The 257,752-nt window shown below is 47.9% G+C and overlaps 6 protein-coding genes and 1 pseudogene across 12 annotated transcripts in view; 5 read left to right on the top strand and 2 right to left on the bottom strand.

Annotated features, from left to right (window-relative positions):
• IPO9 (importin 9) overlaps positions 1-30,118 on the top strand; it is a 51,642-nt gene extending 21,524 nt beyond the window's left edge. For all 3 annotated transcript variants that reach the window (XM_032288723.1, XM_032288724.1, XM_032288725.1), the window contains 20 exons: positions 3,823-3,911; positions 5,028-5,114; positions 7,627-7,746; positions 7,855-7,955; positions 8,155-8,213; positions 8,816-8,967; positions 10,174-10,272; positions 11,549-11,655; positions 11,956-12,095; positions 16,391-16,550; positions 21,114-21,340; positions 22,230-22,378; positions 23,029-23,157; positions 24,040-24,315; positions 24,599-24,765; positions 26,258-26,391; positions 27,382-27,504; positions 27,972-28,076; positions 28,292-28,368; positions 29,081-30,118. In XM_032288723.1, the coding sequence (XP_032144614.1) occupies positions 3,823-3,911; positions 5,028-5,114; positions 7,627-7,746; positions 7,855-7,955; positions 8,155-8,213; positions 8,816-8,967; positions 10,174-10,272; positions 11,549-11,655; positions 11,956-12,095; positions 16,391-16,550; positions 21,114-21,340; positions 22,230-22,378; positions 23,029-23,157; positions 24,040-24,315; positions 24,599-24,765; positions 26,258-26,391; positions 27,382-27,504; positions 27,972-28,076; positions 28,292-28,368; positions 29,081-29,191 (2,612 nt within the window). In that variant the 3' untranslated portion in view covers positions 29,192-30,118. The remainder of the gene's footprint in view (positions 1-3,822; positions 3,912-5,027; positions 5,115-7,626; positions 7,747-7,854; positions 7,956-8,154; positions 8,214-8,815; positions 8,968-10,173; positions 10,273-11,548; positions 11,656-11,955; positions 12,096-16,390; positions 16,551-21,113; positions 21,341-22,229; positions 22,379-23,028; positions 23,158-24,039; positions 24,316-24,598; positions 24,766-26,257; positions 26,392-27,381; positions 27,505-27,971; positions 28,077-28,291; positions 28,369-29,080) is intronic.
• Positions 30,119-42,682: 12,564 nt separating this feature from the next.
• SHISA4 (shisa family member 4) lies at positions 42,683-46,890 on the top strand. Of its 3 annotated transcripts, XM_032288727.1 has the most exons (6): positions 42,992-43,197; positions 43,232-43,318; positions 44,141-44,194; positions 45,053-45,186; positions 45,990-46,157; positions 46,382-46,890. In XM_032288727.1, exons 1-6 carry the CDS (start codon positions 43,007-43,009, stop codon positions 46,426-46,428), a joined length of 681 nt encoding a protein of 226 aa, XP_032144618.1. In that variant the 5' UTR covers positions 42,992-43,006; the 3' UTR covers positions 46,429-46,890. The 3 variants fall into 3 exon arrangements, with proteins under 3 accessions (XP_032144620.1, XP_032144618.1, XP_032144619.1); XM_032288728.1 differs by lacking the exon at positions 42,992-43,197 and having other exon boundaries at positions 43,245-43,637; positions 44,023-44,194; XM_032288729.1 differs by lacking the exons at positions 45,053-45,186; positions 45,990-46,157; positions 46,382-46,890 and adding an exon at positions 44,921-45,046 and having other exon boundaries at positions 42,683-43,197.
• A 4,468-nt stretch (positions 46,891-51,358) lies between these two features.
• Positions 51,359-108,645, bottom strand: LMOD1 (leiomodin 1). Its single transcript, XM_032288730.1, has 3 exons — positions 108,084-108,645; positions 54,842-56,308; positions 51,359-53,283 (listed from the first exon to the last, which is right to left on the bottom strand). Exons 1-3 carry the CDS (start codon positions 108,342-108,344, stop codon positions 53,257-53,259), a joined length of 1,755 nt encoding a protein of 584 aa, XP_032144621.1. The 5' UTR covers positions 108,345-108,645; the 3' UTR covers positions 51,359-53,256.
• LOC116559091 lies at positions 89,159-89,237 on the bottom strand (annotated as a pseudogene).
• Positions 108,646-117,460: 8,815 nt separating the features above from the next.
• On the top strand, positions 117,461-130,292 carry TIMM17A (translocase of inner mitochondrial membrane 17A). Its single transcript, XM_032288731.1, has 6 exons — positions 117,461-117,569; positions 118,836-118,935; positions 119,066-119,129; positions 125,381-125,509; positions 126,462-126,572; positions 129,414-130,292. The coding sequence occupies exons 1-6, from the start codon at positions 117,544-117,546 to the stop codon at positions 129,497-129,499; spliced, it is 516 nt and encodes a 171-aa protein (XP_032144622.1). The 5' UTR covers positions 117,461-117,543; the 3' UTR covers positions 129,500-130,292.
• A 9,814-nt stretch (positions 130,293-140,106) lies between these two features.
• RNPEP (arginyl aminopeptidase) lies at positions 140,107-167,210 on the top strand. Of its 3 annotated transcripts, XM_032288732.1 has the most exons (11): positions 140,107-140,603; positions 147,890-148,030; positions 148,368-148,516; positions 155,413-155,529; positions 157,141-157,376; positions 159,653-159,766; positions 161,089-161,201; positions 161,370-161,478; positions 163,709-163,933; positions 165,018-165,160; positions 166,195-167,210. In XM_032288732.1, exons 1-11 carry the CDS (start codon positions 140,157-140,159, stop codon positions 166,351-166,353), a joined length of 1,953 nt encoding a protein of 650 aa, XP_032144623.1. In that variant the 5' UTR covers positions 140,107-140,156; the 3' UTR covers positions 166,354-167,210. The 3 variants fall into 3 exon arrangements, with proteins under 3 accessions (XP_032144623.1, XP_032144624.1, XP_032144625.1); XM_032288733.1 differs by lacking the exon at positions 155,413-155,529; XM_032288734.1 differs by lacking the exon at positions 148,368-148,516 and having other exon boundaries at positions 140,247-140,603.
• Positions 167,211-172,164: 4,954 nt separating this feature from the next.
• On the top strand, positions 172,165-177,537 carry ELF3 (E74 like ETS transcription factor 3). The gene is made up of 9 exons (XM_032288736.1): positions 172,165-172,364; positions 172,790-172,960; positions 173,612-173,833; positions 174,005-174,097; positions 174,301-174,420; positions 174,608-174,697; positions 174,841-174,957; positions 175,471-175,666; positions 176,746-177,537. The coding sequence occupies exons 2-9, from the start codon at positions 172,798-172,800 to the stop codon at positions 176,858-176,860; spliced, it is 1,116 nt and encodes a 371-aa protein (XP_032144627.1). The 5' UTR covers positions 172,165-172,364; positions 172,790-172,797; the 3' UTR covers positions 176,861-177,537.
• The last annotated feature ends 80,215 nt before the right edge of the window (positions 177,538-257,752 follow it).

Consider the following 257,752-nt stretch of genomic DNA (forward strand, 5'->3'; position numbering starts at 1 on the left):
TCCGTCTCAAAAAAAAAAAAAAAAAAAAAAAAATAACTTCAACTTTAGGCCAGGTGCAGTGGTTCGAACGCCTGTAATCCCAGCACTTTGGGAGGCTGAGGCGGGCAGATCATGAGATCAGTAGTTTGAGACCAGGCTGGCTAATATGGTGAAACCCTGTCTCTACTAAAAATACAAGTACCAGCTGGGCGTGGTGGCGTGTGCCTGTAGTCCCAGCTACTCGGAAGGCTGAGGCAGAAGAATCGCTTGAACCAGGGAGGCAGAGGTTGCAGTGAGCCAAGATCGTGCCACTGCACTCCAGCCTAGATGACAGAGCAAGACTCCATCTCAAAAGAAAGAAAGAAAAAGAAAACTTCAGCTTTTAGTTCAAAGAGATTTGATGGATATCTCTTCTAAACCTGATTAATCTATCAATCCCACCCAGAGTCTACTTTCACATATCCTTAGGGATGGCCTGAGTTTCCCAGTCCTTTGCAAGTTCCTCCCTGCTTTCCATTCCCTAGATGAAGTCACTACTGTGTTTTGCCTTCAAGAAATTCTTACCTGGACTTTAGTCATCCTGTACTGATATTTTAGAAATCATCTTTGTCCGTCATTCACACAGGTTTGTGGAAGTCCCACCAATATCTTATCTCTTTCTCTATGACCTGCTAGTTTACTTGAAATGTATTCTTAACTGGCTCTGCATGCCAATTCTATTCTCTCTGAATCTCAGTTTACTGAACTTAGCACACAGGCCCAATTTTGCTAGTCTATCTGATACTAATGGTAGATAATATCAACTCTTTGCCAAATGCAAGTCTTTTTTCTCTTTTTGTTTCAAAACCACCTCTTCCCATGCCCCAGCTAGCTGCCTTTTTGAATTACCTACAATATTCGTATTGATTGCCTGTGACAAAGCTTCAGTTTTTAGCTCGGATACAGAACAGACTTACCAAAAAGATCAAAATGTTCCTTGCTCAGATTTTTACTTCCCTGCTTATTGCCCTTGCTTCTCCTTTATGACTCATGCATTATTCAGGTGATTTCACACACCCCTCTCCATGGAATTGGCCTTTTAGAATTCTTGATTCACAACTTCATAGTGTCAGGATATCAATTAACAGATACATGTTCTGCCAAGGAAAGGAAGCCTATTCCCTCTTAGACTTCCAACATGAAATTCAGCTTCTTTTGACAAACCTGGAGAGTAAAGGTGTTTGTACATTTATCTTGATTTGGATGCTGAAGAGCCCTTATTGTGTTTGACTAAGGAAATTACTGTTCGGTGAGATCACTTTTCTGCCAGCCACAGGGAAAGAACTGTTGGGGAAATTTGTCTTCTTTTGTAATGGAGTCACCAGACATGGAATGGCTGGCAGCCAAGTGCTATTCCCAAATAATTGCTCCACATATTCAAACAAGGGCAGACAACGCTCTGACAACAAAAACTTAGGCATGCATGAGGATAGCAAGACATTGGTGATGGACAGAGGGCCATTAGAAGAATGGTACTGATTCTCTTCAGAGTCTTTCAGGATACTGTACCAGTTTCCCTTTAATGAGGCTTCCTTTTAATCTTACCTACTTATAGATGAGAACTGACTAAGGCTTATGTTGTGAAGGAAATACAAACATACCAGCTAAGGATTGATCCACAGATACAGCTTGTTCTTCAGTCTCAAAGAAGTTTAGAGATTGAGGTGTTGCTGGAGTCCCAGAATTTTTCTGACTTGCTGAAATCACTTCAGAAAACTTTTAGAATTAAACCAATAAAGTATTAGTAAATTGATACCAGGGATGAGTATAGGAGAGTAAAAATCAGGTAAGCACTTTATTAGTAGAATTAAATTGGCTGGGCGTGGTGGCTCACACCTGTAATCCCAGCACTTTGGGAGGCCGAGGCAGGCGGATCACCTGAGGTTGGGAGTTCAAGACCAGCCTGACCAACATGGTGAAACCCCGTCTCTACCAAAAATAAAAAAATTAACTGGGCATGGTGGCAGGCGCCTATAATCCCTACTCAGGAGGCTGAGGCAGGAGAATCACTTGAACCCTGAAGGCAGAGGTTGCAGTGAGCCAAGATTGCGCCACTGCACTCCAGCCTAGGCAACAAGAGCGAAACTCCATCTCAAAAAAAAAAGAAATTATACTATATTTTTCATAAAGCTTGTTATACCATCTATCATGTTTATTTCAACTAATTTCCTTGGATTTCTAAATAAAATAGAACACTCACTATTCAAAGCTCAGACTTTATTCTTGAGGAGGAAATTACAGCTAGTAAAGAAAATTCATCCTTGAGTATTAGATCTTCATATGACTCATGGGGATTGACATTGCCCAAAACTATTGAGTGCATTAATCCTGAAAATGCCAACTTGTGTTTCTGGCTGGGTATCTTCCCCCAAAATGTCCCAAGTGGTTAGCTAGTTATTTGTTTATTTATTATTAGAGACATGGTCTCACTCTGTCACCCAGGCTTGGGTACAGTGGCACTATTGTAGCTTACTGTAACCTTGACCTCCTGGGCTCAAGTGAGCCTCCTGCCTCACCATCCTAAGTAGCCGGGACTACAGGCACATGCTACCACATGCAGCTTTTTTTTTTTTTTCTTCCTTTTAAATGTAGTGGCATATCTTGCTATGTTCAGGCTGGTCTTGAACTCCTGGCCTCAATTGATCCTCCCACCTCAGCCTCCCAAAGCTCTGAGATTGCAGGCGTGAGCCACTGTGCCCAGCTTCTATTTCCATTTTTATAGTGATAATGTAGAAAAGCATCAGGTAAAGTGAATAGTTATTAGAACTCAAGGGCGTTTATCCTGCTGCTTTGTAACATGAATCCAGGGTCCTTTGTGCTGTCTCAGTGCCTTGAGTGTGGTGTGGGGTTTTTTTTAAGAAGTGGAAGGAAAGGGCCGGGCGCGGTGGCTCAAGCCTGTAATCCCAGCACTTTGGGAGGCCGAGGCGGGTGGATCACGAGGTCAAGAGATCGAGACCATCCTGGTCAACATGGTGAAACCCCGTCTCTACTAAAAATATAAAAAATCAGCTGGGCATGGTGGCGCGTGCCTGTAGTCCCAGCTACTCGGGAGGCTGAGACAGGAGAATTGCCTGAACCCAGGAGGCGGAGGTTGCGGTGAGCCGAGGTCGTGCCATTGCACTCCAGCCTGGGTAACAAGAGCGAAACTCTGTCTCAAAAAAAAAAAAAAAAAAGAAGTGGAAGGAAAGATAAAACCCATATTTCTGTCACCTTCTTCATGTCTCATTCTGTGTATAGGTTGCTTTTTGCCACATTTATGTAGAAAATCCGTTTTTCTTCCAGTTAGTAACAGCCTCTGACTTTTAAGTCAATAAATATTGTCTACTGAGAAGAGTAACATATACAAAGTGGAGTTGAGGCCTAGTAAGAATGTACATGTTTTATTATGTGCATCAGACCAGCTTGCCAAGCAAAAGTACTGAAAACAGAACCAAAGGTAGGAAACCTCGAAGTGTAACTGAATGTTGACAGATGGGCACAAGATAAATTAATACAGAATTTTCCCAAGTTTACCTCACAAGGACTTTTATGCAGTTCTATTACAGATTTGCTTTCGGTATTTATATTGTTTTCTTTTTTAATCTCTTGTATTTTTCTCTATTTCCATATTATTCTTTCTCCTTCTAACAAATAGTCAGCAACTCTCGCTAATTTTGCTTTCACAGAATGAGACCACCAGGCCACTGTCTTTACCTGTGTCCTGTCTGTTTGGGAACTGCCACCTAGAAGCAGTTCAGAAATATCACGCTTAATATCTTTATGAAGCAGTATTTTTTTTTTTAACTACTACTTTTTTCTTTGTAGAATTCACTAGAGAAGTGACAGACACACAGATGCCACTTGTTGCTCCTGTCATTCTCCCAGAAATGTATAAGATCTTCACCATGGCTGAGGTATGAAATATCAGCTCCAAGATTATAGTGAGTTCAGGCTCTCGTCAGCCCCCACCTCTTAGTTGGGAGATTATAGTGTTTGTAACTGATGTCAATATCTAAAGACTAGAACTGACAAAGATCTGAAAGATCTTTGTCTGAACCTGAATTAACCTTAGACCTTTCACTCAACTACAAGGGCAAGCCTTTAATAAAAAGAGTGCAATAGCCAGGCACAGTGGCCCACACCTATAATCACTGCACTTTGGGAGACTGACGGGCAGATCACCTGAGGTCAGGAGTTCAAGACCAACCAGCCTGACCAACATGGAAAAACCCCGTCTCTATTAAAAATACAAAAATTAGCTGGGCATGGTGGTGCATATCTGTAATACTAGCTACTTGGAAGGCTGAGGCAGGAGAATCGCTTGACCTTGAGAGGCGGAGGTTGCGGTGAGCCAAGATCATGCCATTGCACTCCAGCCTGGGCAACAAGAGCGAAACTCCATCTCAAAAAAAAAAAAGTGAAATAGCTTAAATATTTCTTCACATATCATACTTACTGGCATCCAGGAGCCCCTTAGTAAATAAATAGTGCCTCCATGCTACTTCCAGCCTCTTACTGAGTTATCCCAGCTAAGCTTGCCTACCTCAGCTAAGTAATTGGAAGCAATCTATCACTGCATTGCACATAATAGGCCCTTAATATATTGTATATATATTTGATTAGTGTGTATATGAATAACTTATTTATAATAAGGTATAAATACCTGATAAATAATCTTTTAACTTCCCTATACCCCTCAGCCCCCAACCAGTGATCTGCATTTTAAAGGAAATATATTGGCTGTGTTAGGATTTTAAGCACTACCCAGCCTGGTGGTTTTTAATCAAATGAACCCACAGAGGCCCATATATAAGGTTCATTCCAGTAAGTTCCAACATTATGATTCCGCTATGTTTCATTCTCTGAATTACGGAAGTCTGCCTCCTAGACAGAAATGAATGACATTTACCATCTCTCAAGGCTATCTAATGTCATGTGAGGATTCATTAGTCATAGCTTTACTTCTAGTCAGAGATACACACATACCTACATGCTCTAATCTCATGGCTATTCTGTAACCTTTTTTCCAGGTCTATGGTATTCGAACCCGTTCCCGAGCTGTGGAGATTTTTACCACTTGTGCCCATATGATCTGTAATATGGAGGAACTGGAAAAGGTAAGCGGGTCTTTGGATCAATAACAGACTTCATGCTTAAAAGTCTTATTCATGCAAAGCAGCGAGTCATTTCTTGATAGCAGCACCAAAAAGCACACTAACTAGTATTAGAGTTAGACACATTTTTATTAAATTATTATTATTTTTCCAGACAGGGTCTTGCTCTGTCATCCAGGCTAGAGTACAGTGGTACAGTCATGGCTCACTGCGGCCTCAAACTCCTGGGCTTAAGTTATCCTCCCACCTCCGAAACCGCCCCCCCGCCGCCCGCCCAGTAGGAACTACACATGTGATGTGCACCACCACACTTGGCTGATCCTCTTTTCTCTTTTTTTTTTTTTTTTGTAGAGATGAGGTTGCAGTATATTGCCCAGGCTGCTCTTGAACTTCTGGGCTCAAGTAATCTTACCATCTCAGCCTCCCAAAGTGCTGGGATTATAAGCATGAACCACAGCACCCAGCTATATTTTTATTTTTTTATTTATTTGAGGGTTTTTTTTTTTTTTTTTTTTGAGACGGAGTTTCACTCACATTACCCAGGCTGGAGTGCAATGGCGCGATCTCGGCTCACCGCAACCTCTGCCTCCTGGGTTCAGGCAATTCTCCTGCCTCAGCCTCCTGAGTAGCTGGGATTACAGGCACGCACCACCATGCCCAGCTAATTTTTTGTATTTTTAGTAGAGACGGGGTTTCACCATGTTGACCAGGATGGTCTCGATCTCTTGACCTCGTGATCCACCCGCGTTGGCCTCCCAAAGTGCTGGGATTACAGGCTTGAGCCACCGCGCCTGGCCTTTTTTTTTTTTTCCTTAATGAGACAGAGTTTTGCTCTGTTGCCAGGCTGGAGTGCAGTCCCACAGCCTCGGCTTACTGCAGCCTCCACCTCCTGGGTTCAAGCAATTCTTCTGCCTCAGCCTCCTAAGTGGCTGGTACTACAGGTGTGTGCCACCATACCCAGCTAATTTTTGTGTGTTTAATAGAGACAGGGTTTCACCATGTTGACCAAGATGGTCTCAATCTCTTGACCTCATGATCCGCCTGCCTCAGCCTCTTAAACTGCTGGTATTACAGGCGTGAGCCATGGTGCCCAGCCTAACGAATTTATTTTTGTAGAGACAGGGTCTCTCCCTATGTTGCCCAGGCTCATCTTCAACTCCTAGGCTCAAGTGACCCTCCCACCTTGGCCTCCCAAAGTGCTAGGATTATGGGTGTGAGCCACCACACCTGGCCTGGTTGAATCTTCAATTTGTAAAAAGCTTAGTCGAGAGAGAGAGAGAGAGAGAGAGAGACATACACGCGCGCGCACGCGCGCGCGTGCTTTATGCCAGACTTTCAGTAAAAATGTGCAAGATACACTGTCTTGGGTAAAAGAAAATTGGTGGAAAATTAAAGACAAAGTTGTCTTCCATATATGGAGTTAATGACAAAAATAGAAGGGAAGAAATGGCCAGGAGGTGAGATGCAGACAGGGAATAAGAATTTAACAGAAGCAGGAAATGAAGAGTAGGAAACCAAAGAAAAATATGCTGTGAACAGTTGAACCCTACCCCCACAACAGAGATACTAGGATTCCCAACCAGATGTGGATTTGGCCTAGAGTGTGTTTTGGTTTGTTTGTTGTATTAAAGGAATGATAAATTCTAAATGCTGGACATCTTTGGGTGACATGGTGATAAGTCGTATGGCAGTTTTTTCGTGAATTATCATCAAATGCCAGCCTCTCTAATCACAGGTCATGCAACTCCTTGTGGTAGAAATGTAATCCAAATACTAATCTCTCAATTGCCAGCCCAGTTTACCATCCCTCATCATTAAAACAGAACTAGAGAGGATGACAAGGTCTAGAGCTGAGAACAACAGTGGGCCTCTCCTTGGATCCAAGGCAGCACAATGATTCAAAATCAAATGTGCAGCTGGCCAGGAGACAAATTCAGGTGACTCACAGACGCTCTTTGACTCAATCCTGTGTAATAGAATTTCAAGACAGGGATAACATTATTAAACCTTCCAGCAATTCACAGCCAATATTTTCAATAAAAATCACTGGGTTCTGGCCTTAAATAAGGCTATTGAATAACTTATGCTAATAAATGGATCTCCCTCACACTTAAAAATTGTATTAAAAAAAAAAAGGTTAGTCTCCTTTTGAGTCTTACTTCTTCGAACACCTTATCCTATATCCTTTTCACAGTAGTCATCACTCAGAACTTTCCTACTCTTTTATGGCTCCTTTTGTGTGAAGCAAAGCAATCCCTGTGATTCAGAAACAGTTATGAGGAAAGTCGGTCTTACATAACAGTTTGTAAGAGGGCTGTGATGATGAGCTACCCGTGCTGGTTAATGAAATTTTGGGTAACATCTTCACTGACCTTACAGCTATTCTCTTCTGATCGGTCTCAGAGCCTGAAGAGAGCTTCAGGTGCCTTTCAAATATCAGTGTTTGATACATATGTGTTGAAGCATTGACTGGATTAGGGATTTGTCCAGCATTGACTTTGGTTTCTGTTATCAGGGCGCAGCCAAAGTCCTGATCTTTCCCGTGGTACAGCAGTTCACAGAGGCCTTTGTTCAGGCCCTCCAGATACCAGATGGCCCAACATCTGACAGTGGATTTAAGATGGAGGTCCTAAAGGTAAACACTTCCTACCAATGAAATATTTGGAGTTTGAGAGGGTGGTCTGAAATCATTGATTTCTTATATATCACTCATGACTTGGGTCTTTTTCTCTTAACTTCTTAGGCAGTGACAGCCCTAGTGAAAAACTTCCCAAAGCACATGGTGTCCTCCATGCAGCAGATTCTGCCTATTGTTTGGAACACCCTAACTGAGAGTGCAGCTTTATATCCTTTCTCGAAAGCTTAAGGGAGCTACTACCACCTATAGTTAGGAATCTAGCATTGGGTCTCTCATTCATGTGGTTGCACTCTTCTTAAACAGGCTTTTTTAAGGTGTCTACTTTAGTGTTGGAATATGTAACATTTCCTTGTAGCTTATATGTAAAGCAGACTCCAAATTCTATTTCTTTACTCTTCATCATACTTATGTGAGGACAGAAGTAAATTACACAGAAGAAGTAGAAGATCCTGTGGATTCTGATGGTATGTAGTTTATTTGATCTTTATAGAAACACCACTTAGTGGAAAAAGAAAAAGAAGCCAGAGACAGGAGGTAAAAAAAAAACAGTAAACTTGAGAGGTTTCATTCTATTAAGTGTTTTCTAATTGAGTTTATTTTCAATATATTAGATGTGAGGAAATAAGAATTGACAATCTTCAGTCTGTTCCTCATAGGTATTTGCATAAATCTCATAAAATCATAGAATTTCTGAGTTGGAAGAGATGCTTTTAAGGCCGTTTAATCTAGCCTGTTTCTGGCATTTTGTCATGTTTCATTTTGGTGTCCAGATATGAGTCTTTTACTTCTATTTTGATATTTCGAAGTATTTCAGATTAGAAAAGTAGACATACTGGGAAATATTTTCAGTGTTCTGATTATTTTACTTGAAAAACCAAAGAATATTTAATGTCTTCAAAATTCAGTTTTGTGACTCTGAGCCCTCTCTCCCAATTCCTCAGAAATAATTATTAGCAAGTACTTTAAATATTCAATAATTTACAAAGATAATATAGTTCATTTTCAGCATGTATACTTTCTTTTTACTTTCTCGCTATTAATTTCTTCTTTTGTATATTTCCTGTAGGTGAAGTCCTGGGCTTTGAAAATCTTGTCTTTAGCATTTTTGAATTTGTTCATGCTCTACTAGAAAATAGCAAATTCAAAAGCACTGTTAAGAAAGCCTTGCCTGAATTGATTTATTATATTATCCTGTACATGCAAATCACCGAGGAACAGGTAAATAATATTTGAGAGACAGTTACCATCATGTATTTGGAAAGTGCAACTTGAAGAATGTGAAGTCTTGGTCAAATGAACACTTTATTTCTAAAAATAGACACAAGACAAATAATTACATGTGAAGTTCTAGGAAAGCTATGACATCATTTTATTGCCAAATGCAAGGTATTGGAGTTTACCATCACACCCAGCTAATTTTTTAATTTTTTGTAGAAAAATATTATACTCTGTTGCCCAGGCTAGTAGTCTCTAACTCCTGGACTCAAGTAATCCGCCCACCTTGACCTCTCAAAGTGCTGGGATTACAGGCATGAGCCACTGTGCCTGGCCTATTTTTGCCATTAGAAAATCTCACAGGACTACTAACCTAAAACCCTGATTTTTAGGAGATCTGTTCCTTCCTTATAGTAAAATGTAGAGATCAACCATTAGCCTGATGGTGGATCATTAAAACCAGCAAAGAATGTTCAAAATTAGATAAAATGCCTCGTTTAAAATAGCACAAGAATTGACCTAATTTTCACAGTAAATATTCCATCAGACTTAATATGTTCAGAAAATCGATCTATCAAAGGGTAACAGCTGGTTGACAGTGGCAGAGAGCTGGTAATTGGCCAGATTCTAAAAGAGAGCAGTAGCTGTTGCTGCCTACCTTGCTACTTGATAGTATTTGTTTGTCTACATCAAAAAGAAAAGATTTTTGAAGCTAGAGTTTTTTGGTGTGTTTTTGGTTTTGTTTTGAGACAGGGTCTTGCTGTGTTGCTCAGTCTGGAGTGCAGTGGTGCAGACACAGCTCACTGCAGCCTTGACCTCCCAAGCTCAAGCCATCCGCATGCCTCAGCCTCCTGAGTAGCTGGGACCACAGGCATATGCCACCATGCCCAATTGACTTTTTAATTTTATTTTATTTCTCTCTTTCTCTGTCTTATTTTAATGCTGTTCCTCATCTACTCACAGAAGACTTTTTTATTTTTTGTAGAGTTGAGGTCTCACTATATTGCCCAGGCTGGTCTCAAACTCCTGGGCTCAAGCAGTACTCCCATCTTGGCCTCCCAAAGTGTCAGGATTACAGTTGTGAGCCATTGCACCCAGCTAAGGCTAGAGTTTTGTTCAGGATAGTAGGTTGAAGTCTTCCTGTATCTGTTGATGAAAAGCTATGAATCAGATTAGCAGCATCACAAAGATATAACTTCATCTTTTCAGATTAAAGTATGGACAGCCAACCCCCAACAATTTGTAGAAGATGAAGATGATGATACATTCTCCTATACCGTTAGGATAGCAGCTCAAGACTTGTTGCTGGTAAGTTTACCTTGATACTTCAGCCACATAATTTTAATCAGTCACTTGAGCATTTCCTCTTTTCTAGTAACTAATCCAAGGTGATCAACGTTGTTGAGTGGCTTTATCTCAGACCTCTTAGGGGATACAAGAGTTTCTGAAATGAAGTTTGAGACCCAGAAATTCTAAAATCATTGCTACTGGTTCTGACTTATTGGATGTAAGAATTGTACAGACCATAGTGCTGGAATAGTGGGGAGAACTGTGTAGAGGATAAAGTGTTCCATGGAGTAAGAGTAGTTGAATCCAGAACCTTTCCGTTTAATTCATTCTTCAACAAGAATCTATAGCACAGATCAAAGGTTGGCAAACCTAACAAAACAAAACAGATTGCTGAAAAATGAACATCCAAGTATCTGCTCATGTTTTCTCTTTTGTTTGTTTGTGGTGCTTTTTTTTGTTCTTTTTTTTTTTTTTTTGAGACGCAGAGTTTCGCTCTTGTTGCCTAGGCTGGAGTACAATGGTGTGATCTCAGCTCACCTCAACCTCTGCCTCCCGGGTTCAAGCGATTCTCCTGCCTCACCCTCACGAGTAGCTGGGATTACAGGCATGAGCCACCATGCCTGGCTAATTTTGTACTTTTAGTAGAGACGGGGTTTCTCCATCTTGGTCAGGCTGGTCTCGAACTCCCGACCTCAGGTGATCCACCCACCTCAGCCTCCCAAAGTGGTGGGATTACAGGCGTGATCCACTGAGCCTGGCCTGCTCGTGTTTTCTTTGGCTCTTTTAGCTAGAACATAGCATTGTCTCTATGCTGAAATACTAAGAAGAAACTACCACTTGCTTCTTGTTAGGTAAAAGATTTGTTTTCTGTTGATGAATCACTTCTCATTATCATTTAATTTAGTATTTCTAAGGACCTACAAAAAATTATATTCTGTTTCAATTAATAGATTAGACTTATTTTTCTATGATCAGGTTCCAAAAGAGCAAATATTTGGCCCATTGTCATCCAAAGCTAGATCTATTATTGCTCACTTATACTCTGCTGAATATAGCAAAGGAGCCAACTGGTTAGCCTTACAATGCCCAGGCACTACAGAAATACAGATATTACTTTTATTTCATTAGAGACCCTGACCCACAGGTATAACATTTTTAATACAGTTCATCAGGGATTTGCATGTATGTGAAAGAGCTTGAACCAATCACTTCTAACAGTCATGATTAAAGCAGTTTGCAATTAAAATGCATTTAATGGGCACAAACAGATTTATTAGCTCTTCTTTCTCCATAGGCTGTGGCCACAGATTTCCAGAATGAAAGTGCAGCAGCCCTGGCTGCTGCAGCCACTCGACATTTACAAGAAGCTGAGCAAACCAAAAACAGTGGCACTGAGCACTGGTAAGAGTGAGCAGCTAACTGGTTAAGAAGCTTTTGCTTACCCCTTCTTAAAAAGCCGTGAAATGATGGATTTATTTTGGTTTTAATTTGCAAATCTGGTTTTAATTTAATAAGAGATTTAATAATCTCTTATTACTAAAATTTCACTCTGTTTTTGCTATTAGAATATAAGGGCTTAAAGTAAATAACCCTTTTGGGAGAGATTGTGCTGAAGTGCCCTTTTCTGAATCTTCTTTCCTCAAATATTTATCTTTTTTGGCAGCGTGGTTTGTTTTACTAGGCTGTAGTATCCTTTCACAGGTGGAAGATCCATGAGGCATGCATGCTTGCCCTAGGCTCAGTGAAGGCCATCATCACTGACAGTGTGAAAAATGGCAGGATTCATTTTGACATGCATGGGTTCCTGACCAATGTCATCCTTGCAGACCTCAACCTCTCAGGTATGTTTCAGCACATGCCAGGATTCTAGAAGCTCATTATACCTGTCATTAAGTTGGTTATATTGTTCACTTAGACTGGTAGGCCAGATATGCTTGTGTCCTTTGAGTGAAAATTCTTTATATCCTACAGCTTGAACTCATTCAAACCTCTAAAACAGCCCAGAGGCCTGCGCTCAAGCTTCACCTAATAACAAATTAATGCTGCCTAGTTCATAATTCTTCCATGATGTTTATGTTTCTTCCCAAATTGGCGTTCCTATTCACGGTTGTTTTTGGCATTTGAATGGAATGCAAATCTGGTTGCTGTACCTTGAGAATTACCAGATTCTGCTCTCATCGTTAAGTCCAGAATGCCCTCAGTCATTCTGTGTCAGGCAATTCTTCCTGTTTGTTTCCTGTCATTTTTCTCAAACTTTATTTTTGGTCAATATCCAAATAATTAAAATGTTCCATTCTCCTACTCGTGTTAGTTTTCTGTCTTGAAAAAAGTAGGCTGGGCTCAGTGGCTCACGCCTCTAATCCCAGCACTTTGGGAGGCTGAGGCAGGTGGATCACCTTAGGTCAGGAGTTCAGGACCAGCCTGGCCAATTTGGTGAAACTCCATCTCTACTAAAAATACAAAAATTAGCCAGGTGTGGTGGTTGGCGCCTATAGTCCCAGCTACTCAAGAGGCTGAGGCAGGAGAATCACTTGAACCCAGGAGGCAGAGGTTGCAGTGAACCTAGATCACACCACTACTCCAGCCTGGGCCACAGAGCAAAACTCAGTTAAAACAAAAAAAAAGTAGCTCTTTACTATTAGACCGATTTCTTCAGCAATACAAAGCAGTAGCTAAGAATCATTGTTGTCTATGTGGCATTTTCTGCTACTTGCTTCTGCCTGTGCCATGCCTTTTCTCGTCCTTAGAGTCAAATCCACATCCCAAAGCACTCTCTTTGCTTCCTCTCTCAGTACCTAAATCATGGAACATTTGGTATTGTTTGCTCCATTTTCAATCCATTCACTTTCTCTCCACAGTATAGTTCTGGGAGTAGCTTATGTCATTTGAAAACATTGTGCTCTGTGATTTTAAATAGGTAATCTATTATTGGGTATCTCACTCTGTCACTTCCATTCTCTGAATCACAAAATTAAGATGGTTCCACATCCAGAGATCAGATCCATTGGGAATATCCTCTTTCACTCTGTACTTATCATATGCTACATTGTTGAATATGTTTTCTTACTCCTACTAGTAAGTTCTCTGAGAGTTGAAATCATGTCTAATCTTTGTATTCTACAAGTACCCTTTTTTTTTTTTTTTAGCACCCCCCCATAAGTGCCTTGAGTAGGCATTCCATAGTTACATGTTGAATGATTTCTGAAGCCCATCAACACATTTCTTATAGAGTTTATTTACCCTAGCAAAGAATTTTATTTTATTTTATTTATTTTTTTTTTTTTTTGAGACAGAGTTTCACTCATGTTACCCAGGCTGGAGTGCAATGGCGCGATCTCGGCTCACCGCAACCTCCGCCTCCTGGGTTCAGGCAATTCTCCTGCCTCAGCCTCCTGAGTCGCTGGGATTACAGGCATGCACCACCATGCCCAGCTAATGTTTTTGTATTTTTAGTAGAGACAGGGTTTCACCATGTTGACCTGGATGGTCTCGATCTCTTGACCTCGTGATCCACCTGCCTCGGCCTCCCAAAGTGCTGGATTACAGGCTTGAGCCACCGCGCCCGGCCTAAGAATTTTCAAAAACTTTGGAAATTTTAGAGTATTTGTTACTTAGACTGGAAAAAGGCCTAATACATATCATTTGTTAATCCTGCCTGTAGCTAAAAACTTTTCTACACCAACCATTCTGAAACTTTTTTGTTTCAAATTATCAACAATTTAAAAGACATTTTTATGTGGCTTTAATTTATTAATATTTAACATACTAAAGATTAAAACTGAAACTTTTAAAATAAAAGAAATAGAAACGTGCGTTCTACTGGCTGTCAGAGCCACAATGTCACATATCATATAACCTCTGGAAAACTCCACTATATACCTGTGAAAGAATGAAAGTGAGGCCGGGTGTGGTGGCTCACACCTGTAATCCCAGCACTTTGGGAGGCCGAGGTGGGCAGATCACAAGGTCAGGAGTTTGAGACCAGCCTGGCTAACACAGTGAAACCCCGTCTCTACTAAAAATGCAAAAATTAGCCAGACATGGTGGCACATGCCTGTAATCCCAACTGCTTAAGAGGCTGAGGCAGGATAATTGCTTGAACCCAGAAGCCAAAATTGTGCCACTGCACCCCAGCCTGGGCAACAGGGTGAGGCTCAGTCTCAAAAAAAAAAAAAAAAGAAAGTGAAAAAAAGTTATGTATTACTATGACAATAGTTTTAACCTTTAGGGAGTTTCCGGACTATCCTTTGGGAATTACTTCTGTACATTATATAAAGTTATAAACAATTTCTGACTTACAGTGGTTGGACTTAGGATTTTTCAATTTTACAGTGATCCCAAAGCAATATGCATTTAGTAGAAACCATACTTCAAGTACCCTTACAACCATTCTGTTTTCACTTTCAGTACATTATTCAGTAAATTGTATGAGACATTCAAGTCTTTATTATAAAATAGGTTTTGTGTTAGATGGGTTTGCCCAACTTTATGCTAATGTAAGTTTTCTGGGCATGTTTTAGGTAGGTTTGGCTAAGCTATGGTGTTCAGTATTAAATTTAAATGCATTTTTAACTTACAGTATTTTCAACTTATGGTGGGTTTATCAGAAAGTATCCCCATCATAAGCAGAGGAACATCTGTATTGCATAATTATTTGGCACAGTTTATTAGGTTCTGTTCAATGATTTCTGTCAACAAGGTGTTTATTGTGTGAGTAACCAAGTTAAGCCCTGTGATAAGCTAAATAAGAATACTCTGTCCTCAGCAGCTTATAGTAGACAAGGGTAGTAATCTTTATATTAGTGGTTAGACTCAAACAAAATCTATAGCATGTAAGAACACTAAAGAATTACCATGGCGGGCCGGGCGCGGTGGCTCAAGCCTGTAATCCCAGCACTTTGGGAGGCCGAGGCGGGTGGATCACGAGGTCAAGAGATCGAGACCATCCTGGTCAACATGGTGAAACCCCGTCTCTACTAAAAATACAAAAAAAAAAAATTAGCTGGGCATGGTGGTGCGTGCCTGTAATCCCAGCTACTCAGGAGGCTGAGGCAGGAGAATTGCCTGAACCCAGGAGGCGGAGGTTGCGGTGAGCCGAGATCGCGCCATTGCACTCCAGCCTGGGTAACAAGAGCAAAACTCCGTCTCGGAAAAAAAAAAAAAGAATTACCATGGCACAAAGATAGTTAGAATTGCTTCAGCCCAAGAGATGAGTTAAGTAATGCAAGAAGGTGAATGTGTTGGCTTGCAATATGAACAAGGCAGAGAGCTGGGAGAGTAAGATGTAAGTTGCTAAGGGGGGATGTGTACTTGAGTTTGGAAACCATAAAGCGAAATCATAGGTAATGCTAAAGTCACTGATCTTAGGAAGCCTTGAATAACATGATGACTAAGGTAATCTTTATTTGGTGGACTATGGAGTTCATTGATAGATTTTAAATAGAAGAATGACATGATCAGAGCTGTACTTTATAAGAGTGGTCCACAAGTAGGAATAAAGTAGCAATGGAGATGGCATTTAGAAGATTAACTAGTAGTGTAGGTAAGGAATAATGAGAGCTGGGGGTGAGGACTGGGGTGTCAGAGTCCTTTTAGGCTAATCATATTCAAGATCTACTTTGCCCAGTAAAGGCAAGTGAAAACTGGGAAATTCATTCTCTACCACAGGTCACACATTTGCTTTCATCATACAAGATTGTGCATTTTCTTGTATGATATACAAGTAAGTTGTACATAATATGTAGCATCCATTTACTTCTAAAAAATTGAGGAATGGAGGGCCAGGCGCAGTGGCTCACTCCTGTAATCCCAACACTTTGGGAGGCCAAGGCAGGCAGAAGTTTGAGACCAGCCTGGCTAACATGGTAAAACCCCACCTCTACTAAAAATACAAAAATTAGCCAGGAGTGGTGGTGGGTGCCTGTAATCCCAGCTACTTGGGAGGCTGAGGCAGGAGAAACACTTGAACCCAGGGGGATGGAGGTTACAGTGAGCTGAGATCACACCATTGCACTCTAGTCTGGGTGACAGTGAGACTCCATCTCAAAAAAAATTGAGAAATGAATGTGGGAAAGAAAAAGGACACGTAATAGGAATTTTCATTATCCAGCCCCTAATTGCTCTGTTTTTCTCCCAGTGTCTCCTTTCCTTTTGGGCCGGGCACTTTGGGCTGCCAGTCGGTTCACTGTTGCTATGTCTCCTGAACTAATTCAGCAGTTCCTACAGGCAACAGTTAGTGGTCTTCACGAGACACAGCCCCCATCAGTTCGAATTTCTGCAGTGAGAGCCATCTGGGGGTGAGTATGCTACCCTAGGGTGATAGTTATCTTAAGAGAAAATTGCTTAGGGTACGTATACCAAATCGTAGTTTTCTAGTGTATTATGTTGCTTGGAAATCCCTGCCAATGATCTCCTTCAGGATGAATGTTGGAAGGACAAGGAAAGAATCCATGTTAGGGACATGGCTTTTATGAGTCCATAAGGTGTTTTGTTCTTTTCTGCTCCTCTTCCTCTAAATTCACTCCAGTTCTGGAATCATCTAGGCAACTCCCTTTCTCTCAGTTGTGAAGAACCAACACTTGGAGAGAAAAATGTTTTGCATAGAATGGCACAATTGATAAATGATAGAAGCAGGATTAGAGTCCACATCATTATGTTGTTGATTATATTCATATTAGAAAGCAAATCTGGGATACTGTGGCCTAGAAATCTGTCTGCTTATTTTTTCCCAGTTTTACCTTTCTTACAGCCAGTGTTGCTAATGGATCAAAAGTCATTTATTTATAGTCCTACACTGACTAGAAGGACCATTGTTGTTTTAATGAATATTTTAAGGCCCAAACTTAAGCATCCCAGCTGAATCCTAAAACTACCAACACAAAATTTATGTTCCACATGACTGCCCCGTCTTACCTTTTGAGGCAGAGGAGTACCTTTTGGGATGCCGTGTATTATATGCATTAGAAAGCATTCAAGAACTGCCTGCATTTTAATTTAGTGCTTAATGTTAACGACCATAACCAGAGTCCCATCTTTTTCTGCTTCAATCTAGGTGAAGCAGATCTTTGGCTCTAAAATAATTAAAAGTATCATTTTAACAGGCAAACTAAGTAGAGCTTTTCAAAAAGCTCTAAGACCATTGTAAATGTCTGAGAAGAGAGAGCCCTAACCTGCTTAAGGCATGAATGTTATTTGAAGGGTTTTTCTGAGTGTGTGCCAGTGGTCACTGCCTGTATAGCTTCTGACCTTTGTGAAACTTGATTTCATTCATATGCGTTAATTATTTCTGGAGGTATTTAAAAAACATAGTGAATGTCCCCTGTGACAAGTGTCAGTGTAAGATTAAAAGTATTTGCCCACCAAATAAGGACAAAACCATTAAAACCTGTGCTTATCTTACTTGACTAAACTGAAAAACAGATTATGAATGTATGATGGAGAATTAACCACTTTGTGTTGTGATTTTATGGAAATGTTTGCTGCTGCAAGCTGCGAGAGGAGCTTGGTATGAATGTGAAAGTACTTTGGGTAAAATAAGCCCATTACTTTCCAGAGTGTTTTAGGTGGACAGCAGTACACCAGGCATACTTGGTACTCTCATCTCCCCCAGAGAGAATGTATTCTCTCTAGTCCTACACTGACTAGAACTTTCATTCTCTGTTGTATATTTAAAATATTTTTGTTTGTTTGTTTGTTTCAACAAGTTTACATTTTATAATCGGGAGAAATCTGAAGAAAATTTTTATTTTTAATGTTCACATCTCGGACCACATGGGCAGTGGTTTAGTGGTTTTCTTGAGAGATGTAACAGATCTCCCTGAAGGATGACAAAAGCTATGGATATGCAGGCCAGAGAATGGACACTCATCTGTTCACAAAATTTTATACTCAGTGTCGAACACCGGGTTCCCTGAAGCCTATCTGCGAATCCCCGTTAAGAACTGTCCTATGACTGGATCGATAGCTATCTTTTCTTCAGTCAAGAGTTTCCATTTGGTCATTCTCTATTTAGTTCAGCAGCCAATTGCAGACTGGCTTATGTCCTTGTCACATTACTGGAACTGTTTTTCTATTTTTCCTTTTTTTTTTTTTTTTTTTTTTTTGAGACAGAGTTTCGCTCTTGTTACCCAGGCTAGAGTGCAATGGTGTGATCTCGGCTTACCACAGCCTCCTGGGTTCAAGTGATTCTTCTGCCTCAACCTCCCAAGTAGCTGGGATTACAGGCATGCACTACCACGCCTAGCTAATTTTGTATTTTTAGTAGAGGCAGGGTTTCTCCATGTTGGTCAGGCTGGTCTTGAACTCCCGACCTCAGGTGATCTGCCCACCTTGGCCTCCCAAAGTGCTGGGATTATAGGTGTGAGCCACTGTGCCTGGCCTGGAACTGTTTTTTCTAATGTCACTAGTAACTTCTTAATGGTCAGCATTCCACCCTTGCTTTTGTTTTTTCCTTAGCCCCAGTTTTAATTTATTTCTTCATGTCATAGTTTATGTATCATTCCAAACTGCCTTAAATAATCTCTGAAACAAGATACTGATTGACAATTATACTTGGGTCACATTTTTCAATTCAAATTTATGTCAGATTTTCTCCTGAGCTACACACTAATACATCTATTGCCTACTATCTATACCAGGATGGATAGCTTATAAGTACCTGAAAATCAACATATTTACTACTGAGCTTACCATTTACCACCTTCAGGCCTGTCCTACCTGTATTTTCTTTTTTAGTAAAGGTAGAAATCTTGTAACATTAGATCCTGAACTTGAAGATCTTATATTCCCTGTTTTAATGAAGGTAGATATCCCAGGTATTTGCCTTTTAGATCTTGGTTCCTTGGCCTCTCATCTCTTCCTTCTCGAGTCTTCCACTGCTACTACCCTGATTGTACTCTTGCCTGAATTACTGCGGCAGCTTCCTGGTTGATCATTCTGCAGCCTCACACTTCTGCAGTCCATATTATTTGAACCGTCAAGTTGATCTTTCTAAAATAGAAACTGACTTTGTTGCTCCTGCAGTTAAAGTTATTCATGGTTCCCAGTTGTTTTCTTCAAACTGAGATAGAGGTACTTTAGAAGAAAGTCATATTGTGTCAGGTGGTACAGGAAGCCACAGGATAAATATATAACATTTTCCTGGGGCATCAATTTCCCCTGGAGACTTTAGGGTAGAGGGAAGATTAGGTGTTAGGAGTAACACCTAAGTTAAAGAAACACTTACTTCCAAAATAAAGTCCAAACTTCACACATGGCATACAAGACCCAGTGTGATGTAGATGAGTGATGCAAACTCTGTGATCTACCAGACTGTACAGTTTCAAGTTCATTAGAGGGGCAAAGTGACTATAAACCCTTAGAAGTGGGAAATGGAGGAAGGGAGAGGACAGATGAATGCTGGTCGAGGGATGAATCCAAAACCTAGTCTAAGGAGTTGAGAGCTGACCAAAGCCAGGTTTCACATCAGCTCTTTAGGAGAAGTTTGGTCAGAGCCAGGGTAGTATTGGAATCAAACATTATGGACCAAAAATCAAAAAGTCTATGGACAGATCTGAGCTTAAAGCCCACAGTTGCACTGGTCATTGTGGACCTTTGAAAGCTGACCCAAACAATATGGTTATAAGACATTTTAAACAAAACATTTAAGTTAAGAAAAACCATTTATTGGCTGGTCACAGTGGTTCAGGCCTGTAATCCCACTTTGGGAGGCCAAGATGGACAAATCACCTGAGGTCAGTAGTTGGAGACCAGGCTGGCCAACATGGTGAAACTCCATCTCTACTAAAAATGTAAAAATTAGCTGGGCATGGTGGCAGTTGTCTGTAATCACAGCTACTCAGGAGGCTGAGGCAAGAGAATCGCTTGAGCTCAGGAGGCGGAGGTTGCAGTGAGCCAAGATTATGCCACTATACTCTAGCCTTGCCTTGGGAACAGAGCGAGACTCTTATCTCAAAAAAATAAATAAATAAAAACCATTTATTGAGTACCTGCTAAGTGCCTTGTTTCTGTACTAGGCACTTAGTTTTTATTGCCTTTTAACTTATTGCCATTCTCAAGATAAACAAAAGTAAAGACTTAGACAATTTTTTTTTTTTTTTGCTGTTTTGTTTTGTATTTTTTGTTGTTTTGTTGTTGTTGTTGTTTTTGAGGCAGTCTCACTGTGGCACCAAGGTTGGAGCACAGTGGCCATGATCACAGCTTATTGTAACTTCAACCTCCCAGGTTCGTGATTCTCATGCCTCGGCCTCCCAAGTAGCTGGGATTACAGGTGTGCACCACCCTGCCTAGCTAATTTTTTTGCATTTTTAGTAGAGACGGTGTTTTGCCGTGTTGGCCAGGCTGGTCTTGAACTCCTGACCTCAGGTGATCCACTTTGGCCTCCCAAAGTGCTGGTATTACAGGCCTGAGCCACCGAGCCTGGCCCTAGACAATATATTTTTAACAGTTGTATCCTATTGGACATGGTAAGCAGCATTCAATAAGTATTTGTTGATTGAAAAGAGGCTAATACAGTAAAACTATAGCGGGAACTTTAAACCCTACAGCTAATAGACTGATTTTGAAAGTGTACATAGAATGTTTATATAAATTTTGTTTGTTTCAGAATGAAAAAATGAACCTCAAGAAAAACAGAAAATTTTTAAGAAAATACCAAAAGTCAAAGCAGAAATAAATTAGAGAACATAGAAATGGTGGTGGTGATGTTTATTTAATACATCACAGAAGGATATAGAAACTTACCTAACTTTAGAAGTGGCTTTATAAAGCTACACATATAAATGCTATAATGTGTGAGATTGATTGGAAAAACCAGGAATTGAATTTTTTAAAATAATTCTTTCTTATCTATCTCTCTCTAGTTATTGTGACCAACTGAAAGTCTCAGAGAGTACCCATGTGCTCCAGCCCTTCCTCCCCAGCATCCTTGATGGCTTAATTCACCTAGCAGCCCAGTTCAGCTCAGAGGTCCTCAACCTGGTGATGGAGACCCTGTGCATCGTTTGTACAGTAGACCCTGAATTCACAGCAAGCATGGAAAGCAAAATCTGCCCCTTCACCATCGCCATTTTCCTAAAGTACAGTAATGGTATGCCACCAGGGAGGGTGTGTTGTGAGGGGCACCAAAGAAAAGATGGTGGCTGGTGAATTTAAATGAAACATTCCCTGGGTCTGGTCTTAGCTATGATGCTATGGTTTTAACATCATAAGCAAAGAATCCGGCTTTCGGTTAGCAAAAAACAGAATTGTGCTGTAAATGTAGCAGCATTAAAAAATAGAGTATTTCTGTAGCACTTACTCTCTCCTAAGGGCTTGGGGAAAAGGTAGTAAGTAAAGGGCGAATGAGCAAGAGACATAATTCAGAACCTTGATGCACATTGCATATATTTTTGCATACTAAATAGAGGAGGATATTTTGTTATATAAATAAAGAACGTTGAGCTAGTGTTCCCTTTCTTCATAAGCCTCTGCTTTTTAGGAGTTTTGCCTTTTGCCCCAGAAGTAGCTTTGGGAGTTCTTCATGTCTACTATGGCTACCCTGTAGGAGATATGTATGATTTCTCTCATTCATCAAAGTTAGTGTTTTGGCAGTTTTTATAACTTTCATGTCTTCTTAAAGTATCAGTTGGGCTGTTTTTTGTTGTTGTTGTTGTTGTTTTTTAGCCTTTGGTTTTATAGTCCAGGTTTCACAAGAATAAGCTGTAAAGATTTTCTGTAGAAAAAGCCACATTTTGTTTTAGGAGTAGCTGTTAATGACTAGTCCTTACTCTAATGAGGCCAAACAAACTGTACCTCTTGGAGATTTAGCATATCTCCGGTTCTTTCAGGTTATTCATGTGGCCCCACTAGGTCCTAGATGTGTGATACGTAATCAATGCGAAAGTTGTTAGGTTAGGGCCAAACAACAGGCATCATTAAGTGAGAAGTAAGTGCAGACCATCGGCCGGGGGGATTCCGTGTTGCCTTATCCACTTCAGATCCCGTCGTCGCCTCACTGGCTCAGGACATCTTCAAGGAGCTGTCCCAGATTGAAGCCTGTCAGGGTCCGATGCAAATGAGACTGATTCCCACTCTGGTCAGCATAATGCAGGCCCCCGCAGACAAGATCCCTGCAGGCCTCTGTGCGGTAAGTGGCTCCAAGGAGTCGGGGGGAGGTGTGGAGGTGTGTGTGTGATTACAAATGAGCCTGATTTCCACTCTGGTAAGCATAATGCAGGCCTCAGCATATAAGATCTCTGCAGGGCTCTGTGCGGTAAGTGGCTACGAGTGTGTGTGTGTGTGTGTGTGTGTGTGTGTGTGTGTGTGTGTGTGTGTGTGTGTGAGAGAGAGAGAGACAGAAATCTGCAAGTGCCACCCACAGATGCATCTAGCTGACAAGAACCTAATAGTATTAGAGATTCATGGGGTGATTTTGCTGAGCTATCGTGAGTGGGTGATTCTCTGAAAGTTTAAGAAAATGGCTCTTCTTGTTTCAGAGGTACCCTCAATAAATTGAACAGAGTGCCACTGTTACACAGCACCACTAAGTATGTTACCTGGTTATCCAATCCATCACCATGTACTAATGCCCACCCCTAGAGCTGATCAATTAGTAAGCTATTATGAGGAGGCTGAGAGCACTACCTATTTAATTATTCCTTTATTTTCGGAAACTTGTCTTTCATTAATAAGCTTTCTCTGGGTTGCTGTGTGATACCCATCCAGTAAGGATCTTGATTGTTGGGCACCCTCAGTTCCAGAGGCAATTCTGACTCTTCTTTTTCTTCTCTCTTTCAGACAGCCATTGATATCCTGACTACAGTAGTACGAAATACAAAGCCTCCCCTTTCACAGCTTCTCATCTGCCAAGGTTTCCCTGCTGTGGCACAGTGTACCCTTCACACAGATGACAATGCCACCATGCAGGTATCTGAGACATGGAGACTAGAAGAGGGAAGATAGCGCCCAGCCATGGGCTTATAATGTGCTGAGAAATCTGACATGGTTTTATGCTTTTGACGTGGAATTCCTCAACTCCATATTTACCTAGCGGATTCAGGAAGGGTTCAGGCTGCAAAAGCCAAGCACTTCTGGTGCTTTGGAGCATGTTACAATCTTAAAAAATACGGATACCAACCACCCTGCCTATCTATATTGGGTATTGCTACTGTGAAAGAGATTACAGACATCTAGACGTGGGCCATAACAAAGTCTTTCTGCATATTCTAATAAAGTCAGCAGAGTGATTGGTGGGCCTCTAGCGAGGGGAGAGATGCCTGAATATTTTTTGTCTTTTTGTTTCTTGGATGAACTGGTTACCTTTTCAGATAACTGATTGATTATAAAAGTTATAGGAACTTGCCAGTGAATATTGATCAGCTTGGAAATCCCTAGGCAACTAGTGGTTTGTGTAAGACCTATATAAAGACCTATAGTATCCCTAATTATTGCCAGATTGTAAACATATTTTTTCAGTACCAGAGGTAGATCTTTTTGATTGAAATTCATTTTGCTTGGCCATTGCCTCTTTTGATAAAAAAGATACACATTTTTGAGATAGTCCCTTGTGATAAAAAAAAATACACATTTTTGAGATAGTTGATTAGGTAAAGGGGGGATTGTGTAATGCATATCTATGTCTGTAACAGTAAATTCCTGACTCCAGTGGTATGAACCCACTACAAACTCTATACGCTCACTGCTTTTATGAGGCATAGGCCTCTGAGAACATTTGTTTATACAGACTGAGGGTCCTCCTGGTATCTGTCCTCGATTACTAATCTTTGTTTGCCACCCCTGTCTCCCCAGAATGGCGGAGAGTGCTTGCGGGCCTATGTGTCAGTGACCCTGGAACAAGTTGCCCAGTGGCATGATGAGCAGGGCCACAATGGACTGTGGTATGTGATGCAAGTGGTGAGCCAGCTCCTGGATCCCCGTACCTCAGAGTTCACTGCGGCCTTTGTGGGCCGCCTTGTTTCCACCCTCATCTCCAAGGCAGGGCGGGAGCTGGGGGAGAATCTAGACCAGATTCTTCGTGCCATCCTCAGTAAGATGCAGCAGGCAGAGACTCTCAGTGTCATGCAGGTAAGAGAACAGTGGGGGGTGGCTCCCTACCCCCTGGCTGATAGAGATGAAAATTAGTATTTTGGTCCTGAGTTTTTACCCTATGACTATCCTTACAGGGCAGTTAAGTAAAATGGGATCTGTCAGGCCTAAGAAACATGGACAAGGAAACCTCCTTGTTTTCTTGTCCTGTGGATAATACCCTCAGTGTAGACTCTATTTCTTTCTGACTGGCCAGTTCCTTCTCATCTCCTATGTCTCTGAAATTAATTTCCCTGAAGCAAATGTCCTTATTTTCTCCTAGTCTTTGATCATGGTGTTTGCTCATCTGGTGCACACTCAGCTAGAACCTCTCTTGGAGTTCCTGTGTAGCCTCCCAGGACCTACTGGCAAACCTGCCCTAGAGTTTGTGATGGCTGAGTGGACGAGCCGACAGCACCTGTTCTATGGACAGTATGAAGGCAAAGTCAGGTAGAACCCCCATCTTTCTTTCTTTTTTGGGCATTCTGCCGCCACTCATACTTCTTTTTTTTTTTGAGACAGAGTCTTGCTTTGTCACCCAGGCTGGAGTGTGGTGGCATGATCTTGTCTCACTGCAGCCTCCACTTCGCAGGTTCAAGCCATTCTCCTGCCTCAGCCTCCCAAGTAGCTGGAATTACAGGCATGCACTACCACACCCAACTAATTCTGTTTTGTATTTTTAGTGGAGGCGAGGTTTCACCATGTTAGCCAGACTGGTCTTGAACTCCTGACCTCAAGTGATCCACTCGCTGCCTCAGCCTCCCAAAGTGCTGAGAGATTACAGATGTTAGCCACTGCTCCTGACCCATATTTTTTTTTCCCTGATTTGCTCCATTGATTTTTGTTTGACATTTCTAACGGCCCTCTGTATTCCATTTTCCCTGTCTTTCTCTATTGCTAACCCACATATGTGAATAGCTGCCATCTTGAATTTTCCAAAAGATAGTAAACACAGGTAGACTATATATTTCTGATCTCTGCTTACTAGAGATCCCTTCTCTACCACAGACTTCACACATCTAAGTGCTGCTAGTGGCTTATTTTCCTTTATAAACCGAAGCCTTGGCCAGGCACAGTGGGTCACGCCTGTCATCTCAGCACTTGAGGAGGCTGAGGCAAGTGAATCACTGGAGCTCAAGAGTTCGAAACCAGCCTGACCAACTTGGTGAAACCCTGTCTCTACTAAAAATGCAAAAATTAGCTGGATGTGGTTGTGGGTGCCTGTAATCCCAGCTACTCAGGAGGCTAAGGCAGGAGAATCACCTGAACCCAGGAGGCAGATCACACCATTGCACTCTAGCCTGAGCAACAAGAGCGAAACTGTCTCAAAAATAAAATAATTAATTAAAAACCCTGAGCCTTCTAACCCTGGCTTCCTAACTTTCTATCCCGGACTTTTATACCACTAATTCTTAACACCTTATTGCACCTTACAATATGGATAGCCATCTTGATGCTTGCCCACCCTAGTTTTGTTCAAGAACAGGCCACCTGTAATCCTAGCACTTTGGAAAGGCTGAGGTAGGCGAATTGCTTGAGACTCACTTGGGCAATGTGGTGAAACCTATATCTACCAAAAAAATACAAAAAATAGCCAGACATGGTTGTGCTTGCCTGTAGTCCCAGCTACTCAGGAGGCTGAGGGGGGAGGATCACCTGAACCCAGGGAGGTCGAGGCTACGGTGAACCATAATCACGCCACTGCACTCAGCCTGGGTAACAGAATGAGATCCTGTCTCAAAAAAAAAAAAAAAAAACAGATCTTATTAGACCATCTCATGAATGCTAAAATCTCATTTTCAGCTGAACTCTCTTAGTTCTCCTAATTAGTTAACAGAATTTTCACTATCAAATAGAGGGTCTTAGGACATAATTGCGTATCTCCTTGGAATGATCTCTAGATGGGTGGCTGATTGACCTTTTTTTGGCTCTTCCTTGCCAGCTCTGTGGCACTCTGTAAGCTGCTCCAGCATGGCATCAATGCAGATGACAAACGGCTACAGGATATTCGTGTGAAGGGAGAGGAGATCTACAGCATGGATGAGGGCATCCGCACCCGCTCTAAGTCAGCCAAAAGTGGGTGATGCTGTGATTCCTCTAATCCTCTCCCTATAGGAAGGGGCTAAGGATACCTGGGTGAAGGGCAGGAATGCACCATGGTGTATATTTTTAAAACATAATTCTTGGTGATGGGTTTGATAAAGAAGAGGCAGAAAACTTAGGTAAAAGTGATCAGAACATACAGTTCCTTCCTGTTGTCAACAATAGGCTAGGCGTGGTGGCTCATGCCTGTAATCCCAGCATTTGGGGAGGCCGAGGCAGGTGGATCACTTGAAGTCAGGAGTTCGAGATCAGCCTGACCAACATGTTGAAACCCCATCTCTATTAAAAATACAAAAGTTAGCTGGGCGTGGTGATGGGCGCCTGTAATCCCAGCTACTTGGGAGGCTGAGGCAGGAGAATCGCTTGAACCTGGGAGGCGGAGGTTTCAGGGAGCCAAGATTGCACCACTGTACTCCAGCCTGGACAACAAGACGAGACTCCGTCTCAAAACAAAACAAAGTAGTCTCAGGTACCAAGCATCCCAGCTTCCAGCTTCATTCTGAGGCTTGGGCACAGATAGTCAGCATGTCTTTGTTATTGAGCTGCCTTTGGCCTATAACTCCAATGATTTGCAGGTAGGGAGTATAGAGCTGCTGTCTTTAATGTATGTTTATAATTACCTCTGCTGTCTCTCAAATTGTAAGCCATTGGGACTGGAGTACTGCCTCTATACAGTTCCTTAGTTTCAGAGCTTTATTACTAACAAGACTCTACCTCCTTTAATCCCTGAACTCTCATCTCTCCCAACTTCTGAACTGTTATAATACCAAACAGAATAAAGTTATTTAACTTTAAATCACTCTTGGAAGGCTGAATATAGTCAGGGACAGTGAAAGCCTGAGGGGTGGTGAACTCTGGTGAGGGGTGGTGAACTCTGGTGAGTGGCACTGAGGAAGGGACAGGGATACTGCCAGAAATAAGCCCAGTGACACTCTGACTTGAAGTCTTTTTCTTCCTTCCCAGACCCAGAACGCTGGACAAACATTCCTTTGCTGGTCAAGATCCTAAAGCTGATCATCAACGAGCTCTCCAACGTCATGGAGGCTAATGCCGCTCGCCAGGCCACTCCTGCAGAGTGGAGTCAAGGTGCACCAGGCCCTTACTCCCAGGAAACTTTTAACCTGGCAGATCAAGTTACAGATTGTCAAATTATCAACTTGTTTGTTGAGTCACTGATTGAAAAAAAAAAAAAAAGTAATTGATGGAATGGCTGTTCTGTGGCTGGCACCATGCTAGGCACTAGGCATGTTAAAGAGCTGCTTCTCCAGTCTGCCCTGTGAAAGCTCACAGAGGCTGATGTGGGAGGCAGCCAGGAGGCAAGCTGGCTAACAGCCCTTCTTTGGTTTGGTTCTTCTTAAGAGCCTCTCAGCCTTTTATCTCTCCAGGTTCTTTCATTCAGACTTACCAGGAGGGTTTGGCCATTTCCGGTTCTTTTTCACTGGGAACTACAAGCCATATTACAGAAGCCTTTGAGGCCCTTCTGTTCTGGCCTGTTTGGATTTGGGGAGGGGAAATGCATGAATGTGCTCTAGCTGCTTTTCATCTCCAAGTAGATGACTCCAATGATATGTGGGAGGACCAGGAGGAGGAAGAGGAGGAGGAGGAAGATGGTTTAGCTGGCCAACTTTTATCTGACATTCTTGCTACAAGTAAATATGGTAAGCAGTTTGATAAGAGGACAGCCATGGTAAATACCTTTTCTTTGCACATTGGTGGCAAGAATGGGGTACCCAAGAAAGGGGAGAGGTGGGCCCACAGGGACATTCCTTGGGCTTTTGTACCTTCTGCCTCAATCATGTGGCAGTATATCACCACTCAGGGCCTGATCATGGGCCTTTGTCCTGACCTGCCATGTGTTGGCTATGTCTAACAGAGGAGGATTACTACGAGGATGATGAGGAAGATGACCCTGATGCCCTGAAGGATCCTCTCTATCAGATTGATCTGCAGGTGAGGGTGTCCAGAGATGCCTTGCAAATGACAGTGTCCCAGGCCACGGAAACAGGAATATGGGCTCAAATCCATTTATAACCAGGCATGGTGGCCCACGCCTGTAATCCCAGCACTTTGGGAGGTCAAGGCAGGAGGATTGCTTAAGCCCAGGAGTTCAAGACCAGCCTGGGCAACACAGGAGACCCTGTCTCTACAAATAAGTTAGAAATTAGCTGGGCGTAGTGGCACACACCTGTGGTCCCAGCTACTTGGGAGGATCACTTGAGGCCAAGAGGTCAAGGCTGCAATGAGCTGTGATCACACCACTGCACCCGAGCCTGGGCAACAGAGCAAGATGCTGTGTTCAAAAAAAAAAAAAAAAAAAAAGTCCATTTATAGTTTATAATGGGAGCCTCATGGGAAAGAGTCCTTGTCTTGGTGAGTAGTCAAGGGCTTTGGCAGCAGGGAGTGGAACTTTGCACTTGATGTATTGTCATTCAGCTTCTAGAGGCTATGTTGTGAAGGTTTTGGGGTGATAGAGCCTTGGAAAAATGTTGTTTCCCTATGAATTACCTAAACTAGATCCAAGAACATGAAAGACCATCCCTCAGGGAACTGGCATTTGTCTAAAAACCAGCATTCCCTGTGCCATTTGGTTGTGGTTCTTGCTCCACTGCAAATGGGTGACCTTGCAACCTCTCACTAATGCCACTCTTTTTCTTTCCTTCAGGCATATCTGACAGATTTCCTCTGCCAGTTTGCTCAGCAGCCCTGCTACATAATGTTTTCAGGCCACCTTAATGACAACGAGAGGCGAGTTCTACAAACTATCGGCATCTAAAAAGGGGAGCCTTTCTACATTTGCTCCTTCTGGCCCAGCCACAAACCATTTTGCAGCCCTCAGTGGCCTTAAGATGCACTTTCTTCTCAACCTAAAGTGGCATCTTGACCTTTGGCCCTTGGCCTCAGCAGTGACACTGATGACAACTCAGACCAGGCTCACTAGTGCTGGTCACTTAGGAATGCTGGAACAAAGGACATTTTTCAAAGTTTCCCTGAAGACATCCCGTCTCTGGAACCTTTTTTCTCCCCAACTCTGCCCCAGCCTCTGTTCCTAGAGCCTTCTGCTGGCCAGTCCAGAAACATTATTGCCCAGAAGAATTATGTGTTCATGGATTATTTTGCCCCGCCTCAAGAACACAGGAAGTCACTACCATTTATATTCTAAAACAGACCTATCTACGTTCATGGGACTTCTGATGTGTTCAGATAGGAATCCTCAAGAGAGATCATTATGCTTTCTGCCCTGGACCACTGCTGCTCTGGGTTCTCAGGAGGAACAGACAGGAGCAGCTTCTTTCTAAGCCTTTCCAGTGACCTCTGCCTTGCTTCTCTTCTACAACACTAAGGCTCCTCTGTCAGAGGAGGTCATCTTGTTTTTGCCTCATTGCATGACATAACCTTTCCCCTTAAGCTGTTCCTATATATACATGCACACACAAAATAAGCCAGACAGATGGCAATTTGATTTTCCTTTTTTAGAAAAAAAAAAAAAAAAAATGGGGAAAAGGGATTTTTTTTTAATTCACCTGACCCAACTATATTTAATATGCCTCTCCCACACATTACCACAGAGTCTGATATTCAAAAATTATCCCCTCTCCCTCAGGAAGTCTCTAAAGTGGTTAAGTTTTAGCCCTCAAATTTGCAACATGTATTTTTCTAGGACAGTAAAGTAATCTTTACAAATGAATTTAGTTGCATGGTATAAGGTGTCTCAGCACCTGTTTTTCTTCTATTCCCTTTAGAAGGGAAGTAAGAGTAGTAGGGAAATGATTAGGTGGAGCCTATTTAAACGTTCTAATGTGTCTTGGCAAATCTAGCCTAAAATGATTGTTAGAGAACTGGCATTGTTTAATCAGATATTTTTAAGGGACATTCCTTAATTGGGAAGTTTAGTCTGTTTTGGGTTCAAATAGTAAATGAGGATTAGAAAATCCTCATTTAAAATTGGGGAGAGGCTGGATGTGGTGGCTCATGCTTGTAATCCCAGCACTTTGGGAGGCCGAGGCGGGTGGATCACTTGAGGTCAGGAGTTCGAAGCTAGCCTGGCCAACATGGTGAAACCCCATCTCTACTAAAAATGCAAAAATTAGCTGGGCGTGGTGGCACATGCCTGTAATCCCAGTTAACTTGGGAGGCTGAGGCAGGAGAATCGCTTGAACCTGGGGGGCAGAGATTGCAGTGAGCTGAGATCATGCTACTGTACTCCAAGGTGAGGTTCCACACACAAAAAAAATCATGGGGAGAAAGATGAAGCCTTTTTTTGATAATGCCCACATCTGGTGTCCCATTTTTAGTAGCCACAGAATATTTCTTCAGATTGGCATTCTCACGAAGAAAGAGAATATAAAGTGAATCTGAATCTCCACTCTCGGGGAGAGCCCCACTGTGGGCATTGACTATTAGACTTAGGAAACCTAAGGATAGTATAGCTAGTAATGCCTTCATGCCACTAGGTGTCCACAGTGTTCAACATCCATGACTGAGGTTGGAAGAAAGAGTTAAGTTTTTACTATCTTTGAAAAGCCTGCAGGCATGTTCCAGTTGTCCCCTGCCAGCCAGATTCTGAGGTTAATCCTGCTCATACCCTTGCTGCTTCTCCACGTGGCATTGGGGGAGTTGCTGGGGAAATGGCAGGTCTGACCAAGTGGTGCTCAGAAAACCACTGTCTCAGCCTTGCTCACTCCGTAGTTATCTCAAGGCAATGCCAGTCAGGTTTGGTGCTAAAGGCCTCTGATTTTGGCACAAAAGAATAGTCTCATGCCAGCAGCATTGAACTGCTGAGCTTGGGAAGGCTTAAGGCTCCCACACAGACTGAGAATGATGTGGGTCCCTCTGGGTCTGCTAATTAGAAAAACGTTCTATATCTAGTCCCAAAAGTGGACCTAAGTCCCTTGGCAAGGGTCCTTTCTGCTCTTGTGCTGATTTGGGGGAGGACTGGGCATCCTGCCTCAGGAGAACTTGAGTCCTGAGGAAAGAGTACCAGTATCACTTAAGGGCCACCCCTGGCTAACAGACAGTCAGCTGTGGCTGAGAGCTGAAGGTCTTGGACCCCTTGGCATGCACGTACTTAATTGTGTTTCCAGAGCATTTTTATGTACATTATCCCATTTAACCTTTATAACAGGATCACAGAGTGGATATTCCCATTCTGTTGGTGAGAAAAAGGGTTTGGAGAGATTATGTCCAGTGTCAGCAGGAAGGAAAAGATCTGTTGGAGGCCAGTACATGTTGACAAAGTTGAACTCTAGACCATACTTTGTCTCCTGTCTTTGGCCAAAGGGAACTAGCTTCAGTCTGAAAAGGGCAGTGCTAAGTGGTTAGAAGGAACTAAAAAGTTCAAGGTAAGACAAATGAAGTAAAAATAAAAAGGAGCACTTAGCTCTCTGAGACATTTTAGTCTCCTGACTGGTAAACAGCAGCTGGGTCACCAAGGGGTTCCCACAAGTTTGTTGAGCCTTTATTCGAGTGAACTGAAAGGAAAATAGAAGAAACCCTAGAAGACTGAAAAGAAGTTCAAAGTTCAAGAAGGAAGCTGATAACACAAGTTACAGATGTGTAAGTGACATGGAAGAAAACCTACAACGAACCAAAAGCAGCTGAATAAGAGTGATGAGAGTTTAACAGATGTTCATTGTGAACTTCAGAGAAAAGTGATTCTGAACTGGCCTTATAGTCTCCTTTAATTTTGTTAACGGGTAAAATAATCTGGACATAGTAAAGTCAAAGCATTAGGGAGATAGGAAAGTTGGTAACTGACCACCAACTAACTATAAATTCACTGATTGTGGGTTGACCTGATATGTGCCCCCAGGACTCTGTTCTTGGCCCCTCTGATAGTAATTACTTTTTTATGCCTTACCAATTCCACAAAAGAATTTGAAGCCATTTACACAAGAGATAGTACTAATAAATTAGGAATATTGATCAAATTTTTGGATAAAGGAAACCCCTAGGAAGGATGACAATTTGTAGTCCAAATTTAGGATCCAAATACCATTACAGCCTATAAAAATGAGCAGAATCTAAATGTAACATTTCAATAAATGCAGATTGATGGTATCTGTGGAAAGACGAGGACTGTAGAATACTGTACTCTCACAGTATTGCGTGCCAGTAATAGTTTTTTGGCTGGGTGCAGTGGCTCAGGCCTGTAATCTTAGCACTCTGGAAGGCTGAGGCAGGCAGATCACCTGAAGTCAGGAGTTCAAGACCAGCCTGGTCAATATGGTGAAACCCTGCCTCTACTAAAAATACAAAAATTAGCTGGGTGTGGTGGTACATGGCTATAATCCCAGCTACTTGGGAGGCTGAGGTAGGAGAATTGCTTGAACCCAGGTGGCAGAGGTTGCAGTGAGCCATTATCATGCCACTGTACTCCAGCCCGGCGACAGTGAGACTCCGTCTCCAAAAAAAAAGTTTGGCCAGGAGGGCCAGGTGTGGTGATTCACCCTGAAATCCCAGCACTTTGGGAGGCTGAGGCTGGTAGATCACTTGAGCTCAAGAGTTTGAGACCAGCCTGGGCAACATGACAAGACCTTGCCCCTTAAAATTTAAAATTAAAAAAAAGTTTATTATGCCAGGAACTTTTTTTTTTATATATACAGAGTCTCACTCTGTTACCAGGCTGGAGTGCAGTGGCGTGATCTCAGCTCACTGCAACCCCCGCCTCCTGGTTTCAAGCGATTCTGCCTCAGCCTCCCGAGTAGCTGGGACTGACTACAGGTGTGTGCCACCACGCCCAGCTAATTTTTGTATTTTTAGTAGAGACGGGGTTTCACCATGTTGGCCAGGATGGTCTTGATCTCTGGACCTTGTGATCCGCTGCCTTGGCTTCCCAAAGTGCTGGGATTACAGGCATGAGCCACCACACCTGGCCCAAGAACTATTAATGTGTCCAGAAAACTCCAGTGTGGTCCTAGGATGAGATGATAAAAACAAGTTGTCTAGGATAGTGTGGACACATTAAGACACAGATTGTGAAGGGTCCTAAAAGGCCTGCTTCCTCTAGAGAATGAGAGACCACACTGAGTCTTCCTGTGCCTATCAGTTGTCATCACTGCTGTGTTCTCTTCTGGTGCTCAACAAGAGCACCAGACAGATGAGTTGTCTGCCAGAGGAGAGCTAAGTTGTAGAGGACAAATTGTGTCAAGGGAAAAAAGCTTGAAGGAGCTAAGAATGCATAGCTTGGGGAAGAGGCAACAGGACACGGCTTTGGGAAGTTTAAGGATGGTCCAGTGGAATACATACTACACTTTTGCACCCCAGCTAAGCTGACCCACGATCAATGAGTAGAAAATAAAAGGCCAATTTCTGGCTACTCTTTTTTTCGCCGCCCGCCCCCATTTCAGTGAACGTTAAACCTCTGTTAGACATGCAAGGTCCATGCTAAATGCTGGACGGGTTGGCCTTTTCCCTCAAGGAGCTAGTCTAGTAGGAGGTCAGAAATACAGATGGGCCCGAACATAATGATGGTTTGACTTCCAGTTTTTCAACTTAAGGATTGTGCAAAAGCTATACACATTTAGTAGAAACAGTACTTCCAAGTATCCATACCATCATTCTGTTCTTCACTTTCAGTACAGTATTCAATAAATTACATGAGACATTCAGTGCTTTATTATAAAATAGGCTTTGCATTAGATGAGTTTGCCCAACTGAAAGCTAACATAAGTGATCTGAGTAAGTTTAAGGTAGGCTGGGTGTATTAAGTGCATTTTTTACTTACAGTATTTTCAACTTTTGTTGGGTTTATTGAGCTATGCCCCATTTTAAGCTGGGAAGCATCTGCAGTATAATAAATGTGGGGAGTGCTGTGAGAGAAAAAAGTGTGCTGGGTTTAGTTCCCATTGCCCAAAAGAGGAACTGACTAATGGTAACGGGGGGAAGAAGTCAGGTAAGTTGCACGGAGAAGACAACCCTTGAACACTTGCAAGGAGCTAACAGTACCTGTTTCTGGAGTATTTAAATGCCAGTGGGCATGCTAAATACTTTCACCTCACTTAGACCACCTACTAACCTTACAAAGTAGTTCACTTTGCTCACCCAAGCAGACATATTAACCTGTCAAAGGCCACACTGGAAGTGTGTGATTACAGTCCAAGCAGCTTGTACTTGTTGCCTGTTTGTTTCGCCTCTCCTGTGTATTTGCCAGGCAGAGGAGAGTGGGGTAAGACATTGCAGAGAAAAAGTAAGAAAAGACCATCATGAAACTATTTCATTTTCTGACTTTAAATGCACATTGAAAGTGCTAAGATTTATGCGTAACTTCATGGGAGTCCTGGCCAGAAATAAAGCTGGAAGGACAAGTGAGGGCCAGATTATGAAGGGTCCTACAAGGCCTGCCTTCTCTAGAGAATGAGAGACCACTCAAAACTACTAAGCAGAGAAGTGACATGATCAGGTTTTGTGTCTTGGAATGTGTTGCGGTGTTGATCCAATTGTGACTAGAAGGGCAACTTGGAACCTGGATTGAAGGGGTAGGAGATGGGAGAAAGGAATGCAGTCTGGCAGCAGCTACAACAGTCCAGGTGGGAAAACTCAGAGCCTGGACTAAGGTTGTAACTACAGGGGATAGGGTAGAAGAGCTGGAATAGAGATGTTGGCAAGGGAAAGCCAGTAGGACGTAAAGAATGACAAATAAGGATTTTCCAAAAGTGAAATGAATTGTGGAATGAATTGTCTTAAAATATTGCAGTGAGTTCCTCCTCCTCAATCCAAGTGCCCAAACAGAGGCTGGACCTCTAGTTAGTAGTCATACCTATCACGGGAAAATTCCCCGTTCTCATGGGGATTTAGACTAGGTCTTAACCATACTTGACCAAGATTTCAGTAGCAAAGCACCCAAAAGTAATTGTAATAAAATTCCAATTTTTGGCCAGATGCGGTGGCTCACGCCTGTAATCCCAGTACTTTGGGAGGACGCGGCAGGTGGATCACCTGAGGTCAGGAGTTCAAGACCAGCCTGATGAACGTGGTGAGATCGTGTCTCTACTAAAAAATATAGGCCAGGCATGGTGGCTCATGCCTGTAATCCCAGCACTTTGGGAGGCTGAGGTGGAAGGATCACCTGAGGTCAGGAGTTGGAGACTAGCCTGGCCAACGTGACAAAATCCTGTCTCTACTAAAAAAAAATTTTTTTTAATTAGCCAGGCATGGTGGCAGGTGCCTGTAATCCCAGTTACCTGGGAGGCTGAGGCAGGAAAATCGCTCGAATCTGGGAGGCGGAGGTTGCAGTGAGCTGAGATCACGCCATTGCATTCCAGCCTGAGCAACGAGTGAAACTGTCTCAAAAAAAAAAAAAAAAAAAAAAATCCAATTTTTGTGAATTATTTAAGTTTCTCTGATGGATGGTGCAGGTCATCATTAGCCATCTAATGACCCTCACATTTCAATTTTTTACTTTTTTGAGTAGGTGGGAAAAGGGTGGCATTACTACTGGCTTCCTAAAATTCAGAATTATACTAGGGTTTTTAAACACCTGTAGAATACATGATATTGTAGCAAATGAGCTGTAGGAAGAAAAACAATGAGGAGCTACTGGCCTGACTAGGAGGCCTAGGAAATCCCCTCCAGCCTTGAGTAGTTCTGACTTGGCATGATTACATAGCTGAGGCAAGTGACATTTCCTTCAAGCCTTGGTTCCCTCGTCTGTAAAATAGGGATCTAATACCTACCTCACAAGATTGTAGTTAAAATTAAGCATGACTTCATTAAAGCACCTCTAGTGGTGGAAAATGTCCCTTCCTATCCCCCACCCATAGCTGGGAGCTATGTTTGGCTTATTCTCCCTGACTAACTGGATTACACTGTGACTCGGTTCAATTTCACACATGCTGCTGCTAAATTAGGGTCTCGGTGAGCCTTTGGGAGGACAGCTCTGAGGAGTGAATTGTAGCACTGCAGCCCTGCCTGAGGAACAGGATAGAAACAGGTGGTAGGCCCAGCTCTTTCCTTCCACCTACTAAGCAGTTTTTCTGTGTTAGCTGTGTGACATCATAAACTATTGAAGTGTTAATTTGCTTTCACCAGATTTCCCCCACCCTGCCCCACTTAGTCCAAGAACATACCCTAATTCTTCGCATTTCCTTGCCTTAGTTGCTTTTGCAGGGTGGACAGCAGGACTGCATGAGAATAGCCATGCTTCTGGACCCTATAGTGAAAGCTCTAGTGAACCGTGATTAGGCCTAGGGTCCTGGAGGAAGAAGCGGGAGAGAAAAAGGGGGGTCGTTTCCCAAAAGATAAGTCAGGGACAAAAAAGTCCATGAGACCTATGAGTGGTGACGATCCTGCCCCGATTGTGGCTAAGCACCTGGAGATGATGGAACTTCCTAGGGAAAAGGCTGCATGGAGTCCCCTGGGATGCTGGGCCCTGGTCACCAAGGCTCACCAACACTTCTGAATTTGCAAGCTTAAGAGCACGTATAGCCAGACACGGTGGCTCACACCTGTAATCCCAGCACTTTGGGAGGCCAATGCGGGCAGATCACGAGGTCAGGAGATCAAGACCATCCTGGCCAACATGGTGAAACCCCGTCTTAAAAAAAAAAAAGCAGGTATGAGCAGAACCTGGGCAGACCAAGGCTTAGAGGGGTCACCTTAATGTTTTCGAGACCCCAGGACGTTTTCATGATTCTGGAGGGGGAAACAAACCATAATAACAACAAACCAGGTAGCAGGATAAAGACTCGTTCTCATCCATTTTGGTTAAAAGAAAATAAAATTGTATTTGTTCCACACTTGATTTTGTGATTGCAAATTTATAAGTAATATCCCTGTTCAGCTCCCTTGATTCAGCCTTGCCACAGGGAGTTCACTGGCAAGAGCACAGAGACCAGTGCCAGTGCCCTGTTGTGTGACCTTGAGTACGTTCTTTTTCCACTGAACAGGGAGAGAGACACGATGAATTAGAGTGTCTCTGCCAGTTCTAACTTGGGGATTCTAGTGGGTTGAACTGAACGGTAGTCCATTTCCAAAAGAAAAAGACAAGACCAGAGGGGAGTAGAGGTTCCTTCAAGTTTGCAGAACCAGTAAATGGCAGAGAGGACTTGTATCTAGTTAGTGGTTCAGAGCATGGGCTCCGGAGCTAGGCTGCCTGGATTGGAACCCTGGCTCTGCCACTTGCCGGTTGGGTGACTTTGGACAAGCTGCTTAAATTATCTATGTCTCCATTTCCTAATCCACAGAACAGGTATCTGTTTCATGGAGTGATTGCAAGGATTAAATAAGGTTAATATACTAATACAAAGCATTTCGTAGTGCTGCCTCACACCAAGTGTTAATGATAGCCATTAGTCTAATCCGAGTCTCATGCAGTGCCCACCACCTCAACCCGCCTTTACAGAGCTGGCCTTTCCGAGAAACCCTGTGCCTCTGTAAGATTCAACACTCCCATCTGTGCAGATGGCTAACAGCTAGGCTGAAAACAGAAACCCTAGGTTGGAAAGGGTCAGCTGGAGGGCTGAGGCCCATGGACCCAAATCCTCCCCAGGAGAGAGAGTAGGCACAGAAAGGAGAGAGCTATAAACAGAGTCTTCCTCCTCCCTTACCCTCAGATCCAAAAATAACACTTGTCAACCCCCATCCTGCCCAGCTGGCAGAGTGGCAGGCTGAGTAAGGTGCCATTTAAAGATAACCTGGCCCTACCCATCTGCCCCACTGGCTAGGCTGGGCTCCTGAGGCCAGGCCTTGGCTGCCTGGGACTGCTGCACCCAGAGTGTGCCTGAGTAGGGGGCTGCTCACAGCTGCCATCCAAGCCAGACTGGCTACACTCCCTTCTTTCCTGAGGCCCAGGCTGTCCTGGGCACTCTATAAGCAAGCAGAAGCCTGGCATTCTGGGAGAGGCAGTTCCACAAAGGCACTGGTAAAAAGTCCTTCTGGAGAAGCGTGCTTCATATATATATATATATGTATGTATGTATATAAATTTACAGGGTACCGGTGCAACTTTGTTACATGGAAGAGTGCTCCTTACCAGCAGGTGGGCCACAGTGAGGCTGATCCTCACTGTCCTTCACCCACCCTCCACTTGCAAATCCCTTCCACCCAGAGGACAAACACAGGGACAATCTCATTTACAGCAAGAAAGATTAAAGCTAGACGCCAAGAAAAGCATTCTGATTTAAAACAGATGTTTGCTTATTCTGGGCAATGAGAGCCAAAAGCCCGACTAAGTCATGAGACCTTGGCCAAGTCCTGATGCTTTCCTGGGCCTTACTCTTCCTAGCTGTGGACTGCAAGGAGAATTAGTGTGTCCAAGACTCTCCAGGAAGGGTGTGACATTAAATCAGGACAGGGCGAGGTGTGGTGGCTCATGCCTATACCCAGCACTCTGGGAGGCTAAGGCGGGTGGATCACCTGAGGTCAGGAGTTCGAGACCAGCCTGATCAACATGGAGAAACGCTGCCTCTGCTAAAAATACAAAATTAGCCAGGCATGTTGGTGCATGCCTGTAATCCCAGCTGCTTAGGAGGCTGAGGCAGGAGAATCACTTCAACCCGAGAGGTGGAGGTTGCGGTGAGCTGAGATTGTGTTGTGCTCCAGCCTGGGCAACAAGAATGAAACTCTATCTAAAAAAAAAAAAAAGAAAAAAAAAAAAATGGCCAGGTGCAGTGGCGCATGCCTGTAATCTCAGTACTTTGGGAAGCCAAGGTGGGTGGATCACAAGGTCAGGAGTTCAAGACCACTCTGGTCAACATGGTGAAACCCTGTGTCTACTAAAAACTACAAAAATTATCTGGGCTTGGTAGCAGGTGCCTGTAATCCCAACTACTTGGGAGGCTGAGGCAGAAGAATAGCTTCAACCTGAGCAGCAGAGGTTGCAGTGAGTCAAGATCATGCCACGGCACTACAGCCTGGGCAACAGAGTGAGACTCCATCTCAAAAAAAATAAATAAATAAGAGGAAAAGAGGAAAGAATGCAGGGTCCTATGGAGGGAGAGAATGTGTCTGCAGGAGCTGGGCTGCCAGACACTGGGCGGGCAGGAAGGAAAAGGAAAACGGAGAGCAGAGTAAAGGAGAGTGTGCTCCTGGAGAGTACCAACTGACCAGAGGCAGAAATTTGGAAAGGAATGGAGTTTCCCTTATCTTGGAATGGCTCAACTCAAACCACCCACCAGACAAAAGTGAGGCAGGAGCCTCCACAGTCACACAACAGGGGTGGGGCAGGAGCAGGGTGGGATGGAGGCTCCAGGGCCCAGGGCCCGGGAAAGTAAGGAGGGCTTCAGGAATGCCTATGTCAATCTGCTCTGATAGAACAAGGAGCATGGAATGGGTTGGGAGGAGCCTTGGGCTGTCATTCAACCCAGAAGTGAGGTGACTCAGCAGAGCACTCCTACCACAGCCCCCAGCCAAGCCCAAACTGGGTCACAGGCATGGTCTCAGCGCTTCCCCTCCTCCTATCCTTCCCCACTCCAGATATCCCTGGCTACCTGCTCACCACATGCAGAGGCCTGCTAGAGATAAGGGCTGGGCATCAAAGTTGCCCTGAGTACATCCTCTTTGTGTCAGGCATAGCACTGAGTATTTTAGACTTTTTTGTTGTTGTTTTGTTCAAGACAGAGTTTCACTCTTGTTGCCCAGGCTCGAGTGCAGTGGTGTGATCTTGACTCACTGCGACCTCCATCTCATGGGTTCAAGCAATTCTCCTGTCTCAGCCTCCCAAGTAGATGAGATTACAGGCATGCACCACCACGCCCAGCCAATTTTGTATTTTTAGTAGAGATGGGGTTTCTCCATCATGGTCCGGCTGGTCTTGAACTCCCAACCTCAGGAGATCTGCCCGCCCTGGCCTCCCAAAGTGCTGGGATTACAGGTGTGAGCCACTGCACCTGGCCCTTTAGACTTGTTTAAAGAGAAGCATGTGGTGAAGCTGAAGGGCCTGGGCTTTGAAGCCACAAAAGTCCAACTGCAAATCCCAGCAGTGTGAGCTGGGGGAACTAAACTTCCAACTTCACTTTCCTCATCTGTACAATGGGATGAGCTCATTGGCAATGTTTGCTGCTGGTTTTATCATTACCATCATATTCCAGACACCCTGGGGAGAACCTCCTACTCGCAAAGCCTATGTTTTGTCTCAAGTGATCACAGATTACTCCGACTCCTCTTTTCCGGGAAAGGATTTCTTTCCCTCACTGAGGATTAAGAGACCAGCTTGGTGAGGGGAGGATACTCCCGTGTGCCCTTACCTGGAGAAGGTGTAGTGAAGCCCTTCCAGGCTGGAAGATTTAGACAACCTCTTCCAGGGCCCCTAGTCCTCCCACCCAAGTCCCTCCCCACTCCCGGCCAACTCTATGGACTCTTTCAGGACCCAAGTTCGTTTTGGCGACATAAGCTAGCTCTCCATCTCCAGGCTTCAGCATCCCTCATCAAGGTAAGAAGTGCCAGTTCTCCCAGTGTAGCCAGCTCTCCCCTCTGGTTGGCCCACAGCCCCTCTCTTCACTCTCTGTCCTAGTCTCGTCACCTCCCGTTTCATGAACTGAAACACATTCTTAGAAGTTTGCAATTAGGGCCGGGTGCAGTGGCTCACGCCTGTAATCCCAATACTTTGGGAGGCCGAGGCGGGCGGATCACCTGAGGTCAGGAGTTTGCAAACAGCCTGGCCAGCATGGTGAAACTCCGTCTCTACTAAAAATACAAAAAATTAGCCAGTCATGGTGGTGCACGCCTGTAGTCTCAGCTACTCAGGAGGCTGAGGCAGGAGAATTGCTTGAACCCGGCAGGTGCAGGGTTCAAGTGAGCCGAGATCACGCCACTGCACTCCAGCCCTGGAGACAGACTGAGACTCCGTCTCAAAAAAAAGCATTTTGCAGTTAGTAAATCACTAATGATGTTGGTGCATGCTAGGTGTCATTGCAAGCTGGAAGTGTCAACTAGGGATATACGCTTTGAGGACAGCTAGTTGGAGAAAAAAGCAGAAAAGCAGGAAAGTAGCTAGAGAAGGATGAGTTTCAGGAAGAAGGTGGTTTGGTTTGCAAAGACTTGAGATTTCATTTTCCTAAGGAAAAGAAGCTGGTAAGGTGGGAGAAGCTAAAGACACCAAAGAGAAAGGGTAATGAAGAGACAGATCAGCAGGGGCCAAGGGTACACATGGGAGAGTCAGCCCTAGGCAGGAAAGACAGCGCTTCATCTGAGGATGATTCAACCAACGATGACTGAGCACCTATGGCAAGGGCTGGGTGGCAACAGTGAACACAGCCACGTGGTCCCTGCAGTCATGGAGCTTTTAGTGTAGGAAAGAGGAGATGGATGGCAATGGGCCCACTGAGTAGGTGGTGCTGGATTCAGAGGCATCTCTCCCTGTCCCTTCTGCTGCATTTGTGATTGTGTCCTGTGTGAAGACATACTCTTGCCCATCAGGCTACCAGCAACTTTCTGGGGCAGGAGGCTATCCTCTCCTATTCCAGATCTCTTGGGTAGGTAGCCCCACAGGGGCCCAGGATGGGGTAGCTCCTCTTTTGGCTGTCCTTCCCTAACCTACTAAGATTCTACTGGGCTTTCCATGGACCTGCCCTGGCTCTCTCACCCCGGAACACAAGAAACACATGCTGTCTGCACTGTTGCGGCTGGGGATCAACCGTGATTTAAATTTGGGTCTTCTGATGCCTCTACCATTTACTGTCTGTATTACCTTGAACAAGTTCTTTAACCTCCATGAATCCTAGTTTATCTGTCTGTGAAATGGGATTGATAACACTTACCAACCTCGCTTAGTTCATGGAATTGTGGAAAGATTCCGGTGAGGTAGATGTGGAAGTCTGGAAGTACATACAAAGGGTGTACATGGTAGGGGATTAAAGTAAGCTTTTGATTTTCTTCTGGCTTAATTTGTAGTTCCTATGAGGGTACCTCAAGTTGGACGGGGCATAGTCACTGGCACTCAGTATAAATCTGTGAGGGGACTGATTGACCTCTCCCACCCTAAAACATTGTCTCCACCTGGAATTAACGGTTGCCCAGCTGGGCACAGTGGCTCAAACCTGTAATCTCAGAACTTTGGGAGCCCAAGGCGGGTGGATCACCAGAGGTCAGAAGTTCCCCACCAGTCTAGCCAACATGGTGAAACCCTGTAAAATACAAAAAATTAGCGAGGCATGGAGGCAGGCACCTGTAATCCCTGCTACTCGGGAGGCTGAGGCAGGAGAATTGCTTGAACCTGGGAGGCGGAGGTTGCAGTGAGCCGAGATCACGCCATTGCACTCCAGCCTGGGCAACAAGAGCAAACATCCATCTCCAAAAAAAAAGGAAAGAAAGAAAAGAAAAGAAATTAACTGTTGCCCTCCCTATGGTCCGGTGGCTACTGCAGTACAGGCTTGCTCTGTGAAGGGTTTTCACTGTGAAGAGTGTTTAACTGGATGGGCCTCAGGTGGCCCCAGCAGCCTGCCATCTCTGCCAATGAGGCCATGGGCTGGTGCATGCCAGCACTGTCCACTTGAAGGGGGAAGGGTCCATCATCAGGAGCCAGTGCAGCTGGCAAGGTCCAGGCCTGTGGGCACCGCTGGGGACAAAGCCACTCTGAATGCCTCTCAATGAGTGCTTGTGTTCTGGGAATGGGGGCGGGGTGACATCCAGCCTCTTTCCCTCTCCACCCCCAAGGATGTCCCAGGCTGGACACGGCAGAGGAGGTCCCCTACAAGGGAAGGTCCAGCCCTGCCCCTCCAGGGTTGGCCCATGTGTCTGGGCATTCGGAGGTGGCACCAGGATCAGGACTTCTGGAGTCCAGCATACTGATTGGACCCAGGCCGAGGGCGGGCCCAGGACACAGCCAGACTTCCCTGGCCGCAGTGCCCAGCTGCCCGCGGTGTCCAGCTGCCTGCGGTTTCCAACTGCCCGCGGTGCCCATGGTGGCTCGGACGGGAGGAACTACCGCGGAGCCGGGGACTGGGGGAGCAGGGCAGTGCTCTGCTGGGTGAGGGGCGCCCAGCTCCAGAGCCGGGGCTAGGTGGGCGTCGCTGGTGGGTGGACTCCTGGGCGCTGCGCGGAGCCGCGCCGGCTGGGTAAGCGCGGGCGGGGCGCTTAGTCCCGCCCCCAGAGGAGGCGGAAGAGGAGCCCGAGCCTGGCCGCGGGCTGGGCCCCGCCGCAGCTCCAGCTGGCGGGCTTGGTTCTGCGGTCCCTTCTCCGGGAGGCCGGGCCCCGGCCGCGCCCAACCCCCGCCATGCCACCCGCGGGGCTCCGCCGGGCCGCGCCGCTCACCGCAATCGCTCTGTTGGTGCTGGGGGCGCCCCTGGGTAAGGGGATGGGGAGGGATGCGGCGGGGTCGGGTGGGATGGAGGCGGAGGAAGGGGAGGGGAGGGGCGGACCCGAGGGGCTTGGGCGCGGGGCTTCTCGAAACCCTTCGGCTGCCACGGGAGCCTTGGGTGTTGCTGGGTCCTCAAGGAGCGGGAAGAGGGAGCGCCAGGATGCTGGGCCATGGGAGTCTGACCCCGAGGCGCAGGGTCAGCTTTAGGCAAAGGCCTCTGGGGCTCCGGGGCTGAGACCCTCAGGGTGGAGACAAGGGGCAACCGTCAGTGTTCGGGAGCCAGCGGGCTGGGGATTGCCGGGGGAGTGGGGCTGAGGGTGACTGGGGATGAACTGGCCTGGTGGCCACTGGGCACCCCCAACCCCTGCCCGCAGCGCTGGCTGGCACGGACTGTCTGTGGTACCTGGACCGGAATGGTTCCTGGCATCCGGGGTTTAACTGCGAGTTCTTCACCTTCTGCTGCGGGACCTGCTACCATCGGTACTGCTGCAGGGACCAGAGCTTGCTCATCACGGAGAGGCAGCAGAAGCACTGCCTGGCCTTCAGGTGGGCTCTTGCCTCCTCACCCTCACCCCCTCCTCCATCCTTTTCTCCAGGGGCCTCCCTTCCTCCCTCCTGGACTCCTGCCTCCTCTCCATTGTCCACCTCCACATTCTTAGCTGAATGGAGTCACAAGGACTCCAGCTTGGCGACAGAGTTAGGTGCTTAGGTGCTGGTGCCTGGGAGTTCCAGAAAAGGCATGTTAGTTACCTTCATGGGCTTTGGCTGGGCCGGGAGTTCCCAGGTTCTTTCTGGAACCCTCCTTCCCTTTCAGCCTGCCAGGTCCTGGAGAGGGAGGATTCAGGGTCAACACCTGGATGACAGTGTAGCTTTGTGGAAGAAGCTCTGGCACAAAGGCAGGAGACTTGGGTTTGATTCCCAGGTCCACTTCTTACTAGTCATGTGATCTTGGAGAAGACACTTGCCTTCTGTGGGTCATTGCTTCCTCTTCATAAAATGAGCCGGTTGCCAAAATTAGTGGTTGTCAAACTTTTTAAATATATCACATATAAAATAGATGTAGAGACTAATGATCGAAGTGGAGTTTGGAAAAAATAGCTCTAGATTATTTCTAAGGCTCCTTTCAGTGATATGCTGTAAGTCTGATCATTTAAGTTATAGATATAAAAGCAATGGTTGGGGGCGCACTGCAAATCCTCGTATGCCTCACACTAGCCAGCCAGGCAGCACAGCCTTCTGGGAAGTAGAGGTCCTCTAAGATCTCCTTCACAGGGACTGGGCAGAGCCCCACAAGGAACCCCAAATCTCAGCATGCTGTGACCCCCCCTGCTGGCCAGGAGTTGGAGCCAGCATGAGGACTCCTATGAGTGCTGGAAGGTGAGAGGACCTGTTCTTTGTCTAAAGTCCCAAGACCATAGCAGGCATCGCCTCGGCCGTGATCCTCTTTGTTGCTGTGGTTGCCACCACCATCTGCTGCTTCCTCTGTTCCTGCTGCTACCTGTACCGCCGGCGCCAGCAGCTGCAGAGCCCGTTTGAAGGTACACTCAGTACTGGGCAAGACGGGCCTCAGGTGGGCTGGGCTAAGCCCCATCATGGGCAGCAGAGAGTACATGGATTGGGTAAATTCTGTAGTAGTATGTGCTTCTGTATACACACACCGGCCAGCGTGAAAACCCAGACAGATGCTTGTAAACCCATGAATATTAGAATGTGCCCAGGGGTATATGGAACATCGGACTGTGTGCATTTCTGTGCTGCACATGAATATTCAGATGTGTACACGAGTGCAGTCTGTCGACAACAGTGAGTGTGGTGGGTGTATGCATGCACACGACTCTTGTAAGGAGTCGGGTCTGTAACGATGTACGTTAACTGAACGTGCTCCAGTGGACAGCAGAATATGTGCCTGAGTGTAGACGTGTGGTGCACATATGCCCCAACCTGATGACATGGGGACGGTGACACCATATGGGAGACCAGTGTAGGAGGGAAGGCCTAAGAGAAGACCCCCTTAGTGGCAGCTCTGCTGCATTACAGGATACCAGCCCTGAGCTGTTCCCTCCTTGCCCAAGTAGGACATTCCCTGGGCTGTGCTCCCTGGTTCATGAGCTCTCTGAAACCTGCTGAGGGGAGCAAACTTGCTAAATGCAGATTGACCAGCTGGGACCACGTGCACAGCTCCCTGCTCAACTCTGCCAAGCAGGGTGTTGAAGGCAGAGGTGGTCAGCCTGGAGCTTGCCAGAGGCCAGCCCCAGGGTGCTTACCTTGGTTTCCTGGGCAGGAGGGGGAGGCTTCCCATAGGACGTGGGTCTCTGAATGCTGATCCTTCTCCCCTACCTAGGCCAGGAGATTCCAATGACAGGCATCCCAGTGCAGCCAGTTTACCCCTACCCCCAGGACCCCAAAGCTGGCCCTGCACCCCCACAGCCTGGCTTCATGTACCCACCTAGTGGTCCTGCTCCCCAGTATCCACTCTACCCAGCTGGGCCCCCAGTCTACAACCCTGCAGGTAAGTAAGCAAGCTGGAGCCCCTTGCTGCTGCCTTCCCCGACCCCTTGCCCTGGGCCCTCCCCTGTGCCTCTCTCATTCTCAGATTCCCCCTCCCAGACTTCCTCCACCTCTAGCCAGACACCTCCAGGCCCACTGTTCCCTACGGGTCCTGTCTGCCCCCAGGGGTAGGGGTTACTTTTCCTCCACCTATGCCACCCCTCACCCTCATCCTTTGCCTTTCAGCTCCTCCTCCCTATATGCCACCACAGCCCTCTCACCCAGGAGCCTGAGGAATCAGCCATGTCTCTGCTGCCCCTTCAGTGATGCCAACCTTGGGAGATGCCCTCATCCTGTACCTGCATCTGGCCCTGGGTGTGGGCAGGAATCCTCTAGTCACCAGGCTCCAGACCAAGCCAAGCCCTGGGCCCTACTGGGGACAGAGCCCCAGGGAAGTGGAACAGGAGCTGAACTAGAACTGTGACAAGTTGTGGGGGAGGGCTTGGGATTGTGGGCTATTTTTACTGGGGGCAAGGGAGGGAGATGGCAGCCTGGGTCACAGTGCCTGTCTTCAAATAGTCCTTCTGCTCCCAAGATCCCAGCCAGGAAGGCTGGGGCCCCACAGTTTGTCCCTTCTGTGCCGGCATGGGGGAAGGGAGGAGGTTCCCTCAGCAGCTGGCAGAAGCCATCCTCTCTGGCTGCCCCCCTGGCCAGGACTCTGGCCTGCTGGATTAAAGCTGTAAAGACATAACTCATATCAGTTGCATCATTGGATCCATCCACACCTTCTAGGAGCACTGCCTTCAGCTGGGTCCAAACTGCTGCCCACTCCATATTCCAAAAGTAGGGGAGGGCTAGCACCAGCACCGGAGCACAGCACCATCCTCACCGCATCCGCAGGCAGAACAAGGCCAGGCCAGCTGGATGATTCCTGGACTGCTTCCTAAAGCCAATGAGGTGAATTTTACCACAGCTCTGAAGAGAGGCTCCTCTGCATTACAGAGATTCCCTGCTGGGGATCAACAGTTCTACTACTGCTGAGGCACTGCTAACTGTACAAACGCAGTTCTCCCAATCAGGTACCCTTAGATTCATTTTGGGCCCCACCACTTTCTGACCTTGGTCATGTCGCCAAAGGTCTCCAAGCCTCAGTGTCCTCATCTATTGAATGGGGATAGGCTGGGCACGGAAGCTCACGCCTGTGATCTCAGCATTTTGGGAGGCCAACGCAGGCGGATCATCTGAGGTCAGGAGTTCGAGACCAGCCTGGCCAACATGGTGAAACCCTGTCTCCACTAATGTATAAAAAAAATTAGCCAGGCATGGTGGCAGGCGCCTGTAATCACAGCTACTTGGGAGGCTGAGACAGGAAAATCGCTTGAACCCAGGAGACGGAGGTTGCAGTGAGCGAGATTGTACCACTGCACTCCAGCCTGGGCACCAAGAGCCAGAATCCGTCTGTAAGTAAATAAATAAATAGAATGGGGATAATACCTCATGGCTGTCATGAGGATGAAATATTATGTACTAACATGAAACTGTTAGTCCTGTCCTTTCCTTCCTGATTAGAGAACCTAGGACTAGGAGGCAGGTGGAGACGCTGGGTGACCGAAGAAACTGGTGCCGGGTGCTCCTGTCAGTCGCTTGGATCGCCAGTTCCCAGGTGCATGTCTGTGACCCCCACTGAGCCACACAGTGGGAGATATGACCTTTTCTCCCCCTCCTCTCACAAATACTGCCTAGAAATGCCCCGTCCTGGAAGCTGACTGACTGTCTTCCCTTTCCCTGCTCCCTGGGGTCATGGTCCTTGTGCTCTCAGGACTTGTCTGGTGACAGATCCAGGAAAGACAGTTTTATCATTTTTAATTCAAGTGGGAAAAGTGTCAACTCAGCTTGGCAAAGCCCCACCAATGAAGAGCTCCATCCCCTCCCCAAGCTCCTTATCCAAGTATCCCCTAAGCCCAGCCCTCCTTTTCTCCCCATCTGTGGGTACTCCAGCCCCACTGCAGCCTCAGGCTCTGCTCTCCTGCCCTGCCCCCTCAGACCTCTGGGCTCCTGCAGCCCAGCTGGGTTCTGGATATGGCCATTGTGCTGACCATGCCCACAGGGCCTTCTGCCACCCACATAATCTTGAGGATTACCTCTTGTCACATGCCTGGAAGGCAAGAGCTCCTGAGCCAGGGTTTTGGGGCCAGGGTCAGAAATTCCCTTGGATGGAGCTCTACCCCTAGACTCACAGCTTCCCCCTTCCCAGTGAAATCTTCATGGGGCCCACATGTCTGCCCCTGGTTCAGACCCAGGCAGGGAGAGGCTGCTGATGCTGGAAGAGACAGGGCTGAGGCCGCAGATACAAATCCATTTTGTCTGTGAGGGTGGGGACAAGAGGTGGGAGCTGGAGCCCTGGAGTGCCTGGGTCACAATTTAGGAAAGAGAGTCTCCAGGTCATCTGAGGTTTGGAGCCCAGCCTCCTCTCTGCTGGAAGAGATCTACACATTAAGGTTTTTTAGTTTCTCCGAGAAACGATGTGTAAATATACGCAAGGTGATGCCAGTCAGAATTAATTATCCTTGAATCAACAAGCTGGTGCCAGTGAAGAAATGCTTTGTAGTCTGGGGTAGGAGGCAGGTTTACCCCAGCCATAGCTGAGACTGGAATAGTGGAGTTGCCTCATTTCTAGTCAATTAACTCTGCAGAACACTGAAGAGAATTCTAAGAAAAGGAGCGAAACTGTGACAGAGTAGGACTTTCACATGCTCTGAGCAGTGAAGATGGCTCTCACGTATCCTGGAGTTCTTTAAATGGAGGCAACAACGCCTTCATCTCTCCGCGAAGCACTGCAGTGCCCTCTGACCTCACCTCATCTGACTCATCGTCTGGGAAACACGGGGAGCCCAGCAGGGCCAGCGGAGCACAAAGCTATAGTTGCCCCTCTGGATTGCCTTGTTGCTCAACTAGCACCCCTGAAAGCCAGTCAGGCACCCTCTAAGGGCAGGCAGGAGTGAGGGTGGGAGGGGCAGTGTCCCTCAAGGATTGGGGGACCTCAGTAGTGTCAATAGGGTCCTGCTATGCTGGGAGGAAATGGTGAATTCTCCAAGGGGCGATCTGGAAGGCATACGTGGATAAGAAGGGCATTTTTAGATAAAAGCAAGAGGAATGCATTCTTTTTTTTTTTTTTTTTTTTTGAGACGGAGTTTCACTCATGTTACCCAGGCTGGAGTGCAATGGCGCGATCTCGGCTCATTGCAACCTCCGCCTCCTGGGTTCAGGCAATTCTCCTGCCTCAGCCTCCTGAGTAGCTGGGATTACAGGCACGCACCACCATGCCCAGCTAATTTTTTGTATTTTTAGTAGAGATGGGGTTTCGCCATGTTGACCAGGATGGTCTCGATCTCTTGACCTCGTGATCCACCCGCCTCGGCCTCCCAAAGTGCTGGGATTACAGGCTTGAGCCACCGCGCCCGGCCGAGGAATGCATTCTTAGGGCAGAAATCTCACCAGGCTGGGCCTGCTCCAGGGGAAGCCGATCTCACAGGGGAATGGGAAGGGTCAGGTGCAGGGAGGGAGCTAGGGCAGGAAATACAATGGGCAGGGGGGAAATGTTGGCAGGAAAGGAGACACCCTGGGGGAGGGGAGAAGAGGGGCCAAGAGGTGAACAGAAGTGAGGCATGAGGGAGAGTGGACACTTCAGGCATGGAGTAACGGAGGGAGGGGCAAGTAAGGGATGGGTCCTAGAGGGCTGGAGGAGGGAGGGAGGGAGGGAGAAGAGGGCCATAGGCAGGATGAGTGGGAGGTGCTGGGGGAGGGGTACTGAGGGGGGCCACACTCTCCTGGCCACTCTTAGGCCAGCAGCCGGGCCCAGCACCGTACCCACACAGGCCCTAGTCAGGCCAACGTCAGAGGTCAGGGGCCCCAGCCTGCCATGCAGGTTGCAGAGTAGGGGGCAGCACATGGCACTCCTGACTGGGTGGTCTAGAAGCTCATGGGTGACCTGCATCCAAATCTCATGTTTCTTAGAGTGCCACATGTGTGACACAGTGCCCAGGCCTAGAGCCCCCTGCTCACCTGCAGGTGAAGCTTCTGTGAGGACAGGTGAGGCCAGCACCTTGACAGCTGCTGGTGCCTGCCATCCCACCCACAGCCAGCACCGTGGCCTAGGTCCCAGTGCTGACGTCTCTTGGAGCAGCCTAGGGAAGTTGGAGGGAAAGACACTTTTCCCATCTAGATAGGGTCAAGAGGCAAGAAGCTTGGGGTGTAACAGCTGGGCCCTGCAAGCCAGGAGAGCTGGGGGGTGAAGCCTCCCTCCCTGGGGGTAAGAGCTAGGGAATGTGATCCCCCAGGAAGTGATGGAGGGTGAGGGGGCAGAGTGGAGGATATGACAGTGGGGGCTGCAGGCAGAGACTGTGGAGGTCAGACCGTGGCTTCTCCCAGGTTGGTAGATGAACCCAAAGGTAGGAGACTTGGGTTCAAATCCTGATTCGTCAACTTGGACAAGTCATTTTCTGTCTTCAGACCTCTTTTTTTTGTCCCTGTACAGTACGGACATCAGACAAGGATAGAGCCTTTCTGGCTTTTCCTCCTTACGTTTTAGGAAAGGAGGCTGGACAGATGGGTGACTGCCAGTGCTGGTGGGGCAGGTGGGCAGCAGTGGGTGTGTGTCCCAGCAGAAATGCAGCCCCCGGAGTTTGGGCCCCTTTTCCACAGTTCAACAGACTATCCACCCATCTTCTCCTCCTCCTCCCCAGAACCGCCTCCGTCCCCTGTCCCTAGCACAGCTCCAGCGCGCTCCTGGCACAGCTCCAGCGCGCTCCTGGCGCAGCTGGAGAATCTGGGTTGCGGTCCACCCCCAGGTGGCGCTGCGCTCCCGCATCAAGTTCAAGTGCACCAGAGAAATGATGCCATTCCTCATCCAGGGTGGAAACAGCATCCTGCAGGAGCGTGCAGGAAGAGGGCAGCGCACTTGTTGCCGGGACAGTAGGGAATGGTTTTTCTCTCTGGCTAAATTGTGTTTGAAGCTTGGTAGAAAGGTCTTCCTAAGGCGAAAGGTTCTATTGGAGCCTTAAGATTTGGAGGCAGGTTGTTTGGGTTCAGGTGAGCGTCCAGTGCTTTCCCGCAGCACCGTTAACAGCCTTATTTCAGTAAGGGAAGGAAAGGGAGCTGTTATCAGAAGGAGTTCTATGGCCTGAAGACCTGGGCTCAAAACAAAAACAGCAAACGAAAAAGACCTGAGCTCTGCCTTTTATTAGCTGTGTGATCATGGATATATTAGTTAACCTCTCTGGGCCAAACTTTATCTGCAAAATAGAGAGATTATTGGTATCCACCTCACAGAGTTGAAGGATCAGCTGAAGCAACCTAAAGCATCTAGCTAGTGCCCAGCGCCCAGCAGGCACAGGGGGTGCAGTAGGGCTGACAGTTGGGGCTGACAGTGGAAGCTCTAGCCGGCCTTAGCTCAGCTCATATCCTTTAGGTCCAGGAGCCAGTGTGTGTCTGTCTCCTTTCCTCTGGGCCCAGTGATTGCTCAGGTGACTGGAGTGACAGGCAAGTGGATGGAGGGAATGGGGAAGAGTGTGCCCCAGGATCTGAGGGCTTTACCCCAGGACTAGACTGCCCTCTGGTTTTGGTCAGACCTAGCACAGCGATCTTGCTTCCTAGCTGGGGCACCCCACCCTCACCTCAAAGATGGCGAAACTGCTGTGCCTCCTGCTGTTGAGGCAACCTGGAGGTAGAAAAACCTACAAGTGACACAGACCCAAGGTGGTAGTTCCACAGTGCCAAGGGGTGCCAGCATCTTCAAGAGAATGAAATTCAGAAACATGCCTTTCATGTACACCCGACGATGGTCAGGGCGGCATCATCAGCATTCCTGCAGGTGGGGCAGGAAGTGGAATTGGTGAGTAGGCGGGAGGGCTGGGGAAGAGGAGGCCCCTCTGAGCCTTAAGGCACACAAGTGTGGGAGCTACTCCGCCAACAGTCACTCCACTTCTCTGCCTGCTGCCTTCCTGGGCCTGTGACTGCTGTGAGGACCTGGCCCTGAGCCTGTGGTTAGGCAGAGTCATGGAATGAGCATCCCTGAACATGCCTAATATAGCCTTCCCGGTGCCCTGGGCTCCACTCTGCCCCAGCACCCCCGAGAACAGCTCTGGCTACTGACTCCAGGCAGCAGGACTGGTTCAGGAGCAGGTAGAGGCCTGGCCTTCTAGCCCTGGACAACCAGGTCAGTGGAGAATCTTCTGCTCAGAGTTCAGATTCTCCTCCATGCTGCACTTTCTGAGGATGTGAATTTATTTCACGGCCAACTCAAATAGTATGGCAGGGGACCTGAGCTCCAGGGAGCCCAGGGTTAGGACCAGGACTCACAGTTCAGGACAGCAGGTGGGACATAGCCATTCACAGCTAAAGGTTTGTATATATTATCAAAATCTTATGGAAAAACAGATACACAGCTATTTATACAACAGCAGGTAGGTGTGAGGAAAGTGTCTGCTTTGGCATGAAACCTTCAAGTCCAGCTGCTGTCTGTCCCACTCCTCCTGTCTGGAGCCTACCCACCAGGCAGTGTTCATTCAGGCCACTGCCCCTGCCATGTCCTCGGAATGGCCTGGGCTTTGGGGTATCCTCAGCCCCTCCCCACACTCCCCTTTGGGCCCCCATGCCTCTCCATCTTTCTGCCATTGTCCCACACAGAGTGCCACTGGCCCAGCAGCTTTGCCCCGTGGGCTCCTCAGAGGCCCGAATCCTGGCCCTGGAGGGCAGTGGGGCTGGGGTGGATGTGGTCCCTGCGGGACATCTTTCCTGGATCACAGGTCTTTTGCAGCATGCCAGCTACATGGGCCCTGGACAGTGCCATCTTCTCAGCGATGTGCTAAAAAGACTCTTCTTGTCTGGAAACCTGAGCTCCAGGTACAAAAGAAAAATTTGGAGAGCCTCAGAGACAAGAAAAGGAAAGTGAGAAGAGATAAGGCATCCTTCCTTGAGCGTGACCTAGGCCTCAACTCTCCCATGGCAGAATAGGGACATCCACAGCAGGTCAGCCAGGGACGGGGTGGGCAGGGTCTGTGTAGCCCTGGGAGGTGAGGCCTGAGCAGTCATGGCATTGGCAGATGGTGCCTGGCAGCCTGGTCCTACTGAAGCAACTTGGGCACTTCCACCTGTAGGGCAAAGAAGAGCCAGGTTAGAGAAGGGAGCTCAGCCACCTCACCTCCCTCCCTACTGGAAGGACGCACCAGACACTGCAATATGTTATGCCTGTGGAATGTGAATGAGGTGTTGACACTAAGGGAGCATTTTTCCTTGCTGTAAAAATTGGATATCATCGAGTGACCACTGGAATTACAATTTAGGTTGTCCTTTATCTCATGATGTCTTGTCCCAGATGATGTTGTGGGGGTCAGGTATCCAGTCAAATGGACAAATGGTCATGGACTCTGTCACCCAGGCCAGACTTCCAGGGGAGGCAGGGCTTTGAGAAGTGGGGTGTCCAGGGATGGCTCCTGTGTCCATAGCACTGGCTAGGCAAAGGTAGACTCTCCTGAGAGGTGAATCTCCCAGAGACCTTTTGGATGGACTGACCTGTAGGACTCGGCTGGTCCTGAGAGGAGGCTAAGTAAAACATGGAGAATTTTTGTCTGGGGGAATGGAGAAGAGAAGACTTAAAGGAAGGACCCAAGGCAAAACTACTCTGTAGAGGCCATTTCTCCATTTCAAGGAGAAACAGGTTTAACGACAGGATGAAAGAGAAGCATGGAGTGAGGGGCTAAAGGAAGCTCCTTAAAGGAAGAGTAGAGTCAGCCAGGCCCGGTGGCTCATGCCTATAATCCCAGCACTTTGGGAAGTTGAGACGGGCGGATCATGAGATCAGGAGTTCGAGGCCAGCCTGGCCAATGTGGTAAAACCCTGTCCCTACTGAAAATACAAAAATTAGCTGGGCACGGTGGCAGGTTCCTGTAATCCAAGCTACTTGGGAGGTTGAGGCAGGAGAATCACTTCAACCTGGGAGACGGAGATTGCAGTGAAGAGAGACTATGCCATTGCACTCCAGCCTGGACAACAGAGCAAGGCTCCATTTCCAAAAAAAAAAAGGGAGGGGCTGGGCACTTTGGGAGGCCGAGGCGGGTGGATCACGAGGTCAAGAGATCGAGCCCATCCTGGTCAACATGGTGAAACCCCGTCTCTACTAAAAATACAAAAAATTGGGCCGGGCGCGGTGGCTCAAGCCTGTAATCCCAGCACTTTGGGAGGCTGAGGCGGGTGGATCACGAGGTCAAGAGATCGAGACCATCCTGGTCAACATGGTGAAACCCCGTCTCTACTAAAAATACAAAACATTAGCTAGGCATGGTGGCGCGTGCCTGTAATCCCAGCTACTCAGGAGGCTGAGGCAGGAGAATTGCCTGAACTCAGGAGGTAGAGGTTGCGGTGAGCCGAGATCGCGCCATTGCACTCCAGCCTGGGTAACAAGAGTGAAACTCCGTCTCAAAAAATAAAATAAAATAAAATAAAGGGAGGGGTAATAGGGGACGTACAGGTGTGGCCTGCCTGTAAGCAGGAGGATGCATGAGATGACCTGCAGTCCGCTATGGGCCCTGAGGGTTTGTGCTGTCTGCAGCCGACATGAGCTCCTCTGCACGCATTCCCTTTTGCAGTCCTGCCCTCTCCTCTGGGCCCTACCCAGCCTTGCCCTGGTGGCTCATGTCTGTAACTACTTAACTTCTTGAGCTGCTTGAGGTTGCTGGAGCGGATGGCGGCCAATAGCTGGTCACGGGAGTTCTTCTCCTGGGAGGGGAGGACTTTGTCTCCCATCTTCCTCTGAGTAGCGGGTGAGAGTGAGTTCTTCAGGTTCTCCATGATGAGGGGTGGAGCCAAGGGCGGGGGAGGGGGAGGTGGGGCAGCTGGAGCACCCCCTTTTTTGGGTGAGTTCTTTGGAGAGGGCTTTGGAGATGGTTGAGGTGAAGGTTTTGGGGAGCCCTTGGCCAGAGCCCCTGCCTTGGGTACCTCCAGCAGATCCTTCTTCTCTCCCTTGGCTTCCTGTGCCTGCCTTTGCTCCTGCAGCCGCTTTTGTCTCTGCTTGTCCATGTTGCGGCTGAGCAGATTGGTGACGGTCATTCGGGGCCCAGCCAGCTCAAAATGGTAGCCCAGCTTGAGCAGTGTAGTATTCTCCTTCAGCAGCTTGGCGATCTCCATCTCCGTCTTGCCTCCACAGATGTGTCGCTGGTTGTGGAAGCGGAGCTCGGTCAGCGTGTTGTTCTGGAGGAGGGCCCGGAAGATGGCCAGGATGCCTTTGCCTGTGATGTGGTTGGAGTCCAGGTTGAGGCTGGTGATGGTCTTGTTGGCCTTGAGCATGATGGCAATGGCAAAGGCCACGTGGTCGTCCGCGCGCGTGTTGGCCAGGGCAAACACCTTGACCACAGTGTTGAACTCCAGAGCCTCGGTGAAGCGGACCAAGATCTCGTTTGTGATGCAGTCTGAGTTGTTGACGTTCACCTCAGTCATCTCAGGGTCATTGTTCTTCACTCTCTCCAGAGGCTCATCAAATATGCTGGGAGCTGCCTCCTCCTCCGCCTTGGCCGGTCCTTCAGAGGGCCTGGTGGGGCCGCCGGGCGTCTGTTTCTCGGCTGTTTTGGTCTTGCTGTCTTCCTTGGCTTCCTTTTCATGCAAGGGTTCATCCTTCTTGGCTTTTTCATCTTCCTTTTTGGTGTCTGTGTTCCTGGCTCCTCTTTTGACCTTCTCGTCCTCCTTTTTCATGTCTGTGTTCCTGTGCTCCCCTTTTACCTTCTCATCCTCCTCTCTCTTGACCACCTCCTTCATCTCCTCTCTCTGTTTATCCTTGTCCCTGCTCAGGCCTGTGCTCCTGTCACTCCCTTTCTTCTCCTCTTCCTTCTTGGTGGCCGCTGTCCTCTCCTCTCCTTTCCCATCCTTCCCTGCCTCCTTCTTATCCACTGCAGCCCGGACCCGGCCCTTGTCAATGCCCCGGATGCTCTTCTCCTCCTTGGGCTTCTCACCCCTCTTGCCATCAGCTTCATCTCTGTCTCTAGAGAAGCTCTTCTTTAAACCACCCCTCTTTGGCTCCTTCCCCAGATCTGAGTCCCGTCTGGGGCCCAGGGATTTTTTGCTGGCATCTCTGCCCCTTTCCTCTCCGTTCTTGGCATCTGTCTTGGTCTCCACTTGCTTGCTTTCCTAAGAATTCAGAAAAGAAAAATAAACATGAAGAGATGGCTACACAGAGAGAGGAATGAGTATGGGGATGAGTGGGGGAGCGCTTACATAACTGCCCTTGAGCCTCTGAAGGACAGCTGGTGTTTGGGAGAGTGGGGTGGAAGTCTCCATTGAGGGCAGCAAAAGAGGGACTCAGGTTCAGGCTTCAGAATGGGATGACCTCAGACTCAGGGCCTAAGGGTTGTGACATAACCAAACACCTGCAAAGGTCGTGGCAGTTCCTTTTATGGAGTATTCTCATACCCAGAATTGCCCTTTCCTGTCACGGGTGATGTAGAAGGACTGCCTCCAAGCAGTAACCTGCCAAGCACATTGGAACCTGAGGCAAAAGGAGAAATAGTAACACTGATCGCGTCTTTAAAATTCTGCATTGCTGTTCATTGTGGACTTTTTGCATTAATTTAATTTTAAAAATATACGTGAAGGCTGGGCACAGTGGCTCACACCTGCAATCCCAGCACTTTGGGAGGCCAAGGCGAGCAGATCACCTGAGGTCGGGAGTTTGAGACCAGCCTGACTAACCTGGAGAAACCCTGTCTCTACTAAAAATACAAAATTAGCCAGGCGTGGTGGCACATGCCTATAATCCCAGTTACTTGGGAGGCTGAGGCGGGAGAATCACTTGAACATGGGAGGTGGAGGTTATGGTGAGCCGAGATTTTGCCATTGCACTTCAGCCTGGGCAACAAGAGTGAAACTCTGTCTCAAAAAAAAAAAATTATATATGTATATATATATATACACACACACACACATGAGAACATCAGCTGTCTTGCTCACTGAGTTTTTCGGCTTCTGCTGTGTTCTGTGCCCGAGGTGACTGCCTCACATCCCTCACTCCAGTCCTGGCCCTGCTTTTAAGAAGGAGGCCAGTAGTTCTGAGATACAAGGACTTTTATAAGCCAATGCATTTCCAAAGGAAAAAAATGTTGGAGGGATCAACATATACTAACATTTTATTTTGCCAATTAAAGATACTTGTAATTTTTTTTTTTTTAAGATGGGTGTCTCATTATGTTGCCCAGGCAGGACTCAAACTCCTAGCCTGAAGGAGTCCTCCCACCTCAGCCTCCCAAAGTGCTGAGATTACAGGTGTGAGCCACCATGCCTGTCCTATATTTTAAAATTCTATTTACCATCATCATCTCATCAAAATAAGAAGGAGCTAATTTTAAAGAAGGTAGGCATAATAAAGAATATACCTTAACATCAAATATGTATTTTTTTTAATTCACAGTATCATCCTTATTTTTAGTAAAAACTTAGCTAAGGACAAAGCACCTCTCTGTGGAGAGCCCTGGAATTCATTGGGTCAGCTGGTCTCTGGAGGACTCTGCCAGATTCTGGATCTTGGATTCTGTGACTCAATTCTGACTCCCGAGACACTGCGAAGTTTGTGAGAGAGGCCATGGGACCGAGTCAGCTGAGCTTCGATGGGTCTTACACACAAGATAAGCCACCCACGCTCCATGGATCCCTGTTTCTTCTTCCATAAGCTGCACCACGCCTGAGCCCTGTTTTGAGAGCACTTGTTTCTCACGTTCATCAGAGAAGCAGAGGAAGCAGCAGGATTGCCTGAGAGTAGACGTCAGACTTAACTGTCCAACTGTGATGGAGACCTCAGAGCAACTGGGACTTAAAGGGATGCTGTTATGTCCTCCCCGAAAGGTTCTTCAAGCGGAAGAGACTACAGTTTGAATATTTAAAAGGTTTTTTTTGTTTTGTTTGCTTTTTTGAGACAGAGTTTTGCTCTTGTTTCCCAGGCTGGAGTGCACTGGTGCGATCTCGGCTCACTGCAACCTCCACCTCCCAGGTTCAAGCAATTCTTGTGCCTCAGCCTCCTGTGTAGCTGGGATTACAGGTGTGTACCACCACACCTGGCTAATTTTTGCATTTTTATTAGAGATGGGATCTCACCACCTTGACCAGGCTGGTCTCAAACTCCTGACCTCGTGATCTGCCTGCCTCAGCTTCCCAAAGTGCTAGAATTACAGGCATGAGACACTGTGCTGGGCCAAAATGTTTTCTTTCAGGGATGCCAGGTTGGGGTGTGGAGATAGGGGAGGGAAGAAAGGAAAACAGCTCTCTATCATGTTCTCTGGCCCACGTAGCGTTTCTTCACACCCTCCGCTCTTCCCAGCGGGAATGGAAAGAAAAAGGAGTCCTATGGAAACCGTTTGTACCTGCACCACAAACACATGCCATTGGGGACCAATCCCTGGGGTTTTTTTTAGCAGCAATAGTCCTTGGCTCCTCTGCTAGAATCGCAATAGACAGCCAAGGGGCACAGGGCCTAGTGAGACAGGGCCTTGGAATGTATCCGTTCTAGCCTCCTGCCCTGTAGGCCCCAAGGTCCAGCTGCACTGGAGGCCTCGCTGGGACTGTGGTGATGGAGCAAGGGGCAGAGCGCTCCCCCTCACACCCACTCAGGCCCCCAGGGAGCTGGGTTTGACCCCAGAGCAGAAGTGATGGTGACTTTACTGAACCTTGATTTGAGAGGGACAAAAGGAGAGCAGTATGTAAATAGAATGGAAACAAGGAAACCCAGTGGATCAGCCCTTTTAGGAAGTTCTTATAATCATCCGCCCATAGTTTGACCAGGGAATTCCCTCTCCTACCCCCTGATCCCAACAAGTTGAGAGCAGTTCCATCACAGATTCTGTCCACTTTGGGAGCCTGGAGGTGAGAGCTGGAGGGACCGGTGTCTCTGGGCCCCAGGTCTAGAGATTGGGCCCCCAGGGCAAAGACTCCTGCCCTCCCCTCTTTCTTCCCTTCCCAAAATGTGCACCCTTCGGGAGTTCTCAGACCCCACTGTGCACTGCATAACTTCCCTTTCCAGACCCATGCTGCTTGTGGGCTTCACTCAGAGAGAAAGTGGGGATCCAGAGAGATGAAGACTTAACTAACTTCACCTAGCAAGTTCAGGAAAAGCTGGGTTTCAGACCTGACTGTCTCACCAACAGCCACCAAGTCAATGTGACCGTCTCTGACCCTCCCCATCAGGGGCCAAAGCAGCTCCTTTCTGCCCACCCAGCATCCCTGGGGTGCCGGAGTGCCCAGCTGCCTACAGAGCCTCACTCACCAGCCTCCTCTTTTCACACAGCCCCCTTCAGAGCTAGGACTCCCATTCAGACCTTCCCTCTCGCCCCCAGCCAGGACTCAATGTAAACTTCTTTCTTCCCTGACACCCCACATCCTGACTTCTCCCCTTTCTTCTAATCCAGGACTACTCCTCACTCCCTCCTAGGGATCTCCCCTCCACTGGGGTCCTAGTTGGCTAGGATCTGCCAAGTGTCTGTTCTTGAGGAGGTGTGCCAACACTTTAAAAAGAACCTAATGAAAAACAGGCTGGAGGTGGGAGGGAAAGGGCTGATTAATCATCAGTTTCCTCCAAATAGCCAGGAATGAGAGGGGCTGGGGCTTGTTGCAGTCTGTGTAGCCCTGAGCACTCAGACGTTGCCTTAAAAGGAGAAGGAGCCCAGAGTCCTCCCAGGGTTGGGATTTCTGTTGAGCTGAGCTCCCCCGAGCTGGCACAGCAGAGCTGCTTCCTTCGTGCTAATCTGAAAGGGAGGCTAGGACAACTTCTTCTTGCTTCTAGAACTGATGGTGCATCCCAGTGACCTCCAGAGGTTATTTTTGCCTGTGTTTCTGTCTCTAGACCTTATCCAACTGTCTGTACCTTATAGCAGGAGGAGTTTAGGTTAGATATAACAAAGAACTTCCATACAGTAAAGGTCCACAGGCCTCTGAATGAGAAAACCAGGTAGCAACAGTTATTTTTTTTGCTTTGCAAAAAAGCATTAGGGTTAGGGGAAGCCCACGGGGTGGTTTGGGAGTGGGATAGAGGCAGGGGAATGGAAAGGATGGCCTCTGAAAGCCTGTACACATGGAGGTACCTAGTGATCAGGCTCAGAGGTAAGAAGCAGCTCCTTGCCCCACCTCCTCCAGGCGTTAGGACTACATGATGTTGCTGTGTGTCTGCCATGTGCGTTAGGATCCAAGTTCAATGCCCTTGATAGGTTCACATGGGAAGAGCACAGCATCTTCTCCCTAACATGGGCCCTTCTGATGCTGCTTCCTCTAGAAGTCTTATCTGATTAAACAGAGGTGAGAACGTTTCACCACCTCCACTGGCAAAAGATGAGAGGAAGAGAATTATTTGTCTATTCAGAGAGTTGTTTTTTTCTTTTTTTTTTAGATAAAATCTCGCTCTTGTCCCCCAGGCTGGAGTGCAATGGTGCGATCTTGGCTCACTGCAACCTCTGCCTCCCAGGTTCAAGCGATTCTCCTGCCTCAGCCTCCCAAGTAGCCGGGATTATGTGCCACCATGCCTAGTTAATTTTTGTATTTTTAGTAGAGACAGGGTTTCACCGTATTGGTCAGGCTGGTCTCGAACTTCTGACCTCAGGTGATCCGCCCACCTCAGCCTCCCAAAGTGCTGGGATTATAGGTATGAGCCACCATGCCCAGCCTATCTGAAAAGTTTAAAATGAGAACTTGCTGAGGGCAAGGCCAAGGGCCAGAGCCTCTGTGTGCTGCATTCGGCAACCACAGCCCACTGACGCCTTGCTGGCTCACGCTGTCCCCCACCAAGGTCACCTCTTTCCTTCCTGTGACCCATCACCTGCAGAGGAGGCATCTCCCTCTCTGCAGAGTCATTTGGCCCCATCTGGCTGCAAGGAAGGAAGGTCTGCAGACGGATCCCAGGGAGAACGGCTCCAGCAGGGGTTGGGAGATATGGGCCTGCCTGTGCTTGCAGAGGCCACTTTCCAGCCACTTGCCTAGAAGAGGGCAGAGCCAAGGTGGGCAGGGCTGACTGGCAATGACCACACCCCTCACAGGTGATACCACTGCTGTGAATTCAGTAGTATTTGTTCCTTCCCCAGAGCAAGACTGAGGTGATGCCAATTCAGATGGTTTGATGCCACAATTGCTATGGCCCCCAAGGCGTCCTGGTGACATCTGTGTAGTCTTTTCATCTGGAGGCATCGGAATGCCCCTAGCTCGAGCTCCAGGCTGAGGGCAGGATCTGTGGGGACTCCCAACTCTGCTTCTGGGAGACTCTTTCTAGGCCTTGGCTAAAGTCCCCTAGAACATTAAAAGTTGGGCCGGGCACAGTGGCTCATGCCTGTAATCCTAGCACTTTGGGAGGCCGAGGTGGGTGGATCACCTGAGGTCAGGAGTTCAAGACCAGCCTGGTCAACATGGTGAAACCCCATCTTAAAAAAAAAAAGAAAAAAGAAAAAGAACATTAAAAGTCACAGTTTGAGTGGATCTGGACTGATTAGAAGGCAGCATTTTTACCTTGGCCTTGGCTGTGGCCTACTGCTGGTTTCTCCAGCAGTTATATTTACCAGGAAAGCACCAGGGAAATATGTGGCATTGCCCAGTCCTGCTCTCATGCACAAACTCCTTACCACCTGTCTGTCCTCACCCTGTGCCAGTACCCGCCACGTGCCTCCACCATGTCTCAGGGCCCCCGAACATTCCCCTGCCTTTCCCATGAAACTGTCCCAGCAGGAGCTGGGGCTCTGGTCCCACTCCCTCCAGCTACCTGAGGACTTCCTGATACCAGGCACTGCAGCTGCCAGTCTTATCTGTCTGCACAAGGGAAGGCTGGCCATGGGCTGGAGGGCCTATCAAAGGTCCCCTGGGAGAGCGGAAGTCTTACAGGGCTGGTGTGCTGGGCAGGGCAGGCAGCAGGGCCCAGGGCTAGAAGGGATGGGGGAGTTCACCCCCTGCAGTCTCCTGCCACATTCCATGTGGAGTACAAAATCTTTTATTGTTTTCCACCAAAAAGAAAGATTCTAGAGTCTCCAGAAAAGAAGTTTAAGGAGGGCCCAGACACTGACGGACGCCTGTAATCCTGTCACTTCAGGAGGCTGAGGCAGGAGGATTGCTTGAGCCCATGAGTTCAAAACTAGCCTGGGCAACATAGTGAGACTCTGTCTCTATTGAAAATAAATAAAGAAATAAATAAAATAGACAAGTTTAAGGAGGTCCATTGTCCTTTGGAAAAAGTTGGATTCCTGGCACCAGCTGTCCTGGGAAGGGGCCATAATGCCTGTTTCCCTTGGTGGTGTGTGGGGCAGGAGTCCTCTACTGAGGCTTGGGTTAGTTCATTAGACATTAAAGATTCAGATCTTGGCCAGACGCGGTAGCTCACATCTGTAATCCCAACACTTTGGGAGGCTGAGATGGATGGATCACAAGGTCAGGAGTTTGAGACCAGCCTGGCCAACATGGTGAAGCCCCGTCTCTACTAAAAATACAAAAGTTAGCTTGGCATGGTGGCACATTCCTATAGTCCCAGCTACTCGGGAGGCGGAGGCAGGAGAATCACTTCAACCTGGGAGGCGGAGGTCGTGGTGAGCCAAGATCATACCACTGCACTCCAGCCTGGGCAACAGAGTGAGACTCCATTAAAAAAAAAAAAAGATTAAGATCTTGTAACAACTGATATTACCCCTAGAAAGCTACAGGTTCCCTTTACAGCTGCCAGGAAAACTGGGGGCTCTTCTGGAAAAGTTCTGCCCATAGTGGCATATGAGCCCTTTGGCTCTTTAGACAGTCAGTCCACGCACAAATCCCAGCTCTGTCCCTAACTGGCTCTGCGACCCTGGCTGAGTTACTTATCACCTGTGAGCCTGCTGTCTCATATGCACAATGGGACTGACTGCCCCTCCGGGGATCCTCACTGGGCTGTACGTGGTAGATCCAGGACTCAAACCTAGATCCCGATGACAAGAAAGCCTTGAATAGGAGATAAGCTGTAAAAATCCAGGTCCTTATGAGAGGTGATTAAGCCTCAAGGGCAGGCAGCAGGGCCCCAGCCTCCTCCGAGCTGAGCCCCTGCCCCTTTGCTTAGTATCTGGGCATTGCCCTTACCCAGCAGCCAATGGAACTACTTTGCCAGGGAAAATGAAATGACCACACATTAAGCCCTGGAGACCTGCCTGGAGGGCTACAAGTTGGGAAGGGATGAGACTGCTTTGGGAAGCCTCCCCCAGCCCCACCCCAGTCTTATGGTGACAGGGGTGGCATGGGATAGGGACAGGTATCATCCCCACCTACAATGTCAACTAGCACTTGTAGGGAGCTACGCTCGTTGGGCACTTGGGCTCTGGGAGTCTGTGCTCTAGAGGTGTTCCAAGAGTCCTGCTCAGGCCGTGCTCCCCACCCTTTGGTGGCCCCGTCATCAGGAGGCTTCCGTCAACACCAGATGAGGGACACGGTGCTACATGAGAAAGTCTTGCCCTCATAACTTAGGGGATGTGGCAGACCAGGGGACAAGTTCACATCAAAGCGTATGTAGCAGAGGGTGTTGAGGGCATGGCCCCCCGAGAGCAGGCCTCCTCCTGCCGAAGTTACCACTTTAGCCAACAGCATTCCTTCAGGCCAGCCACAGAATCTCTGCATCCTCCCCAAAAAGGCCAGCAGCCCTTTCTTAGCCATTCTCAGACGGAAGTTCTTCAACTCCTGCTCTAGCAGTGGCTCAGGGGCTGGGTCTCTGCACCTGCCAGCAACCCTCTTTTTCAGTTATCTCAGCTCTGACCCTTCCCAGACCATCCCATACCTGCTTCCCCTACTTCAAAGCCCCCACTCCGGGGAAACGCTGGCTGTCTCCACTGGCCTTGGCAGGATGAGTTCTGAGGGAACCCTTCCATTCACCCCTCCTAGTTATTAGGGGCCTCTGGGGGAACTGTGACCCAGAAATGGGGTTGGAGAAGGGAGAAGAAAATGACAGGTGAGGATGGAGCCCGAGTGTAACCTCACCCACTTAGGTTTGCGTTTCTGGAAACATCCTTTTGGGAATGTTCCGGGACTTATACACAAAAACCCACACAGACACTCAGCTCCTTCCCATACAGGAGCATAGCTAATCCCTGAAAAACGGAACTCCTCATTTGGGGCTGGGGGCTTTGGTATATGATTTGGGGGGTGGCTGCAGGACAGCCTTCTCGTGTGCTTTCTGAGACTACTGGCAGTGCTGCATCACTGGAGCTCCCAGCCCCGGACCAAGGCAGGAGAGAGTGAGAACGCTCGGCAAGGGGGTTTACACACCGCAGCTGCTCTGGAAGTGCTTGGTGATGACAGCAAGGGCACCATCCTCAAATAACCCACATGGAGGCTGTCAGAAATGGAAGGGAGTCAGGCTCTTCCCACATGGCCCCAGCACGGCCCCTCAACACCACAGCCCAGCAGAGGTCTCAGCAATCCCCTGCTCCCAATCTGAAGCCCTGTTGATAGACAGCATGCGGCCCAATCCACACCCAATAAACTTCACAAGCAATGCTGGAGGCTTGTGCTCTCATTTCCCAGAAGAATGCAGGCCATTTGGGCACAGCCTCTCACATGCTCAGGGCTTCAGAGGGGTCATCAAGGGCATCCCCCAGGGGAACATGTGTACCTGGTAAAATGTGGGCTGAGAAGCCAAGGCCCATGCAGTCACGAAGCTAAGAAAAGCTGTGCTCCTGCAGGCATCCCAGATGCCCCCCCTACTGCTCCATTCCCACCCTGCCTGACCTCTTGGTGGCTTCTCACTGCACTCCAGGAGCCAACCCACTTGTGAGTGTGTGAGGCAACTGACGGCGTGGGCACAGCCTCCAGCCCCCTGGCCAAATGTCTGCAGATGGTGGGGCCTCAGGTGCAAGAATGGCCATCCCTTCCATCTGGTGAAGAAACTAGAGAAATTCTAACAGTGGAGGAGCTCATTTCAGAGCTTTGAGCCTGTATTTCTTTCTTTCTTTCTTTTTCTTTTTTTTGTGGGGAAGAGACAGAGTCTTACTATGTTGCAGGCTGGTCTCAAACTCCTGGGTCAAGCAATCCTCCCGCCTTGGCCTCTCAAAGTGCCAGGATTACAGGTGTGAGCCACCACACTCGGCCTTCAGCCCATATTTCTTCTTCTTCTTCTTTTTTTTTTTTTTTGAGACAGAGTCTCACTCTGTCGCCAGGCTTAAGTGGGGTGATCTCGGCTCACTGCAACCTCCGCCTCTCAGGTTCAAGCAATTCTCCTGCCTCAGCCTCCTGAGTAGCTGGGACTACAGGCGCCCACTACCATATCCAGCTAATTGTTTGTATTTTAGTAGAGACGGGGTTTCACCATGTTGGCCAAGATGGTCTCCATCTGATGACCTCATGATCTGCCCACCTCAGCCTCCCAAAGTGCTGAGATTACAGACGTGAGCCACTGCGCCCAGCCAGAGCCCGTATTTCTAAAGGGCATGGTTCCCACCCCTGGTTGCCAGTCCACCTGAGAAGTCAAGTTCCACAACCTGAGTTTAATCCTTTTCCCCAAATCCTTAGTCCAGGGAGTGCCCAAGAGCATAACAGTGCTAACCGTGGTGAGTGCTTGCTGCCTGCCGCCCTGCCGCCCCAGGTGCCTCTCATTCCGTTATGCACTCACGCAGTCCTCAGATGACTCCACAAGGCATCCTCATTTTACAGAAGAAGAAAGCAAAGCCCAGGATTATGCAGCTATTACACGATAAAGCAAGGATTCAAGTTCAGGTTCATAGGCTCTAGAGTCTGACCTTTTAACCTCTATATTCTGCTCTCTTGCATAAGCGGGGCTGCTTGCTAAGCCACTCTTTCACCTGAGTGCCTGGTCCAGACACAGCCCTTCCCCCCAAGCCACCCATCACTGAAATCACAATATCCACGGCCACCATTTAGCGTTTACAACGTGTGAGACACTGCGCTACGTACTTTACTTAAGTCATTGATGTAATTGACTCCTCAGCACTGCCATCTGAAGTGGACAGAGCTTGGTGAGGCTCCAGTCTCAGCAAGAGGAAGCTTGAGGGAGGAGCCCTCTTGGGCTGTTGGGAGCTGGGGCCCTTCACATGCCTCAACCTTCACTTATACCTTGAGACCTTCCTTTCCTCCTGTTTCCTATATGCTTTATTTTATTTTTGAGACAGGGTCTTACTCCGTCACCTAGGTTGGAGTGCAGTGGCACAATCTCGGCTCACCGCAGCCTCCACCTCCCAGGCTCAAGCCGTCCTCCCACCTCGGGCTACAAGCATGAACAACAACACCTGGCTAATTTTTGTTTTGTTTTGCTTTGCAAAGATGCATTCGCCGTGTTGCCCAGTCTGGTATCAAATTCCTGTGCCCAAGGGACCCTCCTGCCTCAGCCTCCCAAAGTGCTGGGATTACAGGCGTGAGCCTCTGTGCCCGGCCTGTATGCTTTTCTTATTGTGGTCTTAACAACCATCGCATCACTGTGGTACCTAAGAAACAAACTGCTGTGAATTCACTGCCTCTGGACAGCATGCTCAGGAGGAGTTACAGCTTCTGGAAGTCAGCAGTAACGTTTTCCCCTTTTGCAGATGGTGTCATTCTTTTTTCCTTTTTTTTTTTTTTGAGACTCTGTCTTGCTCTGTTGCCCAGGCTAGAGTGCAATGGCGTGATCTCAGCTCACTGCAGCCTCCACCTCCAAGGTTCAAGCAATTCTCCTATCTCAGCTTCCCGAGCAGCTGGGATTACAGGTGTGCTCCACCACATCCAGCTAATTTGTGTATTTTTAGTAGAGATGGGGTTTCACCATGTTGGCCAGGCTGGTCTTGAACCCTTGACCTCAGTGATCTGCCTGCCTCAGCCTCCCAAAGTGCTGGGATTATAGGCATGAGCCAGTGTGCCTGGCCTTGTTATTCTTTTTTTCTTCCTTTCTTTCTTCTTTTTTTTTTTGAGACGAAGTCTCACTCTGTCACCCAGGCTGGAGTGCAATGGTGCAATCTTGGCTCACTGCAACCTCCACCTCTCAGGTTCAAGCGATTCTCCTGCCTCAGCCTCCTGAGTAACTGGGATTACAGGCATGTGCCACCACACCCAGCTAATTTGTATATTTTTAGTAGACACGGGGTTTCACCATCTTGCCCAGGCTGATCTTGAACTCCTGACCTTGTGATCTACCCACCTTGACCTCCCAAAGTGCTGGGATTACAGGCATGAGCCACCATATCCGGTCCCTCTTCTTCTTTTTTTTTTTTTTTTGAGGCAGAGTCTCGCTCTGTCACCCAGGATGGGGTGCAGTGGCACGATCTCAGGTCACCCAACCTCTACGTCCCGGGTTCAAGTGATTCTCCTGCCTCAGCCTTCCGAGTAGCTGGGATTACAGGTGCCCACCACCTCGCCCGGCTGATGGTGTCATTCTTAAACTGTATCAGTTGTAAGTGGGAGGACTGGAGTTCACACTCAGGTCTCTGGGGTTCTAACACATATACTCTTAACTACCATGCTGTGCTCCCCATGGTCACAGTGATACGGTAAGGAATGAATGCCATATTCCTGCCAGGAGCTCCCCGCAAAGCACACAACACAAACTCAAAGAGAGACATCTGGTCATGTGATCATTTGGCCAGATGCACACAAATGCCAAGGCATTGGGTTCAGCTCTGGGGACACAGGGATGGGTAAGGTATGAATCTCTGCAGAGAGATGGTGAATTGAATGTCACCCCCAAAGGTTCTCACAGGAACATCCAGCATTCCCTTGGATTTCATGCCAGGCTAAGAGGAGGGACCATCTGGAGGAAAGGGTTCCATGGCTTTTGCTGAGGCAGAGTTAGGAAGAAGGCAGCCTCAAGAGAATACAAACCAGGGTCAGAAACCCATTGGGGGCTGGGTATGGTGGCTCACATCTGTAATCCCAGCACTTTGAGAGACCAAGGTGGGCGGATCACTTGAGGTCAGGAGTTTGAGATCAGCCTGGCCAACGTGGGGAAACCCCGCCTCTACTAAAAATACAAAAATTAGCCAGGTGTGGTGTTGGGCACCTGTAATCCCAGCTACTTGGGAGGCTGAGGCAGGAGAATCACTTGAACCCAGGAGGTGGAGGTTGCAGTGAGCCAGAATCACCCCATTGCACTCCAGCCTGGGCAGCAGAGGGAGACCACCCTGTCTCAAGAAGAAGCAAACAAAAAAAACCATTGGGCTTCTAATTTTCACACCATCAGGAGTCAGGGTCTATAGCCCAGGGACCGCCACTGTACTCCATCTTGCTCTGTGACTTCCCTGTGCCGGTTTTCTCAGTGCTTGGCAATGAGACTCAAATGAAAAGGCCTGTGCTTAACTTTGAGGACAAAGATGAAAACTAATAGACGTAGGAAAAATATGCCGCACACCACAGTAAGGCTGGGTAGAGGCAACCCGAAGAATACATGAACGGCAGTAACTACAGCGAGCTTGGGGCACAGAGCAAGGCCTGTGGAGGGGGCCTGGCTGAGCGCTGACATGCACAGGGGGTTTCTGGCAGAAGCAAACAGGAAGCTGAGAAAGACCTTCCAGGCTGCTCATGTATATGGAGCACAGAGCCAGGGGGCTGCGCCTGGAAGGAGCAGAGGAAGGACCCATGCAGGCAGGGACATTTGAGCTGGTTCCTGAAGGAGGAGTGCAGTTTGGTAAATGGATAGAGCAGAGCATGTAGAGGAAGAGGCTTCCCTCTGTGGCCTCGTCTACGTCCTTATTCCCAAGCCTCATCCTACAGTGTTGTCCCTTTGCAGAGGCATTTCTTTACCCCATTCTCACCTGGCCTCACTCTACCCATGGTTCAGGATCAACATCAGCATCAAGCACGGTGTGCTTTGGCAAGTGACCCTGACCCTTGAGCCCTTCCCCTCCCGCTCCCCACAGCTCCCTTCGCTCCCTCCCTTGTCGTGGCTCCTATCACTCTGTTTCTTTTTCCATCTCTCCTGCAGGATCAGGGCCATGAAATATGGTTTATTACCGACTCAATGCCCAGCACACAGCATGATGCCTTGGCTCACAGCAGATGCTTGAGAGTTGCTGGATGAATAAGGAAATGGTGTCTGCCAAATAAAGCCAAATGCTAGTTTGGCATGATGAACCTTTAGGGGTGACATTCAATTCACCATCTCTCTGCAGAGATTCATACCTTACCCATCCCTGTGTCCCCAGAGCTGAAAGTTTGTAGAATAAGGAACTGGGCATAAATAAATGAATGATGAATAGAAACCACGTGATTTGAAACTGATGATGTTGGAGGTGGGGGGTGCTCTCCCATGCTATTCACCACTGTCACAGACCCAACCTGAGGCTGAAATGCCAGTAGGTTCAGTGTGGCAGTAGATTTGAGAACCCTGGACCTCAGCTTTCTCAGCCTGGGCCACATTTCTTCCCCAGACCCCAGAGTCACACCCCTGACTCCTCACCCCAGATCATTTAGTCCAGCCGGGACTTGGTGAGCAGAGCTGGTGAAGAGAGCCTGGTGCCGGGGCCCAGGGCAGGCCAAGGCAGGGGTAAGATGAGTGGGCATTTGGTGTAAGAGGCCAGGGATGCAAGGAGAATGGATGCCTGTGACTCCATCCCGCCTCTGGAAAGAGAGCCCAGGGCTCTGCCTTTCAGCAAGACCCACAGCAGAGCATTGCTAAGCAACCCACAACCTTTCCTGAGGAAAAGGCTGAGCCTGAGGCCACCTCCCTGAAGGGCCCAAGGCCACATGTGCACCTGTTTAGTTTGTGCCCTCTGCTAGTGGCTCTCCAGACTCTCTGTCCCCTCCCTCGGGGAGCTGGGTCCAGGCCAGGCTGCTCCCACACCAAGTTTGACTGTAGGCCACACCTGTGTATATGTTAAACTTCCGGCCAGGCACGGTGGCTCGGGCCTGTAATCCCTGCACTTTGGGAGGCCAAGGGGGGTGGATTGCCTGAAGTCAGGAGATCAAGACCAGCCTGACCAATATGGTGAAACCCCATCTCTACTAAAAATACAAAAATTATCTGAGTGTGGTGGCAGGCACCTGTAATCCCAGCTACTAGGGAGGCTGAGGCAGAAGAATCACTTGAACCCGGGAGGCAGAGGTTGGAATGAGCAGAGATGGCGCCACTGCACTCCAGCCTGTGTGATAGAGTGAGACTCCATCTCAAACAAAAATAAATAAAGTAGGCCGGGCGCGGTGGCTCAAGCCTGTAATCCCAGCACTTTGGGAGGCCGAGGCAGGTGGATCACGAGGTCAAGAGATCGAGACCATCCTGGTCAACACGGTGAAACCCCGTCTCTACTAAAAACTACAAAAAATTGGCTGGGCATGGTGGTGTGTGCCTGTAATCCCAACTACTCAGGAGGCTGAGGAAGGAGAATTGCCTGAACCCAGGAGGCAGAGGTTGCGGTGAGCCGAGATCGCGCCATTGCACTCCAGCCTGGGTAACAAGAGTGAAACACCGTCTCAAAAAAAAAATAAAAATAAAAAAAAATAAAAAAAATAAATAAAGTAAAAACTTCCTGGAGTCCACACTGAGTACACCTGGGTCTTTGGCTGCCTGCTAAGGCCTGCAACCTTGAGGATGTCCAGAGCTAGGGGAGGGAGGTGATAGCTGGGAGGCAGTGAGGCAAGGCAGACCAGCTCCCAGAGCCTGCCCACCACTGACGTTCCCTAAAGGAATGTGGTAAACAAGGAAAAGTGCAGCCCCATTGGGCCAGATGTGGGAAGTTGGGACCAGGGCGGAGCACTGACAGTGACTTTATTCTCCATCTTTACCCTTGCTCCCAAGGGACTGAGCAGCTGGGAAGAAGTCGAGTTTGTTTTAGCAAACAAGAGACTTGTTAGCATCAAGCTAAGATGAGACTCCCACAACTGTCCTCTGCTAGCTACTTTCTTTAGTGGCTTTTCCCTGAACCACGAATCATAAATTGATGTTTCAGGCTGGGTGCAGTGGCTCATGCATGTAATCCCAGCACTTTGGGAGGCTGAGGTGGGAGGATCACTTGAGGTCAGGAGCTGGAGATCAGCCTGGCCAACAAGGCGAAAACCTGTCTCTACTAAAAATACATAAATTAGCCAGGTATGGTGGTCAGCACCTGTAATCTCAGCTACTCAGGGGCTGAAGCAGGAGGGTTACTCGAAGCCAGGAGGCGGAGGTTGCAGTGAGCTGAGATTGTACCACTGCACTCCAGCTTGGGCAACAGAGCCAGACTCTGTCTCAAAAGAAAAAAAAAAAAAAAAAACTATGATGTTTCAGGACAAGGCTAGTCTCCTTAATCCTCAGTTCTCATTGCCAGCCTTCTTGCTGCTGAGGAAGTACGTGGGCAAGAGTGAGACTTAAGTCCTGCCAAACAGAGGCTGCTATCTGTGAAATGGGGACACCTCCAAACTTTGAATTTAGAGTTTCCTTCCTTTTTAAGGCTGAGTAGGACCCCACTGTATGTAGATACCTTGATATTGATTTTAGCAATTCATGTATATACACAGCTTGTTTATCTATTCATCCATTGATAGGTCCTTGGGCTGCTTTTGGCTACCGTGACTAAGGCTGCTATGGACACGGGTGTACCCATATCTGTGTAAGTCCTTGCTTTCAAGTCTTTGGGGTGTAGACCGACCCAGAAGTGGAAGTGCTGGAATGAGACCTACTTCTGACTCCTCTACACCATCCACCTTGACTGCTTCCCCTCTTGTTCTACCCAGCACGTTGGGCACCATCTTGCCAGTATCCTCAACTCCGGTCACCTGCGCCCGCCAAAGCTGGCTCCTCCTCCCAGGCGCTGGGCTCTTTGGGGAAAGTAGCTCACACCCCACGTGGTACCGGCCACTGTCTACAGCTCCTGCGAACCCTCACGTTCCTGAGTGGTGCCAATGCCGAAGACCAGCTTAAAAGTTAGAAGGCCAGGATTCCACGCTTTGCTCTTATGTCAATGTGGACAGGTTAATTTGTCTTCCTCATCCGTAAAACGGGGATCCCATCCAGTACCGGGCTGTAGTGAGGCTTCGTGGAGGTGTGTGGATAACGCATTTGCAACAGTGCCAAACCCACAGGAAGCTTTCGAGGAAAGGTAACTGTCATTATGGGTCTAGCTGTCTCCTGGTTTTTCATAGCAACTATCTGAATTCTTCTCCCTTCTTTTAGTATCTCTCATCCCATTCCACCCCTGTTCTTGGCAAACAGTCCCTCTGCTTTCTTCCCAGGAAGACAGCGGAAACAACCCATCGCAATTCTCCAACTTCCTGCCACCTCTGCAGGCTCATCTTTCATCCTTCCCTCTCCTCCTGCCCAGGCTCACCCCTCCCTACAAGCTCTGGTACCACCCCTTTTCCCTCTATTGCACTCCAGCACGCTCTCCCACAGCCTTAGCTGTTCCCTCTTTCTTAGCGCCTTCCCACCACCCTTTTTTTTTGAGATGGAGTCTTGCTCTGTCACCCAGGCTGGAGTGCAGTGGCGCGATCTCAGCTCACAGCAACTTCCACCTACCGGGTTCAAGCGATTCTCCTGCCTCAGCCTCCTGAGTAGCTGCGACTACAGTCATGTGCCACCAGGCCCAGCTAATTTTTGTATTTTTAGTAGAGATGGAGTTTTACCATATTGGCCAGGCTGGTCTCAAACTCCTGACCTTGTGATCTGCCCACTTTGGCCTCCCAAAATACTGGGATTACAGGCATGAGTCACTGTGCCTGGCCCCCACCACCCTTTAAACCTGCCCATCTCTCCCAGTTAATCAGATCCTGCCTCTGCCTGCAGTCCCTTCAGCTCCAGCGCCCGCCTTCCTGTACACCCAAACTTCCTCAAAGAGCCCTACTTTTCGATCCCTATTCATTCCTCAATTCAACACACTCTTGCCTCACCCCCAACATTCTGTGAAAATTAGTTTCATCCAGATCACTTCTGACCCTCCTGTTGCTAAATCAGATTTATCTTTATTCCTTATGCTGCTCAAACTGCGTGGGAAGCGTCTGACCCTGCTGGCTAGGCCCTCTCTTCTGAAATGCTTCCCCCGAGGTCTCCACCACAGCCCTCATGGCTTTCCTCCTAGCTCTCTGACAGTTCCTGCAGGCCTCCTTCAAGGCCCCTCTTCCCTGAGAAATCTGGGTGTTCTCAAGGTCTTCCTCCAGGCCCCCTTTGTTTTCACCTTTGGACCCTCTCCCTGGATCATCCCATCCACCCCGATGGCATCGGCTGCATTCTACACACCCGTGTCTCAAAGCTGAATCGCTGAGCCAGACACGACTATGACGGTAATACTGTCTGATGAGTATCTTGGTTTGTGTGCCCCAAAGTACCTCAAAAACGACTCCTTGTCTCCTCCCACTGCCTTGCCGACTCCTGCACTATTCCCTCGGCAAGGGGCTCCTCTAAACACCCAATGGCTCCAATCAGAACCCTGCTGGGAAGAGGAAAGGAAGAATATGTGGTGAGACAACGTGGACGCCTCTGCACTTACTCACCTTCCCTACCAGTGGCCCCAGGGAGCTGGGAGAAGGCTGGGAAATCGACGTATTCTACCCCCTCACCACCCACACACAGATACCACAGCCTGCGCACCACCCGGATCAATCCCTCTCCTCCATCCTTGCCAATGTCACCTCATGGGGTTATGGCAACAACCTTCTCCCTGGTTTTGCTGACCTCTAGGCGATCCTTGCACTGCAACCCCAGGGACCTTGCTGTGGGACAGACCTGTCCATGAAGCTTTTCAGTGGCTCCCCAGTAGCCTCAATGTGAAGTCCAGACTCACAGGCCCTTCGTGACCTGCTGGCCTCCCTCTGTCAATGCCCTCTCCTGGCCTCCTCATGCAGCCGCCCTCTTCTCCCAGGTGCTGGAAGAAGCCCGGCCTCGGGTCCCTTGCAGTGATGCTCTCACCACTTGGAAAGCTCTGCTTCCTCTTATCCTGGTAAACTCCTACCCTATATCAGCTGGGCGTGGTGGCTCACGCCTGTGATCCCAGCACTGTGGGAGGCCGGAGGTGGGGGAATCGCGAGGTCAGAGAATTGAGACCATCCTGGCCAACATGGTAAAACCCTGTCTCTACTAGAAATATAAAAATTAGCTGGGCATGGTGGCGCACGCCTGTGGTCCCAGCTACTTGGGAGGCTGAGGCAGGGGAATTGCTCGAACCTGGGAGGTAACAGCTACCTGGGAGGTGGAGGTTGCAGTGAGCCCAGACTGTGCCACTGCACTCCAGCCTGGCAACAGAGCGAGACTTTGTCTCAAAAAAATGAAAATGAAAAAATAAAAGACCTATTACCCTATATCTAGAGAAGTTTTAGCTTAGATCTCGAATTCATCTGGATTTTACCCTGGGATATGATGCAAGGTGAAATTTTACTTTTTTTCCCAAACAGGTACCTAATGTCTGAACTTTTTTTTTTTTTGAATACAGGGTCTCACTCTGTCCTCTAGGCCGGAGGGCAGTGATCACATCTCACTGCAGCCTTGACTTCCCCCGGCTTGTGCACCACCACACCCAGAAGGTTTTTTTATTTTTTGTAGGGATGAGGTTTCGTCATGCTGCCCAGACTGCTCTTAAACTGCTGGGCTCAAGCGATCCACATACCTTGGCCCCTCAGAGTGCTGGGCTTATGGCATGAGCCACCACTTCTGGCTTGAACTAGTCTTATGATCAGAAAAATACAACAAAGGTACATCTATTCCGGCACTTTGGAAGGTCAGGACGAGAGGACTGCTGGAGCCCGGGAGGTCAAGACCATCCTGGGCAACATGGCGAAACCCCATCTCTACAAACAAAAATTAGCCAGGCATGGTGGCATGTGGCTGTAGTCCTAGCTACCTGGCAGGCCGAGGTGAGATGATCACCTGAGCCGAGGGAGGTCGGGGTTGCAGTGAGCCGTGATCACGCCACTGCACTCCAGCCTGAGCAACAGAATGAGACCCCGTCTCACAAAACAAAACAAAATAAAAACCAACAAAGGCTATTTACGAAAAAGAAACAAAAGAAAATTGTTTTTAAATAACTGGGTTTCGCAGCAAAAACAAAACAAAACTAAAAACCAAGCATCAGGCCATGGTGTAGGGAGAAGGGACAGATGGGGCCAGAGGTGGGAGGGTGTTCCCTGTCACTGTACTCAGTCCTCAGCCTGGCCGTGCTGTGCCAGGACCTGCCTCGCAGCCTGACCTTCGCCTGGCTCTGTTCCAGCAATTACAAATCAGCCCCGATGATAAACATCAGTGCTGAGCAGAGGGCTGAAGGGTCTCAGGCACTGCCTCCAGCTCCAGCATAAACAGAAACGCCATGGCTCATTTTTACCTCCCACGATGATGATCTCCAGGGGTGGGAGTGGTGCAGTGGCCGCCAAGAGGAGGGCAGTGGTTTGTGAACCTGGGAAAAGAGGGCATTTTCTGATGCAGTCCTGCGGGAGACCACGCTTTACAAGAGGAGCAAGTGCCACCATCTCAGGGCCTGCTCTGTCCTTGTAGGGAAGGGGAGCAAAGACACCTTCTGGAAAAGATAAGGATGATGTGGAGACGTGGGTGGCTGAGCACTTGCACTGCGTGTGTCACCAAACTCTGCCAAGGCTGCGAGTGTTCTGCCTGCCTTGAGTCTTTTTTTTTTTTTTTTGAGGCGGGGTTTTACTCTGTCCCCTAGGTTGGAGTGCAGTGGCGTGATCTCAGCTCACTACAACCTCGTCTCCCGGGTTCAAGTGATTCTCCTGCCTCAGCCTCCCAAGTAGCTGGGATTACAGGCACGTGCCATCATGCCCAGCTAATTTTTGAATTTTTAGTAGAGACAGGGTTTCACCATGTTAGTCAGGCTGGTCTCGAACTCCTGATCTCATGATCTGCCCACCTTGGCTTCCCAAAGCGCTGGGATTATAGGCATGAACCACTGTGCCCGGCTGCCTTAAGTCCTTTAAGTACAAGGGTTTCTAGTGAAAGGGATGGTAAATGGGGGAAGGTGGCCTGACCTCAGGGGCGATTCTGTGGCTCCTGCTCCCTCCTGGAAGCCTGCCAAAAGCCATCAAGAGGCATCAGAAAGGAGGGCAGGGTGAGCAGTGTCTGCGTTTCACCTAGGCCCTTACTCCTACCACCAAGGCTTCCGCATTTACTGCAAGTAGAGAAAGACAGAGGCGTTTTGAGGTGAGGGCACGCCTCACAGCCTGCAGTAGCAAGACTTCACAGGCAATGCCACTCTGGCTTCTGTTTGGGGGGTTCGAAGAACCCATCTCTAGGGGACTGAAGGTTCTTGTGGCAGATCTTCTTGGCCAATGAAGGGTCAGCTCCAGTGCTCTCGGCAGACCTAAATGCTTTGCCAACTGGTCTGGTGAATCATACTGGGAAGCTTGTAGCAAACCCCATTTTTGGAGAAACTGGGAAATCTCTTCGGAGAGATAAACAGGTCACTGTGGCGCTCTGCTCTCTGAAGGGCCTGGCTAGTACTTTCTGCTTCATTTTATCCCAGCACCGAGGAAAACCCAAGCAAGTCTGGGAAATGTTGTAAAGATCTACACAAATGCAAGCTATTTATCCCAGGCTTCTGGGTCCCACTTTGGTCCCGGGGGGTGGGGGAAGGAACATTCTGTTCTTTTGCTGCCTAGGGCTGTGAGCCCGAGCTCTGGCTTTCATACAGCCCCCTCCTGTCCCATCTAAACAGAAAAGGGTACATTGACTGAAGCAGGAGCAGTTTTGTGAGTGTCTGACTTCTGCAGTCCGACAGGGCTCCAGGCCCAGAAGGGCCCTATGCTTGGTTTAATTCTCTGCAATCATTGTCTTGAAAGCCTCAGTAATTCTTGAGCACTTTTTTTTTTTTTTGAGACAGTTTCGCATTTGTTGCCCAGGCTGTAATGGTGCGATCTCAGCTCACCGCAACCTCTGCCCCCCGGGTTCAAGCAACTCTCCTGCCTCAACCTCTCGAGTAGCTGGGATTACAGTCATGCACCACCATGACCAGCTAATTTTGTATTTTTAGTAGAGACGGTGTTTCTCCATGCTGGCCAGGCTGGTTTCCAACTCCTGACCTCGGGTGATCCACCTGCCTCGGCCTCCCAAAGTACTGGGATTATAGGCGTGAGCCACACCTGGCCTGGCCTCCTCCTCCTTTCTTTTAACTTTATATATGGAAAAGTTCTATTGTACACCAAACTAGAGAGAACAGCACAATGAACCTCAAGGTGCCCATTGCCCGGCTTCAGTGATTCTCCACATATGGCCAGTCTTGTTTCATCTGTATGCCCACCCATTTTTGTCACATCCTTAGGTTATTTGAAAGCAAATTCCAGGTGTATCATTTCATGCATAGACACTTCAGTGTGTCTCTCTATTTCTTTTTTAGAGACAGGGTCTCTCATTCTGTCACCCGGTTGGGGTGTAGTGGTATAATCATAGCTCACTATAACCTCAAACTCTTGGGCTCAAGTGATCCTCCTGCCTCAACTTCCCAAGTAGCGAGGCCTACAGGCATGTGTCACTATGCCTGGCTAACTTTTATTTTTGTAGAGATGGAGTCTTGCTATGTTGCTCAGGCTGGTCTCAAACTCCTGGGCTCAAGCAATCCTCCTGCTGTGGCCTCACCACGTACTGGGATTACAGGTATGGGCCACCAGGCTGGCTTTCTATTTTCTATTTTATTTTTTTAGAGACAGGTTTTGCTCTGTCACCCAGGCTGAGGTAAAGTGGCATGAACATAACTCACTGTAACCTCAAACTCCTAGGCTCAAGCAGTCCTTTGCCTCAGCCTCCCAAGTAGCTAGGACTACAGTTACCTGCCATCATGCCTAGCTAATTTATTTTTTATTTTTTGTAGAGATAGGGTCTCACTACGCTACCCAGGCTGGTCTTGAACTCCTGGACTCAAGTGATCCTCCCACCTTGGCTTCCCAAAGTGTGTGACCCACCATGCCTGGCCTCAGTGTCTATCTCTAAAAGACAGAAAGTTTTTTGTTTTTTTTTTTAAGACAGAGTCTCACTCCTTCACCCAGGCATACAGTACACGATCTCAGCTCACTGCAACCTCCGCCTCCGGGTTCAAGCAATTCTCCTGCCTCAGTCCCCCGAGTAGCTGGGATTGGATTACGGGCACATGCCGCCACATCCAGCTAATTTTTGTATTTTTAGTAGAGACGGGGTTTCACCTTGTTGGCCAGGCTGGTCTTGAACTTCTGACCTCAGGTGATCCACCCCCCCCAACCTCAGGTCCCAAAGTGCTGGAATTACGGGCATGAGCCACTATGCCCTGCCCTACTAAACAATTAACAGCAATTCCTCGTTGTTTATCAGCACTCAGCCCAAGGGCTCTCTCACTGCCCTCACCTAGCCGCTGGGTTAGGAGCCCCTCCTGTGCACTCCTGCAGCAGGTCAAGCTCAAAGCTGTCTCTGCACTTAGCACTTGTAATGGGTCTCTCCCTGGACTAGATGGGGAGCAAGGAGCAGACCTTTATTTCTCTCTTTAGCACCTGGTCTGGCAGAGTGCTCTGCAATTAATAAATATTTGCTAGAATGAAATGCAAGCATGTCAGTCCTACCTACAGTGTTCCTACCAAGTAGTATGTGCTCGAATACTTCCAGTGACAGGAAGCTCAGTTCTCCCTAAGGAAGTCAAGCCTTTGCTTTTTGGAGAGAACAGGGTCTCACTATATTGAGTTCAAGACTCAAGCAGGTCTCGAACTCCTGGGCTCAAGCTATCCTCCTGCCTCGGCCTCCCTAAGACCTGGGATTACAGGTGTGAGCCACCATGCCCAGGCTTTTTTTCTTTTTTCTTTTTTTTGAGACAGAGTCTCGCTGTGTCACCCAGGCTAGAGTGAAGTGGAGCGATCTTGGCTTACTGCAACCTCCACCTCCTGGGTTTAAGTGATTCTCCTGCCTCAGCCTCTCGAGTAGCTGGGACTACAGGCGCACTCCACCACGCCTAGCTAATTTTTGTATTTTTACTAAAGACAGGTTTTCACCATGTTGGCTGGGCTGGTCTTGAACTCCTGGCCTCAAGTGATCCGCCCGCCTCAGCCTCCCAAAGTACTGGGATTACAGATGTGAGCCATCACACCCGGCCCCTTTTCTTCTTCTTAAGCTGACTCTGTGTCAGAAAGCCCTTCTGTTCCTATTATTCCCAGGGGCTGCGTAAAACAAGGCGACCCCTTCTCTTCTATGAGTGCTCTGTATGTGTTTCCGGTTTATTGGCTCCTCTCCCTGAGACTGCTTTGCTGCAGGCTAGAAAAGTTCATCTGTTACACTAAGCCTGTCACTCCAGCCTGACTAGAATTTTCTACATCCTGGTTCTGCTGTTTAAATGCTCACTGTGCCTCTCAGCTTTAGATAATCTGGCAAAGTGGTGCGTGTGCCTTCTAGGTCTTTTTGTCCACTAACCAGGGCTGACTCCAGGGCAGAACTCTCTGGTATCTACTCCAGGCCCCCAGGGAGCCACCAAACAGCATCCTACTGCACCACCTTCCAGCCTGTGTCCCTCCATCCTGGCCACCACATTCTTGTGAGCAGGCTTCTTCAATGTCTTCCTAAAGTCTCCAGAGGAACCCAACTGCAAAGAGAAGAGGGACTATATTGGCTTCAACGCCATCTCCACCCACCATCGGCTTTTTTTTTTTTTTGAGATGGAGTGTTGCTCTTGTTGCCTAGGCTGGAGTGCAAAGGCACGATCTAGGCTCACTGCAACCTCCACCTCCTGGGTTCAAGCGATTCTCCTGCCTCAGCCTCCCGAGTAGCTGGGATTACAGGTGCCCACCACCACGCCTGGTTAATTTTTGTGTTTTTAGTAAAGACAGGGTTTCACCATGTTGGCCAGCCTGGTCTCGAACTCCTGACCTCAGGTGATTCTCCTGCCTCAGCCTCCCACCCACCACTGACTCTTACCGGGGATTCTTATCCCAGTAAAATGACATACTTTCCCAGGCCATGTGAATTGTTCTGGAAAGACTTCACACTACAGGGTCAATACAATTCCCAAATGCAGCTCCCTTCTAGCAGCTGAGGCCCTCGGAGACACTGGTTCTTCCTGTGCCAAGGCCACAGAGACCAGAATTCCACCTGCTTGCTAAGGGAGTCAGTCATGAGAAACAGCTGAGGATTAAGCTGAGTCTTTAAGTTCAAGGACAATTGGGAGGTGAGTCTGGTTATTCCCCTGGAAGGGAGAAAGAAAAGCCAAGACCTAGTGGGAAGAGAAGGAGCAAACAAGGATGTCGGGCCATTAAATCAAGGAGGCCAAGTGGCCTCTACACAGTGCAGGACCCAGCGAATGTAGAATAGGGGGTGGGAAACACAGAGGAGGTCAGAGTAAACTTTAGAGGTGGCCTCCTTCCAATGAGGTCATTTGGGCGTAGGAGGCAAGAGAAGGACTTTCTCAGCAGAGGGAACAGAACAGGCAAAAAAAAAAAAAAAAAAAAGCAAGTGATCTATTGGAGCATGGCTCATCTAGGGATTGCTGAGAAGTTCTTTGTAACTAGAGTGGGGGTGAGGAAGTGGTGGTGGGAGATGAGACCAGAAATGCCCCCTGAAGCCAGATCATGACAGAGTTTTTATATTGTGCCATGGAACGAGAGCTTCACCCAGCAGAAATTGGAGAAGCATACAGATTTTTAACCAGGAAGTGACAATCTGATTCATGCCTTAGAAAGACAACTCTGGGCCGGGTGCAGTGGCTCACGCCTGTAATCCAAGCACTTTGGAGGCCAAGGCGGGCGGATCACCTGAGGTCGGAAGTTCAAGACCAGCCTGACCAACATGGTGAAACCCTGTCTTTAAAAAAAATTTAAAAATAGCCAGGCGCTGTGGCACACGCCTGTAATCCCAGTACTTTGGGAGGCCGAGGCGGGCGGATCATGAGATCAAGAGATCAAGACCATCCTGGCCAACATGGTGAAACCCCGTCTCTAAAAAAAATAAATAAATAAATAAAAAGAAAGGTAACTCTGGCAGCTGTTTGGAGAGTGGAGGCGAGGCTGGAAGGAACCAGAGGGAAAGAGACCAGTAGGCTACTGCAAAAGTTCAGGCAAGAAATTATGAGATCCATGGCTGGGCACAATGGCTCACACCTGTAATCTCAGCACTTTGGGAGGCCGAGGCAGGAGGCTTTCTTGAGCCCAGGAGTTCGAGACCAGCCTAGGTAACATAGTGAGACCCCCCCCATCTCAAAAAACAGGGAAGGGGAGAAGGGGAGAGGAGGGAAGGAGGGGACAAGAGGGGACGGAAGGCAAGGGATTATGAGATCCTGGACCAGGCTGAGCAGTGAGCACAGAGGGGTGGAGATGCATTCCATAGACATTTCTGGGGTACAGTTAATAAGGTTCAGTGAAGTGGACAATGACAAGGAGAAGTAGAGGATGACTCCACGATTTCCAGTTTGGTTGCCTGGTTAGAGAATGATGCTTATAACCAGGGCAGAAAATATGGAGGGGAGATAAGGATGGCGCTTGAGGCGATCAACTGTTTTGGCCATGACAAAATTTAAACGCCTAACGGGTTGGCATTAATAAAGATCTGGGGCTCAGGAAAGAGATCTAGGCTTGAGAGGTAGGTTTGGGAGTCATTGGTGTATATGGTATATATGGGAGTCAGTGAAAACCACAAGAGTAAATACAGTGACTCTGAAAAGTAAGTTATCAGGAAGAGGAAAGGGACTTACAGAATAGGAGCGAGAAAATTGCCACATTATTTACTGAAACAAAATCCATGCCCTTTGAGATTGGCAAAACCACGATGAGATAGACTTCATTCCTCCTGGGTGTCTATATCAAAAAAGACAGACAATAATATGTGTGGACGAGGATGTGGGGAAATTGGAACCCTTGTATGTTGCTGGTAAGATATAAATAGGGCAGCCACTTTGACAAACAGTCTGGCAGTTCCTCAAAAAGTTAAACGTAGAGCTGCCATATTGACCCATCAACTCCATGCCTCGATACAGACCCAAGAGAACTGAAAATATATGTCCACCAAAAAATTCTATGCAAATGCGTGCAGTAGCATTACTCAGAATAGCTCCAAAATGGAAAGCACCCAAAGTCTATTCACTAAAGAATGATTAAGCAAAATGTGGTATATCCTTAAAATGGAATAATGTTCAGTCATTAAAAGGAATAAAGGCCGGGAATAAAGGCCAGGCGCGGTGGCTCATGCCTGTAATCCCAGCACTTTGGGAGGCCGAGGTGGATGAATCAGCTGAGGTCGGGAGTTCGAGACCAGCCTGACCAACATCAAGAAACCCTGTCTCTACTAAAAATACAAAATTAGTTGGGCGTGGTGGTACATGCCTGTAATCCCAGCTACTCGGGAGACTGAGGCAGGAGGATTGCTTGAACATGGGAGGTGTAGGTTGCAGTGAGCCGAGATTACATCATTGCACTCCACCCTGGGCAACAGAGTGAAACTCCATCTCAGAAAAAAGAAATAAGGTACCATGCTCTATCATGAATGAACCTTGAAAATATGATAACTGAAAGAAGCCAGATCTGAAAGGCCACATGTTATATGATTCCATTTACATGAAAGGTCCAGAATAGGCCAATCTGTAGAGACAGAAAATAGACTACTGGTTGCCAGTGGCTTGTGGGAGGAGAAATGAAGGGTCTCTGATGATGGGTGTGGGATTTCTTTTGGGGCTGATGAAAATATTCTGGAATTAGGTAGTGGTGTTGTACAACTTTGTCAATATACTGAATACATACTCACACTGAATATAATACTGTTATATATAATACAGCATATATTATATACTATTATACTCAGTATATTCACTGAATATACTGAATACTGTTTTTTTTCCTAAAAAATACTGAATTGCATATTTTAAAAGAGTGAATTTTTTTTTTTGAAATGGAATCTCTGTCACCCAGGCTGGAATGCAGTGGTGCCAACTCAGCTCACTGCAACCTCCGCCTCCTGGGTTCAAGTGATTCTCCTGTCTCAGCCTCCTGAGTAGCTGGGACTACAGGCGCCCACCACCACGCCCAGCTAATTTTTGTATTTTTAGTAGAGACAAGGTTTCACCATGTTGGTCAAGGTGGTCTCGAACTCCTGACATCAAACAATTCACCCGCCTCGGGCTCTCAAAGTGCTGGGATTACAGGCGTGAGCCACCACACCCGGCCTGAGAGTGAATATTATGGTATGTGAATTATGTCTCCATAAAAATTAAAAAAAATTTTTTTCTTTGTTTAAATTTAAAACTTTTTAAGAGATCCTGGTCTTTTTTTTTTTTTTCTTGAGACAGGGTCTTGCTCTGTCGTCTAGGCTGGAGTGCAGTGGCACAGTCACAGCTCACTGCAGCTTCGACTTCCCAGGCTCAAGCAATCCTCCTGCCTTCGTCTCCCAAGTAGCTGGGACTACAGACGCACACCACCATTCCAGGCAAATTTTCATATTTTTTGTAGAAATGGGGTTTTGTCATGTTTCCCAGGCTGGTCTTGAACTCCTGGGCCTAAGCAATTCTCTCACCTCTGCCTCCCAAAGTGCTGGGATTACAGGCATGAGCCGCTTTGCCTGGCCAAGATCATGGTCTTAATTACATTAAAATGATAGAACGGTTATATTAAACGAAATCTTATTTCACATACTGTGCTTATCTTCTCTTGCTTTAACATCTGAAGGATAAAGACTAAATAAAGAACTGAAAAAGAAGAAAACAAAAAACCAACATCCAAACCATTTGCGAACGCGGAACTAACTATTTGCGATTTACAGTGGTTGTAAAAACTAAATTGCAGACCAATGGAAAAAATGTGAGCTACCTATATAACTTAAATGTTCCCATAGCCACATTTTATTTATTTATTTATTTGAGACAGAGTTTTGCTCTGTCACCCAGGCTGGAGTGCAATGGTGCGATCTCGGCTCACTGCAACCTCCGCCTCCCGGGTTCAAGCAATTCTCTTGCCTCAGCTTCCCGAATAGCTTGGATTACAAGCACATGTCACCATGCCTGGCTAATTTTTGTATTTTTAGTAGAGACGGGGTTTCACCATATTGGCCAGGCTGGTCTCGAACTCCTGACCTCAAATGATCCACCTACCTCAGCCTCCCAAAGTGCTGGGATTACAGGCGTGAGCCACTGTGCCAGGCCAGGAGTGACTCTTGACAGCCCTTCCCCAGGGTATCCCAGAGGGCAGCGCTGGAACATGGCCAGTGCCCATCTCAGAGTGCAGAGAGTTTCCAGAGTGCAGCACAGTGACAGGAAAGCTGCCTGTTGAAACGGCCCCCAGGACTGAGCAGCACCCATCCTGGAATTGGACACACAGTGGATGCTTCATAACTGTTAAACAAAGAGATGAATCTCCCATTCAGGTGGAGGCCCAAAAAGAAGGCTGGAGGGACAGATTATTTTTCTGCTAAGTTGTGTAGAGTTTGTTGCAACCTGAGGTCAAAAGAAAGTGTTCAGAGCCAACACAGGGACTGGAGTCTGTAATCTCAGCTACTCAGGAGGCTGGGGCTGGAGGATTCCTTGAGTTCAGGAGTTTGACATCAGCCTGGAACACGGTATGACAAAGTGTGGGGTGATGAGTGCAGCAAACCACCATGGTGAGTGTGTACCTGTGTAACAAACCTGCACATTACCCCAGAACTTAAAGTATAATAATAATACTAAAGAAAAAGAAAAAAATTGTTTTTAATTAGCCAGTTGCAGCCAGGTGCGATGGTTCATATCTATAATCCCAGCACTTTGAGAGGCCGAGGTGGGCAGATTGCCCGAGTTCAGGAATTCGAGACTAGCCTGGCAACCTGGCAAAACCCCATCTCTACTAAAAATACAAAAAGTTAGCTGAATGTGGTGATGCATGCCTGTAGTCCCAGCTACTCAGGAGGCTGAAGTGGGAGAATCATATGAGCCCCAGAAGCAGAGGCTGCAGGGAGCTGTGACCATGCCACTGTACTCCAGCCTGGGTGATGCTGTCTCAAGAACTACAACAACAACAAAAGGAAGAAACAAAGATTATTAGCCAGTCATAGTGGCATGTGCCTGCAGTCCCAACTACTCAGGAGGCGGAGGTGGGAGGATGAGCCCAGGAGCTCAAGGCTGCAGTGAGATATGACTGCACCATTGCACTCCAGCATGTGTGACAGAGCAAGACTTATCTCTGGGAAAAAAACAAGAGAGAGAGAGGGAGAGAGAAAGAGAGTTCAAGATCTTCCGGCTGGGCGTGGTGGCTCACACTTCTAGTTCCGGTACTTTGGGAAGGCAAGGCAGGCAAGTCACTTGAGGTCAGGCATTGAACTCCAGCCATGGCAAATATTGTGAAATCCTGTCTCTACTAAAAATACAAAAATTAACCAGGTGTGGTGGCACCTGCCTGTAAGCCCAGCTCATGATGCTGAGGCAGGACAATCGCTTGAACCCAGGAGGCGGAGGTTGCACTGAGCTGAGATCGTGCCAGGGCACTCCAGGCTGGGCTACAAGAGCAAAACTTCATCTCAAAATAATTTAAAAAAAAAGCTTCCTTGACCACCAGCTGGATGACCTCTCTAAGTCTCAGATTCTTCAGCTGTCAAGCAGATCAAAATTTACCTCCCCTGTCTGCCTTATAAGGCTGATGCAAGAATCAAATGAGATAATGTATGTGGAAGCCCATAAAGCTTTGGACCCAAGGCATTAGGCTCTGCTTTTATTGTGCATGGATGAACTGGGATATATTGTGTGATGTTCCAAGACAGCAACTAAGTACTTACCTATGGGCTTCTGGGAGTAAGACACTTTCCAGTTTTCTCAGAAGGGGAAAATTACTTTGCATGACCATTGGTTATTTTTTGGTATTGGTATGGGTGTCTTTGGGGTAGGGACCTCTAGTAGCAGGAGAATGAACTAGTTGACCTTCCCTTCTTGACATCCTCCCAAGACCTGAAATTTTTCTTTTTTTTTTTCCTTTTCTTTTTTTTTTGAGACAGAGTTTCGCTCTTGTTACCCAGGCTGGAGTACAATGGCTCTATTGCAGCTCACCGCAACCTCTGCTTCCTGGGTTCCAGCAATTATCGTGCCTCAGCCTCCTGAGTAGCTGGGACTACAGACATGCGCCACCATGCCCAGCTAATTTTTTTTTGTATTTTTAGTAGAGACGGGGTTTCACCATGTTGACCAGGATGATCTCAATCTCTTGACCTTGTGACCCACCCACCTCGGCCTCCCAAAGTGCTGGGATTATAGGCGTGAGCCACCGCGCCCGGCCGACCTGAAATTTTTCAAGGCTAGAGCCTTGGTTTTCTTATTTCCTTCTCTTTTTTATTTATTTTTAATTGTTTTGAGACAGGGTCTTCTTTTGTGCCCAGGCTGGAGTGCAGTGGTGTGATCATGGCTTACTGCAGCCTCGACCTCGTGGGCTCAAGTGATCCTCCCACCTCAGCCTCCCAGGTAGCTGGAATCACAGGCGTGTGCCATCACACCTGGCTAATTTTAAAATTCTTTTTGGATAGATTTGTGTGGGTAGGGGTTCCTCCCTATGTTGCCCAGGCTGGTCTCGAGCTCCTGGGCTCAAGCAGTCCTCCCATTTCAGCCTCCCAAGGTGTTGGAATTACAAGTGTGAGCCACCACACCCAGCCAATTTTCTTTTTAAGTGGTAATTTTTTCCTCCCCAAACAAAGGAAAACCAGGCATATCTGCTCTATCTATAATGCATACAAACTGACACATTTCCCCTCGAGGAGTCAAAGTGAGAGGGAGGTAGGGTTTGCTTTGCTTGGCAGACAGTCCAACATCAGGAACTTGATCCTCTAAAAAAAATAACCTGTGGCCTCATGTTTCCCTGAGCTATGGAGTGTCTGTGCTGTGAGCTGATCATAAGTCTCTTCGTTTCCAGCGCCCAGTGAGTCTTTTCTCTGTTTTGGTGGTTTTGTTTCACCCATCAGCCCATAAGGCTCAACTGGGGAAGCAGTGTGTTAACTGTTCTGTTTATCATCTTGTTTGGCTGACTCCATCTCTCTGGGGATGGGCGCCAAAGGCCAAGAGAAGGAGCCTGCACTGAGGCTCCGGGGATCTGTTTGGGGCCTTGGGAAGTGTATTTACTGGGAGCCATGTAAATGTCCAAATATAGGCAAATGGTTCAACACAGCCATACAATACAGTATGATGACATCGACTGAAAAAACTTTAGGAAGAATTTTCAGTGACATGGGAAAAGTGATTATAATATGGGGATAAGCAAAAATATAAATAAATAATTTATGTGAATATGTGGCTGTGCATTACATGATCTCAACTACAGAAAGAAAAATACATACAGAATTATACACCCCGAGAAAAAAACGGAAGCTGGGAGCCATAGCTCACACCTGTAACCCCAGCACTTTGGGAGGAGGAGGGTGGGTTGTGTGAGTCCAGGAGTTTTGAGACTAGCCTAGGCATCATGGTGAAACCCTGTCTCTACAAAAAATATTTTCAAAAAAATAGCTGGGAGTGGTGGTGCATGAGAGCAGTAAGCGGAGATTGCACCACTGCACTCCAGCCTGGGCGACAGAGCGAGACCCTGTCTCAAAAACAAACAGAAAACCAACAATGGCTAATATCTTTAGCTAATAAGACAAAGAATTATTGGCTATTTTCCCTCTCTTTTCCCATATTTTGCATGTTGTCTATAGTGAGCCTTACTATATTATATTTTTCTTTGAAGAAAATAAATTTAGAAATATCACATCTGGGTGGCCAGGCGCAGTGGCTCACACCTGTAATCCCAGCACTTTGGAAGTCTGAGGCAGATGGATCACGAGGTCAGGAGTTCAAGACCAGCCTGGCTAACATGGTGAAACCCCTTCTCTACTAAAAATACAAAAATTAGCCAGGTGTGGTGGTGAGCGCCTGTAATCCCAGCTACTCCAGAGGCTGTGGCAGGAGAATTGCCTGAACCTGGGAGGTGGCGGTTACAGTGAGCCAAGGTGCCACTGTACTCCAGCCTGGGCGACAGAGCGAGACTCCATCTCAAAAAAGAAAGAAAGAAAGAGAGAGAGAGATAGAGAGAGAGAAAGATCATGTCTGTGTTCTTCGTATCTCCCTCTTCTCCTGCTTTTAAGGCAAAGATTACAGAGACTGGAAGTAAAACCAAAAGCCTCCCAAACTGAAAGAACCTTGACCATTGGAACACTTGAGTCTTTAGTTCTCTGTGATTATTATTAGACATTTTCTTGGTGATTTAGAAATTGTTATGCTTTTCCGTGCAGTTGAGGACATGGGACAAGTGGGTTGTCACTAAGTGGCAAGTGGAAGAGATGCGCCATGGCTTTGTAGGTGAGAGGATCCACCTCCAGGAGACTCCATATAAGCAAAATGGTGCAACGTCAGCCTTGGCAATTGGACTTTCAGAAGAAATTTTAAGCCCTTACTGCCCCAAGGCATCCATTATATAGAGTCGATTCCTTTCCTACGTATTGAGAATGGGACCAGCTAGCATCTTTGGGAGTGCTGTGTTTGGAATGTGTCCGCCAAAGTTCATGCGCTGGAAACTCGGTCCCCAGTGCAGGGGTATTGGGAAGTGGGGCCTACTGGGAGGTGTTCGGGTCATGGGGACATTGCTCTAATGAATGGATTATGCCATTATCGTGGGAGCGGGTTCATTATAAAAGGACAAGTTCAACTTTCTGGCTCTCTGTGGCCTCACTTGTCCTTCTGCCTACTGCCATGGATAGGATAATGCAGCAGTAAGGCCCTCACCAGACACAGGCCCTCGAGCTTGGACTTCCCAGCCTTCAAAACCATGAGCAAAATGTCCTTCTGTTCATTATAAATTACACAGTCTGTAGTATTTTGTTAGAGCAGCACAAAATGGGCTAACACAGGGGACTGAGGATATAGTCTCTCAATTCATTTTCTCCAGGGCTTAATTCTCTTACAGAAGCCTGGCTGAGAAAAGCTGATCATTTGCCTACAAGGACCTAGTCCCAGCTCTGGTCCTCCTTTCTCCAGCCTCACAACTTCGGCTTCAGAAAGGCAAGTCTGTGTCTGCCGAGCTGCAGAATTGGTATATCCAGATTCCAGATCATCAGAGCCACATACCCAAGCACTGGGTCTCCCAAAGGGGTGGGCTCTGTGAGTGCTGTGAAGAGGGCAGCTCCTCTCCTGCTCTTATGTGTGTGATCCAAAGGGAAATCTGCTGATAGCAAGTTCTCTAGGAGAGCTGTACTACGTTTTCTTTTCTTTTTTTTTAAATATAAAATAGTTGTCAGGCCCCAGAGCCTCTTCCATCCTTGTCAAGGGGAGTGCTAGCCTTCTCTCCTTTCATACAACACTGTACTACTTTTTCCAGATCCAGAGACAAAGCTGCCGCACTTCTCCAGGTATTTTAGGAAAGAATCCAGATGATGGGAGCTGAAGGCCTTATCTGGGTACATATAGTACAAATTATTAGCAAAAATATTATTATTATTATTATTATTATTGAGACAGAGTCACCCTCCATTGCCCAGGCTAGAGTGCAGTGGTAAGATCTTGGCTGACTGCTACCTCCGTCTCCAGGGTTCAAACAATTCTCATGCCTCAGCCTCCTGAATAGCTGAGATTACAGGTGTGTGTCACCAGGCTTAGCTAATTATTTTTTGTATTTTTAGTAGAAATGGGGTTTTTCCATATTGTCCAGGCTGGTCTTGAACTCCTGGCTTCAAGTGATCCGTTCGCCTTGGCCTCCCAAAGTGCTGGGATTACAGGCATGAGCCACCACACCCAGCCTGCAAAAATAATATATATATTTTTTCTTTTTCTTTTTTTTCACCATCAAGGACCTGAAGCAAAAATATTATTAGTATTTTATTTAGAGTTTATCTGTGGCCCCAGGGATCATAGGTGGACTTAATTTTATTTGTTTGTTTGTTTGTTTTCTTTTTTTTTCTTTTTTTTGAAACGGAGTTTCACTCTTGTTACCCAGGCTGGAGTGCAATGGCGCGATCTCGGCTCACCGCAACCTCCGCCTCCTAGGTTCAGGCAATTCTCCTGCCTCAGCCTCCTGAGTAGCTGGGATTACAGGCATGCGCCACCATGCCCAGCTAATTTTTTGTATTTTGTAGAGACGGGGTTTCACCATGTTGACCAGGATGGTCTCAATCTCTTGACCTTGTGATCCACCCGCCTCGGCCTCCCAAAGTGCTGGAGCTGGAGCCACCGCGCCCAGCCTGTTTGTTTGTTTTCTGTTAGTCAGAGTCTGGCTCTATTGCCCAGGCTGGAGTGCAATGGTACAATCTTGGCTCACTGCAACCTCCGCCTCCCGGGTTCAAGGGATTCTCCTGCCTCAGCCTTCCGAGTAACTGGGATTACAGGCACCTATCACCACAGCCAGCTAATTTTTGTATTTTTAGTAGATCAGGCTGGTCTCAAACTCCTGACCTCAGGTGATCCACCAGCCTAGGCCTCCCAAATTGTTGGGATTACAGGCGTGAGCCACCATGCCTGGTAAGTGGACTTAATATTTTAGTCTGTAATCTCAGATCACTGTGGAGCTGGAAGACAGAATTGCAAGGAAAGGAAGAAAAAAATGGAAGAAGTTTAAACTGAAGGTGAAATACGGCAGTGATCTATCCCAACAATGCAGACCTCAGGGTGTAAATTTTGGATTGAGTTAACTGGTTATTTATAAAAACTGGATAAAAGTGGATCAAGGCCGGCCGGGCACGGTGGTTTACATCTGTAATCCCAACACTTTGGGAGGCTGAGGAGGGTGGATCATCCGAGGTCAGGATTTTAAGACCAGCCTGGCCAACATGGTGAAACCCTGTCTCTTCTAAAAATACAAAAATTAGCTTGGTGTGGTGGTGAGCACCTGTAATCCCAGCTACTCAGGGGGCTGAGGCAGGAGAATCGCTTGAACCTGGGAGACAGAGGTTGTAGTGAGCCGAGGTGGCGCCATTGCACTCCAGCTGAGGAGTTGGACACAAAATCATATTTTCAAATAGTCTCAGAAGGGTATAGATGAATTACAAATTCTGTAGAATCAATAAAGTGTGACAGAACTGCCTTTGCAAACTCCTCTTCTTTCACTCATTCAACAGGCATCTATTAAGCCAGGTACTGTGTTCACTGCTGGGGACAACAAGATGGATAAGAGTCAGCCCTCACCCTTCAGAAGTCTGGGAAAAGCAGAGAAACAGACAATGCTGAAATGATGTGTTACATGTGAATGGAACAGGAAGTGCCAGAAGTTGCAGGTGGTGTTTTGTGAACACACAAAACACACAACTCAGGCTGGAGGGGTCTGGAAAGCTTCCTTAGAAAGTGTCAGCTGAGTTAAGCCTTGAAAGAGAAGTGAGGATTGGCTAGGCCTGGCATCCCAGTTGGAGGCGACAATATGTTCAAAGGAACAGAGGAAGCAAGATAAAGCCTGGCACTCTGGAGAACCGATGGTCAAGTGTAACTGTAGGGTGAGACTCAAGGAGAAAACTGTTTGTAGCCTGAGAAACAGGAAGGCACTAGATCATCGGTGGCCTTCAAAGCCTCGCTAAGAAGTGTGAATTTGAGCATGGAAGCTACACGGAGCAATTGAAGGCTTTTACACAGGGAAGGTCCACTGTGGGGAGGATAGATTCCAATGGCATGAGAAGAGAGGCTGGGAGATCAGTTAGGAGGCTGTGACGTTCTTCTAGTTGGTAAGCGATATGCATGGAAGTGACAGAAGTTGAATTGAGAGGTGGGGCAGAGTCCAGAGAGGTCACAGAGGCAGAAACAACAGGATCCTATCACCAGAAAAGTCTGCAGACGCTGGGAGAGGGATTGGAGCAGGACAGTCCGAGATTATGATGTAGGTGTGGGGTTAGATGGTACTTCTGTTTACCAAAGTGTGGAACGCAGGAGGAAAAGCAGGTTTAGGGGTGGGGTGGGGTGATGATGATTAATTTATGTTCAGACCAGTTGAATTTGAGACACTTGAGGTGTCCAAGAGGCAACTGAATGATCTAGAACTCAAAATAGAGATCTAGGCCAGAGATAGAGAGAGAGCATATGGGGATAGCTGAACCGTGCGGGCGGTTGGACGAAGGTACCCATGAAGTACATAGGAAGGGCAGAGCCCTGAATAATAATATTTAGGCAGCAGAGTAGGAGTTGCTCACAGAGGAGATTAAGAAGGAGCAGCTAGAGAGATGAAAGGAAAACAAGGAGAATGTGCTGTATTGGCGCCCAGGGAAACAAATGTTTTAAAGAATGACAGAGGGTTAAATACCACAAAGTAAATAAATAGGGTAAAGACTAAAAAGCGTGCTCAGATAAAGCAACAAGAAGGTCCCCAGATACCTCGTCAAGGCTGACGTCTGTGCAGTGGGGGAGTGGGGGGTGGGCAGAGACGTCCCGGGTGATAGCGAGCACAGATGCCATCTCCTACAGCTTAGCTAAGAAGGAGAGAACATGGAACTGGAGAGAAAGAGCCACTAAAAGGGAATGTTGACGAGAGAGAGAGAAAGAGAGAGATGTTTAAAGGAGCAAAAGTCCCTGTGGAGGGAGGAGAGAATAGATTCTGCAAAGTGGGTTTGGGTAATAGTCTGGGGCAGGAGAGGGACATCCCTTCCATGGGATAAAAGAGAAAGGGAAGGCTGGGTGTGGTGGCTCACGCCTGTAATCTCAGCACTTTGGGAGGCCAAGACGGACGGATCACTCGAGGGTAGGAGTTTGAGACCAGCCTGGCTAACACAGCGAAACCTCGTCTCTACTAAAAATACAAAAATTAGCCCGCCGTGGGGTCGCACGCCTATAATCCCAGTTACTCAGGAGGCTGAGGCAGGAGAATTCCTTGACCCTGAGAAGTGGAGGAGGTTGCAGTGAGCTGAGATCATGCCACTGCACTCTAGCCTGGGTGATATAGTGAGACTAGTGAGACTCTGTCTCCAAAAAAAAGTGGAAGCCTGCATATATGGATGCTTACAAGTTTTCAGGTGACAGAAGAGAAATTTGAAGGCATTTTCATCTGATGGCTTCAAGTGTCTCCATGAAATATGAGGCTAGCTCATCTGTTGAGGGTGAAAGGAGAGATGGGCAAGAGGGTTTATAAAGCAAGGCTGGCTGGGCACGTGGGACATGCCTGTAATCCCAGCACTGTGGGAGGCTGAGGTGGGGCGATCGCTTGAGCGCAGGAGGCAAGGTTGCAGAGAGCCATAATCATGTCACTGCAATCCAACCTGGGTGACGGGACCAGACCCTATATATATATATATTTTTTTTTTTTTTTTTAAAAAAGCTAACTTTTAAAATAATGTCCCAGAGGAGTGAGAAGAAGGAGTGTAGATGTTTTCTGGGCAGCTTTGAACGCTTGGCTGAGGTTGTAGGATTTTAATCCACAGAGGCACCAATATAGTGCTATTTGAGGCTGCTGTTCTCTCTGGGTATGTTCAGTAGCTTGGGTGCACAATAGAAATGCTAAATGGTTTCTTTCATCCAGGCTACGGGTGATGGAAGGTTGGGGAGGATTGAGCATGAGAATTGAGGATAATGTTCAGAATGACCATAGTAACATATAAGCAAAGAGGATAATTACAAGTAAAGCCTTAAAATTGAGTGGAAGAAGGCCGGGCGCGGTGGCTCACGCCTGTAATCCCAGCACTTTGGGAGGCCGAGGCGGATGGATCACGAGGTCGAGAGATCGAGACCATCCTGGTCAACACGGTGAAACCCCGTCTCTACTAAAAAATACAAAAAATTAGCTGGGCATGGTGGTGCGTGCCTGTAATCCCAGCTACTCAGGAGGCTGAGGCAGGAGAATTGCCTGAACCCAGGAGGCGGAGGTTGCGGTGAGCCGAGATCACGCCATTGCACTCCAGCCTAGGTAACAAGAGCGAAACTCCGTTTCACAAAAAAAAAAAAAATTGAGTGGAAGAGAAGTCAGTGCATATTGGGAGAAGGTAAGGGTAGGAATGAGAAGAGGGCATGAAGTGGGATGCGCCTCTACGTCATCATCTTTGGAAGAGAGTCCTGAGGTAGAGGAATCTGACTTGGGCTTTAGTGAAGTGTCCAAATCTCGATAGACAGGGTCAGACGGACAGGACGCAGGACACGCTGAGAAGGATATGACAGCATCTAGTTGCTCTCAAAGATGGATTCCATTAGAAATGATGGGCTGGGAGGGAGTGCTGGCTCATGCCTGTAATCCCAGCACTTTGGGAGGCTGAGGCTGGTGGATCACTTGAGCTCAGGAGTTCAAGACCAGCCTGGGCAACATGACAAAACCCTGTCTCTAACATAAATTAAAAAATTAACCAGATATGGTGGTGCACACCTGTAGTCGCAGCTGCTTGGGAGGCTGAGATGGGAGGATCACTTGAGCCCAGGAGGCAGAGGTTGCAGTGAGCCAAGATTGCACCATTGTATTCCAGGCTGGGCAACAAAGACCTTGTCTCGAAAAGAAAAAAAAAAAGAAAGAGTGCGCACCTTAGTACCAGCTACTCAGAAGGCTGAGGCAGGAGAATCGCTTGAACCTGGGAGGTGGAGGTTGCAGTGAGCCGAGATCATGCCATTGCACTCCAGCCTGGGTGACAGAGCAAGATTCTGTCTCAAAAAAAAAAAAAAAAAAAAAAAAAAAAAGAAAGAAAGAAAGAAATGATGTTGATGACTATCATTTAATTTAGTGCCTACTGTTTGCAAAGCACTATGTTAGACCTTCTTCAAACTTTTACATCTGTTCCTCATGGAGACCTTCAAATTAGGTGGTAGCATTCTTATTGACAGAAGAAGAAATTAAAGTTCACTATGCATTCTCTATGACCCAGAAATTCCACTGTTAGGTACATACCCAACAGAAATGAAGTCAGAAGTGCACTCAAAATGCCCAAAAATGTTCATAACAGCAACGTTTGTAGCAGCCCCAGACTGGAAACAACTCACATGTCCATTACCAGTGAAATGGATCAATAAATTGTGGCATATTCACATAGTGGAATGCTGCATAGCCACGAAGCTTTACAAATGCTACAGACAACAGCATGGCTGCAGGTCACAAACATAAAGCTGAGTGAAAGAAACCGCATACAAAAAAATACACACTGCATGAGTCTCTCTCTGTCTCTTCACACACACACACTCTCTCTGTCTACACACACATAGACACACACACACACAAACACACACACACACACACACACTCTCTCTGTCTACACACACATAGACACACACACACACACACACACACACACACACCCCTCACACATTTAAAAACAGGCAAGACTAACCTAGGGGATTAGAAATCAGGATGGGGCTATCTTTGGAGAGGAAGCTTGGGTGGGGCAGTACTGCGGTGCTGACAACATTCAATTTCTTGTTCACTTTGTGATAATTCATGAAACTCTTCACTTATGTTTTGTGCATATTTCTGTAACTATTTTATATTCCAATAAAAATATGCTAAAAAAATTGTTGTTGGTTGGGCACGGTGGCTCACACCTGTTAATTCCAGCACTTTGGGAGGCCGAGGCCGGTGGATCTCGAGGTCAGGAGTTCCAGATCAGCTTGACCAACATAGTGAAATCCCGTCTCTACTAAAAATACAAAAATTAGCCAGGCATGGTGGCGGACGCCTGTAATCCCAGCTACTCGGGAGGCTGAGGCGGGAGAATCACTTAAACTCGGGAGGCGGAGGTTGTAAGACTGCATATAAAATTAATAATAATAATACAAAAATTAGCCTGGCATGATGGCACATGCCTGTAGTCCCAGCTACTTGGGAGGCTGAGGCAGGAGAGCTTGAACCTGGGAGGCAGAGGTTGTGGTGAGCCGAGATTGCGCCACTGCGCTTCAGCGTGGGTGACAGAGCAAGACTCCATCTCAAAAAAAAAAATTATTGTCAAGTAAAAATGCAGTATAGACAAGGCACTTAAGAATAAAAATAAAGTGAAGCTTAGAAACTTAGTTAAATGCTTGTCTGAGGCCACCCAGCTGATAAATAGTTAAGCTGGGAATTAGCCCCAGCTCCCCCTGGTTTGACTTGCAAGCCCAGCGCTTGTCCCACCATGCCAGCTGTCAGCCGTGTGCTGGGAAGGGACCAGTGTATTCCCTCCTCCTCCTTAGGCATGGGTGGCTTTAGGGACAGAAAATCGATGCACTGGAGGTGAAAATCTACTGGATTTTCAAGCAGCTCTGGCAGCTGGCTCTTGTCTGTCGATTATTCTCATGCCAGATTTCATATCCGGAAGTGCTTTCATGTTTTCTCTGCCCTTATCCAGGGAGCTCTGAGCATTTTTCTTGTGACCCAAGGCTTAACCTCTGACTATTGTCATACCTCCCTGGTTTCTCCTCCCTTTGGACCAGTCTACGGCGGCCAGTGCTGTTCTTCCAGAGGAGCACGTTGCACGTATAAGATGAACCTCATCCTCCCGTCACCACACTTACCAGCCTGGCTGCATCTTGGCCCATCTCTGCTGCCTTCTCTCCTAATACGAGACGTGATCATCTGCTGCTGAGACGTGAGCCCTCAACTGCATTCCATCCCTTTTTGCCCCCTTTCCTGACATTATCGAAGTCTCCCTATCTACTGAACGATCCCCATCAGCCATGCAGTAATATTCCTTGTCTTTAAAAAATATCCTCTCTTGATTCCACATTTACCCCCAGCTACCACCCTACTTTGCTTCCCATTAGAACAAAACTGAGGAAAAAAGAGACTTACCTAGATGCTCCATCTCCAATCCTTATCCATACTCTCTCTTTTGAGTCCACTCTTCACCACAGTGAAATCATTCTTGCCAATGTTTCAATGGCTTCCATCTTACCAATTACTGTGACTGATTGTCCGTCTCACCTTATTAAGCCTCTCAGCAAGAACGGATGTGGTGGAGTACTCTCTCCTCCTGGAAACCCTTCCTCACCTGATTTGGTGAGACCACTCTGAGTTTCCTCCTACCTCTCAGTCCCTTTGTTGGCTCCTTCTCCTCTGCCAATGCCTAAATATGGGTACAATGAACCCGGGAGACAGGTTCATTGAAGGGCTGGGACCTCGGCCTTCGGCTCTCCTCCATTCACATTTATTCCCTAAGTGATCTCTTCCAGGCTCAAGGCTTTCAGTATCACCCACAGACTGATGACTCCCAAATGTAATCTGTCCCCTCTTCCCACTGTGCCCCAGACTTATATATCCCCTGTCAACCCAACATTTTCCCTTGGGGGTCTACTAAGCACAATAAACCTAACTTGTTCAAATCAGAATTCTTCACCTCCCAAAACCACTCCTTCTCTGCTGTTTCCCATGGCAGTAAAGGACATCAAATTCCACGGGGTGCAGTGGCTCACACCTGTAATCCCAGCACTTTGAGAGGCCGAGGCGGGAGGATCGCCTGAAGTCAGGAGTTCGAGACCAGCCTGACCAACATGGTGAAACCCCATCTTTAAATAAATAAATAAATAAAAATAAAAAGAAAGAGACGGAGTCCCACTCTTATTGCCCAAGTTGGAGTATAGTGGCGTGATCTCGGCTCACAGCAACCTCCACCTCCCGTGTTCAAGTAATTCTCCTGCCTCAGCCTCCTGAGTAGCTGAGATTACAGGTGCCCACCACCACGTCCGGCTAATTTTTTATATTTTTAGTAGAGACAGGGTTTTTGCCATGTTGGCTAGGCTGGTCTGGAAATCCTGACCTCCGGTGATCCGCCCTCCTTGTGCCTGTAATCCCAAAGTGCTGGGATTACAGGTGTGAGCCACTGTGCCTGGCCAATCCCACAATCCCAGCACTTTGGGAGGCCGAGGCAGGCAAATTGCCTGAAGTCAGGAGTTCGAGACCAGGCTGGCCAACATGGAGAAACCCCTGTCTCTACTAAAAATACAAAAAAATAGCTGGGCGTGGTGGCAGGCGCCTGTAATCCCAACTACTTGGGAGGCTGAGAGAGGAGAATCGCTTGAACCTAGGATGCAGAGGTTGCGGATGAGCCGACGCGCCACTGCGCTCCAGTCTGGGCTGCAGAGAGCTCTTGTCTCAAGAGAAAAAAGGACATCAAATCAAATTCACCCAATAGCTTAGGCAGGACTGATCACCCGACGCTTTTTCCCCCAACGCATCAGCCAGTTTCCATTTCTCATCAACCATCTTTAAGCTCTCACCTGAGCGACAGCAGCACCCTCCCAGCTGGTCTCATTTCTGCACTCTTACCCTCCTACAGTCTGTTTATCTGAAAGCTGGCAGAAGGAGCCTTTTAAAGGCACAAATCAGATCACATCTCTCTCCTGCTCGGAACCCTCCAGTGACTTCTCATGGCACTCAGAATAAAAAGTCAAACTCCCTCTGCTGCCCTAAAAGGCCCCACGGGATCAGAACCCTGCTTCCTTCCAGGGCCTCGTCTCCTCCAGCCTCCCTCCCCGCTCCTCCTGCTCTAGTTACACAGACACACTGACCCTGCCTTAACCCCAGGGCCTGTGTCTTTGATGTTCTCTCTGCTTGGAAAGCTTTTCCCCACACCTTCTCAAGGATAGCTCCTTCGGTCCATTTAGAATCTGCTCAAATGTAGGCCGGGCGTGGTGGCTCAAGCCTGTAATCCCAGCACTTTGGGAGGCCGAGGCGGGTGGATCACGAGGTCAAGAGATCGAGACCATCCTGGTCAACATGGTGAAACCCCGTCTCTACTAAAACTACAAAACATTAGCTGGGCATGGTGGCACGTGCCTGTAGTCCCAGCTACTCAGGAGGCTGAGGCAGGAGAATTGCCTGAACCCAGGAGGCGGAGGCTGCGGTGAGCCGAGATCGTGCCATTGCACTCCAGCCTGGGTAGCATGAGTGAAACTCCGTCTCAAAAAAAAAAAAAAAAAAAACAAAGAATCTGCTCAAATGTTACCTCTTTGGTGGTGAAGACCCTGACTACTTTGTCAGAAGCTGTCCCTCACCGATATGGTTGGTCATATACTCTTCCCTTAAATATAATTACTCTTTTTTCTAAGATATATGTTATGTGTTATATGTACACATGCTGTGTATGATCTGTATATGGAAATAGAACAACGGTGGCTCAGGCCTGTAATCCCGGCACTTTGGGAGACTGAGGTGGGCAGATCATTTGAGCCCAGATGTCCCACACCAGCCTGGGCAACATGGTGAAACCCCATTTCTACTAAAAATACTGATTATCTGTCTCACCTTATTAAGCCTCTCAGCAAGAATGGGTGCGGTGGAGTACTCTCTCGCTTTGGGAGACCAAGGTGAGCAGATCATTTGAGCCCAGGAGTCCCATACCAGCCTGGACAACATGGTGAAACCCCATTTCTACTGAAAATACTAAAAAAATTAGCTGGGCAGTACATACCTGTAGTCCCAGCTACTTGGGAGGCTGAGGAGGGAGGATTGTTTGAGCCCAGGAGATGGAAGTTGCAGTGAGCCAAGATCATGCCACTGCACTCCAGCCTGGGCAACAGAGTAAGAGCCTGTCTCAAAAACAAACAACAAAGATAGACTGTAACCTCTGTGAGGGCAAGGATCTTGTCTGTCTTATTCACTATTCTAACCTGGCACATAGAAAGTACATATTGGGAACTCATTAAAAAGCTGGAGAATTAATAATTTAATGGAGTCCTCCTCCCTCCTTGTAAACATAAAGCATGATTCATGACTTCTATGTATAAAAAGAATGAAGAGAATGGGAATGGAAGGAGTGGATGGAGTCAAAGGCAGGGAGAGAACTACTGCGCATGGGCCCTTACTACTAGGCTTCCAACCTAGCACTCTGCTTAGTGCTTTATATGGATGATTTTGCTGAAACCTCATAACTGTCCTATGGCTAAACATTGTAATTTCCTTTTTTTTTTTTTGGAGATGAGTTTTGCTCTTGTTACCCAGGCTGGAGTGCAATGTTGTGATCTTGGCTCACTGCAACCTCCACCTCCCAGGTTCAAGTGATTCTCCTGCCTCAGCCTCCCAAGTAGCTGGGATTACAGGCATGCGCCACCATGCACAGCTAATTTTGTATTTTTAGTAGAGACAGGGGTTTCTCCATGTTGGTCAGGCTGGTCTCAAACTCCCGACCTCAGGTGACCTGCCCGCCTCAGCCTCCCAAAGTGCTGGGATTACAGGTGTGAGCCACCACACAGGCTGTAATTTCCATTTGATAGGTGAGGAAACTCAGGCTCCAAGAGGTGAAATCACTTGTTTGGGTCATACAGCCAGCAACCAGTAGAAGAGGATCTGCACCCAGGTCCAGCTGGCCCCTGAGGAGCCTATTCTAACCACTAGACTCATACATTCTGCACTCAGAGCTTTGCTGGGAATTTGTGCCAGAGGATGTAGCACCTTTCACCTGCCAGTCTTGGGGACAGGAGTCCTGCTGGCCCTGCTGGCTGAATCTCGAAGGAAGGCCTATTGAAATAGCAATCAGAAGGAGCCTGTGGGCCGTCCATGAGAGGGTGGTGGAGGGGTGTGGGAACAGGAGGTGCTTCTATTCCTAGCTGTTTGTAAACAGCATCCCGACAACCTGGCTTGTCCTTTCTGCAGTGGGCCCCAGGGACAGCTGTGGCCAACTTCTCCCAAGGCAGCCTTGGCTTTTCTGAGCTTGTGCTGGGGTGGAAGCCTGCAGACAAGGAGAATCCACCTCGAAAGCTCCCCCTAATCTCCTTTCACTCTGCCTTTTTCCAACCCAGCAACTCAGTTTGGGCCCCTGAGCCTGGGACATAAAATCAATTAGGCAGAAGCTCAAAGAAATCAGGAGGCTGGGGCCAGGCGGTGAGTGATGACATAGGCCCTGCCTCCCTGCGTTTCTCCCTCCCCTTCCCCTCTTTGTCGTTCCTTCACTCTCACTGATGGTATTTTTTTTTTTAACGCCATGAGAGATAAAATAATGTTGATTTGGCAGATGTACCGGTACAAAGTCTGAAGAATTTAGAGTGAGGACAGGTCTCTCATGATGTGCCAAACACTTTCAATGCCTCGCCCTATTTAATCTTCACTCTAACCCTTCAAGGGTGACTGTATCATCCACACTTGACAGGTAACGTAATTGGGCCTCAAGAAGCTGTGTTAATGAGATAGCATTGACAAAGCCTTTGGCGGCAGAAGGCACCCAATCAAGTTAACGTTCTTCCTTCCTTGGGCAACTTATTCCAGGTCGCTGGATCAGTAAAGGGCAGAGAAGAATTCAGACCTGGGCCTATCTGATTCCAGACACCCAAGGGCTAGATTCTGTCTCACCACGCTACCTAGACGCTAACAAGCCGTTCGGGGAACTGATGCATGGAATGGAGACCACTGTTTTTTTGCCGATTATACCAAAAGTGGTCTAGTAAATAAGGAAAGGCCTGATCTGGAAAGGCCTGTGTCCTCTGGCTCAGGATATTCCTGTTTATCCATCTTGGCAGGCATGCAAATATCAGTGTCGCCTCTCCTGTTTCCCATGCTTGGTGCTGTTTGTTGTTCTCTGTTCCTGCTCTGTGTGTGTGAGTGTGTGTTTGTGAGTGTGTGTGTTTGTGTGTGTTTATATACATGTGTCTAGATTGCCTGTCTCTCTTGGCATGCTTCATTCAGGCTCTGCACACTCTGGGCCCAGCTGTAGATATGCTGACACAATATGACACAGATACTCTAAAGTCTCCTGGGGGAGAGAAAGAGAGACTGAAGGAGGATAGACAGATTAGACTGGGACTTTGTCCTCACTTTCTTGTTCCAGCCTGGAGACCATGAAGCCCCTGGAATCCCTGAAGCCTCCAGCCTTCTCTGATGCTGGGAGCAACCTCCCCTTGGTTACTGGGATTCATACCCCACCTATTAACCATCTATATCCTGCTCTCACTGCTGAGCCAGCTTATTTTACAAGTGCTCCTTGGTCCTGTCCATCTGTCCTGTCTCCCTCTTGCATTTTCCATCCAGCCAGGCTCTTATACCTACTGCCCCATTAAGGAGAAAGCAGGCACCCAGAGGCAGCACTGATGGTGGGGGTAGGCACTGATGTCTTGCTCACCCAAAATTCTTTTTTTTTTTTTTTTTTTGAGACAGAGTCTTACTCTGTCACCTAGGCTGAAGTACAATGGCTTGATCTCAGTTCATTGCAACCTCCGCCTCCCGGGTTCAAGCGATTCTCCTGCCTCAGCCTCCCAAGTAGCTAGTATTACAGGTGCCCGCCACCACACCTGGCTAATTTTTGTAGAGACGGGGTTTCGTCATGTTGGCCAGTCTGGTCTCGAATTCCTGACCTCATGATCCGCCCGCCTCAGCCTCCCAAAGTGCTGGGATTTCAGGCTTGAGCCACCGTGCCCGGCCGATTTTTAAGAGATGGGGTCTTGCTATGTTGCCCAGGCTGGTCTCGAGCTCCTGGGCTCAAGTGATCCTCCTGCCTCAGCCTCCCAAACTGCTGAGATTACAGGCATGAGCCACCACACCTAACCTCAAAATTCTTTAAATATTATACATATACAGAAGAAAACATGAGCAAGAGCAATATTTAAGACAAGCACCTGTGAATTGTACCACCGAGTTTAAGAAACGATCAGTTGCTTTTTCGCACTCTGTATGGAGGCAGTCTCAGGTTTCAGGTAGAGATTTTTTTTTTTTTTTTTTTTTTTTTTTTGAGACGGAGTTTCGCTCCTGTTACCCAGGCTGGAGTGCAATGGCGCAATCTCGGCTCACCGCAACCTCTGCCTCCCGGGTTCAGGGAATTCTCCTGCCCCAGCCTCCCGAGTCACTGGGATTACAGGCACGCGCCACCGTGCCCAGCTAATTTTTGTATTTTTAGTAGAGACGGGGTTTCACCATGTTGACCAGGATGGTCTCGATCTCTTGACCTCGTGATCCACCCGCCTCAGCCTCCCACAGTGCTGGGATTACAGGCTTGAGCCACCGCGCCCGGCTCAGGTAGAGATTTTTAACGGAGTCTAACCCTCTCTGGGTGCCTGCTTTTGCCTCCCCAGGTCAGCAGGCCCCCATCACCTCTTCTGCCCTCTCCACCCTAGCCTCCAGGGCTATTTTGGGTGTGTACCAGTTGGGGTTAATCTCCTTAAGCGTTGAGCCGTGCTGCTCAGCGCACTCCTGATAGGGCCCAGCCCTCTGCAAAGGGCATTCTGAGGCTTAGGCCGCCGGCCTTGGGCTTTCCTGGCTCTGTGGAGATACCGTGGACACTGAGCTGTGAACTAGAACTGATGGGGGAGGGGCTGCTGAGGCTGTGCAGGCGGTGGGAGGGGACGGTCAGGAGGGCTCAGGCCTGGCCGCTGCTATTAGTAGGGTGTTTTGGGTTTGCTTCTCAAGTTTACCTCTAGGGAGAGCTTTCCTCCACCCACCCCCACCCCTGCCCTCCCAAAGCTCAGCTGCCCCTGCCCCTGGCTGGATACAGGCGCTAATCCCCATCCCCTGGTAACACCAGGGGGAAGGGAGGGGGAGGCAGCCTGGAGATTTTCTTTCCCACTTGGGAAGGAAAGAGGACACACAAGTTGACCAGTTGGGATCCGGTTCCTGCAACCTGAGCCAAGGACAAGAGTTTCACTGAACTGTTGGCCAGGGGCTTTGTCTTCTACCTGGGCTGAAGGAGAGTTCCAGAGGATCAGGGCGGAGCTACACTGGCTGACAGCTCTGGCCCTTTAAAGGGAGGGAGAGAAGCTGGGGTCAATGCTTCCAAGTCCCACCTCCACCCTCCTCCACCCCTCTGCTAACATTCACTCAACAAACTGAGGCTGAGGGTCTGCTCTGTGCTGGGCCCTGCGTTTGCATTTTGCCCTCCAAATCACACAAGCTGGTGGGTGAGACAGCCCAAGAAAACAGATGATTATACAAAAGTGATGTCCCCAGGGCTTTGGTACAGGCTGGCATTAGAGTGCTCAGACAAGGTGCCTGACCTAGCCTGGGGGTCAGGGAAGACTACCTGGAGGAAGTGGTGCCTGAGACAGGCAGGACAAATAGGAGTTGACCTGGAATAGGCATGGGTGGAATATTCATGAAAAAGTAGGTAAACAACCAGGAGGATCTCTGGAGTATCCCATCCCAGGAAGGGAGGCCCTGGAGGGAGAAGCAGGCCAAGGGCCCTTCTGCAGCCTAGACTCACTTTGTACAATAGTCAGAGTATGAATCTTGGGGCTCTCCTTCTGGGGAAAAGACAGACCTTAAGACTGTCTTGGCGGGACATGGTGACTCACAGCTGTAACCCCAGCACTTTGGGAGACTGAGGCGGGTGGATTATGAGGTCAGGAGTTTAAGACCAGTCTGACCAACATGGTGAAACCCCAGCTCTACTAATAATACAAAAATTAGGCCGGGCACGGTGGCTCAAGCCTGTAATCCCAGCACTTTGGGAGGCCGAGACGGGTGGATCACGAGGTCAAGAGATCGAGACCATCCTGGTCAAGATGGTGAAACCCCGTCTCTACTAAAAATACAAAAAATCAGCTGGGCATGGTGGCGCGTGCCTGTAATCCCAGCGACTCAGGAGGCTGAGGCAGGAGAATTGCCTGAACCCGGGAGGCGGAGGTTGCGGTGAGCCGAGATCGCGCCATTGCACTCCAGCCTGGGTAACAAGAGCGAAACTCCGTCTCAAAAAAAAAAAAAAAAAAAAAAAAAAAAAAAAAAAAAAAAAAAAAATTAGCCGGGCATGGTGGTGTGTGCTTGTAATCTCAGCTACTTGGGAGGCTGAAGCAGAAGAGTGCCTTGAACCCAGCGGCGGAGGTTGCAGTGAGCCGAGATCATGTCACTGCACTCCAGCCTCGGTGACAGAGTGAGACTCTGTCTCAAAAAAAAAAAAGACTGTCTTAAGGCCTACCTTTCACTGTTGGTTTTTTCCTTTCTTTTTAAAATTTTATTATGAAAATTTTCGGACATACATACAAAAACAGAAAAAATACTATAATGAACACCCACGCAGACCTATCACTCAGCTTCAACATCTATCAACTGGTGGCCAATCTTGTTTCATCTGTACCTCCACCCAGATTATTTTAAGGCTAATTCCCAAAGCCAATAAAATTTTCCCATAAATGTTTCTGAATTTTTGTCTAGAAGAGAAGAAGCCTTTAAAAAGTATATCTGCAATACCGTTATCACACCTAAAAGAAATTAACAGAAATTCCTTAACAGCAGCCAGTACCTAGTCAGGATTTACTTTCCCTAATCCACACTTAGTTTTAATAGCAATGTTGGTGGGGGAGTGTGGGAAAAATAGCAACGTTCCTACTCATGGGGGTGGGGAGATGAACAATTAGATGTTCATCTATTGGCTGATACAATATGTTCATCAATAGATCAGCCAATATAAGAGTTGTGGCCTCTACTCTGTAACACTCTGATAGTTCTATACATGTGTGTTTTGAATTAGATTACAAATTCTTCAGGGCAGGGACTGACATTACTGTCTTTTTTGCACCCTAGTATGGCAGCAAGGAAGAAGCACTGATCTCAACCAATGAGCTGTGTGACTTTGGGAAGTTATTCAACCTCTCTGAGATAATAGGGATAAAAATACCCATCTCCCAAGAATTGTGAAGCTTAAAGAAAAGGGGAATGTGCTTGGCATGTAGAAGGTTCTTAGTAAATGCTCATCTTGCTTTATTCTCTGTTTTAACCCCCTTCTAGTTCCTCCCATGGAGTGAAGGCCACCGTCAGTGAGGGCTGCAGCCAGGCCAACAGCCTGGAGCCCACCTGCCCCCACCACTGCGCTGTGTCTGTGGTGTTGGTGGTCCCCAGCCTGAGCACCCAGGAGTGGCTTATTTACTCGGGCCACTAATTAAACTGACAGGTGAGGCTTGCACAGCCCGCAGGAGACTGAGGGAAGAGAGGGGCTGGGCAGGAGTAGAGATGTGCTTTTGGCCCATTGCACCAGTTTCTGGGTTCCTTGACTCAAATGAAGTAATAATTTCATAGCTGGCCTTCACTGAGTGTTTGTGACATGCTGCACTCTAGGCTAAGTGCTCTACTGCAGTATCCCTTTTAGTTTTCACAATCCTGTGAGATGGGTACTACCATCTGCATTTTGTAGGTGAAGAAACTGAGACTGAGGTTAGGTGACCTGTGACTTACACAGGGACACTGCTACTCAAACCAGGTTTTTCTAACACTTAAATCTAAGTTCTTCACCACACATTCACTATGTTGCTAATGGTGCTAAAGAAGCCACCTTTTAGGGTTCATTCATTCCCATTCATCCAGAGTTACAGAGATAACTTTTGCCCAGGCTTAGCATGCACCCCGATTTCCAGCCAGCCATTATGCCAATGTACACCCTTGGACAGGGTGAGGAAGACTGAGGGGATCAGAACAACCTAAATCCACAGGGGAAAACTGGACCTGAAAGCATCTCCTTACATTAAGGAAGTGCACACAAACACACACCACTTCTATTCCTTGACTTGGGCTCTGTCTGCAGAACCAAGTATGGGCCTGGCAGGGGTGAGGGAGGTGAGGCAGGGGAGGAGACACTTGCCACAGTGTTAACTGGCTGAAGAAAAAGTCTATGATAGTGAAATTTCCAGGACCATGAGAGTCCTTCACACTCTGGCTTGTGATTAGACTGCTTTGTTTGACTTCAGCCTCGGGAGTACCTTTCTGAGCCCCGGAAGCCGCTGGACACAAGGCAGTCATGGGCCCAGAGCCTGCAATTGGGAGGGGGGAAGAGCAGAGCCAACGATTTCCAGGAGTGCCAAAGCCTTTGGGTGCATTTCATTTCTTTCTGTGTGATTCCTGATAGCTGTCTTGGGGTACCAGGCCCTCACAGTAAGTGCTATGACTTTTTCTGTAAGTATTTTGGTTTTATTCATCATTATCATAGCTGCATCCGGGGCAAGCACTGTGCATACGGGATACTACATTTCTGAGCCTCCTAGCTTCTCTCCCTCTTCCTTCCTTCTCCCTCTTCTTGGCAAAGCCTTAAACATAGGCGGTGAAGGGGGGGCGGTAGGGACAGAGACAGAGTTCCAGCTCCTCTTTGCCTCACCCCCATCCTCCTCCCCCCTTCTTTCTCATCCCTACACTAAAGGAGTCAGGGCTGTGTCCACCAATATGCTCTGTGACTAGCAGTCAACACAATTTCATACCCAGTCAGACATTCCACAGGCATTTTAGACGATAATGTTCCCATTCTCAGTTCCTCTGTGAGAATGTGCAAGTCATTTGAAGCTCTGTGCCTCAGTTTCCATAGAAGTAAGACAAAAAGCAAGAATTGAGACTGATCTTTGTCTTGCAAGAATTCACAAGTAATGGATAATGTGCAAGAGATGTGGCTGAGTAAGAGAACTAGAACAAAGACTTGAACAATTTTCCTCTGCAACACTCTTTCCTGTGGACGAAGGGATCCCACAAAGTCATACCCCACTGGAGGCTGGAATGGCGTATGACATACGGAGTCAAGGAAAACTGACAAATGAACGCAATTGTGAAAAAAAATTCCTCCATGCCAACTGAGGAAAACAGAAAGCAAGTCGTGCTTAAAGCCCATCCTAGGTGTGGGCAGATACTTTAAAAACTGTCACCCCTTTTCCCTCCTCTATGAATATCTTCATCCCCCGGCACAGTGGCCTTGCTAGCTGGTAAAAGGGTTAATTACCAAAAAGAGGGCATGCTCCCTCCAGAGGCTCCTCTGGAGCGTGCAAAAACAAAACAAAAGAAAAAACCAACTAACCACCATAAGAAACATATTCCCTGGGAATAAATTTGAAGCTGTCAGTTCTTTAAGCCACCTTCCCCAGCCCACAGACCCGTGGTCCCTGTCTCCCCTTGCTTCGGGAAACTCGTCTGCCCCCAAGCCTCCTAAAATGAGCCATGTGCTGTGAGATGCTCATAGGGTTGGGGACTTGAAAATGAGTTTTTCTGCCACAAAAAAGGCTTAGCTTCATCTTTCTGGGTGGCCGACAGGAGACTTATAGCATCACTCTGTCGCTTTACCCCTCCTCACAATAGGCTAGAATGAGTGTGGAGAAAAACAAAGGCATTGTGGGACCAGGATGGAGTCAACTTGACAATGGGCTCTCCAAGGACACCTTCCAGCTCCCATTCTACTAGCTCTATTTGATTTTGTGGAATGCCGTGTTCCTCCAACTTATCCAACTTCTGCTTATAAAACAGAAATCAGGAGTAAGAGATTCGCACCACTAGGTCAGTAAATAATCATCGGTTCTGAAGCATTAAAATCCTTTGCCAACAAGAACGTTTCTTCTAAGGAAGGAAGCATCCTAATGATGAAGCCAGGGTCTCCAGCCCTCCCGTCTCCCTCCTCCCCCCCAGGGCTGTGCTCACTCACATCCATGGACATCTCCCTCTGCATAAGTTTCTTGGTCTCCTTTTCACAGAAGTTGAGCATGGCCTCCCGGTTGTACACACCCGTGGACTGTTTCTCTGTCTGGTTTCTCTGCCGCAGCCCCACGGGAACACTCCCATCTGGGTCCACCACGTCCAGCTCCTTCTCCAGCTCCTCCATCTCCTCGGGAGACAGGGTCTCCAGCAGGCTGTCGATGTCGGGGTCTTCACTCACCTGCCGGCGATATTTGGCTACCCTGGACATCTTGGCAAAATGGGCTATCAGAGTTCTGGTGGGCAGGGAAGGAAGAGGGGTGAGCTGATCTGGATGCAGCAGAGTGGGCTGAGGAGCAAATCCCCGGCTGGCTGAGGACTGCGGCTCCTTGGCCCTTCTGTGCTACAGGTGCTGAAGTGTTCGCCGGACGCAGCAGCCTCCCTGCAGCCCAGGGCTAGTGGACCCCGGCTGGTCTAATCGGCGGCCAATAAGACCCGACAACTGCGGCCCGGAGAGGAGAAGCCAATCCCCAGGCAGGGGGCGGGCCTACCTCGCTGTCAGAGCTGCTTGAAACTTGAGGACATTCCAGGGAATCTTGGAGCGCTGCGTGACCAAATTTAGTACAGAGCAGTTTAGCCTTTTAAAGACAAGGGGGCACGCAATGAGAAAAAGATACAAAAATGCGGAGGCTGGCAGAAGCAGATCACAGCCACGGAGATTCAGACGAGCTGGGACGAGGCCATGGGGCCCCGTGAACTGGCCAGCCCGAGGCTCATCAAGAGCATATTTTACTACTCCATCACCGGGTGGACGTACCGCTGTGGTCAATGTGTGGTTCATGGACCTCCTTCTACTGTATTTGGTTATGTGCTGGGGGACTCTCAGATGTATACAGCTCCAGGAAAGACTAGATTGAAGATGAGGAGCTGTTACTCCTAACCTCCTGCCTACTCATTGTCTTTCTACCCATGTTCTGCCAAGGACGACCTGAAGGCCGAGCATCAGAGGCTCCAGGCTCCTTTGGCCACTTCTTAAGAGAGAGACAGAAAGATAAAGTTAGAGATAGAGATAGCCAGACAGGGGAGGGAGAGAGAGAGAGAGAGAGAGAGAGAGAGAGAGAGAGAGAGAGAGAGAATAAATCCCTCTCACTGTGTACCAACACTAAAAACTGGCAGGCTGTTTGGGAAAGAAAGGAGGATCTTCAGTAGTCAGGAAACTCTGAAAAGGCTGTCACTTTCCATGAAGTTCCAAGGCTCTTAGGAAAAGGGTTCAAACCTCCCCCTGTTGTCATCTGTTTCTTCCTCTGCTGGGCATCTGTAGACAGAACTCCTTTGGGAGCACAAGGAGGAGCCAGCAAGTCATCACCCACATATAAATCCAGAGCACGATTTAGCATGTCTTCAGGGAAACAGAATTCTGGGCCCTCGGGAGAGATTCTATTGCAACAGCTCTGGCATGTTTCATAGAAGGGCTTTCCACCGCTCATCCATCATGCTGCCCTGCACAAGTCACAGAGACATTCAATCCCCTGCCCCCTCCCTCCTGCCACAAAATCCCTTCTAGAAGCCATGGTGTAACCCATCAGGGTAGCTGCTTCGATCTTTCCTGGCATCTTTCCATCCTAAGCCAGAGACAGACAGTCACTTGATCAGCATTTGCTGAGTCCAGGGATTGTCCAGTACTAAAACTTGGCCATGGCATTTAATGTCCACTTGTCCAACTTTAGGTTAAGGCTGAAGAGGGGAATGGTGCCCACTGTGGGGAGTGCAGGAGAGAAGGAAGGCAGGCAGACTTGATAGGAAGAGTGGACAAAGACTTTAGAAAACCTAGGGTTGTCATTTTAAGAGTCAGTAGCCAATTTATTGGTCAGTCAGAAAGTATATATTTATTGAGTGACTTCTTGAGTGCCTATGATATGTCAGGCATTGTTCTAAGAGCAAGAGATATAACTAAAGATACAAAATCAGGACAGGTGCAATGGCTCATACCTGTAGTCCCAGCATTTTGAGAGGCCAAGGCAGGAGGATTGCTTGAGTCCAGGAGTTCAAGACCAAGCTGGGCAACATAATGAGACCCCCATCTTTCAAAAAAAAAATTAGCCTGGTGTGTTGGTGAGCATCTGTAATCCCAGCTACTCAGCGCATTGAGGTGGGAGGATTGCTTGAGCCCAGAAGGTTGAAACTGCAGTGAGCCATGATCACGCTACTGTACTCCAGCCTGGGCAACAGAGCAAGACCCCATCTCAAAAAATAAATAAATGAATGAATAAAGAGAGAAGCACAGAGGCTACGGGAAAACCCAACAAGGGAAGGTTGGATAGAAGTATGATTTAACAGTGAAGCATTTGGGCCTTTGAGACTAACAGACCTGTGTTTGGTTCTGAAATTGCTACTTACAGGCCACGTGACTTGGGCAATCTACCTTCTTTCCTGAGACTTGAGTTCATCTGTAAAATAAGGATAACAGTTATACCAGCCTTGTACAATTGTTGTGGTTATTGAATTAGTTCTTACACATGAAAACATTTCATTGATATACACAATACCTGGTAAACACCATATTTATTAGTAATTATTATAATAATTTATTTACTAGTGTCGTGGGTTCTTTTCTCCCCATCCCACCTTTTCTATCATCTTTTTTTTGAGACGGAGTTTCACTCCTGTTACCCAGGCTGGAGTGCAATGGCGCGATCTCGGCTCACCGCAACCTCCGCCTCCTGGATTCAGGCAATTTTCCTGCCTCAGCCTCCTGAGTAGCTGGGATTACAGGCATGCACCACCATGCCCAGCTAATTTTTTGTATTTTTAGTAGAGACGGGGTTTCACCATGTTGACCAGGATGGTCTCGATCTCTTGACCTCGTGATCCACCCGCCGCGGCCTCCCAAAGTGCTGGGATTACAGGCTTGAGCCACCTTGCCCGGCCTCTATCATCTTTTTATCTTTTTCTTTCTCTCAACAGTAAACACCCTCTACACACACACACACACACACACACACACACACACACACACACACTTTCCCACCTGGTTCTCATTCATTCATTCATTCATTTATTCAGATACTACTATTCATATATAGCACCCTGCCAGGCACTGCAACATTGTTATTCTCTCTCTCTCTCTCTTTTTTTTTTGAGGTGGAGTCTCACTTTGTTTCCCAGGCTGTAGTGCAATGGCAAGATCTTGGCTCACTGCAACCTCCATCTCCTGGGCTCAAGTAATTCTCCTGCCTCAGCCTCCTTAGTAGCTGGGATTATAGGCACATGCCACCATGCCCGGCTATTTTTTTTTTGAGATGGGGTTTTGCCCCTGTTGTCCAGTCTGGAGTGCAATGGTGTGGTCTCAGCTCACTGTAAGCTCTGCCTCCTGGGTTCAAGTGATTCTCCTGCCTCAGCCTCGTGAGTAGCTGGGATTATAGGCACGTGCCACCATGTCCAGCTAATTTTGTATTTTTAGGAGAGATGGGGTTTCTCCATGTTGCTCAGGCTGGTCTCAAACTCCCAATCTCAGGTGATCCACCTGCCTTGGCCTCCCAAAGTGCTGGGATTACAGGTGTGAGCCACTGTGCCCAGCCTAATTTTTGTATTTTTAATAGAAACAGGGTTTCACCATGTTGGTCAGGCTGTTCTCAAACTTCTGACTTGTGATCCGCCCACCATGGCCTCCCAAAGTGCTGGGATTGCAGGCATGAGCCTCCGCACCCAGCCAACATTGTTATTCTCTTAAATATATATAATTCAATAGGGTAAAAAACAATAACTACACTGTAAGGCAAAGTGAAGCAAGCTGGAGAGGTACAAGGAGCCTTACAGAGAGGTGCAAGTGTTAAAAACCCAGTGGAAGACACATTCATTTTGTAGGGAGGAGTCAGGGTGTTCATCTCAGAGGGCATAACAAAGGGTTTGAGCCATGCTGGCTGGGCTTTTAGTTAGGTATGTTGGGCAGACATGGCGCTCCCTATGCCCATCCCCTCCCCGTGCACCCCTTTGGGTCAGCAGGCCTTCACTCTCAGTGTTGCCCAGAAAAAAGCATCTTCTTCTGGGGTCCCTGCCTCTGGGACCTCAGCTGAGCTTTAGTCTCCTAGTCAGCTGAAAGCAAATCTTCTAGTTTCTAAGGACTCTTTCTCAGGCTTTTTGCCAAAAATAGTCACTGCTCCCTGAGGAGAAGTCAGGGCCTCAAAACAAATCATTACCGTCAGCCCCAGGGTTAGGCCTGTGCCATCTGGTTTCAGTGTTTTTTTTTTTCTTTTGGGCCCAGTGGTTTCTGCTCCAGGAAGATTCTCAAAAAATAAATCCACAGCTTTCAAATGTAAAGGGCAGGACTCATGCCTCCTAACCAAAGGTCTCTACACTGAAACCCCGGTATCTTTTCTGTGTCAGGCCTCCCAATTCCAAATCGCTGGCTCTTCTGACATGACTCAGTCAGAAGCTTTTGACTCCCTGGAGCCCCAAGGGCTCCCTGAGACTGCTCACAGACTCCAGAAGTCTTCCCTTGAAAGGCATCACAGCTGGAGCCGGAGGATTTGGGAACCCAGAGGCCAGGGAGTATAGCCACCTCCAGCCCTACCATGAGAGGCCACCGCCCTACCCACTCTGTAGGGCTGTTCCAGCTCAGAATCCACTTCCACCTGAGACAAGTCTATCCTGGATATCAGGGGACTCTGGCATGGTCTATTCCCCAGAGGAAAACAAGCACTGTTGTGGCCAGAGGGATGGGGAGAGAAAAGAAGAAGAGGTCCAAAGCTCCAGTCAAAATATGTGGTGCAGGGTAGGGGGAAGAGTGAGGATCCAGAACCAATTTTTTTTTTTTTTTTTTTTTTTTTTGAGACGGAGTTTCGCTCTTGTTACCCAGGCTGGAGTGCAATGGCGCGATCTCGGGTCACCGCAACCTCCGCCTCCTGGGTTCAAGCAATTCTCCTGCCTCAGCCTCCTGAGTAGTTGGGATTACAGGCACGCGCCACCATGCCCAGCTAATGTTTTGTAGTTTTAGTACAGACGGGGTTTCACCATGTTGACCAGGATGGTCTCGATCTCTTGACCTCGTGATCCACCCGCCTCGGCCTCCCAAAGTGCTGGGATTACAAGCGTGAGCCACCGCGCCCGGCGATCCAGAACCAATTTAATGAATGCTTAGGTGGCTCTCAGTTGAGCTGAATGACCCCAGGAAAGTCACATTTTCAGGAATATAGGGTGGCAATATAATATAGCAGATAAGACTACAGGCTCTAGAGTCAAATGACATTGGCTCAAATCTGAGATGTGTGACCTTAAGTAAATTATTTAACCTCTCTGAGCCTTAGGAAATGGAAAATGAGGATATTATGAGTATCTACAAGCTGGGTGCAGTGGTGTGTGCCTGTAGTCCCAACTACTTGGGATGCTGAGGCAGGAGGATTGTTTAAGCCCAGGAGTTTGAGTCCAGCCTAGGGAAAATAGTGAGACTCATCTCTTTAAAAAAAAAAGCTGGGCAAGGTGGCTCATGGCCTGTAATCCCAGCACTGTGGGAGGCCCAGGCAGGTGGATCACCTGAGATTGGGAGTTCAAAACCAGCCTGACCAAGATGGAGAAACCCCATCTCTACTAAAAATAAAAAAAATAGCCGGGTGTGGTGGTGCATGCCTGTAATCCAGCTACTCAGGAGGCTGGGGCAGGAGAATTGCTTGAATCTGGGAGGCAGAGGTTGCAGTGAACCGAGATCATGCCACTGCACTCCAGCCTAGGCGATCCAGTGAGACTGTCTCAAAAAATAAAAACAAAAAGTAAAATAAACTAAATCTAACAAAACCCCTAATTCACAGAGTTATGGAATTATTGAGCATATTAAATAAGATAATGCATGCAAAATACTTAACAGCATGAGACACATTGTAAGCACACACTAGTGCCTGCTGTAGAGTTAAACTATGTAGATATATGTATGTGTATATACATGTAAAGATCAGTAGATATGCTGACATACAACGACTATGGCAGGGGCCTGAAAGAGACCACAGGAAAGAGAAGTTTTCATACTGGTTTTCTCCTTTTGTGGGGATGCTGACAGTTTCCCTAAAAGGCAGCAGACTTTACCTCTGGAAGCAAGACATTGGCCTGGTCCAACACTCCTGAAATCAGCAGAATCAGGCAGAGGAGAGCTCGAGACAGAACACAGGCCAGACTAATGTCTTCCTGAGAGGAAAGCAGTGGGAAGGGAAAAAGGGGGCAGCAAAGAGACAAGAGATTGCCTCCTTGTCTCTCTACCAATGTCACCTAGGCTAAAACCCCTCTGTCCACCAGATCAGCCCTGGTCACAAACTAAAACCCTAAACCCAACAGGAGGCTTACTTATCCATGCCAATCTGAATTTCTCCACGACTTAGACCAGGTGGGACTGTGGGTTTGGTGCCATGTACATGACCTGTGACCTGGTGAACGGAGTTCCTTAGGCCACAGCAGCCTCTGGCTCAGTGGAGCTCAATCTACTGAGTACCTGGACCACATGGGGCTCTAGCAGCAGTCCTATCCTGAATCAGTAGAATATACACTGGTATGTTGAATCAGAAGTTTAAACTCCCCTCACCTTTATAGTGGGTTTTCTCTCAAGGACTTCCAATGTTTTCTTCTATTTATGCCTTTGTATCACATCAGTGAGGGCCACCGCAGTCCCTTAGACTTCTAAGACTCACTAGGGGGAGATTAGAGTACCAGTCCTTCTAATTCTTTTTCCTTTTCTTTTTTTTTTTTTTTTTTTGAGATGGAGTCTTACTCTGTCACCCAGGCCAGAGTACAGTGGCATGATCTTGGCTCACTGCAACCTCCGGCTCCCAGGTTCAAGCAATTCTTTGCCTCACCCTCCCAAGTAGCTGGGATTTCAGGCACGTGCCACCATGCCTGGCTAATTTTTGTATTTTTAGTAGAGATGAGGTTTCACCATCTTGGCCAGGCTGGTCTTGAACTCCTGACCTCGTGATTCAACCGCCTCAGCCTCCCAAAGTGCTGGGATTACAGGCGTAAGCCACCGCACCCGGCCCCTTCTAACCCTTTCAAAAGGTTTCTTCACTTAGCACCCTGGAACCAAGTGGAAGTGAGTGTTTTTGAGGAGACGTGACATCTTCCTTCTCTACCCAAAAAAGACTAAATCATGGGCCCTGCCCAGCCAAAAATGTTCTGTTATCTGTTGCAGTTAAAAGAGATCAAAGAGTGAGAAGTCTCTTTGCTCAAAATTTCTTTAGCCACTTGACCAGGGCTTCCCAGAGCAGTAAACTCCCTTAGGAGAGGGACTGTTGGAATTAAATGAGCTGGGGAACCACAGCCTAGAAACTGGACTTCAGCTTTGTAAACTCGGAAACTCATCATCACTGTGATGGTTAATTTGATATGTCAACTTGAGTAGACCATAGGGTGCCCAGGTTAAATGTTGTTCTGGGTGTGTCCATGAGGATGTTTCCGGATGAGAATAACATTTGAATTGGTAGACTCAGCAAAGTAGATTGCCCTACTCAGTGTAGTTGGGCATTGGAAAGCAGAGGAAAGAATCTGCCCCTCTTTTTCCTGCCTCACTGGTGAGCTGGGATATCTCATTTCACCTTCTCCTGCCCTCAAACTGGGATTTACTTCATCAGCCCCCCTGGCTCTCAGGCCTTTGGACTTGGACTGAACTGCGTCGCTAACTTTCCTCCATCTCAGCTTGCAGACACAGGTGACTGGACTTAACCTCCAAAATCATGTGAGCCAACTACTCACATGATATATATATATATTTATATATATTTGCACACAATAGGATATGTATATACATATATCCTCTTGCTTCTGTTTCTCTGGAAAACCCTTACTATTCCTGGTGATTTAGTCAAAATAACTTAACTTACAAGAGGCAGATACATAAGCCAATAACTAGCAAATGGAGAAGAATAGTTATAAACACAGGCCGCGGTATTCTCTACTATTTTGAAATCTATTCAGAAGCCAAATAAGAAGAAGATTGTCTAATAAATTCAGAACAAGAATAAAGGGAGGTAGCTAGAGCTAAGGGATATTTTATCTAGGTCCTGGTGGGACCGGAAAGAATATCCTTGCCCCATGAGTGTGCAAATCTCTAGTTACTGAAATGTTTATACCCACCAGGTCTGCAGTGCTGACTAAACATCAGATTCTTGCCATCTGAATTCCTCCATGTCCCCTCTCTCGCAATCTGTCTTCAGCCTGTACAATTAAATAGAGTTAACTATTGTTAATTACAGTCACATTCCAAACAGGTCTTCTCCAACTTACACACCCAAGTCAGATGACTAGTATGAACCATTCGCACACACAAGACACATTTATTTAGTTCCATGGAGGGGTCAATTCATCTGCTTACTTTATTTCCAAGCTTTTGGAGAGACCCTCACTCCCCTTTGCAGTCTTCCATTATTTATCAAGTCGACTTATCCATAAAATAAATATATACATATTTTAAAGTCAATTACAAACATACGGAATGGAGAAGAGCATCTTTAACAGCCATCACATGATTGGGATTTTGTTGACAGTAAACTAAAAGCTCCATGGGTCCCTGCTTTCTTTTTTTCTTTCTTTTTTTTTTTTTTTTTTTTTTTTTACAGGGTCTCACTCTATCGCTAGAGTACAGTGGCATGATCACAGCTCCTTGCAGGCTAGACCTGCTGGGCTCAAGCAATCTTCCCGCCTCAGTCGCCGGAATAGCCAGGGCTACAGGCACGTGCCACCATCCCTGGCCAGGTCCACATAAGTCCCCTCTTCTCTGAGCCAAACATCTTCACACCTTCTGGTGATCATTGGTGGAGAGGCCTGTAAGAGGCTCTGGTGTCAATGTGCCTGAAATTGAGGGCTCCAAATTGGTCACGGGTCTCCAGATGGCCCAAATAGTTCCATTTCACAAACATTTATGAAGCATCGACTACATTCCAGGCACTGCGGTTATTATAAATCACTAAGACATTGTCTGCCCTAAAGGAGCTACGTGTATTTGGTAACAGCTTCACAATACGTGACGAATAAGGTAGCATTAATTCACATTTGACAGCAAAAGTACCAAAAAAGAAAAAGAAGAAAGAAAGAAAAGTAAAGAAGGAGAAAAAGAAAAAAGAAAGAAAAATAAAGGAAAGCAAGTAAGCAGCAAAAGAAACAAAAGAAATAAGAAAAAAGAAGCGTATTTAGGAAGTATCCGGTTGATCTCGGGCCACGGAACCTCTGGTAACCGAGCAGTGTGACTCCGTCATTGGTAGCTCCCCGCCCACACATCCCTAACCACCGCCTTCGAGGACGTGGGCGGGGCCAGTCTCGCCACGCCGCGACCGACATCCCAACCACACGCTAGCCACAGGAGTCCCGGCTCCCATTGGCTGTAGCGGGAAACGGTGAACCAATCCTCATACACCTTAACGCCGTCCTCTCGGGATCACTTCCGCCTCTGGGGTCAGGCTCCGCCCAGCTTGCCCGGCAACACTCGCGGCGCTGCAGTCAAGATGGAGGAGTACGCGCGAGAGCCTTGGTGAGCCTCACCGCTGTCTTTGCATTTCTCTTGCCCCCCCTGCCCACTGCCCTCCTTCTCCCCTGTCCAGGCTTCCAAGTTGCAAGCCAGACTCAACCGCAGGCTCGTCGATTTGGGTCTGGTAATTGTGGGCAGTGCGGTGTTTCGCGGCCAGTCTTTTTCTTAGCTCTGTACCCACTACCTCCCTGGCCGCTTAAGCCTCGCTCTCCCAACCCAGCACCTCTGTGACTTTGGGGTGGATGCTGAAGAGGTCCAGACTTGAGTTTGGTAGAACCTCGGAACCTCCTCCCAACGCAGGGCGTAGTCGATCTTGTGCGGGGCCAGTTAAAATCCCCTCTGTTCGCCGAGGTGACCTTGGGCGCGTCCCTCCGCCTCGCTTGCTCACTTCCTGCGTTGAGGAACTGAAGATAGGCGTTTGAGGGGGTTCCATTCTTGAGGTTTTACGTGTATCATGATATGAATCCGCAGAGTGAAGCATTTTAAATGAATGGAACATACATTTTAGCCAAGGGGTTTGGCCCCATTTAGGCTGTGGGGCCTTGTTTTCCTCCTTGGAATTAACAATGTAATTGCTGTCAGAAATCTCAGGTTGCCAGAGTTTAAAGTTTCTGGGATCATAAGTAAAAAATCAAGTGTTGATATTTTGGTTAATCATTTGTTTTATTGTGTAAGAGCAAGAACCAAGATGTCCTCAATTTGTGAAAATGCCCAGGACCTTGAATTATTACTCTGCTATCCTAGCTCTGTTGCCTGTTTTGTGTTTCCCTCTTCCCCAAATGGCATACAAAATACAAGTTTTAGGGTCTCCTGGCTCTTCAGACTTACCTTCATCAAAGCAGTTATCCCCATTCTGGATTGTGCTCAGATATGTAGGACTCAGCACACTGTAAATAGCTGTTTGATGTACTGTAATGACACAGGTTAGCAGAGGGTTAAAATATTTAACTATGTTGCGTTAAGATCTTAGAAAAATAATGGGTTTTCGTTTACTAAATTATTAGGTAACCCCTTTGCTTTCTTTTAGTACACATATCCTGAAACAATGTAATCAGTTACCTGGTTAGCTTTGTAGTCAAATCTGCTTTGATTTTCTGACTGGCATGTTTGATTACAGCATTTCCTCAAGTCATTTTATAGGCCAAATATTTATTGATTGCAGTGAGTCCTGCAGTATAATCTGTTCCATCCCTTACTGCATTAGCAAAGAAGGTTTTATGATTTGTGAATGAGAAATATGGTCATCTTTTTTTTTTGCCCCGTTCTTAGCCCATGGCGAATTGTGGATGACTGTGGTGGGGCCTTTACCATGGGTACCATTGGTGGAGGTATCTTTCAAGCAATCAAAGGTTTTCGCAATTCTCCAGTGGTAAGTGAGTGAATGGTCTTATTTTATCACCATTTGAAACTTGGGTTTGATGGTGTTACTGGTGGGCCCATCAGTGGCTTAGAAATGTACTTCTAATATGTTTTTGGTTGCTTCCTTTGTTTTGTTATAGGGAGTAAACCACAGACTACGAGGGAGTTTAACAGCTATTAAAACCAGGGCTCCGCAGTTAGGAGGTGAGCAGAATTTTCTTTTTACTGAACTATTTTTTTCTGTTTATTTGAAGATGGAGCTATTTTTTATTTTTAGATTGCAACAATTAATGATTTTAGTTTGGTCTAACAGTTTGTTACAAACATATATCCCCATAGTTATTTCTTGAAAAGTTAACCTGAATTTTATGATAACCATTTGAAAATCTTGTCTCTGTCCTTTAGATACTAAGTGATCTTTTGTTTCCTTTCTCCAGAAGAAAGACAGTGTGTTTAAAGCTCAGGTTTGAGGCCAGGTGAGGTGGCTCATACCTGTAATCCCAGCACTTTGGGAGGCCGAGGCGGGTGGATCACCTGAGGTTGGGAGTTCGAGACCAGCCTGACCAACATGGAGAAACCCAGTCTCTACTAAAAATACAAAATTAGCTGGGTGTGGTGGCTCATGCCTGTAATCCCAGCTACCCGAGAGGCCGAGGCAGGAGAATCACTTGAACCCAGGAGGTGGAGGTTGCAGTGAGCCAAGATTGCACCATTGTACTCCAGCCTGGGTAATGACTGAAACTCCATCTCAAAAAAAAAAAGCTCAGGTTTGTGAGTCAGAAATGATAGCTTCTGAGGTAACATAAAGCTGAAAAGAATATGATCTGAAGGATTGGGGTTTCATGCAGGAGAAACTGATCAAGCTGATTGGGCTCTTCTCCAATGTTAGCTTTTGGACACTGTGCAGAAGTCATTGCAAAATTTGAAAAGATTCTATTCCTTGTACTTTGTAAACTTAGTTATTCAGAAGCTGGGAAAAGGGAGGTGATGAAAACATGTTTGTAGGTTATATTCCCTTACAAAGGTATAGTCAGGGCTGGGTGCGATGCCTCACACCTGTAATCCCAGCACTTTGGTAGTCTGAATTGGGCAGACAGCTTGAGCTCAGGAGTTCAACCAACCTGGGGAACATGGCTGCCCATATCCCCAGAAAAATGCAAAAATTAGCCAGGCTTTGGGGCATGTGCCTGTGGTCTCAGCTACTAGGGAAGCTGATGTGGATGGATCACTTAGCCCAAAGGTTGAGGCTGCAGTGAGATTGCGCCACTGCACTCCATCCGGGGTGACAGAGTGAGACCCTGTCTCAAACAACAACAAAAACAACACAAGGATATAGTTAGATTGGAGAAACTATATATAAGACATGAGAAAGACTTAATATTTCAGTCATTCCTTAGAAGTTTTGGGCATCAAAATAACCTTCTCTTTGTTTTTCTTGAGAAGTTAGTAGCTAATATCTACCATTTATTGCGTGCTTAGCATTTGCCAAGCACTCTGCTAAGTGTTTTACAGCATTATTTAAGTCTCACAATAATGAAGAAATTAGTACAATTATTATCTCCCGTTTTCCAAATGAGGAAATTTAGGCCTGAGGGTTGAGGTAAGGTATCTTTTTCATTTTTTCTCTCTGTAATAATTACCTACCCTGGCAAGTAATTAGTAACTAGTTTTTCTTTGTTTTAGTGTTGGTGTTGTTCAAGAATGATAAGTGGCATCAAAGTCCGCACCAGCCGGGCGCGGTGGCTCAAGCCTGTAATCCCAGCACTTTGGGAGGCCGAGGCGGGTGGATCACGAGGTCAAGAGATCGAGACCATCCTGGTCAACATGGTGAAACCCCGTCTCTACTAAAAATACAAAAACATTAGCTGGGCATGGTGGTGCGTGCCTGTAATCCCAGCTACTCAGGAGGCTGAGGCAGGAGAATTGCCTGAACCCAGGAGGCGGAGGTTGCGGTGAGCCGAGATCGTGCCATTGCACTCCAGCCTGGGTAACATGAGTGAAACTCCGTCTCAAAAAAAAAAAAGTCCGCACCAAACCCTGAACCTCTAGTATATGCAAAAGCCATATAGGTTTTTGCTTTTTTTTTTTTTGAAAGGCTACTTCTATCATCTTATGCCTTTTCAGTGAGTTAAATGCCATCAGGTAACTGTCACTGCCAAAAGAAGTCTGTCACTGCCAAAAGAAGACATAACAACTAAATGATTAGCCAGGCGTGGTAGTGCATGCCTGTATTCCCAGCTACTTAGGAGGTTGAGGCAGGAGAATCACTTGTACTTAGGAGGCGGCTCACTGTACTTGCAGTGAGCCGAGATTGTGCCACTGCACTCCAGCCTGGGTGACAGAGCAAGAATCTGTCTCCAAAAAAAAAATAAAAAAATAAATGTAATGTAGTACTGTGGAACAGAAAAAGGACATTTAAAAACTAAGGAAATCTGAATTAAGTATGGACTAATTAATAGTAATGTGTCAGCTGGGCACGGTGTCTCACACCTATAATCTCAGCACTTTGGGAGGCCGAGGTGGGTGGATTACCTAAGGTCAGGAGTTGAAGACCAGCCTGGCCAAGATGGTGAAACCCTGTCTCCACTAAAAATACAAAAATTAGCTGTGTGTGGTGGTGGGTTCCTGTAATCCCAGCTACTTGGGACGCTGAGGTAGAAGAATCACTTGAACCTGAGAGGTGGAATTTGCAGTGAGCTGAGATTGTGCCATTGCACTCTAGCCTGGGTGACAGAGCAAGACTCTGTCTCAAAAAAAAAAAAAAAAATAGTAATGTGTCAATATTGGACCATTAGTTGTGGCAAATGGTCCATGCTAATGTAGATGTTGGTAATAGGGACAACTGTGAGAGTTTTTTTTTTTTTTAAAGCAGGGTGAAATAGAGGAAGAGTGAGTGGTGTTATGAGTGAGTCAGAATTATCCATTTCAAATCCTTGAGGTTAGCCTTTTGTAGGAAACTATTGAGAAGTTTTTATGGTATTTTAAATTCTAGAAATACTAGGATGATGTTTGTATTAATTTGGTGAGCATTTACTAAGGCACTCAAATCAAGGTGCAGGGACAGTTCTGAAAGATCTTTTTTTTCTTATTTTTTTATTATTTATTTTTTGAGAGGGTTGCCCAGGCTGGAGTGCAATGGCATGATCTTTGCTCACTGCAACTTTCATCTCCAGTGTTCAAGTGATTCTCCCACCTCAGCCTCCTGAGTAGCTGGGATTACAGGCACATGCCACCACAGCCCGGATAATTTTTGTACTTTTAGTAGAATCAGGGTTTCACCATATTGGTCAGATTGGTCTTAAACTCCTAACTTCAGATGATCTGCCTACCTTGGCCTCCCAAAGTGCTAGGATTACAGACATGAGCTACCATGCCCAGCCTTAGGTCTTATATTTTCATAGGAAAATTAAGATATGATTTTGACATGTCCCTGTTATTCTTTCAGTACTTTCTTGCATTTTTGAAGAAGACATTTCAGGCTCATCTTGTACTTTTCCTGCCCTAGCTGTGGGCAGGGCAGCTTTTCCTGTCGTAGCCATTTCTCCAAAGAGCCCAGTTCCCTTTAGTCGAGACTGACATTTAAGGCCAGGAGTGGTGGCCCACACCTGTAATCCCAGCAGTTTGGGAGGCCAAGGCAAGAGGATGGCTTGAGCCCAGGAGTTCAAGACCAGCCTTGGCAACTTAGAGAGAATTCCTCTCTACAAAACAAAATTTAAAGAAAAGGAAAAGGAAAAAAAAAAAACAAGAATGGTATGCAATCTATATTTCTCTATGTCTATACATATTAAAAATCACGAGTTTGCATTGATACCTCGTATTTCCAATTCAGCCCCTCAGGATTCATTTTTTTTTTTTTTCTCGAGGCAGTGAAGAATCAATTTTCTTCCCTTTCATATGTATACCTGCCTTCTTAACCTACTTGGTCTGTGGTACCCCACAACAGGCTGCCATTTGTCAGAGTATGCTCTGACACTCCATGCCAGGCTGCCGTCCTTGTGAATCTCTCCCTTGCTTGCCCTAAAACCTTGTTCTAGGCTGCCCAGGTGTGTAGACATTCACCTCATCTGGCTCTGGCTCCTCACACCAGGCTACCCTTTACAGATCTCCTCCTCACCTTGCTTAGACTCAAACTCTCCATTCTCATCAACAGCCAAAACTTACTCTGGCAATGATTCTCAACGGATGGGGAGATTTCAGGCTCTCATGAGGATATGGGAGGGTCTTGTCAGAAAAATTTAGTGAGGTAATTCTAATATACCTAGACATCATAGTTCTCTCCCAGGGCATAGAATTACTGAGTTAGAAGAAATAGCTGGGTTTTTTTTTTTTATATATATAGTATGTGATGTCTAATATTGGACTAAAAATGAGGATACTTATGCTACACTTTCCCTGGTACTGTCCACTAGATTTAATTGATAATGTGAGAATTGGAAAAAGATCCTGGAGATGCTCTGGTTCAGACATTTGGTGGAACTCAGTTTATTGTTCTCACTAACACGTGTCACCTCCTACCCTGAGATTTCAGAGGGTAAAGATTAAAGTGACTAGAGCTGTTTTGTGCAGGTTTTTTTTTCTTTTCTTTTTTTGGTTAATCAAGTGAGGCAGTGAGAATGGAGACAACAAAGAAAGGACCAGCCACTTTTTTCTTTAATCTTATTAAATATAATAACTTTTTATATGATGCAAGTCTTATGTATTTGTTTTAGACTTGGGAAATATAGAACACAATGAAATAAAATCTGTTATGTCATCCAGAAATGCAGACAATTAAAATCTGAGTGTTGTCTTTTCCGATTTTGTTTGTACTTATGTATGTATATGTGTGGGTCTTTGTTTCTCTATTTTGCAATATTTTTGTATTTAGGCAGAGTTTAAGCGCAAAGTAATCTGCTGATTTAAGGTTTTTTTTTTTTTTTTTTTTTTGAGATGGAGTCTCGCTCTGTTGTCAGGCTGGAGTGCTGTGGCGCAATCTCGGCTCACTGCAACCTCCGCCTCCTGGGTTCAAGCGATTCTCTTGCCTTAGTCTCCTAAGTAGCTGGGACTACAGGCGTGCGCCACCACACCCAGCTAATTTTTGTATTTTTTTTTTTTTAGACGGAGTTTCGCTCTTGTTACCCAGGCTGGAGTGCAATGGCGCGATCTCAGCTCACCGCAACCTCCGTCTCCTGGGTTCAGGCAATTCTCCTGCCTCAGCCTCCTGAGTCGCTGGGGTTACAGGCACGCGCCACCATGCCCAGCTAATTTTTTGTATTTTTAGTAGAGACGGGGTTTCACCATGTTGACCAGGATGGTCTCGATCTCTTGGCCTCGTGATCCACCCGCCTCGGCCTCCCAAAGTGCTGGGATTACAGGCTTGAGCCACCGCGCCCGGCCTTAATTTTTGTATTTTTAGTAGAGGTGGGGTTTCACCGTATTGGCCAGGATGGTCTCGATCTCTTGACCTCATGATCTGCCCACCTCAGCCTCCCAAAGTGCTGGGATTGCAGGTGTGAGCCACTGTGCCCAGTGAAGTTCATTTTAAATTCATGCCTGAGGAATAAAAGATGGAAGGATAATTTCCATCCCTTTGATGTTCCATAATTCTAGGTATTTATATCATTCGTTTGCCATTTCAGCATGTATTGGCTTACACCTGTAATACATTCCAGAATAGCTGGATTTCTTTTGTTTTCCCATCAGTGATTTTCATAGAGTAGATGCTCAATGACATATACTGAAGAAAGGCCAAAAACAGAGATAAATAAAGCTATGAAAGGAAAGAGGAAGCAGAGTAATTTGATTTTGTTTATTGGTGCTTAAACCAGCGATACGGTGTTCTGGAAGGGCGATTTGCTTGTTTTCACATATATGCATCTTGACTCTTTTAGGCTTGGCTTATTTCTGTTTTCTTTCTTTCTTTCTTTCTTTCTTTTTTTTTTTTTTTTTTTTTTTTTTTTTTGAGTTAGAGTCTCACTCTTGTTGCCCAGGCTGGAGTGCAATGGCATGATCTCGGCCCACTGCAACCTCTGCCTCCCGGGTTCAAGCAATTCTTCTGCCTCAGTATCTGGGATTACAGGTGCCCACCACCATGGCTGGCCAATTTTTGTATTTTTAGTAAAGACGGGGTTTTGCCATGTTGGCCAGGTTGGTCCCAAACTCCTGACCTCAGGTGATCGACCCACCTCAGCCTCCCAAAGTGCTGGGATTACAAGTATGAGCCACTGTGCCCGGCCAGCTTATTTCTTTTAGCCTTTGGGCCATTGCTAATTTTCGAGCTGATGTAATACTATCCAAGCTTTATCCAAAAGAAGTATTCTGACTCGTTCGGTGTTTATTCAAACTTGTGTTTGCATGTATTTGTTTGGACTATAAGAGTTTTGAGAATACAGTGAGTGTTGTTTTTGAGTATAATATTTTAAATAGAAGGTGAAATTTAAATTAGTATTTGCTTGTTTCTTTTTACAATAAAATAGGTAGCTTTGCAGTTTGGGGAGGCCTGTTTTCCATGATTGACTGTAGTATGGTTCAAGTTAGAGGAAAGGAAGATCCCTGGAACTCCATCACAAGTGGTGCCTTAACGGGAGCCATACTGGCAGCAAGAAGTAAGTAGTCATTAGACACACTAGTAGAAGCCACATTTTTTGGAAAACCTCATCTGCCTTAATTGAATGACATCTGTAATATATAAAACTGAGCATTGACCAGGCACAGTGGCTCATGCCTATAATCCCATCACTTTGGGCAGCTGAGGCAGGTAGATTGCTTGAGCCCAGGAGTTTGAGATCAGCCTGGGCAACATAGGGAGATCTGGTCTCTACAAAAGAAATTTGAAGTAGCTGGGTGTGTTGGTACATGCCTATAGTCCCAGCTACTCTGGAGGCCGAGGCAGGAGGATCACTTGAGTCTGGGTGGTCAAGGTTATGGTGATTTGGGGAAAAAGCAAGGGGCTCTATTTATTTGGAATATTTGAGAATGAGAGGGCATGGAATTCTAACCCATATATTACAGTGGTTGAGAGCACTTCAGGTCCCAGTTCTGCCATTTATTAGCTGTATGACTGGGCAGTTTACCAAACTTTTTATACTATAGTTTCTTCACCAGTAATCTGGAGTTAATTAATAATTATACCTGCCACATAGAGTTGTTATGACTAAGAAACTTAGAACCATCTCCTGAATCCTTGGGACAGAGAGCAAAACAGAATTTCTTTGAGCTTAATGGTTTAGACCAAGGGGTTTGCAAACTATTTCTGTAAAAGGCCAGATAGTGAATATTTTAGACTTTGTAGGCTGTGTGGTCTTGGTCACAGCTACTGAACTCTGCTGTCATAGCATGAAAGCAGCCATGGATAATACATAAACAAAAGAGTATAGCTATGTTCCACTACAACTTGATTTACAAAAATAGGCAGTGGGTGGCTGTAGTTTACTGACTCTGGGTCTTAGGCAATGAGAGAGAGTTTGGGGAAGCATGTAGCCATATGGACAGTTCTCTTCTTTACAGTAGACTAAATTTCTGTAAAAAAAATAATCTCTTTGTTATTAATGTCTTCAGATGGACCAGTAGCCATGGTTGGGTCAGCTGCAATGGGTGGCATTCTCCTAGCTTTAATAGAAGGAGCTGGTATCTTGTTGACAAGATTTGCCTCTGCACAGTTTCCCAATGGTGAGTCTTCTTTTTGCTTAAAACCGTAGCACAAATGTTTTGGAATGGTTTTCTGATGTTGAGAAAGAACATACTTTGTCTGCTAACATGTCTGGTATGTACTAATATGCTGCGGCTCATGAGGACTGTGATAACAGGTACAGAGTGAACATGTTATGTTTAGCCACAATAACAAGAGTTTTGCGTAAGTAATTTGCTGTTGATCTTTAGAGTACTTAGGTTTTGTCAGTGCTCATATATTGCAAGAAATATCTGATCATTTTAAAGAGGCTTGAAAAATGGTTCTATAGATGTGTAACAATAATGATAGTCAATCGACAACTTAGTATTGTACATCTGCATGCCAGACACTGTTTTAGATAATGAACAGGACAGTCCCTGCCCTCAAGGACTTACATTCTGGTAGGTGAAGACAGACTAACACATTAACAGATAAATTAGCTTATTTTAGATAGTGTTTTTTGTTTTGAAGAAGAGAGTAGTGGAAAGTGACTCGTATTTGGGAAGGTCACTTTAGGGTTCACCGGGGAAGTACCTGTAAGAATTTGTTGGTGTAATTTGTTGCCTGTTGTTCCTACTGTCTGATGCAGAGAGCAAACAGAAAACTTCTGTCAAGATGGTACATTCCTGTAGTCCCAGCTACTCAGGAGGCTACTCAATTGAACCTAGGAGTTCAAGGCCAGCCTGGGCAACAGGGCAAGACCTCATCTCTTAAAAAAAAAACTTCACTATCTAAACAAAAATATCCCTTGACAGTGGAAGGATGGAGAAAGATTGTGAGGTGGCTGGGCGCGGTGGCTCATGCCTGTAATCCTAGCACTTTGGGAGGCTGAGTCAGGTGGATCACTTGAGGTCAGGAGTTTGAGAGTAGCCGGGCCAACATGGTGAAACCCCGTCTTTACTAAAAATACAAAAATTAGCCAAGCATGGTGGCACATGCCTGTAATCCCAGCTCCTCGGGAAGCTGAGACACAAGAATCACTTTAACCTGGGAGGTGGAGGTTGCAGTGAGCTGAGATTAGGCCATTGCACTCTAGCCTGGGCAACAGAGCAAGACTTCATCTCAAAAAAAAAAAAGATACTATAGTGAAAATTTGACCTGGGATTTTGGAAGGAAATATGTAGAATCGTGAGACATGTTGAAAATTATTTTTGGAGCTTGGAAAAGACTGAGCATTAAGAATAGATCATACTTCCCAGTTTGCTCTGATTTCCCTGAGGCACCTAGCAAGAGATTCAGTATCTTTTTGGCACAATTTTCCAAGTGCACTACTCATTGGTGATCTAGATGACCTTGCAGACCCTCTGACCTTCTGTTTGTTTTTCATTCCTTACTTCTGAGTTAACACTCTGTTGTGATGGTCACTTTCCAATTTTTCTTTGACCTCTTCAGTGTGAAAGACTACATAAAACATCACAAGGGTTTCATATTTCTAGAAATTCAGAAATAGATATAGCAAAAACTTAAATAGTTACATTGTCTTATAGAAGTTAGCCTTGAGTACTTTGTTTTCAGCTTTTTTCCTCAGAGGGAATCTCTTATTTCTTTTAATTTTTTTTTTTGGAACAGAGTCTCTGTGGCCCAGGCTAGAGTGCAGTGGGGTGATCTCGGCTTACTGCATCCTGGACCCCCTGGGCTCAGATGATCCTCCCACCTCAGCCTCTTGAGCAGCTGGGACTGTAGGTGTGCACCACCACACCCAGCTAATTTTTGTATTTTTTGTAGAGACAAGGTCTCTGTCCAGACTGATCCTGAACTCCTGGGCTCAAGAGATCCTCCTGCCTCGGCCTCCCAAAGTGTTGGGATTACAGTTGTGAGCCACTGCACCCAGCTGGAATCTCCTTTTGAGTAATTAAAACTCAACATTTATATAGAAACAGCCTAAAGAGGTGCATTTATTTTTAGACAGGAGTTGTGTTTCTGAAATCTGTGTGGGGGGAAATCTTTGAAAAGTTAATTATATTTTTCCAATGAACTTACATGAAAAAGCTTTTAAAACAGTGGAAAAAGATTAGATAGAACTATATTTAAATGGTAACAGTGGTTTTCTCCAGCCTAATTTTTTTACCCAGTATCTTCTCAATTTTTCTGTAATTAACAGATAACTGCATTTATAGTGAAATAAAAATATGTGAGTGAAGCATTTGGAAAGCTTCAGAGAATTCTACCACTGCCCTCTTTTTCTCTTCCTTGCAGATGTTTTTTTAGTCTACTTCTTTTTTTCTTATAGGAGAAAAGAGTGATTCATGCCCTAAAAGTCTTTTTTTTTTTAAGCCACTTTGTTTTTCTCAGTTCACAGGCTCTCCTATCCTTTGGAAATGAAAACTGCAAGACTTTGTTCTAGAGCAAGCTAGGGAGGGATGGGGGGATCTTCTCACTACTTAATTGGTTATATAAATTGGATTACCAAGGTCTCTTAAAACATGACTAAGATACTTACATTTTGTGAAAATAATTTTAAATAGCTACTGAAAAATATGACAAGAAGTGGGAGAAACTTCCAATCTTGATATATGGCAGCTTGTTACAGCAATTGCTTTAAAAACTTGAATTTTGCTTCTTGCTAAAATTAATCCATCTGACTTTCCTAGCGTAGCGTTTGAGAGCTGCTCATTCTGGAGCATAACAAGCCAGTCTGTCATATGTTATACCAAATTTGAAGGTTCTCCAGTACTCTTATGGGAATTAGGCCGATCTATAAAGAAATTAGGGTTATAGCTTTAATTTAGCACATTTTTTTTAGTTGATTGATTTTATTTACTCTCTATAGAGACTTGTTCTTTTTAATTATATAATATTCAGGTGGTTTTTAAAAAATCCTTTTTATTTCTCACTTGCAGGTCCTCAATTTGCGGAAGACCCCTCCCAGTTGCCTTCAACTCAGTTACCTTCCTCACCTTTTGGAGACTATCGACAATATCAGTAGGACTTCTTTCCTAGGATTTCTTTACCAGAATGAGTTGTAGTTCGAGAAGGATTTCAGATCAAGTTACAGTCCATTTTTAAAACCATGGGACAGCTATGGCCAATAGGCTATAAAGAGACATTTAGCACTTTTTTCTATTTAAAGGAACAAGGGGGGAAGGGTGTGCTAAAAGATAATGCATTTATTTATTCACACTTGAATTGCATTTGTGATAAAAATAAATGTCTAAATCATTAAAGGAAAATACAATAAGTGCTTGAAAGGTGAAGGACCAAAGCGCCAAAAAACAGTGAATTGTGATTATCATCTCCTTGGGGACTTCTCCGCCTGGTTTTGTGTGTTCTGTTAAACAATAAAATGCTGGAACTTACTCTTTCTTTTAAGATAAGTTGTAGGCTTGGACGTTTCATGCTCACATACTTCAAATAATGCATGTTTTATAGTTAGTCCCTCAGCTCACTTGAAGTGACTTACGTATGAGAATTATGCAGAGTCAACATGGATCATTTCACAGTGAAATGCTTTTTGGATTGAAGGATATGGTAAAATATTTATACTTTACTTTGAAAGTAAAATACACTATGTCTTAGTTTTGAGGATATTGGATACAAAACTCTCTTACCTTTAGGGCTTCTGAGTCTTAATTGCTGATCATCAGAAATTTTGCAAGAAACAACTTGCTTCCAATATACCCAGTTCTATATGAAGAATTCGTGAAGAGTGTTACTGGCACTGGAAGAGTTGGGAGTTTCTTGTATGCTTGAAAATAAAATACGTACTGTTTTGAATGTGTTCCAAGTCGTCTGAAGCTGATCTTCATAAAGGATATATTTAGGGGTCTGGTTGGGCCTGGAAAATGGACGGGCACTTCAGAACAGGCCATTTTCCTGATGATATTGGAAGTGACATGTGGTCTATAGGAGGCATGATGTTAGTTAATTCCACGTTTGCCTACATCTGTGGGAAGCGGAGAACACATCCATGTGGGTACTGTAAACCGTTTATCTTTTGTCCCAATGCCGTACATATGGTAGGCATTTAATTGCTGATTGTGTTTGGGTAATTTGGGTTTTTTTTACTGTGGTAAAATATACAAAAAATATTTATGAACCATTGGTAAGTGTATAATTCAGTGGCACTGAAACACAGTCACAATGTTGTATAACAGTCACCACTATGTGTGCCCAAAATGTTCTCATTATCATCAATAGAAACTTTTGTTTTTAGAGACAGGGTCTTACTCTGTAACCCTAGACTGGAATACAGTGGCACAATCATAGCTTACTGTAGCCTCGAACTCCTGGCCTCAAGCCATCCTCCTGCCTCAGCCTCCCACACCCCATCCTGGGATTACAGGCATGAGCCACCACGTCCAGCCTTCGCCAACATAAACTCTGTACCTTTAAACTTCCCATTCTCTGGCAGACATGGTGGCTCACGGCTGTAATCCCAGCAGTTTGGGAGGCTAAGGCGGGCAGATCACCTGAGGTCAGGAGTTCAAGACCAGCCTGACCAACATGGAGAAACCCTGTCTACTAAAAATACAAAAATTAGCTGGGCATGATGGTGCTACTGTATAATCCTAGCTACTCAGGAGGGTGAGGCAGGTGAACGGCTTGAACTCGGGAGGCAGAGGTTGCGGTGAGCCGAGATCGTGCCATTGGACTCCAGCCTGGGTGACAAGCAAAACTCCATCTGAAAAAAAAAAAAATTTCCCATTCTCTCCATTCCACAACCACTAGTAACTACAATTCTGCTGTCTGAATTTGTCTTTTTTGGGTACCTTATAAGTAGAATCATACGATATTTGCTTTTGTGTGTCTAAATGCACTTAGCATGTTCTAAGATAAGTTATCCATGTTGTAGCATGTAGCAAAATTATTTTTTATGGCTGAATATTCCATTGTGTGCATATGCCACATTTTGTTTATCTGTGATGATCAGCGGGGTTGTTTCTGCCTTTTGACTGTTGTGAATTATGCCATCAACGTTGGTGTACAACTATCTGTTTCAATTCCTACTTTTGTTTCTTTTGGATATATACATAGGAGTGGGTTTGCTGGGTCATATGGTATTTCTAGGTTTAACTTTTTTTTCTTTTTAGACACAGTCTTGCTCTGTTGCCCAGGCTGGAGTGCAGTGGCATAATCATAGGTCACTGCAGCCTTGACCTCCTAGACTCAAGGGATCTTCCCGCCTCAGCCTCCCAAGCAGCTGGTACTACAGGTGTGCATCACTATGCCTGGCTGAGTTTACGTTTTGTAGAGATGGAGTCTCGCTGTGTTGCCCCGGCTAGTCTCCAACTCCTGGCCTCAAGCGATTTTCCTGCTACAGCCTCCCAAAATGCTGGGATTATGGGTATTAGCCACCATCCCCAGCTGAATTGTTTGATAAATATTCTAAAACTAGATTTGGTATACTAGTTGTTTTACTTGCTAAAATAAATAACTGGAGAAACAAGCAGATTAGGAAGGAGGTTTTCCCTACTGGAATAGTGAAGTTAGTTTCAGAAATATCCCATCCCTGTCAGAAATATCCCATTTGTTTTTCCTTCTATCTGACAACTTGTGCCAAACTGGCATGCAATAGTGGATTACTTTTCTTTTTTAGAGACAGGGTTTTGCCACATTGCCCAGGCTGGTTTTGAACTCCTGGACTCAAGTGATCCTCCCACCTTGGCCTCCCAAAGTGCCGGGATTACAGGCGTGAGCCACTGAGCCGGGCCGCAATAGTGGATTTCTGAATCAGGGTTTGGATATGGATACAACTGTACCTGCTATTGAAAGTGCATCTGTTAATTAGCCAGGCAAGGTGGTGTGTGCCTGTAATCCCAGCTACTCGGGAGGCTGAGGGAGGAGAATCACTTGAATATGGGAGGCAAAGGTTGCAGTGAGCTGAGATTGCGCCACTGCACTCCAGCATGGGTGACAGAGCCAGACTCCATCTCAAAAAAAAAAAAAGTGCATCTGTTTTCAAATAGGAAATGTCTGCAAATTATGAAAGCATGGTCATAGCTCCACCCTGTGGCATGTTACTTTTAGTTAAAACTCAGTGTCCAAATTCTATCTAGGCTGGGCCCAGGGGCTCATGCCGGCAATCCCAGCACTTTGGGAGGCTTAGGCAGGCGGGTCACTTGAGGTCAGCAGTTCGAGACCAGCCTGGACAACATAGTGAAAACCCGTCTCTATTAAAAATACAAAAATTAGCTGCATGTAGTGGTGCGTGCCTGTAATCCCAGCTACACAGGAGGTGGGAGGCTGAAGGCAGCAGAATGACTTGAAATAATAAATGCTTGTTTTTTTTTTTTTTTTTTTTTTTTTTTTTTTTTTGAGACAGAGTCTTGCTCTGTCATCCAGGCTGGAGTGCAGTGGCACAATCTCGGCTCACTGCCACCTCCGCCTCCTAGGTTCAAGCAATTCTCCTGCCTCAGCCTCCTGAGTAGCTGGGATTACAGATGCCAGCCACCACGCCAAGCTAATTTTCGTATTTTTAGCAGAGACAGGATTTCATCATGTCCAGGCTGGTCTCGAACTCCTGATCTTAGGTGATCCACCCGCCTCGGCCTCCCAAAGTGCTTGGATTACAGGCATGAGCCACTGCGTCCAGCCTCAATAATAATGATAATCTATTCAATCTGTTACATCATGGGTGGGACCTGGTCTCTATTAAATTCAAAAAAATTAGCTGGACATAGTGGCGTATGCTTGTAGGCCCAGCCCTCAAGGAGCTGAGGCAGGAAGGTTCCTTGAACCTGGGAGTTAGAGGGAGCAGTAAGCCGAGATCGCACCACTGCACTTCAGCCTGGGCAACAAAGCAAGACCTTGTCTCAAAAACAAGAAAATTGACAATGGCTAACACCTTTAGCTAAAAAGACAAGGAATTATTGGCTATTTTCCCTCCTTTTCCCCATGTTTTGCATATTCTAGTTTCTGTCAGTGCAGAAAGCTAGGAAACATATGTAGTATATAATCTATGCACATAAACTTCTGTTTATTTCTGTATGTGCCCATGTGCTAAAAAACTAAGTCCTTCCAACTCCAATCTAGCACCACAGGATTCATTCTAGCTGTCTTAGTTGTAACAGCAAGAAACGTGGCTTCTCATTATTATAATTTGCTCATTTGTTCAATCCTGGTTACATATATTTTGGACTTACTAAACCACAGCTCTGTGAGAAATGGATTTGCCAGCTAGAATAATGTTTGCGTGCAGTTGTTTTCAGTATCTATTCAAAACATGTTCCAAAGCTATTTAAGTATACTTTCTTCCCCACTGCCTTCAGAGTGGTTATGCAATTCATTTGCAATATAATTGTATTCATTTCCCCAGTCTTCATTCCATCTTTCTCTCCACATCTTCGATGATTTTTAAATTACAATCAGTAAAATTCACTGTGGGGTACAGTTCAACTAATTTTGATAAATGCTGAGAGATGGCCACCCACCACCACAGTTTCACACAGATAATCTTAAAACCACAATTACCTCGATCCCAAAATGTCACGCTGCCTTTTTCTTCTCTTCATTCTGTGACAGGGTCTTGCTCTGTTGCCCAAGCTGGAATGCAGAGGCATAATCAGGGCTCTCTTGATATTCCAGTCTTGAGCAATCCTCCTGCCTCAGCCCCTTGAGTAGCTGGGGCTACAAACGTGCCACCATGCCCAGCTAATTTTTTTTTTTTTTAATTTTAGTAGAAACCAGACCTCACTATATTGTCCAGACTGGTCTCGAACTCCTGAGCTCAAGCAATCCTCCTACTTCGGGCTCCCAAAATGCTGATATTACTGGTGTGAGCCATTGTGTCTGGCCCATGCTGCATTTTTATAGCCAACCCCTCCCCTTACTGCTTCCAACCCGTGGCAACTACTGGTGTATTTTTTTGTCTATAGTTTTATCTTTTCGGTAGATAAATGCAATCTTATGATAGGTGGTATTTGGATCTGGTTTCTGTCATTTATCAAAGGGCACTGAATTAGTCCATGATGGTATGTGAATCAATTGTTTGTTCCTTTTTATTCTGTTGTGCAGATGTATTCTTGTTTGTTCATCCATTCACCAGTTGAAGGACATTGGAGTTATTTCCAATTTTTCATGATTATTCATAAAGTTGCTATAAACATTTACTTACTGGTTTTTGTGTGAACATGTTTTCATTTATCTTGGATGCATAAATATCTTGTATCGCTGGGTCCTAAGGCAAGTATCTGTTTAACTTTATAAGAAAATGCCAAATTGTCTCCCAAATTGTATCATTTTGACTCTCACCAGCAACCTATGAGAGTTTTGGCTGCTGTGCATTCTTGGCACTTGGTAGTGCCATTGGTTTTATGTTAGCAATTCTGACAGGTACACAGTGGTTTTAATTTTCATTTCTCTAATGATTAATGATGTCCATCCTTTCATATATTTACCACCTGTGTGTCTTTTTTAGTAAAGTGTCTGTTCAAATCTTTCATGCTTTTTTTTTCTTGAGACAGGGTCTGGCTCTGTCACCCATGCTGGAGCACTGGTGCAGTGGCACAATCTTGGCTCTCACCTGCAACTTCTACCTCCTGGCTCAAGCAATCCTTCCCTCTCAGCCTCCTGAGTAGCTGGGACTACGGACGCATGCCACCAGCTTGGCTAATTTTTATATTTTTTGTAGAGACAGGTTTTCACTATGTTGCCCAGGCTGGTCTTGAACTCCTAAACTCAAGTGATCTACCCACCTTGGCCTCCCAGAGTGCTGGGATTACTGGCTGGGGGTGGTGGCTCATGCCTTTAATCCTAGCACTTTAGGAAGCCAAGGTGGGCAGATCACTTGAGGTCAGGAGTTTGAAACCAGCCTGGCCAACATGGTGAAACCCGGTCTTTACTAAAAATACAAAAAATTAGCCAGACGTGGTGGTGGGCATCTACAATACCAGCTAACTTGGGAGGCTGAGGCAGGAGAATTGCTTGAACCCGGGAGGCAGAGGTTGTCGTGAGCCGAGATGGTGCCACTGCACTCCAGCCTGGGTGATAGAGTTGAGACTCCGTCTCAAAAAAAAAAAAAAGTGCTGGGATTACAGCTGTGAGCCACCATGCCCAGCCACATTTTTTAATTGTTTGTTTTTCTTACTGTTTAGTTCTGATAGTTCTTTATATATTGTGATATAAGTCCACTGTAAGAAATGTGACTCATAAATATTTTTTGCACCTTTGTCAAAAGTCTATTTCTGGGATCTCTATTCTCCCATTAATCTATGTGTCTGCCTTTCATCAGGATCACACTATTGCTTTATAGTAAGTTTTGAAATTAGAAAGTAATTAGAAAGTATGAGTCTTCCCATTTTGTTTATTTTTTTCAATGTTTGGCTATTCTAGTTTCTTTGCTTGTCTCTATAAATTTTATAATGAGCTTGTTATTATCTACCAAAAAGCCTGCTGGAGTGTTTATTGGGATTGAGTTTTATCTGTGTTTTGTAATTTTAGCATATAGTCTTGCATATAGTTTGTTATATTTAAACCTCGGTATTTCATTTTAGGAAACACTTTGTAAACAGTATTGGGTTTTTTGGTGGTTTTTGTTGTTGTTCTTTTTGTGGAGTTTCCTTGTTTTGTTTTTTTTTTTGAGATGGAATCTTACTCTGTCACCTAGGCTGGGTTGTGTGCAGTGGCACAATCTTGGCTCACTGCAACCTCCTCTTCCTGGGTTCAAGCGATTCTCCTGCCTCAGCCTCCTGAGTAGCTGGGATTACGGACACCTGCCACCGCATCTGGCTAATTTTTGTATTTTTAGTAGAGATGGGGTTTCGCCATGTTGGCCAGGCTGGTCTCAAACTCCTGACCTCAGGTGATGCACCTGCCTTGGTCTCCCAAAGTGCTGGGATTACAGATGTGAGCCACTGTGCCTGGCCTGGTATTGGTTTTTAAATTTCAAATTTCATTGTTCATTACTAGTAAATAGAAATACAGGCTGGGTCTCACTTTGCTGGAGTGCAGTGACACCGTCTTGGCTCACTGCAACCTCCACCTCCTAGGTTCAAGAGATTCTCCTACCTCAGCCTCATGAGTAGCTGGGATTATAGGCATCTGCCACTGTATATGGCTAATTTTTGTATTTTTATTAGAGACTGGGTTTCACCATGTTGGCCATGCTGGTCTTAAACTCCTGACCTCAGGTGATCCACCCGCTTCGGCCTCCCAAAGTGCTGGAATTGGAGGTGTGAGCCCCCTCGCCCAGCTGAGGTTTTTTTTTTTACTGCGTATTTTCCCATTTATTGATTTGTGAGTTATATACTGTCTTCAATTTATATTACTTAAGTGGTTCCTTTAAAACCTTAATACAGATACTTAAGATCTCACATTTAACCCTACTCTCCATCTAATAAATACAAGGAGCTTAGAATGCTTTAACTTCAATTACCCCTCTCTCATGTACTTTTAGTCTGTTATTTTAGTTTTATCCTGATTCCCTCACACAAACATTATTAGTATATTATTGTTGTTTTATAGAGTTGCTAGTTTAAATTTATCTACTTTTTGCTCACTGTTCCTTTTTGCATCTCATTCCTTCCTTCAATGAGCGTTTTCCTTCTTGAAATAATTCCTTTAGAATTTATTAGGGGGTCTATGGATGGTAAATATGCTCAATTTTAATCTAAAAACCTATTTTTCCCTTATTCTTTAATAAAAGTTCATTTTTTATTTTATTTAATTTTTATAAAGACACGGTCTCCCTATGTTGTCCAGCCTGGTCTGGAACTCCTGGGCTAAAGTGATCTTCCTGCCTCAGCCTCCTAAAGTGCTGGGATTACAGGCTCGAGCCACTACACACAACCAAATAGTTTAGTTGGGTATACAATTCCAATTTGACAGTTGGCTTTTTTTCTCAATATTTTGAAAATAATGTCTCCAGCTTGTATGTTTCTAATGAGAGGTCTGCCCTTGGTCCAATTTCTAATTGCCATTCTCTTGTAGATAATCTGTTTTCTTTCACTGCTGTAAGATCATCTTTATGTCTTGGTTTTCTTCAATTTAACTAAAATACGTCTATAGCTTTATTTTTATTTTTGCTTGGAATTTATTGTAAATTTTTATTTACTTGTTTATTGTTTGAGACAGGGTCTCACTCTGTCCCCCAGACTGGAGTATAGTGGCACAATGTCAGCTCACTGCAACCTCTGCCTCCTAGGCTCAAGTGATTCTCCTGCCTCGGCCTCCCTAGTAGCTGAGATTACAGGTGTGTGCCACTATCGCCTAGCTAATTTTTTGTATTTTTAGTAGAAATGGGGTTTCACCATGTTGGCCAGGCTGGTCTTGAACTCCTGAGTTCAAATGATCCTCTAGCCTTGGCCTCCCAAAGTGCTGGGATTATAGGCGTGAGCCACTGCGCCCGGCCCTGTAACTTTTAAATCTATAAAATCATGCCTTTCTGTAGAATGGACAATTTGTGGCCATTATTTTGAAGTGTCCAACATATGTTGCATTCTAAGCATTCACAAATAAATAAATAATTAAAATGAACTGGGGAAGACATGGGTTGTGTCCACAGTTTCCCCTTTTCTACAAAGGAGAAGGCCTTCCTGAATCTGTCTGCTGTAAGTTATTACATTACCATCTACAGGCCAATTCTGAGGCAAACTAGACAAACACTGTGGGAGTCATGCAGGGAAGCAGAAGTGGAAATGAGGTTCCTGGTATTCCCAGGAAGAAGTGAGGCTATAAGGGAAAATAATAGAGTTCCTGCTGGGCATGGTGGCTCACATCTGTAAGCCCAGCACTTGGGAGGCCAAGGTGGGTGGATCACTTGAGGTCAGGAGTTCGAGACCAGCCTGACCAACATGGTGAAACTCCGTCTCCACTAAAAATACAAAAATTAGCTGGGCCTGGTGGCACATGCCTGTAGTCCTAGCTACTCAGGAGGCTGAGGCAGGAGAATTGCATAAACCAGGGAAGCAGAGATTGCAGTGAGCTAAGATTGTGCCGCTGCACTCCAGCCTGGGTGACAGAGTGAAACTCCATCTCAAAAAAAAAATATATATCTTTTTTTGAGACAGGGTCTTGCTCTGTTGCCTAGCTGGAGTGCAGTGGTATGATCATGGCTCACTGCAGCCTTTACCTACTTGGCCCAAGCAATACTCTTACCTCATCCTCCAAGTAGGCAGGGCCACAGATGTGGATCATCACACCCGGCTAATTTTTTAAAATTTTTTTTGCTGAGAGTAGGATCTCCCTCTGTTGCCTAGCCTCATCTTGAACTCCTGGGCTCAAGTGATCCTCCTGCCTCAGCCTCCCAAAGTGTTGGGGTTATAGGCGCGAGCCACTACACCTGCCCTAAAATCTTTTACCCTTTAGCCAAGGATGACATCCTCTTCCTCTGTCAATGTTTAACTAGAAGGATCAGGCTGGGGTCTCTCTGTTGTGCTCCCCAGCATCCTTTTGTTCTCATATCGAGCACAGCACATGGAAGTGTCATGACCTGTTTTCTTGTGTGTGTGCTAAAATATGAGATAGGCTATGAGCGCCACAAGGAGAGGAATTGTGCCAGAGTTATTCAAACAGTATCCCAGGCACTCAGATTAACAACTGGTGTCTAGTAGATACTCAACACAAGTGCATTGCATCAAAGACTGAATAATTTCAAGATAGGTGTACTGAATATGTACCAAGCACTGTTCTCAATGCTACAGAAAAGCAGGTTTCCAGAGTTAAACAAACAAAAAACCCTCACATTGAACTTACATGGAATATTAAAATAATTATCTACCATAGCATTATTTCACGAAATAAAACAATTTCAACCCTATAAAACTAGGAAGCACAGAATAGAATACTATTTCCCTTAATGAAAAACTCACTACATTGTTCTTTGTAAAAATCTTATTTCCTAGCTGAACGGTAAAAACATCATTGATTAGCTCCTATTCTTAGAAGGGCCATTGGAACCCACTGGTACAGAAGAGAAAGCATTCAGTGGAGATGTCTCTAGCTCAGTAAGCGGTACAATACAGTAAGGGAAATAGAAGTGACATGAGATGGACAGCCAAGCCTTAAATTGCCTGGTGCTGATTCCTGTTCCTTAGCCCAAGAATAGAAAGACAGGCGTGCCTGGAGTTGCTGGAGCACAAGACTCGATCCGGGGTGAATTCCGTGAAGTGGTGCAGGGTTTTGCTGCTTGCCTAGTGTGTTAGAACATGTTACCTGGTAGAATTCTCACATTACCGAGTGAGATACATAGATATAATGACTCTATTTTACTGGTGCAGAAAAAGGCTCGGGAAGATTCACGTTTCTTGGGTGACTTGCCCAAGGTGACACACAGTGTTAAAAACTGGCCTAGCGCAGGGCGTGACACCTCAAACTCAGACCTTCCCAGCCAGGGCTCGGTTCTCGCCGCTACCTGGAAGATGAGGAAGCAGGGAGGGTCAGCAGAGAAGGGTGCGCCACCGGGACGGCTGGAACACCTCAGTAGGAAACAGATGGGCAAACGTGGGCTACACGATCCCACCGCCCTCTTTCGTCCGAAGTCCTGAGGCACGCGCGCAGCTTGAAGACTGGGCGGTGGAGCGCAGGGTGGGGATGCGGTCGGGCGCAGATTTCAGGGGCGGGGCCGCGCGGCGGGGGCGGGGCCGAGGCGCTCGGGGCGTGGCTCCCCGCGAGGTCGCTGCTCGGCGAGTGAACAGCGCGGACCGGACATGGCGAGCGGCGGGCCTTCATCCGGCGGCGGCGCGGCCAGGCGGCAGCTGCACTCGGCGGAGGCGGTGGACGTGGCCTCGGCCTCCAACTTCTGGGCCTTCGAGCTGCTGCACTTGCATCTGGACCTGCGGGCTGAGTTCGGGCCGCCGGGGCCCGGCGCGGGGAGCCGGGGGCTGAGCGGCACCGCGGTGCTGGACCTGCGCTGCCTGGAGCCCGAGGGCGCCGCCGAGCTGCGGCTGGACTCGCACCCATGCTTGGAGGTGACGGCGGCGGCGCTGCGGCGGGAGCAGCCCGGCTCGGAGGAGCCGCCCGCGGAGCCCGTGAGCTTCTACACGCGGCCCTTCTCGCACTACGGCCAGGCCCTGTGCGTGTCCTTCCTGCAGCCCTGCCGCGCCGCCGAGCGCCTCCAGGTGCTGCTCACCTACCGCGTCGGGGAGGGACCCGGGGTAAGTGCGTCCGCCGCCGCCTGCCTGCCCGCCCTTCCGGCCCCGAGCCGCCCTGCACCCGCACCCACCCGGGAGGACCGACAGGGAGGACCCTTCCAGCGCGTCCCCGGAGGGGCCGAACTCCCCGCGCGCCGCCTCTCGGCCTCTTCCCGCTGCTTCCTCTTTTCCTCCCGGGCTGCCTGGTTTCTTTCTTCTGGGCTTGCTGCAGCCACTGGGCGGCGCAGCCTTCGCCCTTTCCATCCTTTCTGCGTCTCCTCCCAGGCCTTGGCGGCTTGTCTAGATGGTGCCTCATTCCCGCTCCTCGCACCCCGCGGTTTCTAAGACCCTCCGTGGCTTTCAGGATGACCTACTACTGTTCATGCACTTCACTTAGTGCTGCCTCGGACTTTGGGCCGAGGTCCCTGGTTATCAGCCACTTTGTCTCTGCTTTATGCTGGCTCTGGAATTAGCCAGATGCTGATCTAGCTGTTTGTTCTGTGTGGCCTTGTAGTTAAAGCTCTTATCTTTTTGTTTCCTCCTCTGAAGTCTTGGATTTGATTAACGAAAGAATTTGAGTGAAAGTGAGAACTGGAATCAGGGTGCTATAGGCCTTATAATAATTTGGCCTCCTCACTGTTGGTTAACTCTTTTTTCGGGGCAGAGGGCAAATATTGGAAGTAAGAGGTTGGAGTTACGTGGCTTACGTCTGCAAGAGTCAGAAAATCGTTCCTGGAGAGTCCTTAGGCAATGGCTGCCAGTTATCTCTCAGGTAGAGTGGGTTGCAAGTTTCACAGTAAACTGCTTGCTTACAGTTTAATTTTTCTTTTATTTGAGGCAGAGTCTCACTCTTGTCCAGGCTGGAGTGCAGTGGCAAGATCCCGGCTCACTGCAACTTCTGCCTCCCGGATTCAAGCGATTCTCATGCCTCAGCCTCCCTAGTAGCTGGGACTACAGGTGTGCACCACCACACCCGGCTAATTTTTGTATTGTTTAGTAGAGAGGGAGTTTTGCCATGTTGGTCAGGTTTGTCTCGAACTCCTGGCCTCAAGTAATCCACCCACCTCGGCCTCCCATCTAAATAAATAAATAAACCAACCCTGTGATAGAACTTGTTTAGAAAATTCAAGTCCAAAGCATGGGATGCAGACTAACCTCTAAGACAAAGGAAAATTCCAGTGCCTCATAGAGAAGCAACATCTGGAAATGTGTTTGGTTGCTCTGTTATATTCTGTTCCCTGATTTTTGGCAGGAATTAGAAATTAAACATAATGACTAGAAAAAAATCAAGCCCTCCCTGAATTTGTCCACTAACATTGGCACCTTAAATATCAAAACTGAATAGCTCTCATTTAAGACATGATGGCAGAGGCCTGTGCTTACAGAGAACTGTCCTTTGCACTGTGAAGGTCTTCACTGATGACACTTGTATTTATTCCTTCCTGCCCTTGCCACCATACTGGTGAGAGTTCTCCCTGTAGGTAGCACCCTCTTCATAACTTCAGACTATTTATAAAGAGTATGTACTGCCAGGCTCTTTCATTCCTTTTCTTTTTCTTTTCTTTCCTTTCTTTTCTTTTTTTTTCTTTGAGACAGTTTCACTTTCTTTCTTGCCCAGGCTAGAGTGCAGTGGCACAAACTCGGCTCACTACAACCTCTGCCTCCCAAATTCAAGCAATTCTCCTGCTTTAGCCTCCTTTGCTGAGATTACAGTGTATGTCACTATGCCCAGCTAATTTTCTTTTATTTTTTTTTTGTGATGGAGTTTCGCTCTTGTTGCCCAGGCTGGAGTATAATGGTGCGATCTCAGCTCGCTGTAACCTCCACCTCCTGGGTTCAAGCAATTCTCCTGCCTCAGTGTCCTTAGTAGCTGAGATTACAGGCATGTACCACCATGCCCGGCTAATTTTCTATTTCTAGTAGAGACAGGGTTTCTCCATGTTGGTCAGGCTGGTCTCCAACTCCCAACCTCATGTAATCCACCCGCCTCGGCCTCCCAAAATTCTGGGATTATAGGCGTGAGCCACTGTGCCCGGCCCCAGCTAATTATTTTGTGTTTTTAGCAGAGACGGGGTTGCTGGGATTACACACAGGAGCCACTGCGCCGGGCTCCATTTTCTTCACGTCATTTAAAATAACAATTACTCCACGTCTGTAATCTCAGCACTTTGGGAGGCCCAGGGGGAGTGCTCCATTGAGCCCAGGAGTTGGAGACCAGCCTGGGTAACATGATGAAAACCCTGTCTCTACTAAAAAAACAAAAGTTAACTGGGTGTGGTGGTGGCGCACCTGTGGTCCCAGCTACTCGGGAGTCTGAGGTGGGAGAATCCCTGGAGCCTGGAAGTCAAGCTGTAGTAAGCCGTGAGAACCCAGAAAATCGGAGACAGGTATCAGTTAATTTAGAAAGTTTATTTTGCCAAGGCTGAGGACACGCCCATGACACAGCCTCAAGAAGTCCTGCCGACATTTGCCCAAGGTGGTCAGGGCACAGCTTGGTTTTACACATTTAGGGAGACAAGATACATCAATCAAGGCCGGGCGCGGTGGCTCAAGCCTGTAATCCCAGCACTTTGGGAGGCCGAGGCGGGTGGATCACGAGGTCAAGAGATCGAGACCATCCTGGTCAACATGGTGAAACCCTGTCTCTACTAAAAGTACAAAAAATTAGCTGGGCATGGTGGCGCGTACCTGTAATCCCAGCGACTCAGGAGGCTGAGGCAGGAGAATTGCCTGAACCCGGGAGGCGGAGGTTGCGGTGAGCTGAGATCGCGCCATTGCACTCCAGCCTGGGTAACAAGAGCGAAACTCCGTCTCAAAAAAAAAAAAAAAAAAAAAAAAAGCTACATCAATCAGTATGTGTAAGAAGTACCTTGGTCCTGTCTGGAAAGGTGGGACAACTGGAAGCGAAGGCCGGGAGACTAGATGTGGGGAGGGAGCTTCCAGGTCACAGATAGGTGAGACACAGTTACATTCTTTTGAGTGTCTGATTAGCCTTTCCAAGGAGGCAAATCAGATATGCATCAATCTCTGTGAGCAGAGGAGTGACTTTGAATAGAATGGGAGGCAGGTTTGCCCCAAGCAGTTCCTAGCTTGAGTTTTCCTTAGTGATTTTGGAGATACTTTCTTTCATGGCCTGATTACTCCAGCCTGAGCGATAGAGTACGACCCTGTTTTAACAACGGAAAAGCAAAGATGATGAGTAAGCAATTTTGGTGGAGGGGATGATGGCTAACATTTAATAAGATGAGCCAGGCAGTAGTCTAAGTCCTTGACGTCAGTATGTTAAATGAGTTGTCTTTCCATAAGTGGCTAATATGGTGCGTGGTACATGGTGAGCTGTGTTAGCTCTTATTGCTAACTCTTGTATTTATTTTCTTTTGTTCTTTTTTTTTTTTGAGACAGGGTCAAAAAACTCCCTACACTGTGCTTTTAAAAACTCATTTCCAGGCTGGGCGTGGTGGCTCACATCTGTAATCCTGGCACTTTGGGAGGCCTGGGTTGGCAGATCACCTGAGATCAGGAATTTGAGACCAGCCTGGCCAACATGTTGAAACCCCATCTCCACTAGCAATACAAAAATTAGCTGGGTGTGGTGGCTCATGCCTGTAATCCCAGGTACTCAGGAGGCTGAGGCAGGAGAATCGCTTGAACTTGGAAGGCAGAGGTTGCAGTGAGCCGAAATCATGTCATTGTATTCCAGCCTGGGTGAAGAGCAAGACTCTGTGTCTCAAAAAAAAAAAAAAAATCTCATTTTCTAACTCTTCAGTAAAAACATCACTGATTAATGGTGTTCAATGGTCAGTCAACTGATCAATCATCATTGATTGCATAGTGGTACCATCTCAGCTTACTGCAGCCTTGACCTCAATGGGCTCCAGTGATCCTCCAACCTCAGCCTTCTGAGTAGCTGGGACCACAGACCTGCCACCTCCACACCTGGCTAATTTTTGTTATTTTTTGTAGAGATGGGGTTTCGCCGTGTTGCCCAGGTTGGTCTTGAACGCCTGGGTTCAAGCGATCTGCCGGCTTTGGCGTCCCAACGTGCTGGGACTACAAGCATGAGCCAACATGCCTGGCCTAATTTTTTTTTTTTTTTTAAGGAAGATGCCAGTTTTATTTAAACACAAAATGTGCACATAAGCTGTCTACTCATTTTCTTCACTGCGCAGCCTGGCATTGGGGTTGGTGACTCTGATGGCCAGCTGGGCAGCTCTTTCCACAATGGCTTTGCAGTTCTTGGAGGAAACATTGTGAGCGATCTCAGCACAGTAAGATTTGTTGCACATCAGCAGCACTTCCGGCTCCTTGACGTTGTGGACCAGGAACTTCCGGAAGCCACTGGGCAGCATGTGCTTTGTTTTCTTGTTGCTCCCATAACCAATGTTAGGCATCAAGATCTGGCCCTTGAACCTTCTACGAACCCTGTTGTCAGTACCTCTGGGTTTCCGCCAGTTACGCTTAATTTTGACATATCGGTCAAAATTCATCGGTGCCGGATGAACTTCTTGCTTCTCCTTTTGACGATCTTGGGTTTCACAAGGGGTCTAAGGGCGGCCATGATGCCGAGGAGGTGATCGCTGATACCTCCGTAGGCAGCGCCGAGGAAGACATAAGGGCTAATTTTTTTTTTTAATAGACTTTATTTATTTATTTGGAATGGAGTCTCGCTCTGTTGCCCAGACTGGAGTACAGTGGCGCGATCTCGGCTCACTACAACCTCCGCCTCCTGGATTCAAGCAATTCTCCTGCCTCAGCCTCCGAAGTATCTGGGAGTGCAGGAACGCACCACCATGCCTGGCTAATTTTTGTATTTTTAGTAGAGATGGGGTTTCACTATGTTAGCCACGCTAGTCTTGAATTCCTGACCTCAGGTGATCTGCCTTCCTCGGCCTCCCAAAGTGTTGGGATTACAGGTGTGAGCAACGGCACCTGGCCAAAGTGCCATTTTCATCAGGTATTGAAGGCGCATAGTATCCACATGATTTATGACTGTCAGCGTTGACCTTGGTCCTCTGGTTGAAGCAGTGTTTGTCAGCTTTCTCCACTGTGAAGTTATTCTCTCAACCCTATCTATACTGTGCTGTACCTGTTATAAGGAGACTAATTAAACTTTTCACACACAAAATCTCAAAGAAAATCTCAGCATCCCAATGTAGCTTCCTTATGCCTCTTAAAGTAGGTCTCAGGCAGAGACCTGTGTTCAGAGCCCTTCACTAGACTTGCCCAGGCCTGCCTCCCCACTCTGCGTCTGGAGCCTACATCTGTTTATGCCTCTGCTCATGTTGCCCTTCATCTCCTTGTGAATGTCTCCTCCCTTCCTTTCCAGCCATCTCAATCCTGCTTTGTCTTTGAAGGTCCAGCCGGAAAGTTTTCTTCCCCTGTGAATCATCCTGGAGTAATCGAATCCATTTCCAAATTCTAAATGGTATTTGTTACTGACATGTTCCACCCTGTCCCCCTCCCCCATTATATCTGTGTGGTGAACGAATGCCTGTTTGCTATAGGCAAAAACTGGGTTTTGTTGTAATCATTCAGATTTGCCTTCGCTTTTTTTTTTTTTTATTTATTTTTTTTTATTTTTTTGAGACGGAGTTTCGCTCTTGTTACCCAGGCTGGAGTGCAATGGCGCGATCTCGGCTCACCGCAACCTCCGCCTCCCGGGTTCAGGCAATTCTCCTGCCTCAGCCTCCCGAGTAGCTGGGACTACAGGCGTGCGCCACCATGCCCAGCTAATTGTTTGTATTTTTAGTAGAGACGGGGTTTCACCATGTTGACCAGGATGGTCTCGATCTCTTGACCTCGTGATCCACCCGTCTCGGCCTCCCAAAGTGCTGGGATTACAGGCTTGAGCCACCGTGCCCGGCCATCGCTTTTTTTTTTTAACGCAGTCTTGCTCTGTTGCCCAGGCTGGAGTGCAGTGGTGTGATCTCAGCTTACTGCGACCTCTGCCTCCTGGGTTCAAGCGATTCTCCTGCCTCAGCCTCCCATGTAGCTGGGATTACAGATATGTGCCACCATACCTGGCTAATTTCTGTATTTTTAGTAGAGATGGGGTTTCACCATGTTGGCCAGGCTGGTCATGAACCCCTGACCTCAAGTGATCCACCTGCCTTGGCCTCCCAAAGTGCTGGGATTATAGGCGTGAGCCACTGGGGTCGGCCCAGATTTGCCCCTTTGTTTAAGAGCTAACAGAAAACAGATTATGAGTCATGTAACCAGTACCTATCATATAAAATAAATTTCTTCTGAAAAGGTAAATTTTAGGAATAGAAAACATACTAGGCTGGGTGCAGTGGCTCACACCTGTAATCCCAGCACTTTGGGAGGCTGAAACGGGCAGATCACCTGAGGTCAGGAGTTCAAGATCAGCCTGACCAACATGGTGAAACCCTGTATCTACTAAAAATACAAAATTAGCTGGCTGTGGTGATGCATGCCTGTAATCCCAGCTACCTGGGTGATTGAGGCAGGAGACTTGCTTGAACCCGAGAGGCAGAGTTTGCAGTGAGACGAGATCACATCATTGCATTCAACCCTGGGTGACAAGAGCGAAACTCCGTCTCAAAAGAAAATAGAAAACACATATTAGACTGGACATGATGGCTTATGCCTGCAATCCCAGCACTTTGGGAGGCTGAGGTGGGCGGATTGCTTGAGGCCAGGTGTTGGAGACCAGCCTGGCCAACATGGCGAAACCCTATCTCTACAATACAAAAATGAGCTGGGCTTGGTGATATACACCTGTGGTCCCAGCTACTTGGGAGGCTGAGGTATGAGAACCACTTGAACCTGGGAAGTGGAGGTTGTAGTGAGCGGAGATTGCACCATTATACTCCACCCTGGGCGACAGAATGATACTCTGTCTCAAAAAAACAAAAAAAAAAGAAAATACTTATTAATCACTGACTCCCAGTTGAGTTCTGCTTTTCTGTGTCTTATCACAAGCCCAAATACAGCTGCTTCAGTAGATTTTTGTTTGATGAGAAACTACTGCAGTGAGAAGGGCATAGGTGGGGGACACATGACAGGGTCAGAGGCCAGGTCCAGGGTCCCTGAGATGACCCATGGGATGCAGTGAGGAATAGACCCTTTCCGGTGGCTCTGCCCCATGAAGTGGACGTTATACCTTGGCTTAGATACCAGGATGAACTAAATACACAAGAGGAGAGAGCTCTGTGGTCCAAACCAGACTGTCTGGCAGAAAGGATTTAAGAATTACCTAAAATTCTCTCATTCCAGCCAGCTCCCTTCTCTGGCCAAGACTGAGCTTGTGTGGGAGATGTCAGTTCTGAAATCTTCTTTTTGCTTAGGTTTGCTGGTTGACTCCTGAGCAGACAGCAGGAAAGAAGAAGCCCTTTGTGTACACCCAGGGCCAGGCTGTCCTAAACCGGGCCTTCTTCCCCTGCTTCGACACTCCTGCCGTTAAATACAAATATTCAGCTCTTATTGAGGTAAGGAGACTAAGATTAGGTGCACCCACCCTTGGGAATAAGAAATAATTTCAGCTCTATCAATCAGGTCGCATTTCAGTGGTAAATAATTATATCCCTTCAGTGGTACTTCAGAAGAATGGCTTATTTTTAAATTCTTGCACCTGCTGAAATTGTATGTAGCCCTCCTCGAAATTCCTTCAGTTAAGCACAGATTTAGTTTCTTGAAACCTTGTGTTCTCCAAGATAGACCCTGGGCCATTATCATCACACACAGGTGGCTGGTCATGCTGTTACTCAAACTAATCAAAAGGAGACTCTCTCCAGGTAAAATCTCCTAAGCTTTTTCTGTTGTCAGGTCCCAGATGGCTTCACAGCTGTGATGAGTGCTAGCACCTGGGAGAAGAGAGGTCCAAATAAGTTCTTCTTCCAGATGTGTCAGCCCATTCCCTCCTATCTGATAGCTTTGGCCATCGGAGATCTGGTTTCTGCTGAAGTTGGACCCAGGTAGGAGACAAACACCCGACAGGCAAGGTTGGATTGACCTCAGAGGCGAGGAGGACTCTGACCAGTGGACCTGCTGGGGTGGTTCTTGGGCAGTCTTGGATCCTCTCTCTGAGTCCAGAGCCTTTCTGCAGCTGAGAAGCATGCAGCGTGAGCACAGCTGGGGGAAGTGCTGTTTTCTCCCTGCCTTTCTCACTCCCTGTCTCCAGTTCTAATCCTGCTGCCTGGAATGACATCATCAGCCCTGCTAGCAGTAGCGCTGCCCTGGGCTGCCTTGCCTGGGACAAGGATGTTGTCCATGGATGTTGGAATGTAGGCTGGAGTTTTTTTTTTTTTTTTTTTTTTTTTTTTTTTGAGATGGAGTCTCGCCATGTTGCCCAGGCTGGACTGGAGTGCAGTGGCACGATCTCAGCTCACCGCAACGTCCGCCTCCTGGGTTCAAGCGATTTTCCTGCCTCCGCCTCTTGAGTAACTGGGATTACAGGCATGCACCACACACTCAGCTAATTTTGGTATTTTTAGTAGAGATGGGGTTTCACCATGATGGCCAGGCTGCTCTCGAACTCCTGACCTGAGGTGATTCACTTGCCTCAGCCTCCCAAAGTGCTGGGATTACAAGTGTGAGTCACTGTACCCAGCCTGGGAAATGGATCTTTATTAATATATTTAAGTTCTAAATGCCCTTCTAGCAACTATATTTACTTTCCTATTTTTGTACCAAATCTCCCCATTTTCTCTAGCACTTAATTCCTGGAAATATACAACTTTGGTATCGTTATTTCCTTCTAAGAGGGAAGTGTCCACAGCAGGTGCGTGAGTCTGAGCCTGTGGTGACAGCAATGCCTCCATGAAGTCAGATGGATCTTGTCAAGATAAAAAGGGATTTTGTAAGGTTATCCGAGAAAAGGGCTTTGACCAGGAGCATAGGTTTTTCCTGGCTCTCATATTTTCTGCCACCCTTGGCCCCGATGTGGGAGCATCAAAGGCCGGACAGTGAAACCGTGACCTTTTCCTGGTGCTGTTGCTGTTCTTTATCTCTGGCCCTGCTCCCAGTTCTGGGGGCATTGGTGTCCTTGACAAGATTAGTTACAAGCCTCAGACTTCATAACTTGGCTCAGTGGCACTTGCTAGTATCATGAGTCTTAGTTTCTGGTTGTCAGATGGAATAATAGATGGGATTCCGTTGGCATCTGCTCCTACTGCACGCACTCAAAACATACCAGTCTGGAAAGACAAAGTGCCCTCCTCTCACGAAGGGCTGTCTTCCTAATAGGCAGGGCAGGGAATAACCAAAGGATGTCATCTTTGCAATAGACAAGCAGATAGATAAGTAAAGGAATGTTGTTTTCAGGAATATCCTTACTAAGGTTCTATTTGTAACTATTAATGGGAAATGAGAGAAAAATAGATTCTAAAGATATTGAATGATAAAGAATTTTTTTGTACTCCTGTAATAAAATGACACCATTGTATATCGAACTAGGTGACAGAATCCACTTAGCTGGTGGTAAAGACTTAACTCCTTCCCTGATTAGATGGATAGTCGTTGTCTTCTGGGTCACATCTTAGGGTGTTGTGGGGGTTTATTAAATGGGAGGGTCTTTTGACAAGGTGTGCCACCTATCCCAGTCCCTGTTACTGCAAGAAGAAAATCCTGCGCAGAGGGGAGTTATGAATATATCCCAGTAGGCCCTTTTTTGTATAATCTTGTCTAATCCTTACACAGACTCAAGGAGGATGATACTCTCTACATTTTAAAAATAAGCAAACCAAGGCTGTGGTGAATGGCTTGTGCAGCACCATTAGTTGGCAAAGCTGCAATTAAAATACAGGTATTTCCATTGCAAATCTAGTGCCCTTTGCACCACACTACTGATGATGAGATTGCGGCTTGACTGAGAGTGTCCTCATATATTGATTTTTATATTTATATTTATATTTATTTTTTGAGCCTGAGTTTTGCTCTTGTTGCCCAGGCTGGATTGCAATGGCGTGATCTCGGCTCACTGCAACCTCTGCCTCTCAGGTTCAAGTGATTCTCCTGCCTTAGCCTCCCGAGTAGCCGAGATTACAGGCACCCACCACAATGCCCGGCTAATGTTTTGTATTTTTTAGTAGAGAAGGGGTTCACCATGTTGGTCATGCTGGTCTCGAACTCCTGACCTCAGGTGATCCACCTGCCTCAGCCTCCCAAAGTACTGGGATTACAGGTGTGAGCCACTGCGCCCAGCCGCATTCTCATTTATTTTGACAGAAATGTGTGCCCTGGTGGAGGTATCTTGGATGACCCAGGCTAGCCTGTCTTAACCCTTCTACTTGTAGTAAGCTGAAGTCCACTGGGCTGAAGGACTGTGGTAATTTTGAAATCCAAGGTGGTGGTAGAACAGTTCACAAAGTAATTCCTTGAAGACATTGACTGCTGTCCCCTGGTCTTTTTCTGTCTGGTGTCCTGTTGCATCATCTTTGGTGACTTTTCCCTTCTGTCTAATACCCAGGGTTAAGGGTGGCTACAGGGTTCTTTTTTCCCCTCCCTCCCTTCCTTCCTTCCTTCCTCCCCTCCTCTCCTCTCCCCTCCTCTCCCCTCCCCTCCCCTCCCCTCCCCTCCTTTCTTTCCCTTCCCTTCCCTTCCTTCCCTCCTTCTCTCCCTCTCTTTCTTCTTTTTCTTTTCTTTTCTTTCTTCCCTTTCCCTTTCCCTTTCCCTTTCCTTTCTTGTCTCGCTCTCTCCTAGGCTGGAGTGCAAGTGTCAAAACCACAGCTCATTGCAGCCTCAAGCTACCGGGCTCAAGCAGTCCTCCCACTTCAGTTTCCAGAGGAGCTGGGACCACAGGTGCATACCACCATGCCCAGCTAATTTTGTTTATTTTTTGCAGAAAGAAGGTCTTGCTTTGTTGCCCAGGCTGATCTTGAACTCCTGGACTCAAGAGATCCTTCCCCTTTAGCTTCCCAAATTTTTGGGATTACAGGAATAAGCCACTGCACCAACCTTCAGGGTTTCTTGACCTCTACTCAAGGAGTCTTCTCCACTCTGTCAGCCACCCACATTCACAGCCATGCTCTGGAGTTTAGGGCCTAGACATAGTCATTGTCATAAACTGTACCATATCTGAACTTTTAAGCACCGTATCCTCATTCATTCTGACTCGCTAACCTTCCAGCTCTCTGACGGCCTCCCTCCCACTAGATCCCACCATGTCTCCCCCTTGAGCGCATGGCAGCCTCCCTTCTGGAAAGCCATTCATTTCTCCTGGGTGGTCAGGTCCCTCCTGGCCGGGCTTCTCTCCCTGCCCAAGTATGTGGCTGATTACCTCTCACCAACACCCCAGACCCCCTTGCCCACTATCCCGCTGCTGTAATGTCCCAGTCCCTTGTTACACAATTCCTTTTCTCTACTTCTGTGAGTGGGTATTTGGGAGATGGAGAAAATAATGAGACTGCACAGTAATACCGCTATACATACCTTCTCATTTCTTCCTGAAAACCTGGAATTAAAGAAAAGTTGAAACACATTTGTGGGGTTTTCAAGAAAAATGTAACAGATGTACAGTCTTCAGCAGCCGATGTGCCTTCAAGGTTGTTCAACAGTCCTTTTATTTATCTTTCCATCTCACTTCCTTTAAGCAATTCTAAGGCTCTACTCTTCTCTTCAGGTTTCTATCCAAACCCCATCCCCTCACTTAAGCAGATGGTCTTGTCTCCTGCTTTATTGAGAATATTAAATTCATCAGATATGATTATGTCAGTTACTTGTCCTCCATTTGAAAAGTCATTTCATCTGCTTTTACCCTTCCAGACTCTGACGAAGGTCCTTCCTTCTGTTTAAAGCCAAATCTCTTCCCCCCACATGCCCTCCAGGACTCTGCCTCATCATTTGCCTTTTTCTTCAAACCTCCAGCCTCCCCCTCTAGACGAGTGCCAGTTTCTCTTAGATCTGTAGCAAAGCAAAAAACAAACTCAAGGCTGGGTGCGGTGGCCCATGCCTGTAATCCCAGCACTTTGGGAGGTCGAGGTGGGTGGATCACCTGAGTTCAGGAGTTTGAGACCAGTCTGACCAACATGGTGAAACCCCAACTCTACTAAAAATACAAAAATCAACCAGGCATGGTGGCGCATGCCTATAATCCCAGCTAATTGGGAGGCTGAAGCACAAGAATCACTTGAACTTGGGAGGTGGAGGTTGCAGTGAACCAAGATTGCACTACTGCACTCCAGCCTTGGTGACAAAGTGAGACTCCACCTCAAAAACAAAACAAACTCAAAAAACCCTTGAGTGCATATTCTCTTCTGGCACAACACACTGTCCTTCCCTCTGTATCCAGGTAGCTTGAGTGGCGTGTACACTCACTGGCTGCACTTCTTGAAAACTCCCCCACCCCATAGTCATTTATTGCTACAACCTGTTGGAATCCAGGCCCCACCCCTGTCATGCTATTGAAACTCTGTAGTAAGAGAGGCCATTCGCCTCAACACAGCTGACACATGGGAGGCTTTTTAGCCCTCGTCTTCAGGGTTCTGCTATTTTTCTTCCCTGTTGACCCTCTGGCTTCTGTGGCACCACCCATGCTGGTCATAGGGCCTTCTGGTTAATCCTTTCTGGTCTCCTTCCTGGACTCCCCTGCCCAGCTCCTTGTATGTCGGTGTTACCCCAAGCTTCTGTCTTTGACCCGTTCTTTTCTCCTGCGTGCTTTTCTTGGAGAAGCTCACCCGTTCTTGTAGTTTAACATATTTTCTGTGTCCTACAGTCAGAATGATCTCTTAAAACTAAACCTGATCATGTCACCTGTTGGCTTAAAATGCTCCCATGGCTCTGAAGGTCCAGCTCTAGTTTTTGTTTGTTTGTTTTTTGAGATGGAGTCTTGCTGTGTCATCAGGCTGGAGTGCAGTGGTGTGATCTTGGCTCACTGCAACCTCTGCCTCCCGAGTTCAAGTGATTCTCCTGCCTCAGCCTCCTGAGTAGCTGGGCCTATGGGCGCATGCCACTACACTCAGCTAATTTTTGTATTTTTAGTAGAAACGAGGTTTCACTATGTTGGCCAGGCTGGTCTTTATCTCCTGAAGGCCCAGTTCTATAACAGGGCAGATAAGGCTCTTTGTGACCCGACCCTCTTGGGCCTCTCATGTCCCACCTCGTGCCACTGCCTCCCCATCCCAGTCTGATCCTGTCCTCTAGTAGGCCCAGACTCTCTGTGCTTCCTCACATGCATGTGCAGTTTTCCATGGCTAGGTCTTTGCTTTTGATATTCGGGAAGTACCTGATACTGGTTTCCCTGTATCTTTTCCTCCTGGTAGAATAGTTCCTATGCTTCAGCAAAGGCAGAGAGGAAGTTTTCCCTCATAGTGGCCTGGACCCATCCCACTTTGCCATCAGTCTCTCTTTTTTTTTTTTTTTTTTTTTTTTTTTAAACAGAGTCTTACTCTGTCACCCGGGCTAGAGTGCAATGGTGTGATCTTAGCTCCCCACAACCTCTGCCTCCTGGGTTCAAGTGATTCTCCTGCCTCAGCCTCTCGAATAGCTGGGATTACAGGTGCGTACCACCATGCCCTGCTGAATTTTTTTTTTTTTTTTTTTTTTTTTTTTTTTTTTAGTAAAAACGAGGTTTCACCATGTTGGCCAGTATGGTCTCAATCTCCTAACTTCAGGTGATCTGTCCACCTCGGCCTCCCGAAGTATGGGGATTACAGACATGAGCCACCAGGCCTGGCCAGTCTCATTCATATGTCCGTGTGGGAAAGCAGCTCTATGGCACAGCCGGGGGCTCTTGGCCAAGCAGAGCCTTTAGCTGCAGGAGCCCTGAGTCCATTGCATCTTTCCAATAGACTAGATCTTGTTTTTTGTTTTTGTTTTCTTCCAAGTCACCTTTGTTTCCCTATCCTTTTATTATGAAAATTTCAAATATCTAGAAAATTGAAAGGATGATGCATCGGTCACCTATAGAACCATCCACTTTGTCATATTAGTTTTGTTTATGAGTAGATTTGTTTCTGTTTTTGCTAGACCATTTAAAAGCAAGTATATCTGTGTGCCTCTCTCAAGAATAAAGGCATTTTCCCCTGTAACCGCAATGCCATTATTGTACTAAGGCAATTAACAAATTTCTATTAACATTAATTGGTTTAGGCTGGACACAGTGGCTCACGCCTGTAATCCCCACACTTTGAGAGCCTGAGGCAGGTGGATCACTTGAGCCCAAGAGCTTGAGACCAGCCAGGGCAACATGATGAAACCCTGCCTCTACAAAAAATAAAAAAAATTAGCCAGGCATGATGGCATGCACCTGTAGTCCTAGCTACTGGGGTGAGGGAGCTGAGGTGGAAGGATCACTTGAGTCCCGGGTGGCAGAGGTTGGATCATGCCACTGTACTCCAGCCTGGGCAACAGAGCAAGATCCTGTCTTTAAAAAAAAAAAAAAAAATCTTGTCTCTTAAGATTCCTTTCAATTTCAGATTCTATTATTAGAACCCTTTCTTCATCTCTCCTATAAGTAGGGAGAAGGAAACTAATTTGCTGTATAAACCACTGTTTGAAGGGCTTTTGTAATGCTGTCTTATTTAATCTTCACTCATTTTACAGATGAGGAGACTGAGGCTCAGAGGAGTTAAATAACTTTTGCAAGATTGCATTCAATAGAGAAGCCATAACCAGGTAGCCCTGTGGGTTTAGATCCTATTGCCTAAAAGGCAGCTTCCACCTCTGCGAGGCTGTCCTGGGTTCTTATTTCTCAGATGTAGTGAGCGGTCTCTTGGATCTGTGTGGGTGATCTGTTCTTGCACCACCTGTCACTGTGGTTGACCGAATTGTCACATTCACTTGGCGGAGGCCGGTTTTCTCCAGGTGCTTTCAGATCAGGTCTCTGCAGTGGTCTCTAATCACCATTACACCTTCTCTGCTCTCTTGTCTTTAGGAGCCGGGTATGGGCTGAGCCCTGCCTGATTGATGCTGCCAAGAAGGAGTACGACGGGGTGATAGAAGAATTTTTGGCAACAGGAGAGAAGCTTTTTGGACCTTATGTTTGGGGAAGGTGTGGTATTGCATTGACTCTAATGTCTCCAGTTAAGCTGAGTCCCTGGTTCCCAGTCTCCCTCCTGGTGTGGCTTCTCCTCCTTCTGCCTCCCAGAGCAAAGTTTCCCTGATCCCAGAAGTGAAGGAGAGGAGGGTGTGAGCCAGGCTTCTCACTGTTGCTGAAGAGAGGACCTAGGACAAGAGCCTTTTTTATTTTTTCGAGATGGGAGTCTTGCTCTGTCACCCAGGCTGGAGTGTAGTGGCACGATCTCCACCTCCCAAGTTCAAGTGATTCTCCTACCTGAGCCTCCAGAGTAGCTAGGATTACAGGCGCCTGCCACCACACCCAACTAATTTTTTTTTTGAAACAGAGTCTTACTCTGTTGCCCAGGCTGGAGTGTAGTGGCGCAATCTTAGCTCACTGAAACCTGTGCCTCCCGGCTTTAAGCGATTCTCCTGCCTTAGCCTCCCCAGTAGCTGGGACTACAGGTGCGTGCCACCATGCCTGACTACTTTTTTTTGGAGGGGTGGTTTTTTTGACACTGAATTTCGCTCTTATTGCCCAGGTTGAGGTGCAATGGTGCAATTTTGGCTCACTGCAACCTCCGCCTCCCGAGTTCAAGTGATTCTTCTGCCTCAGCCTCCCCAGTAGCTGAAATTACAGGCATCCACCACCACACCCAGCTAATTTTTTGTATTTTTAGTAGAGACAGGGTTTCACCGTGTTGGCCAGACTGGTCTCGAACTCCTGACCTTAAGCGATCTGCCTACCTCAGCCTCCCAGAATGCTGGGATTACAGGCGTGAGCCACCAAGCCCGGCCAATTTTTTTGTATTTTTAATAGAGACAGGGTTTCATCATGTTAGCCAGGATGGTCTCGATCTCCTGACCTTGTGATCTGCCTGCCTTGGCCTCCCAAAGTGCTGGGATTACAGGTGTGAGCCACTGTGTCTGGACTAATTTTTGTATTTTTAGTAGAGACGGGGCTTCACCATGTTGGCCAGGCTGATCTTGGACTCGTGACCTCAGGTGATCACCCACCTCTGCCTCCCAAAGTGCTGGAATTACAGGTGTGAGCAACCGTGCCCAGACGAAAAGAGGTTTTTGAGGTGATCAGAATGTGCCCTGCAGTTGCCAAGTTTGAGGTGGGGCAGCACTGTCAAGGGCCGTTGCTGACCTGTGTTTTCCCGTTGCTGGAAGTTTCCCCACACTCCATTTTTAACTTTGACATCTTCAGACTTTAGTCTTCTTAGATAAAAGGCTCCATGTTGGCCTTGATGACACCAGGTTGGCCTCCAGGGAACTCCATGTGACGGAGCTGATAATATACTTACCACCTCCACACCTGCTTGGAAGGAGAGCGGGAAACAAGTGCCTGGAGAGTGAGCTCTGGGAGAGCAGACGCCACCTGGACGAGGGAAGTCCCAGCAAGGCAGGGCAGCCACATGGGAGAAGCGCTGAGAAGCCTGGGCTGTATTTTCCACACTGGGCCCAAGATTGTCCTCTGCCTGTTTAGTGATTGCATGTCTTAGGGCTTGGAAATAGGCTGGAAAGCCATTGGTCAGGGAAGTGAGGTAGGGTCTGATCCGGGAAGCCCGGACCTCTCGGTGACCTCCCTGCTTCTTGGCAGGTATGACTTGCTCTTCATGCCACCGTCCTTTCCATTTGGAGGAATGGAGAACCCTTGTCTGACCTTCGTCACCCCCTGCCTGCTAGCTGGGGACCGCTCCTTGGCAGATGTCATCATCCACGAGATCTCCCACAGTTGGTTTGGGAACCTGGTCACCAATGCCAACTGGGGTGAATTCTGGCTCAATGAAGGTTTCACCATGTACGCCCAGAGGAGGATCTCCACCATCCTCTTTGGTAAAGTGCCCTCCTCTCTCCGAAGGACTCTGCTTCCCCTTCTCAACCTGTGGAGCCAGTGTGATCTCCTTACGGGATTTCAGAATACAAGTGGGAGTGAAGAGACGAGGCAGTAGGGTATTCTTTCCAACATTTTTCTGTGTGTATGAATGGTCAAACCATAACTGATGTTTTTAAAAATTTCCCCAGGTCATTAGATTTTCTTCCATAGCTGCATATATGGATGTTTCATAATTTACTGGTTGTTTACAATTTTCCATTGAAATATATTGGTAAACTTCTTTACATATAGATGTCTATTTATATCAGATTATTTCAATAAGGTTAAATTCTTAGAAACATAATTTCTGGATCTGAACTTTTTTTTTTTTTTGAGACAGAGTCTCATTCTGTTGCCCAGGCTGGAATGCAGTATTGCAATCTCAACTCGAGCAATTCTCCTGCCTCAGCTCCCCTGCATCCCACCCCTTGTAGCTGGGATTACAGGTGTGCACCATCGCATCTGGCTAATTTTTGTATTTTTAGTAGAGACAGGATTTTGCTATGTTGGCCAGTCTGGTCCCGAACTCCTGGCCTTAAGTGACCCGCCTGCCTAAACTCTCAAAGTGCTGAGGCAACAGGTGAGAGGCTCTGCGCCTGGCCCTGAACATTTTAAATTACTTGGTCTTTTTAGTACATATTGTCCATGGCTTTCCAGAAAGTTTGTACAGATCTATACTTTCATTCAGAATATATATAGCAAGAGCTGTTTGTGAAAATCTTAATCAGCCGTTGGGAATCCTGCAAACAATTTTTTTTATTTTTTTAGGAGTCTCGCTCTGTCGCCAGGCTGGAGTGCAGTAGTGCTGTCTCAGCTCACTGCAGTCTCTGCCTCCCGGGTTCAAGCGATTTCCCCTGTCTCAGCCTACCAAGTACCAGGCACTACAGATGTGCACCACCACGCCCAGCTAATTTTGGTATTTTTAGTAGAGACAGGTTTTCACCGTGTTGGCCAGGATGGTCTCGATCTCTTGACCTCATGGTCCACCTGCCTCGGCCTCCCAAAGTACAGGGATTACTGACGTGAGCCAGCATGCCCAGCCCAAGCAAATATTTTTATCCTGTTGTACAGTTGAAGAAACTGAGGCTCAGAGAGGCTGAGTCACTTGCTCAGAGTCAGAACATCTAGGAAGGGGCAGAACTGGCTGGTTCAAAACCCTGTCCCCCTCCCCTTCACTCTTCTCTCAGTCATTGTTTTTAATGCAGAGGAAGACAGAGATCCTTAAAAATTGGGGGGTGATAATTTCTTTTGTTTGACAGAAACAGTCATGAAAATAATTCTGACTTTCATAGAAGATCAAATCATTGCTGGGGGCAGTGGCTCACTCCTGTAATCCTAGCATTTTGGGAGGCTGACGCAGGTGGATCACCTGAGGTCAGGAGTTCGAGACCAGCCTGACCAATATGGTAAAACCCTGTCTCTACTTAAAATACAAAAATTAGCCAGGCATCGTGGTGTGCACCTCTAGTCCCAGCTACTCAGGAAGCTGAGATAGGAGAATTGCTTGAGTTGGGGAGGCGGAGGTTGCAGTGAGCTGAGATCATGCCACTGCACTCCAGCCTGGGCAACAGAGCAAGACTCTGTCTCAAAAAAATAAAGAAGAAGATTAAATCATTATCTAAAAATAAGGCTGAGCATGTTGGCTCACACCTGTAATCCCAGCACTCTGGGAAGCTGAGGCGGGCAGATCACCTGAGGTCAGGAGTTTCAGACCAGCCTGGCCAACATGGTGAAGCCCACTCTCTACCGAAAATACAAAAAATTATCCAGGTGTGGTGGTGCACACCTGTAATCCCAGGTACTTGGGAGGCTGAGGCAGGAGAATCTCTTGAACCTAGGAGGAGGCGGGGGTTGCAGTGAGCTGAGATCGTGCCATTGCACTCCAGCCTGGGTGACAAAGTGAGAGACTGTCTCAAAAAATAATAAGATAAAAACATAGTACTTTGATAAGCAAAGGTAACTGTTAGAAAGGTGTGATTCCCCCAGTCCTCACTTAGAAGAGAGGCCAACAGCCTGAGTTAACCAAGTCCTTTGTAACCCAGAGCAACAGGGAGCTAGGGACTAAGTCAGGCTTTCTGTAACTGTCCCTATTTGGCCTGGGTCCCCAGGAGGGTAATATTATTAAGCTTCAGGTATCTGTCACTGTTCTTCTTGAGGCCACAAGGAGGCAGCACAGGAAAATACACTTGGATGTGGTGACAGACTTTCCTGGAGCTTATGTTTGATTTTGTACCAGGCGCTGCATACACCTGCTTGGAGGCTGCAACGGGGCGGGCTTTGCTGCGTCAGCACATGGACATCACTGGAGAGGAAAACCCACTCAACAAGCTCCGTGTGAAGATTGAACCAGGTCCAGGAGACTCCTCTGTCTGACACCCACTCCCCTCAGTTGAGCTTGGAGCCCCAAGTTAATTTGAGCTTCAGGTTGATCAGTGCACATTTAGAATACTTTCTTCAGAGGGAGGAGTGCTCCAGAGCTCTTTCTAGCCAATTCCCTGGTCACTAGGCTGACTGAACCCAAGCCATTGCAGCCAGATAGGAGTTCTGTCCAGTTCTGTGCAGTTCGTGATGACTTTACCATTGCTTTGCATTTGTACAAGTCCATATCATTTTACCAGGCCTTTTCCCATTCTTTCATCGCCATCAGGGCAGACCTGTGGATTTTGTAGAGTAAAAGCATTATCCTTATTTTGCAGAGGACAGGTCTGAGTGTCAGACAAATTAAGTGTCTTGCCCAGGTCATGTATCTAACCAGGGCATGACTGCAGCTGAGATCCAGGTCCTCTCTCCAAGTTCAGAGCTTTTTACTTCCTAACATTTTCCTTCATTCCATGTGTGATGAATCTGAAACCTTTTTATGCAATTGAAGCTCATGTTCCTTGATGTCGTTAAGTGTGCAGATGAATTTCTTGGAGACTGGTAATTAGTTTTAGCCCGGAACAGTTGTAAAGATAACACATTGGCTGGGCATGGTGGCTCACACCTGTAATCCCAGCACTTTGGGAGGCTGCGGTGGGCGGATCATGGTTTGAGACCAGCCTAGCCACCAACATGGTGAAACCCGTCTCTACTTAAACTACACAAATTAGCTGGGTGTGGTGGCGTGCGCCTGTAATCCCAGCTACTGGAGAGGCTAAGGCAGGAGAATCGCTTTAACCCAGGAGGCAGAGGTTGCAGTGAGCCGAGATCATGCCACTGCATTCCAGCCTGGGTGATAGGGCGAGACTCTGTCTCAAAAAAACAACAACAAAAAAACCCCACAATTGATCTGGCAGGGGAGGTTTGAGTGTTTAGGTGGTGACCAGTAGGGCTGGAAGTGACATAGCCTGGTGCTCAGTGGGAAGAGTTGATGGAAGCTGCCCACACAAAACATATCCTGGGACTAAGGAAATGTGGCCGTTCCTCCAGAAGGCTGGTTTCTTTGTCCTCGTATTAGATCCACAGTGAATGCCCTTCTGAGATCTCCTTGGAAGTACCTTGAGAGAGGCCAAGATCTGGAGAGAGAGATCTTGGCCTTGAGAGGGGCCAGGATCTGGACACCTTCTTGGCCTTGTTGCTGGGGAAGCTGAATTCTGATCTCTTCCATTGCTAGTCTTTGACTGGAGCTGGAGAAGAACGTTAAGGGTGACAGGCTACAAAAGCTCAAATCTTGTCTGCTTTCTCCTCTGCCAGGTGTTGACCCGGACGACACCTATAATGAGACTCCCTATGAGAAAGGTTTCTGCTTTGTCTCATACCTGGCCCACTTGGTGGGTGATCAGGATCAGTTTGACAATTTTCTCAAGGTACAGTCACATGAGGGGAGAAGGAAGAGGAACGGATAAAGCCACTGGGCCAGAGCAAGGGTAGAGGCAGGGGGCGAAAGAGGTAAGGGGTTGGAGGAGGACCCAGGACACAGGGACTTCACTCCCCACATGGCCAGAGAGGGTCTGAAGAGTCTTCCCTCCTCACAGGCCTATGTCCATGAATTCAAATTCCAAAGCATCTTAGCCGATGATTTTCTGGACTTCTACTTGGAGTATTTCCCTGAGCTTAAGAAAAAAAGAGTGGATATCATTCCAGGTAAGCAGAGAAACTGGCCCACAGGCTTCTTTAAAATAGTGGAGAATATCTAATTTACACTTGGAAAGATGGTGGTGGATGGGAAAACAGTGGAGCAGTGTCAGCCAGGTAGGGGTACGTTGGGGAGCACACCCAGAATTCTGGGATTTATTTCACAAAAATGACTTATTTTGACTCCTCGCTGCTTCATTTTCTCCCAGTCAGTTTCCTTACTCTCTCCTCTGGTTTTCCTCCCACCTGGACACACATAGACCCTGAACTTGCCCGGAGAGCTGCCGTTGCCACACCACTGCCCCAAGCCAAAACTCACGTGGCAGGAGCGGTGGCAGCAGTCCCTCCTATGGCCTTCTGAGTGAAGGCAGCCCCGGTGGCTGTCCTGATTTCTGCCTGGGATGTACCGCTTCCAAAGAAAGGACGAAAGATGTCCTGTCATGGATGACACAGTCCGTTAGACATACCCCCACTTCTTGCTGTGAACTGAACCCTGAGTCACTCTGTTGTTGGTTTGGTGAAGTCCATGTCCTCTGACGGGGGAATGGTGAGGCCTTAGTAGCACCTACTCTTTAGTCAGAGGCTTGCATTTCAACATTATGAGACTCTGAAGCTAATGGTAGTTAATAATTCCAGAATACAGCCTGGCGCTTTGGCTCACGCCTGCACTTTGGGAGGCCGAGGCGGGTGGATCACGAGATCAGGAGTTTGAGACCAGCCTGGCCAACCAACATGGTGAAACCCAGTCTCTACTAAAAATAAAAAAATGAGCTGGGCGTAGTGGCGGGCGCCAGTAATCCCAGCAACTCGGGAGGCTGAGGCAGAACAATCATGTGAACCAGAGAGGCTCCCAAAGGCGTGAGCCACCGTGCCTGGCTCAAGTGCACATTCTCCTACCGATCACCAGAACCACACTGTTATGTAAGCACCGGGGTTCTAGGACCAGACTGCCTGGGTTCCTATCCCAGCTCTGCCATTAACCAGCTGGGAGGCCACAGGTGTGTTACCTTATCTCTCTGCACCTCAGTTTTATCTATAAAGTGGGGGTGATAGGGCCTGCCTCAGTGACAGTTGTAAGGATTACATGAGCAAATAAACATTAAAAGCTTAGCATACCACCTGATGAATAGTAAGTACTCTGGAATTATTATTTTTGAGACAGAGTCTCGCCCTGTTGCCCAGGCTGGAGCGCAATGGCGTGATCTCAGCTCACTGCAACTTTGGGAGGCTGAGGTGGGCAGATCATAAGGTCAGGAGTTCGAGAGCAGCCTGGCCAACATGGTGAAACCCTGTCTTTTAAAAAATAATAATAATGGCCGGGCGCGGTGGCTCAAGCCTGTAATTCCAGCACTTTGGGAGGCCGAGGCGGGTGGATCACGAGGTCAAGAGATCGAGACCATCCGGGTCAACACGGTGAAACCCCATCTCTACTAAAAAAAACTACAAAAAAAAAATTAGCTGGGCATGGTGGCGCGTGCCTGTAATCCCAGCTACTCAGGAGGCTGAGGCAGGAGAATTGCCTGAACCCAGGTGGCGGAGGTTGCGGTGAGCCGAGATCGCGCCATTGCACTGCAGCCTGGGTAACAAGAGCGAAACTCCGTCTCAACAAAAAACAAACAAACAAACAAAAATAATAATATTTAAAAAAACAAAAACTGTAATCCCAGCATTTTGAGAGGCTGAGGTGGGTGGATCACAGGGTCAAGAGATTGAGACCATCCTGGCCAACATGGGGAAACCGCATCTCTACTAAACATACAAAAATTAGCTGGGCGTGGTAGCACGTGCCTGCGGTCTCAGCTACTCAGGAGGCTGAGGCAGGACAATTGCTTGAACCCAGGAGGTGGAGGTTGCAGTGAGCCAAGATCCCGCCACTGCATTCTAGCCTGACACCTGGCGACAGAGTGAGACTCTTTCTCAGAAAAAAAAAAAAGAGAGAGAATGTGCACTTGAATATAGCATCCATCAACTTGGCTCTGACAACACAGTGTTAATTTGGAGCAAAAAGCACTTTTTTTCCCCCCTCAAAAAGCACTTACACTGTAGAAACCGCACAATCTCTAGGATAACTAGGACCCTATGGGAGCAAGTGGTTATATGGGAAAGTAATGTTAAATGCTGGGGAAAGAGTTTGGGATGGAGAGGGGAGAAACTTGAGGCCTCTGGGAGTGGCCTGAACCAGTTGACCATAACCTGGCCAGAGAATTCTGATAGTATCTTCTCTCCTTCTGCCAAACAGGTTTTGAGTTTGATCGATGGCTGAATACCCCTGGCTGGCCCCCTTACCTCCCTGATCTCTCTCCTGGGGACTCACTCATGAAACCTGCTGAAGAGCTAGCCCAGCTGTGGGCAGCGGAGGAGCTGGACATGAAGGCTATTGAAGCTGTGGCCATCTCTCCCTGGAAGACCTACCAGCTGGTCTACTTCCTGGATAAGATCCTCCAGAAATCCCCTCTCCCTCCTGGTAAGAAAAAATGGTAAACCAGCCGGGTGCGGTGGCTCAAGCCTGTAATCCCAGCACTTTGGGAGGCCGAGGCGGGTGGATCACGAGGTCAAGAGATCGAGACCATCCCGGTCAACATGGTGAAACCCCGTCTCTACTAAAAATACAAAACATTAGCTGGGCATGGTGGCGCGTGCCTGTAATCCCAGCTACTCAGGAGGCTGAGGCAGGAGAATTGCCTGAACCCAGGAGGTGGAGGTTGCGGTGAGCCGAGATCTTGCCATTGCACTCCAGCCTGGGTAACAAGAGTGAAACTCTGTCTCAAAAAAAAAAAAAAAAAAAAGACAAAACGTAATGATGCTTGCCCCTAGGGGACTGCCATATACAGTAGGGAGGGTGGAACTCCACAAAGAATGTGCCATCTGGAGGTTATAGGTTCTACTTACAAGCACCACAAGGGCAAAGTAGTAAAGCCTGGCACTCCTCAAGTCTGAAGCTTCTGCAGGCGACTCTTGTAAGCCCTTCGTGTCTATTAAGTCATTTAATTCTCACAACTCCTCTGTAAAGTAGGTGCTGTGATGTTAACGGCCAGGTAACAGAGAATGAACTCGAGGTACAAACAGGTCACGTAGAACCCAGTCATCCAAAACTCTCAACCACTAATGCTTTGTGTCCGCTCAGTCAAAATAATATTCACCAGCGGGTGAAAAGGTTAGAGCCAAGATGACTTTTAGCAGGTGAGTGGTGGGAGGAAAAGTGGGATGGGATATTTTGGGGAAGTATGTCTGCTTTAATCTCGCTCTGTGGACCAGGCTGGAGTGCAGTGGTGCTATTGACTCACTGCAAACTCCCCCTTCTGAGTTCAAGTGATTCTTGATTCTAGCGCCTCAGCCTCCAAGTAGCCGGATTTACAGGCATGCACCACTACACCGGGCCGATTTTTTTTTTTTGGTATTTTTAGTAGAGACGGGGTTTCACTATGTTGGCCAGGCTGGTCTCACACTCCTGACCTCAAGTGATCCACCCCCCTCAGCCTCCTGAAGTGCTGGGGTTACAGGCATGAGCCACCGTGCCCAGCCACAAACCATTTCTTTCTCTTCTCTAGGGAATGTGAAGAAACTTGGAGAGACATACCCAAATATCTCAAATGCCCAGAATGCAGAGCTGCGGCTACGATGGGGCCAAATCGTCCTTAAGAACGACCACCAGGAAGATTTCTGGAAAGTGAAGGAGTTCCTGCAGGACCAGGTGGGAGACCCCTGCCTAGCTGCATCCGGGGACCCACTCAGCCACACGTGCACAAGTCACGTGGGCAGTGCTCATCGAGGGCTCATCTGAGGCACCGAGGGAGGGGCAGCGACCCGAGGACCCTACCCCTCAGCCTCTTTACTAGTGTGGCTTTGGAGGCATTGCTCTAGGGATAAGAGGAGGCCTGCAGGCTTGCAGAGCTTTTTGCAGTTTAGCTGGTGAGACCCCAGGGAAAAAAGCTGCTCAGAGCCAGCCCACAGGTGGGAAAGAGGGTGACGGCATCTTGTGGGAAATTTAAGAGGGAAAGGGGCCAGGGGATGAGCAAGAGGAGCGAAGGCTGGGAGGGTAGGTCCCCTCTGCCCTGTGACTTGGGTACGGTTGGGACCCCAACCAGACCCTCCATCGCCATGTGAAATTTGCCCTGTTGGGGAAGGGCCCAGGGCTCTCAGGATGAACTGAATGTCATCAGATTCCGGAGCAGGGAGGGGGTTGGGCTGCATAGGAAGCAACGCTCAGATTCCCTGATCTGCAGGGAGTCAGGGCTGCGTGCCTGTTTGGGGATATTCTGAGCCCTCTGACAGCTTCCTCAAGGCCCCAGATTTTAGGAACTTGTGATGTCGCTGTCTTACATTTGCGTGAATTTGACCTGCGGGTTTTCCTTTGTTTGACTGGACCATCTGCAGCCACGAGCCTTATGTGCTGCAGCCATCGATATCTGCTGTTCACTTGGTGGCTCACCGCCTACGCCTTTCCAAAAGTTTGGAGTCCCGTTGTGTCAACCCACCTCATTTGTTTTGTTGAGTGTAGACATCCCCTTGTTAGCATGAATTGGGATGCATATTGAGATCCATCTCCATGGGTCTTTGGCCCCCAAGATGCCTGAATTAGAGCACTTCTGATGGAAAACTCCTCATTCCAGCTGTGAATCCACATCCCTTTTAGCACCTAGCCATGGCTGCTGTTAGACTGGGACTGGGGCAGGAGGGCTGGACACACCCACCGGCAAGCTGCTTAGGCACATGTGTTTCTTGCAGGGGAAGCAGAAGTACACACTTCCGCTGTACCACGCAATGATGGGTGGCAGTGAGGTGGCCCAGACCCTCGCCAAGGAGACCTTCGCATCCACCGCCTCCCAGCTCCACAGCAATGTTGTCAACTATGTCCGGCAGATCGTGGCACCCAAGGGCAGTTAGAAGCTCGTGTGCATGGCCCTGCCTCTTCAGGCTCTCTCGGCTTCCAGAATAATTGTTTGTTCCCAAATGCCAGCTCCCTGATCAACTTTCTGGAGTTCATATTCCTTTGGGATAATCTGTTCACAGTAGGCTTAGGTATCTGTGACTCTTGGGCCTCTGCTCTGGTGGGGACTTACTTCTCTAGGCCACTGAGCCCGGAGACAGAGAACCTGCCCACAGCTCTCCCCGCTACAGGCTGCAGGCAGGGGGTCTTCTCCTCCCCTTCTAAGTCTCCAGGGAGAAGTGAAGAGGACTGATCTCCCCGCCCCTCCTCCTGCCCCTCCTCCGTTCCCTCCCTCCCTCCCTCCCTCCCTTCCTCCCTTCCTTTCCTCTCTTTCTCTCCCTGTTTCCTTTTTCTTGCTGATTTTATGCAAAGGGCTAGCATTCTCATCGCTCTTTTTTTTCAGGTTTAATCCTTATTTTAATAAAGTTTTCAAGCAAAAAGTAAGAGTTACGGATTAAGTGACTGTTAAATTTCTTTCACCAGGAGTCCTCACTGTGTTTGTTCAGGAAAGGTCACTGGGGGAGGCCCAGAGAATGACAGTGTTTCCCTGTCCTCAGGGAACAGCCAGGGTGAAGGAGGTGGGTGTCCCACACATGCGTATGAAAAAAATATATGGCAAAATGGCACAGCTGGTGCAGGAAAATGAAAAAGGAATAGCATTTCAGCTCTCCATGAAGCAGCTGAATTCTCTATCTGCAGCAGCATTCCTATTTTCCATCACTGAAAAAAAACAAATGGGCCAGGCATGTAGGGGGAAGATCCCATAAGCACCGAGGCAGGAGGAAAAAGTCTCCGCCTATTTTCATATAAATAATAAAGAAGAAAGTAACTAGAAATACAAGCGTAGTAGTTATTAGTTATTCATATGTGGTCTTAATCCTTTTACTAATGCCTCTCAGGTCGGAAGGTGAACCTGGGGTAACATTGTGAAGTGAATGACACTAAGGCAGGATGCTCTAAGCCCTCCGTCACGCCCGTGTAAGGGCTGCTGGAGGGCACCTTGGCTGTGTGGCAGTGCCAGCGCTGGGAAAGCACCCGCTGTTTAGCCAGCTAGGGAAGGAGATGTCCAAAATAGCTGAGACGTCTCCTTCCCCGGAGGAGTTGGGAGAAAACTCCGCTTCTCCAAGCTCTTGCGGTGAGGCCTGACGGCTGTCAGGGACGCCCGCAGACATCATGGGCTTAGTTGTCTACGTGATGCTGTGCTTCAGGGCTCACGTTCCATGTCCACTCTCATGTTCTGCTTCTGCACCTGGTTCCGTTTTTCTTAGAAAAGATAATCAGTAATAGTAATATAAATCTGAATGTTGTACTTCTTTCTTGATAAGTTTGGAAAAAGTACTGATACATTATGCTCCTTACCTCACTTCGGGTGCCAGAAATAGCCGAGCCCCAACCTGAATGACACGTGACGTACTTGACACTATCACTGCCACGCCCTATCTGCCCTGCCCCCAGTCTTGGACCAAGACCACGCCCTACCCACCCTGCCCCCAGATATGCAACTCAATAAAAGTGAGAGCCTCCGGCACTCGGGGCCACTGCTGGTCTCCTGCAATTTGGGTAGCAGTGCACCTCTAGGCCCAAATTCTCTTTTCTGTGTGTCTTGTGCCTTTTATTTCTACAATATCTCGTCTCTGCACCAGCCAGGAGGGGCTCACAGAACTCTGTAGGGCTGGACCCTACACAGGCGCAGTGGCTGATGCCTGTAATCCCAGCACTTTGGGAGGTCAAGGCGAGAGGATCGCTTGAGCCCAGGAGTTTTGAGACCAGCCTGGCCAACATAGCAAGACCTCATCTCTACAGGAAAAAAAAAAGGCCAGGCATAGTGGCTCACACCTATAATCCCAACACTTTAGGAGACCTAGCCAGGCAGATCACTTGAGGTCAGAAGTTCGAGACCAGTCTGGCCAACATGGTGAAACCTCGTCTCTACTAAAAAATAAAAAATTAACCGGGTGTGGTGGCGCACACCTGTAGTCCCAGCTACTTGGGAAGCTGAGGCAAAAGGATCTCTTGAACCCAGAAGGTGGAGGTTGCAGTGAGCTGAGATCGTGCCACTGCACTCCAGCCTGGGTGACAGAGCAAGACTTCATCTCAAAAAAAAAAAAAAAAAAAACAGCTGGGCATGGTGGTGCATGCCTGTGGTTTCAGCTACTCAGGAGGCCGAGGTAGCAAGATCACTTGAGCCCAAGAGGTCAAGTTTGCAGTGAGTCCTGATTGTGCCACTGAACTCCAGCCTGAGTGACAGAGTGAGACCCTATTTCAAAAATAAAAAAAGTGTTTTAGGACTTTTTCTCTACCTTTCTCTCCATCCCCAGGGTTTCACTGGGCCTCACCTGTCTTTGGTCCTAGATGACTGTGAATGGTGTGGGAATCAGTAAAGTCTTTTAGAACTTAGCACTAAATTCTGATTTCCTGGCCTCAACATGGGACCTAAGCAGTTAGCAATCTGGGTTTGGGAGTGGCATGAGGGGAGGGTTGGAAGAAATATTTAGTGTGTTTCAGTTGCCTTTCTTCAATACAAGGCAACCCTGAACCAGCCTGTTCACAGCTCGGCTCTGTCCTCAGCTTTAGGTCATCAAACAGGCTTCCTCCCTCTGCACGAGCGTTGGGAACTGTCGATTTGCTTTCACTCAGCAAGAGCAAGGCGTTAGTGGTGACCAAGTGGTGGACTGGAGAACCCTCTGCCCCGTGGCACACTCAGCTCCACCCTCAGAGACGGTGACGTGGGTCACAGGAGAGGGATCTGGAAGCCCGGGTTCGGAGGAGCTACTCCAGGCACTGGCGTTTTGATAGCAAACTGCTCCTGCGGCTCTTTCAGGACTGTTCCTGGCAGTATGTTAACCGGCAAGGACTATTTTCGGGCTATCCAGTTGCCTCCCCCTCTCCCCCACATGTTACCTAGCTTATCAGCAGCTATGTTTCTTTGCTCTACAAAACCTGTAGCACCAATAGGCCCAGTAATCAAGAAGGGTCATCGGAAGCCAAGGCTGGAAGCCCTTGTACAGCCGTTTCGTGACTCCACTAACTTTGTGGGGCCTCCCATTTCTTAGCATGGGTATCCTGAGCTGTGTAGCCTGCCTCATTCGCCACTTTGGTACCTGACAGGCCTACTGGATGTGCCTGTCCTTTTATAGGACATCCTTCCATCCCAAAGATGAGGCTGTGCTGTCATGTGCGCAAGCTCTGTAGGGAGAGAGGGAGCCATCGGGTTGTTCCTGCCACCTCAGAATACTGGGAAGGCCCTGGCGTCCTGCTCCATAGCTCCCTAGACCACTATCCCCGAACCTTGTCCCCACCTGCATCCCATGCCTCCAAGGCACTGACCTCAAATCCAAGTATTTCCCACTTATCTCAAGGTGCTGGCCGACAGGGATTCCTTATCTCAGCTCCCTGTCACCCGTGAGGAAGCCCCAACAAGGCGAGGGAGCTGACAGCCCTCTCATTTTTCTCGTACGTCCTCCTCTTCACCCCGCCATCCCCGGGAGCCCCAGCCAGGTGCTCTTCAGGGCAGGGAGCACGTGAGCAGCCCCGGGGCTAGAAGCCGGTTCTTCCACATTCCTGGGGGAGGGCCTGGGTGGAGGATGTGTCTGCCTCAGGCTCCCTGGGGGAGGCCCCCTGAAGGGCTGGGGAAAATCCTATTGAGCCCCAGGCTCACCTGCCTGCACTGGCCTGGGGATGGGGGGGATCCTTGACTTTAACTCTCTCCTAGGCACCCAGGAGCTTCAGAGAGGAGGAAGGCAAGAAGCAGGTTCTCTGGCCATGACTTTCTTAGTCCTCCGGCTATAGAGTTAACGACAGGAGTATCTCTGGAGGTGGAGTCACCTTTTGTTTGAGTAACCATTTCACCCACCCTGGCTGAGGGTGGCCAGGAACTCCCCAAGCTGTGGCATTAATGGAGGTGGGTCACCCAGATCCTACCTTTTTTTTTTGAGACAGAGTCTGACTCTGTCGCCAGGCTGGAGTTCAGTAGTGCAATCTTGGCTCACTGCAACCACCGTCTCCTGGGTTCAAGTGATTCTCCTGCCTCAGCCTCCAGAGTAGCTGGGATTACAGGCACACGCCGCCATGCCCAGCTAAAATTTTTGTATTTTTGGTAGAGATGGGGTTTCACCATGTTGTCCAGGATGGCCTCAATTCCTGGTCTCGCGATCCACCCTCCTCGGCCTCCCAAAGTGCTGGAATTACAAGTGTGAGCCACTGGATCCTACATTTTAGATACATAAAAAACTAGATCTGAAATTAGCCGGGAATCTGTACCTGAGAGGCAGAGGTTGCAGTGAGCCAAGATCACGCCACTGCACTCCAGCCAGGGTGACAGAGTGAGACTCTGTTTCCAAAAAAAAAAAAAAAAAAAAACTAGATCTGGAAGAGATCTTATGGATTATTAAATTCAGACAACTTCATTTTTTACAGAGTGGGAAACAAGTGCAGACTCCAAGGGTCTCATCCAAGATCACACAATTACAGACACTGGCTACAAGTCCCCTGCCTCTGCCATCCTGTATTACCCCATTCAGGGTCTCAAGGAGGCTCTATAGGACACTGTCCATTGTGTTTCGGGCTGAGTCCATAGAGACAGCCACAGACGTTGGTGGGGGGGCTTTGCCCACAGGGAAGGCAAGGGCTCTGGCCATGGAGCTGGGTGGGAAGACTGTGAAGCCCGAAGACATTGGGTCCTGTGCAGGGAAAGAGCGAGGGTTTCATGTACAAGGCACTTGGATACCTGCATGTGACTCTCAGCCTCACCCCTTCGCCAACTCTGTGTAGCCTGGGCAAGCCATTCAACCCTCCACGATGCAACTTTCTTGTTTATAAAATGGGAATAACCATGCATTCCTTACAGGGCTTTTTCGGTGTGAGAATTAAATGAGAGAATATGCTGAAATGTGCTTGGTAAATACATTTATACTCTGTGTTCCCTCTTTGAATGACATGACCCAGGTAGTCAGGCTTCTGACCGCTAGAGGGCAGCAGAAGGTACTGGAAAACGGGCCAAGTGAAACAGATTAGATGAGGTCTGGAGAGCAGGGACGAATTTATCCATGTGGATTCTGGCAACTCCGGTGGGGAGAGCTTCAGCAGGCGCTGAGGGAAGAACTTTCAAGCAAAGCTGGGTCCTTCAGGAATGATTGCAGCAACCCTGATGCTCAGATGGAGTCCAGGCAGTTGACGGGAGTGAAGACCTTGCCAATGGAGTGGGTGCTGGAGAAGGAGCTCTTTGGTGGGGAGCCGGGGCCAAGGCTAGGCTGGCACGCCCGGCCACCACCAATTAATCCATGGGTATTGCCCAGCCTTGAGCCTGGAGCGTCTCCCAGTTCCTGGCCAGAGTCCTGGGTGTTCTGGGAATAATCCCTAAACCCAATAACTCCTCTCCCTACTAGGCCTCTTTGTCACCGAACCTCTGGAATTTAGGGGCCAGCAGCTTTCTTACCCAGGTCAGACAGGGGTTCATGTTCTTCCCTCACTTGCCCTCCCCCTGCCTGGTCCCTCTCTAGCCTGGCCCCTGGGAAGAATTTCCTGGGCCACAGGGCAGCCAAAAGCACAGATGCCCACCCCAGCAACGTTCCCGCCACCTGCCCAGGCCAGTGCCCTGTGCCCAACCCCAGAGGGTGCGGGATGACAGACTCTGACAATCATTAAACCAGCCGGGCCTGATTTCCCAGCACCGCCTGCTAAGATCCGGGCCAAGTGGCACTGAATATGCAAATCACCTGGGGCCAGGAGCCCAGTCTAAAGGCCAGGAAATCCCCTCCGTCCAATGAGCCACCAGCTCAGGTTACTGAAGGGGACGCACTATAAAGGCCCGAGCTCAGGGAGGAGCTCCCTCCGGGCTCTATTTAGAGCTGGGTAGGGGAGCGCAGCGGCCATACATCTCAGCGCTACCTGGCGGAACTGGATTTCTCTCCCGCCTGCGGCGTAAGCCTGCCTGCCGGCCTGCCTGCCACAGCCGGACTCCGCCACTCCGGTAGGATTCCCTGCCTGTCATTCCCTTGCCCAGCTCTTGGGAAACTGCGGAGGGGTTCAGAGGATTTGCGATTCTGAACCTGCGCACTCCAGTCTAGGATCTCAGAGCAGGAGCGAAGGTGTCCTGAGGGTTGAGGAACAGAAGGAGATTGTCTCTGGGAGGGCAGAATGGCCATGACGCCGCCAGTCTGTCTCCAGGGCCCCAGAGCTCTGCAGAAGCAGGAAGCCCAGCAGCAGGCTCCTGCCGTCCTGCCCTGGTCTGAGATCTTGGAGCCCTTCTTGAAGAGAGAGTGTCCGCAGAGTTACTGATCTTCCTGCCCCTTGGGGATACTCTTGCCCAGGGTTGGGCAGAGCAGAGTAGCTGGGAGTGTAAGGAGAGGACCCTCGTCCCCTCACCAACCTCACCCCGTCTCCCCCTACCCACAGGTAGCCTCATGGCTGCAACCTGTGAGATTAGCAACATTTTCAGCAACTACTTCAGTGCTATGTACAGCTCGGACGACTCCACCCTGGCCTCTGTTCCCTCTGCTGCCACCTTTGGGGCTGACGACTTGGTGCTGACCCTGAGCAACCCCCAGATGTCATTGGAGGGTACAGGTGGGTCTCAGCAGGGTGGGATGGAACATGGAGGGGGAGACAGATCCATCTAAGGGCCTGTTAGACAGATGGGGGAATGGGCGGGGAGGAGGGTCTCTAGGCGAATTCCAGGGCTAGCGGCTGAGACTTAGTATTGAGGTGCTGGGGTTTGTGGGGCTGTGACAGGCAGAGGGAGGTGTCGGATACCAGGACTAGGGTGTTGTGAATGCTACCTCCTGCCCCTACTCCAGGGAGAGCTTCGAGGGCTGAAGTGGGAGTCCCCAGTGTGCACCAGGAATGGGGCTGTGTGTGTTGGGAGTGATGGCTCACGCCTGTAATCCCAGCACTTTGGGAGGCCCAGGTGATTGGATCATTTGAGGTCAGGAGTTCGAGACCAGCTTGGCCAACACGGTGAAACCCTGTCTCTACTAAAAATACAAAAATTAGCTGGGCATGATGGCACATGCCTATAGTCCCAGCTACTTGGGAGGCTGAGGCAGGAGAATCACTTGAGCCTGGGTGGTGGAGGTTGCAGTGAGCTGAGATTGCACCACTGCACTCCAGCCTGGGCCACAGAGTGAGACCCTATCTCAAAAAAAAAAAAAAGGAACGGGGCTGTGAGGTCTGCTGGGCAGCCTGAGCTGAGCCTGTTGCCATGCCTGGCTCTTGCAGAGAAGGCCAGCTGGTCGGGGGAACAGCCCCAGTTCTGGTCGAAGACGCAGGTTCTGGACTGGATCAGCTACCAAGTGGAGAAGAACAAGTACGACGCCAGCGCCATCGACTTCTCACGGTGTGACATGGACGGGGCCACCCTCTGCAACTGTGCCCTTGAGGAGCTGCGTCTGGTCTTTGGGCCTCTAGGGGACCAGCTCCATGCCCAGCTGCGAGACCTCAGTGAGTCCAGGCCCCTGGAGGCGGGGGAGCCGCTCCATATGCTGAGCCGAGTTGAGTTCAGTGTGGCTGTGGGCAGCCCGGAGCTCTGGGCCAGAGGCACAGCCAGAAAGAGCCCTTGAGGGAGGGATGAGGGGAGTGTGACGCTTCCTCCCTTCCTTCCTTCCTTGTCAGCTTCCAGCTCTTCTGATGAGCTCAGTTGGATCATTGAGCTGCTGGAGAAGGATGGCATGGCCTTCCAGGAGACCCTAGACCCGGTCCCTTTTGGTGAGAACCCGTTTTCTCCTTCCTTCCCCAGCCTGTCTTGTCCCATCCCTGCCCCTCCACAGAGTGCTAGAGGTGACTCCCTCCCCAGACTTCTTCCTCCCTCAACTAGAAAAATCGCAGCAGGTCATCAGACCCATGGGCAGCCTCACCCGTCCTAGTCCAGTCCCCTGAGCCCTGTCTGAGTTCTCACCTCCTTTTCCTAGACCAGGGCAGCCCCTTCGCCCAGGAGCTGCTGGACGACGGTCAGCAAGCCAGCCCCTACCACCCCGGCAGCTGTGGCGCAGGAGCCCCCTCCCCTGGGAGCTCTGACGTCTCCACCACAGGTGAGAGCCCTCTCTGGGGCACAACCTCCCTTCCGCCAATTGTCCCTGGTTCCCTCTGGCTCCTGGCACCAGTACTCGGACCCTCTGGCAGGAGCAGGAACAGGCTGGGAAGGGAGTCCTGAGGGCCAGCAGCCTGGTTCAGCAGAGGGTGGGCTGGCAAGGGACTCACTCTGACGACACCCCCCAGGGACTGGTACTTCTCAGAGCTCCCACTCCTCAGACTCCGGTGGAAGCGACGTGGACCTGGATCCCACTGACGGCAAGCTCTTCCCCAGTGGTGAGTCGTGGGAGGTCACCAAGAGGGCGTCCCATTTACCACTGCCCAGAGGGCCCAGCTCTTCCTGCAGGCTTTTCCTGTAGAGGGGCTGCTCCCCCTAACGTCCCCCTCACCCTCCTTGACCTTCCACCCTGTCCCCACAGATGGCTTTCCTGACTGCAAGAAGGGGGATCCCAAGCACGGGAAGCGGAAACGAGGCCGGCCCCGAAAGCTGAGCAAAGAGTACTGGGACTGTCTGGAGGGCAAGAAGAGCAAGCACGGTGAGCTGCGGGGGCGCCTGGGTCTGCCCTGCTGAGGCTGAGCGGCTCCCGGGGGCACTGCGGGGCATCGTGGGTATGCCTCCCCGTTTTCTCTGGTCTCCCGCACGGCGTTGGTTAAGTCTGTGCACATGCTGGGGCTCTATGGTATTGGTCACCACCTGATTGCAGAGCCTGGTTTGGTGGTCCTGGAGAGGAGGGGGAAATAGGGTCCCTGTGGAGGCGACTGGCACTAGAGTCCAGGTGTCCCATCCACTGACCCCAGCTCTCTCTGCACTTGGCCACTGCCTGCCTTCTGCGACCCCTCAGTGATGTGAGGAAGCTGCTGGTGGGTGCTTAGGTGGGCTGAGGAGAAAGGCAGCCACTACAGTCCCCGCACAGAGGGCGCTGCAGGTTCTCTGGAGGGGCCTGCTCCATGCCTGTGGCCAAGTCGGCGGTGCACCGGGGCGGGCGGGGCTGGCTGGCCTTGGGTGAGAGCGGACACTGAACGGAAACTGATGGAAGCTGGCCTTGCAGCGCCCAGAGGCACCCACCTGTGGGAGTTCATCCGGGACATCCTCATCCACCCGGAGCTCAACGAGGGCCTCATGAAATGGGAGAATCGGCACGAAGGTGTCTTCAAGTTCCTGCGCTCCGAGGCTGTGGCCCAACTGTGGGGCCAAAAGAAAAAGAACAGCAACATGACCTATGAGAAGCTGAGCCGGGCCATGAGGTGAGCTGTTGGCCAGGACCCTCAAGATGCGGCCGGACACGGGACAGGCGCTTATGGGCCCATCTCCCTCTTTCTGCTTGCTCCTCGGCTTCATGCAGCAGGCTTCAGTCTGTGGAGTGAGGACAGAAGCAGGGTTGGCCTACTCTGTGGATTAAATGACAACACGGAGGCAGACAGCAGACACAGTGCACTTGAGGGGGCAGGAGCTGTGCCCACCCCAGGGCCTGCCTTTCTCCTCGTTGAAGGAATTAAGTTGCTTTTATCTGGCCTCAGTTTCCTCCTATGGCCAGGGGGAGACTAGGTCATCTTCAGTTCCCGTCCAGCCCTAAAATCATGTACTTTCTTCTTTTTTTTCTTTTTCTTTTTAAAATAGAGACAAGGGTCTCTATGTTGGCCAGGCCAGTCTCAAACTCCTGGTCTCAAAGGAGTCCTGCATCACCCTCCCAAAGTGCTATGATTACAGGCATGAGCCACTGTGCCTGGCCTTTTCTTCTTTTTTCTTTTTTTTTGAAAGAAGGTGTTGCTGCAGTGGTGCGATCTCAGCTTACCACTACCTCCACCTCGCGGGTTCAAGTGATTCTCCTGCCTCAGCCTTCTGAGTAGCTAGGACTACAGGCATGTGCCACCATGCCCAGCTAATTTTGTATTTTTAATAGAGATGGGGTTTCACCATGTTGGCCAGGCTGGTCTCAAACTCCTCACCTCAGGTGATCCGCCCGCCGTGGCCTTCCAAGGTGCTGGGATTATAGGCATGAGCCTCCGCGCCCAGCCGCCTGGCCTTAAAAATCACATAATTTAATGATCAGACCCAAGTCATAGCCATAGGATACAAAGAAGCAAGGGCAGAGAGCCATGCGTCCTGGCCACAGTTACAGGCCAGTGTAAGGACAGAGCAGATAGCTCCTGCTTACAGGTGGGAAGAACAGAGGAGTTCAGGAAGTGTGAGTCAGGCTCAGGTTAGTCAGGCTGAGACCTGTGGGCACGGGTCACCCAGGGGTAATGCGGGCCACGTGGGAGGGCTGGCCGTCTGGGACCCGTTTCCTGCCTAAGCACCTCTGACCATCCTTCTCCCCACTCAGGTACTACTACAAACGGGAGATCCTGGAACGGGTGGATGGCCGTCGACTCGTCTACAAGTTTGGCAAAAACTCCAGCGGCTGGAAGGAGGAAGAGGTTCTCCAGAGTCGGAACTGAGGGTCGGAACTATACCCGGGACAAAACTCATGGGCCACTCAAGGCCTGCAACCACTCCTGGGAGGACAGGCAGGCCAGATGGCCCCTCCGCTGGGGAATGCTCCCAGCTGCGCTGTGGAGAGGAGCTGAAGTTTTGGTGTAGTGTCTGCCGTCGTCCTGGGACTTGGAGGCTGTGGCCTCGCCTCCCCGGCCTCCTCTTGGAATTACAAGCCCCGGGGTTTGAAGCTGACTCTATAGCTGCAAGTGTGTCTCCTTTTATCTGATGCCTCCTCAAACCCAGACTAAACGGAGACGGCACCTTCCTCCTGCAGACACCTGGACTGAGCCAGGGAGACCTGGGGAGGCCCTAGGGGAGCGCCGTGATGGAGAAGACTGAGCAGGGGCTCCAGCACCTTCTTTCCGGACTAGCGTTCACCTCCCTGCTTGGTGCTTGGGCTCTACAGGCAGGGGTCAGAGCACTCCCTAATTTATGTGCTATAAATATGTCAGATGTACATAGAGATCTATTTTTTCTAAAACATTCCCTTCCCACTCCTCTCCCACAGAGTGCTGGACTGTTCCAGGCCCTCCGGTGGGCTGATGCCGGGACCCCTGAGGATGGGGATCCCGGCTCCTTTCTCCTGTGAATGGAGGCAGAGACCTCCAATAAAGTGCCTTCTGGGCTTTTTCTAACCTTTGTCTTAGCTACCTGTGTACTGAAATTTGGGCCTTTGAATGGAATATGGTCAAGAGGTTGGAGGGGAGGAGGATGAGCGTCTACCAGGCCGAGGGTGAGGGCACAGGCTGACGAAGAGGGGAGTGGCAGGTTTGGGCTTACAGACAGGTGGGCTGGGGGCTGGGAGACGAGCAAAGGAAGCAGGTGAGGCTGCTGGAGAACACCTGCAAGACTTCATGCAAGGACATGAACTCAGAAAGTGGAGGTCAGGAGCATCCTAATGTCACAACACTTCTCGGGTGACCTTGACCTTGACCAAGTCTGTCCTCTTTAGGACTGATTCTTCCTATAAGGCTAGGGTTTGGACCTGATGTTCTCAAGATGTCTAGAATTGCATGGCTGGCCTTGTGGGACAGATGCTTCTACATTCCAGCCAAATGGGCTGTAAGCTGTATATCTGTCATATGAATCCCAGTTTTTGAGTCTGACAAAATCAGAATTAGGATCTTGTAAAGGGGGAAAAATAAGTACTCGTTGAGAAAGAATGAGAGGAGTTACATTTGGTGAAAGCATAGTCTTTCTCTCTTTTTTAATAATTGCAACTTTTACTTTAGATTTAGGAGGTACATACACAGGTTTGTTGCATGGGTATAGTGTGTGATGAGAATGATCCTGTCGACCAGGTAGTGAGTACTGCACCCAGGGACAGTGTAGTCTCATGCCAGGCACTGTGCTGGCCCACGCTGCCTTGTTTAATCCTCCTCCAAGAAGAGAAGAGACGCGGTATTCCCATTTGACGTGTGGAAAGAGGTTCCAGGTGTGCCTTGATTCTGTCCTAAAATCTTTTCCCGGGAGCCTTTCCTGGTGTAGGGGCTTTATCCTCAATAGATGCCAGAGCTGTTATTCTGGTTCCACAGTGATAATGTGTCTAGGTTTTAAGGAGAACAGTTCATTGATGTTACTTATGAAGAATACCTTCCAGGTGGAAAGTGCCTTGAGTCTGAGGCTTCACACTCCATAGAGCACATTCAAATCCCATTCGTGGGTTTGAAATACTGCTCTGTCATCTTGGAAATACCAACCGGATTATTGGCTGAAGTGATGTGGGTAAAGAAGGGATCCTAGGGAAACGAAAGCTTGTGTGTGGATGTCTGGAAATGTGGCTTGCTCTGGAGGAGCAAGAAATGGTGGAAGGGAGAGTGGAGAAATTGGCTGGAGAGAAAAGTGGGGTCATGAGAGAGCCCGGAATCCTGGAGCCATTTTGGAAAAAGACTATTACTTACATTTCCCTTCTGAAGTGTGAGCCAGTTAGACAAAGGGGTTGTGGGCAGGGCATAGATTTAGCCTCAGAAGCTGGGGAAGCTTTCACAACTACTTAGTCCAAAAATGACCCCATTTCTTGAAAATTATACATTAGACTTGGGGCTAATTTCCCTCGCCACAATATCTTGGGTCCTTGCACCCTTAAGAGAGGTGGCCCAGTGTGGCCTGAAGTCACCTAGCCAAGTGTGGGAGGAGCCTCTGGAGCCCAGGCCAGCTTGTTTGGCCTCCCTTGACCCCCAGCCTCTTCAGCTCCTAAAGGAGATCCTAGCAGAGAGGAGGGCTGGGAATGTGGCGCTCAGCCCCTTTATCCTCTCCTGGAGAGCTGGGGCAGGTGCTGCCCACTGCGCTGACCTTTGTCCTGCCATTTGCAGTTTATGAGGCGCTTTCCTCATCCCATTATCTCATTTGATCCACCCCACAGCTCTCTGAGGAGACTGGGCGTCCCGTTTTACTGACAAGGCTATTGGCAGGCCGAGGTCACCGGCTGGGCTGGGTGAGAGCCGGGACCGGCTGGCAGCATGCCTGCCCCCACGCCGCAGCTCGATGGGGCCGCCTGGGCAGGTGGCCTCTGCAGGGCAGTGCTGGACAGCCTGGAAGAGGGCAGCTCTGGGGAGGGACGTCTTTCTCCCCAACAGTGCTCTCCCCTTTCATCCCTCAGGATGCTGCAGAGTCTTGGCACAGACCCCTGGGCTGGCCTCTGTGCTGCCCTCTCTGTCGGGCACCAGGCACTCTTACCCCAACTCTCACCGGTCCAGGGGCCTCTGAATGGACTCCTCCTCGCAGGAGATGGGCCCCATCTCTCACCCAGCCATGGTCAGGGTCCCCTCAGGTGCGTCCTGGCTGGGGGGTGGGGTCGGGGAGGAAGCCACAGGGCCAGGCTGTTTATATCCTGCCCTGCTGGAGCTGCTGGTCACCTCTTATCTGCTTCTGTGGGGTTGGGTGTGTCGCTGTGCAGGTCAGAGGGAGGTCACCCCTCCCATGGTGTTTGGGTGTGCCTGAGGAGGGGCTGGGGTCGGCCTCCCGGGACAGTTCTGGCTTTTCCCACAGCCCCACCTGTCCCACCAAGTCTTGGGAAATCTGGCTTCTCCTAGGGGAAGTGGGTGAAGGGGCTGCATTTCTGCGGAGTCTGGCTTCAGTCTGCCCTCTCACTGCAGCTGTCTGTTTACACAGCCCTCTCCCTCCCGGGCTGCGGGCACGGGGCAAGTGCTGGGCTTACTCACCTCGGCACCTCGCACAGCGCCTGGCACAGAGGAGGTACTCGATAAATATTTGTTAAATGGCCCCGTGACTCTCCCTGTCCTGGCCGCCACCTCCCTCACATACCACACACACACTCATACATGGGAACTAAAGTCACACACACACTCACAAAGACAAATATTCACAAGTCCTCGCACATGCCCCTGCACGCTCTGCAGACACTGCCTACTCTCATGCACTCGCGTGGGCCATATTCACAGCCTCACACACCTGCACACACCAGCACACACGACACACTCCCACCTCACAGTCTCGCACAGCCACATCCTGGGCTGTTTGCCCTACTCATCTCCTCCCTGGGGGCCCTTCTATGAGGCATTGCCTCACCTCCTCTTCGGCCCTTTTCCCCCACTGCCAGATGGGTTCAGCCCTTGCCTCCAGTCAGGACAGGCCTGGTAATTTGCAGAGCTCAGTGCAAAGTGAAAGCTTGGGCCCTTTAAGTAATTATTAGGCCGGGCGTGGTGGCTCACACTTGTAATTCCAGCACTGTGGGAGGCCAGGGCTGCTGTACCACCTGAGGTCAGGAGTTCGAGAACAGCCTGGCCAACATGTTGAAATCCCATCTCTACTAAAAATACAAAAATTAGCCCGGCGTGGTGGCATGCGCCTGTAATTCCAGCTACTCAGGAGGCTGAGGCAGGAGAATCCCTTGAACCTGGGAGGCAGAAGTTGCAGGGAGCGGAGATCGCGCCATTGCCCTCCAGCCTGGGCAACAAGAGCAAAACCCCATCTCAAAAAAAATTTTTATTTTTATTTTATTTTTTGAAGTGAAAGGTCTCACATATTTATTACTGAACCCAGGCAACCAAAACCTTCTTTTCTTTCTTTTTTTTTTTTTAACATAAATAATGGAAGCACTGTGCGTTGTACTAACTAATGTCTTCATAACAGATACAGAAAGGAAACTGTTCAAACTTCTCCAGATGGCGGTGACATTTTTCAGCTTGATTTGGTAACATGACTGTGACCTACAGACAGCATAAATATGAGTGCCATTGCATGTGTAATTTCTTACAGACCAAGCTTGGTTCTTCTCCAGTGTCTCCTTTTGGAGTTGTACCTGATTTTATTACCAGTTTCCATCCGAATCCACTGGGGAATGGGACGAGTTTGCTTTTGTTTCTTGGCCAGGGATCGCTTAATCCTGAAAGTCTTGTGAGAAGACATGGCGAGAAACGGAGTAATGCACACACCACGATGGCGGAGAAAGGAAGAGAGAGGAAAAAAAATTTTTTTTTGAAATGGCAACAACAGAGCACACATCATGGAGGTTCGGTCCTCCTAGCGCAGGGCCTGTGTGATCGCTGGACAGGCCACACTCAGGAAGGCAGCTCTGCCTCCGTGTGCCGCTGGCCTGTGAGAGCGCCACTGAGGTACCCACCATCCTTCTACTGCAGATGTGTTTGCCACAGTCACCAAAAAATCAACAAGTTGTCAAGGTTTTTTTTTTTTTTGTGCTTTCTTTGAGACGGAGTTTCGCTCTTGTTACCCAGGCTGGAGTGCAATGGCGCGATCTCGGCTCACTGCAACCTCCGCCTCCGGGGTTCAAGCGATTCATCCGCCTCAGCCTCCCGAGCTGCTGGGACTACAGGCGCCTGCCACCACACCCGGCTAATTTTTGTATTTGTTTTAGTAGAGACGGGGTTTCATCATGGCCAGGATGGTCTCGATCTCTTGACCTCGTGATCCACCCACCTCGGCCTCCCAAAGTGCTGGGATTACAGGCGTGAGCCACCACGCCCGGCCATGTTGTCAAGTTTTTAAAAAGCAGGAAAATTTTCACAGGAAAAAATGAATTTGTGGTTTGTCTTTTTAAAAAATTGGCCAGGCAGGGTAACTCACACCTGAAATCCCAACACCAGCAGGCCAAGGCAGGAGGATCACTTGAGCCCAAGAGTTTAAGACCAGCCTGGGCAACATAGGGAGAGCCTATCTCTACAAATAATTTTTAAAAATTAGGAGTGGTGGTGCTCACCGGCTACTTAGGATCTGAGGCCGGAGGATCGCCTGAGCCTGGGAGGTCAAGGCTGCGGGAAGCTGTGGTCGCACGATCCCGCCTGGGCATGATTGGTAACTCTGAGCAAGTTACCTTCCTTTTCTTTTTTTTTTTTTTTTGAGATAGTGTTTCGCTCTTGTTACCCAGGCTGGAGTGCAGTGGCGCGATCTCGGCTCACTGCAACCTCCGCCTCCTGGGTTCAGGCAATTCTCCTGCCTCAGCCTCCTGAGTAGCTGGGATTACAGGCACGCGCCACCATGCCCAGCTAATTTTTTGTAGTTTTAGTAGAGACGGGGTTTCACCATGTTGACCAGGATGGTCTCGATCTCTTGACCTCGTGATCCACCCGCCTGGGCCTCCCAAAGTGCTGGGATTACAGGCTTGAGCCACCGCGCCCGGTCCCTTTCCTTCCTTTTCTGAGCCTCGGTTTCCTCATCTACAAAATGAAGATTGTTCTATATCGAGTGCTTTGTCTTACGAATCACCAGTGAGACCTGGTCTCAAAAAAAATTAAAAATGAAAATAAATGTGAGAAACAGAACGAGAAGATTTGGCGCAGTGAGTCGGCTCTCCCTGGACCACAGTCTGTCACCATGGAGTCAGGCTGCTCCATGTAGTCTTGACTTTACCACCATGCCCACCATGCAGTACCTGTGTGGCCCCAGAGGCACTCAGTTTTCAACCACTGGTGGAACAAAATCTATGCCTCCCTCACCTACTGCTCCCAGACTAGGAGCACGTTTTGTACCCCCTCTACCTGGCAATAGCATCCTATTGCCGTTGGGCATGTTAGCAAGTGAATGAATGAAGTGGGTTGGGGGGTGGGAGGATGCTCATGAGTATGGACACCCAGCCAGCCCCTTCTACTATGAGGGCCTGGGATGGACACCAGAAGCCCCTGATACTTACTGGGAAGTATTGAGTTGTCTCACCTCCAAGACCATTGACTTTTTTTTTTTTTTTTTTTTTTTTTGAGACGGAGTTTCACTCTTGTTACCCAGGCTGGAGTGCAATGGCGCGATCTCAGCTCACTGCAACTTCCGCCTCCTGGGTCCAGGCAATTCTCCTGCCTCAGCCTCCTGAGTAGCTGGGATTACAGGCATGCACCACCATGCCCAGCTGATTTTTGTATTTTTAGTAGAGACGGGGTTTCACCATGTTGACCAGGATGGTCTCGATCTCCTGACCTCGTGATCCACCCGCCTCGGCCTCCCAAAGTGCTGGGATTACAGGCGTGAGCCACCGCGCCCGGCCGACCATTGACTTTTAACTCAGTTCAGTGCATGGTGTGTCATGGGCCCTCAGGCACACTGGGCTATCTCTGCATGGTCTTCTGGGCTGTGCATGGCTGCTGAACCTGGAGTGCCCAAAGATGCCACCACTGCCCAGCAGTCTTGTCCCTTCCCCACCCTCTGCTGAGGGAGGAGAGTTGGCAGAACTTCATTCGTCCATGAGATAGCTCTGCATATACTTCCCCCTCAACACGTCTTTTTACAAGAAGAACAAGCACTTGAAATTAGCCCGTGTACATAACTACCAGTGATCTGAGCGCTCAGTGCAGAACACTCTCTTTTTTTTTGAGACAGAGTCTCGCTCTGTGGCACAGGCTGGAGTGCAGTGGTGCATTCTCAGCTCACCACAACTTCCGCTTCCTGGGATCAAGAGATTCTCCTGCCTCAGCCTCCCGAGTAGCTGGGACTACAGGTGCATGCCACCATGCCCAGCTAATTTTTGTATCTCTAGTAGAGATAGGGTTTCACTATGTCGGCCAGGCTGGTCTCAAAATCCTGACCTTGTGATCTGCCTGCCTCGGCCTCCCAAAGTGCTGGGATTACAGGTGTGAGCCACTGCATCTGGCTTATAACACTCTTCATTTTGTAGATGAGGAAACTGAAGCTCAGAAAAGGAAGGTAACTTGTTCAAAGTCACAAATCATGCTGACTTGGAGTCTGAGCTTAATGTTGACAGCTGACCGCTTAATGTTGACAGCTGACCGCTTACTGAGTACCTATCAGGTGCCAGGCAATGTGTCAAGTTATTGCTTTAGATACATCATTCCTTCTCTCTGTGTTTCTTAACAATCTGCTGTGTGCCTGGTTCCATGCAGGGTACCAAAGACCCAGGAGGGAAGAGGTCACCAAGGGACAGTAGAAACCCTAGGCTAGGGCTGGGCACAGTGGCTCAGGCCTGTAATCCCAGCACTTTGGGAGGCCGAGGTGGGTGCGTCACCTGAGGGCAGGAATTTAAGGCCAGCCTGGCCAACATGGTGAAACCCCGTCTCTACCAAAAATACAAAAATTAGCTGGGTGTGGTGGCATGCACCTGTAGTCCCAGTTACTTGGGAGGCTGAGGCAGGAGAATCGCTTAAACCTGGGAGGAGGAGGTTGCGGTGAGCCAAGATTGTGCCACTGCACTCCAGCCTGGGCAACAGAGTGAGACTCCATCTCAAAAAAAGAAAAAAAGAGAGAAAGAAAGCCTAGGCTAGAGCCTAGGAAATTCCAAAGACAGCTATATCAATCTCTCAACAATGTGGAGGATGAGTGTCTCATTTCATAGATGAGCAAACTGGAGCTTCAGAGAGGTTAAGAATCAGGTTACGCTCTGAGAGACAGTAGTAAGTTTAGGAAAACAGAGCTTGAAACCTGGCTTCTTTCTTCAGTTCCACAACTGATACTGCTTTGAGAGGTTCTGAGCGACCCAAATGTCTCTGCTGCATGGGTGCCTGAAATCCCACCATTAGATGTACAGCTTGAGGAATGCCCCGTGGACATACAAGCATGCCTGGGGTGGAGGGTGGATTCAGTGAGCCTCAATTTCCAGGTACCCTCGAATCCTGCAGGAAGATGGGAAGTAAGTTTTCAGTTCTTGAGAACCTCATGGTGGCCGTCCCTTTGGATTGCTGCCCTCTCATTCTTATTCTCCTCCTGCTCCTCCTCCTCCTCCTCCTCCTCCTCCTCCTTAGCCTCCTCCTCCTCCTGCTACGTGCAGGGCTGGGCTGGGGCACCAGCAGCAGCAATTAGCCCAGCTCAGCCGCCCGTTACTGGAACCTGCATGTCAACTCTGGAGCTGATCCAGGAAACCACACCCAGTGTCCTGCATGACTCAACCTCACCTGCCCCCTCCACACCTGCCAGCCTTAGTGATCCAGTCCACAGTGCCAGGGAAAAGTCCCAGCATCCTTTGGTCAATCCTCATCTACTCCATGTGTTTGTAAGGCAAGCCGGGATTTAGAGTCTTTGTATCACAGACTTGATTCTGGGCTCATTTCTAGCCAGAAGAGAAGACTCATTTCTGCCTGGAACGTTCCAGGCAGAGCAAATGCTAGGGATTGGAAAACTAGACTCTCTATGGCAAATGCAGGCAGATATACCTCCTCTTCACTATCATCACTTGAAATGTGAGCAGCTTAAGGCCATGGGAGATATTATTTTTCATGCATCAAATTGGCAAAGACTTTAAAAATGCCCCTGATGTCTAGAGCTGGTGAGGATATGAAGAAACTCCAACTTGACATAAACCACTGGTCAAGGTGTGAATGGAGAGACATTTCCTTTTTTTTTTTTTTTTTTTTTGAGATGGAGTCTTGCTCTGTCGCCCAGGCTGGAGTGGAGTGCAGTGATGCAATCTCAACTTACTACAGCCTCTGCCTTCCAGGTTCAAGCAATGCTCCTGCCTCTGCCCTTGAGTAGCTGGGATTACAGGCACACCACCATGATGGTCGATTATTTTTTTCTTTTTTTTTTTGAGACAGAGTCTCACTCTGTCACCCAGGTTACAGTGCAATGGCTTGGTCTCAGCCCACTGCACCCTCTGCCTCCCAGGTTTAAGCGATTCTCCTGCCTCAGCCTTCAGAGTAGCTGGGACTAAAGGTGCGTGCCACCACACCCAGCTAATTTTTGTATTTTTAGTAGAGATGGAGTTTCACTATGTTGGTCAGGCTGGTCATGAACTCCTGCCCTTGTAATCCACCCGACTTGACTTCCCAAAGTGCTGGGATTACAGGCATGAGCCACTGCACCTGGCCTGGATAATTTTTATATTTTTAGTGGAGAAGAGGGTTTCACCATGTTGGCCGGACTGTTCTCAAACTTCTGACCCCAGGTGACCTGCCTACCTCAGCCTCCCAAAGTGCTAGGGTTATAGGTATGAGCCACCATGCCTGGCCGAGAAACACTTTCTTTCTTTTTAACTTTTATTTTTATATATATATATTTTTGGGGGACGGAGTTTCGCTCTTGTTACCCAGGCTGGAGTGCAATGGCGTGATCTCGGCTCACCGCAACCTCCACGTCCTGGGTTCAAGCAATTCTCCTGCCTCAGCCTCCTGAGTAGCTGGGACTACAGGCACGCGCCACCATGCCCAGCCAATTTTTTGTAGTTTTAGTAGAGACGGGGTTTCACTATGTTGACCAGGATGGTCTCGATCTCTTGACCTCGTGATCCACCCGCCTCAGCCTCCCAAAGTGCTGGGATTACAGGCTTGAGCCACCGCGCCCGGCCTATTTTTATATATTTTTAAACAATTTTTTTTTTTTTGAAATAGGTTCTTACGCTATCACCCAGGCTGGAGTGTAGTGGCGTGAACATGGGTCACTGCAGCTGTGAGCACCCCCCCCCAGGGCCCAAGTGGCCCTCCCACCTTAGCCTCCCAAGTGGTCAGGACCACAGGCATGTGCCACCACACCCAGGTAATTTTAAAATTATATATATATGTGTATATATATATATATATATATATGTGTGTGTGTGTGTATATAGATATATATACCCAGCTTCCCAAAGTGCTGGGATTACAGTCATGAGTCACCAAGCCTGGCCAGATGCTGGACATCTTATGTAGAACAGAAACTATTTAATTTCTAGTGACTTATTCTCCAGATATACTTTCATATTGGTACAAGGATAGTCATTGCAGTATTTTTCAGAAAATATTTATTTGTATTGGGATATGAATTTAAAAAATTAGTCATTTGGCCAGGTGTGGTGTCTCATGACTGTAATCCCAGCACTTTGGGAGGCCGAGGTGGAGGATTACTTGAGGCCAGAAGTTTGAGACCAGTCTGGCCAACACTGCAAAACCCTGCCTCTACAAAAAATACAAAAAATTAGCCAGGCATAGTGGCATGAGCCTATGGTCCCAGCTTCTTGGGAGGCTGAGTGAGAGGACCACTTGAGCCCAGGAGGCAGAGGTTGTCGTGAGCCAAGATCACACTACCGCACTCCAGCTTGGGTGACAGAGCCAGACCCTGTTTCAAAAAATAAATAAATAAATAGAGAGAGAAGAAGAAGAAATCATTCTAGGCCAGGTGTGGTGGCTCACACCTGTAATCCCAGCAGTTTGGGAGGCTGAGGCAGGCAGATCACCTGAAGTTAGAAGTTCAAGACCAGCCTGACAAACATGGAGAAACCCCATCTCTACCAAAAATACAAAATTAGCCAGGCATAGTGGCACGTGCCTGTAATCCTAGCTACTTGGCAGCCTGAGGCAGGAGAATTGCTTGAACCTGGGAGGCGGAGGTTGCAGTGGGCTGAGATCACACCACTGTGCTCCAGCCTGGGCAACAGACAGAGACTCCCTGTCAAAAAAAAAAAAAAAAAAAGTCATTCTATTAAGTGGTCCTAGGTGTCAGACGTTGTTAGTGTTTTACAGATGCAAACTGAATCCTCACAACCGCCTTTTGATATAGGTCTATGTCATTTCCATTTTGTTGATGAGAAAACTAAGGCACAAAGAATGTGAGTCAGTTGCTCAAGATTTCACAGCTAGTAAATTGTGGGGCCAGTACTCAAACTCAAGCAGTCTGATTTCAGAGCTAGTGCCTCAATCGTATGCACGATGCCTAAATCTCTGCTAATAGTTAAAAAATTACAGTGCACTGAAAAAATAGGTGATTCTGCATGTGGATTAATCTCCAAAACGGATTAAGTGTAAAAGGCAGATGTAGAACAGTGTATATAGTTTACTGTGTGTGTATTTGTGAGTGACAAAAAAGGAGAGAATCTCTGGAAGGAAACAAAAAAAAACTGTTCAACTGCGTTACTTGTGGAATAGAAATGGAAGTCAGAGTAAGTGAGAAGACTTTTTATAATAGAGCCTATGGGACTATTTGCATTTTTTGCCATAGAAAAGTATTTTTAATGCTTTTGGCATTTTGGAGGGGGGGTTTTGAGACGGAGTTTCACTCTTGTTGCCCAGGCTGGAGTGCAGTTGTGCGATCTTGGCACCTTACAACCTCCACCTACCGGGTTCAAGGAGTTCGCCTTCCTCAGCCTCCTGAGTAGCAGGGATTACAGGCATGTGCCACCATGCCTGGCCAATTCTGTGTCTTTTTTTTTTTGAGACGGAGTTTCACTCATGTTACCCAGGCTGGAGTGCAATGGCGCGATCTCGGCTCACCGCAACCTCCGCCTCCTGGGTTCAGGTAATTCTCCTGCCTCAGCCTCCTGAGTCGCTGGGATTACAGGCGCGCGCCACCATGCCCAGCTAATGTTTTGTATTTTTAGTAGAGACGGGGTTTCACCATGTTGACCAGGATGGTCTCAATCTCTTGACCTCGTGATCCACCCACCTTGGCCTCCCAAAGTGCTGGGATTACAGGCTTGAGCCACTGCGCCCGGCCTAATTCTGTATCTTTAGTAGAGATGGGGTTTCACCATGTTGGTCAGGCGGGCCTCAAACTCCTGACCTCAGGTGATTTGCCCACCTTGGCCACCGAAAGTGCTGGGATGACAGGCGTAAGCCACTGTGCCCAGCGCTTTTAGCAATTTTTAAGACAGTATTTCAGGCCAGGCGCAGTGACTCACACCTGTAATTCCAGCACTTTGGGGAGCTGAGGTGGGTGGATCACAAGGTCAGGAGTTCGAGACCAGCCTGGCCAACAGGGTGAAAACCTCTCTCTACCAAAAATACAAATATTAACTGGATGTGGTGGCACACGCCTGTAGTCCCAGCTACTGGGGAGGCTGAGGCAGGAGAATGGATTGAACCCAGAAGGCAGAGGCTGTAGTGAGCTGAGATTGTGCCACTGCACTCCAGCCTGGGTGACAGAGCAAGACTTTGCCTCAAAATAAATAAATAAATATAAAACAGTATTTCGTTAACCTCACAACGATTGTATGAAGTAGAAATGCTGATCTTCAATACACAACTGAGTAAAAGGAAATTTAATAAAGTTACATGACTTTTCTACAAGGGTACAAACTTTAGGTGATAGAACCAGGATTTGAAGCTAGTATCTGACCCAAGTCCAGAGTCTATCCCAAATGCTGTGTTATCTTCATGCATTTGTCTTCACTCATCCATTCCTTCATTCAAAAAACACCTATTACACACCTACCCTAAAGGGTATGAAAACATGGCCATTTCTCCCCCATCCCACACTGACAAAAATGGAGTATTTATTGACAATATTGACAGGGGTGTGGGGAGATTGGCTCCATCTTCCATTGCTGGTAGAAGATAGCATGTTCAGGGCTCCTGGAGAATAAGTGGCCAAAGCTTTAAAAATGTACAAGTCCCCAACCCAAGTATTCAACATTAAGGGATATATTTTAAGCAATAATCAGATAAGTGTTCAGAGGTGTATCTACATGGAGATTCATAGCATCTTGGTAACAATCAAAATGTCTCCCAGCGCTTTGGGAGGTCAAGGTAAGAGGATCGCTTGAGCCCCAGAGTCTGAGACCAGCCTGGACAACGTGTATGACCTCATTTCTACTTTTAAAAAATCTAAAGAAAGGGGATCTGTTAAATAAATTGTCATATCCATAAAATGAAACACTATGCAATCATTATAAATAATGATCTTTGACTAATGAATGACATGGAATATTGTTAATGACATTCCATACTGTTAAGTGAAAAAGGCTGATTGCAAAACACCATGCACGGTATTTCTCAATTTTGATTTTAAAATGTAGAAATAACTATGGGTATATGAATGAATAGAAAATAGTCTGGGGCTAGGTAAGGTGGCTCAAGCCTGTAATTGTAGCATTTTGGGAGGCCAAGGAAGGCAGTCAAGAGTTCAAGACCAGCCTGGCCAACAAGGTGAAACCTCGTCTCTACTAAAAATACAAAAATTAGCTGGGTATGTGATGCACACCTGTAATCCCAGCACTCTGGAGGCTGAGGCAGGAGAATGGCTTAAACCTGGGAGGCAGAGTGGGCCGAGATTGCGACACTGCACTCCAGCCTGGACAACAGAGTGAGACTCCATCTCAAAGAAAAAAAAAAGAAAAAGTCTGGGAGAATGCATATCAGCTTAATAACAACAGCTAAATTTGGATAATGATATGATGCATAATTTTTACTTTTGTTTTTATGCCTTTCCATATTGCCTAAATTTTCTTTTACAAAAAGCCTGTATTTCTGTTAAAATAAAAAAGAGGCCATCATGTAGGATGTAGTCAGAAGGTAAAAAAAGAAGAAGGAAATGCTTTCAGGCCGGGCACGGTGGCTCACATTTGTAATCCCAGCACTTTGGGAGACCGAGGCAGGCAGATCATGAGGTCAGGAGCTCTAGACCAGCCTGTCCAATATGGTGAAACCCCATTTCTATTAAAAAATACAAAACTTAGCCGGGCATGGTGGCTTATGCCTATAGTACCAGCTTCTTGAGAAGCTGAGGCAGGAGAATCGCTTGAACCCGGGAAGTGGAGGTTGTAGTGAGCCAAGATCGTGCCATTGCACTCCAGCCTGGGCGACAGAGTGAGACCCTGTCTCACAAAAAAAAAAAAAAAAGGAAAATGCTTTCTTCTTTTTGAAAAATAAACAGTAAATTCAAAAAAAAGTGAAATAAACAACATATCTATATTTGGAACAAGTTAACCAAAGTATGACTCATCTATTTCCTATATGGAATGCTATGCCTTCATTAAGAATGATGATTCATTGAAGAATCTGCTTTGTGCCAGGCATTGATGATATAAAAGAAACCAAGACAAGGACTCTCCCCTCTTGAAGTTATATGAGTAAACAGACACTTAACACATAATGGGAATAATTGTATGACAAAGTATATATAGTCACATTGAAACCGCAGAGAAGAACACAGACTGGAAGCAGGTGCGTGTGGGCTCCAGGAAGATGAGGAACTCACCAGGGCACAGAGATGGGGGTCGCCTAGGCAGAAAGAACATCACTTGCAAAGGTCAAGATGCATGAAACGGTACGATTTAAACAGAGGACAGGAAGAAATTGAATAGGATAGGAGCCTAGCATTCCGGGCAAGCGTGGCCAAAAATGAGGCTGAGAAATTTGTAGATCATGAAAGGTAGGGTAACAGAGTCAAATGTCTCATTGATGGCAATGTGGAGGGTAGCATGATGGGACAGTATTGAAGAAAGGGTTTCACCCAGAAAGCTGTTACAGTTCCCATGAAAAGGGGATGAGGGACTGAGTAGCAGTGGTGACAGCGGAGATGAGGACTGGGGTGGAGCAAGGGGTCAGGAGACATTACAGTCCCAAGGGCAGGACTTGTGAGAGGTGAAGGGGAGGGCAGAGTCAAGATAACAGCGAGTCTGACATGTGGCTGGGTGGACCAGGCTCCCGTCTTCCGGAGGAAGAGCAGCTTGGGTGCTGGAGATGCTGATCTGATCACTGCACTTTGAGGGGCCTGAGATGTTCTATAGACAGATGTTCAGGAGGGAGGCTTGGATCAACAAGTAGCTTTTAGGGTCGTAAAGCATTTAAATGATGGCTGACTTTAAGAGTTTGAACACTGATCAGGAAAAATGTACAGAAAAATATGACAGAGGCCGGGGCGGTAGCTCACACCTATAATCCAAGCACTTTGGGAGGCTGAGGAGGGCGTATCACCTGAGGTCGGGAGTTCGAGACCAGCCTGACCAACATGGAGAAACCCCAACTCTACTAAAAATACAAAATTAGTCAGGCATGGTGGCGCATGCCTATAATCCCAGCTACTTGGGAGGCTGAGGCAGGAGAATCACTTGAACCTGGAGGCAGAGGTTGCGGTGAGCTGAGATGGCGCCATTGCACTCCGACAGGAGTAATGCAACAAGACCAAAACTCCCTCTAAAAAAAAAAAAAAAAAAAAAACAGGGAAAAACAGTGCAGGGATAGAGCTTCTGTATGTTTAGGGACTAAATGGAGAAAGAAGGGCTGATCGACTGAGAAGGTGAGATCAGCTAGGTAGGAAGAAAATATAAACCAGGGAGATGGTGTCAGAGAGACCCAAGAAGCAGAAATCTCAAGGTAGAAGTAGTCAATAGTATCAAATGTCCAAAGATGCTTATGGTGGGGCATTGTCCTACACCTGCAATCCCAGGTGTGATTTTGGGAGGCTGACACAGGAGTATCAATTGAGCCCAGGAAGTCAAGGCTGCAGTGAGACATGACTGCACTCCAGCATGGGTGACAAAGCAAGACCTTGTCTCAAAAAAAAAAAAAAAAAAAAAAAGTCCTATGGCCTTGAAACACAACAAAACAAAAGAAATCATTTCCAGACAAAGAGAAGATCCATGAAATCAAGGATGTGACTGAAAAACCCTTTGTTTTTTTTTTTGAGACGGAGTTTCTCTCTTGTTATCCAGGCTGGAGTGCAATGGCGCGATCTCGGCTCACCGCAACCTCCGCCTCCTGGGTTCAGGCAATTCTCCTGCCTCAGCCTCCTGAGTAGCTGGGATTACAGGCACACGCCACCATGCCCAGCTAATTTTTTGTATTTTTAGTAGAGACGGGGTTTCACCATGTTGACCAGGATGGTCTCGATCTCTTGACCTTGTGATCCACCTGCCTCGGCCTCCCAAAGTGCTGGGATTACAGGCGTGAGCCACCGCGCCCGGTCTGAAAAACCCTTTGTTAAGACATCGGTGGGGCTTGTCCTCCACATTGACTACAGATTCCTTTGGTCATGTCTTAAACCTTGTCATTACCAAACAATGAACACCTCAGTATTCTCAGTTTCACTCTGGCCACCGCCTCTCGTTTTCATAGCTCACCTCTTGCGGAATTATAATTCCAGCAACCCTTCAGTTTCATGGGGATATCTAGTCCATTGACAATTCTGTCTTTTCTCTCTTCCTCATCCCTTGATGTTTTCTCTCCCCTCTTTATCCAGATTAAATTTTATGATCAGTCATTACAATCACTTTATTTTTTTTTTTTTAAGACGGAGTCTTGCTATGTCAGCAGGCTGGAGTGCGGTGGTGCAATCTCAGCCTCCTGAGTAGCTGGGACTACAGGCGTGCGCCACCATGTCCAGCTAAATTTTGTATTTTTAGTAGAGAAGGGGTTTCACCATGTTGGCCAGGATGGTCTCCATCTCTTGATCTTGTGATCCGCCCACCTTGGCCTCCCAAAGTGCTTGGATTACAGGCTTGAGCCACTGTGCCCAGCCTACAATCACTTTCTTTCAGAAACTCTCAACTCTCTTGGCCCCTTTTTGCTTTGTTCTTCTAGCTTGTCAGAACCACAATCTTGATAAAAATCCAACGCTCCACCTATTCCGAGTATGCACCTGTGCTGATTAACAGACACACTGACTGTTCTCAGTCTAAACCTGTGGTTCTCCATAGGGGGCAGTTTTATACCTGGCACCCCTTCCCACCACCGTCCACATCAGGGACATCAGTGTTTGGGGACATTTGTGTTATCACACCTGACGGTAGGTGCTCAGGTATTTAGTGAGTAGAGAGGTCAGGGATGTTAAGCATTCTGTAGCTCACCGGCCAGCTCCCCACAACAAAGACTTAGCTGACCTAAAATATCAATAATGCTGAGATTGAGAAACTCTGCTCTAAATTACTGATCATGAACTTCATGTGGGCCCTAGTGTTCCCTGACAATCATATTACCTTTCCTAAGTTGACTCACTCTTCTTTCCCAGAGGAATTTTTTTTTTTTTTTTTTTTTTTTTGAGACCGAGTCTTGCTCTGTTGCCCAGGCTGGAGTGCAGTGGCGTGATCTCGGCTCACTGCAACCTCTGCCTCCCAGGTTCAAATGATTCTCCTGCCTCAGCCCCCTGGTAGCTGGGATTACAGGTACCCACCATCAAGCCCAGCTAAATTCTGTACTTTTAGTAGAGATGGGTTTCACCATGTTGGTCAGGCTGGCCTTAAACTCCTGACCTTGTGTTCCACCCACCTCAGCCTCCCAAAGTGCTGGGATTACAGGCGCCCGACCCAGAGGAATATTTTATACCTTCTCTCTTATCAAACCTTCACCTCCTTTCCACTCCTCAGAGTATCTTGCCTCCTATTTCACTGAGACAGTGGAAACAACCAGATGAGGACTCCCTCCAGCGTCTCACTTCTGCACCCACCCACCTACCAGCCTCCACACCTAACCCCTCTGCCTTCTCTCTCCTGTTACTGCAGCCGACCGGCTGAGCTCCAGAGCTCCTCCAACCCCTCTGCTTGGGCACTGAATCCCCTCCCATCTCACCTACCCAAGGACACTGCCCTAGCAACTCTCTCTCTTCTCAAAAATTTCATTTTTACTTGATTAATTACATGGGCATATACATGTATTATAATTTCTCCCATCTTAAAAACAGCCTGGGCACAGTGGCTCACACCTATAATCCTAGCACTCTGGGAGGCCTAGGGAGGATCGCTTGAGGCTGGGAGTTTGAGACCAGTCTCGTCAACATAGGGAGACCCCGGGCTCCTATTTTACAAAAATTTTTAAAAGTTAGCGAGGGCCTGGCACAGTGGCTCATGCCTGTAATCCCAGCACTTTGGGAAGCCGAGGCAGGTAGATCACTTGAGGTCAGGCTTTCAAGACCAGTCTAGCCAACATGATGAAACCCTGTCTCTACTAAAAATACAAAAATTAGCTGGGCGTGGTGGTGCATACCTGTAGTTCCAGCTACTCAGGAGGCTGAGGCAAGAGAATCGCTTGAACCTGGGAGGCAGAGGCTGCAGTGAACCAAGACTGTGCTACTGCACTCCAGCCTGGGCAACAGAGTCAGACTCTGTCTCAAAAACAACAACAATAACAACAAAACTTAGGCATGATGGCACATGCTTGTAGTCAAGCTAGCTACTCAAGAGGCTGAGGCAGGGGGATGTCTTGAGCCCAAGAGTGGAAGGCTGCAGTAAACTATGATTGCACGCTGAACTTCAGCCTGGGCAACAGAGTGAGACCCAGTCTCTCTCTCTCCCTCTCTTTTTTTTTTTTTTTTTTGAGTTAGACTTTCGCTCTTGTTGCCCAGGCTGGAGTGCAATGGTGCAATCTTGGCTCACTGCAATCTCTGCCTCCCAGGTTGAAGCAATTCTCCTGTCTCAGCCTCCTAACTATCTGGGATTACAGGCATCCGCCACCACGCCCGCTTAATTTTTTGTAGTTTTAGTAGAGACAGGGTTTCACCATGTTGGCCAGAATGGTCTTGATCTTTTGACCTTGTGATCTGCCCACCTCGGCCTCCCAAAGTGCTGGGATTACAGGTGTGAGCCACCATGCCTAGTGAGACCCAGTCTCTTAAAAAAAAAACAAAAAAAATTATTATACCCATTGCCCACCCCAGTCCTGCCTGCCTCCCTGTGTTCTTTCTTGGTTTAGTTTTTCTCCATAGTATTTGTGATGTTCAGACACAGAAAAGATGGATCTATTTTTGTTGTTTTTTAATTGTCTTTCTCCCCTGGCTAAAATGAACACTCTGTGAGTGCGTGGCATTTTGCCCACTTTGCTCACAATGTCTATCCCACTGAAGACATCCAATAAACAATTTATAGAAGAAACGAATCATCTATCTGATACCTCATCAAGAAATTGATGGCCGCCTTTGAACGTCTGATTGGTGACCTCTGGCAAGGCTGAGGACCTTTAGCTCTAATCAATGGACAAAAAGTTGACCTCTTTGCTACTGATTGGCTTTTCTTCATTATATCCTTGGGCTGGATGGGGAAGCTGTGTGAATCAATGCTTCATTAGCTTCCTCTCTGAGGACTAGGGCTTCCAAGGAATTGGATATGAAAAGGCAGAGAGAGGCCGGGCGCGGTGGCTCAAGCCTGTAATCCCAGCATTTTGGGAGGCCGAGGCGGGTGGATCACGAGGTCAAGAGATCGAGACCATCCTGGTCAACATGGTGACACCCCGTCTCTACTAAAACTACAAAACATTAGCTGGGCATGGTGGCGTGCGCCTATAATCCCAGCTACTCGGGAGGCTGAGGCAGGAGAATTGCCTGAACCCAGGAGGCAGAGGTTGCGGTGAGCTGAGATTGGGCCATTGCACTCCAGCCTAGGTAACAAGAGCGAAACTCCGTCTCAAAAAAAAAAAAAAAAAAGAAAAGGCAGAGAGAAAGGAGGAGGATATGAGATGCCAGATGGGGGAGGATGGTGGGGGCAGACAGGTCCAGAAGAAATCAGCTGGGGCCCAGGCAGGATGGCACTGTGGCTGTGGGTGATGGAGCCAGTCTGCCTGAGTTGAAGTCCTCAGTCGGCCTTCACTGCTGGGTAATCCGGGGTAAACACCCACTGCTCCTTCCTCAGCTTCCCCAACTCTCACAGGCGGCTGACCCTCACAGCCATCTCTTGGGGCTGCTCTGAAGATGAAATGAGATCATCTATGTAGGCACCTGACACTTAAAGGCAGAGAGAGGGCCGGGTGCGGTGGCTCAAGCCTGTAATCCTAGCACTTTGGGAGGCCGAGGCGGGTGGATCACGAGGTCAAGAGATCGAGACCATCTTAGTCAACATGGTGAAACCCCATCTCTACTAAAAATACAAAAAATTAGCTGGGCATGGTGGTGCGTGCCTGTAATCCCAGCTACTCAGGAGGCTGAGGCAGGAGAATTGCCTGAACCCAGGAGGCGGAGGTTGCGGTGAGCCGAGATCGCGCCATTGCACTCCAGCCTGGGTAACATGAGTGAAACTCCGTCTCAAAAAAAAAAAAAAAAAAAAAAAAGAAAGCAGAGAGAGGGCACCAAGGAACCTATGGTCTGTCCTTATTTGGGGAATGGAGGTGGACATCACCCAGCAGAGTGTAGACCATGGTATGGCAGAGCCAGGACTAAGGGTCAGTAGCCTTTCAGGTCTTTCTCTGCAGGATTTCCCATGTTCTCACCACCTACAGAGTCACTCCCCTCCACCCAGCTGCCCCCTCCCACCAAGCGCCCCTCAAACTAGGTAGGAGGGCTCTCACAGATCTCTTTCCCTCAGGCTGTGGTTCTTTCTGTGCACCAGGGCCCTGGGACCAGCTGGTGGTTTCCACCGGAGTAGCCTAGGGGTGAATTTAGTCAGAAATGTGCCCTTAGCTCAGGAGAACCCATCCCCCACCTTCCACTCCCCATCCCCACCCCCTGACCGCAGCTTCCCCACCCACCTGTGGCCTGGCCAGCAGTAACCTCCGCTAGCTCTGGCTCTTGGTGAGGGTGACATCAGCCCTGCAGTGCAGGCTGGGCTGGTTTACCCGCAAGTTTCGCCTCTCCCTGGGGAGACTGGATTACCTCACCCTGGGAGCAGAGTGAATGGTTAACCAGCTCATCCCGGAGGGCCTCAAAGGCCCATCCTGGGGTGCAGGCCTACAGGGCAAGGGGCTGCATGGACGCCAGCCAGAGCTGGAGTATGTGACCACCCGTCCTTGACCACTACCTTCTTATCTGCATCACTGCTCACAAGTGTCATAAAAATGTATCTTTAGCATGTATAAATATATATGACATGGAAGGCTTCCTGATAGCAAATAACATTTTCCATCATTTTGTACAAGCTTGGGTGGCTTTTTATTCATCTATCATTTTTTTAAAGTACATATTTCTGGGCCAGGCGCGGTGGTTCATGCCTGTAATCCCAGCACTTTGGGAGGCCAAGGCGGGCAGATCATGAGGTCAGGAGATCGAGACCATCCTGGCTAATTTGGTGAAACGCCGTCTCTACTAAAAATACAAAAGATTAGCCGGGCATGGTGGCGAGTACCCATAGTCCCAGCTACTCAGGAGGCTGAGGCAGGAGAATCGCTTGCATCCAGGAGGCAGAGGTTGCAGTGAGCCAAGATCGCAGCCACCGTACTCCAGCCTGGGTGACAGAGCAAGACTCCTTCTCAAAAAATAAAAAAGAGAGTACATATTTCCATCTAAATTTAGGTGTATGTTTAGGCCAGCTGTGGTGGCTCACGCCTGTAATCCCAGCACTTTGGGTGGCTGAGGTGGGTGGATCATTTGAGGCCAGGAGTTTGAGACCAGCCTGGCCAACATGATGAAATCCTGTCTCTACTAAAAAATACAAAAATTAGCAGGGCATGGTGGCGGGTGCCTGTAATCCAAGCTACATGGGAGGCTGAGGCAGGAGAATCGCTTGGACCCAGGAGGTGGAGGCTGCCTTGAGCTGAGATCGTGCCGATGTACTCCAGCCTGGGCAACAGAGCAAGACTGTCTCAAAAACAAAACAAAACAAATAAATAAGCTTAGACTTACATTTAAAACTTGCTGGTTGGGTGCAGTGACTCATGCCTGTAATCCCAGAACTTTGGGAGGCTGAACTGGGCGGATCATGAGGTCAGGAGTTCAAGACCAGCCTGATCAACATGGTGAAACCCCAATTCTACAAAAAATACGAAAAATTTGAGGCCAGGAGCGGTGGCTTACATCTGTAATCCCAGCCCTTTGGGAGGACGAAGTGGACAGATCATGAGGTCAAGAGATGGAGACCATCCTGGCCAACATGGTGAAACCCTGTCTCTACTAAAAATACAAAAAGTAGCTGGTCTGGTGGTGCGTGCCTGTAATCCCATCTACTTGGGAGGCTGAGACAGGAGAATCACTTGAACCTGGGAGGCAGAGGTTGCAGTGAGCCAAGATCGTGCCACTGCACTCCAGACTGGGTGACAGACCGAAACACCGTCTCAAGAAAAAAAAAATTCCTTTTTACCCCTGATGATCTCAGCATTCCAACTGCTCCATCCATCAGTATTTATATTACCCATGACACCAAAAGTACTTTCCAATCCAGAAATAGACTTAGGAGTTGATATAAAATATTGAACCAGTATAATATTAGCAAATTGGAGCAGCAAGTTCTTGACTTGGTAAAGAAGGAATTCTCATTAAGAGATGTTTGCCCACGGGGAACGCTGCATAGAAAAGAACTTGGCGGGAACTCTTTTTTTCCATTTTGACTCCATTCACACTTGAATGGTTTCCTTTTTCTTTTCTTTTTTTTTTTTTTTTTGAGACAGAGTCTCACTTTGTCACCCAGGCTGGAGTGCCACTAGTGGTGTGATCTCAGCTCACTGCAACCTCTGCCTTCCAGGTTCAAGCAATTCTCCTGCCTCAGCCTCCTGAGTAACTGGGGTTACAGGTGTGCAGCGCCACGCTTGGCTAATTTTTGTATTTTTAGTAAAGATGGGGTTTCACTATGTTGGCCTGACTTGAACTCCTGACCTCAAGTGATCCCCCTCTCTGGACCTCCCAAAGTGCTGGAGGGAGGCCCAGAGGTGAGCAACTGTGCCTGGCATGTTTCCTTTTTCAAAATAAGATTTATCCTGATTGCTGTGAATTTTTAAAAGAGAATTGTTGGCTGGGCGTGGTGGCTCACACCTGTAATCCAAGCACTTTGGAGGCCAAGATGAGCAGATCACCTGAGGTCGGGAGTTCAAGATCAGCCTGACCAACATGGTGAAACCCCGTCTTTAAAGAAAAAAAAAAAAGAGAGAGAGAATTGTTTTTCATGACACAGTTCTGTGTAACCATTCTGTTTTCAGAGGTAGATGTACTGACTTTGGGAGCTGGCAAATAGTCCTCTAAAATGCAAATGCAAATTATATATTAAAATATAAATTTTTTTCTCCAGAAACATCACAAGATTCTGGATTTTTATTTTTATTATTTATTTATTTATTTATTTATTTATTTTGAGACGGAGTTTCTCTCTTGTTACCCAGGCTGGAGTGCAATGGCGCAATCTCGGCTCACCGCAGCCTCCACCTCCCGGGTTCAGGCAATTCTCCTGCCTCAGCCTCCTGAGTAGGTGAGATTACAGGCACGCGCCACCATGCCCAGCTAATTTTTTGTATTTTTAGTAGAGACGGGGTTTCACCATGTTAGCCAGGATGGTCTCGATCTCTTGACCTCGTGATCCACCTGCCTCGGCCTCCCAAAGTGCTGGGATTACAGGCGTGAGCCACCGCGCCCGGCAAGAGTCTGGATTTCTAAAAACATAGAGTTAACAAATTATACACATATGTATGTAAAGATGTGTGGTGTGTATTACACACATGTGTAGATATAAACCTTGAAGGAACACTATGGGGGGTGGGCAGGCATGGTGGCTCCCACCTGTAGTCTTAACAGTTTGGAAGGCTGAGGTGGGCAGCTCAGTTGAGCCCAGGAGTTTGAGACCAGCCTGGGCAACACAGTGAGATCCTGTCTCTAAAACAAAACAAAACAAAGCAAAGCCTGGCGTGGCGGTGTGTGCCTGTTGTCCCAGCTACTCAGGAGGCTGAGATGCGAGGATCGCTTGAACCTGAGAAGCCGAGGCTGCAGTGAGCTGAGATTGCACCACTGTACTGTTACCTGGGTGAGAGAAGGAGATCCTGTCTCCAAAAAAAAAAAAAAAAAAAAACAAAAAACTATAAAAGAAAGGCATGCAATAAAACACATCAGGATTGATGATCATGTATCCACTGATTTATTCACAAATATTTAATAAGCTACTATTATCTATTGAGTACTGTACAAGATACTGAAGGTACAAATGCGGAAAAAAAGAGCGATCACTTCTCTAAAGGCTTTGTAGCGTGTGAAATTACCAGATAACATCCAGTAAACTGTACTGTTGAGCAAGGCCTGGCTGCTAGTTAGAGATCATCTGAGTCAGAAAGTAGAATCAACTGGTTTGCAGGGCTGGGCTGCATGGAGGTATCCAAGACACCCGTGGAGCAGTAGCAACTTCCACAGATCTGGGGCACAGATGGCCACTCAGCACGAGGGCCCATCCCCAGCAATGAACATGCTCCTTGGAGAGAAATCTCACATCCCTGTATTTCTGGATCATTGTGCCTAGAGACCATAGTGGTAAGAGTGATATGGTTTAGCTGTGTCCCCACCCAAATTTGAACTTGAACTGTAGCTCCCAGAATTTCCACGTGGTGTGGGAGGGACCTGGGGAGGGTAATTGAATCATGGGGGCCTGTCTTTCCTGTGCTATTCTCATGGTAGTGAACAAGTCTCTCGAGATCTGATGGGTTTATTAGGGGTTTCCACTTTTGCTTCTTTCTCATATTCTCTTGCCGCTGCCATGTTAAGTACCCTACATCTCCCGCCGTGATTCTGAGGCATCCCCAGCCATGTGGAACTATAAGTTCAATTAAACCCCTTTTTCTTCCCGGTCTCAGGTACGTCTTTATCAACAGTGTGAAAACAGACTCATACAGGGAGTCTGCCTGCTGCAACCTTGAGTGAGGATTCTCTGCCAGGACCTCAATCCTCCAGGGAGATTGGCTCCCTCCCCGTTCTGGAAATGACTTTGTTTTCATCGCAAGTCCCTGGGGTTTTCCCAGGCTCAGTCTTCTCACTGCTCAGATCCTGCACTAAGTATTATCTCTGCTGTTGACTCAGAACTTTGAGATATGGGACGTCTAGTCACTGGGTTCTACTTGGTTTCTGGGATGTATATGGATCCATGGCAGTATGAAGTTCCTTGGATGGCTTTGCTTGGGCACTGCCCAGTCAGACAGGTGTGAGAAAATGGCACCAGCAGGTTTGGAATGCAGCCCACAGAGGGGCCACCTGTCAGCTGTTTGTCAGGTGTGTACAGAGTGGATGGCCAGCCCTGTGTCAAAGGCCTGGGAGCACGAAGGCTCCCAGGAGAGCCCAGTAGCACCTGCTTGGTTCTTCGGATGGAGAGCTTGCTTTTGACCCGTTTTCCACCTCCTCTTTCTCCTGTTCCCAACATGTGTCCTGAATTTCCCAGCTTAGCAGATCTAGTTATCCCCACAGACAGGGATGAAGGAGAAGTCCTCTGCTCTCACAGCCTGTTGAATTTCCATCTTTAGTCACCTTGTCCCATGGTCACATCTGCAGACACCGTAAATTCTAACATATTTTAATGTTTCTCCTAGGCTCAAGTGATTCTTTGACCTCAGCCTCCCAAGTAGTTGGGACTACAGGCACGTACCACCACACCCAGCTAATTTTCAACTTTTGTATAGTGATGAGATTTCCCTATGTTGCCCAGGCTGATCTCAAACTCCTGCTCTCAAGTCATTCTCAGCCCCTCAAAGTGCTTGGATTACACGCGTGAGCCACGTGCCCAGATTCCACAATGTGCCTGTACTTTAATGCCTCAGCACTGTATGTTTAAAATGGGACCTTCCAGACAGCTGAATACGTGGAGATTCCTGGAGGGTGGTGTGCCCAGGGAGGGCATGGAAGCTCCATGCCCCTTCCCACATGCCTTGCCCTACACATCTGTCTGTCTGTATCCTTTGTAATATCCTTTTTTTTTTTTTTTTTTTTTGAGCTGGAGTCTAGCCCTGTTTCCCAGGCTGGAGTGCAGTGGCACAATCTCAGCTCACTGCAGTCTCCGCCTCCCAGGTTCAAGCGTCTCCTGCCTCACTCCCCTGAGTAGCTGGGACTACAAGTATGCGCCACCACACCCAACTAATTTTCATATATTTAGTAAAGATGAAGTTTCACCATGTTGGCCATGATGGTCTTGGTCTCCTGACCTTGTGATCTGCCCGCCTCGGCCTCCCAAAGTGCTGGGATTACAGGTGTGAGCCACCGCGCCCGGCTTGTAATATCCTATATAATAAAGCAGGAAATTTGGCCAATTGCAATTCTGGCCCAACTCACCCCTCTCTTTGGACCACAGAGAAATGAAACCATCTTGTATCTGAAGCATCATTGGCCTTAAGGTTGAAGACATGCTCCAGAGGACTCACTAAAGTCATGGGAAGAGAATTCCTTCCAGATGCAAAATTACCTCCAAATCCAGATCGCCTTTCTTGACTTCCCTATTGGGCATCAGCCGTTTTAAATGTTCACACTCCATTTAAGTATCTTAACAGTGCAGCATTTCTTCTTTCAGTTTTTTTGCACTTTGATGAATTACATGCCTGCTTAACCTAACCTGTGTTGACTGTACAATATTAACCCACTCTTTCGAGGTAGAAGATGCTGTTCTTCTGATAAATATGTTAGTCCCTCCTTGGAGTCTATGGATTTGAAGATGACTCCTGCCTTCTTACAACATGAAAATCAATCAGGTATTTTAAAAAGGCTGCAAGGCAGACAAGATACCAGCTTGGGGGCAGTAGGAGAGCACATTCAGAGGGCAGATCTGTCCCAACGGAATTACACCAAAACGTCTTTTGGGATAAATTGTTTTTCTGATTTCTTTTTTTTTTTTTTTTTTTTTGAGATGGAGTTTCACTTTTATGGCCCAGGCATGAGTGCAATGGTAACGATCTCAGCTCACTGCAAGCTCCGCCTCCCAGGTTCAAGTATTTCTCCTGACTTAGCCTCCCAAGTAGTTGAGGTTACAGGCATGCACCACCTTGCCTGGCTAATTTTGTATTTTTAGTAGAAATGGGGTTTCTCCACATTGATCAGGCTGGTCGCAAACTCCTGACCTCAGGGGATCCACCTGCCTCAGCCTCCCAAAGTGCTGGGATTGCAAGCGTGAGCCGCTGCACCTGGCCTATTTTTCTGATTTCTTTGGACAAAATGGTTAAAATGGTACTGTTATGTCTATCTTACCACAATTCAGCCCCTCCAACTGATAATCATAACATTCTGCTGTGACACCTGGAAGAATTTAGAAGTGGATTGAGAACCTTTTAAATAGTCTGCCCATTTTACTTAAATGTAATTCCAAAGGAGACTTCATATCTCTCTGTCTCATCAAAAGTTTGATGTACTAGTTATCACTTTCCTAGCATACATTAAAGTGAATTAACACCTATTAAATGTTTAGAAATGGTTGGCCATGTGCCCCCTAAGCTCATCTTCAGAACCACCAGTAGTGCCCTTGCCCAAGCCTTGGGCAGCCCTGCCTTTCAGAAGGCACCTGCAGTGTAAAGAGCGCAGATTGCAGAGGCCAGCAGACCTCAGACCTCACCCCGGCATTGGCGCCTAGAGCTTGTAACCTTGAACAAGTGGCTGAACCTCTCTGAGCCTCAGTTTCCATAGCCGTAAAGTGGGGTGCTAAGAGTCCCTGCCTTGTGGGATGAGTGAGATTAACTGATGTGATGCACGTAAAGCTTGCTGTGTGGCACACACCATCTCTCTTTCTGCTGCTCCACTGTTGTTGTTACTGAGAAGAGGGCAAAGCAATATCTGGTTACCTCCTCCATGAAATCTTCACCAACCCCCTCCTCCGCTGGCCCAGAGTGGGTTCAGTTCTCACCCTGCTCCTCAAATTCCCAGGGAATGTCTCTAAGATAAGACTGGTATCCAACAGCAATTGAGGTGAGAGACTGCGACAGTTGCTCTCGGAGATGTCTACTCGGAGTTGGCACTAGGGTGGTCCGTAGTTTAGGGAAATGTGTAGTGTGCAGCTCTGCCACTCTGCAGTGTGGCCAGGGTACACGGTGAGCATCACAGATTCAACTGGTGAGAAACGCTTGGCATCAGGTGGCTGTAGGAAGAGTTGGCTTCCTTGCTCCTCATTAAGGTCAGCACGCCAGGCCCCCGCCCCAGCCAAGGGAGGCCTTTTCCAACAAGCCCTCAACTGTTGACCCAGGGACAGCAGTCAGTCACTTGCCCGGCACTTGGTGACCCACGACTGTCCGTTTAATGTCTGGAAGGAGGCTCAGAAATCCTCTCAATGTGGCCGGGCACGGTGGCTCATGCCTGTAATCCCAGCAATTTGGGAGTCCGAGGTGGGTGGATCACGAGGTCAGGAGTTTGAGACCAGTCTGGCCAACATGGTAAAACCCCATCTCTATTAAAAATACAAAAAAAAAAAAATTAGCTGGGTGTGGTGGCGGGCCCCTGTAATCGCAGCTACTCAGGGGGCTGAGGCAGGAGAATCACTTGAACCTGGAAGACGGAGGTTGCAGTGAGCCGAGATCGCGCCACTGCACTCCAGCCTGGGCGACAGAGTGAGACTCTACCTCAAGAAATAAATAAATAATAAAAAAGGAAAGAAATCCCCCCAATGCAGCATGTCCTGCCTCACCGCCATCTGGGAAGCTCTGCCTGGGCAGATTAATGACCCTGGCAATCCTCACATTTGGACTGGGTTTCACCGTTTATAAAACACCTTCACATTCGTCACCTCCTTGGGTCTTCGCATGACAGCTCTGAGGTAGTCAAAGCAACTATTATTCTCCCTATCTTATAATGAAAGAATAAAAAACTAATAGCCAAGAGAAATAAGCCAGACACCAAAGGACAAAGGCTGCATGATTCCACGTACATGAGGTGCCTACAGCAGTCACATTAATGAAAACAAGGTGAATAATGGTTGCTGGGGTGGTGGGGAGGAAGCTTGGGGAGTTACTGTTTAACAGGTACAGAGTTTCAGTTCGGGAGGGTGAAAAGAGTTCTGGAGATGGATGGTGACAATGATTGCACAAGAATGTGACTATACATAATGCCACAGAATTATACATTTAAAAATGGTTATGACTGGGCGCGGTGGCTCATGTCTGTAATCCCAGCACTTTGGGAGGCTGAGGGTGGTGAATCACCTGAGGTTAGGAGTTCGAGACCAGCTTGGCCAACATGGTGAAACCCTGTCTCTACTAATAATACAAAAAAATTAGCCAGGTATGGTGGCACCCACCTATAATCCCAGCTACTCGGGAGGCTGAGGCAGGAGAACTGCTTGAACTCAGGAGGCGATGGTTGCAGTAGACCGAGATAGCACTACCACACTCCAGCCTGGGTGACTAAACAAGACTCCCTCTCAGAAAAAAAAAAAAAAAAAGGTTAAAATGACCAATTTTATGATATGTCTATTTTACCACAATTTTAAAAAACATTTCAAAACTAATAGGCAACATTTGGCTGAGGGTGGTGGCTCATGCCTAGAATCCCAGCACTTTGGGAGGCTGAGGTGGTCTGATCACCTGAAGTCAGGAGTTCGAGCCTGGGCAATATGGTGAAACCCTGTCTCTACCAAAAATACAAAATAAATAGCTGAGCATGGTGGAGCACACCTGTAGTCTCAGCTACTTGGAGGTTGAGGAGGAGGATTGCTTGAGCCTGGGAGACAAAGGTTGCAGTGAGATCACACTATTCGCACTCCAGTTTGAATGACAGAGTGAGACTCTGTCTCAAAAAAAAAAAAAAGGTCAACATTTACTAGTAATGTATTGTTATCTAACCCAGCAGCCAGAGTGATCCAGCTGAGTCATGAGTGAGCTATGACTCTCCTCTGCTCAGAGCCCTCCAAGGCGTTCCTCTCACCAGAGCACACACTGAGCCCTACACAGTCCTGGGGGAACTGGCACCAAGGTCCGTGTTGGACATCCTCTTCTCTGCCTGCTCCCTCCCTCCCTGCAGCAGCACCGGCCTCTTCACTGTCCTCCTAACGTGCCACACGTGGCCCCACCTCAACACCTTGCCCTGCCTCTTTGCTTGTCCCAATCCTCCTCTCCACGCTCACCAGGATCTGTCCCTCAGTGGCTTCAGGTCTGTATTCAAATAACCCCTCATCAGGAAGACCTCCCTGGCAACCCCTCCCCACCTCTCTGTGCTTTCTCTTTCTCCGCAGCACTCATCATTATCTAATGTGTGAGATATTTGTGTATTTATCTTGTTTCATGTCTATCCCCCACTAGAATGGAGGCTAATATGGGCAGGCAGTGGTCTGTTTTGTTCACCGATGTATCCCAGCCCCTAGAAGGGTACCTGGAACCCGGTGGATGGTCAAGAAATACGTGTTAGCCAGGAGTGGTGGCTCACACTTGCAATCCCAGCTACTTGGGAGGCTGAGACAGAAGGATCACTTGAGCCCAAGAGTTTGAGACCAGCCTAAGCAAGATACCGAGACCCTATCTCTTACAAAAAAAGAAAAGATAAATATTTGTTCTAAAAAAAAAAAAAAGATTTGTTGACTGCATGGAGTTTTTAAAATTTCCCATGGCCCACATACTTGTGGGCCATGGGAAATTTTAAAAGCATCCTTCATGGATTAACCCTGAGAGGCAAGTGGTATTATTTATTATTTATTAATTATTATTATTTATTCTCACTCTACCTGGGTTCCAACCTGATAATTGTTGAGGCCCCTTCAAATGTCCTTGGCCTTCTATCCCCTGCCTTCTCTCCACTCCTTGAAGTGGGAAAACGAAACCTAAAGTGCCTCCCACCCCTGAGTGGGCCACGTGGCAAACTCTGGCCAATGGCTCAGCACCAGCGGCTCTCTAGTTGCATCCTGGCCATAGGCTGAGTGGGTAGGGACCGAGACCATGCTGTGAGGGAGGACAGGCGGGCCAAGGGCAGTGCCAGCGACAGGCCCAGGTGGTGGGGGAAGGTGAAATAAAGGCAGAGGAAACTTCTCCCAGTTGAAGCACACTTACCCAAGGCCTCTGCCCCCACCCAGACTCCTGACTCTGATCTGCCTAAAATAAATCTGGAGGCTGGTGGTTGGAGGGCAAATAAAGGCAATTCAAGGCCAGGCACAGAGGCTCACATCTGTAATCCCAGCACTTTGGGAGGCCAAGGCAGGCAGATCACAATGTCATGAGTTTGAGACCAGCCTGACCAACATGATGAAATCCCGTCTCTACTAAAAATATAAAGATTAGCTGGGCATGGTGGCTCATGCCTATAATCCCAGCTACTCAGGAGGTTGAGACAGGAGAATTGCTTGAACCTTGGAGGCGGAAGTTGTGGTGAGCCGAGATCACGCCACTGCACTCCAGCCTGGGCAACAGAGCAAGACTCCATCTCAAAAAAAACAAAAAAGGAAACAAAAGGCAACTCATGGCACTGCATGCTGCCCCTTGGTGGGCAGCTCCCAGGATGCCAGGGTACCAGCCCCCGTGGGGTGTGATGTGGGCAGCCTCTGAGCTGAGTGAGGTGCAAACAAGAGACCCAGGTTGCCTTTGCCCTCTGCCTGCCCCTTGTCCTCTGTTTACATCCTTTCTTCCCGTAACTGAGTTGGGTGCTGGGCCCCACTGGCCCTGATCCAGACACACCTGCAGGACAGGTTGGGCAGAGCTCTTGGGGGTGGAGAGCGGGTGGCAGTGCTGGCAGGTGTTTCAGGCCCGTGGGGAGCAAGCTCTGTTCCTTCCCATGGCAGTGCTGCTGCCAGGCTCTTGCTGCCTTGGGCCAGGAATTCTTGGCCAACTCCAAAAGGATGGGATGCCTCTGGGGGGCGGCTACCTTGTCCAGGGAGTACCAGAAAGTTGTGTTCAAGCCCTCAGAGATAAGAGGACCAAAGACTCTTTATCTTCAGTGGGCATTTCCTAGTGGAAAACAGGTCTAGAGAGAGATGGAGGAGAACTGGCAATAAGATCCACACCTGAGCTGCTAGCTGCCTTGATGGGAGGCCCTACTGTAACATGGTGCCCAAGAGGAGGTGGTGGCACTGGGCACCCTGGGTGGCTCTGCCTCTGTCTGGACTTTGTTCTGCAGTCAGGTCAGTTGAGGAAGCAAGAGTGAACCTGGAGTTGGGTTTCTGGAAGGAGCAAGGGGGAAAGGCAGACTTAGGCAAGGGATATAGGTGTCAGATGAGGCAAGCCTGAGTCAGCCTGTGTCCCAGAGGAAGAGACACACCAGTGTCCAGCCTCCAGGGCATTTGCAGCCTCCAGATTTATTTTAGGTAGGGCAGAGTCGGGAGTTTGTGTCGGGGTAGAGGCCTTGGGTAGGTGTGTCTCAGTTGGGAGAAGTTTCCTCCACCGCCAGAGGATTAACTGACCAAGTTCACGTAAGATGTGTTTTCCACCTGATCTCTTGTCTCTCTCAACAACAATGATGACTGTGTACTCAGTCAACAAATACGTAGTGACTACTTACTATGTGCCCAGCCCTTTGCTGACTGCTTAGATCACAGCTGTGCTCATTGGTGACTTTACCAATCCGTGGCATCCATCTCGGTGGGGCACGGTCCTGGTCAGCTCTTTCTCCCATTCCCTCCCTCACTCCTCCATCCCTCACCTGCAGCTCCTGCATCTCTTGACTCTCAAATGATCATCAAATGATCTTGATGTCTTCTTCACCAGATGGCCGTGACCTCAAACAGGACATCCTTCAGTTTCCTACCCTGCTGAATCTGAACCACCTTCTCTCCAAAGGAGTAGAAGAGGTCAACCTTGCCCCCATTTCGGGGGCCCCATTCCTGCTCAGCTTCTCTGGATGGGAGATTAGCACACAGAGGTTCGGCTCTAAGATCACCTGGGTACTTGCTTTTGGGGGTCCTGCTGAGCAAGGCAGAGGCTCAGGGTGCCTCTAGAACTGCTGGCGTGGCCTGCTCCCTGCCTGGAGATGCCTGTGGCAAAGCCTTGCAGACCCCACACCTGATGCTGTATGTCCTGCGACACAGTGACTTGGATTTCATCTTTCCTTGTCCTTTGCCAAAGACCTATGCATATTCTGGTGATGGTGGTTTTCTTCAACAGATCTTTACGAGAAGGCTGTCTCATTTCCTCTACAATGGGCACTCAGCTTAGCTATGGGCAGCCTGGGGCCAGGGGTTCCCTAGCCAACCCCTAGTGAAAGGGTTCCCAACCTCCAAGGAGTGTTGGGGCTGTATCCCCGGTCATATCCTCTGTCATCCATATGGGCTGTTAGCTCTGTGATTTTTGTTCACAGTCCCCAGGCTGTCTCTCAGCTCTAGAAGGAATTGTTCAAGGGCCTGCAGGTCCATGGCTCACTGCCTGCTGCCACTTACCCCAAGCCTGCAGTGCCAAAGTCCAGTGAAGCATTTCACCAACTGAGAAAGCAGCCTCACTGCTACCCCTGCAGCCCCCGATTCCAAGCCACTTGTCCCACCTCTGCTAAATTTACAGCCCACAGTTACCAGCCCACAGCAGCTGGCTCCCTCTCCCATGCCTAATCTACTCCCTGTACCTGAGTTAGCTGCGAGCCTCCCAAAAGGGACCCGGGATGCTAACTGTCAGATAACGGACTAGGCCAAGAAGCTGATGGAGGTGGGATATCTGTCTTCAAGAAGCTCAGGGGCTTACTAAAACAGGTGTAGGGAATGCAAACTTCTCTACTATTTCAGGTTCTGTTGCTGGAGACTGTGAATTAAACTGACAAAAGACACGTTAACAAAAGAAAAGGCATTTAATGCCGGGCACGGTGGCTCAAGCCTGTAATCCCAGCACTTTGGGAGGCCGAGGCGGGTGGATCACGAGGTCAAGAGATCGAGACCATCCTGGTCAACATGGTGAAACCCCGTCTCTACTAAAAATACAAAAAATTAGCTGGGCATGGTGATGCGTGCCTGTAATCCCAGCTACTCAGGAGGCTGAGGCAGGAGAATTGCCTGAACCCGGGAGGCGGAGGTTGCGGTGAGCCGAGATCGCGCCATTGCACTCCAGCCTGGGTAACATGAGTGAAACTCCGTCTCAAAAAAAAAAAAAAAAAAAAGAAAAGGCATTTAATAAGGGTTTTTTATTGTTGTTGTTTTTGAGAAGGAGTTTAGCTCGTTGCCCAGGCTGGACTGCAACGGCATGATCTCAGCTCACCGAAACCTCCGCCTCCCAGATTTAAGCAATTCTTCTGCCTCAGCCTCTTGAGTAGCTGGGATTACAGACATGCGCCACTGTGCCCGGCTAATTTTGTATTTTAGTAGAAACAGGGTTTCTCCATGTTAGTCAGGCTGGTCTTGAACTCCCAGCCTCAGGTGAAACGCCCACCTCATTCTCCCAAAGTGCTAGGATTACAGGCATGGGCCACTGAGCCTGGCCAATGTTTTAAATGTTATATGCATGGTGGCTACGCAGAAAAAAAATGAAAACCTAAAAAAGCAGCTAGACTTGGCGTGTGTGTAGCATTTTAACAAAGGGTGATAAACTGTGGACAAATTAGTAGACAAAAGTAGAGGGGTTTTAGGGATGGCAAATTATGGTAAACATATGGGGAAAATAATGATAGATAAGGATTATTTAGGGTTTTGTTTTTTTTTTTTTTTTTAAGAGGAGTGCTCTGTCACCCAAGCTGAAGTGAGTGCAGTGGTGCAATCTCGGCTCTCTGCAACCTCCACCTCCCAGGTTCAAGAGATTCTTGTGCCTCAGCCTCCTGAGTAGTTGGGATTAGAGGTTCCCACTACCACACCAGCTAATTTTTGTATTTTTAGGAGAGACGAGATTTCACCATGGTGCCCAGACTGATCTCGAACTCATGGCCTCAAGTGATCTAGCCACCTCATCCTCCCAAAGTGCTGGGATTACAAGCATGAGCCACTACTTCTGGTCCCAATATGTCACTTTTACAAAGGGAAATGTATGTCCTGCTTTTAGACAGAGAGAGAGAGGGCATAGAGTTTTTCCTGTGTCAGCTATGTCTCAGTTGTCTTCAGCCCAAAAAAATTATTATGCAATAGTCTGATGCCCTTCACAGGTGGCATAGTCTGTTCCCCTGCGTGGGTTAGTCCTACTCCGAACACAGGCACCCTGGAAGGCTGAGGTCCTCTGTACACCTCTTGCTCCCTCTAGAAGAGATTTTCTAGCTCTCTTTGCTATTCTCCAACTCTTTTTTTTTTTTTTCACTCTTGTTGCCCAAGCTGTAGTGTAATGGCACGATCTTGGCTCACTGAAACCTCCTCTTTCTGGGTTCAAGCGATTCTCCTGCCTCAGCCTCCCGAGTAGCTGGGATTATAGGCATGTGCCACTATGCCCAGCTAATTTTTGTATTTTTAGTAGAGATGGTGTTTCTCCATATTGGTCAGGCTGGTCTTGAACTCCTGACCTCAGGTGATATCCACCTGCCTTGACCTCCCAAAGTGCTGGGATTACAGGCATGAACCACCACGCCCAGCCTTCCCCAACTCTTCAGAGCCACGACTCTGCCTGTCTCCAGCACTTATTTCTCCATCGCTCTTTCTTAAGCTGGGTTTCCCTGGTCTCTCAGAATATATCATTCCGGAGTCACTAGAAAGGATGGGAGGGGACGGGAAAGGGTGGGGAGAATTACCACCTATTACACAGGCACATGTTTTGCATATGTTATCTGATGCTTTCAACAACCTTGTGGAGTAGGTACTGTTATTATCCTTTTTACTTATAAGGAAGCTTCAGAGTCATACAGGTTGGGAGGCTCACCCAAGGTCAAGTTGCTACCTTGTAGTGGTGGAGCCTGGACACCAGCCCAGGTCTCATAGACCAGAGCTTCTCAAACTATTTGTGAAGGACCAATTTTGTTTTGCTTTGGTTTGGCTTGTTTCTAATTTCCAGTCTAAAACCATTGCAAAGCATAATAAAAATGAATTGCTGGAAAAATGAAAAAAAGGATATACAAATTATAAGCCCATTTTGTTGTTGTTATTGGGTTGAACAAATGTAACATTTTTCTGTCAAACTACTTTAATAGTTTCTAAGCATGGACTGGCACCAAGCAGTCTGTGGACCACATCACATGCTGCATGAAGAGAATCTCTCTGGGGATGGGCTGTGTGGCTCATGCCTGTAATCCCAGCACTTTGGAAGGCCAGAGAGGGCAGATCACTTGAGGTCAGAAGTTTGAGACTGGTCAACATGATGGAACCCCATCTCTAGTAAAACACAAAAATTAGCAGGGTGGGCCGGGCTCAGTGGCTCACACCTGTAATCCCAGCATTTTGGGAGGCTGAGGTGGGCAGATCATGAGATCAGGCGTTCAAGACCAGCTTGGCCAACTTGGTGAAACCCTGTCTCTACTAAAAATACAAAAAAAATTATCTGGGCGTGGTGGCGTGCACCTATAATCCCAGTTACTCAAGAGTCTGAGGCAGGAGAATCGGAGAATCGCTTGAACCTGGGAGGTGTTCAGCCTGGGTGACAGGCTCACACCTTTGACTTCTCTGAGTCTCAGTTCATTCAGTGCAAAATAGGGGGATAATGTCTTTTTTTTCTGTCGAAAATCAAAAAGAAGGAGGTGATGCCCAGGAAAATGCTTTTTTTTTTTTTCTTTAATAAGATGGGGTTTCACCATGATGGCCAGGCTGGTCTTGAACTCCTGACCTCAGGTAATCCACCCACCTCAGCCTCCCAAAGTGCCAGGATTACAGGCATGAGCCACCGCGCCCGGCCGAAAATGCTTTTGATATTATAAAACTATCCCAATGCACAGGGAAGATGGTTTATTATTCACAACCTCAGAGACTCTGGACAGCTGCTCCAGGGTCAGCTTTACTCATTAATTTATCTACTCAGATTGTTTACTAAGTCACTATTGTTTCATTCATTCCATAAGTACTTTCCAATAGTATATGCCCTCTGCTAAAGTCCTGGGGTTCCAGTGAGGAAACAAAGGCAGCAGTACACAGATTCCAACTTCAGGTGTTTTCTTTGTCATTGTTAGATTCTCTACTCTGGGGACAATCAATGGGGAGCTTGAAGAGCTGGCAGAGGCAGTCCACATTGGTGTGGGTGGTCCCAAAGACTTCCTAGAAGAGGCAGCCTATTAAAGGGACTGTTAGGGTTGTATGAGTTGGCTCACACCTGTAATCTCAGCACTTTGGGAGGCCAAGATGGAAAGATCACTTGAGCTCAGAAGTTTAAGACAAGCCTGGACAACATAGTGAGACCTCATCTCTCCCCCAAAATTTAAAAATTAGCTGGACATAGTGGCACCCATCCGTAGCTCCAGCTACTCAGGAGGCTGAGATGAGAGGATCACCTGAGCACAGGAGGTGGAGGCTGAAGTGAGCCGTGATTGTGCCACTGCACTCCAGCCTGGGGGACAGCCAGACCCTGTGTCTAAAAAAAAAAAAAAAAAGAAGGAAAAGCAAAGGGGACTGTTAAGTAAATCATGCAGTATCCACACAGTGTACTATTGCAAGGTTGTTGAAGTGTTGGTGTAAAGCCCTACATATTAACACAGATATGCCAGGATGCAAGATTAAATAAACAATGCAGGTAACAGGAGAGCATTTATAATGTGATGCTGTTTATGTATGATTCCCAGTGATTCTTTGGTATATTACAGATAGCTGGTGGGTCTCTACAAACCACAAAGCCCCTCTCCCATCACCACAGCCCTAACCTAATAGAAGCCCTTCATGCTCTGGTGAGACTCACTCCTGAGGTCAGCCCAGGTTGCCAAGGGAATATGTCATGGTCTTCAGGTTTTTTGATCTTAGAAAAGATTGAGAGTAACTCTGTCTGTCTGTAAGAGTGCACACTGCCAGAAAAATGTCTGCAAGGACACTCGTTAATAGGCCCTCAGTTGCTATCTCTGGGGGGTAGATTTTTTTTTTTTTTTTATAAAGACGGGGTTTCGCCATGTTGGTCAAGCTGGTCTTGAACTCCCGACCTCAGGTGATCCGCCCGCCTTGGCCTCCAAAGTGCTTGGATTACAGGTGTGAGCCACTGTGCCTGGCCGGGGGTAGAATTTAATACGATTTTTCTTTTCTTTTTTCTACCCATTGGGCTATGTTTCAATTATATAATAGCCATGTTCTTTTTAAAAATAGCAGCTTTGTTGAGATTTAATTCATAATACCATAACATTCATCCTTTAAATGTCTACACTTAAGTGGTTTCTATATATTCACAGAATTGTGCAGCCATCACCACTAGCTTATTTCAGAACATTTTTATCACTCCAGAAAGAAACCCTGTGCCCATTAGCAGTCATACCCCATTTCTCCCTCCCCTCCATCTCTGGCACCCACTAATCGACTTTCTGCCTCTATAGATTTGGATATTCTAGATATTCCACATAAATGGAATCATACAACTTACGGTCTGACCAATTTCTACTGTTAAAAATATTTTACAAAAAGCTGGCAGGGGCCAGGCACAGTGGCTCACACCTGTAATCCCAGAACTTTGGGAGGCCAAGGCAGGTGGATCACTTGAGGTCAGAAGTTTGAGACCAGCCTGGCCAATAGGGTGAAACTCTGTCTCTATTAAAAATTAAAAAAAATTAGTCAGGCATGGTGGCGAACACCTGTAATCCCAGCTACTTGGGAGACTGAGGCAGACAACAGCTTGGATCTGGGAGGTGGAGGTTGCAGTGAGCTGAGATCGGGCCACTACACTCCAGCCTGGGCAACAGAGGGAGATTCTGTCTCAAAAAATAAGTGAAAAATAAAATAATAAAAATAACATTATTTTTTAAAAAGCTGGTGGGGGCTGGGCAGGGTACCTCATGCCTGTAATCCCAGCATTTTGGGAGATCAAGGCAGGAGAATGACTAGAGCCCAAGAGTTCCAGACCAGCCTGGGCAACATAGCGAGACCTCCTCTCTACAAAAAATTTTAAATGGGCTGGGTGTGGTGATTCATGCCTGTAATCCCAGCACTTTGGGAGGCCAAGGTGGGCAGATCACCTGAGGTCAGGAGTTCGAGACCAGCCTGGCCAACAAGGCAAAACCCCATGGATACCAAAAATACAAAAATTAGCCTGGTGTGGTGGCACATGCCTGTAATCCCAGGTACTCAGGGGGCTGAGGTAGGAGCATTGCTTGAACCCTGGAGGCAGAGGTTGCAGTAAGTTGAGATCCTGCCACTGCACTCCAGCCTGGAAGACAGAGCAAGACTCTGACTCAAAAAAAAAATTTTTTTTTAATGCAGGAGGATTGCTTGAGCCCAGGAGGTCAAGATTGCAATCCTACCTCTGCACGTCAGCCTGGGTGACGGGAAGAGACTCTGCCTCAGAAAAAAAAAAAAAAAAAGCTGGTGGGCCTTGAGTTTCTTTAAGAGTAGAGGAGAGAATGTATCTAAATTGTTAGCATCATTCATCCCTCAAAAATGTTTCTACTGAGAAGCTTTTGGCAGAGCTTCTGGGAACACTCATGTAGACATGACAGAAAATAGATCTGCCACAACAAGTAAAAAAATAACAGGCTGGCAAGATTTCTAGGTAAAGGGGAATGCTGATACATTGTTGTTGGGAATGTAAATTAGTTCAACTATTGTAGAAAGCAGTGTGGGGATTCCTCAAAGAGTTAGAAACAGAAGGCTGGGCACGGTGGCTCACACCTGTAATCCCAGCACTTTGGGAGGCCGAGGTGGGCGGATCACCGGAGGTCAGGAATTCTAGACCAGCTTGACCAACATAGAGAAAACCAGTCTCTACTAAAAATACAAAATTATCTGGGAGTGGTGGTGCATGCCTGTAATCCCAGCTACACGGGAGGCTGAGACAGGAGAATCACTTGAACCTGAGAGGCAGAGTTTGCAGTGAGCCAGATAGCGGCATTGCACTCCAGCCTGGGCAACAAGAGCAAAACTCTGTCTCAAAAAAAAAAAAAAAAAAGAGTTAGAAACAAATACCCTTCAACCCAGTATTCCCATTACCCAAAGGAATAGAAATCATCATACATAAAGACACATGCATGTGTATGTTTACTCCAGCACTATTCACAATAGCAAAGACAGGGAATCAACCTACAAATGCTCATTGATGGTAGACTAGATAAAGAAAATGTGGTACATATACACCATGGAATACTATGCAGCCAAAAAAAAGAATGAGATCATGTCTTGTGCAAGAACATGGATGGAACTGGAGGCCATTATCCTAAATGAACGAATGCAGGAGCTGAAAACCAAATACTGCATGATCTCACTTACAAGTGGGAGCTAAATGATGGGAACACATGGAGAGAAACAGGGGGACAACAGACACTGGGGCCTCCTTGAGGGTGGAGCCTGGGAGGAGGGAGAGGATCAGAAAAAATCACTATTGAGTATTAGGCTTAATACCTGGGTGATGAAATAATCTGTCACAACAAACCCCTATGACACAAGTTTACCTAATGACAAAACTGCACGTGTACCCCTGAACCTAAAATAAAAGTTATTTTAAAAACTAGATCTGGGGCCGGGAGTGGTGGCTCAAGCCTGTAATCCCAGCACTTTGGGAGGCCGAGGCGGGTGGATCACGAGATCAAGAGATCGAGACCATCCTGGTCAACATGGTGAAACCCCGTCTCTACTAAAAATACACAAAGTTAGCTGGGCATGGTGGCGTGTGCCTGTAATCCCAGTTACTCAGGAGGCTGAGGCAGGAGAATTGCCTAAACCCAGGAGGCGGAGGTTGCGGTGAGCCGAGATCGCGCCATTGCACTCCAGCCTGGGTAACGTGAGTGAAACTCCGTCTAAAAAAAAAAAAAAAAAAAAAAAAAAACTAGATCTGGGGCTGGGCGTGGTGGCTCACACTTGTAATCCTGCACTTTGGGAGGCTGAGACAGGCGAATCACCTGAGGTCAGGAGTTCAAGACTAGCCTGACCAACATGGAGAAATCCTGTCTCTAATAAAAATACAAAATTAACTGGGCATGGTGGCACATGCCTGTAATCTCAGCTGCTTGGGAGGCTGAGGCATGAGATTTGCTTCAACTCAGGAGGCAGAGGTTTTAGTGGGCTGAGATCATGCCATTGCAATCCAGCATGAGCAAGAAAAGCAAAACTCAGTCTCAAAAAAAAAAAAAAAAAAAGAAAGAAGGAAGTAAGGAAGGAAAGAGAAAGAAAGAAAGAAAGGAAGGAAGGAAGGAAGGAAGGAAGGAAGGAAGGAAGGAAAGAAAGAAAAAATAAATAGATCTGGTCCAGGTGTGGTGGCTCACAAAGTGCTTCATCACCAGTGATCCCAGCACTTTGAAATGGAAGGCGGGTGGATCACCTGAGGTCAGGAGTTCAAGACCAGCCTGGCCAACATGGTGAAACCCTGTCTCTACTAAAAATACAAAAATCATGGTCAGGTGCGGTAGCTCACGCCTGTAATCACAGCACCTTGAGAGCTTGAGAGGCCAAGGCAGGCAGATCACAAGGTCAGGAGTTTGAGACCAGCCTGACCAACATGGTGAAACCCCATCTCTACTAAAAATGCAAAAAAATTAGCTGGGCGTGGTGGCGTGCACCTGTAATCCCAGCTACTCTAGAGGCTGAGGCAGGGGAACTGCTCAAATCAGGGAGCTGGAGATTGCAGTGAGCTGAGATCACACCACTGCACTCCAAACTGGGTGCGTGCCCTGAGTGACCTGGGTGACACAGCGAGACTCTGTCCCAAAAAAAAAATACAGAAATCAGCTGGGTGTGGTGGCATATACCTGTAATCCCAGCTACTTGGAAGGCTGAGGCAGGAGAATCGCTTGAACCTGGAACGGGGAGGTTGCAGTGAGCCAAGATTGCACCATTACACTGCAGCCTGGGTGACAGGGGGAGACACCATCTCAAAAAAAAAAAAAAAAATCTGTCTTTGAGTAGCTTGCATTGGGGCTTCTGAGGATCAGAGAGTAAACAGGTACAGAAAGACACTGGATAATCTCAGGTGGATAAGGGCTCTGAAGACAAGATGGCGGGGTGAAGTGCTGGAGAGTGGGACGGGGTTGGGAGAGGGATCCATTTTAGATAGGGTGCTGGGTGGAGGCTCTGAATAAGTGAGATTTAAACTGACACCAGTCTGGTGAGAAGCAGAGGAAAGAGGAAACAGCAGGTGGTCCTTGAGACAGGTGCAAGCTGGGTGTTTTGGGGAAACAGGGAAGCTGTGTGCCAAGGCCAGTGAATACATGGTAGCACCAGGTGACTATGGAGGTAGCCACAGGGAACCAGGATGCACAGGCTCCTGCAGGGCAGAGCAAGGAGTCGGGGTATTAGGCCAGGCGCGGTGGCTCATGCCTGTAATCCCAGCACTTTGGGAGGCCAAGGTGGGCAGATCACGAGGTCAAGAGATCGAGATCATCCTAGCCAACAAGAAACCCTGTTTCTACTAAAAATACAAAAATTAGCTGGGTGTGGTGGAGCATGCCTGTAGTCTCAGCTATTAGGGAAGCTGAGGCAGGAGAATCACTTGAACCCAGGAGGTGGAGGTTGCAGTGAGCTGAGATCTCACCACTGCACTCCAACCTGGTGACAGAGCAAGACTCAGTCTCAAAAAAAAAAAAAAAAAGGACCAGGCAGGATGGCACGTGCCTGTAGTCCCAACTACTCAGGAGGCTGAGGTGGGAGGATCTCTTGAGCCCAGGAGTTCTGGTCTGTAGCGTGCTATACCGATTGGGTGTCCGCACTAAGTTTGGCATCAATATGGTGACCTCCCAGGAGTAGGGGACCACCAGGTTGCCTAAGGAGGGGTGAACTGGCCCAGAACTGCTCTCGGAAACAGAGCAGGTCAAAACTCCCCTGCTGATCAGTAGTGGGATTGCACCTGTGAATAGCTACTGCACTCCAGCCTGGGCAACATAGCAAGATCCCATCTCTAAAAAAAAAAAAAAAAAAAAAGAGGGTGTTATTCTAAGGGTGATGTGAAAGCACAGTTTTAAATCAGGGAGTTATCCACTCTGATTTATTTTTCTTTATTCTTTTTGAGATGAAGTTTAACTTTGTCACCCAGACTGAAGTGCAATGGTGCCATATCGGCTCACTGCAACCTCTGTCTTCCAGGTTCAAGCAATTCTCCTGCCTCAGCCTCCCAAGTAGCTGGGATTATAGGTGGGTGCCACCATACCTGGCTAATTTTTTTGTATTATTAGTAGAGACAGGGTTTCACCATGTTGACCAGGCTGGTCTTGAACTTCTGACCTCAGGTGATCTGCCTGCCTCAGCCTCCCAAAGTGCTGGGATTACAGGCATGAGGCCTTTGTGTGTGTGTGTGTGATGGATTCTATCTCTGTCACTCAGGTTAGAATGCGGTGGCAAGATCTCCACTTCCTGGGTTCAAGCTGTTCTTCTGCTTCAGCCTCCCGAGGAACTGGGATTATAGGTGTGCGCCATCATGCCCAGCTAATTAATAAAGTCAGGGTTTCACAATATTGGCCGGGCTGGTCTCGGACTCCTGACCTCAGGTGATCCACCCACCTCGGCATCCCGAAGTGTTGGGAATACAGGCGTGAGCCACTGTGCCCAGCTGCAGTTGCGATTATGATCTGGAACACTTTTCCCAGCCTAGTGTGGTCAAGATAGGGATGGGCCAAGGCTGGCACTGACACTAGACTTCAGTGCACAGGGCAAGTATGGACAAGCCCCAAGCGGCTTGGTGAGGCCCACGCAGTGAAGCTTGGGAAATGGGAAATGGTGCTGCCTGCAGATTCTGGTATCTATTACAGCCAAGGCCACTGCATGTCCTCACGGCTCTCCCAGAGATCTCAGATGGGGCCCTTCTGTGTTCCTCAAGCATCCCTGCCACCTGGAGGGTGGGACAGGGCCCTCCTACTTAGCCCTGGGCCTCCTGAGGAACCACGGGGTGCCCAGGGGTAACCTGAGCCAGCCTGGCTGGGGCATGGGCGGGTGTGGTCACATGGGCCTGGCACCAGGGAGTGGAGCAGAATGTCAGCGTACCTGGTGGCAGCACTCTGCAAACAGACTCCAGTCAACAGATAGACTGGAGTCACGAACCTAACAAAGGGCTCAGCTGAACAAGTGTAACTGCAGAGGGCAGGGCGCACAGTGCTGCCCCGCGCCTCCTGTTTTCATCAGGTCAGGGTTATCAAGGAGACAGGTTCTCCAGGAGGACCCATTAACAAGATTAACGGGGGTGGCCTGGGAGATGCTGGGATGCCCACTGAAAACATATCCTGGGGGAATGAGGTAGGTGGGGAGCTAGGAAAACTGCCTGGGCTGGTTTCTTTCCCTACAGCCCTTTATCTGGAGAGACAAGCTCTACTATCCTACAAGGGGTTAATTTAAGAAGGGGTTGCTGGCACATGCACAATGGCTCGAGCCTGTAATCCCAGCACTTTGGGAAGCTGAGGTGGGTGGATCACTTGAGGTTAGGAGTTCGAGACCAGCCTGGCCAACATGGCGAAACCCCGTCTCTACTAAAAATACAAAAATTAGGTGGGCATGGTGGCGCATGCCTGTAATCCCAGCTACTCAGAAGGCTGAGGCATGAGAATTGCTTGAACCCAGGAGGCAGAGGTTGCAGTGAGCTGAGATCACGCCACTGCACTCCAGCCTGGGTGACATGGCGAGACTCTGTCTCAAAAAAAAAAAAAGGGGGGGTTGACCGCATTGATGGCATGGGTTGGGGGGATTTGGGAGGAGCTAGGAGCTCCAGGAGTGAAAGAGGGAAGTGGAGCCCAAAACTTCTGGTCTGTCTCAGTTCTGGTCTGCTTCAGCAGGCTTGAATGAGAGACCCTGATACTTCTGGTCTCAATGAGAGAGGCAGTTTATATTAATAATTAATTAAGAAGGAGTTTATATTAATTCGACAACCACCTGTGAAACACTTATTTACAGGTAAGAAAAAGCTGAGTCTGACATAGATTCTGTCCCTATGGAGCCCAGAGTCTAGGCAGGTGAAGACAGAGCCCTACTCACATTGTCTCATCTTTGTCGGTTAATATGCCTGTCTCCTATGCCACTGGGACTCTGTCTTCATAACCACTGGGTACTCAGTACTTAATATAGTACCTGGCACTTAGTTGTTGCTCAGTAAAAGTGATTGACTATAATACAACCCAGTCTGAGATAAGTGCTATAGTGAGCTTCTGCGTCTTTATCCCAGCTTCTCAGGAGGCCGAGGCAGGAGAATCACTTGAGCTGGGGAGGCAGAGGTTGCCATGAGCAGAGTCTGCATTGCACTCTAGCCTGGGTGACAGAGTGAAACTCTGTCTCAAAAAAAAAAAAAAAAAAAAAGGCCGGGCGTGGTTGTTCACGCCTGTAATCCAAGCACTTTGGAGGCCTAGGTGGGTGGTTCACCTGAGGTCAGGAGTTCAAAACCAGCCTGACCAACATGGTGAAACCCTTTTATTTTAAATGTAAAAAAAAATTTAAAAAATAGACATCTTTCTTAGATCTGGTATCTGAGAAGGTTTTCTGATAGTGGGTAATCTGAAGGAATGTACAAAAGCCTTTGAGATGGCAAGAGCACCTTAAATATCCAAATCATGTTAAAGGCTGGGCGAAGTGGCTCACACCTGTAATCCCAGCACTTTGGGAGGCCGAGGCGAGTGGATCACTTGAGGCCAGGAGTTAGAGACCAGCCTGGCCAACATGGTGAAACCCTGTCTCTACTAAAAATATAAAAATTAGCCAGGTGTGGTGGTGCATGCCTATAATCCCAGCTACGCAGGAGGCTGAGGCATGAGAATCACTTGAACCTGGGAGGTGGAGGTTGCAGTGAGCTGAGATCATGCCACTGTAATCCAACCTGAACGGCAGAGCAATACTCTGACACAAACAAACAAACAACATCACATTAAAAAGAAAACCTGGGCCTGTTCTTTTTAAAGGCCCACTGCAGAAGTGACCCTTCTCATTGGTGACTGGTGAAACTATTCTTGCCAAGGTTTGGTATGACCAGGCAAAAAGCTTTCAATGTTCAAAGTGACGAAGCACAGAAGTCATGTACTCTGCATTGTAGTTAACCAGAAGGTAAATCAAGAACCACTTGATTCAGGCAAGGTGGCTCATGCCTGTAATCCCAACACTTTGGGATGTCCAGGCAGGTGGATCACCTGAGGTTGGGAGTTCAAGACCAGCCTGACCAACATGGAGAAACCCTCTCTCTACCAAAAATACAAAATTAGCTGGGAGTGGTGGCACATGCCTATAATCCCAGCTACTCAGGAGGCTGAGGCAGGAGAATCGCTTGAACATGGAAGGCAGAGGTTGCAGTGAGCCAACATTGCACTCCAGCCTGGGCAACAAGAATGAAACTCCGTCTCCAAAAAAAAAAAAAACACTGAGAATGGCTGGGCGCTGTGGCTCATGCCTGTAACCCTTGCACTTTGGGAGGCTGAGACAGGAGGATCGCTTGAGCCCAAGAATTTGAGACCAGTCTAGGCAGCATAGTGAAACCCTGTCTGTACAAAAAATAAAAATAAAAAATAGTTGGGTATGGTGGTACATGCCTGTGATCCCAGCTACCCAGGAGGATGAGGTGGGAGGATCACTTGAGCCCAGCAGGCTGAGGTTGCAGTGAGTCATGCTCACACCACTGCACTCCAGCCTGAGCAACCCTCTCTCAAAAAACAAACAAACAAAAAAACAAGAATTACTGGGCATAGGTCACTGGAAGGGAAATTCTGTCTTAGTAGAAGAATTCCAACAAGGGGATGGGCAATTTTCTGAGAAGGGGACGTGGGTGTTCTTGCAAAGCCTGGATGTCAAAGGAACAAACAAAGTCTGGGGAACCAACCAATCTCATTGCCAGCTACCAATGGGGACCATGCCTGCTGCGGCTACACACACAGTGCTATGGTTCTCAGTCCGTCTGGCCATCTCTGCCCTCCTGCAAGCCCGTGACTCTGGTGACCGGCTTCCTCTCCCCTGATCTACCTCCCACTGTCTCCCCACCCTCCACCAAACCCTCTTCACTTTCTGGCCTCAGTTGAACTTAGCCCAGCCCTGAGGGTGCTGCTTCCCTGCAGCCTGTGTAGCCAGTGAAATCCAGTCATGCCCTCAGGGGCTAGAGGTGAGGCAGACTGTCTTCCTTGCCATCTCAGTAACTGTCACTTCTATCTACTAGGTTGCTATAGCCAAAACTCAAGATGTCATCTGTCATCCTTGATTCTTCTGAATCCCTCATTCTTCCCACATTTTTTTTTACCCGGAGTCTCACTCTATTACCCAGGCTGGAGTGCAGCGATGCGATCAGGGCTCACTGCAACCTCCACCTCCTGGGTTCAAGTGATTCTCCTGCCTCAGCCTCCCAAGTAGCTGGGGCAACAGGCACAGGCCACCACACCCAGCTAATTTTTGTATTTTTAGTACAGACAGGGTTTCACTATGTTGGCCAGGCTGATCTTGAACTCCTGACCTCAAGTGATCTGCCTGCCTCAGGCTCCCAAAGTGCTGGGATTACAGGTGTGAGCCACTGTTTCTTTTTGTCAGGAATTCTGGTGGGGCCTATCTTGTTGGGCTCAGCCTTGGGTTCCCTCTAAGGCTGCAGTCATCTGAAGGCTTGATTGGGGCTGGAGGATCCATTTCCAAGGAGGCCCAGACACACATCTGGAGAGCTGATGGTGATTCTTGGTCTCAGTTTCACTCAGTGGAGGCCTCTCCAGAGGTTGCTTAAGCGTCCTTCTGACACAGCCACTGGCTTCTCACAAAGTGAGCAGCCTCAGAGAGTACAAGTTGAAAGTGGTAATGTCTTTTATGACTTAGCCTTGGAAGCCACATGTTGTCACTTTACCCACATTCTACTGTAAATTGAGTTGCTTCTGGCTTTTCCCATGCTGTCTTAAGATTTAGTGTGTCAGGCCTGGCTCAGTGGCTCACGCCTGTAATCCCAGCATTTTGGGAGGCCAAGGCAGGTGAATCACAAGATCAAGACCATCCTGGCCAACATGGTGAAACTCTGTCTCTACTAAAAATAAAACATTAGCTGGGTGTGGTGGTGCACACCTGTAGTCCCAGCTACTTGGGAGGCTGAGGGAGGAGAATCACTTGAACCCAGGAGGTGGAGGTTACAGTAAGCCAAAATTGTGCCATTGCACTCCAGCCTGGCGACAGAGCAAGACTCCATTTCAAAAAAAAAAAAAGGTCAGGCACTGTGGCTCATGCCTATAATCCCAGCACTTTGGGAGGCCAAGCCACGTGGATCACCTGAGGTCAAGAGTTCGAGACTAACCTGACCAACATGGAGAAACCCCGTCTCTACCAAAAATACAAAAATTGGCTGGGCATGGTGGCACATGCCTGTGATCCCAGCTACCTGGGAGGCTGAGGCAGGAGAATCACTTGAACCTGGGAGGCAGAGGTTGAGGTGAGCTGAGATCACACCATTGCACTCCAGCCTGGGCAGCAAGAGTGAAACTACTTTTCAAAAAATACATATATATATTTAGTGTGTCAGAGGGACACAGGAAGCAACTGAAAGAGCTTTTGCTGGCTAAGTCAGAACAATCTGAACAACAAAATCCAGCAGTGTTAATCTACAACCCAGAGTATGACACAGACCACCACATGTCCATACCGATGCAAATAAATGACCGCCCTACTGGATGATGCTCACACCCAGCCCTGCCTCTGCAACCCCATTTCTAATCAGGAGAGGAACAGCAGACAAATCCCAACTCTGGGGCATTCACCAAAACATCTCTCTAGGAATCCTCAAAACTGCCAAGGTCATTAAAAACAAGGAAAGTCAGCAGTGCGCAGTGGCTCACACCTGTAATCCCAGCATTTTGGGAGGCCCAGGCAGGTGGATCATTTGAGGTCAGGAGTTCAAGATAAGCCTGACCAACATGGTGAAACCCCATCTCTACTAAAAATACAAAATTAGCCAGGCATGGTGGTGCATGTCTGTAATCTCAGCTACTCAGGAGGCTGAGGCAGGAGAATCACTTGAACCCGGGAGGCGGAGGTTGAGGTGAACCGATATCGTGCCCTTGAACTCCAGCCTATGCAACAAGGGCGAAACTCCATCTCAAAACAAAAACAAAAACAAAAGCAAAATCTCCATCTCAAAAAAAAAAAAAAAATTACGCCCAGCTAATTTTCTTTTGGTATTTTTAGTAGAGAAAGTTTTACCATGTTGTCTCAGACTCCTGACCTCATGATCTGCCCACCTTGGCCTCCCAAAGTGGTGGGATTACAGGTGTGAGCCACTGTGCCCAACCTCAGCCTCTTTTTTTTTTTTTTTTTTTTTTGGAGATTGAGTTTCACTCTTTTTTGCCCAGGCTGGAGGGCAATGGCAGGATCGCGGCCCACCACAACCTCCACCTCCTGGGTTCAAGCAGTTCTCCTGCCTCAGCCTCCTGAGTAGCTGGGTGACAGAGCAAGGGATTACAGGCATGTGCCACCACACCCAGCTAATTTTGTATTTTTAGTAGAGAGGGGGTTTCTCCATGTTGGTCAGGCTGGTCTTGAACTCCGGACTTCAGGTGATCCACCCGCCTCAGCCCCCAAAACTACTGGGATTACAGGCGTGAGCCACTGCGCCCGGCCCCGTTTCTTCATTCTTTTACACATTAAAGCAACCCCATAAGAGATGACATTAGAATAATATTGTCCTTGGCCGGGCGCGGTGGCTCAAGCCTGTAATCCCAGCACTTTGGGAGGCCGAGGCGGGTGGATCACAAGGTCAAGAGATCGAGACCATCCTGGTCAACACGGTGAAACCCCGTCTCTACTAAAAATACAAAACATTAGCTGGGCATGGTGGCGCATGCCTGTAATCCCAGCTACTCAGGAGGCTGAGGCAGGAGAATTGCCTGAACCCAGGAGGCGGAGGTTGCGGTGAGCCGAGATCGCGCCATTGCACTCCAGCCTGGGTAACGAGAGCGAAACTCCGTCCCCCCAAAAAAAAAAAAAAAAAAAGAATAATATCGTCCCTCTTCCCATTTGAGTGAATGGCCTTCTGTCTGCTATTTTTATTAGAATCCTCAAGGTTTTTTTTTTTTTTGAGATAGAGTTTCCCTCTGTCGCCCAGGTTGCCGAGTAGTGGTGCAATCTTGGTTCACTGCAACCTCTGCCTCCCAGGTTCAAGTGATTCTCCTGACTCAGCCTCCCCAGTAGCTGGGGCTATACGCGTGCAACACCATGTCTGGTTAATTACTGTATTTTTAGTAGAGATGGGGGTTTAGCCACGTTGGCCAGGCTGGTCTTGAACTCCCCAAAGTGCTGGGATTACAGGCATGAACCACCGTGTCTGACCAGAATTCTCAAATTTTATACGGTGATGTCAACCTGATCCCTAGGCGAATAGTCTGTTAAGTCGTACGGCCCCATATGAGAGTGCGTGCTTGTCTCCCACATGGCTGCATCTGCAGCACCTAAAACAGTGTTCAGCAGATAATAAACTAAATGTTGTTGACTGAATGAATGTTAAACTGTTTTTTTGTAGACTCAGAGATGTGCTGTATAGATTCTCCCTCAAAGAAGGACTCGCTGCCCAAGTGTAGGGAGTGAAGCCACCAGATATCTCCCAGCTGTCAGCTCTGTCAGTCTGCCTCAGTTTGAGAGAGCCTGAGGTCATGCCTTCCCCTGGGCAGCCCAGATCCAGTAACTAAGATAAATGTAGAAACAGCTGGCCATCACAGCTCACTGTGGGAGGATCTGACAGGCAATACTCACTGCAGAGATCTCCGCGGGTTGGTCCAGTCTTCACAGACCTGCATGGCAGCTCAGCTTCTCCCTCGGCCCAGTCCTGCCTCCTGTCTTACTTTTAGAAGTGTTGGCCAGTGGCTAATGCCTGTAATCCCAGCACTTTGGGAGGCCAAGGCAGGTGGATCATGAGGTCAGGAGTTCAAGACCAGCCTGGCCAACATGGTGAAACCCCATCTCTACTAAAGATACAAAAAATTAGCCAGGCATGGTAGCATGTGCCTATAATTCCAGCTACTCAGGAGGTTAAGGCAGGAGAATCAATTGAACCTGGGAAGCAGAGGTCTGCAGTGAGCTGAGATCGCACCATTGCACTCTACCTGGTGTTAGAGCAAGACTCAGTCTCAAAAAAAAAAAAAAAAAAAAAAAAAAAAGAAGTGTTCATCCCTAACAAATGTCAGCTATGTCTCAGTTTCTGCTTCCAGAGAACCTAGTCAGGAATGGCCCAAGAAAGCAGGTGATAAGATGGGATTTGGGAGCTGGAAGCCTCACTGCCTAGCTGGCAATGAGGACCTCATCCCTGGTGGGAAGTGGGGTACAGAGGGCTTTCACTGGTGGTAAATCCGAAGGCACACTGGCAGGAGAGAATGCACTGCAGGGTGTGCAGTCCCAGGAATCTGACCTGTGTGGAAGAACTGGTATTGATTAGGAGAGGGCTGCTGAATGGCGGTTGCTAAGTGACCCACTTCTGTAGAAAGACAAAAAACAGCTGAGAGGACTAACAAGCAATTGAAATTCAGGTGTGAAAGTCAGAAGGTCTTGGCCGAGTGCGGTGGCTCATGCCTGTAATCCCAGCACTTTGTGAGGCTGAGGCAGGCAGATCCTTTGAGGTCAGGCGTTCCAGACCAGCCTGGGCAGCATGGGGAAACTCCGACTCTACAAAAACAAAAATTAGCTGGACATGTGGGCGTGGTAGTTGATCTCAGCTACTTGGGAGGCTGAGGTGTGAGAACTGTCTGAGCCCAAGAGGCAGAGGTTGCAGTGAGCGGATATTGAGCCACTGTTGCCTAGGTAACAGAGTTAGACTCTATCTCAAAAATAATAAAATAATAATAATTAGCCAGGCATGGTGGTAGCATATGCCTATAGTCCCAGCTACTAGGAGGCTGAGGTGGGAGGATCCCTTAAGCCTGGGAGGTGGAGGTTGCAGTGAGCCGAGATCATGCCGCTGCATTCCAGCCTGGGCAATAGAGCCAGATCCTTTTTCAAAGAAAGGATAAAATAACATTTGGAAAAATCTGATACCCTGACCCATTAGATGGAGACATCTATGAGTGCAGACATCTGGGTGAAGGTTGCTGAAGATCCTAGTAACCCAGGCTACTCTGAATCTGCAGATGTGACCCACTCCTCCACACTGTGAGCTAACACTGCCTTCCCACCAACCCTTGCTCAAAGGCAATGCAGAGGCTTCGCTCCAGCAAGACAACTTGTGCCCCTTCAGGACCATCTCCTGGCTACTAAGACTTTAAGTCTTGGAGTAAGCCAGCTGGGGAGTTGCTGGGCCTAATGGCAGAGAAAAGAGACTGTATTTCAAATGAACTTCAAGAATCAGCAGTGCTAGCAGTGCCAGGGGAGTTTGGAGGGAACGATTCCGAGGATGCTTGATTAAGGAGCTGGAACATAAAATTGGATAAGAGACCAGACATGGTGGCTTACACCTGTAATCCCAGCACTTTGGGAGGATGGCTTGAGCTCAAAAGTTCAAGACCAGCCTGGGCAGCATAGTAAGACCTTGTCTCTCTTTTTTTTTTTCTGAGACGGAGTCTTACTCTGTTGCCCAGGCTGGAGTGCGCTGGGATGATCTTGGCTCACTGCAACCCCTGCCTCCCGGGTTCAAGTGATTCTCCAGCCTCAGCCTCCTGAGTAGCTGGGATTACAAGCAGACACCACCATGCCTGGCTAATTTTCATATTTTTAGCAGAAATGGAATTTCCCTGTGTAAGCCAGGCTGGTCACAAACTCCTGACCTCAAATGATCCACCCACCTCGGCCTCCCAAAGTGCTGGGATTACAGGCGTGAGCCACTGCGCCCAGCCCTGTCTTTATTTTTTTAATTAAATTTTAAAATAATGTAAAATATATATTTATATTTTATAAATATATATATAATGGATAGGAAAATTTATTGACTTTACTGAGCTCTCTCGAGATGCTGATTTAGTGAGGATTTCAGGAGAGGTATGAACTCGCCATAATGATGGCTTCTAGAAGCTGGAAAAAGTGTCCACAGTGAATGAAGTTGCAGCACCAGAATTACTGTAGCAGATGGCGAAGGAAATAATTAAAAAGTGCAGGGAAGGGAACATGCTCAAATGATATGCTGGGTGTTACCAGAAGACCCATCAGATGTTTAGGTTCCATGAGAAGCCCCCGAGGATGCACCATTTACACCACGACCACAGGGAATGCAGTGTTGAGAGGGACTCCAGCCCCACTCAGAAGTTCAGTGGCAGCTTTCCTCTGAAGGCTGAGGCTCCTAGTAGGAGAGGCTTGATGCTATCAGCGGAAATAAGAGGACTCTGAAACAATGGAGACCAGGTGGCTGCCCTGGCGACAGAAAGCCAGACTGTAGCAGACATTGTAAACACCGGCAAGGTCAGAGTGGCAGCCAATGGAGCGTGACCTGCAGATGGCTAATAGAACGTGATGTCTGTAGGGGCAAAATTCATGCGCAGCAGACAGGCTTGTACTGCAGGAGACATCAATGATGGCTTAGACAGTGAGGAGGGGCCTCTGGCATGACAGACATGCCTGAGGGAGAAACCTGCTCAGCCGGGGCTGAGAGAGGGACTCCTGGGAGCCCAAGTGGGATGGCTTACTCAGGAGGAGCGGCAGCTTTGACCAACGCCAGCGTGGTCCGGTAATCCTGCACATAAGACTCTGGATTCCGTCTCTGCTATCATTACCAGCTGGGTGACCCAAGATGCATTACTTGGTGTTTACAACTAACTGATCACAACCAGTTACATACCACTGTTTCACTGGACTGCCTAAAAAAAAAAAACCCTGTTACTTAATGTTGTATGCCTATTGTTATTCACCTATAAAATGGTGGATATCCACCTGTAAAATAGGTACTTCTATTATTTGTGTGTGTGTGTGTGTGTGTGTGTGTGTGTGTGTGTGTTTTTGTTTTGTTTTGTTTTTTGAGACGGAGTTTCGCTCTTGTTACCCAGGCTGGAGTGCAATGGCGCGATCTCAGCTCACCGCAACCTCCGCCTCCTGGGTTCAGGCAATTCTCCTGCCTCAGCCTCCTGAGTCGCTGGGATTACAGGCACGTGCCACCATGCCCAGCTAATTTTTTGTATTTTTAGTAGAGACGGGGTTTCACCATGTTGACCAGGATGGTCTCGATCTCTTGACCTTATGATCTACCCGCCTCGGCCTCCCAAAGTGCTGGGATTACAGGCGTGAGCCACCGCGCCCGGCGTGTGTTTGTTTTTTTAAGACGGAGTCTCGCTCTGTCTCCAGGCTGGAGTGCAGTGGTGTGATCTCAGCTCACTGCAAACTCTGCCTTCCGGATTCAAGTGATTCTCCTGCCTCAGCCTCCTGAGTAGCTGGGAGTATAGGCACACACCACCACACCCAGCTAATTTTTGTATTTTTAGTAGAGATGGGGTTTCACCATGTTGGCCAGGCTGGTCTGGAACTCCTAACCTCGTGATCGGCCCACCTTGGCCTCCCAAAGTGTTGGGATTGCAGGCGTGAGCCACTGCACCTGGCCTAGGTACTTCTATTATTTACAAGGATCAAATGAGGCAAAGCACTTAGAAGCATACACCACACAGTGGAAGAGCCAATGAGTGCCTGCTGTTGCCGCTACCACTAAGGTGAGGCACGTACATGCAGAACCCAAGGTGACCTTACCCCCTGATCGCCTGGGACAGTCCTGGCTTGGACCTATTGTTCCAGTGTAAATGTAGACAGTGGCCTCCTTTCACTCTCAGATGTATCCTGGTTTGGATAATCAATTATATGGCCAACCTAACATAATCTAATTTAACATTAAAATTCTATGACAAAGGCTGGGTGCAGTGGCTCATGCCTGTAATCCCAGCACTTTGGGAGGCCAAGGAGGGTGGATCACTTGAGGTGAGGAGTTTGAGACCAGCCCTGCCAACATGGTGAAGCCCTGTCTCTATTAAAAATACAAAACTTAGCCAGGTGTGGCTGTAGTCTCAGCTACTCTGGAGGCTGAGGCAGGAGAATTACTTGAACCTGGGAGGCAGAGGTTGCAGTGAGCCGAGATCATACCACTGCACTCCAGCCTGGGTGACTCACTCCAGAGTAAGAATCTGTCTCATAAAAAAAAAATTCTATGACATAGAAATTGCTGGCCGGGCGCGGTGGCTCAAGCCTGTAATCCCAGCACTTTGCGAGGCTGAGGTGGGTGGATCACGAGGTCAAGAGATCGAGACCATCCTGGTCAACATGGTGAAACCCCGTCTCTACTAAAAATACAAAAAATTAGCTGGGCATGGTGGCGTGTGCGTGTAATCCCAGCTACTCAGGAGGCTGAGGCAGGAGAATTGCCTGAACCCAGGAGGCGGAGGTTGCGGTGAGCCGAGATCGCGCCATTGCACTCCAGCCTGGGTAACAAGAGCGAAACTCCATCTCAAAAAAAAAAAAAAAAAAGAAATTGCTATCCCAATTTACAAATAAAGAATTATGGGCCAGGTGTGGTGGCTGATGCCTGTAATCTCAGCCCATTGGGAGGCCAAGGCAGGCGAATCACCTGAGGTCAGTTTGAGACCAGCCTGGCCAACATTGAAAAACCCCATCTGTACCAAAAATACAAAAATTAAGGCTGGGCTCAGTGGCTCACGCCTGTCATCCCAGCACTTTGAGAGGCCAAAGAGGGCAGATCACCTGAGGTCAGCAGTTTGAGACCAGCCTGGCCAACATGGTGAAACCCCATCTGTACTAAAAATACAAAAGAAATTAGTCAGTCATGGTGGTGCGTCCCTGTAGACCCAGCTACTTGAGAGGCTAAGGCAGGAGAATTGCCCGAACCTGGGAGGTGCAGGTTGTAGTGAGCCAAAATCACACCATTGTACGCCACCCTGGGTGACAGAGCAAGAGGTCTCAAAAAAAACATAAATAAATAAATAAAAGAACAAGCAAACAAAAAAATTAGCTGAGCCTGGTGGTGTCCACCTGTAATCCCAGCTACTCGGGAGGCTGAGACAGGAGAACTGCTTAAACCCAGAAGGTGAAGGTTGCAGTGAGCCGAGATCATGCCCTTGCACTCCAGCCTGGGCAACAGAGTGAGACTCAGTCTCAAAAAAAGAAGAAGAAGAAAGGAATGATGAGGACCAGGGAATGTCATATTTCTAGGTGGCCAGTCTGGGTTCCTTATGACAGTTTTGTCCCTCATGTCCAAGTCCTCTCAGTCCCTAACTGGAAAGCAACCCCAAGAAATTCACAGCAGGTTTGTTGGGAGAGCCAGGGAGCTGAGGACGGAGAGCCCTTGAGCGATGTGGGAAGAAGCTGCAGCCAGCCTGGGCCAGAAGAGCTGCAGCAGAACACAGATGCTGGATGGGCGGGTACCGGACCGTGACGGTTGGCCCTGCCACACCAATACACGCAGGCACTCCCAGGCAGCCTCAAGGTCCCTCCTGATTCTGTCACCACCCTAGCCAGCCTTTTCTTTTTTCTTTCTCTTTTTTTTTTTTTTTTTTTTAAGGTGGGGTTTCACCATGATGGCCAGGCTGGTCTTGAACTCCTGACCTCAGGTGATCCACCCACCTCGGCCTCCCAAAGTGTTAGGATTACAGGTGTGAGCCACAGTGCCTGGACTCTTTCTCTTTTTTTTTTTTTTTTTTTTGAGACCGAGTCTCGTTCTGTCACCAGGCTGGAGTGCAGTGGCATAATCTCGGCTCACTCCAACCTCCACCTCCCAGGTTCAAGAAATTCTCCTGCCTCAGCCTCCTGAGTAGCTGGGATCATAGGCACCCACCACCATGCCCAGATAATTTTTGTATCTTTAGTACTTTTGTATCTTTAGTAAAGACCAGGCTTCACCATGTTGGTCAGGCTGGTCTCAATCTCCTGACCTCATGATCTGCCCACCTCCACCTCCCAAAGAGCTGGGATTACAGGTGTGAGCCACCGTGCCCGGCCCAGCCTTCCTTTTCTTACTACTCGTTCTTCCATTCTACCCATTTTTTAAAATGTTATCTTCACTTTGGACCTTCTTGTTTTTGGCCAAGCCTAGGACATCTTAACTGTCTAAGAGCAAGGTCTCTGGGGCACTAAATGGCTGGCTTCAGGATTCTGGAAATGAGAAAACTGTGGGTGAGGCCAGAATAACAAAGTTTGCATTTATTTGGCATTTGCCAAACTCTTGCCAGGAATGACCTGATTGCATTCTTCCACTTCCCTAATGGAATATGGGCACCAAATGGAAACTGAGGCTGAAGGGATGCGCTAGGTCATCATCAAGTGCGCAGCCAGGATTTGGACCTGGACTTGTCTGAGGTACCTGGATTAACTGCTGGGCTACAGGAGTGTGGTGGGAGAGATATGGGAGGTGCCATAGATGTACTATGGTTTCTCAGAAGCGATTAGGGAAGGTTTAGATGCGTGTTACACAGTCATTCAACAAGCTTTTGTTGAGCACCTACCACGTGCCAGGCAGTGAGGACACAAAGATGAAAGCACCCCAGCTCTCAAAGAGCTCAAAGTCTGGGTGGAGATGTCAAGTAAACAGGCTATTGCTGAGCAACCTAAGTCCGATATTAGAGGTGTGTACTCTTCATGGAAGTAAAGAGGGAGTGATTACCTCTGCTGTGTGTAAAACATGTATCGATTGAAAGCTTTACCACAGGCCAGGTGCCGTGCTGAGCATTGAACAAGACATAGGAGGGAGTGGGGAAAGCTTTGCAGCAATGACAGGCTGCACAGTGGCTTGGAAGCATGGGCCACCGTGGTTACCTGGGCGGAGGGCACTAGGCCTCAGGCCGGACGCTGAGGTGCAAACAGGGGCACAGCATTTGAGAACAAGGCTGGGTCCCATCTTGGAAGGCTTAGGAGACCTGAGGAAGGGGCTCGGGTATCACCTACACATGGAGGCCTTCCCAGCCTTTTGGAGAATGAAGACTTTTTCAGAAACATTTAAGAACTTCTGCCGGGCACGGTGGCACAAGCCTGTAATCCCAGCACTTTGGGAGGCCGAGGCAGGTGGATCACGAGGTCAAGAGATCGAGACCATCCTGGTCAACATGGTGAAACCCTGTCTCTACTAAAACTACAAAAAATTAGCTGCGCATGGTGGCGCGTGTCTGTAGTCCCAGCTACTCAGGAGGCTGAGGCAGGAGAATTGCCTGAACCCAGGAGGCGGAGGTTGCAGTGAGCCGAGATCGCGCCATTGCACTCCAGCCTGGGTAACAAGAGCGAAACTCCGTCTCAAAAAAAAAAAAAAACAAACTTCTGGGCCGGGCGCTGTGGCTCATGCCTGTAATCCCAGCACTTTGGGAGGCCAAGGTGTGCAGATCACGAGGTCGGGAGATGGAGACCATCCTGGCCAACATGGTGAAATCCTGTCTCTATCAAAATACAAAAGATTAGTCAGGTGTGGTGGCATGCACCTGTAGTCCCAGCTATGCGGGAAGCTGAGGCAGGAGAATTGCTTAAATCCAGGAGCAGAGGTTTCAGTGAGCCGAGATCACACTACTGCACTCCAGCCTGGCGACAGGGCACGACTTCGTCTCAAAAAAAAAAAAAAAAAAAAAAAAAACTTCTGATGAGCTATCACAAGCTTGGCATTTGGCTTTTAGTGTCTTTTTTTTTTTTCTTTTTTGAGACAGAGTCTTTCTCAGTTGCTCAGGCTGGAGTGCAGTGGCACAGTAACAGCTCACTGTAGCCTCAACCTCCCGTGCTCAAGCAATCCTCCTACCTCAGCCTCCCAAGTAGTTGGGACTACAGATGGGCACCACCATGCCCAGCTAATTTTTAATTATTTTTAGAGACAGGGTCTCACTATGTTGCCCACGCTAGTCTCAAACCAGTGCCTTTTTTTTCGAGATGGTTTCAGTCTGTCACCCAGGCTGGAGTACAGTAGCACAATCTTGGCTCACTGCAACCTCAGCCCCCTGGACTCAAGTGATCCTACCACCTCAGCCTCCCGAATAGCTGGGACTGCAGGCACGCATCACTGCATCCGGCTAAGTTTTGTATTTTTAGTAGAGACAGGGTTTCGCCGTGTTGTCCAGGCTGGTCTCAAACTCCTGGGTTCACGGGATCGGCCTGCCTTGGCCTCCCAAATTGCTGGGACTACAGGTGTGAGCCACCGCACCTGGCCAAACCAGTGTCTTTATATTGAGAAAACACATCCGTACTGTGGACTCTCTCAAGTGGTCAGTTTCTCTCCTGCACTGCTAACAGCTCCTCCCGCAAGTCTGTCCCTCCTGTCTCCGGCTCCTCCCCACTCATTCCAGCCAGAGAGTCTTTAAAACCTGCAAATCTGGTGCTGTCCAACCCCTACTTAAAGCTCCACCACAGCCTCCCTTTGTCCCTAGGGTCAAGTCCAAGCTCCCCTCTCTGCCCGTCTCTGGCCATTGTTAACTGATAAAGTGCTCTGCATAGTGGTGACATGCTGTTCCTAATGCCACTTTTGCATGTGCTTTCTTTTCCTTATTGGCATCTCCTGCTTCAAGGTGGAATGAAGCAAGGAAGTGAGGGGTCCGGCCAGCTTCTAAAGATGCCTTAGGAAGCCTTCCCATGACTCAGACATATACACATCTCTACAGCTAACAGAGGGAGGGCAGCGACAGGAGGCAGCTGACACAAGTCCTTCAGGGCATGTCATGCTGTGCCCGCTGTCCTTCCCTGTCTCCTGCCCCTGCCCCAAGGTGTAGAGAGGGCCCTGGCTGTCCCCTGTCCATGGGGCCTGGGCCAGTGCACCACCTGGTATGAAGTGAGGCCAAGTGGATGTCAGCCTGTGGCCTCCTGGACTTTGCTGGAGCCCTGTGTCCCGCTGGGATGGTGAGGTGGCAGAACTCAAGGGCCTGGTCTGTCCTGCAGAGTGACTCAGTCTCCCTCTCACCCATCCGGCTTCAAAGTTCTGAGGGTGACCTGGTCCTGGGTGGCTAAGGAATGATCCCTTAGACCAAGGCACTTAGAAGGGCTTACTTCTCTCCGGTAAACTTCCTGCACTGAAGGATGCTGTGGACTGGGATATTCTCGAAGGAGGCCTGACATCCGGGTCATGTTTTGGGGTCCCAGGGATCCCATTTAAGACTTTAATCCATGCCTCAGGTGATAAGAGGAGACATAGGACCTCTCCCTTAACAGGTTGTGAGAGCAGCTGGAACTGTGAGTAGAAATTTTTTGGCGGGGCACGGTGGCTCACACCTGTAATCTCAGTACTTTAGGAGACTTTGGGAGGCCGAGGTGGGTGTATCACAAGGTCAAGAGATCGAGACCATCTGGGCCAACATGGTGAAATCCCGTCTCTACTAAAAATACAAAAATTAGATGGTCTAAGATGGTCTAATTTTAGTGGCACACGCCAGTAGTCCCAGATACTCGGGAGGCTGAGACAGAAGAATCGCTTGAACCCAGGAGGTAGAGGTTGCAGTGAGCCGAGATCATACCACTGAACTCCAGTCTGAGCAACAGAGCGAGACTCCATCTCAAAAAAAAAAAAAAAAGAAAGAAAGAAAGAAATTGTTTTTAGCTCTACCCCTAGCCAAAGTGGCTTCATTGAGTTTCAGCCTATCTCCTGCCCTTCCTGTGCTGCCATGAGGGACTCTGGGGACTGGGAGTCAATAGGTCCTGCTGAGTGCAAAGAAGACACACTCGGGCCTTCCCCACGCCAGGCTGGAGACCTGGCACTGGGCTCTGCTCCTAGCAGCCTGGAAAGCTGTTATTCTAGAACCTGATAACTGCTTGGGCTGGGCTGAAGATAAGAGGCCGCTGTTTGAAGTCCAGAGAGATAACAGCTTCAGAGAAATTTGATAAGAGGAGTGAGATGCACTGGGTTAAGCTCACCAGTCTTGCCTGTTTGCCTTTCGCCAGTTTATAGTCATCACCAGCACTGTGCTCTCAAGTCAGTCCCAGCACCGCCAGGAGCCTCAGTGTCACGGGTCTCTTAACGGTAGTCTGAGCATCTCTCCTGAGGTCCGTGCCTGGGCCTGCAGGCCTCTACGCTTGTCCTGTGAAATGCCTCTCAGCAGCCAGCCTTGCCTTTCCAGCCTCATTCCTTTCCTGCCCATTGGGCCTTTTTCCCAAACACATTCACTCCTGCATCCATTCATTTAATAAATATATATATATATATTTTTAAAGATGGGGTTTCACCATGATGGCCAGGCTGGTTTTGAACTCCTGACCTTAGGTGATCCACCCACTTCAGCCTCCCAAAGTGCTAGGATTACAGGTGTGAGCCACCACGCCCAGCCATTTAATAAATATTTTATGAGTGCCCACTTTGTGCCAGGCACAGTTCTGGGCACTGGAGGCACACTGAGGAAGCCACCAGGCATGGCCTCTACTCTCACTGGGCTGTGTTCTGGGTGGCCGGGGAGAAACAATAAGTCAATAATTGCAGTGGGTGCTGAGCGCAATGGAGGAAAGGCTAAGAGGGCTGTGGTGGAGAGGGACTATGGGGAGAGCATAGGTGGCTTTAGAGTGGTCAGGATGGCCTTCGTACGAAGACCGGGGGGATAAGAATGAGCCAAGCCAAAACCTCCCTGGGGAGGAGAGACCCAGTGCAAAGGCCCTGGGCAGGAGTGAGCATGATCTGTCTGGGGGTCAAAAAGAAGCTGGAGAGATGAGGGTGGGCAGAGGCCTGATGTGGACAGTCAGATACACCTGGATAAGAAGTCTGGACATGATGATATGCAGAAAAGGAAGCCACAGGAAGATGAGTCAAAAGGAATCTGATCTACATTTTGAAAATTTACTTTGGGCCAGGCATGGTGGCTCATGCCTGTAATCCCAGCACTTTGGTAGGCCAAGGCGCGCAGATCACCCGAGGTCAGGAGTTTGAGGCCATCCTGGCCAACATGGTGAAACCCCGTCTCTACTAAAACTACATAAATTAGCCGGACATAGTAGCGTGCACCTGTAATCCCAGCTACTTGGGAGGCTGAGGCAGGAAAATTGCTTGAACCCAAGCGGCTGAGGCTGCAGTGAGCGGAAATCATGCCACTGCACTCAAGCCTGGGCAACAAGAATGAGACTCCATCTCAAAAAATAAATTAATACAAAAATTAGTCAGGCGTGGTGGCGTGTGCCTGTAATCCTAGCTACTCAGGAGGCTGAGGCAGGATCATCGCTGGAACACAGGAGGCGGAGGTTGCAATGAGCCGAGATCGCGCCACTGCACTCTAACCTGGCGACAGAGAAGGACTCCGTAGGAAAAACTCACTTTGGCCGCTAAGTGGCAGCAGGGGCAGAGAGACAGGCATGGTGAGCAGGAGGCACAGTGTGGGAGTATGGATCCTGGCTCTGCCACTGACTGTTAGACCTTGGACCAGCCGCTTAGCCTCTGTGTTTCTGTTTTCATAGCTATAAAACAGGGTTTCTCTTCACCTGTCTTCACAGAGCCCTGGTGCTGCCCCAGGTGAAGGAGACAGACTGTGCCCCTGCGGGACTTCCGCTCAAATGGAGGAGTCAGACAGCAAGCCAGAGAAGCCACAGGCAGTGCCAAGTTCTCTGTGGGGAATTAAAATAGGACGATTGCTAGAGGGTGACACAGTGTGGTAATAGAAGCCCACTCCAAGGAAGTGACATTTAGCCTGAGACCTGAATGATGTTGGAAGGGCCTTCCAGCAGCAACGGGTCCTCAAGGGAAGGAGCTGGAGGGATGGCCTGCTTTACTGAGCTGGAAGGGTCAGACAGGCTATGGCCTGTGGGAAGTGCTCTGCAAGTGTTAATGGTTTTTATTTTTTATTTGAGACGGAGTCTCGCTCTTGTTGCTCAGGCTGGATTGGAACAGTGCGATCACTGCTCACTGCAACCTCCACCCACCAAGTTCAAGCGATTCTCCTGCCTCAGCCTCACAAGTAGCTGGGATTACAGGCATGCGCCACCATGTCGGCTAATTTTGTATTTTTAGTAGAGACGGAGTTTCTCCATGTTGGTCAGGCTGGTCTCAAACTCCCGACCTCAGGTGATCCACTGGCCTCGCCCTCCCAGAGTGCTGGGATTACAGGCGTGAGCCACCACACCCGCCAAATGTTAGTATTGTTAAAGATAACAACTTTATGGCCGGGCGTGGCGGCTCACACCTGTAATCCAAGCACTTTGGGGGCCAAGGTGGGCGGATCACCTGAGGTCGGGAGTTCAAGACCAGCCTGACCAACATGGTGAAACCCTGTCTTAAAAAGAAAAAAAATTAAAAAAAAAAAAAAAAAAAAAGATAACGACTATGACAGGTGGGTGGGAAGAATTGCAGGTTCGAAAGCTGATCAGATGTAGGGACTGAGTGAAAAGGGAGAATCCAGACGCCTAAATCTTTGGTTGTATGGTAGGCGGGGATGTGGCTGTTTGCTGAGGCACTGCTGTTTACTTGAAGGTCCGCATGCCCTGACCAGAAGCTACCCTCATCAGGACCCTGTCTCACTCAGGGAATTTTGAAATCTTCTGGATCGCTCTTTAGCAAGGTCCTTCATCGCCCCTCCCTCCACGCCCTGCCCCACCCCGACAGCCGCATACAGGCTTGTTCTGAAGGCTGTGAGCAAACTGTCCCTTTCAGCCCCACCTCCATGCCCATGCAGGCCACCCCAGCACAGCCTGCCTGACTCCTGGGGACAGATGGAATCTTAGATACAGTTTAATCCTTCCCATTTTCCATATGGGGAAATTGGAGCCACGTGGTTTATCTAATATTCTTTTTCCTGTAGTCTTTTTTTTTTTTTTTTGAGAGATAAGAGTATCACTCTGTCACCTAGGCTGGAGTGAAGTGGCACAATCTCGGCTCACTGCAACCTCTGCCTCTTGGGTTCAAGTGATTCTCCTGCCTTAGCCTCCCAAGTAGCTGGGATCACCAGCATGCCCCACCATGCCTGGCTAATTTTTGTAATTTTAGTAGAGATGAGGTTTCACCATATTGGCCAGGCTGATTTCAAACTCCTGGACTCATATGATCTGCCCGCCTCAGCCTCCCAAAGTACTGGAATTACAGGTGTGAGCCACCACACCTAGCCGCCTATAGGCTTTTTTTGAGGCAGGGTCTTACTCTGTCACCCAAGCTGGAGTGCAGAGGCACCATCACAGCTCACTGCAGCCTCAACCTCCCATGCTCCAGTGATCCTCCCCCATCAGCCTCCCCAGTGGTTTGGACACCACACCCAGCTAATTTTTGTATTTTTTTTGTGGAGACAGGCTTTCACCATGTTGCAGGCTGGTCTGGAACTCCTGGGCTCGAGCAATTCTTCCACCTAAGCCCCCCAAAATGTTAGGATTACAGGCATGAGCCACCATGCCTGGCCCTCTTTTCCCGTATTCTTTCAACAATAGTCATTGAAATATTTTTTGAGTTCCTACTGTGTGCTGCTGTAGGCACCGACTATATAGCAGAGAACAAAACAGACAAAAAGCCTGTCCTCCCAGCCTAGGGAACATAGTGAAGCCTTGTCTCTACAAAAAATACAAAAATTAGCTAGGCGTGGTGGTGCCTGCCTGCAGTCCCAGCTACTCGGGAGGCTGAAGCGGGAGGATCGCTTGGGTCTGGGAGCACGCCACTGCACTCAAGCCTGGGCGACAGGGCGAGTCTCAATCTAAAAAATAAATAAATAAATAAATAACAACTTAAAAAAATACAATTAGCAATAATGAAACACACAATTATATCAGGTGCTGATATGTTCCCTGAAGAAAAACAAAACAGAAGAAAGAAAAGGACGGCGATGAAACTGGGGTGAGGGTAGGCTTCGTTCGGTGTGGGCTCCTCCCAGATGTCTTGGTTAAGAGAAGGTTTCAGCACTGGCCTGAGGACAGAGCCATGGAACCATCTCAGAGAAGAGACTTCCAGGCAGGGCTCAGAACACAATTCCCCAAAGTAAGGTGTGCTGAGTACTTTGAACTAAAGGAGATGGGAAAGCCTCGGAAGCAGAGTCTCTCTGACCTCCTGCCCTGCTGTCTTGCCTTTCTTTCTCTTTCAAAGCAAGTCATAGAAACCAGAATTCCTCTTCCCCAAGGCCATAGAAACTAGAACCCCTCTTCCAGAAAGCAAAACCTAGAGAGGTCATGTTCTCCCCTCTCCCTTCTCCCTTAAAGACTCTCATCCCAGGGGGTCCTTCCTCAGACCTAGGAAGAAGAAATGCTACAGTCTGGGCATGGTGGCTTACGCCTGTAATCCCAGCACTTTGGGAAGCCGAGGCAGGCAGATCACAAGGTCAAGAGATAGAGACCATCCTGGACAACGTGGTGAAACCCCGTCTCTACTAAAAATACAAAAATTAGCCGGGCGTGGTGGCACTCGCCTGTGGTCCCAGCTACTTGGGAGGCTGAGGTGGAAGAAACACTTGAACCCAGGAGGCGGAGGTTGCAGTGAGCCAAGATTGCGCCACTGCACTCCAGCCTGACAACAGAACAAGACTCCGTCTCAAAAAAAAAAAAAAAAACTTTAAAAAAATTTTTATTGAGATGAGGTCTCCCTACGTTACCCAGGCTGGTTGTGAATACATAAAACTCTGATTAAATAGGCCAGGCCCACTGGCTCACACTTTAATCCCAGCACTTTTGGAGGCTGGGTGGAAGGATTGCTTGAGCCAGCCTGGGCAACATTGTGAGACACTGTCTGTATGAAAAATAAATTTTAAAAAATTAGACAGGCATGGTGGTGCACACCTGTAGTCCCAGGTAATTGGGAGGTCGAGGTGGGTGAATCGTTTGAGCCCAGAAGATCAGGTTTCAGGGAGCCAAGATCCCACCACTGCACTCTAGCCTGGGCTACAGAGTGAGGAAAAAAAACAAACTTTGGGCTGGGCTCAGTGGCTCCTGCCTGTAATCCCAGCACTTTGGGAGGCTGAGGCAGGTGGATCACCTGAGGTCAGGAGTTCGAGACCAGCCTGCCCAACATGGCGAAACCCCATCTCTACTAAAATACAAAAATTAGCTGGGCACTACGTGCCTGTAGTCCCAGCTACTTGGGAAGCTGAGACAGGAGAATTGCTTGAATCCAGGAGACGGAGGTTGCAGTGAGCTGAGATCGTGCCATTGCACTCCAGCCTGGGTGACAGAGAGAGACTGTCTCAAAACAAAACAAAACAAAACTTTGATTAAATAAATCTGTTATATTTTATCTTGTTAACCTCCTTCTGGTGGGTGAGAAAAGGGATCACACCTTTCTGACTTTATAAGGGCCAGCAGCTGGAAACTTTGGCTCCCATGAGAAAAAGTGAGGGGGCCTATGCAGATGGAACAGAGCCCAGGGCATGGGGCAGAGATGAGGTCTAGGGCAGGGGCAGATATCACAGGGCCTTTGTAGGACTTTGGGTTTTACTTGTAAGATGTGGAGCCATGGAGGTTTGAATCCTCTGGCTGCTGTGGGGGGCCTTGTGTCCTGTTTCTTGAACAGAACACTAATTTCCTTGGGGCAGGATGCACACCAATGCCCAGCCAGGGGCTCTGTTCATGCTTGGTCTGAGGGCCAGCATTGACCCCACAGGCCCAGGCCTGAAGGTAGGACAGTGGTGCCTGGCCTGCCTTTTTAGGAGGACTAGTTTTCTTTTTTTTTTGAGATGAAGTCTTGCTCTGTAGCCCAGGCTGGAGTGCAGTGGCGTGATCTGGGCTCACTGCAACCTCCACCTGCCGGGTTCAAGTGATTCTACTGCCTCAGCCCCCCGAGCAGCTGGGATTACAGGCTCACGCCACCCCGCCTGGCTAATTTTTCTATTTTGTTTTTTTGAGATGGAGTTTCACTCTTGTTACCCAAGCTGGAGTGCAATGGCGCGATCTTGGCTCATCGCAACCTCCGTCTCCTGGGTTCAAGCAATTCTCCTGCCTCAGCCTCCTGAGTAGCTGGGACTACAGGCATGCGCCACCATGCCCAGCTAATTTTTGTATTTTTAGTAGAGACAGGGTTTCATCATGTTGACCAGGATGGTCTCGATCTCTTGACCTCGTGATCCACCCGCCTTGGCCTCCCAAAGTGCTGGGATTATAGGCATGAGCCACTGTGCTCAGCCGGTAATTTTTCTATTTTTAGTAGACATGGGGTTTCACCATGTTGGCCAAGCTGGTGTCAAACTCCTGACCTCAATGATCCACCTGTCTCGGCCTCCCAAAGTGCTGGGATTCCAGGAGGGAGCCACAGTGCCTGGTCAGCCACCACTGGCCTGGCTGCTGTTATCTGTTCCATCTCTGCTTGATTGTAAGCTTCCTCTGGGAAAGGACTGGGTCTCCCAGACATTTGAATTAACGGTGATCTTTGCAAAAAGCCAGGAACCCCTGTAGGTGACTGGTGGCAGAGAGACAAGCCACATAGGAAAGAGCACGGATCCGTCTATGGCCTGGGGGTTAGGAGACCTAACGAAAGTTTTCTCACTCGGAGCCTCAGTCTCTCCATCTGTAAAAGGGTATGGATTGGACTAGATGGGTGATTTTTTTGTTTTTTTTTTTTTTTTTTTTTTTTTTTTATGGAGTTTCGCTCCTGTCGCCCAGGCTGGAGTACAATGGCTTGATCTGGGCTCACTACAACCTCCGCCTCCTGGGTTCAAGTGATTCTCCTGTTGTCAGCCTCCTGAGTAGCTGGGACTACAGGTGTGTGCTACCATGCCCCGTTAACTTTTGTATTTTCGGTAGAGACTGGGGATTTCACCATGTTGGCCAGTCTGGTCTCGAACGCCTGACCTCAGGTGATCAGCTCACCTCAGCTTCCCAAAGTGCTGGGATTACAGGCATGAGCCACCGCGCCTGGCCAGATGATTCTTAAATTATGTTTGAAATACCAAGAGAATCTGTAGATCTCTCCAGAATAATGAGTTGGTAGACAAAACTTTGTGTGTGACTGAGAGGAGCAGGCTCACAAGCCCCTCAGCTTGTCCTTAAGAGCTTTTCCAGCTCTGATACTGTGATTTTGGTGCTCCGATTGTAGCACTTGCCCAGAGAGGCTCCAACCTTGGAGGACAGACTTGGTTCTCATCTGCAGGTGAGTGATGTAGGACTTGTTTTTGTTGGGTTCTGGAAAAGGTGTGTGGGATATGTTTGTGGCGGCAAAGAAGGAGTTTGTGGTCTGGAGCCTGCATGCTTTCAGCCTCCAGGCCTGGTTACGTGGCGGGGATGGAGAAGGGAAGGCCCGCGTGGGAGTGGGGTCACCCAGTCTTTCCAGCGTGGATTATGCCGGGAACAGTGGGGAGGGCGGCAAGGTGGACGGAGGAGAGGGAGAAATCGGGAGGTGGGACAAGGCTGGGTGGTGACAAGCAGAGGGCTAGAGAGCTGTAGGCAGAACAGGGATCCGGTCCCGTGTGTCTCTGGGCAGAGACTTACTCCACGCCAAAGCAAATAGGGAGAAGAGGCCCCTGGGAGTCTGAGGGGTGGTTCCCCCCTGACTGAAGATCCTGGAGATGGGGGGTGGCCCTGGGCCAATCCAGGCACCTCCCTTTCTCACCAAGTAGTGCCTCTCTGCACGTTCACACCCAATGCTGTGTTGTCAGGGGCTGTAACCTGAGCCCTGGGTGTCAGGAGGGGGAGACCCACCCTGTCCTCCTCCTGTCTCCCCCAGCTCCCTTCCCTCTCCAAGGGTTCACACAGGCCCAGTCCAGAGAAGAAATGGTGTTTTCAGTGGGTTTGGAACAGGTAAAGATTAGGAGCAGATGACAGGTTGTCAGTGGCTCTGAAGACTACTCCATAATCCCCAGCACCCAAGCTGCAGTGCACTTTGATCCCGCCTCTGAAGGCTTGATTATGAGACACAGCCCATGTTTCCATAAAGGGGAGAACAATTGTTTCCAACACAGACAAAGGACTCTTTGTACAGCCCTGGGTCCCGAGCCCCGGGAGGCACTCCGGGAGAGGAAGGACAGCCCTGCCCTGGGTGGGGAAGGGGGTAGGGGCAGGGCAGTGCTGGGTGAGGCAGCTGCATGGCTCCCATCAAGCTTGCCGTGATGGGCAAAGGGCATTAATGGCATCCCGCTGCTGGCCCGAGGGGCACACGGGGCTCAGACAGGGGCGAAAGGGGGGCTTTTTTCTGAATTGCTCCAGCCTCATGCTCAAAATGCATGCGGTTTTATCCTTGCCGAGGCCAACTTTGGGCTATCTAGTGCCCCCCCTACACTTGGGGAAGGGCTGGCTCCTCATTGCTAGGTTTCTGCAACTATCCAACAGGCAGCAGGGTAAGAAGCAGGATTTGCTGTACAGAGTGGGAGTTAGAACTTGGAGAGCATTTGGAAGTAGGAATGAGGAAGGGGGCACATTGGGATGAGGAGGAGGTGGTAAGTCTGGACACAGCAGCATGTGTCCCATGTGGAGCTGCCTCCACCTCCTCCTCCCACCCCTCACAGCTTCCCTGGGATCTGAGCGTACGGTGCCCTCAGAGTTTGCAAAACAAATACTGTTGGAGAGGGTGAGGTCTTTGCTTTGCTCCCCTTTCCTGCAAGGGCGAGAAGTCTGGATTGGTGGGGGGCTTCTGACCATCCCAGCTGTACCCCTTACCCATTTGTTAGTTAGATCCAGCCCCTAGGCTGGGCACAGCGGCTCATGCCTGTAATCCCAGCACTTTAGGAGGCTGAGGAGGGCTGATCACGAGGTCAGGAGTTCGAGACCAGCTTGGCCAATATGGCAAAACCCCTTCTCTACTAAAAATATAAAAATTAGCCAGGCGTGGTGGCGCGTGCCTGTAGTCCCAGCTACTCGGGAGGCTGAGACAGGAGAATTCCTTGAATCTGGAAGAGAGAGGTTGCAGTGAGCCAAGATCATGCCACTGCACTCCAGCCTGGGCGACAACCAGCCTGGGCCAGGGTTTCTGAGACAAAGGATTCAAAGAATGTTAGGAAGCAAGCTCAATGTAGATGCTTCCATTGAAGAGTTAATGGGCTTTGGGGGAAGTTCCTATAGTGAATGATCAGGTCTTTTACCTGGGCGGAGATTACTGGAATAAAGTTATGTTAATGAAGACAGAAGACTAGCAAAGTCATGCTAATGTAACCATCAGTTGTGTTGTGTGGTAGATAGTTTCCATTTTAGGTGTAAGTTCAGAGGGTGTGAGGGCAGAAGCTCTTTAGGGGCTAGTCTGGAGTTTGGGGTGGGGAATGGCAGGAGGGTCTGTGGTCCTGAAGAGCAATGACCAAACTGCAGGGCAGAGACAGACACGTTAGACTGGAAAACTGGAGGGGGCGAAACTCCAGTTCACCCCAGGAGAGGTCAAGATTTAAGCATGTGAGCTGGAAACAAGGCCTGCAGGTGCCAAACCGGTCCCTGCCCGTGCATACAGGCTGTGTTGACTTTGGCAGCCCCACCCTGAGCCTCCTCCCACCCCAGAAGGGCTTGAAACTGACCCTGGGCCTTGCAGGGGGCTGGAGATGTTCCCAACCCAGTCCTGCTCTTGCCGGCTGTGGCTGGCTGCTACCCTGGCCAGAGGGAGCGAGGGTGTGTATTAGGGAGGGAGGTTTCCCTGGGAGGCAACTGGTGGAGTCCGGGGCTGGGGGCCGTCAGGAGTGCATGAGTGGGCTCTTGATCTCAGACTGAGGACCCAGATAGAGTAGGCAGTGGGAGAGAACAGATGAGTTTTGGGGACGTCAGCTATCATACTATGGAATTCTCTTTATGGCGTACCCATGATTTCATGTGAGCTGAAATCTACATATGTACTCATCATCACAACACATCATTTTATTGATAAGAAAACTGAGGCATGGGGAGCATCGGTGACTGATCAGACAGATGGGATGGGATTCAAGATCCAGTCTGTGGCTTCAAATGAGACTCTGCTGTGCCCCTTGGCAGCATCCTGGGCTACTCAGGCATCTCATTCCTGAAGATGGCAAGAGGGGAGCTCAGCTCTCTCCAGTCTTGCCGAAGGGAGGAGCCAGTAGCCTGAAACAGACCTGGGAAGAGGAGAGGGAACGGAGAGGGTGAGAAATGAAGAGGGTAGTCAGTCCAAAAAAATAGGCAGGGACAGAGACGGAGAGTAAAGGATGGGAGGAAATGAAGAATACGTGTGTGTGCAGGTGTGTGTAAAACCATTACCAGCTTTCCAGATTTTAGAAGTCATGTTCATATCTATTGCTTCTTTTCAGAAAGCGACGTGAACAAGTGAAAGGGGGCCTGGAGAGCCAGTGAGGGGCACAGGGAGAGCAGAAGGAAAGAGGCAGCTAGGAAGACAGGACAGAGGGGCAGAAAGGGGTAGGGGAGATAGGCTGAGACATCTGCTTTCTCCTCTGGGCCAGTTGCCTCCAGCTTGTCACCATGGTGAAGGCTGCCCAAGGACTTTGTAACTAGCTTCTGCTGCCCTTGGGAAGTCATCTGGCCAGGGTTTTGCCTTGCTGGAGGCTGAGAGATGAGGGCAGGGGTAAGCAGGGACTTTAATGGGTCAGAGATACTGAGGAAGGAATCAGAGTGTGACAGGGCCATACGGGTGCCCTGGGCTCTGAGCAGCCGGATTCAAGGGATGCTCTCCTCAGGAGAGTGCCTTCTATCTGGTGACAGGAGACTTTCTATTTTCCCTAAATGGAGAGAAACATAATGCCTGGACCCTACGAGAAGGTAAGAGCCACATTTCTTTTTTCGGGGGGTGGGGTGGGTTGGGCATGGAGTCTCACTCTGTCACAGGCTGGAGTGCAGTGGCACGATCTTGGCTCACTGCAACCTCTACCTCCCAGGTTCAAGTAGTTCTCCTGCTTCAGCCTCCTTTATTTTTTTTTATTTATTTTTATTTTTATTTTCAAAGATGGGGTTTCACCATGTTGGCCAGGCTGGTCTTGAACTCTTGACCTCAGGTGATCCACCCACCTCGGCCTCCCAAAGTGCTAGGATTACAGGCGTGAGTCACCGTGCCCGGCCATGCTTCAGTTTCCTAAGCAGCTGGGACTATAGGCATGCGCCACCAAGCCCAGCTATTTTTTGTATTTTTAGTAGAGACAGGGTTTCACCATCTTGGCCAGCTGGTCTAGAACTCTTGACCTTGTGATCCACCCACGTTGACCTCCCAGAGTGCTGAGATTACAGGCGTGAGCCACGGTACCGTGCAGGCTGAGCCACATTTTTTGAGAAGGCCAATTGTAGGGAAGGGAAGAGAAGGGGAGGAGAGTGAGATCTGGGCGGGACGCAGAGGTGTCTCAAGCACCAGGTCCTGACTTTCATATCCTTGCTCATCCATGCCTCAGCCTCCTCAAAGGGACTCAATTTTTTTTTTTTTGAGACGGAGTCTTGCTCTGTCGCCCAGGCTGGAGTGCAGTGGTGTGATCTTGGCTCACTGCAACCTTCACCTCCCAGATTCAAGTTGATTCTCCTGCCTCAGTCTCCCATGTAGCTGGGAATATAGGCATGCGCCACCACGCCTGGCTAATTTTGTATTTTTAGTAGAGACGGGGTTTCTCCATGTTGGCCAGGCTGGTTTCGAACGCCTGAGGTCAGGTGATCCACCCACCTTGGCCTCCCAAAGTGCTGGGATTACAGGCACGAGACATCTCGCCCAGTCTCAAAGGGACTAAATTATAACCACAGCAAAACGTAGCAGCCAGTTGGGTGTAGTGGTTCACACCTGTAATCCCAGGGTTTTAGGAGGCTGAGGCAGGCTGACCACTAGGTCAGGAGTTAGAGACCAACCTAGTCAACATGGTGAAACCCTGTCTCTACTAAAAAACCAAGAATTAGCCAGGCATGGAGGCAGGCACCTGTTTTCCTGCTACTTGGAAGGCTGAGGCAGACTAATCACTTGAACCTGGGAGGCGGAGGCTGCAGTGAGCCGAGACCGCGCCACCAAACTCCAGCCTGGGCAACAGCAAGACTCCGTTTCAAAAAAAAAAAAAAAAAAAAATAGGAGCCATTGTACTGAAAACATACCTTGGGCTGGACACTCAGTTAAGTGCCTTATTTTTTTTTTTTTTTTTTTTTTTTTTGGGACGGAGTTTCACTCATGTTACCCAGACTGGAGTGCAATGGCGCGATCTCGGCTCACCGCAACCTCCGCCTCCTGGGTTCAGGCAATTCTCCTGCCTCAGCCTCCTGAGTAGCTGGGATTACAGGCACGCGCCACCATGCCCAGCTAATTTTTTGTATTTTTAGTGGAGACGGGGTTTCACCATGTTGGCCAGGATGGTCTCGATCTCTTGACCTCGTGATCCACCCACCTCGGCCTCCCAAAGTGCTGGGATTACAGGCTTGAGCCACCGCGCCCGGCCTTAAGTGCCTTATTTTAACTTTATTCCTATTTTTATTTATTTTTAATTTTATTTATTTATTTAGTGTTTTGAGATAGGGTCTCACCTTATTGCCCAGGATGGACTGCAGTGGTCTCATCATAATTCCATGCAGGCTCGAACTCCTGGGCTCAAATGATCTTCCCGCCTCGGCCTCCTGAGGAGCTGGAAGCACAGGCATGAGCCATGGTGCCTAAGCAGTTGTTTCATTTTGTTTTGTTTTTTGTAGAGATGGGATCTCCCTATGTTGCCCAGGCTGGTCTCAAACTCCTGGGCTCAAGTGATCCTCCTGCCTCGGTCTTAATTTCATTTATAAAATTTGCAACAACCTAATAAGTTACATATTACTGTACCCATTTTACAAAGAAGAAAACTGAGTCCCAGAGAGGAGTAACTTTCTCACGTGGTCTAGAGTTCCTTTAAAGACCAACAGTCCTGGCTGGGCACGGTGGCTCACACCTATAATCCCAGCACTTCGGGAGGTGAAGGTGAAGTGATGACTTGAGCCCAGAAGTTCGAGGCTAGCCTAGACAACATAGTGAGACTATGTCTCTTAAAAAAAAAAGTTTTAAAATTGCTGAGGTGCCAGGCGAGGTGGTTCACTCCTGTAATCCCAGCATTTTGGGAGGTTGAGGCAGGTGGATTACTTGAGGTTGGGAGTTTGAGGCCAGCTTGGCCAACATGGTGAAGCCCCGTCTCTACTAAAAATACAAAAATCAGCCAGGCATGATGGTGCATGCCCGTAGTCCCCAGCTACTTGGGAGGCTGAGGCAGGAGAATCACTTAAACCTGGGAGGCAGAGGCTGTGGTGAGCCAAGATCACTGCACTCCACCATTGCACTCCAGCCTGGACAGCAAGAGTGAAACTCTGTCTCAAATAATAATAATAATAATAATAAAATTTGTGATCCATGCAAAGTCCTTATATGTTCAACTCATCCCTTCAGGGACTATTCCCAGCACCTCTGCCCTTCCAGTCCCCATCACCTGTAATGTATTCTCCACACTGCAGCAGAGTCAGCTTTCTGAAGCATACCTCTGATCTCATCACTCCTGAAGACCCTTCAGTGCCTCTCCATTGTTTTCAGGATAGGCCTGGACAAGGCTCTTCAGGGTCTGACTGCAGGTTTCTCTTGGCATCGTCCCCCGACCCCACCTGCTCTCTCCACTCTCCTGTGACCTTGCTGGAGCACTCTCTGTTTCTGGGCCTTTGCCATCACATTCCCTCTGCTGGGAAAGCTCATTTTCCTTGTCTTTGCCTGATGAATTCCTACCCTATGCCTAGGGAAGTTTTTGCTGAGATGGCACCTCTTCCAGGAAGCATTCCCTGATCACAATCCTCTGATTAGTTGCCCTTCCCAGCTATTTCCACAGAGCTCTCTGCCACTCTGTCTTGTCATTGCTTGTCTCCCCAGTCAGACCATAAGCTCCTCAACTGAGGATTGTGCCTTGTTAGCTGCTTTAGGCCCACCTCGTAGAGACTCACGGTATGCGACACATGTGAAATGAGTGAATTAATGGACAATGCCCAAGCTCATTCTTGGGCATTGAAGAATAGCTAAGAAGTGCCAGGCAAACCCAGGGAAGTTGTTTTCCAAAACTCACATATTTTCCTTCATGCCATGCTGCTTCTCTGAATAGGTCAGGACAATCTGGTTCTTAGGATTGTTTTTTAAAAACATCTTTATTGAGTAATAATGATAGACAATAAACTGTATGTATTTAGAGTGTACAGTTTGATAAGTTTTGACATATGTATACACCCATGAAACTAACACCACAGTAAAAACAGTGAACATGTCCATCACCCCCTAAAAAAGTTTCCTACAAAATGAAGGAACAATGGATTTTAATGTTACAGAGTACAAAAAGTTCATTGATACAGTTTCAGAGTCTACATTGCAACTAACCTCTAAGAATTCTGTTTCCGCTGGGCGTGGCAGCTCTTGCTGGTAATCCCAGGCTGAGGTGGGAGGATTGCTTAAACCCAGGAGTTCAAGACCAAACTGGGCAACGTGATGAGACCCCATCTCTACAAAAAACACAAAAATTAGCCAGGCATATAGCACGTGCCTGTGGTTCCAGCTCCTCGGGGGGCTGAGGTGGGAGGATCGCTTGAGCCAGGGAAGCAGAGGTTGCAGTGGGCCAAGATTGTGCCACTGTACCCCAGCCTGGGTGACAGAGGGTGACCCTGTCTCAAAAAAAAAAAAAAAAAAAAAAAAGGCTATTAAAATACTCCTTACTTGGCCAGTCATGGTGGGTCACACCTGTAATCCCAGCACGTTGGGAAGCCGAGGCTGGCAGGTCACCTGAGGTCAGGAGTTTGAGACCAGCCTGACCAACATGAAGAAACCCTGTCTCTATTAAAATTACAAAATTAGCCAGGTGTGGTGGTGCGTGCCTGTAATTCCAGCTACTCAGGAGGCTAAGGCAGAAGAATTGCTTGATCCCAGGAGGCGGAGGTTGCAGTGAGCCAAGATCGTGCCATGGCACTCTAGCCTGATGCCTGGCAACAGAGTGAGACTCTGTCTCAAATAAATAAATAAATAAAATTTAAAAAATAAATAAATAATACTTCTCACTCTTTTTTTTTTTTTTTTTTTTGAGATGGAGTCTTGCTCTGTCACCCTGGCTGGAGTGCAGTGGTACGATCTTGGCTCACTGCAACCTCCTCCCGGGTTCTACCAGTTCTTCTGCCTCAGTCTCCCTAGTAGCTGGGATTACAGAAACATGCTACCATGCCTAGCTACTTTTTTTATTTTTAGTAGAGATGGGGTTTCACCATATTGGCCAGGCTGGTCTCAAACTCCTGACCTTGTGATCCACCTACCTCAGTCTCTTAAAGTGCTGGGATTACAGGTATAAGCTATGGCACCTGGCCTGAAATACTCCTCACTGTTTAAGCTTCTGTGTGAGACTGGATTTTATTGATATATATCAACCAAAACAACATATCACAACAGATTGAATGCTGAAGAAGATACAAGAATCCAGCTGTCTTCTATTAAGCCAGATATTAAAGAGATTTGGAAAAAGCTAAAACAATGCCATTTTTTTCACTAAGTTTTTCTGCTTTTGGAAAATGCAGTTTTTTTATTTAAAAAAGTGTCGTGTTAATATACAATGAATTTCTTGTTTTTTATTTTTATTTTTTGTAGAGACAGGGTTTCATCATTTTGGCCAGGCTGGTCTTGAACTCCTGACCTCGTGATCCAATGCCTCGGCCTCCCAAAGTGCTGGGATTACAGGCGTGAGCCACGTCGCCCAGCCGATTTCTTACTGTTACTCCTTTCCTTAAGCATAGGAAAGCACTTTACTACAAGGGCCATAAATGGTTAAGGCAAGAGGTGACCCCAGTCCCACCCCTTGTCTTTTTCATACTGCCTCATGGAGGTTGCAGTGAGCCAAGATTGTGACATTGCACTCCAGCATGGGTGACAGAGTGAGACTGTCTCAAAAACACAACCAAAAAAAACCCATACTGCCTCTTCTATCCCATGTGGTTTGTTATCCGCCCCCAACCTTTTTTTTTTTTTTTTTTTTTTGATAAGGTTTCTCACTTGTTGCCCAGTCTGGACTGCAGTGGTGCCATCATAGCTCACTGCAGCCTCAAACTCCTGGGCTCAAGTGACCCTCCAACCTAACCTCAGCCTCCCAAGTAGCCGGGACCACAGGTGTGGTCCATCACGCCTAGCTAATTTTTAAGTTTTTTGTAGAGATGAAGGTCTCCCTATATTGTCCAGGGTGGCCTCAAACTCCTGGACTCAGGTGATCCACCTGCCTTGGCCTTCTTTTTTTTTTTTTTTTGGAGACGGAGTTTCGCTCTTGTTACCCAGGCTGGAGTGCAATGGCGCGATCTCAGCTCACCGCAACCTCCGCCTCCTGGGTTCAGGCAATTCTCCTGCCTCAGCCTCCTGAGTAGCTGAGATTACAGGCACGCGCCACCATGCCCAGCTAATTTTTTGTATTTTTAGTAGAGACGGGGTTTCACCATGTTGACCAGGATGGTCTCGATCTCTTGACCTCGTGATCCACCCGCCTCGGCCTCCCAAAGTGCTGGGATTACAGGGATAAACCACCACTCCTGGCCAGTTTTAACTTCTAATTTGATAAATAGCAACAGGTATAACCCACATAAACTGAAGATTTTTGGTGTCTCCAATAACTTTTAAGATTTAAAGGGGCCCTGAGACTAAAAAGTTTGAGAACCACTGATATACAGGCCAGTGGTTGAGGGAAGGCCCTCAGGATCGGCGGCCTGCGCCTGAATTTGGTCTTTGCTCCTTGTTAGTTTGTAGTAGAACTTTGGGCAAGTTTGTAGTCTCTCTGATCCCTAGATATCTCAGCTGTAAAATGGGAATTATTATAATGGTACTTACTGTGAAAGGCAGTCGAAGATTGAGTTAGTATATGGAAACCTTTAGAACAGTGTTGGTACATAGTAAATGCCAAATAAATGTTCGTTATCGTCATCAGCAGCAGCAGCATGCTGAACAGCTCAGAGAAATTTTAAAGGCTTAAATCGTTTATTTTGGCCGGGCATGGTGGCTCATGCCTGTAATCCCAGCACTTTGGGAGGCTGAGGCGGGCGGATCACAAGGTCAGGAGTTTGAGACCAGCCTGACCAACATGGTGAAACTCTGTCTCTACTAAAAATACAAAAAATTAGCTGTGCATGGTGGTGCGCACCTGTAATCCCAGCTACTCAGGACCCTGAGGCAGGAGAATTGCTTGAACCTGGGAGATAGAGGTTGCAGTGAGCTAAGGTCACACCACTGCACTCCAGCCTGGACGACAGAGCGAGAGTCCGTCTTAAAAAATGATAACAACAATAATAAAATCCTGACCGTGATTGGTTCTGACAGACCGGTCGTAACACGATTTGGTCGTAAGTTGAGTAGCCTATATGTACAGTACTGTGAAATGATGTTATAAAAATCTTCAAGTCAGGCCGGGCGCGGTGGCTCAAGCCTGTAATCCCAGCACTTTGGGAGGCCGAGGCGGGTGGATCACGAGGTCAAGAGATCGAGACCATCCTGGTCAACATGGTGAAACCCCGTCTCTACTAAAAATACAAAAAATTAGCTGGGCATGGTGGTGCGTGCCTGTAGTCCCACCTACTCAGGAGGCTGAGGCAGGAGAATTGCCTGAACCCAGGAGGCGGAGGTTGCGATGAGCCGAGATCGCGCCATTGCACTCCAGCCTGGGGAGCAAGAGCTCCGTCTCAAAAAAAAAAAAAAAAAAAAAAAAAAAAAAAAAATCTTCAAGTCATATTTTATCATAATTTTCTTTCATTATTGTTATATATCATAATTTTCTTTGTTCATTTTATGCCATTTGTATCATCTCTACACCATTTTGTTTCTTATTTTTACATTCGTCAGGTTTAAGTAAAACACTGCATTACCAGTACAACTGGTTTAATATTTGCAAAACATACAAAATTACAAAATACAGGTGCATACAAAAATACAAAATACAGGTGTAAAAAATACCATAGGAAACATTTTCCCAATTGCAAAACATATCAAAATATATAAACATGGACGAAACATTTTATTGGCCGCTGGTGCTTGGCTGCAGATCGTTGATGTCGCCATCTGAGGCAGCAGTTGTGGTTACCGGAGTTGGTTTTTTCATAAACATGGTGAGGTTTGTCTGAATTGTATGTTTCTTTTTTTCTTCATAAATTTCACGATATGGACGAAACACATCGTGTGCCATCCGTATCCTTGCAAATCGTTCGATGTTTGGGTCCATTGCTTCGAAATGTATAAGAAGTTTATTGGGAGGGGTTTAATGAAAAATATCCAAGACACAAAACACAAATTGCTGTGCCGAGTCTGGGATAACAGTTGAAATGGTGCACGCGGAGACGGCAGTGCTGCCGGAAGCTGGTCCGCACTGTCATACGCCCAGCTGGGCAACGTTTGCGCTGCCAGACGAGGAGCAGTTGTGGCTAGCGATTGTGGTCGTAAAGTCGAATGGTCGTAAGTTGCATAGGTCGTAAGTCGATCAATACCTGTATTTTTTTTTTTGAAACGGAGTTTTGCTCTTGTTACCCAGGCTGGAGTGCAATGGCGCGATCTCGGCTCACCGCAACCTCCGCCTCCCGGGTTCAGGCAATTCTCCTGCCTCAACCTCCTGAGTAGCTGGGACTACAGGCACGCGCCACCATGCCCAGCGAATTTTTTGTATTTTAAGTAGAGACGGGGTTTCACCATGTTGACCAGGATGGTCTCGATCTCTTGACCTCGTGATCCACCCACCTCGGTCTCCCACAGTGCTGGGATTACAGGCGTGAGCCACTGCGCCCAGCCCCAGTACCTGTATTTTAAAGACCCCAAAGTGAGTCTTAAACCTACAGCCCTCTCCCACCTCAGCTGCCGCCAACTGCCCCAGATGAGGCACCACCATATCCAAGTGTCCCAAGTGCAGCAAGGAGAGAAACTGCCAAGCGAGTGACCTCCTTGGGCAAGGACTAGCATCAGCCCTTCCTGAAGCGTGAGAAACGTGTATAGATGCTGGGGCCACGCTGGGGTATGCCGAGCACGAAGGCAAGCCCTACTGCAACCACCCCTGCTACCATGCCATGTTTGGGCCCAAAGGCTTTGGGCAAGGTGGAGCTGAGACTCTCCTTCTCTCCCTCCCTCCCCCCCCCCCCCCCTCCCTCCTTTCAACGGGGAACCTAGAGTCTTTCTCTCTTCTTCTCTCTCTCTTTCTTTGTTTTGAGACAGTCTCACTCTGTTGCCCAGGCTGGAGTGCGTTGGCGTGATCTTGGCTCACTGCAGCCTCCACCTCCTGGGTTCAATCAATTCTTATGTCTCAGTCTCCCTAGTGACTGGGATTACAGGCACCTGCCACGGCACCTGGCTAATTTTTGTATTTTTGGTAGAGATGGGTTTCACCATGTTTGCCAGCCTGGTCTCGAGTTCCTGACCTCAGGTGATTTGCCACCTCAGCCTCCTAAAGCACTGAGATTACAGGTGTGAGCCCCTTCACCTGGCCAAGGGTCACTTTTTTTTTTTTTTGAGACAAAGTCTTGCTCTGTCGCCATGCTGGAGTGCAGTGGCGCAATCTCGGCTCATTGCAACTTCCGCCTCCGGGTTCAAGTGATTTATTCTCCTGCCTCAGCTTCCCGAGCAGCTGGGACCACAGGCACATGCCACCACACCCGGCTAATTTTTGTATTTTTAGTAGAGATAGGGTTTCACCATGTTGGCCTGGATAGTTGCTATCTCTTGACCTCTCAATCCACCCGCCTTAGCCTCCCAAAGTGCTGGGATTACAGGCGTGAGCCACTACGCCTGGCAAGAGTCACATTTTCAAGCAAACCCAGGTGGTGGAGACTCCATCCTTGGTGGCCACCCACTGAGCCACCGTTCAGGCAGACGCCGGGCCTATACCCAGACATCCAGGGCTCCCTCATAGCTCCTTATGCCCTCAATAAACCAAAATAGTGTGAGGGGCAGGTGAGGAGCAACCCAGGCATCAGTAAGGGTTATCCTGCCTTCTGTGGGATGAGAACTACCCCAATTATCATGTGAAACATAGAAGTATATTTAGGTTTCTGTTCTCATAGGCTGAGGCAAGAGGATGACTTGAGCCCAGAAGTTCAAGATTAGCCTGGGAAACACAGTGAGAACCCGCCTAGCCACACACACACACACACACACATACACACACACATTAGCCAGGTGTAGTGGCACATGTATTTGGTCCCAGCTACACAGGAGGCTGAGGCAGGAGGACTGCCTGAGCCCTAGGAGGTTGAGGCTGCAGTAAGCCATGACCACATCATTGTAATCCAGCCCGGGTGACAGGGCAGGATCCTGTCTCAAAACACCCAAAAAAACCTACAAAACAGTTTATTAGCCAGGCGTGGTGACTCACTTCTGTAATCCCAGCATTTTGGGAGGCCAAGGCAGGTGGATCACCTGAGGTTGGGAGTTCGAGACCAGCCTGACCAACATGGAGAAACCCCATCTCTACTAAAAATACAAAAAATTAGCCAGGTGTGGTTGCGCATGCCTGTAATCCCAGCTACTTGGGAGGCTGAGGCAGGAGAATCCCTTGAATCTGGGAGGCGGAGGTTGTGGTGAGTAGAAAACGCACCATTGCACTCCAGCCTGGGCAACAAGATCAAAATTCTGTCTCCTCAAAACAAAAACAAAAACAAAATTAACCGGGCATGGTGGTGCATGCTTGTAATTCCAGCTGTTCGGAATGAGGCAGGAGAATCGCTTGAACCTGGAGTCAGAGGCTGCAGTGAACCGAGATCACACCACTGCACTCCAACCTGGGGAACAAGAATGAAACTCCATCTCAAAAAAAAAAAAAAAAAA

Source organism: Sapajus apella, unplaced genomic scaffold (assembly GCF_009761245.1).
Source record: "Sapajus apella isolate SASKATOON/1434 unplaced genomic scaffold, GSC_monkey_1.0 scaffold22, whole genome shotgun sequence".
Classification (NCBI taxonomy): Eukaryota; Metazoa; Chordata; class Mammalia; order Primates; family Cebidae; genus Sapajus; species Sapajus apella.

Excerpts from the sequence above, each read along its gene's own strand:
- SHISA4 (XM_032288727.1), top strand. The coding sequence starts at position 43,007 with ATGTCCCAGGCTGGACACGGCAGAGGAGGTCCCCTACAAGGGAAGGTC. Across the intron at positions 44,195-45,052 it reads AAGCACTGCCTGGCCTTCAG|TCCCAAGACCATAGCAGGCA; the intron begins GTGGGCTCTTGC and ends CTTTGTCTAAAG. Across the intron at positions 46,158-46,381 it reads CCCAGTCTACAACCCTGCAG|CTCCTCCTCCCTATATGCCA; the intron begins GTAAGTAAGCAA and ends TTTGCCTTTCAG.
- LMOD1 (XM_032288730.1), bottom strand. The coding sequence starts at position 108,344 with ATGTCCAGGGTAGCCAAATATCGCCGGCAGGTGAGTGAAGACCCCGAC. Across the intron at positions 56,309-108,083 it reads AGAGGGAGATGTCCATGGAT|GAAAGCAAGCAAGTGGAGAC; the intron begins GTGAGTGAGCAC and ends CTGAATTCTTAG. Across the intron at positions 53,284-54,841 it reads ACCTCAAGCAGCTCAAGAAG|GTGGAAGTGCCCAAGTTGCT; the intron begins TTAAGTAGTTAC and ends TTTGCCCTACAG.
- TIMM17A (XM_032288731.1), top strand. The coding sequence starts at position 117,544 with ATGGAGGAGTACGCGCGAGAGCCTTG. Across the intron at positions 118,936-119,065 it reads GTTTTCGCAATTCTCCAGTG|GGAGTAAACCACAGACTACG; the intron begins GTAAGTGAGTGA and ends GTTTTGTTATAG. Across the intron at positions 119,130-125,380 it reads CAGGGCTCCGCAGTTAGGAG|GTAGCTTTGCAGTTTGGGGA; the intron begins GTGAGCAGAATT and ends ACAATAAAATAG.
- RNPEP (XM_032288732.1), top strand. The coding sequence starts at position 140,157 with ATGGCGAGCGGCGGGCCTTCATCCGGCGGCGGCGCGGCCAGGCGGCAG. Across the intron at positions 163,934-165,017 it reads GAAATCCCCTCTCCCTCCTG|GGAATGTGAAGAAACTTGGA; the intron begins GTAAGAAAAAAT and ends TCTCTTCTCTAG. Across the intron at positions 165,161-166,194 it reads AGGAGTTCCTGCAGGACCAG|GGGAAGCAGAAGTACACACT; the intron begins GTGGGAGACCCC and ends TGTTTCTTGCAG.
- ELF3 (XM_032288736.1), top strand. The coding sequence starts at position 172,798 with ATGGCTGCAACCTGTGAGATTAGCAACATTTTCAGCAACTACTTCAGT. Across the intron at positions 172,961-173,611 it reads GATGTCATTGGAGGGTACAG|AGAAGGCCAGCTGGTCGGGG; the intron begins GTGGGTCTCAGC and ends TGGCTCTTGCAG. Across the intron at positions 174,421-174,607 it reads CTCTGACGTCTCCACCACAG|GGACTGGTACTTCTCAGAGC; the intron begins GTGAGAGCCCTC and ends GACACCCCCCAG.